The sequence below is a fragment of the Acinonyx jubatus genome, chromosome X (genome assembly GCF_027475565.1).
Source record: "Acinonyx jubatus isolate Ajub_Pintada_27869175 chromosome X, VMU_Ajub_asm_v1.0, whole genome shotgun sequence".
Lineage (NCBI taxonomy): Eukaryota > Metazoa > Chordata > Mammalia > Carnivora > Felidae > Acinonyx > Acinonyx jubatus.
In genome coordinates this window covers 12,852,110-13,098,866 of record NC_069389.1, presented here as the reverse complement: position 1 = coordinate 13,098,866, position 246,757 = coordinate 12,852,110, and the positions used below count along the sequence as shown (strand labels likewise).

Here is a 246,757-nt window from a genome sequence, read left to right as displayed (position 1 = left end):
CCTTGCTGTCACCGCAGAGCCCAACTTGGGGCTTGATCTCAGGAACCATGAGATCATGACCTGAGCCAAGATAAGAGTCAGATGCTTAACTGCTTAACCAACTGAACCACCCAGGTGCCCCAACACTTTGTCATTTTATAGTCACATTCACATCACATTCCTGAACCCCCACCCCCAATCCCTAACCCCTGGCAACTAGTGATCTCTCCTCAATTCCTAAAATTTTGTCATTTCAGAAATGCCATATGAATGGAATCATAAGGTACATAATCTTCTGTGATTGGCTTTCTCATGCAACATAATTCCCTAGAGATTCGTCCAAGTTGTGTCTATCAGTAGATTCTTTCCTTTTATTGCTGAGTGGAGATCCGCGGTATGGATGTGCCACAGTTGAACTCTCCATCTGTCGAGGGACATCTAGGCTGATTTCAGCTTTTGTCTATTACAGATAAAGCTTCCATGAACATTCATAGATGCATTTTTCATATAACATTTTGTTTTGCTACTAGTATAGTAATTTCCTCTTCTATTCATTAATCTTAGAAGACTAGTAATTTTGCAAACTTTCAAAATAAAATCTGTTGGCTTAATCAGTCTATACTTTTGAAGCATGTGTAATTTCCCTTAAGTGAAATTATAAAGTATCTTCTCAATGATATAATGAATTTCTCTGGCTTTTCTCCTAGCATATTTTGAAAAGCAATTCTCAATAGGAATTTGTAAATGACCTTACAATAATAGACCTTTTGATGACTAAGATAGGTCTACATCAAAGCTGGTTTCCTCTTTGTAATAATCAAAGGGAACAATCTTGCTGTACCTCTTGTACCTCATAAATATGTATTAGGAGACAAATTTTCCAACTGATACATCCATATGCCATCACTAAGGGCCAGAGAACATGTTACAGGTTTGAAATTTGTGCCCTTTATGTCTTTCGGCATAAAGTACACTAATGATGCAATTTACGTTTAGTCACAGATATATTGAAAATTTCCAATTGTCTAGGGAGTTCTATTTTCAAAAACCACTACTGATCCTCTTAAAAGCAAAGCATGCTTTTGTCGTGGTTATTTACCTGCCACCATCTCTCAGCTCTAAACTAACCCTTTTTTACTCTACTGCGTGATGCCAGGGCTGAGACTCTGCAAACTGCTTTTCCCAAACTCCTAAGCCCGTTGCCTCTCTACTAGGTTCTGTCAATGGAAGGTTCTGATGGGAGACAGGAAGGGAGAAGGGACCTCTGGTTGCTGGCTTCTGTGAACAGCCTCCCTCCATAGCTCCAGTCTCCAGCTTCTTTCTTTCCAGACTCTTTCAATCTTCCCAGCATACCACACCAGATCTCCACAGAGGCACCAATGCTCACTGGCCACCCCTTCCTTGGTGGTCTGACCTTGAGCTCCACAGTACATGTGATCTGGGGCTGTGTGGAGTGCCTCCACCAAAGGTCCAAGAGCCAGCCAGAGCAAGACCTCTCCTTCACACTCCCCATTCTGGTAACCCCACTTCTTTCCTTTTGTTCTCCCAGCCCTGAGCGTGATAACTGCTTGCAGTCACTATATCAGCCCTAGGGGCACAGGAAGCAGTGACAAATATCTGGGTTACCTTGTCATCCCCTCTTTCATCTAACATCGATGTACTCAATTCTTCGTATTGAATATGCTTTTTGAAATACTTAGCATGGCTTTGTCTTCTGTAGCTTTTACACAATTGCAAACAAAATGTTGCCAACTTTTTTTTTTAATTTCCCCCCAACTTTTTAGTATCTTTTCTAGTTCCTTTCCAACTATAAGGTCACGTTCTTATTCACGAGAATCTGTGGTTGAATTCAGGACTTGGAGCTGGAAGGGGATAGGGTTAGGTGACTATCGGGGATTCTGTTTGCATGCAACAAATGGACTCAGCCTACCTCAGGCAAAAAGGGAATCTATGGAAAGATATGAGGAACTCACAGAATCAAAGGAATCCATTTGGGAAAGGTGAGAACCAGAGCCATTCCAGAGATCTGGGAAGTGGGAACCAATGGAAGGCACCTTGAGGTATTTACAAGCATGAATCTATGGAATCCACATTCCAGGAAGGGTGTGGCTGACTGGCCCCACTGGGGTTAAGTGCCTACCTTTAGGCTGGTTGAGGGTGGGGTATCTTTTTTTTAATGTTTATTTATTTTGAGAGAGAGAGCTCGCTCTCCAAAGTGGGGGAGGGACAGAGAGAGAGAGAGAGAGAGGGAGAGAGAGAATCCCAAGCAGGCTCTGTGCTGTGAGTGCAGAGCAGAAACCAAGAGTCAGACGCTGAAGCGACTGAGCCACCCAGGCAATCAAATCGGGGCCCCAACATGGAGCTTGATCTCACAAACCGTGAGATCATGACCTGAGCTGATATCAAGAGTTGGATGCTTAACTGACTAAGCTACCCAGGTGCCCCCACGGTGGGGTATCTTGATAAACAATCCTACCAGCCTGTAAGAAGTGTGAAGGAGGAAGAGGAGCTCAGTCAAAGAAATTTAGCATGCTACTTCCTGGAGAAGGAAGAATGGATGATGGCCAGCAATTACAACCAATTTTCACTGTTTTGAACCTCAGAAGCAGTCTTTCCTTGTAAATTACAATGCATTGTGTACTAAAAGGTTGAAGAAAAGAACAATGATCTTAGGGGGGAATACTCAAAGCAATTTTTCTAAAACAAGGTTCTATGTGTGAAGTCTTGTCATCACTACTTATGGACTGGGACAGACCAGGAGGAGTTTCCTATTCAATATTTTTCGTTTGACAAATATTTATTTACTCCGCCCCAGTGATTCTAAGTCTAAGCCCCAGGGATTCTGGTCTAGGTCATTTCCTTTACTCACTGTCACCAATGCAGAGCTCATGTTGCTTAACATTAACAGCCAGTACAACGGGATAAGCTAGCCTTTCAGAAATCCAGAGGGACACCCACAAAGGTTAAATATTAACACATTTATAAGTATAAAACAATGACTTCACTTTACCTAATATCACAATAGTAAATGAAAACAAAAGTACAAGTTCAAACAAGTACAGTGTATTCTATTTTATAATAATTTTCCTTCAACGTCCTCTTACACAAGTGCATTAAACAATATTTTAAGAGAAATTAGTTAGAATTCTATCACACCAAGACCATTCATTTGTGTGCATTACTCGTCAACCATTTTTTTATATTTTTTTCTAAAATGGGGGGGGGGGTTCCTGCTTTTAAGAGTAATGTCTGTCCATTGGAGATTTTTTTTTTTAAATATTTATTTATTTTGAGAGAGAGAGTGAGCACACAAGCTGGGGGAAAGGCAGAGAAAGAGGAAAGAGAGAATCCCAAGCAGGCTCCGTGCTGTCAGTGCAGTGACCGACATGGAGCTCGACCTCATGAAACTGTGGTATCAGTGTGTTGAGCAGAAACCAAGAGTCAGATGCAACCGACTGAGCCACCCAGGCGCCCCTGGAGAAGTTTTTAAAATAGAGCAACATATGAATAATAAAATAACCATCATTCAAAATACCAGTAACCAAGACATGATAGTTATTAATATTTTTTGTATCTTCTTCTGCTCCTAACAATTTGGATGAAATCGGTATTCTTTATGCTCCCTTTTGCTCGTGTGATTTTCAGATTTTTCTGTGACGAGCTTTGTTTTTGTAATAAGAAAAAAAACAATAAAAGAATGTATAAAATAGAAGGGATATATGTACAAAAATAAAGGAATACAGAGCAGGAGCTCTGTATGTCTTATTTCAGGTATCTTCAGTTCCCAGAACAATGCATGACACACAGTAGGTATTCCACAATTTCTTTGAATGGCTAAGATTTTCACCAAAAATGAGTGAAGATTGCTTATGAACACAGAATATCGAGGTATTATTTCCCTCTTGTTTCTTTTGGTAAACAGTTCATTCTATCACATAGGATCAATTTTGCTGTCTTAATATAAGGCCAATTGAATTCAAATTCCAAGTCCAACACTCACTAGCTATGTGACCTTGGCGAAAAACCACCATTCTCTGCCTGAGCTTCCTCACGTGGTAAGCACTGGTCCAGGTTGGGAATATAACAAAACACAGATCCTGCAATTTATATTTTTTTAGTGTAGGGGGAATAACCTATGAACAAACATTTGTCAGGTGGTGATAAGCGCTATGAGAAAAAAGAAGATAGAGTAAAGGGGTTAGAATGTGATTACCTGTGGGGGTGGATGAGGGCGTGTTGCTATTTTATAAAAGCCAGGGACTGGCTAAAGGTTTCAAAAATATCCAAGTGTCCCTGTTTTTCTTTTTCTTTTTTTTTTTTTAATTTTTTTTAACATTTATTTATTTTTGAGACAGAGAGAGACACAGCATGAACGGGGGAGGGTCAGAGAGAGAGGGAGACACAGAATCGGAAGCAGGCTCCAGGCTCTGAGCCATCAGCCCAGAGCCCAACATGGGGCTCGAACTCGCGGACCGCGAGATCCTGACCTGAGCTGAAGTCGGACGCTCAACCGACTGAGCCACCCAGGCGCCCCCAAGTGTCCCTGTTTTTCAAACTTCAAGTTGTGACTAAGTGCGATCACAAAAATCAATGTATAGGGTGATCTGTATATTTCTCCAACAAAAGAAAATATCAGACTATATCACACATAGTAAAGGTCAGTATGGTTCTGTGTAACTCATTTCAGTTTATACACAAGTATAATAGTCTGTAAAACACTGTAAGCATGGAGAAAGTGGCAGCTGACAATACAGCCACTTTGATGTCAACAGTCTTAGAGAAAGTTACCTAAACAGAGCATCTTCGGTAAGAGAGCATACTTTGTGCGTGCACCTGTTGGTGCCTTACTCATTTAGCAGACCTAGTTGAGTGGGAGACAAAGAGAAAGTGGGAGAAAAGATTAGGACTGGAGCTAAAAAGTTGGGGTGAAAAACAAAAGCAAAACTTAACAGTTAAGCAATTTGAAGGGAAACATTAATTACTGAGGCAAAAAGATACCTGGCCAGAAAAACAAAAGACCAAAAAAATTAGAGAAACAGAATCGACAGATTCTACTTAACAACAAAAAAAAATCCAGTTAATAAAATGTGTTGTACATGATACTTTTGGATTAGGTGTATGATAGTGCCTGAATATTTTCAGAAACTCCCAAAATATCTGCTTCATACTCCCCTCTCTAACCCTCAGGTGGACGGTATAAAGATTTTAAAGCCATATGGTCTGGGAAGATTTCTTTCAACCCTCTACACATTGTAATAGGTTTTGGAAATCATGCCTACCCATCAGATAGAAGTAAAATAGATTAAAGGGAGACTGGAAATTGTCCGCCAAGCCTTCTCTTGCGTGCACATGAGGATGTTCCCATTGAAGCAAAGCCATAAGACAATTATTCTAGAACAAGGTGGGCAAACTAGGGTCCTCTGGCTAAATATAACCTACCACCTGCGCTAGTATGACCCACGAGCTAAGAATGATTTTTCCATGTTGATGTAGTTGAAAAATAAATCAATATTTTGTGGCACGTGAAATTGATGTGAAAATTATTTATATGAAATTTCGGTGTCTATAAAGTTTTATTGGAATAGAGCCAGGTTCATCCATATTGGCTGGGGCTGCTTTCTCACTATAAGGTGGCAGAGCTGACTGGGTAGTTGCTTCCAACGCCTGAAATATTTACTCTCCTGGCCCCTTGCAGAAAAACTTTTGCCAACCACTGTTCTAGAATATGAAAATTGTACTATTTAAACGCCCTTCCAACCCTCGTCCCTTTCCAGCCGCGGCACCCCTCCCCCGCCCGGCCCTGCCCCAGCTTTAGTCTCTTAGGCCCGACACGAAGGCAGAGTGTTATAATAATGAATTGTAACCTACTGGAAAGCAGAGGCACCACACAATAAATTTCTATATAAGGTAATAATACTGGTTCTGCCATCGAGTAGAGTAACGTCTGAGTGTGTTTCCCAATCAGAAAAGTGGGCATCACAGGGGCAACTGAACAATTTCGCTTGAGAATCACCATGGTCGCACTTGGAAAATATAAAGGCAGCAAATGTTCTGGGGTGCTTTTGCAGGGGGAGCCTCTCCCAGAGTCTGGATGCACACTGAGGTTCCCTATGCACGTAGGCATCTCGGCCACCTACCCCTACCCCGTACCCTGTGCTCCTGGCCCATCTGGCCTTGCAGCCCACTTTCTCCTCACCCCCGCGCCCGAACGCACTCCTCCAGGGCTACCAAGTTCCAAGGTAGAGCAGGGCTCAAAGCAAGCCATCCCGGGTCAGCTTAGGGCAGCTCTCCCCAGCTTCGCCAATCGTGGAGAGGGGTTGCCCTGGGACCCCTGCAGGTGACAAGAATGACTCAGCAGGGTCCCGGCCTGGGACGGAGACAAGAACGCCGGGGTAGGGACAAAATTCTCTGCAGTTGGAGAGGCCGCAAATCATTTTAAAGACCCAAATACGCGAACAAACGAAAATGTAATTCAAGTCAACTTCGGGCCGTTGGCGGCCTGTGCCAGCACAGGCCGCAGGTTTAGCCTAACAGGGAGGCCCGGCGGCTTCAGCAGTCGAAAACGCCCGCGGCCTCTGTAAAAGATTCCTTTCGCCTCCAACGAACCCCACCTCCACCCGACCGGGCCCCAGGAAAAGTCAGTCGGCTGGAAAGGAAACCTTTCAGGGTGCACAGAATTGCATGCCCGTGATTATCGGGGAGACTTTGAGGGCACAGTAATCTCTCGAGACTAGAAACCATTTTCCTCTCTCGCTGTGAGATTTTGCTTGGCTAAGCGGCGGCAGTCTCCCTACCCCCTCCCACCCCATCGCTACGGCCTCTGCAAGCAGCCACGCCCCGTGGCCTCGGGGCTCGCGGCCCCCGCGCCGCTCGCACGCCGCGCCCCCATCCGCCCCACCCCCGCGCGCCCCCATCCGCCCCCGCGCCGGGCCCTGGGAGCGCTGGGCGAGTCCTCGCGCCTGCGCTTCGCCAACTTCCTGCCGCGGAACGCCCCGCCCACCCCCAGAAGCCCGCCTCCAAACGCCGCGTGAACCCGCCTGCCGCACCTCATTGGTCAAAACCATGGAGCCGTTGGCTCCCAGGCCCGCCTCTCCACCGCCTCTCACTTTTCCCAGGGCGGATGCGCCTGCGCTCAGCTGCCTGGGCGGGCTGGGAGGCGCGGGTTGAAAAGTCTCGTTCCAAGTTTGGAGAGAGAGAGAAGAGCGCCTCAGACCTCGGTACCCGCGAGCGGGGAGGAGGCAGGAGAGAAGGACGCAGCGTCTGGGGAGCACCCAGGCTGTAAGACGGAGCTCGCGCTTCGAGAGCTAGAAGTGGACGCGCCTGGGCGAGGCAGGAACGCCTGTGGTTGGGCTGCTGTTGGCTAGCGAGGGGAGTCCGAGGCGGCGGCGAGGGGCGAACGACCCGACGCAAGATGGCGAGTAAAGAGAGTAAGAGGCCCTGCGGGGCGGCGCGCGCCGGGACCGCGGGGGGCGGCGGGCGCGCGAGGCCGCGGCACGCGCCGGCGAAAGGCGCGAATTGGCGTGAGGAGCAGGGGGCGGGGCCGGGCGCGAGGCTAGGCGCGCGCCTCGAGGGGCCTACGCTGGACGGGACCGCGGCGCGGAGGGCTCTGAGCACTTCCGGAGCCGGGCGCGGGGCCGCGGGTTGGGCCCCCTTCCCTCCCCCGCCCCCCCAACTCCCCTCCCCCCTCCGGCGGCGGCGCTCCCTCCGGCGCCCTTGGCTCTCGGGCGGAGGCGGCCTCCACCGCCGGAAAGCGGGCACGGCAGCTCCTTCCACGCGCGCGCGTCGATCGCTTCAGGGTCGCGGCCCTTGTCCGGGGGATTCTGGAACACGCCGGCCTATGGCTGCTGACGCGGGCTTCGTGGGAGCGGAGGCCGCTCCTGGTGGGGGATGGAGGGAGCGGGCCGAGGGGTTTCTGCTACACGTGGATTCGGCTCCCCGGGTGGGTCGTGGAGCCCCTGTACCTACGAGTCGTCATCTTAGAACAGGTGCGAACAGCTGTAACTGGCAAAATAGAATCGTCCGTGTAATTACTCAATTCTGTACACACAAGCGGTATTGACTTCTAGGTGCAAAAAATAAGCTTCCTGGTGTTAATAAATATTTTCTCCGCGTTCTGGAAGAGCAGTTAGTTTGCGTCCAAATTAGATGTAAAGCTAAAGAGTAGGTTAGGTGTGGCCATCTCGAGGTGACCTCCAGTATCTGTGTACAGATTCTGACTTCGATTTCTCTCAGCCGCTTAATTGTATGGGCTTTCTCCAAATTTCAGTGTTTGAAGATACTGTGGAGGAGCGTGTCATCAATGAAGAATATAAAATCTGGAAGAAGAATACGCCGTTTCTGTATGACCTGGTTATGACCCATGCTCTTCAGTGGCCGAGTCTTACCGTTCAGTGGCTTCCTGAAGTGACTAAGTAAGGGTTTCTGGCAACTTTTACTTTGCGTAAATTTAGCTATTGTCCTGAATTTCCAAGTTTCAGCATTTTACACATAGAACATGAGCGTGTAATCAATTTAGCTCTTGGATGAACTGGCAGGTGGTTTTTATTCTCAAAACTTAAGTGATTTGTGGGATGATTTCTGACATGTAAGCGTGGGTGTAAAAGGGGGTAAAGAATGTGTGCGTTTAATGACATTTGTAGAAAACACCTAACATATTTGATGTTTCTTGGGTTTCAATACAGAGCAGCATTTTGGGGGGCCCTAGACTAATGGATTTCTTTAAAACTTTATTGAAAAATAGAATACAGGAAAAGTGCACAAATCGTAAGCATACAGCTTGATGGATTTTTACAAAGCGAGCACACTCATGTAATCAGCCCCCAATATGAATAGGTTTTAATGGACAAAGGGGAAAAGAATTTAGCAACAGTTCACTGAAGAAAAGAGTTTATTGGCTAATAGCGTGGAAAACACTTTGAGGTTGTTGTTGGTCTTCGTAAGAGTGTTCTTTTTGGCTGTTTCTTAAATTTCTCTGGTAATAAGTGCTGTCATTATTGAACATTCAGAATAGGGTATGGTCCATGTGAAGAGTTTTGTGTCCTGCTAATTTGGTTTAATACTCAGAACAGTACTGTGATTTTATCCTCCTTGTACTGTGGTGGAAACTGGGATAGAGCTAAGTAACATCCCCAAGATCACACAACTGGTAAGTGGTGAAGTGGGATTCTGAGCCCAATCTGGGTGCCCCAGAGTTGAGGTAACTCCTGTACTAGACCACCTTTCTCATATGCTTGCACTTTTTCTAGTAGGAATTTGGCCATGAACTTTAAAACTATTCAATTTAGGTAATGTGAGTATATGACTTAATGAGGATTGACGACACTAGTCTATGAAGGGGATTTTGTGACAAGTTATGAAAATATGAGCAAGTTAATTGTATTTAATTTTTTTAAGTTTATTTTGAGAGAGGGGGGGAAAAAAACATGAGTGGGGGAGGGGCAGAGAGAGAAAACTCCAAAGCAGGCTCCACACCATCAGCACAGAGCCCAGTGCAGGGCTGGAACCCACGAAACTGTTAGACCATGAGCCGAGCCAAAATCAAGAGTCTGACACTCCACCGACTGAGCCACTGAGGCACTTCAAGACCCAGTTAATCTTATAAGATAAAATAAAGGTCAGACTTCCATATGCAAACATTGTCCTACATACAGGTAGGGGCTTCCATTGGGGTTCCCAAAAATCGCAGTGTAAATCTACAGATGTGGGAAAAGTAGCCAAGAAATAAATAATGGAGACTTCTAAGCATTGACATAACACTTCTGAGCATCAAATACCTGAAGGTATTCAGGTTCTCCTTTAGAGTACCATGTACATTTGACTCTGTGTATTTCTGTTAAGTAAATTAAAAACTTTAACAGCTTAACTTATATTCTCTTGGATCTTTCTGACCTACCTGAACAGTAGAAAACAGCGGGGGTGGGTGAGACTGTAAGGTTAGAGACCTGAGTTTGAATCCTGCCCCCTACTTCTCAGTACCCAAATTAGGGCAGGTTGGTCAATATCCATTCCCAAGTCGTCTGATGTGTAAATGGAGGTGCTGTAGGTTCTGACTGCCTGTATTTGAGGGCATTAAATGAGATTAGGCACTGTTAAAGTGCTGGCACAGAGTAAGTACACAGTAAGTGGTGACTGATGCTGATTTTCCCACCCCATTGTTGAGAAATAATTTATTAGAGTGTAGTAACTTTCTCCATTTGGATTTCAGTGCAAACTGCTTACTCGAGTCTTTTAAAAATATTATCTGTGATATGTTTTGTGTAACAATTTTAAAAATGATCTCTATGTTCTTAGCCCAGATACTGCTTTTTTTTAAGATTTTTATTTTCTTGGGTTTTTTTATAATATAGTTTGGGGGGAGGGGCAGAGAGAGAATATCAAGCAGGCTCTGGGACTTCAGCACAGAGCCTGATGTGGAGCTCCCTCCCACCAGCTGTGAGATCACGATCTGAGCCAAAATCAAGAGACAGATGCTTAACGAACTGAGCCACCCAGGTGCCCCGAGATTTTTAAGTAATCTCTACACCCAATGTGAGGCTCGAACTTACAACTCCAAGATCGAGAGTTGCATGTCCCACTGACTAAGCCAGCTAGGCATCCTCCCAGATACTGCTTGCATATGAACACTTAGGAACAGAACAGAAAATACCTTAAATTATGTATTCCATGGTATTCTTTGCATTACAAGGAAGTGGGGTCTGGTTGTGGGGTGTGCAGTGGCTCTGGGAATGCAAGAAAATGCCAGCCAGCCTGCCTACATTCTTGGATGTTGAGGATAGCTATGTGGTGGTTTGCAGGATTCTCTTTGGGTATAAGGGAATGTGACTATGTTTTGTTACTATATGGAACAGTGGAAATATTGGCTGCTGTTACTGCCTGGGTCTTTGAGGAACTAGACTCTGGTCAACCTCATAAGGCCTGCCTTCTACCTACATACTTCCCAGTAACTACTTACACTTTCTAAGCTATTGTCCTTAAACTGAGTTCGTTAGTTGTCCACATAGTGGATTTGCCTTGTAAAAATTTTCATTTAGGTATTTTTAAGAAATAATTTTAGGGGCGCCTGGGTGGCTCAGTTGGTCGGGCGTCCGACTTCAGCTCAGGTCATGATCTCATTCTGTGGGTTTGAACCCCGCGTCGGGCTCTGTGCTGACAGCTCAGAGCCTGGAGCCTGCTTCAGATTATGTGTCTCCCTCTCCCTTTGCCCCTCCCCTGCTCATGCTCTGTCTCTTTCTGTCTCAAAAGTAAATAAAAACATTAAAAAATTTTTAATAAAAGAAAATAATTTTATTCTGTATCTTTTATTCTTTTTAGTTTTTTTTAAATATTTACTTATTTTGAGACAGAGGGGGAGACACAGAATCTGAAGCAGGCTCCAAGCTGTCAGCACAGAGCCTGACGCAGGCCTTGAACTCAAGAACCGCGAGATCATGCCCTGAGCTGAAGTCGGACACTTAACCGACTGAGCCACCCAGGCACCTCTAACCCATATCTTTTATTAGATAATTTCTTAAACATATTGAGACTAACTTAAGTCTTTACCTAAAACGCTTTGTAATCATTCAAATTCAGATGGTACGAAGTGCATAGAGTAAAAAGAAATAAATCCCCTTTCCATGTCCCTTATTCTCTTGGTCTCATTACCCAGAGCAGAGACCGTCATTTTTTTTTTTAACTCTTCCTGCCAGAATAAAATACATTACACATATCTCCCCTCCATCTTTTTTATAAATTTTAGAAAATGTTTTTATTTATTTTTGAGACACAGAGACAGAGCATGAGCAGGGGAGGGGCAGAGAGAGAGAGAGGGAGACACAGAATCTGAAGCAGGCTCCAGGCTCTGAGCTGTCAGCACAGAGCCCGAACTCGCAGACTGTGAGATGACCTGAGCTGAAGTTGGACGCTTAACCGACTGAGCCACCCAGGTGCCCCTCCCCTCCATCTTTTTTTATGTAGTAAGTTATTCACTTGATTTTTCAATTGGTGGTTTACATGGGAGACTTTTTCCTATCAGCATGCTTAAATATACTCTTGGGTTTTGGTGGGTTTTTTTTAAGTTTGTTTATTTTTGAGACAGGGAGTGAGAGCCTGTGGGGGGTAGAGAGAATCCCAAGCAGGCTCCGCATTGACAGCACGAGGAACCGAATGAGGGGCTTGAACCCACAAACCCGGGAGATCATGACCTGAGCCGAAATCAAGAGTCTGACACCTAACGGACCACCCAGGCTCCCCAATACACTCTCTTGTTTTAAGGCCTCCACAGAATTCCATTTATGGATATACTATAATTTATGTCACCAGTGCCTTATTGATGGATATTTAGGTTGTTGTCAGTCTTTTGCCGCTAAGACAGTGCTCCTGAGAATAATAACCTTGTGACAATCTGTTATTGTTAGAGAAATTTCTTAGCAGTGAAGTCAAAGTGATCAAAAGATGCTGGCGCTACAGAAGGACAAGGTCTTTTAACATTAGTGCTTCTGTGGCTTTAGGTGCCTCCAGCATTGGAGGGAAACCTTGTAATATTGATTGGTTCAGGATAATAGGTTTGTATTTTAATGATGGAGATGAAAGGATTTACAGGAAAAAAGAAAAATCCTTATATGGTTATAGTGTTAGGGAAAACCCAAATTGAATTTAGAGTTGAGGAATTTTTCAGGTCCTCCATTCCATGTTGGGACCGTGCTCCTTAGAACCTGTTATTTCTGTTTAACCCTATGAAAGGTGACTTCCTTTTATGTCAGCCTTAACATTGCTCTGTGGTGCCTCCTTTCTCCCAAGCATTTCCATTTCTTTTCAAATGGTTCTACTGAGATATGTTGAAGTTCCCTTTTGTTTTGAATTAGTATTCCCTGTACAGAACAGATTTCGTTTTGTCTAAGTCCTCCTAAAGTACAGTTGCTTTGAGTCTATTTTCTAGGTATGTTTTTTTTTTTTCATTTAAACTTAAGTGGGTGAGTGCTCCCATGCATTGCCTCTCCCTCCCCATGTAAGTTCACCTAAGATGGAACTATCTTTTTTGATAGCCATATGCTGTTCTTGGGCACTGAACATACATCAACTAAGACTCCTGTCTTTTTTCAAACAACCTGTTATTGCTTAACCATGGTTGCTTTGTTCTGGTTTTGGAGTTGTATATGTATTTATTCTTTTTTATTTTAAGCCAAATCTTAGTAAAATCTCAGCATTTTAAAATTAAAAAAAATTTTTTTTAATGTTTATTTTTGAGAGAGAAAGAGAGAGAGACAATGTGAGCGGGGGAGGGGCAGAGAGGCACAGAATCCAAAGTAGGCTCCAGGCTCTGAGCTGTCAGCGCAGGGACAGACATGGGGCTCCAACTCAAACTGTGAGATAATGACCTGAGCTGAAGTCGGACACCTAACTGAGCCACCCGGGTGCCCCTCGCCTTGTATTTTTTAAGTTATTACTAAATTACATTCATAGAAGCAACCCTCACACCTCTTTTAAAAACCACTAAATCCTTTCAACAACTAAAATTTAGGAACAAACATAAATAGCCTAACTTGTCTAGTGTTGGGGCCCAGAGCCGTACATCTTGGCCCTCCAATATTAAGCACCGTGAACGTCAATAAAGCGTTTTCTCATCATGCCATTTGCCCTCATAACCTGTTTTTTAGGGGAAGACACTGAGGTCCACAGGAAGTTGTGATTTAAGGAATTGAATATAGCTAATTTTAGTTTGATTCAGGATTTAAACCCAGTTTTTTGGACTCGATGCTTAAACTTAACATTCTATCTTGTCTCTTACTGGAAAATTAGGAATATCTAATGTACTAAGTTGGAAGATATTTTTTAAGTGAGAAGTCATGATTATGGGTATGGAGATTGGTAATGGATTGCATTTGTTAGTAACTGGTTTCCTGTAGGATTAGTGTGACTTATTTTCTTTCCTAAACAGACCGGAAGGAAAGGATTATGCCCTTCATTGGCTAGTGCTGGGGACTCACACATCTGATGAGCAGAATCATCTTGTGGTTGCTCGAGTCCATATTCCGAACGATGATGCACAGTTTGATGCTTCCCACTGTGACAGTGAGAAGGGTGGTAGGTATACCATATATTCTATTGGTGTCTGAGGGAGTGTGCCTTTTTCTAGTTATATGTTATTACAGTTTTCTACTAATCTCTTTTGGCTCAGCAGTTTAACTTTTAGGACTTTATCACATAGAACTACTTGCTCACATGTGCACAAAGATTTCATGATATAACATTATTTGTAAGATGGAAAAATTAGGATCAATTTAGCAACCCAGATGTTAGTTCATAGGAAATTGGTTAAACACATTATGGTATGTTTGAAATACCGTGCAGCAATTGTTAAGAATGAGGTAAATATGAAATTTTACATAGACTCACAAAGAATGAGGCAAGTCTATATGCTCTTGTATGGAAAGATGTCCAAGATAAATCGAGTAACTTCTGTGTGATTATAGTACCAATTTTGGTAAAAGGAATAATATGTGTTGCATGTGCATAGGAAAAAGCAGGCATACATACCAAACAGTTTACAGTGGTTTTTCTATGGAAGCTATTGACTTCCTTTTTTACCCTGTCAAACCTATATTCCCTTGATTTGGTATTCCCACCATCACCCAAGTTTGGTCATTGTGCTAGAGGGACTCACAATACTCCATAGCAAATTATACTCATGGCTAAAATTTGTTACAGTAAAGAATACAGAGGAGAAGCAACAGGAAAAAGATACGCATCAGGGAGTCTAGGGAGGTCTGGCACAAGTCTCGTCCAGGACCGCACACGATGTACTTTCTCTCTGGCAGCAGACGACGAGGACATGTGCGGAATCTCTCTCTCCTGCCCAGAGAAACCCATTTGAGTGTCTGGATGTGAGGCTGGGGTGGGGGGCGGTTCACAGGCACATCCTGCTGGCAGCCAGTTAAGACAGCTGAAACTCAGGACCCCAGTAATGAAACCAGGTGCATATCGTCAATCTTGATGTTTGTGCATAGCGACCCTGACAAACTGGTACAGCATGGTCTGTTGCTCCAGGTGTACACCACAGAACCATCAGTCCATCAGTAACGGAAAGAACATTCTGAGGTCTGTGTTCCCAGGACTCGGCCAGGGGTCATTCATGGTCCCAGTGTCCCTCAGAGCGGCGAGGGCTCAGCAGCCAGACCTGCTGGGTTAGTGCTTTCCGCACAGCCCTGAAAGGTTTCATCTTGACATTTTAAGGAATTTGCTTTAATTTTTTTCTTATTGAAAATAAAATATTTTATAGCTAAAGTCTTGCCACCCCATACCCCTTTCCTGACCTGCTTTCCTTGAAGACTTTATCACTGTGTCCTGAGAATCAGTGTGCCATTTTTAACTGTTATTACGCATACAGTAGTAAATATGAAGGGTTTTTTTACAGCTTGTTTTATGCGATAATGTGTGTGTGTACCATGTAGATGCCTGTCTCCTTTGAACTGCTGTTTGATGTTCCACTGTGATTAAACCTTACTTCATTCATTGTTCAACTGGGGGCAGTTGGATTACGTGTATGTGGTATTTTGCATTTACAAATGGTGCTTCGGTGAACATCCTTGCCACGTCTCCTTATACACATGTGGGAAGATTTATCTAGTGGAGTGGAATTGCTGAGTCGTATGGTGTATTCACTGTCCACTTAAAATAGTAGAAAACTGTCTTCCAAAATGATTTACTCCATTTGCCACTCCCATAATTCACAGTCCGTTTCCCTACAACTTTATGCGTTATTTCTGTAAATATTGTTATAATCAGAAATTTTTAGTGGCTTTTAATCCTGAAGTATGTGTTTATTGGACCCTTGGCTTAAGAATTAGTCCCTCTGCATAACCTATGGATATATGAAGTTACTGAAGTCACTTGTTCAGTATATTCTCACAAGTGACTGAAGTAATTCAGTTAATACCTCTTTCTGTTTTCAGTTACAGTATTTTGTAATGGATACTATTATTAAAATAGTGGGAGTTTTTTTCAAATTTTTGAGTTTGAGAAAACAAAGCCCTGTGTTCGAAGTAAATCTTACCTAGAACTCCATTTTTTTTTTTTTTTAAAGAGGAGAGCTGTTCAGGTTGTAATAAGTAAAGGAATTGGGGGACTTGAGTGTCTTTATATAGAAGTGTTAGAGCTGTTAGAGTCCACAAAGGGAGGGGGGTTGGGTGCTGGGTTGAAAATCAAAGTTGGGGCAGGTTTGGAGCAGTGTCAGGATCAGGAGGGGTGGTCTTTGCTAGGGAACATTTCTCCCATTGACATGATGGAGAGGGAAAGAGGTGATTGTATATGGTTGTGTGGGAGTAGCTGTGGGGAATGAGAGATGATTTTCAGCCACACGGAGTAGTAAGCTCTGTTTGCCACGGAGAAGAATGGCTGAACACTGATACTAAACCATGGGAGCCAGTGTTCATTAAGCATTCCCATATAGCAAGAGCTGGCTGAAACTGAGAAATGGTTTGCTACTTTCGGTTTGTTTCTTCCAGGCCCTGGCCAGTCTGTTTTACTTGTTACCTCCCTGGCTCCATTAGGCATTTGAGTTGTGATTCCCTAACCCGAGACACAGGGTGAACAAAAAAGGAATGGACAAAGAAGTAGCAATATAGGTCAGGAAGAAATGATACAGTTATAATGAGCTTCCCAACGTTTTTTAAGTGTCAGCAACTATTCAAGTTTTTAATCTATGGGCACAAAAAAGAAAATGTTCTCATTTGTCCTTATCTGCTTAGATGTTCTCTCCTTGTATTCTTTCTGCTATCATCTTGCTGCTTTCTCAGAGCTTCTTCTACTTTTTATGTGACTTTGTTACTTTTCCAAGGCCTTTTTAATAACTACTCAACACTATAGTCTTATTCACACGCCAGATAGGTTAGCCCCCTCGTTTTAGCTTTGGCACTCCACTAGCAGTTGAATTTAGGTGTGCTGGTGGAGCCAGCATATTTGTGTCTTAGAGTTGAGTTGGGGGTTAGCTAGTATGGATTTCTGATTTTAGGAATAATTACATCCTCTTCACAACTGAAAGAGGCCAGTTTTTAATTATTCTAAATCCAAGGTGAAACTTAACTTGCAGAAAATAGTGTTATCATTTTCCATTCCAAATGGGCTTTGAGAATAAATTAATTTCAAGTGGCAACTGAACCCCTATTTTTGTGTTCTCTGGTTATGTTGTATTCTGTTAAAATCTGTTGGGTGTATTAAACTAAATGACTGGTGAATTTTAATCGTAAGTGTATGTTTATTTCTCTCTTCTCACATTAGAATTTGGTGGCTTTGGTTCTGTAACAGGAAAAATTGAATGTGAAATTAAAATTAACCATGAAGGAGAAGTAAACCGTGCTCGTTATATGCCGCAGAATCCTCACATCATTGCTACAAAAACACCATCTTCCGATGTGCTGGTTTTTGACTATACAAAGCACCCTGCTAAGCCAGGTATGTAGTGATGAAATCAGGCCATTGCTCCAACATTTTTGAAACTAGTGTACTCTATGGTTTTTAAAGGTTTAAACATTTTGGGAGTCTATTAACCGTCCTCAAAATTCAGTTGATTGAACAGAAGGACCTCCCGGCAGGTTATGCTCCTGGCTAGGGTTTATCACCGCAGAAGATACAGAGCAAAAAGCAGGAAGAAAAGATACATATCAGGCAGAGTCCAGAGAGGTCAGGCGCAGGCTTCTGAGTCCTTCCCCACCAGGGCCATACGGAACGTGCTTTTTCTCTAGCAGCAGACCACAGGGGCATGTGATAAATGTCTCTGCTCAGGGAATCCTGTTTGAGTCTCCGGATCTGGCGTTTTTTATAGAGGTCTGGTCACATAGGCACATCCTGCTCTGACCTGCCATGCTGAGGGAAACTCGGGACCCTAGCAGTGAAGCCAGGTACATCATGAATCGCCAAACAATCCTGCAAGTCTTGACAAGCTGCTACCGCATGCCTCACTGCCCTGGGCGTACACAACCTCATGTCAGTGATGACGATTTTTGTGAGGGTCACATTCCTAAGGGGTGGCTAAGGGTCAGTCATGGTTGCGGGCTACCCTGGATACGTGCAAGGGCTGAGCAACCAGACCTGCCGTGTTAACTCTTTCCTCACAAGAAAGTTGTAAACAATTTGATCCATGGGAGGGTTGCTGCCACTCACATTTGAGGGAACAGCTGTAGTTTTCAGGGGTTTGTGTCGGAGCTAGTACTAGGTTTTGCAAAGGAACTAGTCATTTTATGGTCATGAGTCTTGGTTTGCATTGAGTATTTGCAATGAAGCACAGAACAGCTTTTCAGGGTGGCTGGGGGTCAGACCAAGTCCTAAGTCGTCATTCATATGTGGTGTTTTCCAGGCATTATAATGAACGTTACGGCTCATTCAGTGAGGAATGAAAATCGCTTTTACTAGTTCTGATAAACAGAAAATCACTTAGTAGTTAATGTGTTTCTTTTTCTCTTTAGACCCAAGTGGAGAATGTAATCCCGATCTTCGGTTAAGAGGCCACCAAAAGGAAGGCTATGGTCTTTCCTGGAATTCTAATTTGAGTGGACATCTCCTGAGTGCATCAGACGACCATGTGAGAAACTTACTCTTCCCAATCTCCTCCTGTCCTTAAAGACTGTCAGGGAGAGTTCTGCACTGCAGGAGGTGTTCTAAGATAGTGCTGCTGATTATTGTGATAACATTTTTACAGGATTTAGAGCAATGGTTATCATATCGCCCTGGTGGAGCCTTGGGATTCCACAGAGCTCTTTTGAAGCAGCCTTAGACTAGAAGGAAGGTGGGCAAAAGGTGTCCCATTATTTAAAAGTATATCTAATGGAAACAATGAAGTGTGAGACCTGACAAATAGAAATTACATTGAAAAAACTTTTTTATTTAAGAGTACATTTCACTGGGTTTTCGTATATTCACAAAGCTGTGCAATCTTCACTACTAACTCAAACATTTTCATCGAATGTCACAAAAAGAAACTCTTGACCCATTAAGTAGTCACTCCCCACTTCCCCAGCTCCTGCCAACCACTAATTTACTTTCTCTATAGAGTTGTCTATTTTTTCATTTTTATAATTTTTTAAATGTGTATTTATTTTTGAGAGGGAGCGTGAACAGGGGAGAGGCAGAGGGAGAGAGAGGGAGACACAGAATCCAAAGCAGGCTCCAGGCTCCAAGCTCCAAGCTGTCAGCACAGAGCCTGATGGAGGGCAGGGCTTGAACTCCCAAACCTCGAGATCATGACCTTGAGCCGAAGGCAGACACTTAACTGAATGAGCCACCCAGGCATCCCTAGAGTTGTCTATTCTTGGTAATTCATATAAATGGAATATGTGCTTTTTTTTCTGTCTGGTTTCTTTTTTTTAGCATAAGTTTTTCAAGGTTGATCCATGTTGAAGTATAGGTCAGTACGTCACTCCTTTTCATGGCTGAACAACCAGTTCATCGGTTGATGGACATTTGGGTTGTTTCTATTTTGGGCTTTGTTTTTTTTGTTTGTTTGTTTGTTTTACTTTGCTTTGGGGCTATTTTGAATGATGTTGGCTGTGAACATTTTTGTACAAGTTTTTGTGTGGATGTAGGTTTTCATTACCTAGGGGTGGAAATACTGGGTCATATGGTAATTCTGTGTTTAACTTTTTGAAAAACTGCCAAGCTTTCCCACGGCAGCTGCATCACTTCACATTCCTACCAGCAGTGTGTACCCCAGGGTTCCAGTTTCTTCACATCTTCCCCAGCACTTGTTATTGTCTCTTTTTTCTTAGAGCCATCCTTGTTGGTGTGAAGTGGTATCTCCTTGTGGTTTTGATTTATATTTCTCTGATGGCTAATGATTTTGAGTATCTTTTTATGTTTTTATTGGCTATTTATAGATCTTCTTTGGGAAAGGTATTCAAATTCCTTGTCAAATTTTAAATTTTGTGGTTTTGTTTTGTTTCGTTTTGTTTTTTTTATTAGAGAGCACAAGCAGGGTAGGGGCAGGGAGAGAGAGGGGGAGACCCAGAATCTGAAGCAGGCTCCAGGCTCCAAGCTGTCCGTGCAGAGCCTGACGCGGGGCTTGAACCCACAGAATGTGAGATCATGACCTGAGCTGAAATTGGACGCTCAACTGAGTCACCCCGTGCCCCTTAAATTTCGGGTTTTTTCTTTTAGTGAGTTGTCAGAATTGTTTTTATTCTGGATACCAGTCCTTTATCAGATGAGATTTGAAAAGATCTTCTCCCACTCTGTGGCTTGTCTTTTCACTTTTTTGGTGATGTCCTCCAAAGCACAGAAATAATTTTGAGTCCAGTTTAGTTTTTATTTTTGTTACTTGTGCTTTTGGTATCCTAAGAAACCATTACATATAATCCAACATCACAAAGATTTACATCTATGTTTTCTTCTAAGAATTGCATACTTTTAGATCTTGCGTATAGGTGGGTCCTTTATCCATTTTGAGTTTAGTTTTGTGTGTGGGGTAGGGGTTCATGTTCCTTTTCTGCATGTGATTATCCTGTTTTTCTGGCACTGTTTGTTGAGGAGACTAATATTTACCTATTGAGTTGTCTTGGCATCCTTCATACAAGTATCTTAAAGGTACCACACAAATGCAGAGTGATCCTGTTATTATTGTAGATCAGTGTTGTAGCATTCTTTTTTTTAAATTTTTTTTAAATGTTTATTTTTGAGAGAGACAGAGCACATGAGAGGCAGAGGGGCAGAGAGAGAAGGAAACACAGAATCTGAAGCAGGCTTCAGGCTCTGAGCTGTCAGCACAGAGCCCGACATGGGGCTCAAACTCACAGACCGCGAGATCATGATCTGAGCCAAAGTCCGTGGCTTAACCGACTGAGCCACCCAGGCGCCCCCAGTGTTTGTAGCATTCTTGCCACCTGCAGCTCCATACATTCCTTCATGGAACCCATACTGTAAGCAAAATGTGTTTGCTATGACTGCCCCCAGAGTTGAGAGTAGACTTCTGGAGCTTTTGAAATCTTTTATAACTTGGCCACAGGTTCTTTGCCTTCTTCCTTAGTATATCCTCCTGCCTAGAACAGGACCTGTCACATCACAGACCTTCTTTATGTTTCTACTGGTCACAATTTCTGTTGATGTTTTTCTAAATATTTAAGGCAGATAATTGGCCCAGTCAAGATTCTTTAGCTGCAGGCAATTGAAACCAACTCTGGCTGATGGCAGACAGAAGAGGAATTCATCAGAAGGACATTGGGCAGGGTAGCTCACAGAATTGCTGTAATGGCTAGAAAATGGTCCAGAACAGAGAGGAGAGGTCAGATCCACAACTCAGAGATCAGGCTGGTAGATGTTATACTCCACTCCCTCTTCCCCACGCTTGCAGTCCTGACAACAGATTTCCCTATTGATGGTCACAGTTCAAAATCCTTGTCAGACTGCTGGAGCCGACATCATGTCCCAGTCACAAGGGAGGCTGGGAAGCAAGGTCTCCCTTAGTTCTCCAAAGGGAGGCTTTCCTCCCCTTCCCTCAAAGTGGGTGTGATAGAGTCTCCAAAACAGGGAGGATGGGTTATACTCAGTAACTTAATTACTAGTGCCTTTTGAAGACACTAGGCTGGGAGTTGCTAGTCCTAATAAAAGCTGACATTTCCCAAGGGCTCTGCGTGTGCCAGGCATCTTGCTAATCTTCCCAGGATCCTTCTGAAGTGAGCAGGGGAGGATGGCAAGAGCTCTGCATGTTCCTTTCTCTTCAGTGCTTGTAAATTTTGCATCTGAGTGTGTACGTATCAACAGAGGCTAAGGTGTGTGTATTATGTAAAACTACTTTTTTGTTCATGGGTAAATAGCTGCTACTGGGAAATAGCTTTGTTGCTGAAACTCAGATAAGAAAGTGATTTTTTTTTAACTTTTTTTAATGTTTATTTTTAATGTTTAATTTTTTTTTTAACATTCATTTTTTTGAGGGAGACCACGCAAGCGGGGGAGGAGCAGAGACAGACTGAGACACAGAATCTGAAGCAGTCTCCCGGTTCTGCGCTGTCAGCACAGAGCCTCATGCGGGGCTGGAACCCACAAATCGTGAGATCATGACCTGAGTCGAAGTCGGATGCTTAACCGACTGAGCCACCCAGGCGCCTCCTCGAAAGTGATTTTAAAAGAAATGAATCCCATGGCGCGCCTGGGTGGCTCAGTCAGTAAAGTGGCCGACTTTGGTTCAGGTCATGATCTCGCGGTCCATGAGTTCGAGCCCCGTGTCGGGCTCTGTGCTGACAGCTCAGAGCCTGGAGCCTGTTTCTGATTCTGTGTCTCCCTCTCTCTGACCCTCCCCCGTTCATGCTCTGTCTCTCTCTGTCTCAAAAATAAATAAACGTTAAAAAAAAAAAAAAACTAAAAAAAAAGATGAATCCCATACCAGTGTCAGTGGTATTACTGCAAATATACCTTAGTGGACTTACCTTTGTCTTAAATTGTTTGGATGATAATCATTGCCCTATATAGCTTACAATGTTTTTTTCATAAACAGTATGTCTTTCCTCTTTGTGATGGTTGTCAATAGAAGACTCCACTCCCAGAGCCTGCTGATCTGTGATCTTTGAGGCCTGTGGCCTCTCCTTGGGTTCTGCTGATATTTTGAGGAGTACACTGTGGGGATCTGTCTGCAGGCCCTAAGGTTTGGCCCCTCAAAGTAGCCTAGTTGGGGTTTCTGGGCTATGCACCTGTCTCACTTTCTAATGTGCTGTAGTGGTTTCTGCTGTGAAGTGAGACTTAGCCTCTTCGCTTTTTTAAGAGGCATGTTTTAGTTTTAATTCCCAGTCTGCCAACCTTGCTTGAATTTTTAGGATGTGAATTTCTGTTCAGTAGATATGGAATGTTGGGCTCTCAGTGTTGCATTGTGTAATCTAGATGAATTTTAGACACTTGACTTTTAGATACTTGACTGTATCTAGGTGGAAACTCGAATGTGATTGTCTCTTGCTGCCATCATGCTCGGTTTCCCCGTCCCTGTTACCATTTCCTTTCCTTGCCCCTGCATCTCAGATCATGGAAGCTATACTACAACCATACACTCTTCTGTTTCTGAAGCTTTACTTTTATTTACATTTCCTCTGCCTTGTGTTTATTTCTACCTCTTATATAGTTAAATAGTTTTCTTAAAGTTTATTTAAATAATCTCTACACCCAGCCTGGTGCTCGAACTCATGACCCTGAGATCAAGAGTCGCATGTTCTTCCAACGGAGCCAGCCAGGCGCCTATAGTTAAATAATTTTTTAACGAAGGTTATTTGTTTTTTCCTTCCTTTAGACTGTCTGTCTGTGGGATATAAATGCAGGACCAAAGGAAGGCAAGATTGTGGACGCTAAAGCCATCTTTACTGGCCACTCAGCTGTCGTAGAGGATGTGGCCTGGCATCTGCTACACGAGTCATTATTTGGATCTGTTGCTGATGATCAGAAACTTATGATGTAAGGTGGAAGGTTCAGTGGGGTCTTCGTATATGGGTGTCCTGTATGAGACCATCAGTGATTCTGGTGGCCTGTGGTTTGATTTTTTTTTTTTTTTAAGCTCTATTATGGCGTTAAAAACTTTAGTGAGGTAGAATTGACATACAAGAAGCCATATAATGGCTGTTTTTGCATAGAAGTTACTGTGCTATATGAATGAACATAATTTTTATTTGAAAAAAGAAAGAAGTGTAAATGTGAAGAAACGTGCTTGGTAGCGTAGTGGTAAATATCAAAATTGGGAGTCAAGGTGACTTTGAAGATGAGCGCTAAGAATGATTGCATCAGGTCACAGCCACAGGGCTGCGCTCAGTCACCTGTCATGTGTTTTATCTCGCAAACTAATATCTGAGGCTAATATGGCCAGATAGTAAAATTTGACAAGGCTAGGTTGTAGGAATCAAATTATTACATCATTCTCTACAGAGTAGTTGGCGTATGCTTGAAATAGTTGGTAATTAAGACAGGAATCTAATCAACACGAAACCAGGAATGATAGCCTTAGTTTATTTTCCGTAGGTTTAGAATATGTCCTTTAGTGGTTGGAAGTCCGATGGCAGCTCTGTATGTGGTTGGGGTGTCTCTAAAGGGGCGAGCATAGCGGAGATAGGGTGGTGTGGAGCAGTGTGGACCTGGAAACGAGTGTGAGCGTGTGACAAGCTGGGGAGGGTCGGGTGGCTTCCTCTTGTGCTGTGTGCCTCGTACCTTTGTGTTGTAGATGGGACACCAGGTCCAATACCACCTCCAAGCCGAGCCACCTCGTGGACGCTCACACTGCCGAGGTCAATTGTCTGTCGTTCAATCCCTACAGCGAGTTCATTCTCGCAACTGGCTCTGCGGATAAGGTTTCTAAGTTTTTGTATATTTGGTGTTTATGGACCCAGTTGCCTTGTTCTATAATCAGATACTCTAAAATTCTTCTGTGAAGTGGAGAAATGAATTCCTTTTCATTTATTTTTTCTTCAGACTGTAGCTTTATGGGATCTGCGTAATTTAAAATTAAAACTCCATACTTTTGAATCTCATAAAGATGAAATTTTCCAGGTACGTGACAGTTCTCTGGTGTCTCTGTCAGGTTTTTACTAACTTTTGGATGGGGGCTATTTAAAATTTTTTTGCTTTTATAGCAGACATGGTATGTATATATATTTTTAAGTTTCTCTTCTAGTTAACTAGTGGGAAGTACCTTGGAGCTCTGTGAGATTACTTTAGAAGTAGAAAAGACCTTGCAAAACAGGATCAGTTTAAAAATTGAAACCCAAGGATTCTTCAGTTAAGGTATCCAGTGTGGGTGGGTCCTCTAGTGAAAAAAACAAAACAAAACCTTGTATGTGGTTTCAATTGGAGATTTGGATAGGCTTAAGATGCACTTCATTGAAAAGTTGACAAGATTCTGGGATGGTTATGGGGCCGAATAAGTTTATGGGGATTTCTAGCTGAGGTCCCCTGTATTGGGAAGTGTGGTCCTTCTCGGGGGGCAGGCTAGGGAGATGGGCCATTTAAGAGCACTTGAAAGGCTAGGACAAGGAAGGAGGGCCGCAGGCCACAGAGAGTATTGCAGAACAGGACATGGGAAAATCTCAAGGATTAGAAACTATCCACAAATGTAGGAACAGATGATTCTTTACACTTCCAAATCTGTATTACTTAGGTCCACTGGTCTCCACATAACGAAACTATTCTGGCTTCAAGTGGTACTGATCGCCGCCTGAACGTGTGGGATTTAAGGTAACTCACAATCTGGTGACGAGAAACTGCAGAAGTATGTTAATCTGGCAGATGATGTAATAATAAACTAGAGAGTAGTTTGCTAACCCCGGTTTAATAAGCCAAATATATTAAAGCAACTTTCATGTACCTTCCTTAAGAGTCTTTCTTCTGTGAAATAGAAATGAATCAGCAAATGGACTGCAAACTAGATTGATGAGTTTTTTTTCTGTTGATATTCAGGCATGAAGTTGGGGGGAGTGTGTGTGGTTTAAATATCCAGATAATTGTATTGTGGACACTCTTGCTGTAGAAAGGGGGTGTGGATGCTAGCTGTTCACGTCTCACTGGAGCTCACGTGATGCTTGCACTCCTAGAGTGTTTTTACCGCTTGCTCTTCGGTGCTTTCATTGGTTCATTTGGAAGAGCTGAGCTCCCACTGTGGGCTGTGTAACTGCTGGGGATACACTTGGGAACGGATAAGCGCAGCCCATGCTGTGAGAGAGCTTATGTTCTTCTGGGACTCAGTATTTTATAGTTTCTTCCAATTTTATTGTATTTATTTTAAGTTCTTCTGAGAGAGATAAAGAGCGAGCGGGGGAGGGGCAGAGAGATGGGGGAGAGAGAATCCCAAGCAGGCTCCGTGCTGTCAGCGCAGAGATCGTGACATGAGCCGAGATCAAGAGTTGGACTCTCAACTGAGCCACCCAGGCTCTAGTTTCTCCCAGTGTTTAAAGTTCCTTGATTTTTGAGTAGCTATTCGAAGAATTTCAGATTCCTTTATTTTTTTTTTGTCTGAACCTTTAGACCCATTAATAAAGGTGTTCAGTTATATATATTTCTAAGATGTCATTATCCTAAGTTTAAATCATTAAATTACCAAAAGATAACTTGTTTTCTACCTTCATTTAAATGTATTGCTTTGAAGTGGACTAAGTTTTTAGTTTATTAAAACTAAGGCCACCTTAATTACAGAGACAGGCAGGTCCTTCAGTGTAGAGGACATAAACACTGTGGAATACAGTGCTCGTATTCTAAACATCTAATGTTCTGTGTTCATGTGCAACAAACTCTGGCCATGATAGAATCTTGGAAATGTAGACAATCTTTAAAGCAGATATTTGACTATGTTCAGTTTTATTTGAAAACAATTTTAGTAGTAAAATTAGAAACTTAAAACTAGTGGTTGTATGGAGTGATGCAGCTGAATTGTCCCTATAGGTGCCCGTAATAAATTTGCAGGCATTATAAAATTTCTTCTTAAAATTCTTTCATGACTTGCATACTGTTAAAATTACATTAGATAAAATTATGGATTAAAATGGTCAGCGTTAGGGACACCTGGGTGGCTCAGTCGGTTGAGCATCCGACTCTTGATTTCAGCTCGGGTCATGATTCTGGGGTCGTGAGATCGAGCCCCATATTGGGCTCTGCATTGTCAGCATGGAGCCTGCTTGGGATTCTCTCTCCTCTGTCTCTATCCCTTCCCTGTCCGTTCATATTCTCTCTCTGTCTCTGTCTCTGTCTCTGTCTCTCTCAAACATTCAAAACAAAACAAAAAAAAGGTCATTGTTAGCCATTGGTACTCCTGACTGGAGGATAAACAGAATTGTCTAGCAGTCGCATGTGTCGCATGTGTTTGGTTTGAGTTTAATGGGAAGAAAAAGAAAGTATCACTTGGAAGGTTGTGTATTTCGGCTGCTTTTTCAGCAGTTGTTACTAGCTAAGTCCACGTTGGGGCTAGATACCAGGTCTGATATTTGGTGTGTAAAGAGATTTCACTGTTGGGCCTGCTGGCAAATTCTACAAATGGAATTTAAGAGAAGGAAAAAAAAAAAACAGCCTTCCCTTGACTGATGTGTTATTTCACCTTTTAAATCCAATGCAGTAAACAACCACAGTTAAGAATAATGAATTGTATTTATTTGAATATTGAATTGTAAATTAACTTTTACTAGCCATTTCATTTTGGGGTCTTCAGTTACGAACAGCTCTTAAATCATTTACAGGAAGTAAGCATCCCATCCTTCCACCAGTAATTAGGTTTTTTTTTTTTCAACGTTTATTTTATTTTTGGGACAGAGAGAGACAGAGCATGAACGGGGGAGGGGCAGAGAGAGAGGGAGACACAGAATCGGAAACAGGCTCCAGGCTCTGAGCCATCAGCCCAGAGCCTGACGCGGGGCTCGAACTCACGGACCGTGAGATCGTGACCTGGCTGAAGTCGGACGCTTAACCGACTGCGCCACCCAGGCGCCCTCCACCAGTAATTAGTAGAGAAACTGTCATGGGTACGGTATAGAAGTTGTTTCTAGCGTGTGTTTTAAGATGTGTTTTGTGGGCTGATGCTGGTTTTGCAAACATTCTTCCCATTACAAGAATTCCAATAACGAGAGCATTATATTCTTTCTTAATAGCAAAATTGGAGAAGAACAATCAGCAGAAGACGCAGAAGATGGGCCTCCAGAACTCCTGGTATATTTTGGCTTTGTTATGCAAGATGAAATGTTATGTGCAGATCGGACAATTTGTTACTGATCCATGTATCTGGAAAATAAGTCAGAACTTCAAGCGCTAGCTCTTGAAGATGATTTCAAATTGGAGGTCTTAAAGGTTATTGTGATTGGGTTTTGACATTTATTGAAACTAGTAAATAGAGCACAGTAGGTTTTTACGAATGTTTCACTAAGAACCAGTTGGGTTCCTGGGAAATAGTGTAGTTTCTCACTGATTCCCGATGGTAATATTTCTGAGGGTTTTTTGGGGGGTGTGGGGGGGGTAGGTATTGATACTCAGCAATACTTCCCACTATCTAACCATATAGACATGTTTTAGTGACCTGAGTTTTTGAGGTCCCTGCCCAGAAAATGAAGACATTCTCGATCTTGTTGGTGCCAACATGGTCTACCATCTCTCTCCTACTCCTAGTTGAATCACTTACATCTCCTTGGCCCTTGCGAGGTTTCTGTGGTGTGTCTGTCTTGTCGGTCTTCGTCCTTTAAGTCCCTTTCCTACTAAGCATGGCCAGACTTCACAGTGGTCCGTCGTCACTCTGAATCCACGTTCGTTTCCACCAGTTACTTGGCACATAGTCACTCATTCCTCTGTAACGTGTTTTTAGTTCCTAGGCCAGTACTCAGTTTTAGTATACTTGTGCTTTGCCCACCACTTTTAAAAGAAGATGCTCACTAAACCTCCATGTTGCACAGACGTCTAAGATCCCCTTACTCCTTGTCCGATGTGTTCCCATGCCCACCAGCAATGGCAGAAAGTGGCAAAGGGGTATAAGGAGACTCTCACGTGCTAGCATGTTCTGTGTCCTGCTGATTAAAGGATAGCATTTCTTAATAAACTGTCGTCCTAGACAGATGATAGCACCTACACCTAAATGGTTTATTCTGTATTGAGTGGCTTAATCTAAAGTCTGTCTTGGGATGCATGGCTTCGTGGTTTTAAAGTATTTTCTAGCTGAGTCGTTGCTACAAGATGTTTTCGCCCAGCTGTTTGTACTTAATTTTGGTAAAACCTTCATTGAGATACAGTTCACCTATTTAAACTGTGTAATTCAATGGTTTTTAGTATGTTCACAGAATCGTACAACCATTGCCACAAATCAGTTTTAGATCATTTCCCTTTCAAAAAGGAACTCTGTCCACTCCCGGTCTGCTCCTTTCCTCAGCCCTTGGCAACCAGTGATCTACTTTGTGTCTCTAGATTTGCCTGTTCTGGACAATTCCTAGAAATGGAATATAACGTCTTTTGTGACTGATTCGTGCACTTAGTATGTTTTCAAGATTTCCAGCTATTTTTGGATACCCTCCCTGTATCTTATGGTTCTAGAACAATTTTGTAGTTCTTGAAGAAATCACTAGGATTTTGCTCCTTTGACGAGAGCCTGAAATCAAGGGACGTTTACTTGTGGTAAACTGGATACTATAATTTTAGTGTAACAGGATCTTGATTTGAGCACTCCTTCTATATTCCAAGCCTGTGGTCTGAACATACTTTCTCTTATGTCCCCCTTAACGTGATTTTGAAAAGCTGTTGTTTTCCTATTGTTTTTAAACTGAAAAAATTACTAGGTAAAATAGTTAACCTTGCTTGTAACCTAATTGTCAAATGAGTCAAATCAGACTTGGTCAGGAACTGTGACTTCTTTGTTCAAAATCGTGTATTCATACTGTCCTTGTGAGAATGGTTTCTTCTGAGGTAAGGAAAGCCCAGTACTCTCTCATGAGGCTGTGTCTTGTAGGAAGTGAGCCTCTGCCCCCTTCACTTCATAGCAAAGCTCTCTGCCTGGCCTTTCTGGGGCTTTGCTTTTAGAGCCGCCCCCCGCCCGCCCGGGGTGGTGGTGGTGGTTCTTAATCCCCACCTTGAGTGATGTGCCATGGAAAGATTGAGGGTGGCTGGGAGGTGTGCCTTTCTTTTAGCAAGGGGAGAAGGGGCACCTGGGGGGGCCCTACAGAGAAGAACCAGGAGACTCCTCAGGTGAGCCAGTTTTAAGAATGTCTGTAATAGAACATTATGGAAATTTATTGCCTTAAATATTGGTACCTAACTATATACATTTGATAATGAGGCTGAATTAATGTTAAATGTATTAGGTATGGAAATGGCAGTGCGGTTGTGTAGGAAAATACCCTTACTTTTGGGTGATGTGTGGCGAATTATTTAGGGGTGGTTCAGCAGGTGTGTCTGTGTAGGGAAACACACGTGTTAACATTAGTATTTGGGAAATGTAGGTGGAGGGTGTCCAGGCATTCACTGTTATGTTCTGTCACCTTTTCTGAGGGTTTGGAAATTTGCAAAATAAGTGGAGGGTGGATTTACTAAGCCTGTAAACCCCTCCCTCTAAACCTCCGTAGCAAGACTGATGCTCTGGAAACTTAAGATACGAAACAAAGGCTTTATTTTTCAACTCTTGTTAACAGTTTATTCATGGAGGACACACCGCCAAGATATCAGATTTTAGTTGGAACCCCAATGAACCTTGGGTCATTTGCTCGGTGTCTGAGGATAACATCATGCAGATATGGCAAATGGTGAGCTAAAATGTTTATTTTTCCTGAATGAAAAGGAGAAAGAAACTATTTACTCAAAGTATTTCTATTATAAGTTGTGCATATCACACCAAATACAGAAAGGAAACAATCTTAAAAGACTTTTGTCCGTTTTAACAACAGTCTTTTAGTTCAGTTATGTACCTGTCCGGTCAGGAGAAACCCGTGTGTACCCTCCCCCCCCCCCCCACCACACACACACACAGCTGTGGACACGGCATCTGGTCGCTCTGCACGACCGTTGCCCACTTCACCTGGGCTCTTGGCATCACTGCTGGATGTCTGGTGTCTGCTGTGTCATCGTAGGCAGCATTTGCAGGGTACTGAGTTAGTTCTCTGGTGAGGAGTACTAAGTACCTGACCTTTCTAAGGCGCTGTTAACCAGCCAAATCTCTTAACTTCGGGGCTACTGCTTCATCCAAATGATGCTTGAAATACTTTTGGAAAACACTTGTTACGATAGGAATAAGCAGTACGTGGACAGCTAGGTATGGCGGTGCGATTTACACACTGGTGAATAAGAACACCACCTCAGTGTGTCCTCATTAAAGTGCGGGGGGAAAACCTCTCACCTAAAAATTTCCAACACTGAAACCCATTGACCGGCGAATCCTAAAGCGTAGACAGAATTATCTCATGCTGTTTTAGACAATTTTGTAAAAACGATGAGGCGTTTTTACCTATGCTTTTATTTGGTTGTCCTCTCCAGGCTGAAAATATTTACAATGACGAAGAGTCAGATGTCACAACATCGGAACTGGAGGGGCAAGGATCTTAAAACCCAAAGTACAAGAAACGTTTCTATTGAATGTAATGCTACACGAATGCTTGGTTTATCAAGCGCCAAAAAGGCATTGTATAGTAGGACATGTAAGTGGGATGGCATACGGCGTTCTTTACCTTCTGATTCTAGCACTTTCAAGTGAGCTATTGCGTACTGTATCATATTGTAGCTTTTAGGGAAGAAAGTTATGTTAAGAAAGAACATCACCGTTTTAAAATGCAAGTAGCAGGGTACTGCCTTTGATTCAACTATTTTAAGTCCTTGTTTTCTCAAACTAAGTGCTTGCTGTTCCCAGATATGCAAGAATAACTTTTACACTTTTTCCCTCCAACACTTGTTGATTGGCTTTGCAGAAATAAAGTTTTAAAATAAAGTCTGTTTTATTCTTTTAGAACCTGGGTAGGAGAGTATGTATGTGTGTGTCCGGTCTTGTGAGAAAGCTGGTACGTATGTGCCTTGAACTGACTTTCTCTCCAGGGTACGTGGACAATGTCCTACTGCAAAGGTAGGGAGAAGGTAGGTGTGTTCGTGGTCGATAGACTTGTAAACCCAGAACTACCCTGATCTTCCACGTCTCCCCACCCCCTCCCCCACAAAAGCTTGATTGCTTACACGGCAGGGGTCAGCAAAGCGGACAAACCCAGGTTCGCCCCCCAACCTGTTGTGTAAGACTTGCCAGCTAGGAATGGTTTTTACACCTCATTTTTCTTTAATGTTTATTTTGGGGGGGGGGGGGGGGAGAGACGCAGAATCCGAAGCAGGCTCCAGGTTCCAAGCTGTCAGCACAGAGCCCGACATGGGGTCAAACCCACCAACCGTGAGATCATGACCCGAGCCGAAGTCGGACACTTAAGCAACTGGACCACCCAGCGCCCTACGCTTAATTTTACAAGGTTGTTTAAAAGAACGAAAATGGACTTTTACAAAGACTTTGTGGCCCGTTAAGTCTAAAATAATTACTACACCTGACTTGTTTGCTGGCCCCTCTTACATCTGTATGTGCTTAAGTACTTTTTTGCTCATCTTCATAAATTAGGTAGTTCCTGGGGCACCTGGGTGGCTCAGTCGGTTAAGCGTCTGACTTTGGCTCAGGTCATGATCTCACGGCTCGTGGGTTCAAGCCCCATGTCGGGCTCTGGGCTGACAGCTCAGAGCCTGCTTCGGCTTCTGTGTCTCCCTCTCTCTCTGCCCTTCTCCGCCTGTTACACCTAATTCTCTTGTTCGAATAGGTACACCCTGGAATGTTCTAGGAGCAGTCAAGGCTTGGAGAAATGTACCGTTTTTGTTTTTTTAGGGCTCAACAGCAGCTAAACTTCTAGGATTTTTCTAGAGTCAAAGCTAAGGTACACACGGAGGCCTGCCACACGAAGTGAGGCTTCCACCCAGTCTCCACCCCTCCCAAGGCCTAAGAAACCAACTGTCTACAGCGGTCTTTGGAATCCTCAGACACATTGTTAGACACATGGGGAACAAAATACAGAGAAGCCGTTAAATTTATCATACATATTTACTTCATCTACACAGAATCGAGTAGATAAAATCAGATTCACATTAGTGAAAAATCTCTACAAAATGTCTTTGAAAAGCAAAACAAGACTGCCTCTGAACAATTCGTATCCTCATGAAAGACGTGGGCTGTAAAAAATAAAGCAGTGTGTTTAGCACAAACTAGAAGATCTCTGCATCTTTTTTTTTTTCACAGTTATTTCCATCTACAGTCTGAAAGAGGTAGATTTTTCTGCAACACCTGAGAATTGAATTGTGATAACCAGGTGTAACAAAGGCAGTTGCATACATAACTAAAAAAACACTGGTCTCAAGACCAAGAAATGTACTCCTAACAAGTCTGAGGGTGAAATGGTCCATGATCCAAGTATTCTCTACTCCTTGGAGTCTACCGCCACTAGAAATAATACACAGCAAGATCCCAGGATGGTGCAACAAATGCAACTGAAGTGAATTCGACACTTAAACCTTTTCTGGACCAGCCTAAGAGCATTACAGTGTTCTAGAATATGGTGGACACAGGGCGTGCTACAAAGCCACAACACTGAGCTGGTGAGATGACAGCTTGGGGGTGGGGAGGAGATCTCCTCAGAGGGTCCCATTTGTTTTGATTCACAGGGTAAGGGGGAGGCAAGATTCTGAAAGGACACCTAGTGCATCCCAAGCAGAATCTACCTCCCTGAAATACCGTGATCGCATCTAGCTACAAACACATAGTAAGCCAAAAGCAGCAGGCCAAGTACTGTTAATCACATTGCTTTATAAAGCCCTTGAAAATATGCAACAGGTCCAAGATTTACATCTTCCACACGGGACAAGCACCACAAAGAAACGTGGTGAGCTACACAAATGGCTTCAACAGTAAGAGCTGTACATCCAGCAGAGTTCTTGTGAAATATCATTAGTACTAATTTCAAAGTAGATTATATTTGATATATACCTTCATCTCCTCTAGGGGAAACGAGTCCAACATTTCATCTAGTAGCAGAAAGGAGTATTTATAACAAGAGGCCGTTGGAGGAGGGGTATTTGTTTTTGCTTCCGACTCCTTTTGACAGTAATGACAGAATGTGCTCTGTGCTTTTCTTTTCCTCCACTGTCTGACCCCTCGATTTCATATGACCGAGGGTGGAAGTTTCCTTTAGACAACTTTCGATTCTCTGAACCCAGTTTAGACTAGGACTGTGACAGGACTTTACAATTTTAAAGAGAAAACCTTTGTAACTAGACAGAACAAACTTCAGTCCAGTGAGCAATTTCAGTTTGATAGTTGTGCTCAGTGGAATGTGCTAGAGCATCCATTCTAGTAGAGCCTTTTTATTTCATAAAGTATTTTCAATGCAAATCAAAGTCCAAGCTTTCATGGTGCAACCTGGCCTCTCATTTGCATAACTCAGCCACACTCAACATGATTAAGAACAAAGGAAAGCCGAGAACAAATTCAGAAGTGACCTGCTTCAGAGGGCAAGTTCCCCCAGTCCAAGCCAACTGCAGAGACCTAGATTAATAAATACTGGCTTTTCTCTTAAAAGACAGTAAGAAAAGGGGGTGGTAGAGCCACACACCAAGAGCCTAAGTAATGGATCCTGACTGCTTAAAACTCTCTGCCAAGTCTTCCCACAGTTAAAAATGTGAGTTCCAGTCTTTTCTGTTTTGGAAATAAAATGTTTCGGTTAGCGTGATCCACAATTAAAATTCCCTTTTTAAAAACCTGGAGAACTGCTGTTGGGATTCACGCAACTAGCTGAACACCAAATTTCAAGTAGCCAGAAGGCAGCCGAGGAGGGACTTCCGCCTGATGAAAGCTACACGCGAATTGAACCCTCCCCGGCTTAAAATGACAACCACCAGTGGCTGCTTTCTGCGGGAAGTGGAGGCTGTGCACCTAAATCCCAAACAAAGCCAACAAACGACCATATTCCACGGCGGTCCAAGTTCAAACACTGGTTCTAGTTCTAACCTGAAACCGAAGCAGTAGGATTGTTTTTAGTCACAAGATTAAGCCTGTTTGTCCGATGATTTGCCCGTATGTACTATTTTAAAAGTGACACCTTTATGTACATAATCTGCCGAAACTTTGAATAATTTGAGGCTTGCAGCCATGTCAATTTGTCAAGTGATATAAATATTATCAAAAAGCTAATCTGAATCAAAGATGCTATGCTGGTTTCTGACCCAACCCTACTTTATTTTTACTTGGCATTTAAATGGACTGTTAAGACAAAGCTAATCATCTTGATTTCTTTTTGAGTAATATTAATTGGGGGGCCGGGATGTTGAAATGAATATGGTTTTCACACCAAGGAACCATTATCAAAACAAAGTTCCCCTGTAATGATCGGTCCCATCTCGAGTGAAATGAGAATAATTCTGTGCAAGGAATAGGGAAGATAGGACAAAGCAATGGTCACGTGCGTTCCAATGGAGGGAAATGAGGCAGATGTGCAACACGGCTGAGGAAAACGTATCGAAGGAAAACTATTCAAAACTGCTAAGCAGCCTCCTGTACCACGTAAGTCCAGTAGTTCTAAGAAAATACAGATATGGTAGAAAAAGTAAGAAAATTTTCACCACAAAACCAATAGTTACTACTAACAGAAAGTTATACACAAAATATAGCTCTCGATACAGTGATCATACTTCATTTCAGTCGACGGACTCGATACCTGGCCCGGCGGACACGGCTGTTCTCTCCTTCGCCGCCTTGGGCGCGGCCTCCGGGGAGACTCCCGGGGCGCTTTCGGAAGCAGTGTTCGGCTCCTTGGGGGACACCGGGGCAGTGCAGGGCTGCGTCCCAGGCAGTGCTAGGTCCGCACCTGCAGCCCTCCCCGAGACCTGCTCCTTCAAGACTTCCACCTTCTCGTTGAGCTCGTTCCGTTCCGTTTGAAGAGCCCTGCACAGCTTCTCTAACCGGTCCAGTTTTATCTGAAAGGCCTTGTACTCTTTATCACGGACAGTTTTCTGTAAGGAAAAATGATTCCTGTGACCTCGTGGAGTACAGTTTACGGGATACAAAATGTGAACAAATCGGAGTCCCGTCAGAAACTACTTGTTTAATCCCCCTCTTGAACGGGCTCCATTTCCTCAAGCACCACCTAACCGTCTAGCCAGCTTCACTACATACCTAGCTACAGGCACCAAATGTATTTAACACGGTTAACGTTATCCTAGGGTCCCGAAATATCCAAAATCCACTTGTTACAACATTTTGCGGGGCACCTGGTGTAGCTCAGTCGGTTGAGCATCAGGCTTCGGCTTCGGCTCCGGTCGTGATCTTGCTGTTCCCGAGTTCGAGCCCTGTGGCCGGCTCTGTGCTGACAACTCGGAGCCCGGAGCCCGTTTCGGATTCTGTGTCTCCCCCTCTCTCTCTCCCTCTCTCTCTCTGCCCCTCCCCTGCTCACGCTCTGTCTCTCAAAAATAAACACTGAAAAAATTTAAAAAAACAAAAAAACATTTTGTAGCGATCAACAATTAAGGGAATTCAAGATACTCCTCACAAAGCTAAAGATAAAAAAAGTTAAGGGCCTCATTAAAAACAGAAAACGACTCATTTCTACATACATTTCTTTTGTTAGATGAGAACAAGATTCAAGGCTGGAAAAAAAGCAGAAAGAAAGGCACTGGAGTTGTTCTCTGTACTCCACTCCCGCACCGGGAGATCCGATCGGTGCTTCTGGAGGTGGGCCCTGCACCGGCAGCCCCAGGAGACTGGTTCGAAAGGCTGATTCCTCAAGCTAGTGAACCGAACTCTGGGTGGAACCTAGCCATCTTGGTCTTAAGACCAAGCTTGTTAACAAGCTGGAATCTGAGGCAAGTTCCAGTGTGAGAACTGACTCCCGTAGAAGAAAGCGAAATCCACATGCCTTCTGGCGATCTCCAGCAGAAGCCTGGACCGACTGAGCGGGTAGTAGGAAATCTGTTAAGGCCTCCCTCGGGGCCCCCCACCTACAACCCCGAAAGACACTTGCAGATTTTGCGAAGCCGTCCCCCCGCCCCCGGTTCTGGCCAGAGCCCTTGACTCCGGCCGTGGTGTCCCCACACGCCCCCTGCCCTGTTAGGGCCTGAGCTCCACGAGTCCCCATGACTACAAACACACCTTACTCACGGGAAACCACCTCACCTCTTCAGCCATTTGCAGAAGCGCTTTGTTGTTGTTTTCCCATTTGGTACGCCATGTTATTGTTTCTTTTTCCAGTTTTTTAATTTTCTTTGTCATCTGGCAATCGACACAATTGCAAATGTAAATTCTAAGTTCCATTTCTTAGCCGTACACCCTGTCCCGCCACAGAAAAGTTTGTTCCGCCCCGCCCCCGTCACTGCACCTGCCTTGCCCAGCTGACAGCTGTGCCCATCCGTTGGCGGCAGAGCTGATCTCAGAAGCATCTAGGGCGGCAGCAGCGGGAACCAAAGTAGGGGTTTCACATTATGAGACAAACAAATCTAATCTCCTCGATTTCAGAGGCAGCAGCACATGGAGGAAGCGGTCAGACACCACACTGAATTCTCGGCTTAGGCTGGAGTGCGTCTCTCAATCCAGCTGAGAGACCTCCTCCCCAGACTGTACAAAAACATGTCCACGTTAGGAGTCTTCTGTTCATTAAACTAATTCATCTGATTCTTGGAAGCACAGGGGTTTCTACAGCTCCCCACAAAGAAGAATTAGTGACGTACCGCAAGCCCCAAGACCGTATCAGTTTTGGAACTATCGGCAGCGTAACTTCGCGAGCACTCCAGTGAGAGAGAAGGATGAAAGTAGTTCATCCTTAGCTTTGAGCATCCTCACACCTCACAAGACTGGTCGACTTCAGGTTTTGCTAACAATAAAATGGCTCCAAAAATAAGGGGAACGTTTTTAAACTTGCACTACAAGAACCCAGTTTTCAGAAACTCACAATGAGAGTTATCTGCACCTGTCAATGAGTCTCGTTTTCGAGATTCCTTCATGTCCTGTTGACTGTGCCCCAGCCCTGACCCCAGCTGAGGCACTGAGCCAGGCGCCGTTAAGGGAAACAAGGGTACGAGAGAGCCAATGCCCGGGGCGGTGGGTTGTCACCCACAAAACGAACACCACGCAGAGTGGGACAAAGGCCATGCGAAGAGCTCGTGGAAGACCGGGGTCGAGTGCTGTCCGACAGTGATCTCCAAGCCACGAGCGGCGAGGACAGCGACTGGAGAGCCCGTCTTAAACGGTAGCTCGGGTGCACGCTGTGCAGAAAGAGCACCCCTCAACTTGAGCCCCAGCTGGGAGGACTGGCAGGCAGAACTGATCCACCGCTCACCAAATTCCCTAGATTACCGGGTCTAAAAATACCCGAAGGCGGTAATTTGAGCGCTTAACATGGCCAAGTACTGTCGGAATTACTCGGCTTTACAGAGGATAGGGATTTTTGTTATTTTTAATGAGGAAGGCACAGCAAGGTTAAACCACCTGTCCACAGTCACATTACACGGGACCGGGACGCTGCCTGGAGCACACACTCCCCGCCACTGCACACGGTCCAGTCACAGTCATGACACACCCACCGAATGCTCACAAAGTGCCAGGCGCCACCGTACTTGTCTCCAACCCGCCACCCTTTTCCAAGGACCCATTTTAAGGGGAATATGCCATGTAAGAGGAGAATGAATGGACAGATTTAGGGATATATGTGTATATATTCTGGTTCTCAGCTTGGTATCAAGGATATCGCTTTCCTTGATGTGGGCAGGAAAATTAAACCGAAGCCGAAGACTGAAAGGGTTTGGACAAAGGAGAAAGAATTCAGTGGGGGTATAGTTAAAAGAAAACGAAAAGCTAAAAATGTAGAAAACACTGGGGCGCCTGGCCGGCTCAGCTGGTGGAGCGTGTGACTCTTGATGTTGGGGTTGTGAGTTCAAGCCTCATGTTGGGTGTGGAGATTACTTAAAATAGATAATTAAATTTTTTAAAAAGATGGAAACACTGATATATATATACATATATATTGATTACGTATATATCTAAATAAAAATATACATAAATGTGTTTGCCTCTCTGTGTATATATATAAATATAAATAATAAAATATATATATAGATATATAAATATATCTATATATATAAAATCAACCAACCAAAATGTGTTCTGGGCTTGGATGTCTTTAAAAAATCTCCAAAAACACAGAGCTTTGTGAAGGAGGAGTGGGGTGTCACCTGAGTGAATAAAACAAGACGCAACAACAAAAAAAGAAACCATTTATGTGTAATGACAAATTGTATTTGACAGAGGAATTCACTTTAATAAAGCTAGTATTTAAGAGCACAGAGCTCACTAGCTACACGGACTACCACTCCAAGGGCAAAACGACCACACAGGATGCCACTAGAGGATCAGAACGGGGCAAATGAAGACTGTACCAGAACAGCATCAGCTCGTCCAGGCAGTGATCTTGCTTAACATAGCTTCTTCTACTAATTCCCTTTTACGTAATATTCTACTAAAAATACGCAAATACCTTTTCCATCTCCTGCCGGAAGGTTGTAAACAGTTCATTGCTTTTTGCCATGGTAGTCTGGAATTCTTCAAACTTATCCATATAAAGAGAAAGCTACAGAAAAAAAGTATGAAATATTCTGAGTTCCAGGTAAACCATTTGAAATCCCAAAAGACTTTCCAAAAGAACATCCTATGTTTAAGCATTAGTTACTTGTTATAAGTGACAGAAGGAAGAGCAGACACAAAGCAGCCCTCGGGTGCTGGACAGAGATAGCTCAAGTTCCATAACCCACTGAGATCCACTGAAACTTAGCAAGTTTCGTGGACTTAGACATCTTTAGAAGTAAATGTTTAAAATGTACAAATATTTACTAGCTCCAATCCACCAATTATAATAAAAACTGCTGTGGTTGGTAGAACTGCAAATTTCATACAACTAACTGTTCCCGAACTACTCCCTCTCCTTAGATTTGAAAAACTGTCCTTGGAAAAAGAGCATTCTTTTAGAACATCACCTGCACAGTTCTTAGCTTGGTATCAAGGACAGCTCTTTCCAGGGGCGCCTGGGTGGCTCAGCTGGTTAAGCAACCGACCCTCGGTTTCGGCGCAGGTCATGATCTCGTGGCTCGTGAGATCGAGCCCCATGTGTGGCTCCACATTGACAGTACAGAGCCTGCTTGGGATCCTCTCTCCCTCTCTCTCTGCCCCTCCCCCGCTCATGCTCTCATCCTCTCAAAGTAAATAAATAAACGTTAAAAAAAAAAAAAAAAAAAAGGTGGGCACCTGGGTGGCTCAGTCGGTTGAGTATCGACTTCAGCTCAGGTCATGATCTCACCATTTAAGTTCAAGCCCCACATCGGGCTCACTGCTGTCAGCCGGTCAGCACAGAGCCCGCTTCTATCTGCCCCTCTCCCGCTTATGCTCTCCCCCCAAATAAATAAATATTTAAAAAAAAAAAAAAAAGGATAACTCTTTCCTTAACATATACAGGAAAATGAAACAGAAGGTGAAGCATTGGTTTGGTGGGGAAAGAAAGAATTCAGTGGGATGGGGTTTTTTGACTTACTTGATTTTGACCGGTTTGGGTCTTGAGGACCATGGCTCAAAGTACACTTTAAATACTGGAAACTACCCTGCTTGTAAGGACCATAATAATGTCCCTATTGCATTGTATAATCTCAAAAAGCTTAAAATGCATGTTCACAGCTTTTTTAAAATTCTATTTGGTTTTTTATTTTATTTTTATTTGAGAGAGAGAGGGAGGAAAAAGGGCACAGGGAGGGAGGGGTGGGGGGGTGGAAGGAGAGGGGAAGGGGGAGGGAGAGAATATCTTAAGCAGACCCCATGCTCAGCACGGAGCCCAACGCAGGGCTCAATCCCCTGATCCTGAGATCACTACCTGAGCCAAAATCAAGAGTTGGGTGCTCAACCGATGCCACCCAAGCACCCCCACAGCCACTGTTACGGAAGATGCAACATCCATGTAGACTGTCCCATCCGAGAGCTCAATGCTGGCCCACACTGGGTAGTTAGTAAGTGGCAACTACCATCACACCTGGCCTTACATGCCTGGATTACAGAACAATGGGTCAACAAACACCAATTCGACTCTATCCTCAACAAATGCTGGAAACTGACATGGTAAGAACACAGAATGAGACCAACTCTTGGAAAGGACAGCCACATTTAGGGACTAGGAAAAGGAAGACGTGACAGCAAAGGAAACTAATAATCAGATAACACGACCCAGGGTGACACAGACCGCAAACAGAAGTTACAATGAGAACAGTCCAACAGAATCAGAGCTGCCTGGGAGCTTCACAGAAGGGTCCTCTGGTGCTTTGCAGGGACTCCCACACTCAAGTCTATTTTCCAGGGGCGCCTGGATGGCTCATTCAGTTGAGCGTCTGACTTTGGCTCAGGTCACGATCTTGCAGTTCTAGAGTTCGAGCCATGCGTCAGGCTCTCTGCCATCAGTGCAAAGCCTGCTTTGGATCCTGTGTCCCTCTCTGCCCCTCCCCTGCTCGCTCGCTCTTTCTCTCTCTCTCCCTCAAAAACAAATATTAAAAAAATTTTTTTCAAGTCTATTTTCCAAAGCTGTACATAGATAGACTTTATATACCTTTTCCATATCAATTCTCTTCTCCACTTACACGGACAGCAGAGTTTATGGAGCTAATAAGGGCTTCAAATTTCCTAGAAGCAATCTACCACAATCCTAAGTTATAGTGGGAAGTTCAAAAGACTTCTTGAATTTTCACTCTAAAGTTAGTCTAACTTCATAGGAAATGAGTATCAATCACCACACTGTAAAACAGGCCTGAAGACAAAAAGCATTGAAAAAGAGGTGGTCATAAAGATTCACAGCAGTCTCAATGTATCAATGCATTTTGGAACTAATTTAGAGTCCTTACATTAAAACAGGTTTATTATATAATAAAATAGGTAATACTTTCTTCAACTGAATATAATCTAGTTACTTGGAAAAGGGTGAACTACAGGTAAATACCTAATTTCACCTGTCCATAAAGACACAGGAAGTCTTTTCTCTATCTTTTCTTTGAGTGGGGAGGCAGCGTCTGCTAGCCTTACTCCACAGAAGACAAACACCAAGAAAGGTTTGCATTAGGACAAAACTAAGGGGTCTGGGTTGGAAAATAGGGAAGCAACATAGAAATGCCTCAGCCCACATGGTTTCATGGATGAATTCCACCAAACACTTAAAGAAGAGCGAATGCCAATTCTTCTCAAACTCTTCCAGAAAACGGAAGAAAAGGGACACTCCCCAACTTTTTTTTTATGTAAGGTCACCATTTACCCTGAAATCGAAGCCAGATACGAATACTATAAGAAAACTACAGGACAAAATCCCTGATGGATAAACTTGCAAAAATTCTCAACAATCAAAAAAATACTAGCAAACCAAATTGAAAAGCACATTAAAAAGATCACATACCATAAATCAAATGGGATTCATCCCAGTGATGATGCAAGGATGGCTCAACATACACAAATCAATAAATGTGATATTTCACATTAACAGAATAAAGGAGAAAACCCATATGATCATCTCAATAGATACAGAGAAAACATCTCGCGAAATACGACACCCATTGATGATATAAACACTCAACAAATGGGGTACAGAACGAACATACTTCAACCTAATAAAGGCCATATGTGATAGACCCACGGCTAAAGGTTTAAAGCTTTCCTTCTAAGATCAGAATAAGACAAGGATGCCCACTCTCACCACTTCTATTTAACACAAGTACTAGAATTCCTAGCCAAAGTAATTAGGCAAGAAAAATAAAAGGCATCCGAATCAGAAAGGAAGAAGTAAAATTATATCTGTTTTCTGATGACACAATCTTATGCACAGAAAATCCTGAAGACTCCACCCAAAAACTATTACCAAAAAGAAAAAAAACAACCAGAACTCCTATTTACAATAGCATCAAAATCAAGAAAATACTTAGAAATAAATTTAACCAAGGATATGAAAGATCTACATGCTGAAAACTAAGACACTGATGAAAAAACTTGAAGAACACAAAATGGAAAGATACCCTGTGTTCATGGATCAAAAGTCAGTATAATTAAAGTATCCATACTACCCAAAGCCATCTACATTTAATGCTTATCAAAATCACAATGGCATTTTTACAGAAATAGAAAAAGTAATCCTAAAATTCGAATGGAACCACAAAAGAGCCAGAATAACCAAAGCAATCTTGAGAAACAACAAAGCTGGACAGAGAGGCATCACGCTCCCTGACTTCAAAGTATACTACAAGCTAAGTAATCAAAACAGTATGCTACTGGCATAAAATGAGAGACATAGACCAATGGAACAGAGCTGAGAGCCCAGAAATAAACCCATACAAATATGGTCAACTAATATTTGACAAGGGAGCCAAGAATACCCAATGGGGAAAGGACAGTCTCTTCAATAAATAGCGTTGGGAAAACTGGACCCCTATCTTACACTACTCACAAAAATTAAGGACTTAAACATAAGACCCAAAACCATAAAACTCCTGGAAGAAAACATAGGTTGAAAAAACTCCCCAACAATAGTCTTGGAAATTTTGGTTATGATACCAAAAGCACAAGCAACACAAGGAAAAATTAGTAAGTGAAGACTACACCGAACTAAAAAAGCTTCTGCACAGCAAAAGAAACAACAAAATGAAAAGGCAACCTATGGAATGGGAAAAAATATCTGCAAACCACATACCCAATAAGAGTTAGTATACAAAATATCTAAGGGAATTCATATAACTTGATAGCAAAAAACAAATATAGTCCAATTTAAACACGGGCAGAGGGCCTGTATAGACATTTTTCCAAAGACGACACACAGATGGCCAACAGGAACATGAAAAGGTGCTCCAACATCACGATTCATCAGGGAAACGCACATTGACACCACAATGAGATGTCATCTGACACCCGTCAGGATGGCTATTATAAAACAGACAAGAGATAATAAACACTGGCGAGGGTATGAAGAAAAGGGAATTCCTGTGCACTGCTGGTGGGGATGTAAATGGGTGCAGCCACCATTAAATCAGTACAGAGGTTCCTCAAAAAATTAAAAATACAACATATGATCTAGGAATCCTACATCCAGGTATACTGTATATCCAAAGGAGATGAAATCACTATCTCAAACAGATCTATGCACTCCTGTGTTCACTGCAGCATTATTCAAAATAGCCAAGATAAAGAAACAACCTAAGTGCCCACAAAGAGATGAATAAAGAAAATGTGGTACATATACACAATAGAGTATTAATCAGCCACTTAAAAAAAAAATGTTGCCATTTGTGATAATATGGATGGGCCTTCGGGGCATTATGCTAGGTGAAATAAGCCAGACGGAGAAAAAACACTGTATGATCTCAGTTACATACAGAATCTAAGAAAGCTGAACTCCAACAGAAAGTGGAATAGTGATGTCAGGGGCTGACGGGAGGGGGATACCTGAATATGATGGTCAAAGGGCAAAAACTTTCAATTAGGAGATGAGTAAGTTCTGAGGATCTAATGTACAGCATGGTGACTATGCTTAACAATAACGTTATCATATACTTGAAAAGAAAAAAGCAGGGGGGACCCGGGTGGCTCAGTCGGTTAAGCCTCCGACTTCAGCTCAGGTCATGATCTCGCCCTTCATGGGTTCAAGCCCTGTGTTGGGCTCTGTGCTGACAGCTCAGAGCCTGGAGCCTGCTTCTGAATCTGTGTCTCTTTCTATCTCTGCCTCTCCCCTGCTCGTGCTCTCTCTCTCTCAAAAATAAACAAACAATAAAAAAGAACAAGAAAAGAAAGAAAAGTAGGAAGGACCCCCATGAAAACCACCACCTCCACAGCTCTATCTAGGAGTAGAACTGTATGGTGGTTGACAGTTTTTAAAACTGCCTGTTACGTGCTCACCGCACAAAATTCTAAAGATTTTAGGTTCAACTATATGAAATTGCCATTTTTGTAGGTCAAAGAAGTACCAGCAATTTTGTATAATTCATCTTAATACAAAAGAGCTACAATCTGAAGATTTCTCAGGTTTTCTTTAGTTGGAAATCAGCAGACACACATGGGAACAGACTGGGAAAGGGAGGAAATACCTGGGCTACTGGAAAGGGGGCACTGCAGACAGCATCACCAATTGTCCCCGTCTGCCTGAGACCTAAGTATTTCCAGGGACACGGTACTCTGAATGCTAAAACCAGGAAAGTCCTGGGCAAGTCAGGATGAGCTGGTCACCCTAAGCGAAGAGGAAAACTCCAGGAGGGACACGTGATCTACTCTCAGTTCTGGCTGGGAATAAGCACGAGCATCTTAGAGAAAATTCAAGATACGTATCAAATGAACCACAGATTTTTCTTACAAACGCCGCTACCCCCTGCTGTCAAGTTACCTGCTGTTTTAGTTGTACTTCTTGCTGTTTCATTTGTTCATATTTGTGCCTTGATTCTGTGGCTTCTTTTAATAACTAGAAAACAGAAACATTCTGGCAGAATACTAATAGTAATTACAAATATGACTATTAAGTCAAATGATCAGAGTCTGGCTTAATCCTTCCACTCATTTTTTTAGCAAAAACTAAAAGCCTATAGATATTTGTTACATCAACTGCTCATTACCTATCGTCTTCAATCTGTTCCCCTTGTTAACACTAAGGAATGTTGGAATCATCTTTTACTGCTTAGAAAGAGTACCGCTAGAGGCCTAATAATAGGTTTACAAAACTCAGGGTTAAATTGTTATGTTTCAGGTGAAAAGACAAGTCTGGTATTAGAAAACAGGGCTCAGAATCTTGACATTTATCTAAGTGACTTAGAAAACCACGGTACTCCTTGAGAACCAAGATGAGGCAGAGCGAAAGGGTATGGAGCAAAGCAGTGAAATCAGACACCAGTTTCTGATCACTTTTTAAAAAGCAGGGGAGAAGTGGATGAGCGCTTTAATTTATATACTTGAGTTTTCAGGAAAATTATATAGCGAGGTTGCATAGTCAACAACTGTTGAAATTCAGTCCCTGAAGTAAAATGTCACACATAGTCCAAATAAGCCTGGAAAAGATATTAAACCAATTACAAAGTATAAACGTGCAACGTAGGCATGTGCGTGTGTGAATGTACAAAATTCACACTCCTGCTTTGGAAATGACAACCGTTTCTTCCATCACGCACAGGACAGCATTATCAGTTCACACAGAAGGATCGTGCTGTATGAAAAATCTCTCTCTCCTAAGCCTAGGCTCACACTCAACACGGTAAGTTCACACCATGAGGGGCACTGACGAACCAAGTCTTCAGACCAGGCTCGCCTCAACGCCTACGGTACTTCCGCAGAAGCTGGATGGAACAGTCCTCACTGCCATAATCATCTCCCAGTTGGTTGGTTGGTTTTGGTTAAGCATATAGAGTCGAATTTGCGTGTGTTAAATGTACATACCCAGTGAGATTCCATGGTATTCATAATTACTGACGGGAAATATAGTCTGAATATACACTCTGGGAACGATGCTGAGTGATTAGGTAGAGAGAATTCTGTTAAAATTTTATCAGAATATTATGCCAGAATAAGTAGACAAATAGTTTCCCTACTTTCAAGTTACTTATTTAAAGACAAAATATAACAATATATGAGACTAGTGTTCGGTAAGCTTGATATTAAACTGAACCGCTAAATACTGGTGTAATTCTGGAACTTGGTGACTATTATTCTAAGCATGGAAAAGTCAAATGAGTGCAGGTCTTTCCACTAGTTGGTCTAAACTCTTCAGTGTATCTTCTGTATAAAAAATGGAAATAAAAGCCAAATGCGTTCTGAGATACACATGCCCTTCTCAATCTAGAACAAAAAACCAGTTAGCATGACCCGGGTGCCGTATTAAATGTAGAATAAGTTTCAATGCTTCAAATAGCTTTGGTCCAATTTCGACAAATTTTTTGTTAAGAAAGAGAACTTACAAACTCTCTCTCTCTTTGATGTTTTTCATCAGCTTCTTTTATTAGCTGTGTCGTCTGCTGAAGCTTGGCATCCACAAGCTGCTGCTGTAACTCCTTATGTTTGAACACTTTATCAATATGCTATGGGAGAAGTAAGATTTCTTCCATCACTTAATGAAACAGGAACACAATGATGGGGCAACAACACAAGTTACAATACCACGCTCACGATCACCCTGCTCTTCCACCACAGCTGAGGACACCGGGTCCATGCGCTTGGAGAAGCGTGTGCCTTACATCACACTGCAGACCCTCCCACACTTGCAGGAAAGGAGCCTTCTGGCTACTACCCTGTACCCCTTCCCTTTTGGAGTTGGACTGTCGAGGAGCCTCATCAGCCACACACCTGTACTTCCTATTTCTGCCCTACGATGAAAACGAGGCTTAAAGTGTATCAAGAAAAATACGGATAAAGAGATCAAACTGTTAACGCCGTGCATCATACACATAATTCCTAGGTATTTTTCTCCGCAAATCTTAAATTTCCCCAAATTTCTCAGATGGAGGCAGCACGCTGTGACGTGGCCCCGGTCAAATTCTGGCTAGTGTGTGGCCACGGACAAATCTCTCCGTTGCCAAATCTCTGTTCCCTCCTCTAAGCAGGGAGAACCACACTCTGCGGCAGAATCGTTAAGACCCCGTGCAATGGTTACACTACGTAAGGTGCTTGGTGCCTAGCACATACTAAAATTTGGTAAAAGGTTGCTATGGTTTCCAAATGAAATTGTCAGGTGGTTATTTATGTACAATAAAGTCATCAGAACATCCCTTCTAAGATGCAGAAAGAGTAATTCTTCCTGACCAAAGAACATCTGATTATATTCAAAATAAGGAAGTCTCACACGTAATGTGATTTAAACATACAGAATTTTCAAGTGTTCTACATCTATAATGTGGCAGACTGTCATATTAAACAAAACTAAAAGAATAATTTTAAGAAAATTGAGGGGTTTATAATCTAATACAAAATTTATTCTCTAAGACAAAAAAGTTCCTTCGATAAACCCCTTAAGAGGAAAAAGAGTTGGGGCGCCTGGGTGGCTCAGTCAGTTAAGCATTGGACTTTGGCTCAGGTCATGATCTTGCGGTTCTTGGGTTCGAGCCCCGCATCAGGCTCTGTGCTAACAACTCAGAGCCTGGAGTCTGCTTCCGATTTGGTCTCTCCGTCTCTCTCTCTGCTCCTCCCCCGCTTGCAGTCTGCCCCCCTCTCTCTCTCCCTCAAAAAATAAACATTAAAAAAATTTTTTTTAAGTAAAAAAATTTTTACAAAAAGGAAAAAGAGTGAAAAGGAAATCTTCATGTTACAGACTTGAGACCTATCAACCAGTGAAACAGACTTTATTTAGACCTTGATTCAAATAGCTTAAAAGGGGGGTGGGGGGCATGGGGGAACCACAGAAATTGAATAATGACTCAATATTAAATGTTAAGTAACGGTTTTAATTCTCTTAGGTATGAAAATGATATTGTGGTTGTGCTTGAAAAAAGCATCCCATGGGGCATCTGGCTGGCTCAGTCGGTTGAGCATCCGACTTCAACTCAGGTCACGATCTCACACTTGGTGGGTTTGAGCCCTGCTTTGGGCTCTATGCCGGCAGCTCAGAGCCTGGAGCCTGCTGTCTCCTCCTCTCTCTGCCCCTGCCCTGCTCGCACTCTGTCTCTCTCTCTCAAAAATAAACAAACATTAAAAAAAATTTAAAAAAAAAAGCATCCCTTGTCTTTTTTGAGGTACACCGTCAAATACATATGAATGGAATAAACAGGACACCTTGAAGTTGTGTCAAAATAATCCAGGGCAAGGTGATGGAAAGGAATAAAGCTGAAACTATGGTTTCACCTGCTGAAACCAGGTAATATACTCTCTACCGTTAAGTGTGTAATTCTCCATTAACAACAACAACAACAACAAAAAGCAAAAGGCAGAGAGTGATTAAAAAGAAATTCTTTTAGGGGTGCCTGGGTGGCTCAGTAGGTTAAACATCTGACTTCGGCTCAGGTCGTGATCTCACAGCTTGTGACCTTGAGCCCCACATCGGGCTCTGTGCTGTCACCAAGGACCCTGCGTTGGATCCTCTCTCTCTGCCTCTCCCCTGCTTGTACTCTCTCAAAAATAAACATTTAAAAAAGAAGAAAAAAAAAAAAACAGAAACAAAAATCTTTTAAATAACAGCTTCTGAAGGGCTGAAAGTAAGTTAATATGATCTAAAGTTTTGCCTTCAAAACTGGATAAAGTGACCCACAGAGGTGCTCATCTTATTGTTTAATGTTAATCAGCTATTTTAATCTACTTGTTTGTGTAGGGCTACCACACACACAGAAGCACATTTCCCTAACTTCAAAGGCTTTTCAAAGGCTTTTCAAAAGCCTGATGCCTCTAGTCCTGCCCATTTGACCTCCAAAAGTAAGGAACCTTAGAAAACAGGCCATCGCCTATTTGCTTTTAACACAGACAGCACCTGTGAACTTCCTGACTAGCTTGAAAAAGTCTTAGCTGGAGGCCAATGATCAAGATCAGCAGGCATGGATCCTTGCAGTCAATTTTTTACTTTAATGGGTAGGAGAGTTGAGAAATAGGTTCTTTCTTATCCTCTCACATAGCATAAAGCCCCCATGTGAAAAGAAATGTAAGCGGTGCCTGGGTGGCTCAGTGGGTTAAGCGTCCGACTTTGGCTCAGGTCATGGTCTCACAATTCATGGGTTCGAGCCCTACATCGGGCTCTGTGCTGACAGCTCAGAGCCTGGAGCCGGCTTCAGATTCTGTCTGTCTGTCTGTCTCTCTCTCTGCCCCTCGCCCCTCACACTCTCTCCACAATGAATGTTAAAAAATTTTTTAATAAAATAAAATAAATAAGATAAAAAGAAATGTGAGGGGCGCCTGGGTGGCTCAGTCAGTTGAGTGTCCGACTTTGGCTCAGGTCATGATCTCGTGGTCTGTGAATTCAAGCCCCGCGTCGGGCTCTGTGCTGACAGCTCAGGGCCTGGAGCTTGTTTTGGATTCTGTCTCCCTCTCTCTCTGCGCGTCCCACGCTCACGCGCTCTCTCTCTCTCTCCTTCAAAAATAAATAAAACATTAAAAAAAAATTAAAAAAAAAAAAAAGAAATGTGAAACACAGGTGTAATACGGTGGTAATATAGACTGTCCAGATTGTCACATATATCTGAGTTACAGCATATTTGGAGGCCAAATATTTATTATTAGTCTAGATAAGGGGAAAAACCTGCATGCTAAAAACACAATCTTCTAGTATTACATGGAAGTCAAGTAGTACTTAACACGTCTCCAAGAAATTGCCTCACCTCCCCAAATCCATGGACTCTCCACTATCTAAGTGATGGTCCCCAAGACTCCTGTTCCCATGGTGGTTGAGCTTCTCCCATGAAATGTCCGGCTCCCCCTATACATACAGAAGTCCCTAAACCTCCTGTGATGGCAGTTTTCCTTCAGTCGTGAATGGTGAAAAATCCTTGCTGATAATGAGCTATCTACACCCAGAAAATGGCTTTACCTCCTCTCTCAGTGCGTACTGTTCAATGAGCTTCTTAAGCTTCTCTCCCAGTTCGATGTTTTCCTGGCGGAGCTTGGCGTTGTGTATGTCATGTTGTTCGAGCTGTGCTTGGATTTCATTTAAAGTAATTTGGAAGTGTGCAGTGGCTTCCTTACGTCTTTCTTCCTCCTCTCGTGCCTGCTGCATGTTTTCTTCCTTATTATCCAAAATAAGTTCTGTTAATGGTATAGACCTATAGAGAAGATGCTCATAAAAGAAGCTGCTGCCACGGGGGTTCATTTATTGCTACCCTGAAGTATTCCTTCCCTGTATTTGTGACCAGAATGTTCTCATGTAATAAGCCAGCAGCTTTGCCTGAGTAGATAGAATAATTCACTGTACTGAAAGCTAAGTAAGGAGCTGCTTCCCCACACAGCCAGCTCCCTCCACCTTCCCAGCCAGTTACACAGCAGTATCTGAAACCAGCCTGCCGAGAGACTCCTCCTTGCAGCTTACCTTCTTGGTTACACTACTCCCTAGAAGCCAAGGGACAAAAGAAACCTGTATCTTAAAAAGCTTACTTTCAACACTTGCTAAGATACAAGTGTTAAAAGACTTCTATATGTATAAACAGCTATCAGTCCAATCAAAATGTTGATTTGCTACAAGAAAAACATAGCTACTTTAATGATTATGTAAATACAAGGATTCAAAAGCCAAAAAAACTAACAGCTCCCACAGTAGGTGAAGATCCATTTCCTGAGTGCAACTATATTCTAGGGCCTTGGGCATTTGCTGTGCTGGGGCAGTTTGAGGAGAGATCCTGCTTAGTCAAAATCGTACCAAAGCTGTACATGAGGGCAGGCCTGCCTCTCCATGTCTCTGGCTCTTTTTCCTTCTTCCCTACTGGCACCAATTCATCTTTGGGTACCTGCTCCGTCTTCCTTTATATTCAGCCAAGATTTGAGCGCTATTCTAAAAGTACTTAGCAGCTGGGTGGGGGGAGGCAAGGATGGTTTGGCAATGTAGCTGATTAATAGCCCTTAAGGAGCTCGGCAGGTGTTTTCCCTTCCCAGGCTCAGTCTCTGCCTCAACTCTGTTTCTCCTCAGCTTCTCATTTCACTTCAACTTTTCATACGTGGTAATTAACTACATCAGTGCTCAGCAGAAAACTTGCAGCTCTGAGCTTCCTAAGCCAGGACTCCAGGCAGGAAAGCTGTCGTCTAAGTATCAATCTCAATTAGATTCCCCACGACCAGGTATGAGGTTCATTAAGAAGCATCAGGCCAAGCAAAACAGTAGAATGTGGCTGGTATCTGTCTCCAGGCAGAGAGCAGCATTTATTTTAAATATGTACACAGTAATTATAAAGCAAGCTACGTCAGAGTCAGTACCCCTTGAAAAACAGAAAACTTAACCAACTAACCTTTAATGTCTTATTGTGACGCTGAAGTTCCCGACAAAGAGACTCTAGTTTGCTTCTTGCCAAGATAGCCTTGCTGTGCTCACTCTGCAAATGAACTTTCTCTTTCACGATCTGGGCTTGTTTCTTCTGCAAAATCTTCATTTGCTTCTGAACATTCCTGCTTTCCTCCAGCTAAAATTAATAAGCACTTTACAATTAGGAAGTACAATGAAAACCTTTGATTTATGGCTGGAGGAAGTACAGTAAGAACTATGGAACACATTTTCAAACACCAAATATTGTAGTACAAGATTTTCTTTAAATTATTTTTGTGTCATGCTCCTCTGCCAACCTTGTCTCTCTTCCAGTTGTGATAGGAGAGTAAGCAAATAATTTAGGGTAGGGAAAAAAATACATCTTTTTTTTTTTAAGTAAAGTCTCCCCCCAACATGGGGACTCAAAGTCACAACCCTGAGATCAAGAGTCTTAGGCTCCACCCACTGGGCCAGCCAGGCACCCCTTAATCTAATTTTATTAAAAATTTTTAAATGTTTTTGGAAAAACTTTAGAAACCAACACCATCGAGTTTTACTTTTCTGAAAAATACACACGAGCTACTCTACTGAAATGGTTACCCAAATTAGAACAAGCAGCACTCAGGATTTTTTGTGAGTGAGAGGGGAACTGCTGCAATTTTAGGTTTGGAGCAAATGAGTCTATTTCAAGGTTCAATCAACACTAACAGATAAGACAGCAGCCTTACGAACGTTTCACAGAAGGAAATGATGCAGTCAATTTCAAGAGCAAGAGCGACACCTTGTGGCCTATCAAAACATTCCAAGCATCTTTACAGGCCATAGGCTTACAGCTATTAAAAACAACCTTAGAGAAATTCCCCCAGGAAAAATAATTTTCTTTTTGTAAAATACTTTTACAAAGTAGATGGACTGTGGGCTGTGACAGTTCCAAGAAGCTTCCAGGCTGCACACACTATCTGTAACTCCACCGTGAGCTGGAAACTCCCCCTGCCCTCCCGGACTCAAGGTAATCACAATCCTGAATCCTGGGCTCACAATTCCTTTGCTCTCCCCTCTTTATCTCATCTGTGTGTGGTCCTTAAAGAATCGTTTTGACTTTGTTGTGGCTAGTACAACTGATGTGAATTTTTCATTCTCTTGAATTTAAATTAATTTAAGCTTAAATAGCTACACGTAGCTAATGGCTGCCCCATTTTGGACAGCACAGCTGTAGATTAGATTGCTGGAACTCATCCAAATTGTCTGCCAGATCAGGGAGCAGCAAACCTTTTCTGTAAATGGCCAAAAGTAAGTATTTTAGGCTTTGTGGGCCACATACTGTGTCTGTTGTGTCATTTTCTTTTTTTAAACACTTTAAAAATGTAAAACCATTCTTAGCTGTGGGCAGTACAAAAACCGGCCTTGCCAGATTTGGCCCACTGGTCACATTCCACTTAAAAATATACCACACACAACATATTTGATCCATTCTCAAGGCAATGGGCATTTGGGTTGTTTCCAGACTTTATTACTTACAATGATATGAACACTGCCCTATGTGTTTCCTGGTAGACACATGCAAGAATTTCTCTGGGTGCAAACCCAGGAGTGGGACTGCTAGGCAGTGATTAATGGTCTATTTCACAAGACAATGCCAAACTGTTTTCCAGAGTGGCTGGCAAATTTATTCTCCCATCAGCGATTTATAAGAGGTTCATGTAGATATAGATGCACATCCTCTCCAAAACTAAGTACAACCAGAATTCTTAAATTTATGCCACTACAATGGACATAAAATCGCATCTCACTGTGGTCCAGATTTGCATTTCCCTGATCACTAATAAAGTTGAACATCTCTTTATATGTTTATGTACCTTTATGTTAAGGCAGATCTTTGAATCTTCATGTTTTTCCACTTCTACAAAATGCCTCTTAAATGTCTCTTGCCCAGTTTTCCATCGGGTTATTTGTCCTTTTTGTATTCATTTGTAGGTATTCCTTAGATAGCCTTGAAACTACATATTCTGTTTGTTGGAAATATATTCTTCCCAATTTTTTAATGTCTTTTGCTGAACAGTAAGTTAATTTTAACACAGCCAATTTTTGCAATCCTGTCTCTGATAGTGCTTTTTGTAAGAAATCCTTCCGTTAACCCCAATTTACAAAAATATTCGCTTATTATCTAAATAAATCTAAATATCTAAAATTATTCAAGCTTAATTTTTGGCATTTAAAATCCTTAACCCATTTGGAACTAATCATCGTGTATGGTGTCTAAGAACCTAATTTCTTTCCCATAAGGATATACACTTTTTTTTTGAAGTAATCTCTATACCCAATGTGGGGCTCAAACTTGCCACCCCAAGATCAAGAGTCACATGCCCGATGGACTGAGCCAGCCAGGCAACCGAGGATATATACTTTTTAAATTCCATCTACTTCAGGAGGATGGCGATTCTCCCCCAAATGCACCAACAGATTCCATGAAATGCTCTTCAAAATCCCCAACTGGTATTTCTTCCCCCAATTTTCCCCAATAAGTTGAACTTAGAATTTTATATAAAGAGCCAAGAGTAGCCAAGATACTTCTGGCAAAAAGAGTAATAAGAAGGATACATACAACACCTATGCCACCAGATATCAAGATTTATTATCCCACTATAATAATCTACACAAACTGACTAAGGAATGGGAAAGAATAGCACTATAACAAGTACGTAAGAATCGTGTTGTAAGGGGCGCCTGGGTGGCTCAGTCGGTTAAGCGTCTGACTTCGGCTCGGGTCATGATCTCACAGTTCGTGAGTTCCAGCCCCGCATCGGGCTCTATGCTGACAGCTCAGAGCCTGGAGCCTGCTTCAGATCCTGTGTCTTCCTCTCTGTCTGTCTGTCTGTCTGTCTCTCTCTCTCTCTCAAAAAAAGAATCGTGTTACCAGCCTAAGGGTATCCACACTTAGCAAGTGAAATGTGAGGATTTCGTGAACCTATGCTATCTGGTAAATGTGGAGGCCACAAGGTCTCCCCAATGGACAATACCGATTGCAGTGCAACACGCCACTCTACCTGCTCTGCCTTTTCTATTCATCCATGCCACAGGCATCAGTGATGGCAGATAATGCCGCCCCCTAGAGGGCAGAGGACAGTGATGGCAAAAGGGAAGGTCTCTAAATAATCCTTAGGAAAAGGCTACTCCACTCACGGTCTCACTGCTATATAGCCTATATACCTTTTAAAAGAAATGAGTGTTGTTTCAACAAATAAAACTTCAGTACATTTTCTGTAAACAGTACACATCTCATCCTTCATAAATTCAGCACAAATATAAGTCAGGTTACTCACTAGGCCAATCTCCAATGTGTTACGCATCCTGAATTGAATGCAGCTATCATTACTGGTACTTAAAAAAATAACCATACCCACCTCCACACACACACAAGCCACAAATAAAAACACCATAGACCCCTGCTACTTGAAGTGTGATCTCAGGGTTAACGGCATTAACATCATCACCAGCTGGGAGTTTGTTAAAATACAGACTCTCAGACCCAAACCTGGACCCAGTGAATCAGAATGTGCCTTTTAACAGAAGTTCCAATGACATGCGTGAATCTGAGAAGGACTGCCGTAGGCGACTATTTGTCCTTTCTTCTTCTAACTTATTCACGGCAGTCTGCCATCGTCACAATACTGGGGCAAGTAGCTAACCCTCTACACTGCTTTTTCTCTTTTCCCTTTTTTGACCTTGTCTTCTTTTCCCATCACTCCTCGCAGGATTCTCATGTGGATGCAACCAACAGCGACTGTCTTCTGCAGACAGAAGCATTCCTTTCCTGAAGCCAGCAATCTGAACACACTGTGTTTTCTGCCATCTTTGCATCTGTGACTGTTCTGGGCCATTTATACTGTCACACAAGGTTTCCTGTTGCTCTGACTAGAAGGTGCTAGGCTGCCGAATGCCAGCTACGTGGGGGAATACACACACCCCTTTATAAATCAAGGGAGAGTAACTAGAATTCTTTGAGTAATAAAACAATTCGTTTTTAGAGCTGGTCAATGACAAAAAGTACTATTTATGACATGTAACAACTGCTTTAACAACAAATGAAAATGCATAAAAACTGTCAATAGTTCACACTAGTTTTACAAAAGGCATTACTTTTAGCATTTATATTACAACTACTCACTCTAAAAGTTTCCCACAACCCTTACTTCAAAGGGTTCTGACTTCCCTATTCTTCAACTTAAACAGGATGGCAGAGTTTTCATGTTGAGACTTCTTTCAAAAATTTAAAAAGAGAACTAATGCTACTTGAAATAACATAGGCACAGAACAAATGAGGTCAGTGTCTTTCGAAGATGGAAAAAGAAATCTCTGGCACACAGATGTGAAATAAAGATTTCCTGAGACAGTATTGTTTTAGTAGACTATTTCATCTAATTCACAATTTCATTTACAATGGGTAGAGCCTTTATCTCTAGAATTCCCTTGGGAAAAGTTAAGTACAAGAACCACTACACCCCAACTAGCATCTAAAGCATCACAACACAGTGCTTCTAAGTCAGCCTTTTCATTCCTAAAACGGAGTTTTAAAAAATCTATGCTGTATCTTAGCATTACAATGTTCTATATGTATCACCTTATAAAATGAAGTCATACAAGCAACAAAAAGCCCCAAGAACGACAGTCTCCTCTTCAATTTTGGAATACAACGTGTTACATCTAAAGCTACATCAAGTACGTACATACTTTGCTGTATTTCATATGAACCTTACTACCTTTATTTAATACTCACAAGATCAGCATATTTCTTACAGAGAGCTGCCAGTTTCTCTTCTGGAGTTGAAAGGGTGTTTAGGGCTTGCATCAATAATAAAACTTCTTTTCCTGATGATTAACAAGATAAGAAATAAGTCCCAGAAGAGTGAGATCAAACTTAACCTGTAAATTCTATGGAACACTTCCTATGTTCTGATAGCCATAGTGAAATAATTTGTGCCTACAACTAGAAGTAAGATTTACCAGCTAAATTAAGAAAGTTATTTTTAAGTTCTGGATTAGCACGCAACCCCCACCTCCCCCAAATTTCTTCATTAATACCGCTAGCTATTTGTAAGAACTCTTGCTGAAGGCTTAAAAATTCCCTTGCTTAACCATTGGTGTCCAAGTTAAGACAAAGGGCAAGTTACAAAGGGCAGAATATTTTTAAAAGCTTCCTCACCAAGTACAAATATAGAAGCAAGTTCAAAAGAAATTTCAGTTGGTACTTTCTATCTCAGATGCACATAATCACTTGTGACATATATCTTTTCCATGAGCAATTAAAATAACTTCTGATGATTTAGTAAAAGCACATTCCATGTGTTAACCAAGTTTAGTGTATATAAAAGAATGTCATCATAACTTCTTTTCCCCATGAGAGGCACTAAAAACAGTAATTTTAAAACTTTTTGGCAGGGAGAAGCAGGTGGCTGAGACAGAGGACAAATGGTCTTTCAAAATAAGTGGTAATGTTTTATTTTTAAAATCTTTTTTTTTAATGTTTATTTATTTTTGAGAGAGAGAGAGACAGAGCATGAGTGGGAGAGGAGCAGAGAGAGAGGGAGACACAAAATCCAAAGCAGGGTCCAGGCTCTGAGCTGTCAGCACAGAGCCTGACACGGGGCTCGAACCCATGAACCATGAGATCATGACCTGAGCCGAAGCCGGATGCTTAACCGACTGACCCACTCAGGCTCCCCTGTAATGTTTTATTTTTTAAAAAACCATTCTTATTTTTAAAAATGTTTTCTCTTATATGTAGGATATTTCATTTAGAAATATATGTGTGTGTGTGTGTGTGTGTGTGTGTGTGTGTGTGTGTGTGTGTGTGTTTTAAGTTCATTTTATTTGAGAGAGAGAGCGAGCAAGCAAGCGAGCATGTATATGTGCTCACGGGAGGAGCAGTGAGAGGGGGAGAGAGAGAATCCCAAGCAGTCTCTGCACTGTCAGCACAGAGCCCGATGTGGGGCTTCAACTCATGAACCATGAGATCATGACCTGAGCTGAAATCAAGAGTCCTATGCTTAACCAACTGAGCCACCCAGGAGCCCCTAGAAATATATATTAAAATGACTCTGTTATGTGGTATATAGACTGCTATGAAGAAAGAAATGACTTTGGGGCACCTGGGTGGCTCAGTCGGTTGAGCGTCCAAGTTCAGCTCAGGTCATGATCTCACAGTCTGTGAATTCAAGCCCCACGTCAGGCTCTGTGCGGACAGCTCAGAGCCTGGAGCCTGCTTCAGAATCTGTGATTCCCTCTCTCTCTGTCCCTCCCTTGCTCACGGTCTGTCTCTGTCTCTCAGAAATAAACAAACATTAAAAAAAATTTTTTTTAAAGAAAAAATGACTTCAAAATGGAACACCTTCCTATCCACAATACCAAAACCTCTCATTCACAGCCCAAGGCCAGTAAGAATTTTAAGAGATGACTAAACATGATTATTAAATAGGATTAGAAGTAGCCATAATATAACCTGCAATTTTTAATCAAGATTTAAAAACCCATACTCCATCTGGGTTTTCTTATTTTTTGGTTTTTTTGAGATAAAATTCACATACCATAAAAACCACCCCTTTATTTTTTAAACCAATCTCTCCACTCAACATGAGGCTCAAACTCACAACAATGAGATCAAGAGTCACATGCTCTACCGACTGAGCCAGTCAGGCACCCCAAAATTCACCCTTTTAAAAGTGTACAACTGAGTGCATTCACAAAGCTGTGCAACCATCACCACTGCTTAATTCCAGAACATTTTCATCACCCCAAAAAGCAGCCCCATATCCATTAACAGTCATTCCCTCTCGCTCCCACTCTAAGACCCTGGCAACCACTATTCCACTTTCTGTCTCCACAGACTTGCCAATTTTGAACATTTCATATAAAATGGAAACCTATTATATGGACTTTTGTGTCTGGTTCCTTTCATTTAGCACATTTTCGACATTCACCCATGTAGGATGTTATCAGTACTTCATTCCTTTTTAGAACTGAATAATATTCCCCTGTACAGATTCACATTTTATTTATCCATTCATCAGCTGGTGGATAACGGTATTGTTTCAACTTTTTGGCTATTATGAAAAAAGCTGCCATGAATCCTCGTGTACACATTTTTGTATGGACATGTGCTTTCAACCTTTTTGGGTACATACTTAAATGTAGAATTCTGGGTCACATGGTAACATTATGTGTAACTTTTTAAGACTCCATCTGCTTTCACACAAATAATTGGGGCTGCCAATTTTGAAGAAATTTATTTGTAAGGAATTAAAATTATTTGTCTTTTCTATAATAATTTTTAGGTTTTCCAAGTTGGCAGAAAATGGATTTAATAAGGATAATTCAGGGCGCCTGGGTGGCTCAGTTGGTTAAGTGTCCAACTCTTGATTTCAGCTCAGGTCATGACCTCATGGTTTTTTGAGTTTGAGCCCTGGATGGGCTCCGTGCTGACAGCACAGAGCCTGCCTGAGATTCTCCCTCTTTCTCTGCCCCTCCCTCCCTCTCTCACTCTTTCTCTCTCTAAATAAATACACTTAAAAAATATATAAGGATAATTCTATGGATAAAACCATACAAATCTAACACTATTAATCTTAGTATATGTATAGTAAGTATAAAAAACTTAGGGGCAATAAGTAAAGCTAAAATAAAAGAGGATTTCGGATTTCCTAACAAGATTTGATGCATTACCTTTTTAGCCCTCAATCTCAAACACAGCAGGAAAAAGAAAACATACCCTTGAAAGCCAGTCTTAACCCACTTTCTGAACTCCAGACATTATGTTTTCTCTAAAGTTTTAGGAGGAGTTTTCAAAAAAATCAAATAAATACACAGTTTTCACAGTAAATTCCAGTCAGACTCCATTTCAGATGCAAAAAGGCAAGTCAAATACTACTTCTGTCAAGTTGGCCCCAAATTTTGTCAAGAAAGCCTATTCTTGATTATTTAGGGAAAACAACTTCCTGCTCTTTGTCTCCTACACAAAAGGCAGCAGATACAGACTGACTCCACTGCAGACAAGAGTTGTGTTAGCTAAACAACATGTGTCTCAACACCGGCCATGTTCAAGATCACCTGCACTGAAGAAAGCAGAAGTAAAAAGAGCAGCATGTGAAAATGCCCAATCACGGAGCACAGATTATTACCTAATGTTTTCTCTTTGTTTCTGTTGCATTCTGAATCTTGCTGACCGTCAGGGGGATCTGTTCGAGCCTCTCGCCCAGGAATTTCCTCCCTCGATTCTTGTGTACAGTATGCTGGGCTCATCAAACTCCTGTTCCTTGTAATAAAATCACTGCCTTCATCCTCTTCCAATGAATGCTTGTTACTCGTACCACCACAATTTGAGTCTTGATGTTGAAGAATATCATTTGATTGAGAGTTGCGCAACATGTCTGCTTTCACCCCTAACCCACACATTCCAGCTTCTTCCATTGTGCCAATCACAAACTAGACAGAAGGAGGAAAAAAGATGGAAGAGGGGTTATATCAAATGTAATCAATGTTTACATCCAACGACATACCATAGGTTGACAGCTTTTTTTCTTACTGATTTGTAAAACTGATATAAACATGGTAATTTCTAAGTTTCATAGACAGGTGATGTAACTATAAAGTATAAGAAAATTAAAGTTAAAGTAAATCACACAACTAAGTGGTACCAAAAGAAGTGAGAAATGACATTTAGTTGTAAATCTAAACTTAGCTCCATATAAAAATTCACTACTTAAAATAATTAGCATCTTAGAAGTGAAATTCTCCCAAGTTAGTGACCATTAATTATCCTGGTCTTATCCTTGATGAGATGGTGCAGCAGAGATGGCTCACCAGCTATCCAGCAAACACCCATGCTCCTCCAATATCCTGTGAAGCTGGCACTACTGGACAAATGTCTGCCTGGGACTACGTTGCCCAGGCCCCCATATGTAAGTGGAACTCCCATGTGAAGTTCCCACCAATAGAATATAAGACCAAGTAAAGACTGTCCCTTCTGCAACAAGACTTTTATTCTTAGAAGCACACGTTCTTTCCCCATCATCTCTTCCCCACTCTGGCTGAATGCAGAGGTCTCCTACGCCCTGACAGATGGCACAGCCACAGGATGAAATAAGTGACAGTCTAGGCCCCTAAGTCCCATGTACTTACAAGGGAAGGCTGCCCTTCTTACAAAGAACACCCACACTGGATTAGAGGAGCATAAAAATAAATTTCTCTCACATTAAGCCACAGAAATTTTGAGAATAATGTTTTAAGCAACTATCCCTGCCCTAACAAATATAGACAGTAGGCATGGGAGAGAAGGCAGTATTCTAGTATTTTATTCTCATATCAGTAAAATTTACCTTACTCTCTCTTCTATCCTATTGTTAACCCCATTCATTTATGGGATTCTCCCTCACCCCTTAACACTACTTGGTCATATGATATGGCATAAATTTGAATTCTATACATTTCCTCTCTGTATGAAGGAGGGCATCTTCCTTTTTTTGAATAATACAATTGAGGGGTAGCTGTCTAGTAGTGTGTTTCTCTTATCACAAGTGGACAAAGATTTACCTTCCAGTTAATAGGAGAGCAGAGACTTGTTATTTCAAGTTACAATAGTATTTCCAACTAAAGAATTAAAAATAATTTTTTTAAGTTTATGCATTTTGAGAGAGAGAGAAAATGTGTGCCCGTGGGGAGGGGCAGAGAGAGAGAGGGAGAGAATACCAAGCAGACTTCCCACTGTCAGCTGTCCACGTGGAGCTGACGGAAGGCTCAAACCCAGGAACCGTGAGATCACGACCTGAGCCGAAATCACGAGTCGGACACGTGACCAAGTGAGCCATCCAGGCGCCCCTAAAAATAATTTAAAGTATCAAAGTAGCAGGGGATAGGGAGATTATGGGAACTAAATCTTTTGTAATGTTGATCAATCAGGTACTGTGCTTTTGGAAGAACAAATTGGTATAGTCACTTTGAAAAACTGGCAAAATGGATACCTTTCAACCCAGTTAATTCTACTCCTAGGATTTTACCCAAGTGTGTACACGTGTGCAGCCAAAGGCCAAGAAAGTTTAAAACAGTGCTATTTGTAATTGCCTCAACATGGAATCAATCCAAATTTTTATCAACAGAAGGGATACACTGTACTATGCTCACGCCATCCAGCACCAGAACTACTTCTAGATGCAGTGACACAGGTAAGTCGCGTAGACCAAATGCTGTGCAGAAATCCATACTATAGGAAACCGTTTATATATAAAGTTCAAAAACAGGCAAGGTTAATCATTTGTGCTGGAAATCAAGTGGTTACCTTGGGAGTAAGGTCTTCTGCGGTGCTTGGTAATATTCTGTTTCTTGATCCAGATAGGGTAACACAGATGTTCACTTTATGAAAATACATTACACCTAAACATTTACAATTTGTGTACTTTATTGAAATGAAACATACCTTCAGAAAAGTTTATTTTAAAAGGTGCAATTTAGGGACACCTGGGTGGCTCAGTTGGCTAAGCATCCAACTTCGGCTCAGGTCATGATCTCACGGTTCATGAGTTCAAGCCCCGCGTCGGACTCTGTGTTAATAGCTCAGAGCCTGGATCCTGCTTCTGATTCTGTGTATCTCCCCCCTCCTCTCTTTTTCTCTCTCTGTCCCTCTCCTGCTCAAACTCTCTCTCTCTCTCAAAAATAAACATTAAAAAAAAAACTTTAGAAGTGCAATTTGTATACTGTTCAAGAGTTATGAAGAACCAAAACATTTTCCTCTTGACAAAAAGATTAGAAACGTGCTTTAATAAAAAAGAATGAAATCTTGCCATTTGCAACAACATGGATGGAACTAGAGGATATTATGCTAAGCGAAATTAGAGAAAGACAAATATCATATGACTTCACTCATATGTGGAATTTAAGATGCAAAACAGATGAACATAAGGGAAGGGAAGCAAAAATAATATAAAAATGAGGACAAAAGATAAGAGACTCAAATACAGAGAACAAACTGAGGGTTGCTGGAGGGGTTGTGGGTGGGGGGATGTGCTAAATGGGTAAGGGGCATTAAGGAAGACACTTGTTGGGATAAGCACTGGGTATTACACATAGGGAATCAATCACTGGAATCTACTCCTGAAATCATTATTGCACTATATGCTAACTAACTTGGATGTAAATTTAAAAACAAATAAATAAAATTGAAAAAAAAAGCAATGTGTTGCTTTCCATGATACTTTAAAAATAATGTACACATAATACTTTCATTTCTTAAAAAAAATTAATGCATTAAGGGGAAATGGGTTGTCTATTTTCAGAGTTATGGTTTGAAACCACACTCTAAGCCTAAATGCTTAGAAATACTGCAAAGACTCTTATATTCTTTTTAAAAAGGTTTAAAATTCACTTCCATGCATAATGCATTCTGTAGAATGACATTTCTCAAGTGTAACCCATAGGTATTAAATTTAAACTTAGAAGACATTCATGAAGTTTCAAGAAACATCTTTTGTTAAATTTCATTACTGCAGAAACCTGTAAAGCCACAAATCTGCCCAAATAACATACTACAGAAGTATTACTATCAAACTGAAATGTAAAGTGCTCATTTTAATGACACATTATACATAGAACTACTATTTCCACCTCTACTTTATATCAAATACTGAATTGCCATATACTATTGGGCACATGGATAATGTTAACAGATACCCTCTACACAAAAGCAGTACAGAGGAAAAATAATGAGTGCTATTAATATCATCTTTCCCAACTTTTAAAAAATAATTTTAAACCTGAAAAATATTAGCGTAAGAATGGGTTCAAGAAATCACAATATTGGTTTTATTTATTTTTTTAATATATGAAATTTATTGTCAAATTGGTTTCCATACAACACCCCGTACTCATCCCAAAAGATGCCCTCTTCAATACCCATCACCTACCCTCCCCTCCCTCCCACCCCCCCCCCGTCAACCCTCAGTTTGTTCTCAGTTTTTAAGAGTCTCTTATGCTTTGGCCACAATATTGGTTTTAAATACTGATGAAAGTCTGTTAAAAGATAACTAAAATAGGGGCACCTGGGTGGCTCAGTTGGTTGAGTGTCCGACTTCGGCTCAGGTCATGATCTCATGGTTTGTGAGTTCGAGCCCCGCGTCAGGCTCTGTGCTGACAGCTCAGAGCCTGGAGCCTGCTTCAGATTCTGTGTCTCCCTCTCTCTCTGCCCCTCCCCAACTCATGCTCGCTCACTCTGTCAAAAATGAATAAACGTTAAAAAAAATATATGTGTAAAAGATAACTAAAATGGAAGACTGCTATATCTCTAACACATGATAGAATTTCTCAGAAGTGTAATAATAATAAAATCCACATAGTACCAGAAAATGTTTTGTTAAGCCACACCAAAAATATGAGCAAGCAATTTGTTCAAAGAAGCGGGGGCAGGAATAATTTTCACCAAGGAAAACCTGAGGCCTCTTCTAGGATCAATTTTAATAAGGGTACCTGAGGAATGGAATTTGTCAATTTCTAGTGTTTCAGTTCTATTAGTGATTTTGCATAACCTTTATTGAGATATAATTCACATATATTTCACCAATTTAAAGTGTACAAGTCACTGGTTTTTAGTATATTCATAGAGTTGTGCAACCATCACTACAATCAATCTTAGAATACTTTTGTCACCTCAAAAAGAAACCCTCCCATTACCCCCAGCCTTAGGCAACTAATGCATGGTGTCTCTACAGGTGTGGTTATTCTGAACAGTTCACATAAATAGAATCACATAATAATATGTGACCTTTTGTGTCTGGCTTCTTTCACAAAGCATTTCAAGGTTCATCCATGTTGTAGTATGTTATCTCTACTTCATTTTTCTTCATTGCCAAATAATATTCCATATAGTTTGGATATTTCACATTTATCCATTCATCAGTTGACAGGACATCTGGATTATTCCCAACTCTTGGCTATTATGAATAATTCTGTTACGAACATTAATGTACAAGTCTTTATGTGGACATACGTTTACATTTCTCCAGGGTATATACCTGGGGAGTGGAACTGCTAGGGTCATATGGTCACTCTGTTTAATCTTTTGAGGAACTGTTGACACTGTTTTTCTAAGTGCACCATTTTATATTCCCACCAGCAGTGTGTAAGGGTTCCATTATTTCTACATCCTCGCCAACACTTGCTATTGTCTGTCCTTTTGACTATAGCCACTATAGTGTGAAAGTATCTCATCTAACGACTAATGATGTTGAGAATCTTCTCATGTAGTTATTGGCCATTTGTATACCTCCTTTAGACAAATGTTTATTCAGATCCTTCACCCATTTTTTTACCTGAGTTATCTGTAATTTTATTATTGAGTTGTAAGAGTTCTTTATATAGGAAAGACACAAGTCCCTTATCAGAGGTATGATTTGGAAGTATCTTCTATTACTGTTCTCTCGATTTTGGAGAAAAGGTGCAATATATTCACCAATTTCAAAATGCCATCAATGTAATTAAAAGTTACTCTGGCTTTCAGATTAAAAGCAATTACAACTATCAGACACAGAAAAAAGTTTAAAGACTAGAAAGGCCAAAATGTTTACCTAACTCAAAATAATAGCTGGCGACACTGAGCATAAATAAGGATGCGGATCTGCAGAGCACACAACCATCACATTCCACAGTGTCCTATTTCAACATTCTCTATTTTTAGTTAATACTACGTTGTTGTTTTTTTTGTTTTTCCAGACACGCCCCCTTCACCTCTCAACTGTCACACATATTACATTATCACTTACTTGGTATGCATATCCTCCTGTAGACAGCAAAAACTTATGCATAAAAGGTACTCAATTGCCAATTGATGGAGAGCACAAGGAGCCAAAATGGCTACTGAAAACAAGCCACGGAGAGTACCTAAACATTACTACACAGCTTAGAGAAAAATACCACTATTACTACTTTAGAAGCAACACAGTATTACATGACAAAACTGGTGCAACTAATTTTGATATATTTTTCACATGTGCTAATGAAAGGCTGACTTTGGCTCTAAAGATCTTTTTTGTTTATAAATAAGCCCAGGTCCAGCTGGACTCTTGAAATAGCAGGCCCCAATTTTTCTACCGTAAGGACTATTTGTTCAAGAACTTACTTGAGGTTCTGCACTAGGCCATGGTATGAAGCAAATTGTTAGGCCAACTATTTTATTCATATTGTAAATTATGTCTCAGCCTTCATCTGCTTAAGCAGAGACCTCTATATGATACAGCAAATACAAATTCCTACTCTGCTCTAATACCTATTCTGGATGCCTTTCCTTGGGGATCATCTCCTGTATAATCAATAGCAGCAGCAGCTAGTACTTATACAGCAAATGCTACATCTTGGCACTACTGTAAGCACTTTCCTATATTAACTACCTTAATCCTCACAATAATGTCACAAGAGAAGTACTATTATCTCCATTTTACAAATGAGCAAACTGACATGATAAAGTATCGTGCCAAAGGTTACAACTAGTAAATAGCAGGGCAAAGATGTGAACCCTGGCAATCTGGTTTCTGAGTCCACGTGTTTAATCACAATGATATACTGCTTCATGACTACCCTATACAAACACCCTTATCCTGGCCTAGCCATCTTATAGAAATGTATTTAATAATGGGTAAAGACGCTCCCCAAATACTATGTATATAAAAAATTGCAAAACAGTACACACCAATTTTACATACATGCGTGTACATTTATGTATGTGTATACATACACAAAGAAAGTATTGGGAGGAGGAGCACCTGGCTGGCACAGTTAGTAGAGCATGTGACTCTTGATCTCAGGGTTTAAGTTCAAGCCTCATGTTGGGTGTAGAGATTACTTAAAAATAAAATTAAAAGAAAAAAAAAAAAAAAGAAAGAAAGTGCCGGGAGGAAATACATCTATATATTAATAATGGTTATTTTTAAATAGTATAATTATGGGTAGTGCTTCTTTTTCCTTCACTATATTTTCTAGTATTACTACAGCCAATTTTTATTTCCATTGGAATTGAAAAAAATTCAAAAACTACTCATGCTAATAACACGGGAAGCATCATAGAACATATGTAAATGTTATTAAAACTTCTACACAAGTCATTTAAGATAAAAATTAATTTTGGGGGCGCATGGCTGACTTAGTCGGTTAAGTGTCCAACTTCAGCTCCGGTCATGATCTCATGGTTCATGGGTTTGAATCCTGCATCGGGCTCTACGCTGACAACACGTAGCCTGCTTCAGATCCTTTGCCTCCCTCTCTCTGCCCCTCCCCAGCTCATGCATGCATGTGTGCACTCTCTCTCTCAAAAATAGACATTGGGGTGCCTGGGTGGCTCAGTAGGTTGAACGTCCAACTTTGGCTCAGGTCAGGATCTCACACAGTTTGTGGGTTTGAGGCCCACGTCAGGCTCTGTGCTGACAGCCCAGAGCCCGCTGTGGATCCTCTGTCCAGCTCTCTCTATGCCCCTACCCCACTCTCTCTCTCAAAATAAATAAACTTTTAAAAATAAATAGGGGCGCCTGCTGGCTCAGTTGGTTTAAGCGTCCAACTTCAGCTCAGGTCATTAACTCACAGTTCGGGAGATCAAGCCCTGCATCAGGCTCTGTGCTAAGAGCTCAAAGCCTGGAGCCTGCTTCGGATTCTGTGTCTCCCTCTCTCTCTGTTCCTCACCTGCTTGCACTCTGTCTCTCTCTCAAAAACAAAGATTAAAAAAAAATTTTTTTAATAAACATTAAAAAAGTAATTTCTATTTAACACAAATGGATACTCAAAGAATGCTAAGACCCACAACCCAACAAAAATGGGCAAACAATATGAAGCAAAAAAATCACAGAAAAGAAAATACAAGTGGCTAGTAAACATATCTTAGCTTTACTCACAATAAGAGAAGTACAACTTAAAACTATCAGATAATGGGGCACCTGAGTGGCTCAATCAGTCAAGCGTCTGACACTTGATTTCAGCTCAGGTCACAATCTCACGGTTCATGGGATCGAGCCCCTCGTCAACTCTGCATGGACAGTGTGGAGCCTGCTAGAAATTCTCTCTCTGTGCCTCCCCCACTCACACTTGCTCTCTCTCAAAATAAATACACATTTAAAAAAAATCTATCAGATGACATTATTCACATCAAAAACATTGACCACACAATGTGGGAGAGGGTGTGGGGTACTGTCAAGCATTCCTGGTTGGGGGACAAACTGGTTTAACCACTAAGGAGTCCAATTCAGGGCAGGGATTGTGTGAGAAGGGGCACAAGGAAACTTTCTGGGGTGATGGGGATGCTCTATAACTTGACTAGGATTTGGGTTACAGAGTTGCATGCATTTGTTAAAACCCAGCATGTACATACCTAACATGGCTTCATGGATGACGAGACCAATAGATGGATAGATAAATGAAAAAGCAAGTAAACTATCAATGGAAGAATCTAAATGGTGGCAATATGGTTGATAGCATCAAATTCTTTCAACTTTATGTTTGAAATTTTCCATAATAAAATGTTGGGGAAAAACTTATGCCACATAGCTTTTGACCCACCAAACTCATTTCTTCTCAATTTCTCCTATGGACAAACCAATACATCTGCGAAATATAAACTTACATAGCAGTATTTATAGTAACCAAAAAAAAATCAGAAATACCCTAAATGTCCATTAATAATGAACTGGACAGTAGTAACTTTGTATGGTGACAGATGGCAAACTGCAGTGGGCATTATGTAATGTACATAAATGCTGAATCACTACATGGTACAGCTGACACTAATATCGCATGTGAACCATACTTAAATCAATAGGGGCACCTGGGTGGCTCAGTTGGTTTAAGCATCTGCCTTCAGCTCAGGACATGATCTCACCATTGGTGAGTTCAAGCCCCGCATTGGGCTCTCTGCCATCAGTGTGGGACTCACTTCAGATTCTCTGTCCCCTCTCTTGATGCCCCTCCCCTGTTCACGTGTGCGTGCACGCTCTCTCTCAAATAAACTTTAAAAATAAAGTAAAATAAAATGAAATAAAATAAAATAAAATAAGATAAAATGACTACATATACCCTACCAAAATAATGGACTGGATAGATCAATGCAGTACATCCATACAGCAGAGTACTATTGCATCTATTTAAAAAAAACAGTAAGGTAGTTACATAATTACTGATCTGTAAGGATAAGCTGAAAAGGGAAAAAGAAAAATGTCCTGTACTATGTACTGTATGCCACAATTTGGGTGTGTGGGGGGGGGGGAGGGGTGGTGGTGGTGGTGGTATAAGTTTATGATTGAGAATCATATACAATCTCTGGAAGGATACAAAGAAACATACTAATGGAGAGATGGCGAGAAACTGATGGGGCGGGGCTGGAGGGGAACACAAGGCTTTTACAGCATGCCTATTTTTATCTTTCAAGTTAGGGATCATGAGTTACCTTCATAACAATTTGTTGTTTTTTTTTTTAAAAATACCAAGATGAATATAGTTCTCTAACATAGTACCTATCATTAAGAAAAATGAGGCGGAAATGTTTATTGAAATTCCAATCTCAAATGAAAATGAAACCAACAGTAAGTAGTAGTTTCAAGATAAATTTCTATACGAACTTTTCCCTGAAAATCATCAAACATGAGCTATCACATTTTTGTTTTATGAGTCTACAGTCATAAGCAGCACACACAGCTCTTGCAGCTTGAAAGACACTCGAGAGAGCAGGTCCATTCGGCCAGAGCAGTGTTTACTGGAGCCCTAAACCCTAGCAATCCTCCACCCCAGCCAGTCCCCTCCTGTCAAAGGATACATTTCTCAACCTTCCTTCCATTGTCTAAATACTTGGAGCTAAGATGACTCCTTACGTGAAGAAGAGATGCCTTCAAAATGATAGCCACCAGTTCACCAATCATTAATTGTAGGAGCAAAGAATCGCTATTGCTAAAAATTTTTGCAAACATGAATACACTGTATTCATCTACTATGTGTAAAAGCTTTTTCCATCAATACATTTGAAACTGAGATCACATGGGAATTAAAAGCCTGAAGAAAAAAATATTTAAATAAATTTCTTTCCCTTATACTCTGTGAATAATAAAGAGAAAGGTGAACAATTTCCAAATTTAAAACTTTCAGTTATGCTCTTTCAAATATTGCTAAAGCTAAAGAACCAGATTTCTTTGGCTTATTTTGTTTCAAGCGCTTAAATGTTTTTTAGTAATGGCTGTACTTTTAATAAGACTGGTCTAAATAAAAAACTAAAAAGCCAACACCCACATTCACTTCCTAATTATTTCAACTACCATTTGCTTAAATGAGATTGAATGCCTTCAACCAGTGCCAGGCATGTGCTGAAAGCAGAAATCACTCAGTCGTTGCCACTGAGGGCTAGGGTGGCCCTTCAGAGGGAGCAGGCGGGAAAGACTGCACATGTATATATTTTCCTGAGGAGAGATCTTAGCTGGCTTCAAGTTCCCAAACAGTCGTGGAAAAATTTATCAAGTAGGCAAAGTGAACCTTCAGAACCTGCAAGCCCCTTACCCCCATTTAACCTTCCCCTCTGACAGGTGGGGCTTATTTTCCCCAATAAGGAAAATGAAACTTAGGGAGTTAAAGTAACTTGCCCACGATCATATTAAAGTCAATAAAAGGAGCTCACAAAATTCAAAACCAGGTCAAACTCAAGAGCCTATGTTTTCTCCATTACACAACTCCCCTCATTTCATACATTAGCCTTGAAAAATGAAAGGTCAAACACATCTCTCATGCAGTTTATAAAATAAGCCTAACAAATTAAATGGATGTCTAAAAATATATGGCATGTTAGATATACTAGGATGAATTTAGGAAAACACTGGGAAAAAGCTTTAAGATTTCTAGCAGTGATTAACTCTGGGACTTAGGGAGGGGACACAGGCCTAAGTCAGAGGTAGGGATATCTTTTTTTTTTTAATTTAATTTTATTTTTTAAAATTTACATCCAAATTAGTTAGCATATAGTGCAACAATGATTTCAGGAGTAGATTCCTTAGTGCCCCTTAGCTATTTAGCCCATCCCCCCTCCCACACCCCCTCCAGTAACCCTCAGTTTGTTCTCAATGAGTCTCTTCTGTTTTGTCCCCCTCCCTGTTTTTATATTATTTTTGTTTCCCTTCCCTGTTAATCTGTTTTGTCTCTTAAAGTCCTCATATGAAGTCATATTTTTGTCTTTCTCTAATTTCACTTAGCATAATACCCTCCAGTTCCATCCACGTAGTTGCAAATGGCAAGATTTCATTCCTTTTGATTGCTGAGTAATACTTCATTGTATGTATATGTGTGTATATATATATATATGTGTGTGTGTATATATACACATATATATACATATGTATATACATATACATATATATATATTATACATCTTTATTCATCCATCAATGGACATTTGGGCTCTTTCCATATTTTGGCTATTGCTGATAGTGCTGCTATAAACATGGGGATGCAGGAGTCCCTTCAAAACAGCACACCTGTATCCCATGGATAAATGCCTAGTAGTGCCATTGCTGGGTCATAGGGTAGTTCTATTTTTAGTTTTTTGAGGAACCTCCACACTGTTTTCCAGAGTGGCTGCACCAGCTTGCATTCCCAGGAGGTAAGGATATCTTTAAATAATTTTAAGTGATTATTTAAGGCATTAAGGTTTTTGTTATTTTACTTTTTTGTGTCTTAGGATAAACTAAATTATGTCTAAAAATCTCTTCAACCCTAGGTTTCTAATAATTTGCCCAAAGAGTGTCAACTGCCAAACAGGAATGTGAGGACAAGAGTACATACTTACTAGGCTCAGGGCAGGCCAGGAAAGGAAGGACTGCAGGAGGAAATCCTGAAACGTACCAAAGATACTCTATCTCTCCAGACATCCACTATCAGCCTTGGTTGGTTTTTAAAATATGAACCTCCTTCCTAAACATATCCATTTTGAGAAGCTTTTACATTTCCAAATACAAATTTTACAAACTTATTAAAAATGTACATTTTCATGTGCTTTTTTAATTTTCTTAAATAGGTGGATGGAGTTGGTGGGGGTTTCATGTACTTTCTAAATTAGAAAAGTGATTTTGGCTTTATATAAGTCATTTAAAATAGTTAATATAGTAAAGCTATTTTAGTCTTTAAAAGAATTATTCTGGATAGCAAACTCTTCCACACAGTTAACACTGTATCAATCATTCATCTCAAAATTCTGTTTCAATCATCTTGGACCAAAGCCTTTAAGATATGTATTAGATAACTCAATACCTCCTTTAGTAGATTTACTGTGTTAGAACAAAGAAATGAAATGAAAGAGTTTTAATTTTTAACAGATAAAAGGATATATTACCGTGCACTAGAATATAAGCATATTTTGGTGTACGTCTCTATAGTATATCTATATTCTTTAAGACGATAAACTCCTAATATGTCAAAATACAAACTCCCACAGATGAGTCCTTATTTTTATCTCAGGCATGAAATACTTGTCTGAGAATTCCTAATTATATAGGAATATATATATATTTGGTCTTCCAAAACAGACCATGCAGAACCGTATGTGGGAATTCACTATATTTTTTTAAATGGTGTCATTTCAAATTGGTAAAGAAAATAAAATGATTGGGTTGCCTGGGTAGCTCAGTTAGTTAAGACCTCAGCTCAGGTCATGATCTCACCATTAGTGAAATTGAGCCCCGCTTTGGATCCTCTTATCCTCCTCTCTCTCTGCCCCTCCCCCCACTCTCTAGTGTGCATGTGCGCTCTCTTAAAAAAAAAAAAAAACATAAAAAAAATCAAAACAAATTTCACCAATAAAATCACTTGAAAAGAAAGGAAAAGAAAGGAAAAGAAAAGAAAAGAAGTGATTTCCGATATTTTCCAAACCATTTGGGAGAAAAAGAATGATATCCTGTAGCATTCCTCCAGATGCACCAAGACTGAAAAAAAATGAAAACCACAAAGCACTAGAAGTCCTAAGTAAAATTTTTTTCCATAATCTTGGCATGGGAAAGCCCTTTCTAAATAAATCAAGAAGCACAAAAGTTATTTTATTTTTTTAAAGGAGAAGAAGATCAATTTACTAAATAGTAACTGAAAACATTGGACCAGCCAAAAGGCCACATTTGTACAGGCTTCAAATGAGTCAGAGACCCAATTTGCAAGAGTTTGTGAACAAGCAGATCACAGTTAAAGAACATATTTAACCTCATTCAAGATCAAAGAAATGCAAATAAATAATCTTTAACCTACCACAAAACAAACCTTCATGTGGGCAAACATGTCCCTCAGTACAGTCCTGGGGAGTCTAAATTAGCAGAGTATTCATTTTGTAGCGGTATTTAGCAGTATCTACCAATGTCTGAGTACATATTCACTTTCACCTAGTGATTCCATGGCTAGTTTATTCAAGAGACATTCTCACTCAAAGGCAAAAAAGGCTATTCACCAAATTACTGACTCTTACCATGCAAAACCACCTGTCTACCAGTAAGGAATTGGTTAAATAAATAATGCTCATCCATACAAGGTAGAACTGCACAGCTTTTCAAAAGAATAAGGCAGATCCACATCAATATGCACAGATCTTCAGGGGCGCCTGGGTGGCTCAGTTGGTTAAGCATCTGACTCTTGACTTTGGCTCAAGTCATGATCTCATGGTAATGAGACTGAGCCCCACGACTGGCTCCACGGAAGATTCTCTCTCTCCCTCTCTCTCATGCTCTAAAATAAAGAAGTAAATAAAATATGGACAGATCTCCAAGGTATAACTAAGGAAAAAGACAAACATCTAGTGCAGGATGAATGTCTCAGTATAAATTTAAAAAGTATTCATATATAAGCCAGTATATTGGTAAAAATTTTCTGAGGATATCCTCAAAATTGTTCACAATGGATGGGGGTTTAAAAGCTGGAAAAGAAGGAAGGCTTACTTTTAATTTTGTACTTTTTGGTTCTATTTTATTTTTTATTATGTGAATGCAGTAATTTCAGTAAAAAAAAAAAACTTTGAAGTTGACTGATTTAATTTTGATTAATTTTGGGGTGACATCACAGTATAATACCTATTATTCTACCACTACACCCCCAAGATTAGGTCTAAAGATGGCAAGAGTTCCTGTTTCTTGTCATCTTTTCCCTTCACCCTGCTCTACACCTCTGGGTCTATCCCATCTTTATACACACATCTTCTACTGGATTATAGAAGATCTACTAAGCATGAGGCTGGGTAGCAGTTCTCATTTATTTCCTTCTTAAAACAATTCTGAAAATTGGAATATCTCATTTAAATTTGGCCTCAATTTATAACTATGGCTAGGATATCTGCCAAATCACTTTATAAGTTAAAAAAAAAAAAAAAAAAAACTGAAGGGGGTGCCTGGGTGGCTCAGTCAGTTAAGCGTCCGACTTCAGCTCAGGTCATGATCTCACAGTTCGTGAGTTCAAGCCCCGTGTCAGGCTCTGCACTGAGCGCTCAGAGCCTGGAGCCTGCTTTGGATTCTGTGTCTCTCTCTGTGTCTCTGTCTCTCTCTCTCTCTCTCTCTGCCCTTCCCTTGCTCGTGCTCTCTCTCTCAAAAATAAATAAACATTTAAAAAATTTAAAAAAAAAAGTAGAACTACCATATGATCCAGCTATTTCACTTCTGTGTATTTATCTCAAGAAAATGAAAATACAAATTTGAAAAGATATATGCATCCCTATGTTCACTGCAGCATTATTTACAATAGCCAAGATAAGTAAACAATCTAAGTGTCCATCAGTGGAGGAATAGATACAGAAGATGTGGTATATACACAATGGAGTTATTATTCAGCCATAAAAAAGAATGAAATCTTTCCATTTGCAACAACATGGATGGACCTAGAGGGTATTATGTTAAGTGAAATAAGTCAGAGAAAGACAAAAACCCTATGATTTCACTTATATGTGGAATCTAAAAAACAAAACTCATAGATACAGAGAACAGATCAGTGGTTATTAGAGAGGAAGGGACTTGGAGGTGGGCAAAAGGGTAAAGGAGGTCAACTGTATGGTGACAGACGGTAAATAGACTTATCGTAACAATCACTTCGTAGTGTATGCAAATGCTGAATTATTACATTGTACATCTAAAACTAATATGTGATATTACCATTTTACCTCAATTAAAATAAACTGAAAAAATCTAAGTCTACTGTTTGAGATACATGGAATTTACAAAACAGGGTTAACATACATAAGGCTAAGGAAAGAATATACCTAACATTTACTAATTGTTATACGCTAGACATTTTAAGTACATTATTTACTTTAACCTTACAGTTCTAAGATAGTGACAACATCACCCCATTATACAGATAAACTAGGGAGAAAAGTAGGAAGAGGGGAAAAGCCCGTTATTTGAGACCTGCATTTACTGAGCTTGGAAGTAATGCTTCTATGGGGGGTGTCCTAAAGAATCACATTTGAAGTTAAGAATCATGACGAATACCCAAGTGTTCACAGACAGATAAATGAAATGTGGCATATAATACATACATTAGAATATTATTTAGCCTTAGACAGGAAAATTTTGACACATGCTATAGAACATGGATGAACCTTGAAAATACCATGGTTAAGTGGGGGCACCTGGCTGGCTCAGGTGGAAGAGCATGCAACTCTTGATGTAGGTGTTAGGAGTTTGAGCCCCAAATTGGGTGTAGACATTACTTAAATAAACTTAGGAAAAAAGAATCATCTTAAGTGAAAAAAAGCCAGACACAAAAAGACAAACACTGTATGATTCCATTTATATGACATACTGACAGTAGTCAAATACACAGAGAAAGAAAGTAGAATAATGGTTGCCAGGGTCTGGGTCAGGGGGAATGGAATACAGAATTTCAGTTTGGGAAGATGAAAAAGTTCTGGAGATGGATGATTGTGTTGTTTGCACAACACTGTTAACGTAATTGATATAATTTATGCCACTGAACTGTATGGTTAAAATGGTAAATTTTAGGGGCGCCTGGGTGGCGCAGTCGGTTAAGCGTCCGACTTCAGCCAGGTCACGATCTCGCGGTCCGTGAGTTCGAGCCCCGTGTCGGGCTCTGTGCTGACAGCTCAGAGCCCGGGGCCTGTTTCAGATTCTGTGTCTCCCTCTCTCTCTGACCCTCCCCCGTTCATGCTCTGTCTCTCTCTGTCCGAAAAATAAATAAACGTTGAAAAATGGTAAATTTTAGGGACGCCTGGGTAGCTCAGTCAGTTAAGTGTCCGACTCTTGCTTTCAGCTCAGTATCTCACCAGGATCTGGTTCATGAGAGATCCAGTCCCTGCTCTTGTCCCTACTCTTAGCGAGGAGCCTGCCTGGTGTTCTCGCGTGCGCGCTCTCTCTCTGCCCCTCCCCCACGTGCGCACACATGCACTCTCTCAAAATAAACATTAAAAAATGGTAAATTTTATGTTATGTATATTTTAGCCCCCCCCACCGCGCGTGCACACACACACTCACGAATCATGATGAATGTATTTTGGTTTAGAATGTTCTTTAAGCCTTTAGCAAATAAAACCTAACTTTATATTGGCCATTAGGAATTGTAAAAAAAAAAAAAAAATTCTGGTTGCTAAGGATTACTGAATTGCCCCCTTAGCAAGATAAAGCACTTGAATCAGTAATAACTGGGATTCCACATTCCTAGAGCAAGTCTTAGGAAAAGGCCCAGGAAAAAAAAAACCTATTCTCTTCTGACAGAATTGTCTTGGGAAACAACAAGGAAAAGCAGAGCCCACTTCCAATAAAACTCATGGACAGTGGTTCTCAAAGTATGGTCCCCATGAACCCTTCACGGTAGTGTGCAAGCTCAAACATAATTTTCATAGTAATACGGAGATATTATTTGTCTTTTGGTGTTAACATTTGCACTAATGGTACAAAAGCAGTAAAGAATACCAGTGCTGCCTTCTTAGAACAAAGTCAACGTAGCGGCATCAAACTCTTAAGTCATCATTTTCTTCAACACCGTGTACTCAAAGTTGGGGGGGGGGGCGAGTAAAAATGCCCTTGAGGAAGCAGTAAAATATACGAATTTTTATTAAATCTCAACCAATGGCTACACATCTTTTTATCTCTGTGTGACAACACATAAAGTGCACATAAAGCACTTCTGCTGCACACCAAAGCATGAGCGCATCTTGAAGAAAACCACTAATGCAGTTGCTTGAATTATAAACCCAACCAGAAGCTTTTTTCATCACCTTTTTTTTTCTTTTCTTTTTTTTTTTTAAAGATAACCAACTGGTGCTTGTTTATTCAGACTTGGGTATTTAGCAGATGAAGTCTCCAAAATATATACACTGAGCTTGTTACTTCAAGGCAAACAACTGACAGTATTTATTGCCAATGATAACAATTGAGTTTTTAAGCAAAATTTAGAATTTCTGAAAACTATCTGCTACCATAAGTTTGACAGCTTCCCAATACTTAAGACTTTACTGTACAACATAGGGAATGTAGTCAATAATATTGTAGTAACACTGTACGGTGACATATGGAGGCTACACTTAAGGTCATAAGCATTAAGTAATGTATAGAATTATTAAATCACTATGCTGTACACCTGAAACTAATATAACATTGTTAAAAAAAGACTGCAGAGGACATCAGTGGTGATATTAACAGGATTTTGATATTATATAACAAAATGTGTCAACACTTGGAAAATCAACACAATTTGGTAAACCAATTTTTTTTAATGTTTATTTTTGAGACAGAGAGAGACAAAGCATGAGTGGGGGAGGGGCAGAGAAGAATGCCATTCTTCTCACTTTAATTCCCTTGATCTATTTCACCCATTACCCCACCCACATCCCCTCTGGTAACACCAGTTTGTTCTCTGTATTTAGGAGTCTGTTCTTTTACTTTGGAAAATCAATAATTTTTAATTTTCAAAAAACATTAGGTTAATATGTGGTAGGCAGCTTCTGACATGGTTCCCAGTGATCCTCCTCATATTCACAACCTTGTATAATCCCCTCCCCTCGAATGCGGCTAGACCTAGTGACTAACTTCTAATGAAGAATCTGGCAAAAGTGAGGGGATGTCACTTGTATGGTTATGTGACAAAAGACTGCAACTTCCTTCTCTTGTGCTGACATTCTTGCTCATTCTGATGAAACCAGCAGCCATGTTGTGAGATGCAGATGGAAAGGCCCATGTGGCAAGGAACCAAGGGAGGCCTCGAGCCAACAGCTCATGAGGAATTGAATCCTGCCAACAATTACAATGAGTGAACTAGGACATGGATCCATCCCCATCAAGCCTTCAGATGACAATAGTCCACAAGACCCTAAAGGAGAGGACCCAGCTAAGCCACACCCACACCCCTGACCTATAGAAACAGTGAGATCATAAATGTTGTTTCAAGCACTAAGTTATACAACAATAGATAACTGGTACAACATTAGTTCATTTTAAATGAATAATAATTTAAAATGTTTTAATATCTAATATGTGAAATACTAGCTGTAACCCACAAAAACAAAAGCACCTTGGGGTTCTCAAAAAAGATTCTGAAACCAAAAAGTTTGAGAACTGCTGTCCTGGCTGTGGCAGAACAGGAAGAGAGACAGACTGAAAGGCCAGCTTGGCCAAACCATGGTCTAAGGGAGGTCCTTATCTTGGCACCCTTAACCAAACAGATCCATCTCTAGAGAATATGGCCACAGGACCTAGTGTGAACAGGGAGAGGAGTGCCATTTCCTCTGGCTCATTCAGAAGCCTCTCCAACAGTACTTGATACGCTTCTCCTCATTTAATCCTCAGAACTGTCTTACAGGCAGATATGATGAACAAATAGGCTCACTTGATAAGGCAATTTTAGCTAGTTTGTGTTCGGTCATGAACCTAGGGCTTGGAAAGCAGAGACTGAATTCTTAGTTTTCTCTGTATCATTCCAGAGAATACGTTCTTCCAAGGTTATATTAAAAAATAAACGTGGGGAGGGCGCGCGCACCTGGGTGACTCAGTAGGTTGAGTGTCCGACTTTGGCTCAGGTCACGAACTCATGGTTCCTGAGTTCAAGCCCCACATGGGCTCCCTGCTGTCAGCGTGGGGCCTGCTTCAGATCCTCTGTCCCCCCCACTGCTCACACTCTCTCAAAAATAAATTTAAAAAACATTAAAACAAAAATTAATATGTTGAGGCACGTGGGTGGTGCAGTCAGTTGAGCATCCAACTTTAGCTCAGGTCATGAGCTCATGGTTCATGAGTTCGAGCCCTGCGATGCTGTCAGCATGGAACCTGCTTCATATCCTCTGTCCCCCTCTCTCTGCCCCTCCCCTGCTTGCTCTCTCTCAAAAATAAGTATTAAAAAAAAGGGGGGGGAACACTTCCCAATTCAAAAAATAAAATAAATGTGGTGATGGTCACACAACTCTGTGAATACACTAAAAATCACTGAACTGTATCGTTTAAGTGGGTGAATTGTATGGTATGTGAGTTATACCTCAATAAAGTAGTTACCCAAATAATGAATAAATTAAAACATAAGTAAAGCCAGAGAAATGAGAGTTCTGAGGAGGGATAAAAATTGGAGGCAGTAAGTGCTAGTTGTCCCAACTCCTAATTTTTGGCAGCAAAAGGCTCCAGGATGATCTGTTGCAATATGTTTGGAGGACGGGGAGCACATGGAGGCATTAATAGTAAATGAGAAAGAGGGAAACCAGTGCTGAAGTTAGGATGAGGGAACCTGATTTCCCCCACTGGTGAAGAAGCCAAGAGTGAGCAAACAGATCCGGAAAAGGTCTAGTTGCGACACAGCTTCTGTAGCCTTATGGCCTCCCTGGCAGTAGTGTTACCATCTCCAGTGGTAGGTGCTAGCATCTATATTAGAATGTGCACATCATTTGCCTTTTAAAACAAGGATGATGGCATTAGATTTCACATGTAACTTCTATGGCTATTTATTTTATAAAAAATAAAAGGTGCTAGACTCTGATCTGTAAAATCACTTCTAGCTCTAAACCTGTAACCCAATGATAATCTGCAATCTGAGAGATACCTGCATTAACTTAAACACCTATGTAGGCAGCAAAAGTATCAGGAAACCCAAAAATTTTAATGCCCAAAGCTACTGAAATATGCTTGGACTTGACCGATTTTGCAGAGGGGAAGGGCCTGGGTCACAAAATTAGCATCTTCAAGGCACAGACTCCTGAGATGTAAAATGATCTCCTACTTTTATGAGTTACCTAAATGGAACACCCCATCCCAATTTCATGAAGTCACACTTCACCAGCTCCACATTTACCAACTATGATGCACCTGTGAACATCAAGCTATCTCTTTTTTCCTGTCCTACTTACCCAGACCACTTTAGTTCTTTGTTAACACTGTGTTGTGTGGACTTTAAGACAGGTAATTTAGGGGAGCCTGAGTGGCTCAGTCGGTTAAGCACCAGACTCTTGATTTCGGCTCATGTCATGATTTCACAGTTTGTGAGATCTGTGCTGACCACAGAGCCTGCTTGGGATTCTCTCTCCCTCCCTCTCTCTCTGCCACTCCCCTGCTCATGTGTGCGCATTCTCTTTCAAAAAAAAGATAGGTTTTTAAAAAAAGGACTTTCTAAACCCTCTTTTCATTTGTCCAAATTACATTTAGAGGTGTTTCTGCGGGGAATTAAAGCATTCTTTATCATTTATCTTAAAGCCGACCATGAAACAAAAGCTATGAAACCTGTAAGGCTCAAAACTCCCCTCAAAACTTCCTAGATTACAATAGCTTTTCTATACCCCCAAAGATCCGACCCACCCTTTATAATCTGTTTTCGTTTAGCAAAAATTATTTCTCTTTTCACCCACCACCAAGTTTTGCTTGCATTTAACAAGGTGGATGTTTGTATTTACTATCGGGAAATGCGCTGAAAACACAAGACACATGGCATATGGGTAACAACTTCAGCCCCCCAAAAGCCTGACCTTTGAATATACCACTTACTGTTTCCCATGTAGCCACGAGATTGGTCAACCTCTCAGTTTCCTTATCTGTAAACTAGGGATGTACAATTATCTACCTTCTAGAGTTGTAAGAAGATTAATCAACATAAACTGTAGCACACACAACTGTTATATCTGAATAAAGATGCATTTGCAAATTATGCAAAATGCCTCCATTCTCACTTTTAATATGGCCCACACATGGATCCATAAAATCCTTAGCAAAATATGCTTCTAAGCTACTGGCACATCTTCCTCGCCAAACTATTCTACACTGACCTTTCTGAAAGGAGAGGTGAAAAAAAGTGGAAAAGTGCTAGTTTAGCAATATTACTTATGGCAGACTGTAGAATGGGAAGTTGGGGATAATGGGGGGCGTTCTGGGGACATTTTGGTAATGAAACACAATGCAAATCAACACCCTGAGCAATAAATGCTAAGGAAATTATTTTGAAAAAAATATTTTGATAGCACAGGAAGACAACACTGGCCATTTTATTTATCTTTTCTTTCAAGTAATAAAATTTAAGTAGTTATAAGTACCAAGAGAGTTTCAACTAGGAAATAAACTGAATCATAAAATTATACTTTCAGGGTTCAAATCCTTAAAGGGTCACCTGACCTATACTTATTCTCTTCTGGAAATGCTCCACTTGGGAAAAATTTAAACATAGCTAATTCTCAATGCTAATGAATACTACATTAAATTTTTATGTTACTTTATACATTTAAAATACTGTCACACCTGTTATACTAACTGAAAGTTACTGATAATTAGTTTAGAACCAAGCAAAAAAGAATTGAGGGAAGGGAAAAGGACTGGGAAGGGGAGGAAAAGGTAAAGGAGTTTCTTTGGGATATTAGATTAAAACTTGCTAGGTAAGCAGAAACTGTCCATGCAGTAGGGCCTATTAGTTGCACAATTATATATCAACGCTGGGCCAACTTCACCAACTCTGAGCTATGTTATTTAAGCAAGTTTTTTTGTTTTTTGACTGAGCCTCAGATGTCGTATCTATACACCTGGGGATACCACCTACTCTGCAGACACTAGAATGGAAGCACATTTTAAGTGCCTAGCACACTGCAGTAAACAGTGAGGACTCAAATTTCTTTCCTTTGAAACACACCTCTCTGTAAAGTGTTAAAATCTGAACAGAACATCTATTGAAAAATCTATTATAGTGAATCCTGTGAAGAATCCCACACAAAAGCAAATCATACACACCCTGTTTCATGACATCTAGATTTGACATATACATTCCTCCATAAAATTTCTCTAATCAACTATATGGCGCTAGAGGGCATTATGTAAGTGAAGTAAGTCAAAGACAAATACCATGACTTCATTGTATGTGGAATCTAAAAAAAAAATAAATAAACAAAAAGCACGAACATATCCATAAATACAGAGACCTGAGGACTGCCGGGGGGGGGGGGGGGGGGGGGGATGGGCAAAATGGGTGAAGGGGAGTGAGAGGTACAAGCTTCTAGTTATGGAATGAATATGTCACCGGAATGAAAGGTACAGCATAAGGAATACAGTCAAAGGTATTATAACAGCACTGTATGGTGACAGAGGGTAGCTTCACTTGTGGTGAACACAACATCAAGTACAGACTTGCTGAATCACTAAGTTGTACACCTGAAACTAATGTAACACTGTGTGTCAACTATACTTCAATTGAGAAAAAAAATTCTCTAGTCAAGACCGATATAAATGAAACACATAATATACAAAACATCTTCCAGTAACATAGTAAACAAATGTGGCATATTAAGATCTAAAAACATGGTATTAGTAAAGGAATGTGTTATATCTGGTCTGCTCTCATTACTGCTGCCTCTTTGGTTCCCCTTGAAAACGAAATTTACCGAAGTTTGATGACAGACAACAATGTTGTCAATAGAAGATCACTTAGATTCTTATTATTTAATCTCTGTGCCAAAAGAGTGGAAATTCAAATCCACAACTGGGGAGAAAAAACAAAATAGTGAAATGGTTTCTTCCTACCCCACACTCTTGCTATACCCTGACTGGACTTTTCCTCATTTCATCTATCACAGAGAGATTCTGGGAAGAGAGAAGAATACAAAGGTTGGAAGATGGATTTACAAAATTAATAGCACACTAAAAGCAAGAGGAATGGGTCTTTCATATATTCTCCCTGCCAGATCAAATAAAATTCTACATGCCCAGTCCCAGGACTGTGCTGAACACTCTCCATCAACTGTTACTCTTCACAACAATCCTATATGGTAGGTGTTAGCATCATCATCACTTTACAGATGATGCAATGGAGGCTCTGAAAGATTGAGAAACTCACCCAAGCTTGCACAGCTAGTAAATGGCAGAGAGTCAAGAGTCTTGACTCCAAAATCCATACTATTCACCTGGTAGTACAGTACTTATTACCACAGTCTAGATGAAAGGGTATTGGGTTCCAGACTCAGCTTCGTCCCTTGGGCAAATTATTAGACCTTGCTGAGTAGTTTGTCATCTTTAAATGAGGGCAACGACAGCTGCCCAGCCTTCTCCATAGCATCCAGTAATGCTGAAAGAGTTAACGTATGTGCAAATATGCTGTAAAAATTATGGGGCACTATGTAGATGTAAGATTTTGCTAATTTGAGCCTTGGTTACATATCTTTATCCTTCCAAATGGTTTACTGACCTAAAAATAAGTTTAACAGTAGTTAAATAATTTTTAATATTCCCAAGCAAAAATCTAGTATTGGGGAAAAAAAAACCTACCTTAGACATTCTGGAAAAATGCAAAACTACAGAGACAGTGAAAAGATCAGTGGCTGCCAGTAGTCTGGGGGGAATAGAGGGAGGGATAAACAGCGGATTTTCAGGGCAGTGAAAACTATTCCATAGAATACTATAATGGTAGATACATGACATTATACATTTGTCAAAACTCTCTGAACGTATAACCCGAAGAATGAACTCCAATGCAAATTATGGACTTTAGTCAATAGCGATGTATCAAAATTGACTCATCAATTCTAAAAGCACCATACTACTGCAAGATGTAAATAATAGGGGTAACGGGCTGTGTGAGGGAATGTATGGGAACTCTGTAATTTATGCTCGATTTTTCTGTAACCTAAAACTGCTCAAAAAGAGTATGAATTTTTTAAAAATTCAACCTTCTAAAACAAATACTATATAGAAATTTAGAAAGTAATGATCTTGGTGTTCTAAAAAATGCCTGGAGAAAACCGCCAAAAGACTAGCAGAATGGACTCTCTGGAGCCAAGCGTAGACAAGAGGCCCACGGAAGAGGGTAAAAAATGCCTGGAATACATGACCGCGTATATCCTATCTTTTCAGACCAATGTTGTCAAACACAATTTTATGCCATGATGTAAATATTTTTGATCTGCTCTAATACGGTAGCCACTAGCCACACTGGCTACTAAACACTTGAAATGTAGCTAGTATGGATGAGGAATGGAATGTTTAATTTTATTCAATTTCAATTAATATTTAAACCACCACATGCAGCTAGTGACTATCATGTCAGACAGCACTTTAGACAACTCAAGAGATCCCTAGAAATGTACGAGTATTAACTTCAGAAGAAAAGAGATACCTCAAGAGACTATTCAATGAATGTAGTTATGAAACAATGACACAATTAACTGAGCTGGTGAAGGACTAAGTAGATGGTTCAAACAACTAGGAACCAATAAAGCCCATCTGCAATTGTTTTTCACTTTAAGTCCCATAATGTAACCAAAGTGACCACTTTTCCTTTAATTCTTTCAATATTTTGAAAACATGTCAATTAGTTAAACATCATTTGTGCTTCCTGAAAATAGAGTACAAGTGAAGTTATAATTAGGAATATTTTTTTCAAATTGATAACCCAGAGAAAGTAAAAAAATTAAGGGTCATAAACAAGTGATTTTTGCAGACACAAGACAGTCACCTAGTTTTTTTTAAATGAAAATTCAAAAACTAATATTTAATCATGTATTTCAATTCCATGTCATAGTCAAGTGGAAATCAAAAGGAAAAATGATGCCCAGAAAAACATGAGCAAAAAAAAAAAAAAAGGTACATGAGATAAGTAAACAAAAATGAGACAGTACAGACACACATGACTATTCATATCCAGCTGTAACCCAGAGTGCTGCCTCAAAGGGTCGTTACCTCTTATCTTGGTCATTTAAAATGCCAGTTGATTAAACCTCAGTTCCTAATTCAGACTTCTGGTCCTTATCCCAGTGGCATAAAAGGGAACTTATGTCCTCAACTGTAGTGGCTTTTTAATCGGAGTCCTCCCCTGGGAGGCCTATGAAATCAAACACTGAGATTGGCTCCCCACTCTCAGGGAACAAATGAAGTGTCCAAAGTGACAGTTCTGAATCCCTAGAGTACATTCGGTCCACAGCTTCTCTTTCATTCCTTCAAGTATTGGATCTTTATTTTACAGTACAAAGAGAGGGAGAGAAAAAGTAACTGAGAAGTAGTAACACCCTTATGCAGAAAGACATGAAAATACCCGACCTTAGAAACAGGCCCCCCAAAGCCAATTCTTGACACTTTGCTCAGATGTAAACCAAACCTTTGTTCTTTTTCAAGATGGTAAATTCGCATTAGAAAAATATTTCGTAATTTCACACAGGGGTGATTTTTGAGAGTATTCAAACACATAACTAAGTAATATTAAACAGCCCCGAGTGATCAAGCAGGACGTCCAACAGGTTGAACGTTTCAGTATGTTCCACTGTAAGGAAAAAGAGACAGGGTTTTCACCTTTCCAGCGCCTTACCCTGCGGATTTCCACTCCTGGGTCCTGAAAGCCCTGTACCCCATTTGTTGTGCAATCTTTTTCGAACTCCACCCACTGACTCCAGAACAAGTGGAATTCTCCCATTCTGGAGGTCTCGATTTTCCTGTATCCAGGGAGACACTGAAAACTCCTTGACGTGAGTCAAGTAAGGCAAGGGGAACGGTCCAGCCTGCCTCCCAGATTAACAGAGACCAAAGGCCAGGGTGGGGGAGGCGGTCAAGTTTCCGTTCACCCCCCCCCAAAAAAAGAAAAAAAAAGGAAAGAAAAAAAAGGAGGGGAAATAAAGAGCAAGAAGGAGGAGGGAGGCTAAAATGGGAAGACCGGCTATCACGCGATGCTGCCCCCAACTCTGCGGGACCCAGGTCCTCCAGCATCGTCTTCCCATCGCCGGCCCCACGTGTAACGAGGCCGGTGGCGCCCAGAGATGAGCCCCAGGGCCGGGAGCCGAACGGTCCTCCCAGCCCCGCGGCGCTCGCCCGCCCGCGCAGTGGCGGGGAGCGCAGAGGGGGCGGGGGAAGGGGGGCGCAGTGCAACCCCGGCTCCCGCGCGGTTATCTTACTGCGCAACAGCCTCGCCCGCGCCGCCCCGGCGCACCCCGCAGCGCGCCCTGCGCACCTGCCCGGTAAGAGCAGGACCGGCCACTGACCCAGGCAGCCCCCCGACGGCGGCGCCCAGCGCGGGGAACACAGGGAGCACCGAGAACACGCCGAGGGCGGGGGCTGGGAGAAGGAACACCTGGCGCCCGGGGCTCCCCGGCGCCGGCCGCACGTGGCTGTCACACCTGGTGCGCCCCCGCCTCGCACCCCCTCCCCCTCACACGGGGCTGCGCCCCCTGCCCTCTCCCCGCGTCTGCCACGCGCCTCGAAACCCCAACCATCGCTTCCTCCCACCCCATCCATCCCGGTCCCAGTCCCCCCCCCCACCTGCTCCCACTGTCGTCACCCCCGGGAGGGAAAAGGGCCGGATGTTCGTCCCGTGGCTAAAGGTAACCGGAGAGAGCGAAGATGTGGACCCCGAAAGAGCTAGCCCGAGCATTTACCCTGCCGGCAACAACGCGGACGCCTCCCAGACTGACCTTCTGCCGCGGGCTGCGTCGCCGTCCGCCCCGTCCGGTTTCAATAGCCTCCTCGGCGCCGCCGCCTCTTCCCCGCGCTGCCTCTTCTACTCGCGTCGCCATGAGGTGACGGCAGCAGCCAAACAAGCGGCCCGATAAGGGGCACGGAACCTTTCAGGGCCCCCGCGCCCCGCCCCTGAACCCCCACGGCCAATCGCCGCATGAAGGGCTTGCCACGTGACCGGAGGAGGTTGGCCCCCGAGGGGATGGAGCGGGATGGGGGTGGGGAGCATTGAAGACTGGGCTGGGCTTTTGCTGGGCCGAAGGGCGAACACAGGCCGCGCGAGCCTGCGCAGACAGGGAAAGGGACTCTGAAGCGGACTACAAGTCCCAGCAGGCCGCGCGGCCACGGCTCACAGACCCAGCTCAGGATTGGAGCATAAGGCGGCATTCTGAAACCGGGAGACTAGCCTCTGAGCTGCCCATGCAGCCTACTGGGACTTGTAGTTTTCTGGAATCGATGAATCGGTACCGGAAGGTACTCTTTATTATCCTGAGGGAAAAGTTTAGAAATATTGCAGTGTTTGGGAGGGAGCTGAGTGGGCATACGTTGTTGTGTTTTTGTTTCTGTTGCTCCTCTTCGGAATTGATGCTAAATTATTTAGGGATAAGGGGAAATCGTGACTTTCGCGGCGGGAGAGATGGACTAGCTTTCAGAATTTGAGGTCTCTGGCTGGGACACCTGCCCCGAGTCCTGCTCTTCTACCAGAGCTGTTTACCTGTCCCGAGCTGCGGGGTGGGTGCTGTGTCCTATTCACCTTGACTGAACCGCCCGGTCTTCTAACACAGTTCTCCATACTTAATACATGTTGAATGTATCCTATTTTCTCCGCTAGTGGTTTCGTTATTGAAATTTTTAAACAAATGGAGTTTGCCGAATCGATTTTATTTTCTTGACAGGATTGGGGCGGGAGGTGCAGTTTTGCTCAGAAATATTCCCTGTTTCCATCTGATGGAACCAGATCTCTAAGGACCGAGTTGCTGAAAGTCACAGACCGTCATGAAATTCTGATAATTAACTCATTATGAAAATTTGTGTAAATCCTTTACCATTTTTTATTAGAGTTGAATACAAAACAGTGGTATCAGACGCTAAAAATTTAGTAATAGACCTGAGAGTAAATTTCAATATTGTGGAAATTCCATCTATGAATTTTAATTATTTCTGTAAATTTGGGGAAAAGTACCTGTATTTTCTTTCATGGGCAGAACACCTCAGTCCAGCTTTGAGATTTCAAAACTAGAGCAGTAGATAATGAACTCATACCCAGATTCTATATAAAGCTGATGGTCTCAGCCACCATGCCTCACCTTCTTAAAGGTAAAGTTCCCAGCAAGATGCATAATAAATGTGTGGGTAATGCTTTTTCAAACCTGTTCAGGGAATGGAATGTTAAAATGCACAGTAGTTAAATTATGGTACAATAGAACACCATGCAGCTACTAAGAATGATCAACATTTTTAAAATATGACCTAGAAAATATACATAGCATAGTGAGCTTTAAAAAAAAAAAATTCCAGGAGCGCCTGGGTGGCTCAGTCAGTTAAGGTGCCAGCTCTTGATTTCCGTTCAGGTCGTGACCTCAAATTTCTTGAGATAGAGCTCTGCTTGGTATTCTTTCTCTCCCTCTTTCTGCCTCTCTCCTGCTTGCGCTCTCTCTAAATAAATAAACAAACTTAAAAAAATAATTTTTTAAAAATAAAATAAAAATTCCAGGGGCTCCTGGCTGGCTAAGTCAGTAGAATATGCAACTCTTGACCTCCAGATAGTGAGTTCAAACCCCATGTTGGCTGTAAAGCTTACTTAAAAAACAAAAAAACATTCCAGGGGTGCCTGGGTGGCTCAGTTGGTTAAGCATCTGACTCGTGATTTCGGCTCATGTCATGATCTCACAGTTCGTGGGGGCCAGCCCCACGTGGGGCTCTGTGCTGACAGTGCAGAGCCTACTTGGGATTCTCTCTCTCCCTCTCTCTCTGCCCTTCCCCCTACTTGTGCACACACACACTCTCTCTCTCTCAAAATAAATAAATAAACATTTTTTAAAATTCCATTTGGGAGGGGTGGGTGATGGGCAAAAGGAGTGAAGGGGAGTGAGAGGTACAGGCTTTCAGTCATGGAATGAATTAAGTCACAGGAATGAAAGGTACAGCATAGGAATATAGTCATTGGTATTGTAACAGCACTGTATGGTGACTTGTGGTGAGCATAGCATAAATGTATAGACTTGTCAAACCATTCTATTGTACACTTGAAACTAATATAACATTGTGTGTCAGTGATACTTCAATAAAAAAATCCATTTGTGTAGAATTGCCTGTATGTTTATAAACAGATAGTTAGAAGGATATTGACCGAAATGTTAATAATGTGTTTCCCTGGGTGGTGAGATTTGGAAGTATTTTTACTTCATGGTTTTCTGTATTGTTTGAGTATATGTATGGGGGGAAAGTCAGTAATTATCTTTGTTAAGAAAACAAGGGGCTCCTGGGTGGCTCAGTCAGTTAGGTGTCTGACCTCGGCTCAGGTCATGATCTCACAGTTCGGGAGTTCGAGCCCTACATCAGGTTCTCTGCTGTCAGCACAGAGCCTGCTAGGAATCTTCAGTCTCCCCCTCTCTGCCCCTCCCTGCCCCTCCCTCTCTCTCTCTCTCTCTCTTTCAAAAATAAATAAACATTAAAAAGAAAGAAAGAAAACAAAAGAACTAACTTACCTCAAGTCTTAAAAGATGAAAAATATTGTCTTTATTTTATTTATACATGTTCTTATTTCAAAAGGGATTTAGGTTGCTTGTAAACATATACACCATATGCCACAACACATGTGTGTATGTAGATGTATAGATCTATATCATGTGATTCATTCATTCGTAAGTATAAAAGTGGGGGGAGGGAAATGAGAGTGAAAGTAGGAAAGGAAAAAGAAGATGAAGTCATGGGTGACTTGAATCCATAGAACACATGCCTTGAGGTCTTGTACACAAGCTGGAGGTGAGCCAAATTTTTATTTTGAGCTTCTTGACAGCTGAAAAAAGAGGAAAATACAATTTACAGAGTGATTCACAACACTGTAACATAAAAACAAAGTGGTTGCTCAAGAGAAACATAGCTATTACTGCTCCTGAGAGAAATATGAATTTTAGAGGACCTATAACATCTTTAATGTAGGCAATGGTGGTTTTTAAATCTGTTCACAGTTCTTTGATGCTCCTTTCTTCAAAAGGTGGAGTTTGATTCCCCTCCTCTTGGGTGTGGGCCAGGCTTAGAAAGTGGCTTCTAAGGAATATAGCATAGCAGAGGTGATGCATAGCTTTCAACACTGGTGAGACAAATAGCTTCTGCCTGGCCCTTTAGGTCTTGGATCATTCTCATATTCCTTGGGTCAGACTAACCTGATTGTTTTTCATATACCCTTTCTTTGTTTCGATTTTTATCTTAAATGTCTTCAAAAGGGTCACTGGCAAGCCTTAGTCGAAAGCTCTATGAAGCACTTTGCTGGGATCTATTGTTGGGGTTATATTTTAGGTTTTCAGGGGCCATCATTTTTTTCTTTCTGAGTCTTAAAAAGGCACCCCGTATTCTGTCTTCATTAATTATTTTCACATTTGCTCAAGGAATTGTCGTCTGTTAAGAATTGTGCCTACCTTTGGGCACCTGGGTGGCTCAGTCGGTTGGGTGTCCGACTTCAGCTCAGGTCATGGTCTCACAGCTCATGAGTTCAAGCCCTGCGTCGGGCTCTGTGCTGACAGCTCAGAGCCTATAGCCTTCTTCGGATTCTGTCTCTCTCTCTCTCTCTCTCTCTCTCTCTCTCTCTCCCCTCCTCCACTCATGCTCTGTCTCTCTCTGTCTCAAAAATAAATAAACATTAAAAAAAATTCTTTTAAAAGAATTGTGCATACCTTGAAGCACCTAGGTGGCTCAGTTAAGCATCTAACTTCAGCTCAGGTCATGATCTCATGATTCATGAGCTCAAGCCCCTCATCGGGCTCACTGCTGTCAGCTCAGAGCCTGCTTCATATCCTCTGTCCTCCTCTCTCTCTGCCCCTTCCTCCGTGCATGCGCTCTCTCAAAAATAACTAAACATTAAAAAAACAAAACAAAACTGTGCCTGCCAGGAAAGTGAAGGTCACAAGTTCCTCCTTGGTTAGGGGGTATTCTCACCAGGTGCCCTAAGGGCTATGTATATAACTTAAATATGGGCCCATTTATTCAGATGTTTATGAAACAGCCATGATTCTGTGGCACAAAACAGTTTTTATGTCCCAGTAATGCCCCAGCTCTCTGTTGTTTCACATACTCTGATAACCATGCAAGGCACTCAAGACAGACTCACCACTATTACAGAGCAGGGATTCTGTTGGCCTCATAGACATTATCAGGGAACTGGAACCCTTAGAGTTCATAGCTGGACACAGGGCCATTTGGAGGTTTAGCCTACAGTATTATCCCTAAGGAAACAGGCTTCCAACTTGTTAGGTTCTTATACCCTGTCATTGCAATGTTGAGGACAGTCTCACGTATTCTAAACAATACACATGTCTTCAATATCATTGATTTCACCAATTCGAGCCCATCTCTCTCACCTGTTATACTAGCTAATAAACTACTAATTCCACCAATGAAAACCAATTTCTAACCTTCATTTTGCTACCTAGCAAAGCTGTTGGCTTGAGCTGTGGCTGACAGAAGCATCTGTAGGTATAATATGGCATATGGACTCTCTGATTGATACAGCTGACCACCTGTGGTGTGTAAAGTCCTGAGCAGAGTCATTGCTAGCCCATAATTTAATGCAACACACACAGAGAGGCTACTAAGACCACACCTCTTGACGACAGTAAATTACAGACCTCATCATACTGTAAGGGCCAAGGCCAGACTGCCCCAAAATGTGCCACTTTAGTATGCAGATTATTTCAAGCTAAAAATAACCAAAGCCCAAAAATACTCAGGAAGAAACTCTGAACTTCCCCTAACTGCCTAAGAGAACATAGAGGGCCTGCTCCAGAAAGAGAGCTGGCACAGTAGATAACTATATTATACTGTGGACTAGGTATGGTAGACAAGAAGGAACCCAGCAAGCCTGTTTGACCAAATTCCTCTTTGTGTCCCATTGTTTGAGTGGCCCAGCAAACATCCGTTTACCAAACATTTACTCTTTCATCTTTGGGTAAGTTGCTTTCCTTCCCTTTGTGGTCCCAGACCCCTACCCACTTCTCCTTAGTTCTGGAGGACCTTTACACTTCATTTTGCCTCTCATGTCTGTGTGGATTCCATGTACATACGTAATTAAATATTCTTTTCTGTTAATCTGTCTTTTGTCAGTTTGATTCTTAGACTACCTAGAGCAATGTTGAAGGATAGAGGGAAATTTTTCTTCCCCAACAATACTCTATAACATAATCAAAAGTATTGACAAATCTAGAGAAGCAGTGTGTCTGTTAGAAGAATAGAAACCTAGGGGCGCCTGGGTGGCTCAGTCCTTTAAGCTTCCGGCTTCGGCTTAGGTCATGATCTCACGGTTCGGTTCGTGAGTTGAAGCCCCGCGTCAGGCTCTGTGCTGACAGCTCAGAGCCTGGAGCCTGTTTTGGATTCTGTATCTGCCTCTCTCTCTGCCCGTCCCGTTTGTGCTCTGTCCCTCTCTCTCTCTCTCTCAAAAATAACTAAACATTAAAAAAGAGAAGAAGAAGAATAGAAACCTAGAAAAGGGAGAGTCAGGAAAGCCTGGCTCATAAAACCATCTAGGCAATGTTTGGGGGGGAGAGAGAATCCTAGTCAAAAAAGAGAACTTCAAAAATAATGGCCCTATTCACAAGCCTAACTCCTAGTGTGGGGATGGTGGCCCCATCATCCAAATGTCTTTGAACAGGGAAAACTGTGTTGATGTCTTGCCAAACAACTTTACCATTAGAATCTGGCTCCCTCTGTGGATCTGACTACAGAGAGTGAATGTAAATATGTGTGCATTTCCATTCAGGGAACCACTTCCATTGCTTATTGTTAATAAAGGGACATTTTGACTTTGTAAATCAGGCCCAAGAGCTGTGTTCTGGAAAGAACGTATTGCGAGTGGTCCCTCCGGGAAGCCTCTCTGGTGCCCAGAGTGTCTTAGATGCACCACGTTATCCATCCCTGTCAGGCTGTACTACTCATCCCGAGTCAGCCCCACTCTGCAGTATAAAGGCTTAATTGACTCTTTCCCGCAACCAGGTGGTAAATGAAGTGAGGGTGAGGATTGTGCCCATCAAACTCCTGTATTACCAGTGCCCAGTAGAATGTCACACTGAGAGAAAGCTCCCATTACATACTTGAGAAAAAGAGCCTCTGAATAGATAAAATGTCCTGATCCCTCATTTTTCTGAACCTGTACAGATGAAGACCAAACCCTCAATCCCCCAAAGTGGTATTCCTTTGTGCAACGTCTTGGGGAGTCTCCTGGTAGCAACACTTCCCCCACCTACTACATTCTGAGCTCTTTATTAGACACTGGCCATACCACAGTTTAGAATAAGGGCTCCCAGGCCAATACTAGACAGTGACATACACAAATGATGTAATTCATAAGATACAAGTATTGCAAAGGAACTTCTTGAGGGTTATTTTCTACTGGTGGTAAAAAGATCTAAGGAAGGTTTAAGGTAACATCTAAGCTGTGTCTTAAAGGGTCAACGGGAGTTAAATTAACCATGCCAGTTTAACTAGTCCACCTCAGTATTTTCAGAGAAAGAAACGCTCCTAGTAGCCTATAAAGCCACCAAGAGTATTACTTCATCAACAGTTAAATTTCATGTGGCACCTGGGTGGCTCAGTTGGTTAAGCGTCCAACTTGGGCTCAGGTCATGATCTCATGGTTTGTGAGTTCGAGCCCCGCGTCGAGCTCTGTGCTGAGAGCTCAGAGCCTGGAGCCTGCTGTGGATTCTGTGTCTCCCTCTCTGTCCCTCCCCCGCTCACAGTCTGTCTGTCTCTCTCTCAAAAATAAATAAACATTTTTAAAAAAAGAGTTAAATTTCATGTTTGTTGGATACTACTGGGGCTGGAGGCAGTGGAAGGAGTATCTGCCTTGTCATAGAACAGAGAGCTTATTGTTTAATTCGATTACCCAATACCATCCTTGCGAGCTAACCCTGATTTTGGTGCTTATAGGAATTCGGCCAATTGCAGGATTTGCTATACACTTCCACATTGCTGGCAGAGGCTAAAAGATTTAGGCAATGATTTTACTTTATACCCGGATTGCTCAAGCATATTGATGGCAGGTCACGGAGTGTACTGTCAGACCGGCACACACTGGGGAGCCAGCTCCAGCAGGAGGTGGATACTTCCAAAATTCTTATCATGTCTGGAATATTGGGAGAGTACATGCGTTTCAAGAACTCAAATACATATATTGCACATTTGAGTATAGGCATTCATGAATTTTTGTTCTGATTTCCCCAAGTCTCAGCTTTAATTATATACTTCCAAAGAAATGGAAACTACATATATAAAGACAATAAAGAGCACAAAACATTCATGGGTTAGGCTCTATTAAAAGTCACCATATAGAGGAGCCCACTGGCTCGATCAGTGGAGCATGCGACTTTTGATCTCAGGATAGTAAGTTCAAGCCCCACATTGGGTATAGAGATTACTTAAAGACAAAATCTTTTTAAAAATCCCTGTATAAATATCAACTTTTCCTTGAGAAAATATTCTACCTGAAATATTATTTCTTTTCAATGTTTTCCAAAATTGGTCTAAGAGCCCCAATTTAAAATTTTCCTTGGATGATAAATTACATATTCCAGGTCTCCCTCCAAGATCTAATTTGGAGAAGAGTGGCATCTTCAGGAATATTTGTCTTTCCATGCATGAATACAGTATATCTTCCCATTTATTTAAGTGTTATTTAATATCTCTTTACATCGCATGTACGTCTTTTGTCAGATTTTTTCCTAGCTTCCTTATATTGTTTGTTGCTAAGTGGTAAAATAAAAGTAAATGAAATATTTCAGACATAACAACAAACTATAAAGCAAATATCACTGTCTGCAGGTGATGCATCAGTCCTCTTTTGCCAAAAGAATGTAACAATGTAACCAAACCCAAGTTCACCTGCCGGATGCACAAAGAGTCACTGAGATATGGAGTGTGCAGCAAGGAAAGGGTTTGAGAGGTAGCCAAATGAGACAGGAGAGCAAGACTCAAATACACCTCCCTAAAGGAGAGTCAGGGGAATTTAAAGGCCAATGAAAAAGTTGCAGCTGTACTTTATTAAAAAAAACTTTTTAGTGTTCATTTAAGTAATCTCTACACCCAACATGGGGCTTGAACTTACAACCCAGAGATCAAGAGTCGCACGCTCCAGCAACTGAGCCAGCCAAGTGACCCTCGATTCATGTCTTCAGAGCAGCTCTCCTGAATAGTAGGTTCAGGTTTGTCAGAGCCTTGCTGGTCCAAGCAGTGTTCTTTTTGGTGTTCTCCTTGCTGAGGGTGGAAGGAACCTGCGTGAGGAAGCCACAGCTTAATTCCCTTTAGTGTCACTCAAGAATGGGTGGTCAACAGCACCTTATAAGGTCCTATCTAACGAGGTTGGAGCCGGTCCTCTGGGCACTTTCTCTTCCAGGTTTTTAATAGCACCAAGTCTCCAGGATTCAGGCAGTACAAGGGCCCATATGCGGGGCTCATCGACCTGCTGGAAGCAAACCTATTGAACATATCTGATATATATATATATATATATATATATATATATATATATATATATATATATTTTTTTTTTTTTTTTTTTTTTTTTTTTTTTTTAGAGACAGAGAGCATGAGTGAGGAAGGGGGCAGAGGGAGAGAGAGAGAATCTTAAGCAGGCTGCATGCTCAGCACCGAGCCTGACACGGGGCTCAATTCCACAAGCCTGGGATCACAACCTGAGCCGGAATCAAGAGTCTGATGCTCAACTGACTGAGCCACCCGGCTCAGGATATATCTGATAGTATCCGATTCCCTAAGGTGAGCCCCATCGGGAACTCCTGAGTCATGAAAGGGGTGTAGAAACAGTCTTCTATGTAACATTTCAGAGGAGCTTAAACCAAGCCGACTTCTACAGGCCACTCTTAGCTGGAGCAGAGCAGCAGGCAAGGCTTTTTCCCAATTTGAGTTGGTGTCCTGGCATCTTGACCAAAGTTCATTTTTGTTTTGTTTTGTTTTTCCAGTTGGTTGGGGGTTTTTAGGGAGGATGTAATATCCACTGGGTGCCCCAGGCATTGGACATTGCTTGTGTGACTTGGACCACAATTGCCACCCCATTGTCCCTCTCAACTATTAGCAGCAATCCAAACCTGGGAATGATTCTGCTTAACGGTGTTTGACAACTTCTGAGGCCTTCTCTGAACAGCAGCGAAAAGCTTTAACCCAACTTGTAAAGTTGTCTACAAACTCTAACAAATATAAAAATTACCTGTTTTGGGTGTGCCTGGCTGGCTCAGTCACTAGAACATGCAACTTGATCTCGGGGTCATGAGTTCAAGCCCCATGTTGGGCATAGAGTTTACTTTAAAAAAAAATTACCTGTTTTTGGCATCATGGTCTAGTCTGTCAGTCTTCTCCAGGTTTGGTGCCTCTAAGTTATATACCTTTTAGAACTGGTGGGGACCCAGTCTTAGGATTACTTTTAACATAAATGTCTTATTTCGGAATTGTTCTTTGAAGACTGGGACCCACCAAATACTTCTGGATCCACTGAAGAGTAGCATCTCACCCATGATGGGTTTTGGTGAATATGGTAACCAGGATAAGGATTCATTATATTTCCAGCTGTCTTTAGTGCCAGCATCGTATCCAAATCCCCATTCTTTAGCTCTCCTGAGACTCTCCCAGGAATATTGGGGCAGATACTTAATTAAGTCTCTGTCCAGTACTAACGCCATTATAGATGGTTTTGGAGTCTTTGTACAGACTGCCAGGTTGGCGCATTGGTCTCCCCGATTATTCCCTTGAGAGTCAAACAATTTGGGGTGTCCTTGGCATTGGACCATAGCTGATGGGTCACCACTCCATCTAGCTCTTTGTTGTCCCTGATCCATAAAGCTGCTCCCATCGATGATTATCTCAAGGTCTGGAATTTCCAGTGGCGGACCCATCAAATCAGGACGCAGGAATAAACTTGTTCCAGTGATCTGAGTGGCCCACGCAGCAACAGGCAAACATGGGCTAGTGTGGCCATTTTCTCTGAAGTTTACTTCAAGTTTTCTAGCCTCAGTTTGCAGGTCTTCTGGAAAAAAGGGCTAGCTTAGTTCTCAATGATTTCAAGATAATGGGAGAAAATTAGAAACCTCAGTTTAATCAGAGACCTAATAAAGACAACATGTACAAATTTTGTTTTTCTAGACAGATTAAAGATAATGACCTTGGCTTACAATTCAGACCAATAACCTCAAAAAACTGTCATTTTAACAGAGAAGAAAACCAAATCCCAATCTCGTACAGTGTACTGGATATTAAAACTCTTATTCCAAGACGAATTTTTAATGACTTTCTGCCATCTCTTTTTTCCCTCTGTGTCTCCTCCCATGTTGACACACAGTTACTTTGACAAGAATGTCCAGGGCACTGCATGGATCTGAGTTGTGGATGCTATGATATGGAGGACTCTCAGCTGTGGGGAGACTGCTAACCATCCTCAACTCTCCAAGGCTGTCAGGGACTGCCTTGGCTGAAGACTGCTGCCTCATGAAGGCCATGCCCTCTTCCTAGGTGGTCACATCCAATAACTGGAAGGCCATGGCTTCTTCCCAGGTGGTCACATCCAATGACTGGAAGCCCAACCCTTTTGCCCCCATTTTGGATGGTTCTGAAGGGTAGTCCAACTTTTGCAACTGCTGAGAATCAGCTAAGCCTTCTGTTAATGTTTCATCACTGCTCAACTTTCACCTCATCTTGCCCTTTTACTCTCCCTTCTCTTCCCCAGGTGTTGATCACTCCCTAAGAAACTTTTCTCCATGCTCATTCTCTATAACCTTAGTCCAAGCCGTGTACAAAATTCCTTACCAAAGATTCCCTTCTCACAAGCCTTCTACAACTTTCCTTTTTTATGTTTAAATTTTGCTCTAAGTTTTCCCTCTTTAACCAGTCTCACTTTCCTTTCATACAGAGTTGTTTCCCTTACTGCTTTGTCTTAGATGACCCAAAAAACTTCATGAAGCAGTAGACAAAGCTCTAAGCTTTTTTTTTCCTTTTCTGACAAATTTTGCAATGGAGATAACATGAACTTTTACATTGATTTAAATTTTTTTTTCTTATTTTAGAGAGAGAGGGATAGAGAGGGCAAGTAGGGGAGAGGGGCAGAGGGGAAAACAGAGAGAATCTTAAGCAGGCTCCATGCTCAGTGAGGAGCCAGAGGTGGGGCTCTATCCAACAATCCTGGGATCATGACCTGAACCAAAATCAAGAGTTGGACGCTCAAACGACTGAGCCACCCAGGCACCCCATGAACTTTTACATTTAATGCTGATAATTCTAAATACATGTCCATTTTAATTAAACCAACAACCTTAAATTAGCTTTAATGCCAAGTGTTTCCCAACATCATGTGAACTTGAAAACTATCTGAGTTTTAAAATTCCCAATTCTTGGGGTGCCTGGGTGGCTCAGTCGGTTGAGCATCTGACTTTGACTCAGGTCATGATCTCATGGTCCATGGGTTTGAGCCCCGCATCGGGCTCTGTGCTGACAGCCCAGAGCCTGGAGCCTGCTTCAGATTCTGTGTCTCCCTTTCTCTCTCTGCCCCTCCCCTGCTCATGCTCACTCGCACACGCTCTCTCTCTCCTTCAAAAAATAAACATTAAAAAATTGTTTTTAAATTCCCAATTCTTACAAGTATTTGCCTTTAAACCAACTAAATAGAGCTCTTTTACAAATTAATTTTAGCAATACCATCAGGAGGTAGAGAAAAAGATCTCACGTTTACAATATACATGGACACATATATGGATACACAAGATGCAAACAAAATCTTAAAGGCCCAATTTCTCAGTATCTCTCTCTTCCAAAACAAATCTAGTTGCAAGATGGTATTATAATTTATGGATCTGTTAATTGGTCATTTTTCTCCAGAGTCTAGCAAATATCTAGCCAAGCAGCATTGCAAAAAAACAAAAAACAAACAAACAAAAAAACCCAAAACTGTTGCCCAATTTTGGAGAATACAGCCCAAAGGGTTGCATGCAGGGATCAAATTGTCATTTCCCATTTTCCACTTACACCATGGCCAGTTTCATGCAAAGACACCAAAAGATGCAGCAAGAAGCAAACCAAATAAAGCCCAGAGTAGCTCTATGAGCATTGGTTCCTCCCTGAAAAGTTGGCATGTCACTGAACCAAATGGCTTCCTCTCTAGCCTTAAAAAAAAATTTTTTTTTAAATAAATGTTTATTTTTGAGAGTGAGAATGAGTGGGGGGGGGGGAGGGGCAGAGAGAGAGAGAGGGAAGCAGGTTCTGAGCTGTCAGCGTGGGGCGGGAACTCATGAACTGCGAGGTCATGACCCGAACTCATGAACTGCGAGATCATGACCCGAGCCCAAGTCAGATGCTTAACCGATTGAGCCACCCAGGCGCCCCTCTAGCCTTTTTTTTAAGCATACAAGAAAAGGAGGCTAGGAGAACCAAACCCCTTATGTGGAGGCAAGCAAATGAGAGGAAGAAGACTAAGAGAGCCAAGCCAAACGGGAGGAAGAAGCTCATGTCACACAAAGTACTCATCAAGAGAAGTCTGTCCAGGCCAAACCTCAAAACCATTTCCAAACCGCAAGACTTAGATTAGGTGCTTCGGGTCAGCCGTGCTCAATCGGGGTGGGGCCCTGGGGAGTCCCGAGGACAAAGATCTAGGCAGCTGCTGAGACTCTTCACCAGACTCCTGTTACCGGCGCGGGGCCCCGAGGAACCATGGGCACGGAGCTCCCCGCTGGCTTGCCAAATTTGTAACCAAACCCAAGCCCCTCTGCCTGACGCACAACAAAGCCGGATCAGAGACATTGAGTATGCAGCAGGAAAGGGGCTTATTCGAGAGACGACCAAAGGACAAGAGAGTTAGCCTCAAATCCGCCTCCCTGACGGAGGAGACTCGGAAATTTAAAAGCAAAAGAGGGGCACAGTGGGTTAAGCGGCTGACTCTTGATTTTGGCTTGGGTCATGGTATCGCAGTGAATTCGAGCCCCTGTCAGGCTCTGCCCTGGGATTCTCTCTCTCTCCCTGCCCCTCCCCTGCTCTCGTGTGTGCCCACGCTCTCTCAGAAATAAATAAACTTAAAAAAAAATAAAGGCAAAGGAAAAAGTTCTGGGTAAAAAGCTGCACCTGTGCTTGTTAGTCTGCAGCTGCAGTGCGTCCCATTAGCCACATTCGGTTACCAATTTCAACAAGACAGTTATGTCACAGATCAAATTTAATGTGAAGATGATTCATCCACATATTGGAGAGGGAAAAGGGAACCCTGAGGTCGCACTTGCCGGAAACAGCTATTGCTCCTAGGACTGGAGGAAACAGAGAAGAAGTTGGAAGTACTGGGGTGACCAGCGTGGAGGGGGGTCCGCACCTCCGATGAGGGGGGCGCTGTCGATACCGGGGTCTCTCAGGGAAAAGCTGCAAATGGGAATTAGCTGCTCCCGTTGAAACTAACGACAGCCAGGTGAAATTGATGGGGACAAAACTAGAAACAGGTCCTCTCTCCAGCACGTCCCATTGGCAGGGCCTAATGGAGAGCAGCTGGCCCAGAAGAACCAAGGCACCTGGACAGGCGGGTGTGAAGTTCTGAGAGGGGAGCTTAAGGCTCAGCACAGGTCGTCAACTTCTGGCCGCCTGGGGTCCTGGAGGCCCTCGGCTCAAGGTGGCTATAGTGGTGTCAGTGGCTGGATCATGGGGAAGACTAGGGAGGGGAGTCCTGGCAGAGGGGTCTGAGTGACCCAAAGGGCAGAGGGACATATTCACAGTGTCATTATCAATGCTAAATTTCTTTTTTTTTAATTTTTTAATGTTTATTTATTTTTGAGAGGAGAGAGCGAGTGAGCAGGGGAGGGGCAGAGAGAGAGGAAGACACAGAATTCGAAGCAGGCTCCAGGCTCCAGCTGTCAGCACGGAGCCCGATGTGGGGCTTGAACTCGGAAACCGCGAGATCATGACCTGAAGTCAGATGCTTAACCGACTGAGCCACCCAGGTGCCCCATCAATGCTAAATTTCTAACAATAATTTTTCATCTAATCCAATGTCCAGTCTGTTTTCAAATTTACTGTCTCAGGGATATATTTTAGATATATGATACACAACTAATATATAATACACATATTAGATATAAAATACATACATAATGTATCTGCTATATATTTTTAAATTTATTAAGGTGAAATTTGCATAAAAGTAGCCATTTTATTATGATTTTTTTTGTTTAAATTCAACTTAGTTAACATACAGTAGTCTTGGGTTCAGGAGTAGACAAAAGTAGCCATTTTACAGTGAACAATTCACTGGCATTTGATACATACACAACGTCATGTCACCACCACCTCTATCTAGTTCCAGAACATTCCCATCATCCCTGTAGTCATTAAGCAATTTCTCCCCATTCCCTCCCCCAATGAGCAATCCTTGTTCTGTCTCTATGGATTTACCTATTCTGAATATTTCATATAAATGCAATTACACATGGGGTGCCTAGTGGTCTCAGTCAGTTAAGCATCTGACTCTTGATTTTGGCTCAGGTCATGATCTCACGGTTTGTGGGTTTGAGCCCCGCATCAGTCTCTGTGCTGAGCAGCGCCCGCTTGGGATTCTCTGTCTGCCTCTCTCTCTCTCTCTCTCAAAAATAAATGGATGGGGCGCCTGGGTGGCGCAGTCGGTTAAGCGTCCGAGTTCAGCCAGGTCACGATCTCGCGGTCCGTGAGTTCGAGCCCCGCGTCAGGCTCTGGGCTGATGGCTCAGAGCCTGGAGCCTGTTTCCGATTCTGTGTTTCCCTCTCTCTCTGCCCCTCCCCCGTTCATGCTCTGTCTCTCTCTGTCCCAAAAATAAATAAAAACGTTGAAAAAAAAATTAAAAAAAAAATGGATAAACATTAAAAATAAATAAATAAATGCATGCAATCATACAATACGTGACCTTTTGTCTGACTTCTTTCACTTAGCATGATGTTATATAGATATCTATACATCTATATATATCTCAATACCTTTAATACCCTGAAAGAAAATTTTTTCCCACCGAGAATCATATACCCAGCCAAAGCATAGATAGGGAATGAACTCAAGAGTGGCTATGTAACCTGCTTTGGCTATTGGAAAGTAGGCAGAATAGACAATATCACTTCTGAGCAGAAGCTTAAGGGTCATCTCTGGTTAGCTACATTGTCTTTTCCTCCAGTTTGACATTGATGTCCCAGCCAGGGGCCTCTCCATCCCCTTGGTCCTGGGGAGGAGAGGCACAGACCTACAGCCAACCCATGAGGGACACATAACACACCTGAGAAAGGTTTGTTGTTGAAGACCAGACAGGTGTTGGGATCATTTGTTACCAAAGCATAACTTAACCTTGGGTAACATACAAAGGGGTAACTCAGATAAAAGAAAAATATGAAATCCAGAAAAAGGGACCCAATCGAGCAAACCGGAGAAAGGAGGCCTTGACTGGAAAGAGTGAACAGTCCAGATCAGAACAGAAGGGAGTAGGTTTCCTGGAGGGATGTCTCCTGAATCAGATAAAATGACTCAATTACCTGAGGTGTTAGAATGTATTGAAAGGAGACTGCATTGAATGTATTCGTAGCAGAGACTCTAGAAGAGGACTGTGTCATAGGGGTATAGAAAATTAAGCACATAAAAACATAAGGCAATAGTTAACTCAGAGACAAAAAAAGTTGAACAAGAAAACTACTATATTCATAGGGCACTATATGACTAAGTTGTAAATAATATTCACATGGAAATAATGTAAAAAGGAGATTAACAAAATTAAAACACAGTTACGTTTTTTATGGGGAAGTACATGTGCATGTGTGTGCTTCAAGTTTCTTTAATTGTTTCATAATCTTCTCTCCATTTTGTTTTCTCTTTCTGGACTTCCTCAAGCTAGAGGTTGTACATTCTGGAATGATCCCCTAATTTTTACCTTTTCTCTTCTATTTTTCTGCCACTTATTTTGCTCTACTTTCTAGAAGATCATCTCAACTTTGTTTTCTAATACTTTAGTGAAGTTTTGACCTATGCCATCATATTTTAATTCTCTAGACCTATTTCCTGCTCTCTGAATGCTCTTTTTCTATAGCATACTGTTATTTTTTTCATGGATGCAATACTTTCTAATATCTCATTTAAGATATGAGAGTTTCTGTTTGTTTTAGTTTCATTATAGTTTCCCATCAACCTTTCTTCTAATGGTTTCAGCATCATTGGTGATTATTAACTAAACCCTTACTTCATTTGGCACCTTTTGTATTTATTAGCTGGAGGGTTGTTTTTTTTTTTTTTTTTTTTATAGAAAAGAACTTTCCCTCATCAATTCTTTGTGTCATTGACTCTTCAAAACTCCATCTATGTCCTGAATATAGTAACCAAAGGGCAAAGAATAGCCAAGACAATTCTTGAAGAATAAATACTTTGTCTAATCAAAAGAAACCTGGGCTCTTGGAGAAATGCCTGATTCTATATCTGAGTCAGGACATATAAAAGACGAGTATGAAACACCTTGTGTACGTGTGCATGACTGTGTGTGGCTGTGCGCGTGTGTGAGTGTGTTTATCCAGCAAAACAATGAAGCTATATCAAAAGCTACTAAGTTGAGTCAAAAGGGCTCTGGGGCCTACTTGTAGAAGCACCTACTGAACTAAGATAAGAATTTACAAATCAGCGAAGAGAAAAACTGTAATGAATAGACACACATCAAATATATTTAAACCCATAAGTTCATACGGATACTTAACTGACCCCTGGTCTAGAACCTCAATTATCCAAGTTGAGGTTTTTGTAATTCTTTGACTCTTATTTCTTGGTCTCAAGGAGGTACCTGTAGCACCAGCCATCACATACAGTTTCCAGGGAGCAAGAAGGAAGAAGGAGGTTGATTCAACTTTTCTGAGGATTCCCCTAAAGACTTTTACTTGCTTCTCATTGGCCACTCTCACTGGCTAGGAATGCTGTTCTCCCCTTTCTTTCTTTCTTTCTTTCTTTCTTTCTTTCTTTTTCTTTCTTTCCTTTCTTTCTTTCCTTTCTTTCTTTTCTTTCTTTCTTTCTTTCTTTCTTTCTTTCTTTCTTTCTTTCTTTCTTTCTTTCTTCCCCCAAAGCTTATTTATTTATTTTTGAGGGGGGCAGGGTAGGGGCAGAGAGAGAGAGAGAGAGAGAGAGAGACAGAGAATCCCAAGCAGGCTCCACACTGATGTGGGGTTCAAACTCACCAACTGTGAGATCATGACTTGAGCCAAATCAAGAGTCTAACCGACTGAGTCACCCAGGCATGCCCCTATCCCATTTCTAATTCCTAATATTATTTGTGCCTTCTTTTTCATCTTGATCAAATCTTTCAAAAAAAATCGTTTAGCTTCTCTGATTCTTTGTCTTGTGCTCCTGCTGCTTATTACTCTTCCCTTCTAATTTCTTTGTCTTCGCTTATTATGAAATCATTTTATTTTTCTATTTTGTCGTACTATGCCCAACACAGACATTTCTGAAAATATAGACAAAAACAGAGTTTTTAAAAAGGCACAACCAGCCTTAACATTTTGGTGTAAGAATCATTTTGGTGTAAGCATTTTTCTATGCACATACATGCGCAATGCACACATACACGTGCGTTTTGGGGGAAGAAAAAAATGTAACCTTATTAAATATATTTTTGTTATTTGCCTTTTATATTTCATCTAACATACTGTGAACATTCTTTCCTGTCAAATACAGACCTCCGACACCATTTTCTTAGGGAGTGAACAAAATGCTTTATCCCAGAGAAATCACACCCAGAGCCTCCATGAGCAAACAGATGCAATAGGGTCTGGGCCGACTAGGGAGGGGGCCTTTCTCTGCCAAGCAGGCATCAGCCAATCTGGGGAGCGTTAATCTCCAGGGCGATGACTCAGCTTTGATTTGCATCACCATAGTGCACCGCAGGCAATATATTTTCCAGTTAAAAGCCAAAGGTTTCCTTTAAACCTATTATTTCAAAGAATGAGACTTTTCTTTACCCAAATGGCTGGAAGAGCTGCTGCGGGCTCTCGAGCTGGTTTTAACTTCACCCTCAGAGCACCAGGAGTGACAGCACCTGGCAATCCTCTCTCTAATGGTGCCGCTCTACTCCTGCTTCTCTTCCGATAGTACAAATCTTTTGACTTTCGTTAAATATCTCTGTGGATTGGAAACAAGCTTGAGTATCGATCTTTTTTGAGCCCTTGTACGTGCTGGGCTGATATTTGCGTATAATGGTCGATCTTGTAGCCACGTACTTTTGCGCGGTTGTGATTTCCTATCTTTCTTTTTCTGTCTCTCCTAAATTGTGAGAGGGCCCTCATTTTTCTAGTTCTGTAGTATCTGATTTTCATGGTGGTTGTCTTTGTTGTTGTTTTTTACTGTTTACTGTGTTTCAAGATTATGCAGACGAAGTCATTCTGCTCTTTTGGGTCTTGCTTTTTCTGCTCAAACATTTTGAGATTCATAGATTCGTTCACATTCCCGGGTGTAGCTGTTATTTATTCATGTTCTTTGCTGTGGACTCTGGTGTATATTTCCATTCTGTGTTGATGGTCCTTTGGGTTGAGGGCAGCCTGAGGCTCCTAGAACAAACACTATTATGGGTATTTTGGCACATGTCACATTGGATATATCCTTCCATTTATCTTCCATTTTACTAAGTAATGCTAATTTTCTTCATAAGTAGTTATATCATTTTATACTCCCCGGGAGGGGACTTGCTGGTCAAAGAGAAGTGCGTATTCAACTTTGCATTTAAGTAATGCCAAGTTTTGCTTTCCCTCAAAGAGATTGTACCAGTGGACACGCTCACCAGCAGTATATCGACAGTCCAGTTGTTTGACACGCTCCCCAACTTGCTATTTTAAGACTTCTACATTTTTGAGCATCTGGTGGGTGTGAAATCCATCACTTAAAATGTTTGCATATCGTTCCATTATATGGATGAGCCGTCACTTGTTCAAACGGAGATTCTGATGTAGAACATATAGGTAGTTTCCAATTTTCCTCTTTTATAGCCAAAGCAGCACTTGTCCAATTTGTCAGGATAAATTCCAAGAGTGAAAATGCTGGACTAAATGTTCTGCACTTTTAACATTTTGATCCATATCATCCAACTGCCATTCTGACAGATTTTACAATTTTGCATTCTCATCTACCGTATTTGCATTCCTTTCTCCCCATACCCTGGTCAAAAGTGGCTTTAAAAAAAAGATCAGGGGGGCCTGCGTGACTCAGTCCGTTAAACGTCCAACTCCGGCTCAGGTCACGATCTCACAGTTCGTGAGTTCGAGCCCCCGCATCGAGCCCTGCACTGACAGCTCAGAGCCTGGAGCCTGCTTCAGGTTCTGGTCTCCCACTCTCTCTGCCCCTCCCCCCCGCTTACGCTCTGTTTCTCAAAAATAACTAAAACATTGAAAAAAAACTTCTCTTTATAATCTAATCTTAATTTTAGAAGTCAAATGATAAAGGCTTTCAGGACAGCAGACCCCTGACTTGCCCTTCCCTATCCCCACTTCCCAGGAGTCATCATTTTTTTTTTTTCCATTTATTTGTTTTTCCCCAGGGGCCATCATTTTAAACCCTTAGCAGTTTCATCTGTTTGCTTCTGTAGCTCATAATATGCTCATACCACTCTTTCTTGATTTTTCAGTTGTAAATTGTGGGAAAGGTCTCTCTAGTCGCCTATGCTGATACCAATTTTCCCTGTCTTTAGAGGGGGCACACCTTTGGGAATTCTGAGCCTTTCAGGGTTCTGAAACATCAGAATGTCTTCCTCACCATCTGGTTACTGTTGCCTGCTTTCCTGTTTTTGTTACTATGAATTTATACCTTTTCTTTTTACTGCTTTACTGTCATTTAGTGGGATTCGTGGATGGGGTGGAGCTAAACGCATATACTTAGTCTACCATATTCAATCTCAAAGCCCAAGACATCGTACATTTCAGAAAACTAAAAACCACTTTGAAAACAGAATTAAAATCGTATCTATTTTACAAAGGGTAAAAATAGAGTAACATTTAGGACACGGGATGGACTTTGAAAACCATCCCATGGCTGGCTCTGTCAGTAGAGCATGTGACTCTTGATCTCAGGGTTGTTAAGTTTGAGCCCCACACTGGATGCAGAGATTTCTTTAAAAAATGAAAAAACAAAAAACCAAACAAAAACAGGAAACAGGCAATTCTACCCTTTCATTTTTCTAAGGAAGTAACTCAGCGCCCCCCTGGTTATTTTGCCCGAGCAAATCTTTTTATCCCAGGCCTCTTCCCCCTAGGCCCAGAGCTTTGCAAATCGGGCTGCTCATGGGAACGACTCAGGGAGTTCATTAAAAAAAAAAAAAAACAAAAAACCTACGCCCAGGCTACATCCGGAACCAGTTAGTCCCTCTGGGGGTGGAGGTTGGGCATCAGCATTTTTCAAGCTCCCAGGTAGTTCTCAAGTTCAGGGTCACTGCCCTAGGCCAATAAATCTACTGGCTCAGCCGGTTCTAAAAGTGTGGTACTTCGGACTCTTAAGACGTGCATCCCAGGTTCTTGTTATGAAATTACTTTGTGTGTTGTCAGATTTAATAGTGTCTCTTTTCATGCCTTAATTTCACAAGCACGTGTTCTGTTAGTTCAATTACCAAAGGACACTAATCTTTCTGGTGGCATTTTTTTTTTTTTTTAAGTAAACTCTACACCCAATGTGGGGCTTGAACTCACGATGCTGAGATCAAGGGCCACATGCTCCAACTGAGCCAGCCAGGCAGGCGCCCTAATGTATCTTCTGCCACACTCTTTCGGTAGTGGGATACCCAGTTCTCACATCACATTTATAGCCTACAGTGTCTTCATGAAAGAGTTAATATTGTTGAACGATGTGGCCATTTTGCTGCATCTGGATTTTTGCACTAAGCGATGGCAGAGAATAATATTATGTTCTTAATGGCTATTTTCATGATTATCATGTGGATACATCAGTAGTAGTCACCAAAATCCTCTATTACGTTGAACTGATCTGTTCTATTAGGTCACACGCTTTTTTATTTTCTTTTTTAAGTAAGCTCTAGGGCCAAAGTGGGATGAGAACTCATGACCCCAAGAGTCGCATGCTCTCCCCGACTGAGCCCGCTGGATGCCCCTGTTAGGTCACGGGCTTAATTTTTTCCCTCAGCTTTAATGAGAACTGGCTCACCTTGAGTTTTAGCTCTAGCTAGCAGAAAGCACAATCAGTGCCCATCATGGTTATCAGGAAAGAACAAGATCGATCAATACGTATTATAACTAGTGGAGGAGGGAAAAACTCCACGATAGCTTTAGAATGAAAGATCTGACTGGGTTAGAATGATTTATTATGAAGGACAACCCACTGCACTTGAGTAGAAGTCTACAGTGAAAGCAAAATGTGTTCTTAAAACTCAGTACTTTCTCAAGAAAGTTTTAATTTTTTTTTCCTAATGTTTATTTTGGAGAGGGAGATGAGGGCGAGCGGCAGAGAGGGAGGGAGACACAGAATCCAAAGCAGGCTCCAGGCTGTTGGCACAGAGCTTGATGCTGGGCTTGAACTCCCGAACCATGAGATCATGATCTGAGCTGAAGTCGGACTTTTAACCGACTGAGCCACCCAGGCGCCCCGTAGCAGTTTTAATCCTAACAACACAAGCTTACATACCAGATAACTTTGAAATAACCGCATGTGATTAAAGCTTCATGAATATATATTTGTCATCTGTCATGACTCATTAGTTTTCTAAGCACCATCTTTCTTGGGTATTGTAACATGCATTTTGTAATTTTATTTTCCTATCAACATAGTCTGGAGATAATCATTTATTAAACAGGACTGTTTCCCCCTCAATAAAACTGATTATATAAACGGTACCCAAATTTCTGCCACTTATATTTTTAAAAGCTGAAAAATAAATTTGCTAAAATTAAATGCACCTAATTTTCACAGATGAAAAAGGTTTATCTTTACTTTAAAATGGGAGGGAAAAATCTCACTATTACTGGAAAGAACTCCATCAAATTATTTAAATTATATTGGGGCACCTGGGTGGCTCAGTCGGTTGGGCGGCCGACTTCGGCTCAGGTCATGATCTCGCGGTCCGTGAGTTTGAGCCCCGCGTCGGGCTCTGTGCTGACAGCTCAGAGCCTGGAGCCTGTTTCAGATTCTGTGTCTTCCTCTCTCTCTGACCCTCCCCCGTTCATGCTCTGTCTCTGTCTCAAAAATAAATAAACGTAAAAAAAAAATTAAAAAAAAAATTATAGAAGCACATTCACAGTCCTGATTTTTATACCAAACCAGTGAAGGAGGGAAATGAAACATTGCAAGGTAGATGTGATCATGAGGGGTTTTTGTTGTTGTTTTGTAAACCTTTAAAATGTCCTAAAAATCCTATTTGTAATAGTTTGAGCATGAAAAACCATCTTGGTTACTGTAGGGCATCTGAAAGCACTGTGAGTCACAAGTATAATTGCTGCTTTATTTCCTAAAAGATAAGGTTCTTTGGTTTAACTTTTCAAAAATTACAAATGGAGATTTCCCACTTTGTAGAAGTTACCACTCTTGCACAAATGGAGTTCCGACCTTGTGACTGAGTTGGCTGCAGCAACGGTTTTCACCCGCTTGCCATAAACTGCTGGGACTACAAATAAACACAGTGCAAATTTCTGCATAGTAACACTCATGTACCGAAAATTGGCTTTAAAGACATAGGTTGATACTCTACTACCCTTTCGACTATCTACTTGATTTCATGTGCATAAACATGCCATACACGGCACCACCCATCATCCTTTTTAGCCTTCAGGGGACGTGAGCCCTCTGATATCGCTCAAGAACCTCAGAGAAAACTCATCAACGTGTGAAGCAGTTCGCAGAGAGCCCGATCTCTGCACTTTGTAGTGTTGTCATTTTCCTCTGGAATGTGTGATATTAGAGATATCTGACTGAACAGGAGTAGTCCTGGTCCCCCTGGAAACCTGGAACAGCAGAGGGGTCTGTAACACCAGCTAGAAAGATACCATCATCCAAGGACGCTAGTGGAAAGGGAAAAGTAAAAAGCACCAACAACCTTGGCTGCCCTGAGTGCCTTAGTATGTTAGTCCAATGTGCCTCAAACTGTAAAGTTCATCCTTTTTCCCCCCCAAAGACTTATTTTTAAGTAATCTCTACACTCAACGTGGGGCTGGAACTCACAACCCTGAGATCAAGAGTCGCACGCCCCACTGACTGAAATAGCCAGGCACCCCTGTAAAGCCCATTCTAATCCCAGAGGATCTTGGTAACGTGCAACCTGGGGCAGCAAATCTGTGGCCGGGCCCGAGACCCTGCAATCGTAGCAAACTCCCAGGGCAGGCCACTGCTGGCTCCTGGGCCGCACTCTGAGTAGTGAGGTATAATCCCCACGGAGTGAAGAAGTAGGTTTCCATGTCAGCGTTCTAAGAAGCTTGCGTGTTCTTATGCTCAGTATAGCTTGTTGGCTACCCCCAAGGCATGTAATAAATACAAATCTTTCACTAAACACAGTTACAAATTATTTCTCCCTTTAAAAGAATACACTTCAGGGGCACCTGGGTGGCTCAGTCGGTTGAGCATCCGACTTCAGCTCAGATAATGATCTCATGGTTCCTGAGTTCGAGCCCCACATCGGGCTCGCTGCTGTCAGCACAGAGCCTGCTTGGGATCCTCTCTCCCCCCTCTCTGCCCCTCCCCCACAAGCACTCTCTCAAAAATATTAAAAAAAAAAAAAGGAATACACTTCAGTTACCTGTGTCATTTATAAAAGCATAATTTTACTCCTATTTGAATCATAAAAATAGAGCATAACTGTATTTTTATGCTGTGTATAAAATCATTTTATCCTTTTATTTTCATAGAGCAGTGGCAGTTAGGTTGTTTTTAAATGCAATAAGAGTATAACGTAAAGTTGACAGTAATAACTGTAACATGTCTATTGTCATTTTAAGTTTTTTTTTACTTTCTCTGAAAGCTTTTTTTCTGTTTATTCAACAATATGAATGCTAGTGCATATAAGAGCTAAGTGCTATCATATTCTGATCTGCTTACATCCAGGCTTTTCAGTTACTTAAAGGCATTTTACGTGTTTCTTGCCCTCCAGAAAACTTGATTGAAAACAAACAAACCAAATTTTCCCCTCAACAGGGTTATTTTAGAAGTTGCCAATCACAGTCTCTGAACCCGAACTCAGTAATCAGCAACTGTGACACCGCAGTGGAAATCCCTTGACAGTGGGGTCAGTGGTTTCGTAGAGTACGTGCGTTTATTGCTATAATCCAAGGGATCCTACCGAGACAGTCTGGTTCACTCACAAGCGTGTACACCAAGCTCCAAACAAGAGCAAAGCTCTTGGACCCAGTTCTCTCATTGACTATACCTTTGCCAGAGGACCAGGGACTAATTTTTATGGTGTCCACAGTATACATATGTACATTTTTCCTATAAAGGATTGTCACAATCCTCTTCCCTTGTATGAAATAAAGGTTCCTTGCAAAATATAAAAGTTTCAGGAAGTAAATGCCTTGGAAGTGTTGTGACATTAAGCCACCTTGTTCTTTTCAAATAACCATAGTCTATGAACACGGGCCTGCTAGTGTGGTGGGATTGAGCAGTGAAGTTCCCTTTTATAAAGACTGACAGTTTAATTAAGACAAACAAAGCTGAAACATTTATATGTGGTGATGATTTTCACAAAAACAAGAGACTGGAAGGTGAATGGGCTTCTTGAAGATCATTAATATAAAAAGGACGAAATGCCCCGCTTTCTACAAAAACCGTGATGGGAAATTTAGGAAAGCAAAAATATTAAGTGTGGTATAGTTAAACAAACAAACAAACAATAAGAAAGAAAGAAAAGGCCCCAGAGGGGAAAAAAAAATGTTTTTGCACAGTATTTCTCAATGTCAAATTGTGTGATGTTTATACCATTAAAATTAACAATTATCTTATCCTTAGGTTTCTAGATGGAATTTTAGAAAATATCTAGCAAGAAAATAGTCTTGAAAGTGCTTCTTTTTAAGTTCTTTGGTACAATTTGGTCATTTTGATAGTTATCAATCCATTAAGTACTGTAACATACTGTACATGTATGTAGCAATGAAAATGCAACAAGAAGTACAAATGTTTAGAAAACCACAATTGAAGAATAAATTATAATTCTGACCTCACGGAAAAGTGTTTCTGTGGCAAAGATACCATCCTGACTACATGAACATCTCTAACTAGATTTATATTAAAGAAATATTACATAAAACATCTCTTTTTGAATATTAGAATAACTGTCCTATGTTTTTTTTTAAAAGCAGAAAAGGCAAGTTTCAGCTTGAAAAAAGAATAATTTTGAATTTCATAAAGTTATACCAATCTTCTCTGCCTTCTAATTCAGCGAGCGTCATCATCTAGAATTTAATGTCAGTTATAGAATGTTAAGGATTATTCTTTTATTTCAGGAAAGAGCTAATTTTCCTCCTGCAGCATTTTCTCTATTTCCTTATCCCAGTTTTCATCTCGTTTCTCTGATTCTGTCACCACTTCATATTCTTGCAATTCCTGTTGTAGTTCTTTTTCCCAATCTGCAGACTCCTCTGAAAGAAACAATTGAGAAGGTAAAGATTCATAAGGCCAGTTTTAACAATTCGGTCGCGTATAATTACCTGTGGAAGTCCCTGCCATGGTAACGTTTAACGTCTCAGGTTTCCTCACTGCGTGTGCTCAGAAAAGTGGACCAAATTTTAACAATAACCAAAGGGAAATAGGATTAGAAAGATAAACTTGTTAAGAGCCCTAAGTTCAGGTGTTATTTTGCTTTACTAAAACCTCTGCTTTTCCTTATATTTAAGTGGATAATTGATAATTAATATGCGGTTGCAAACTGATTTTTACTGCTATCAATGAAGACGATGGCAGAAAAAAACAGCTAATGTTTCTTGAGCACTCAGGGCCAGGCACTGTACTAACTGCTTTCTACATACCACTTTTTTTCTTTCACCCTGAGAACAATCCAGGGACTAGATATACTGCTGCACATTTTACATGGTGGAAAACAGAGGCTTAGAGAGGTTAAGTGGCTTGCCTAAGAACACACAGTTTGATAGCAACAGACATACAGACGGAGGCAGATCCGGAGGCTTCAGTCTCTGTGAAAGCACGTTAGCAGTGGTCTCCCTAGATCGGCAACAATTACCAGAACCTGAAGTCAGGAGGTCTCCTGCTGAAGCCTGGCCCCTCACACTGGGTTTATTCCTCTTCCGAGCCGACATTCAGAACCGCAACTTTCTGCTTGGACACTCAATATAGGTGTGTGTGTGTGTGTGTGTGTGTGTGTGTGTGTGTGTGTGTGTACGTATGTACATGCATGTATGTATGTAGACGAGAAGGCATCTGCTATGTTGTGTTAAAAAACAGAAAACAAACAAACCAGCTATTTAAAAAGCAAGGCTAAAATTGATTTCATTTTTAAGTGATCTCTATGGCCAACATGGGGCTTGAACTCACAACCCTGAGATCAAGGGTCACACGCTCCAGTGACTGAGCCCGCCAGGTGCCCCCATTTTTATTTTTAAAAAAAACCTTAAACTTAGTAGCTATAGAGAAAAGAAAAACCAAAACCAAATTTTTAATTTTTTTGGCAGCAGGACCTCAAGGGAAAGGACACAGTATGCTGCTTACCAGGTGCCAGACTCCATGTTGGTGGGGTACCGTGGGGATAACAAGAACAAGGTGTGACTCCCTTGAAGAACTTACAGTTTAGGTGCGGGGGCAAGATAATGAATATGTATAAGAATATTACGTGGTCCAAATTAAAAATCGGGCAGGAATTCAGTGAAAGAACAGATTGCTCAGAGCAGCCAGCCAGCACCTAATGAATCCTGTTGCAGGGAGACTTCCAGTTTCCTGTGGGGCCTCTGCTACCAGCCATCGCCGACAAAAAGGGAAGCGGTGCACAGCCTGCCCTAGGACTGCCTACAACACGCGGGGCTCGTGGGGCTCTTGCGTGCTGTCCTCGCGAGGGGTCCGGCAGCCAGCTTTATCAGAAAACAGATGGGGGTGGGAGGGGTCTGAGGCACCTAGTGAGCCCGAGTTTTCACTTCCCCTCTGGCCTTCTCTTTCCCCCAGAAGCTCTTCCCTCCACCTCCCTTCCCAAGCCTCTCCCCCAGAGTCCCTCCATGGTGCGCAAACAGGGTTCCGGTTCACCTCTGGGAGGCTACTTTTCTCACGGGTGCTCTCTGTACAACCGGGTGAATAGCTGACTCTCTGGGTGCATTTGAAACCTCAGAAGGCTTCATAAACACTCTTAATGTGATGATGATTAACCTGAGCCTTTGCTTTTCATCCAGTAGAAAGCCAGTCGTTCACCCTGATGTGCCAAAGAAAGCAGCCTCCCCTCCTTCCACTTGTACTTTGTCTCAAAATTCTTTTTGTTTTTTGAAGGCAGCCTGCTCCTTCCCAGAAGCAATGCTCTTGTGGCACACAGCAGTGAGGAAAAGAATCCTCTATATGTAAGTATAAGCCCAAGCAGAAGGCTGGAGGGCAGTGTCTCTAAGTGAAAGGGCATGCACTGTCGCCTGTTGCTGTCCCCATGTTCTTGGGGCTCAGGTGCCTTGGACCAATCATATAACCTCTCTGGGCTCAGTTTCTCCTCTCTACACTCCGGTGCATGCGTCAGGCAGGGGAATGTGAGGTCTGGTCACATGTGCTAGAAGCTACCTTCTAACGGCAGAGAAGCAATTCTGATGCAGAAGTTACAGTATGTCCGTAGATCTGCTTTAGAATGACATTTTCTACAACCAGCTTTGGAACTGGAAAAGAGCACAGCTATTTGCTTTGTTTGGTACCTTCTACTACGGCTGTCTCCTCCTCTTTTTTGTCAAGAACCAGTTGCTCCATTTCCTTCCTTAGATCCTCCTGATTTAAGTTACAGCTATCAAAGGCATCGCTGACAAACTCAGAAACCCCTGGGCTGGTAGAAATCTCCTCTTCATCCTGAAATGCAACAAACGAGCTTAGAATGGTTTTCTACGTGGCATTTAGCACAACATCACTTTCATGTCCTTCCTCCACTAGTCGGATGCTCGCTGTTCTCCGGCCTTCTAACCTACACAGCTGCGTGGGCACCAGATGAGCTACCACCTGAATCCACTATGCTCTCCCTCAGTTCGGGCCACTCCAGTCATTAGGTCCAATTCCTGAGAGCACATCTAGAATGACCGATGCCAAGGAACCGCCTTAGGTCTCAGCTACATGTCCCTAACTGTACAACTGCTGGAACCCTCTTCAAAACAGCTAAGACCCGTATTCATAAGTAGTTTCAAATAGGATCTGAGACAGTTAACACAGAGTTACTTCACTTCCAGACATCAACTACTAGGTACAATGTAAAACTGTATTACCTCTTGAGTTTTAAGCTGAGATTTGATTACGACAGGCGGTGTTTTGGGCCGTACTGCCTCTAAGAAGTGAGAATAAAAGAGATAAAAATGGCTTGATTCAATTCCGAATACATATTATAGTAACAACTAAAGTAGCCACAAATATGACGATACTAAATAATTTTCATAAATGAGCTTTCATGTTATGCTTTTAAGAAAAAGCTAGGTGACACCATCTCAACCTCTTTCTTTTGGGGATATTTTTACAGGTCATCCTATTTGATGCACCTCTTTTAAGATTTCCAAGCAAGAAATAAATTTTGACCTCAGTGTTAGCCGAAGTCAAATTCAGGAAGAGTTATACTCCTTCTTTTAGGATAATGAGAATTCAGTTATTTATCAGATTTTCCTTTTGTCACGAATGCTAGAAAGCACAAAGCAAAGTGCAATGCTCAGTCACAGCATTTTCTACCTTGTGAACCTTACTAGGTGTATAGTCTTTATCGAACCCTGTCTTAAGCCTGTTTTGTTACACAGGCAGTATTTGGTTATGTGGCATTTCCCAATAAAATTAATGAAAACAAAAAGCAAAGAATAATACACAACTGGGATTCTTTATATGCAAAATGCCAAATTGTACTGTGTAGAGCAACCTCATTCCACTTCCCTGACCCTAAATGCAGTGTCAAGTTCTTTTCTAGTGGTCTGTACAGCCTGTGCCTTAGGATACATGGTTTTGCTTAATTATTTAAAATTCTATGAACAGGTAAGTCTCTAGTTGTAATTAGCACCTATACACAGGTGTTCATTAAACGTGACAAATGTGACATAAAATACCATTCTTATTTTAATTGCTATTACAGATCTTCACTTGTTGCTAATATTTTAAAACACTTCCCCAGCAATGAGGGGTCAATTGTCCCAAGAGTGCAATGTGCAATGGGACGGTGCCTCGGTCTGAGTCAGACACTGGCAACCTGGAGTGGAATGGAGCTCTACAGATTACAGTACGAGGAGAACACCAGCTTGAACAGAAGGCAGAAAAACCAAGAAAAGCGATGGCCTGAATCGGTGGAGGACACAGGCTATGAAATGCTATGCGGTAAAGGGCCAAGAAAGAGATGGAAAGAGGACTAGTGACTAAGGGAGAAATAAAAAGGAAGAGATAAAAAACCCGAAGAACAAGAAAAAGAAAGTGAAGGAAAGGAGAGCTTGGGGGAAGACGTAGGAGCAGGGTCAGAGAGAGGGCAAGGAGAATGACTCTTTCCTCGGGAAAAGAAAGAATTTTCCAGAAGATGACAATGACATTTTTGGTATACACAAGATGACAAGCTCATGAGAGTCTCTGAGTTAAAAATATTTTTACAGTAACTCTTTGTTTCACACTGAGTCAAGTCTTCTCCCAGCATACCTGTCATTGGCAAGTCTTCGTCTCTGCCGTGGCTCTTCTCCTCCTTCTCGGCGGCCTGCTGCTGGGCGGCCAGGGCGGTGAGCTGGGCTGACTGCTTTATCAGGGAGACGCGGTAAAAGTAGTTCCTCCAAAACACTTCTTCCCTCACGCTTTTCAAGACAGACAATGACACATTTGAGAATGCACGCAACACATACAAACACATGCAGGGGCTATTTGTTTTAGCAGAGGTGGGAAGAGATGTTTAGGGGCGTTACTTGTCTGCATGTGAAAAATCACCTGGCAGGGGGTGCTGGTGACCAAGTCCTGTAAGGTAAGGGTCCACGTGGGGGTGGCGTGGAATGGGGAGTGACAGCCTGAGCTGAGAGAGGAGTATGTCTGAGCAGGGAAGGGGGTGGTGGTGAAAATGGAAGACTGGTTACATGCAGGGGGTTGATCAATTAAGTAAAAATATTAAGGATAGTCGGAACCAAGTTTCTCACAGTCAGGAAAGGGAATGAGAAACGTTGAAAGAGAAAGTTCTAGAATGATCCCTGTTGTGAGGTAGCACTATGGATACATAGTTTTTATTTAGTAGAGATACAAATGAGTATATATGTATATACATGAGCACACAAATATTCCCCAGCTCTGTCCACTGAGTGAACCAAGGAGTAGTGACACCTCAATAGAAATGAGCATGCCTAAGTGCTCAGATCTTGGTGTCTATATACCATTTTCCACTAAAATGAATCAGAGTTTTTTGGGTAAATAGCCAATTCCAGGGTTACAGCAGGGAAAGAACAAGATGAGCCTAAACTACTTCATACCAGAAAGTAAGAAAGCACTAAAAAAATGAGGATGAGTCAAAAAGACACAGAAACCAACTTGAATGGGCTCCCACTGGCCAAGTTGGTGATAATTTGAGCATCAAAATAAATAATGATAGCAACAGATTATATCCATTGCATAAAACAGGACCATGAGTCTATACAGATACAAATAAATACATGAATACATTCAAAGTCTGATGAGGAATGCAGTATTTTTAAAGAGTTTCAAAATACCTCCCCAGAAAATACTTACTGATTTCAAAGAGGAGAGAAATAACTTTATAGTCAAGAAGTCTGGCAGAAACCACCTTCATCTAGTGACCAAAGTGTAGACAGTAATGGGACAAAATGGCAGCGTGCACCACTTGATAGGATGCAATAGATTGGAGGAGACCAATGAGACATGAAAACTAAATGCAACAATTGAGCCTGTACTAGATCCTTTTGCTAGTACAGAGGACACTGGGACAAATGGTAAAACTTGAATGCGGTTGGGTGCCTGGCTGGCTCAGTCGGTAGAGCATGTGACTCTTGATCTCGGGGCTGTGAGTCCGAGCCCCATGCTGGATGTGGAAATTACTTAAAAAAAAAAAAAGAAAGAAAGAAAAGAAAAAGGTAGATGGTGCCTGGGTGGCTCAGTTGGTTAAGCACCCGAATCTTGATTTTGGCTCAGGTTGCTGTCTCACGGTTGTGGGATGGAGCCCCGCGTTGGGCTGTGCACTAGGCATGGAGCCTGCTTGGGATTCTCTCTCTCCCTCTCCCCCTTCCCTGCTCACTCTTTCTCTCAAAAAATACCCCCCAAAACAAAAAAAACAACCCCATGAAACTTGAAAGGGGTCTGAGAATCAGAAGGTAATAATGCATAAGTGACCATTTCCTGATTCAGGTGGTTACAAGGTGTTTATGCAGGAGAAGCCTTATTCGTAGGAAATAGACATTAAAGCATTCAGGAGTGATGGAGCATTAGGTCTCAAGTGAGTGAAAAAAAAGTTTTCATGTTATACATCCAATCTTTCTATATAAAGGTGTGATTGTTTAAATAAAATAATAATAAACATTGATGAGTATGCTTACCTCAGAGCAATTAAAGATCTCGAGGGTGGAAGGCAGAACAAAACTCAACAAAAACATAAAATGCACTCCCCTCCCCCCCAGGTCACTGAACCAGCGATGGCTTTGGTGACCCGCGGAGTTGTGCAGGGGCACACGTACTGGAGGAGTCACGCATTTTGTGTTCCCAGAACATGTTGCTACAAGTCATAAAAGGGTGGGAGAATGTGTCTCTATCTCCCGGTTTACTAGAAGGGATGGATGCAGGGTCTTAGAATGGGGAGAAACCTGAGGAAGAAAGTATAACTGAAAAAGATTTTGAAGGAGGAGAAGAGTATCAATGAGAACTAAGAAAATTCTGAGACCCAGGCTTACGGATGAGGACAGGACCTGCCTTAGGGTTGCCACATCTGTGACTGGTGAAGCTGGGCCAGGAGACGAGCTTTTTCAGTGACTGGGGCAAAATACAAGATTAGCGACACAAGCTGGGCTAGATAAGAAGCTGACGTGCTACTAGACGCAGCCCATCTTTTCTTTCATTAATTCCACCAATGTTCACCGAGTGCCACAGGCATCAGACCCCGTGCCAGGTGATTCAGGGACGAATAAGCCAGATTATCTGCCAACACAGATGGTCACAGGAATAATGACCTCTTACTTAAGTTCCTACTCGATGCCAAGTTAGCATGTCCCAACCTCGTGTGGTCTCACAACTCTCTTTTTCTTAGAACATCTCCTGGAACTAGTTTGGCAGGAGGGAGACCCAGCTTAACAGCAGTTGGCGAGGGGTTACAGTCAAGCACAAGTTTACCTGAGCAAACAACAGTATGCTGCAGCCGTGAGAATAGCTAACAGAACATTAGGTGGCATTACAGAGCGACCCAAGGTACACTCTAGTGTGCTCTACTGCAGGCAGACAGCACTTTACATTCCTTTCGGAGGACTCACTTTTGGACCGGTAAGCACCTGGATGTTGAGGGGATACAGAGATGAAGACACCTGGGGAACAAAGAAAACAACTGGGGCTCTTTACCCAGTTAAGTTAAAAAATCTTCAACTGTTAACATCACGTTGAGACAGAAGGGAGCTTAGCTACCCAGGAGGTAGTGAGCTCCCTGAATATTTTCAAGGTCACTCTTAATTCTGACCTCTATGAAAAGTCCAAAATGAAACAGGTATGCCGGCAATCTACAACAGATTACGGGCAATCTTCGTTCTCTCAATAAAGCTAAGCATCTGGACTGTTTTCTTTCCCAGACCTTCTCCCTCTTGATGGACGAGGAAGTGGTCACGGAGGCACACTATAGAAACACTCCGTGACCCTCTGGAGAGTCACAATGCAGATTACATATAAAGGTTCTGAGAAGCTCTGTGATAAAGAAAACCACGGGAGTTAGCAACTCCCAAATGTCTACTATCTGATCACTTAGGCTTTCATGAACTATTTTCAGGCACTAGTATGCTGTGAATACCCTCTGGGAAACAATGAGCATAGGTCACAGTCCAAGGCCGGAAAGGACTTGTGATTTCTCTGCTTTGTCAGAGTAAAGACCTCAGAGGGCGTCTGTGATGCAAGAGCAGGGCCCGTCTCATACCAGCCCTGCTGTCACAGGGAAGCGTTAACACACTAGGAGGCATTCTGAAATACAGAGCAAGTTTGTTTTGATTTGTTTTCTAAATTGTTCCCCGGTTAGTGATGGCTTCTGCTTAGAAAAAGTGTCTCAAAGGACCAAAGCAGGAGTCCTAGATTTGTGTGTGATGGCTCATGTGTTTTATTATGGAAATTTCAACAACAAAAAAAAGTGGAGAGACTAGGACAAAGAAGGCCCCTGTACCTGTGACCTAACCAGCAATCACCAGCATTTTGCCAATCACACTTCATGTCTGTCCCTCTCTTTTCCACACATGCCCTTCTCTGGGTATGGGTTGGAATATTTTAAGGCAATGCCAGATATCACATCCTTCCATCCACAAATATTTCAGTAAGCATTTCTAACGGGTAAAGACTTATAAAAAATGATAACCCTAATTTCTAAATGATCCCTAACAGAATTAGCAATAGGAAACTGGAATTATATTACTCAATAGACCATTTAACTAGCTAGCAACAAACCAGAAATACTACTTGCCAAATACCAATTCTCCCAATCTTTTCAAGACTCTAAAATTACTGTCAGCAGTAAGAAGGCATCCAGAATTGTCACTAACCAACGCTGTGGACACCTAGCCACATGCCTGCCATGCGTAACCCTGGGCCACATGCCCCACTGCCTCAGGGTCTCGGGACCGTCCTGAGAGCATTGGCAGAGAGCCCGCTGTGTGACCCAAGGTGATGTGAATGGTCTTCAAGTTGATGGAGCCTTCAGGTACAAAGCCCACCCAAACCCCAGAGCTTTGCTACTCTTCTCTCAGAAAGAGGCAGTTATTCAGAATAGGTACAACCTCAAATTCCAAGATGAAAGAGCTTCTATCAGATATATACACATGAACTGTTCAAAAGCCAACTCTCAGGGTTTTGTGAGCATAATAGTGAAAAAAAGATCAGTTGATAATTTTTTTATATATTCTTCACTAAAAATAGCTACTTTATCTATCCACCTATCTACCTATTTATTTTTAAGTTCATCTCTACACCCAACATGGGGCTTGAACTCACAACCCAGAGATTAAGAGTCATGCCAGCCAGGTGCCCCCAAAATAGCTATTTTGGACACAGTCTAAGGATTAGATTTGTAATGAGATTTGAGCCATTCTAAAATAATAGAAAAGGAATTAAGTAAATCAAACCCCCCAGGACAGAGAGAACTGGCAAGGAAAGCACAGTGGAAGGGTAAAGGCTGATGGGCCAGCAGCAATCTACTCTGTAGACCGGAGAAAGCTGTGGTAAGCCGCCTGCAGGAAGGGCGGCTGGCGAGAACGGGCCGGTTCACCCGGGGTGCGCTCGGACAGAACCAGGGACGGGAGGCACAGGCGTCTCTGAAGGCCGGGTGCAGGTCGGGCTCGAGACAGGAGGCATGGTGGTGAGGCCCCAGAGGAGCAGCAAGCTGGCTGACTCCCGCACTGCCCCTTCCAGCTGGGGACTGTGTTTCCATGCAACAGAGAGCCACGGTTCACTGTGAGCTGAGCCACTCCACACTCAGGCAGCTGGCGTGGCTCAGACTGGCCAGGCAGGAGGTGGAGTCCTCTCAGGGAAGCCACCCTGCCCGAAAGGCCTGTGGGAACGCACAGCTCTAAGTGCCCTTTCCGCAGGGTGCCTTCAGATACGAAGAAGGACGGATAAGGAAAGCCTGCAACATGAATCACAGAGCCCAAAACAAACACAAAAATTGAAGAAAAGCACCGAGACAAAAGGGTATTTCAAGAAAACTAGGTTCTCAGAGACCAAGAAGATACTGCACCCATCCAAAAAGAATAGAGTGCTATAATAATGGAAAGCTCACGGAGTAAGAAAGATCATGGACTAAAAATGCAATAGATTCAAAACAAGGAATTGGAATTAAAAAAGGTGAGCAAGAGCCCATGATGGCAGAAGGGAAGGGAGGAGACCCACCCACCGTGGGGGGCCTCTGCTGATCCCGGTCAGGGCTGTGTCCCTGAAGACATTATGCTTGCACGGGAGCTGAAGGACAAGCAAGACTTTCGGAGGAGAACAAGGCCTGCGGGCAGAGGAAAACTTCAGGTGGGAAGGAGAACAAGAACACTGTTGCTAGAGAGCAGAGCCAGAGTGTAAAAAGGTGGTGGGCCAGGTCCTAATGAGCCCTGGGGACCTTAATTTTATTTGGAAGACACGGCACGTTGGTTGTTTCTATCGGAAACTGTGTTCTAGCTTCTAACTGGGGATAAAACAGCGCATCTTATCTCCACCCCAAATTTCCTGTTAGGCCCACTCTCAGTTTTGATTCTATGGCTGTGTGTGTGTGTGTGTGTGTGTGTGTGTGTGTGTGTGAGAGAGAGAGAGAGAGAGAGAGAGAGAGAGAGAGAAAGAGAGAAAGAGAGAAAGAAAGAGACAGAGAGAGAGCGCACATGCACACCAGCTGAAGGGCCACAGAGCCTATTTTCATGAAGACGGAACAGGAAACTGCTCTGGCCCCCACTCCAGGATTCTGCCCCGACACTCTGCATATGACCAAGGCCACTAGAAAATGCCAATATGTGCTGTGTGAGCAGCATAGCTCTGGCTCAGGAACACACTGCTTACTTACAGTTTAGGAACAAGGGCAAATCTCATCCTACTCAGCAGCTCGTCCTCTTGGAGCATGATCAGGGCAACAGGGTACATCTGATCAAAGTCAAAATTAAACTGCACTCCAGCTGGAGGGTCACGAAGGAAATTCCTCTTGTCCTTTGATGAAAAGGGGAAAAACATGGGGAAAAATGTAGACAGCAATTAATATGTAACAGTGCATCACCAGTTTGACAAATATTCAATTCTCCTAAAGATTTCAGCCACAAAATCCACTGAAGTATCATTAACCTGTCTGCTTGAGAGTGGAGAATGACCAATCCTGTCATGTATTTATCATTTATTTTTATTTTTTAAAGTTTATTTGAGAGAGCAAGTGCACACAGAGGCGCACATGTGCGCACGAGAGGGGGGAGGGGTAGAGAGAGGAGAGAGAATCCCAAGCAGGCTCTGCCCTGTCAGCATGGAGCCCCTGAGATCACAACCTGAGCTGAAACCAGGAGTGGGACACTTAGCTGAGCCACCCAGGTGTCCCCTGTCATGTATTTTTTTAACAGTCTCCACTGAAGAGAGCCTTGTGGGAGGCCAGGAAGTTCAATCATGCAGTTAGTTGAAATTACAGAGTTTCAAATCATATGAATGTACATTTGTTCCAGCGAGTATCTTTATGTGAAAACTACTGTAAAATAATCTTAGAAAATTGGCTGCTTAAATAATCTTAGAAACTGGCTACTATAAGCATCAGTTTCATCATATCTTGCCCGTGTTAGATTTTAACCATATTTTTGGTTTTTGAGATGCCTACATCAATAAAGAACAAATCTGAACCTAAATAGGGTTTAGTTATTTTACCTTCTCATGTAAAAATTTCAAAGTCTAAAAATTGCCGTATCACGTTTCACCTGGATTTCTACAGCAGCCGCTGAAGGGGCAAATATCTCCAGTCCCATTTCTCCCACCCAGAGCAAGCAACTTTCTACCCTGTCGCAAGGAAAACATGTGTTTTACTGGTCACTAAAACCCTTAAATGACTCGTTTGTCGCCTTTGAGATGAAACCTAAACTTACCAGAATGATACAGAAAGGTCTTCATGATCTGGCTCCATATCCACACCTCCACCTGCACCATGCAGTCCAGTCATATCCGAATGCTTACAAAACCCCCTTACAAAACCTGAATGTCAAGCCCTGCCCCACATCCCCCAAACATCCTCACACCCTCCTCCCAAGACTCATGACTCCACTCCAACGTCATCACTTCTGGGAAGCTGCCCTGAGATCATCCTCTTCCCTCTCCAAAATCAGGGACATGCCGCTTTCCTTGGTGCTTCGTTGCGTGTCCCGCACGACAGTGTTCAGCATGGGAGTGATGCTATGTGTGACTCCACTAGCAGATGTCCAGTAAGCCTTCGGGCTCTGGAGGGCAGGTCTCAGCCACCTCCAGGCCCAGGACTAGGCTGGCCCAGGGGAGGTTCTAAACACAATTTTCTGAATTGCATTCTCCCAACTACCTAATGACAGCTGTACTATCAATTTCTTTTTTATGCATGATGCCCTGAGGGGTGCCCCAGCACGAGAAACTTAAAGGTCTACTCTGCTATAGGCTCTGAATTGTCCCAACTAGTGCTTGGCAAGTAGGAGAATGTAGCAACTCTGATGGAGAGATTGATAATCATCTCCCAGTATCCCTTCCTCCCTCCCTTCCAGGATCACAACTCTTGAGTTCCAGCTGGGCATGTGGCCACCCAGCCAGAGACTGGATTTCCCAGGCTCTCCAGCATTAGGAGTGGCCATGTGTCTAAGTTGCCAAAGGGATGTAGGCCTGAGGGATAGGTGCAATTTCTGAGTCTCATCTTCCAAATGGTCTGGTGTACCCACCATCCTCTTTCCCAGTTCCCACAGGCTGGAACACAGGCACGGTCATGAGAGCTGACTTCACCGCAGAGAAGGCAGACAACAGTCTAGGGGCTGGCATAGGATAAGATTAACACAGGAAATACTTGGGTCTATAGATGAGTTCATGGGAAAAGCACACCTACGTGGACCATCTACCTCTAGACTCTTACATGAGGGGGGAAGAGGGAGGGAAAGTCACAGCTTGTTTAACCTACTGTATTTTTTTTATTTCTTCACTATAGCAATTTAGTCCATCTCTTAAAACATTCAGAAGCCACCATAAAGAATGTACTGAAGATGGTTCAAAGCCTCTGGGTCATGCTGGTATCTTGAGTGCTCTCTTGCAGGCATGTCTGTGTGCAATGTTCACTGCATCATCCATTCAGCAGATGCCCATTGAGTACCTGCTGTGCCCCAGGCACCGTGCCACCTGCTCAGCAGGGCACAGCACAAATGGAGTCCCTCCCTGCCTGCACAGCGTTTCCATTCCACTTGTGGGGTGGGGGAGTGGGAAGAGACAGACAAGGGTTTAGACTGTTAAGGCTATGAGATGGGGTGACTAGTAGAGGACTGAAAGGGTGGCGAGGGAGGTGACCTTTGAGATGAGATCTTGTGGAATGGTGTAGGGTGGGCTTCTAGGAAGAGTGGACAGCAAGCACCAGGCACTGAAGCAGGACAAAGCTTGGCTCACTTGTGTTCCAGAAAAAAACAGTGGCTGGAACACTGGGACGCAGGGCAGTGGGGCACGAGGGAGGTGAGGGATGAAAAGCCAAGGGCCTTCGAAGCCAGTGGAAGGGGTTTAGATCCTAGCCCACGCGAGACGAGATGCCATTAGAAGGCTCTATGTGGGAGAGTGACACGAAGGGATTTACATCATAAATGGGACCCCTGTGGCTGCTGTGAGCTTGTAGGGAAGGGGGTAAGGATAGGACAGCGGTTGGGACGCTGAAGGCAGGAGATGATGGCATTGGGACCGCTGTGGTGGCAGCAGCAGTGGAGAAGTGGTGTAGAGGTATATCAGGAACATAGCGTTGTCAGGTTGCAGCAGGCCCAGGCGGGGTGGGGGTGGGGTGTGACTGAAGGAAGACTCTTGGGTTAGTGACTAGAACAAACTGGTGGATGACTGGAGTCTTATTTTGAGATGGAGAAGATGAGGACAGGAACAGGTCTGGGGGACAGAGGAGCTATGAGGACTTACTTGACTGTGAGTATCTGATGTCTGCCCTCAAATGACAGTCTCACTGTCCCAATTCTCTTCCGGAGATAAGCATTATGTGATGTCAGCATCAAGTTTGGCCATAACACAGTAAACAAAACACATGGTGTTCATACTGAACTTGTAATGGATGCTCAGGCCTTTAAAGGGCTTACTAATGGAGGGGCACCTGGGTGGCTCAGTAGGTTAAGCATCTGACTCTTGGTTTCCGTTCAGGTCATGATCTCACAGTTTGTGGGATCAAGCCCCATGTGAGGCTCTGTGCTGACAGCATGGAGCCTGCTTGGAGTCTCTGTCTCTATCTCTCTCTCTGCCCCTCCCCTGCTTGCACTTGCTCTCTCTCTCTCAAAATAAATAAACAAACTTAAAAAAAATCTTTTAAGGGGTTTACTAATGAAAAAGAAAAAATCTTAAAAATGCCCTGGGGGAGGACAATGGAAGCAAAGTAAAGCCCAGCTCTATGTCTGTTTTCTAGACTGAAGTTCCATTTATGACTTTGGTTAAAAAAAAAAAAAAAAAGAGAGTAGATTAAAAACAAAGCTTGAAAACCACTGATACAGTCAAAGCCCTATTTGCTGAGTCCCCTGCCAGGCAGGCTGCTAGGTGCTGAGGACAGAGATCAAAGCCAGTCTCTCCACCCACTAAGAATCCACAGCCCAGTGGAGACACATGTAAGGAGTGAGTGTCACATTTGGGAGTCACAGTCATCATGCCTGCACGACAGCAATAAAAGGCGCTACCTACCTCATAAACGTACAGTGAGGCTTAAAGAAGATAATGGGTAAGAAAGTTCTTTCTGAAAGTGTCAGGTACTGTACAACTGTTAACTGGTATCACTATGTTCCCTCTGAAATCCCAAGAGAAATCTTTGTAGGCCAGCAAAGAAAAGTTTATTTCTTTCAATTTCATTTTAAAATACATATGATAGTTAAAGAGAAAATTTAGAATACAATCTTTTCACTCAGATGAACTAGAATGATATCTAGAAACTTTGTATGATAGCATATCTCAAAAGATTATCTTAATAACATAAAAGAATCCTTTTAAGGCTGAAATAATTATTTTGTGTAACAGATCATACTTTTCTGTTAAGAAAAAAGAACTTAAGAAGTTAAAACTTGGCAGGAGGGGGAACTTAGGGGGAAAAACCAGCGAAAGTTGATGTGTACAGTTCTAGTATCTCAAAACATTTTAAATACTATATAGAAGAAAAACATTCTATGGATAAAGTCATGATAGGAAGAAAGTATGTCTATACAGGGAATCACGAGGTACTTACAGCAGATAAGGCCAAGATTTGCTGTTGAATTGTTTCTTCATCATTACTATCAACCCATGGGGGCACTGCTGCTTCTAAAGGTTTTAATAATAAAGAAAAAAAGAGAAAAACATGTTACAAAGGTTACACTGCAATCGTGGTTTGAAAGAATAAGTTGCCACATAATCAATGTGGCAATTTATTAATGAGCTCCAAATATGAACATTCATCATAATTCCTAGACTTAAGATATGAATCTAAAGCGTGTACGCATTTGGTAAAAAATTACTTGAATTATATGGTGGAGAAATTGGACAACACCTTGACCAAGTGACCCAAATGATCATCACCAATGAAAAAGAGATGGTCATCGTAGGCCTCCAGATGGGCTATCCTGAGAAGGACACAACATCATCTATGTAGTATTCTGGCCAAGAATGCATAATCTGAATCTAATCATGAGGAAATATCAGCCAAAGCCCAACTAGGAAAGGTCTATTTAAAAAAAAAGAAAAAGGAGGCAAAGGGCGGGGGCAGAATATCCTTTGAAAACATTAATGTCCTAAAAGACAAAGGTCCTGGATTGGTGCAGATTAAAAGAGGCTAAGACACATGAGGAAAGCTATGCTGCATGCTGTATTGAGGGGGGAAAACATACAAAGGACATTACTGGGTCAATTGACAAAATTAGAATATGCACATCGTATCAGTGTTCTTTTCCTAAAGCTGGTAACTGTCTGGTCAGTGATTATGTAAGAGAATACCCCTAATTCTTAGGAAACACACATTGAGTGGAACAGAAAAGACACACACAGAGGGAGAAAGGGTGTAAAGGACAAGGCAGTTGGACTAAAACCAACAATCTAGGGAGAGGGGGTATGGGTGTTCTCAGTACTCCCTTTATACTCGCAACTGCTCTGTAAATTGAAATTATTTCCAAATAAAAAGTTCTTTTGAAAAAGTCACTGTACTTGATTCATGACAAAAGGTGATAAGCAGTTAGGAACTGAGAAGAGGGTTGTCAGGAGTGAAAGCAAATAAAGAAATGGGCAAATCGGGAAGTAAACAACAGGGCTGGGATCTACAAAAGACATGTTGTCTTTGGGGCTCACAAGAAGAAGGGGATTACAACTCATCAGGCTTATACTGTTGGGTGACAAATGCAGCCACTGAGAGGTGAGTCCCAGGGGTTTTCTACGGAGACCTGGGAGGTGATCTTGGTCTAGGAGGAGTTTAGTACTGGGTGTGTGTAGGGGGTGTTCGGAGGGAGCAGCAAGTAGGAAATAGTGGAGACAAAGCCAGTGAGCATCCGAACTGGGGCTACCATCTGAGCTGGGGCTGTGGAGGTGGGAGGTCAGCACAAAAGATACATGTAGGGGTTCCTAGTATTTTCAACAAAACACCCCTGCCCTTTTGTGTCATGTGGCAAAAGTCCAATGGAAGAGACATCCTATTGTGTACCAACTGATAGAAAAGTTATGTGCATGTGTGGATAGACATATGGACAGACAGACACCTGGCTCATTCTTAGGCTCATCTTAAACAAGCAAATGGTGGCAATTATAATCCAAATTCTGTTAAATATAAGATAAAATAAGCATATTTTCATACTTAAAAAAGTTGGGGTAAAGCCCCTTGAAAACAATATTTGCTTTAATATTCTGGCGTCCAATTTAAGTCTATTCACCTTGGGTGGCATCTCCTGGTACTACTTAACCCTCAGATGAGGTCCTCTCAAGGCTCAAACTACCAGTATGGATGAGACACTCCCTGCCTCCCTGTTCCTCTGAAACTGCTCTTGTTAGGGTGACCAGTAACCTCCTGGTTGTCCAACCCACGGACAGTTCTTAGTTCTTTTCTCTCTAGGCCCAGTTTCCTTCTTTGTGAAATGGAGAGAAGAGTAAGTACTTCTGAGTTTCTGTGACTGTTAAATGAACAAATGCACAAGGAACACTCACATGGTGCCTTTCCTCATGGTCCTTGTAAATGGACTTCTTAGCCGACCTAACTCAGCTTGAAATTCTCCCCTCTCTGGGCTTCTATTGCTTCTCTCTCCTAGCTGTTGTCTCTTGGTAAGTAAAAATGGGCACTGGTTTTGATGGCAGATTTGCTTCATCACTTACCAGCTGAGCAACCTGCAGCGAATTAACCTTGTTGATCCTACCTTTTAGTAAAGAAGATGTTGCATGTAAACATCAGGCACTCAGGAACTGTCAATTTCTCCCATTCCTTCCTTCCTGTCAACACTGTTAGATCTCTGCTCAGCTCTCTTCATGCTCGACACACTTCTCACTGAGCTCACCTACTCTCATGGTTTTTACACAAATTGACTTCTAATCTGTATCAGTAGATGGAATTCTTCATGCATGCTTCACACAGGAATCAACTGCTCCTGTTGGACCCCATTCAGTTAATTTAGAGCAGTGCCGACCAACAGAACTTTCTGCACGGATGGAAATGTTCTAGGTTTGCACTGTCCAATATGGAAGCCACTAGCCCCTTGTGGCTATTGGGCCTTTGAAATATGACTTGTGCAACCAAGGAATGGAATTTTCCTGCATTCCCTTCCCTGCCTTTGTACATGTTCCTCTCACCTGGGGTCTAATGGGTGTCTCAAAACTGAAAGTGCCTCTGAGCCTTTCCCCTGCTCACTCAAAGTTCCTGTCTCAGAGGCTCTGACCAGCGCCTACCCCAAGTCTCCAAGCCAGGATCACTTTCTCTGCTATCCTAAGGTAGGCTAATTTGTATAGATTTTTTGTCCCCAAAGCTGCTTTCCACTTTGAGTTGCCTGACCCGCCACAGGACTAACTAGCTCTTTTTGAATTTGTGGCACTGCTCAAACTGATGGAATTGTTTTACCCTTTTGCCAAATTCAAAGACAAGAGGCCGGTTTTGTGTTTGAGTACATCCAAACAGTAAAAGTAGACATTTTGAGATCCTGTAACTGCAAACATTTAAACAAGCATTTGTCAGTAATGAAATGCACTAACTTCCTCAAACACTCCATGACTTTTCATGGCCCTCTGTCACTCCTCTAGAAAGCTCTTTCGTTTTTATCACCTGAAGAGAATGGGAAGGGAGCCAACTTCTGCTAAGTGCCAATTATGTGTATATCACACAGTGTGTTGGTCATGTTATAAAATGAGAAATGAATGCTCACTCTGTCACAGCCAGCTCTCCAGAGGGGCTGTCACCAGTTCCGTGGGAACAATTTCCTCCCTTCCTTTAAACCCCAAAGGTTTATGAGCTTGACTTCCCCACTAGTCTTTGTGCTACCTGAAGGATGGGGGCTGTTACACATTTTTGTATTCTCAGAGCCTCAGTGTGGTGTCTGGCACATTAATAGGTGCTCAATAAAATTTGGTAGGTGAGTCATGTATAAAAACCGATATCATACCTGACTTTTTGGTATGCTGTTCCTCAACAAATTTTTTCTGTTCCTTCTGAAAATCTCCTATAATGGTCTGTTAAAAAATATATAAAGAGTCAAATTACTTCGAGAAGCTTATTACATGTAAGATTTGTGAAGTCATTTGAGACATTTTATTAATTTTATTCAAATAAAAAGGTTAAAAAAGTGATACTCCACCCTTTCTCCACCAAAAGGGAAAATCAATTCAATAGTTTTGAATTTTAAGTATACAACCTTTTTTATGATGGATTATCTTTTCAAATGCAAAGATAAAATGAGTTAAAAATTGAATTTTTGTTTTATCCCAAAAAACAATAAAAGCCAGGTCAAATCTCATTCTAACATGTAGTACACACAGCAAAGCAGCTAAATAACAAGCTATCTGAAGTTTAATTGATGACCTCCTTAGTTCAAATAATTACCAACATAAATGAAATTCCCCAGGCCTACACCCTACCACTGCAGGAAATGAACAAACTCATTCCTTAGAGTCTGAAAATGTAATTCCTAATGGGACTTTAAAAACTTAACTGAATGATGCAAAGGCATAAATATTTGGAAACAGTTACAGTTTAAAATTAAACTCACAATATAAAAAGTTCAGTATTATGCAAAAGTATCAGTGTATTTCAGAATATATTAAAATTAAAACCAAGGTTATTTAAATCATTGCTACTTCTTATACAAAAAGAAGAAAAAAACCCCCAAGAGTCTCAACAATTAATATTTTTATCGGAATATGATATCCTACTTGGATTAATGACGTTCATAAAAAGAAGGGATAATTATATTTAGCTGCTAATCAATTTGAAAAGATGTTGAAATGTACCTTATCAATGATGTCATCTATCTTTCCTTCTTCTACTGATTTCTTTATTGTTTGTGCTGTTTCAGCAACTGATTCAGTTATCTTTTTTGTAGCAGCAGTTGCAAAGCTAAATAGATAGTCTGTAAAGAATAAAAGACAGTCTATGCTCCATTCAAATACAATGGTTATTATATTTGTGATTTTTCCCTTAAAGAGCTCTCATGCGAATCTTCAACCATAGGGCATGTTTCTTGTTAACTAGGACGTGAAACGAGAAGCACTGACAGTACCCCACCTTCTGGGTGGACCCGCCGGCCATCCATACCCGGCCTTTAATTCATCTCTTGCAAAGAGCGTTAAGCATACGCCTCCCTTCTCCCCCAGTAGTCTCTTGTTCTAACTTATCTCAGCAAGTAATCTCCCTTCCAACTTCACAAATAAGATCAAGGCTCCTTTTCACTTTCCTTCCTTTCTAGACCCTAAATATCCTATTTTATTTTCTCCTTCCCTCTTGTTCAAAGAAAAAATGTCCCTCCTTCCCTACATTAACCCATCTCGTGATAAATCTGGGGGAATTTTTAATAAATAGAAATCTTGGCAAGCCCTAATATAAATATAAGTCCTTCTTAACTAATAATAATGAGCAAATATGTAGAATAAAATTAAAACCGGAACATATAAACTTTCACCTTTCAAAAGCACAAAATTAATGTTTCTAAAGACCTGAAAAGACATTATGTATCAAAGCTCTATTGCAACCGCAACATAAAGGCCTGTATGTAAACAAATATCATTTCGAAGTCCACAATGTATACAACATAGGCTGCGGGAAGCAACCTCAGGCAGGTCCTGAAGCTGGACCCACTGGGGGATGCTCCTGGGCCACTGCCTTCCAATCTCATCTAGTGGGAGATACTCTCTAAGTTAGGGCACTCTTGCCTCTGCTACTTGCACTTGCTGAGGGGCAGGTGGGTTGACTCTTACAACACTTAGGGAGAAAACCCAGATAAGAATGGCAAAGGGAGCTTGGCACACCAGATTAAATCCTCACTGGTGGCTGGTATCACTTCCAGAGAATCAGGTAACTTGTACCACTACCTGGGAGCAGCAGTACTATCTCCCCATCTGAATGACCTTCTCTTCCACTTTCCATAGCCTTTACCATAAAGAGTCTACTTTCTCCCATTGCGTCTGGTGGCATTCACCTGTCCATGATGTCAACACCCCATTGTGACTATAAAACGGGACACTACTTGCCTATGGTCTCCTTCTCACCATTCTTCCCCCTCCTATTCTACATTCACATGATCCCAAGAAATTCTTGAGTATCTCCAAGGAGGTTTCAGATACATTATTCCTAGGTTTGAAACACCTTTATCTTCCCTCTTTTTATCTGGCTTAACTCTGCATATACTGTGCATCTCCACTTACATATCACTTCTCAGGAAATGTTCCCTGGCTCCTTGACTGGAGTAGGAGCTCCGGAGATGTGTTCCCTCAGCACCTGTGTTGCCCAACCAACAATATTCATGACACTCTATTGATTACTTGGTGGATCTGTCTTCCCAGACAGACTCAGGGCCCATCCTAAGTTCCACTGGGGCAGGGACCAAGGCTGTCTGATTCACCACTGGATCCCCAGTGAGTGACCAATAAGTCCTTGTTGAATGCACAAATGGGGGGCAACATAGTAAGTTTTAGGGAAGGGTTTTAGGGAAGTCCCTCATTTCTGTTTGGTTATGATTAGTCTATTCACAATAAATTGGGTAGACAGCCAGATTATTTTGTAATAATATTTTTTGCAGAGAGTCAAAGAAATCTGAAGTTCTAAAAGAGCAGGGTTCCTTTTAAGATTTTCTCTCAGGAAAATGTTAAAAAAATTTTTTTGATGTTTATTTTGGAGAGAGAAATAGACAAAGTGCAAAGCGGGAGGGGTAGAGATAGAGGGAGACCAGCATCTGAAGCAGACTCCAGGCTCTGAGCTGTCAGCACAGAGACCAACACGGGGCTCGAACCTGTGAATCTCAAGATCATGACCCGAACCGAAGTTGGACACTCAACCGACTGAGCCACCTAGGCAGCCCTAAGCCACCTAGGCAGCCCTCAGGAAAATGTTTTTAATTAGAATCATTATTTTTATGGGGCGCCTGGGTGGCTCAGTCAGTTGAGCTTTCGATTCTTGGTTTCGACTTAGGTCATGATCTCATGATTCATGACTTTGAGCCCAACATCCCGGCATCAGGCTCTGCATTGACAGTGCAGAGACTGCTTTGGATTCTCCCTCCCTCTCTCTCTGCCACTCTCCAACACAGACATTCTCTTGCTCTCTCTCTCAAAATAAATAAAACTTAAAAAAAAAAAGAATCATCATTTTTAGTCTAAGGAGTACTGCCATTTAAAAACTGGTATTTTAGGGGCGCCTGGGTGGCTCAGTTGGTTAAGTGTCCGACTTCGGCTCAGATCATGATCTCATGGTCTGTGAGTTCAAGCCCCACATTGGGCACTGTGCTAACTGCTCAGAGCCTGGAGCCTGCTTTGGATTGTGTGTCTCCGTCTCTCTGACCCTTCCCCAGTCAGGCTCTGTCTCAAAAAAAAAAAAAACAAAAACAAAAACAAAAAAACTGGTATTTTAGGGGCACCTGGGTGGCTCAGTTGGTTGAGTGTTTGACTTCGGCTCGGGTTGTGACCTCGTGGTTCGCGAGTTTTGAGGCCTGCATTGGGCTCGCTGCTGTCAGTGCAGAGCCTGCTTCAGATCCTCTCTCGCCTTCTCTCTGTTCCTCCCCTGCTTGCTCTCTCTTTCCAAAATAAACATTTTAAATACATAAATAAATAAAATCTGGTATTTTAGCATAAATATCTCAATTCTTAGATTTTAATGAGGTATGGTACACTGAACACAGAGAACACTGGAGAAAGTATAGTTCTCACCCTCAAGGAATGCCCATTTCCAACCAAATAAAAGGCTCAAAGACAAGAGGAGCAAGAATAATCATTAAACAGAAGCACTCAGAGAAGAGAGTAATTAAGAGTGGTCTGGATTGTGAAGTCAGAGGGAGGAGGGGCATGGGAAAGCATGATAGGAGATTTTCAGGTAAGAAAGCTCATAAAGATGAGAAGTGGCTTATTAGTTTTGCAAATTAACATATCGGCTGACACCAAGTTAAAGAGTTTTAACTACATGGTTAGAAAAAGTTGAGACTAAGATAAGAGTTAACAGGAAGTAATAGGAGTACAATGTCCATTTCGAGAACACAGGCATAAAGAGAAGGTCTCAAATGAAGCAGCAACCAAAGAAAAGGAAGACTAAATAAAATGTGTCCAGTGAGCAAGACTAAGCAACCTTATGAAAGGAGGGGGCAAATTTCAAACACTGAAAGCAGTCATTTTACCTTCATTTTAGACTCATAATCATCCTGGGAAGAATAGGTATAATCTGCCCGGTTTACAGATAGGTAAGCCAAGGCTCACAGAGGATAAATGATTTGCCCATTAAGATAGTGGCAGACTCTGCTGATGGCCTAGCCAATGCCTATTCCCTTCCTCCTTGGCAAAACAACCCCAGTTTTGGTGGGAGCTTATCAAAGCTGGGGGTGGTCTTGGGGACTTCCAACACAATCAAGGTGGTTTTATTAAGCCTCTGTTAGATTTTCCGTAATTTGCAGCTGACTTTTCTGTAATTTGCAACTGATATCACAATAAAGACAATAGTACAGAAAACTCAAACACAGGCTATCTGCTTCTAACTGGCAAGCTTGTGCCCCAAATCCCACACTGCCTCATGTCAGATGAGCAAGTGACAAGGGCTTGAAGAACTAAATGGAATGATAAAGATAAAGTGGGGGGCGCAGAGTGGCTCAATTGGTTAAACGTCCAACTTTGGCTCAGGTCATGATCTCACAATTTGTGAGTTCAAGCCCCACATCAGGCTCTATGCTGATAGCTCAGAGCCTGGAGCCTGCTTCAGATTTTGTCTCCCTCTCTCTCTGCCCCTCCCCTGCTCGCATTCTGTCTCTCCCTCTCAAAAATAAATAAACATAAAAAAAAAAAAGATAAAGTGGGAAGGTTCTCAAAGGTTAGAAAAAGCATTAAAATTATCAGAAGAAAGAGAAGAAGGTAGAGTTTGCTTGCTGCTAGAACAGGAAAGAAAATGAGCAGATAGTGATTTCTAAGGCAAAGCTTTAGAAAATTAATATTCTTAAGGCGCTGGCTAATTTTTCAAAAATACTTTATTTCATAAAATTTTAGAACCTTCATGTTGGAGGACTTTAGAGGTTACCTAATTGAACCTCTTATCCAGGTAGCCCCACTTCTAGGGATAGGGAGCATGTGACTTCAACGGGTAGCCAATTATTACTGTTTTCCCCCTCTAATTAGGAAATCTTTTCATTTGCCTTGTCATTCCTACCTCTCAGACTTAGATCTGTCCTTTTAACTAACATAAAATGACTTTTCTATGAAAAAAAACTTTCAGGATTTTGAGCAATGCCCCTAAGTTTCTTCTTCAAGCCAAAATCCCCAGTTCTGTTTAGTATTGATCATAAGCCATGGGATCCAAGCTCTTGACCATTTGTACTGTCCTCTTCATGGTAAGTCAGAGTTTGTCATCAGCAGTGAATTGGTTATTTTATTTCTGTATCAAAGCAGACGTATATTTTCCTATATACACACTAATTTTTGGAGCCCTTTTAGTTGTACACTAAGCAAGTTAGGCACCTAGAACTTGAAATGTACTTTCCCTATAGAAAAAGAGGATAGCCTAATTAACATAGTTCCACTGTAAATATTAATAGCTTTTTTCTTTTTTTAAAAAAAGTTTATTTACTTTTGAGAGAGACAGAGAGAGACAGAGAGAGAACAGGGGAGGGGTGGAGAAAGAATCCCAAGCAGGCTCTGCGCTGTCAGTGCAGAGCCTAATGTAGGGCTCAAACTCACTAACTGAACCATGACATCATGACCTGAGCCAAAATGGAGTCAGACGCTTAACTGACTGAGCCACCCAGGCACCCCCTACTAATAGTACTTTTCAAAGGAGAAGAGACGATGGCCCTTCCTCCATTTCTGGGCATGGACTGACCTTAGGGATGGTTTTGAAAAAGCCAAAGCTCATTTTTGGCCACTCTCCCACTTGTTTAAACTATGCAAATGACTCACGTATTGAACGTTCTCAGAGGTATGGACTTTTCTTTAAAAAAAAAAAAAAAAGTACAGGGGCGCCGGGGTGGCTCAGTCGGTTGGGCGTCCGACTTCGGTTCAGGTCATGATCTCATGGTTCATGAGTTCGGGCCCCACGTCGGGCTCTGTGCTAACAGCTCGGAGCCTAGAGGCTGCTTCTGATTCTATCTCCTCTCTCTGCCCTTCCCCTGCTCTCACTGTGTCTCTTTCTCAAAAATAAAATAAAAACATAAAAAAAATTTCTTAAAAAAAAAAAGTACAGATAAACCTTCAATTTGGTCGACTTCAACAAAAACCAAACAACCAGTTTGTACTGAATAATAAGTTACTTTGAGGCATGAGGCCTTCAGGGAAGTTGGGAGGAGCTTTTCAGTGAGTTCCCTTATCAACTGTCTCCTTCTGAAGCAGGTGATCCTAGGAGGCTGGAGTTTATCAGGAGGGAGGACCAAGGATGGGAAGGTTTGGTTTTAGGTGACGGAATGGAATGTAGGCCTGGGTGTCCACCACTTGTAACTGGTGAGTTGCCTACATTTACAAATAGATCACCATGAACCAGAAGTATTTAGAGTCCAGCCCTGAAGGCAGGCACTCAACAAATGTTTACAGAACAAATGGGGCTCCCAGGAGAGTCTGTGTAGATTTTAAAAGGCTAAAGAAATGAATCTATTCAGTGGTTGTCAGGCTCAGAGGTGTTTAACTTCAGGTTTTTTATTATTTATTTTATTTTATTTATTTTTAAAAATATTTTTATTTTTGAGAGAGAGACAGAGCACAAATGGGGAAGGGACAGAGAGAGAGGGAGACACAGAATCCAAAGCAGGCTCCAGGCTCTGAGCTGTCAGCATGGAGCCCGATGAGGGGCTTGAACCCACGAACCATGAGATCATGACCTGAGCCGAAGTTGGATGCTGAACCGACTGAGCCACCCAGCCGCCCCATAACTTCAGTTTTTTTTTAAAAAAAGTTTATTTATTTGAGAGAGAAAGACAGAAGGAGAGAGTGGGAGAGGGGCAGAGAGAGGGAGAGAAAATCCCAAGCAGACTCTTCGCTGGATCCCATGAACCTGGAGATCATGACCTGAGCTGAAATAAAGAGTCTGACACTTAATGGACTGAGCCACCCAGGTGCCCCTAATTTCAGTTTTTAAAAGATGAGTCTTTTTAAGGACAACATACCTTTTAGGATCAGTACGTAGAAATAAGAAAATATCTGATCATCTCTCTTATCTTTCTGAAGGTTTGTGTGTAAACAAGAACCTTTACATATTTTTAAAATCACATAAATTTCAGAACCAAAAGAGCTCTCTTATTTGGAAACGACATTTGCAATGTGAGTGTGGGTGGGGAAATTGGGATTCTGTCTTCCTCGTTCTCTGCCCCTCCCCTACTCTTTCCCTCTCAAAATAAATAAACTTAAAAAAAAACAAACAAACAAACATGAAATTAAAACCTCTCTGAGCCTGACTCCCACTTGGGTAGATTCATGGTAGTACTTCCAGCTAACCTTAGCTTCCCCAAACACCAAGAGTCTGGTGAGGAAAGAAAGAGGTGGGAGCATTAGGCTCCAAAGTAGACATCCATATTGAAAATAAATCTATTTTAGAATATTCAGGACTTTGTTACTAAATACAAACATGAAGTTTCAAGTTGATAATAAAGTCCTCACTGTTTTTAATATAATTTATTGTCAAATTGACTTCCATACAACAGCCAATGCTCATCCCAACAAGTGCCCTCCTCAATGCCCATCACCCATTTTCCCCTCTCCCCCCCCTTTCCCATCATTCCTGTTTGTTCTCTGTATTTCAGAGTCTCTTATGGTTTGCCTCCCTCTCTCCCTGATTGTAACTATTTTTTCCCCTTCCCCTCCCCCACAGTCTTAAGTTTCTCAAGATCCACATATGAGTGAAAACATATGGTATCTGTCTTTCTCTGTATGACTTACTTCACTTAGCATAACACTCTCCAGTTCCATCCACATTGCTACAAAAGGCCAGATTTCATTCCTTCTCATTATCAAGTAATATTCCATTGTGTATGTAAACCACATCTTCTTTATCCATTCATCAGTTGATGGACATTTAGGCTCTTTCCATCATTCGGCTGTTGTTGAAAATGCTGCTATAAACATTGGGGTACATGTGCCCCTATGCATCAGCACTCGTGTATCCTTTGGGTACAAGAGTCAGACGCTTAACCAACTGAACCATCCAGGCGCTCCCAGCCTGTGACTCTTGATCTCAGAGTTGAGAGTTCAAGCCCCAAGTTGGGTGTAGAGATTACTTTCAAAAAAAAAAGTGACTTTTAAAAAAATGTTTATTTATTTTTGAGAGAGAACATGCGGGTGAAGAGCAGAGAGAGAGGGAGACAGGATTCAAAGCTAGCTCTGCGCTGCAGCAGAGAACTCGATGTGGGGCTCGAACTCACAAACCATGAGATCATGACCTGAGCCCAAGTCGGAGGCTTAACCAACTGAGCCACCCAGACACCCCAGAAGTGACTTTTGCTAGTTCCCTGAAGATCAACGAAAATGGCTCTCTATGTTGTATGAAATGGAGTAAACACCCATACCCTGCTTTTCCTAACATGGTCCCACTTGTATCCATCTCAACTACTTAACATAGCCTTTCTAGTTCTAGTCCAATTCATCTGACATCTTTTGAAAATGGCAAGCTCGTTTCTCCTCAATTTTCTACACAGGAAACAGTTATTGCCTCTTTAGAGATTTTGTTGTACAGCACTTGGTTTTATTTCTCTTGTGCACTGTTTGGGGGCCTTGAGCTGAGGTTCTGTACTGCCATGATTTTACGTTAGATCTATTTTCCCTGCCCCTTCCCCCAAACTTTTTGAATGTTACAGCCTTTCTTTCTTCTTTTAATGTTCATATATTAATTTATGAGAAAGAAAGAGAGAACAAGAGAGGATAAGCATGAGCCGGGGAAGGGCAGAGAGAGAGAGAGAGAGAGAGAGAGAGAGAGAGAGAGAGAGAGAATCCCAAGTAGGCTCCTTCCTGTCAGCAAAGAGCCTGACTCGGGGCTTGAACTCACAAACTATGAGATCAGGACCTGAGCTGAAATCAAGACGCTTACCCAGGTGGCCGGTTTAGCGCCTTTCTTATTCTAACATGTGTTTCTCCACTTTCAGATTCCACCCTCCCCTATGCTCTTCTTGCCTTTTAGCAGATTCTTTAAAAATGCTTGCTAAATTTACTATCTACCTTTGCCATAGTTCTCTCACTTGTAGTGCCACCTGCTTTAGGACTCACCTTCTCAAGGATGTTTTCTTTGATCATTTAAGCCCGCCAAGGTCTCCAGAATCAGAATTACCAGAGCGATGTGTTTATTTTTCAAGCCTACTACTTTCACTGTCCTCCCTAACTAGACTGTGGCTCGCAAAGGGTACGGCCTTTCAAATGAGACAGACCTGGGTTCCAATTCCACTTCTACCATTTGCCATAGCTTTGAGCCAGTAACTGTAGGCTTGTTCTCCCAACTCACAGAGGTGTAACAGATTAAATGAGAAATCGGCCACAAGCCATACGGTACTGAAACCTGCATCCCAGACAATAATCGACAACTACTTTCCCGCCTTAAAAAAAAATTCCGCTGCACCTAAACCAGCCTGAGGGACGCCTTCGGTAACTCTTCCCGCAATTTATTTCAGACAACACACTCGGCGCTACAGACGCAAAAGGGCACTTTTCCAACCGACTTAAGCTCCCCAACGCCCCCCGTCCTGGGGGTGGGGGTGTGGAGGTGAAAGCTCAAGAAATGAATAAAAAAGATTCCCTGTCAAACCTAAAGACGTCGAGCCACACCGCTTTGCGGAGGCCCTGGCTCCCAATGTTTACACACCTCGTAAGGCGGTGACCTGTCACCAGGAACTTGCCCACAATCTGACTGCTGGAAGAAGCTCCAGCCTTGCCCAGATCCTCACCAACCTTTCCCGTCCCAAGAGGACCCACAGACACACCTTCCTCCCATTCCACCCGCTCCACACCCCCCAAGCAGTCGGGCCTGCGCCCCGGGCGTCAAGAGGAGGGAGCGGGCATCCCCCTACACTCTCTGGTCCCGAGGGCTGGAAGAGACTCACTGCCGAGGCCTTTCGCCTGGTGAAGGAGTTCCTGGTCCCCCGCTTGCTGCGGCTCCCCATCCACCGACTCGGTCACCGCTTCGGAGCAGTTCTGGGGTGGAGCGTCTCCCTCCAGCTGCCTGTCTCCTTCAGATTGCCGGCCACCCGCCGCCGGCTGCTCCAAGCCAAACCAACTGCTCAAACTCCGGAACATCCCGCCCGCGGTGCCGCTACCGCGGTCCGGGTCACCGGAGACCCTAACTAGCACCGCCGGCTAGCGACTCCACAACGCTTGTCTCCCGGGGAGATGGCCAGAAATGCGACCCGCGAGCAGCCTGTCTATCCGTCTCCCAGTCTCTATGGCAGCTCCGCCGCCGGCCGCGCGTGCGTCACTTCCACCAAAGGCCCCGCCCCCGTGGGCTGTTTATTTCAGTAACTTTATGACGTGCGTGGAAAGCGGACAAAGGTTTTTCCCAGCGTAGTCCCGCCCTGTCGTCTCTCCTCCTTCCCCAGCGTTTCTAGGTGACTGACCCTGCCGTGTAAACGGGTCTTTGTCACTCTAAGCAGCTTGGCTGCTGGCTCAGCCTCGCTTTGTCAGGCCACGCTGGGCCGTCCACGCAGAAATGGAGGTCTTTAGCCCCTTTCTGAGTCCGAATCAAAATTGGCCCAGGGCCTCTAGGTCCAACGACCAATTTACAGGGAATACAGCAGACTAAGGAAAGCATTAGAGGACCCCATGGGATGCGGGCAGCAGAATCTAAGCTGTGAGAAACCACAGGACAAACGACCTTGTTTCTTCAAATAAATTGCAACAGAGGGGAAGGGGAACCTATAGGTTAGAAATGAATCTAGAGACATAACCCATGACAACCAGTGGATTTTATTTGGATACTAATTCAAGCAAACATTGGGAGAAAAAGTATCACGTTTATAAGAATTGGAAATTTGAGCAATGGATAGTTGATGAAAGTAAGGAATCGTCACATTAAAATTTTATTTTATTTAAAAAAAAATTTTTTTTTTCAACGTTTATTTATTTTTGGGACAGAGAGAGACAGAGCATGAACGGGGGAGGGGCAGAGAGAGAGGGAGACACAGAATCGGAAACAGGCTCCAGGCTCTGAGCCATCAGCCCAGAGCCTGACGTGGGGCTCGAACTCACGGACCGCGAGATCGTGACCTGGCTGAAGTCGGACGCTTAACCGACTGCGCCACCCAGGCGCCCCTTGTCACATTAAAATTTTAATTGTAGAATACACATAAAATGTATCATCTTATCCATTTTTAAGTGTACAGTTTAGTAGCGTTAAGTGCATTCACATTGTTGTGCAACTATCTCCAGAGCTCTGTGAGTTGCAAAATGCATTAAACAACTCCCCATTCTTTCCTCCCACCAGCCCCTGGCACTCACCAATTTATTTGTCTCTTATGAGTGTGACTACTCCAGGAACTTCATGTAAGTAGAATTATACCATATTTGTCTTTTTTTGTGACTGCCTTATTTCAGTTAGCAAATGCCCTTGAGGTCATCCATGTTGTGGCATGTGTCAGAATTTTCTTAAAATTCTGCCTTAACAAAAGGCTGTGTTAAAAAAGTCTGAATATTTATTTATTTTGAGAAAGAGTGGGAGAGAGAGAAAAAGAATCCCAAGCAGGCTCTGCGTTGTCAGCATGGAGCCCGATGTGGGGCTCCAACCCATGAACCATAAGATCATGACCTGAGCAGAAATCAAGAGTCAGATGCTTAACTGAGCCACCCAGGTGCCCCATACCACTGTTTGTTTATCCATTTATGTGTTGATGGACATAGGGATTGTTAATCTGTAAATTGTGGTGGTAGTATTGTGTGTATTTAAAGGAGTTTTTATATTTTAGAGAGTTGTACTGAGATATTTACCAATGAAATGATAGGATGTCTGGCATTTGCTTCAAATTAATACAGGATGGGGGGAAATGGGTAGGGATATAGGTGAAACAAGCCTGTCCAGGGATTGGCAGTTGTCCAAGCTGGTGGTTATACTTTATGTCTGCTGCTCTATACTTTTATTTTTTCCCATAATATCATGTAAATAAACAAAAAAATGAGTCAAGTAAACAACTACCCCTCCAAACAATTCATGAACATATTTCACAAGCACAGTCTCAAGCAATCCGTTGGCAAAGGACACCCATGATTCCTCCTCCCACCATTTTGAAAAGAGTAACTTAGTTCCAGTGACTTGTGTGAATACTTGGGGACACATTGTGATAGATTATGATTCTGATTTCCCTGCTCTCCAGTTTTCCAGCCTGAGGTATATTTACAATTCAGGTCCAGGACTTTAGCTTAATAAACCCAAACAGCTTTATTGAGATATAATTCACATACTACGTAATTAATGTGTTTAAAGTGTACAATTCAATGGTTTTTGGTATATTACTCTATTAATTTTTTAAATAGCAATAAAATATATATTAAAAAATCTGCCATTTTAACTATTTTTAAAGGTACAATTCAGTGGCATTAATGACATTCCAGCCTGTTTTTAGAGTCAGACCTCTTAGGACCAGTGTTTTCTAGGATTTGTGTCAGTGAGAACCTGCAGGTGGTCAACACTTTATTGAGAAGGGATATTTGGTTCAAGTATGATAGAAATGAGCCTAGAATTTCAGTCAGGCGCTTACAGGAATGAAGATTCTAACTTCACCATCTACTAAATGAATAACCTTGACTTGTTATTTGTCCTTTCTGCCCTTCAAGTTTCTTCACCTGCAAAAATATACTGCCAGGGGCGGGGTGGGCTTTCAGTAAGCAGAGGTAGGTCTCAGCCTGTTCCACTTTACTTTTGCTTTATCTCCAGGAGCACCCAAAACCACAGTGAAGGCTGTGTTTCCCAGGGAACAGACAGTTTTACAATTGTTCTGAAAGGTAGAATTCTTCAAAATAAAAAGACTGTAAAAGAGCATGAGCCATCTACTTAATGGCAGACTTCTTTATCATCTATTTTTTATCTTTATTGCTATGCTGGTAGTAGGCCATTAATAAACACTTGTTGAATGAGGATATTCTTGTCCCACCCAAATCAGTCAATCTGAATCCTCTTATCAAATCTGTTTTTCTGCTAGATCCACTACCCCCCCCCCACAATTTTGGATTAATAATACAATAGTTATCATAGTAATCCTTTGTATTCACAAAATATCTTTTATCTGTTAGCTACATAGATGAATAGACTAAGATAAGGATAAGACCCCACATCTTGTGGTGAAGAATCTGGCTTTGGGGGTAAATGTTTTACAGTGACTTTGCCACTCATATTAACTAATGTACCTTTGGTCAGGAAACTTCACATCTCTAAGCCTCAGGTTATTCATTATAGAAAGGGGATCATAGTAATTGTCCTGGTTATAAAAAGGGAATGAAGTATTGAAATGTGGAAGGAAGTCTTACATATATGGCAGGTAAGTATCACCATTGATGTCAACCCATTTCATAAATGTTCTTTCCACAGGATCCTCTGGGAGACTTGTTTCATAACAAACCTCTCCATGCCTCCAGCCTTCAAAGGTGTTTCCTCCTTTTCAAAAAATGTATTTATTGACTTTCATGAAGACTTCGGGCTTCCATACAGTTCCTACTGAGTGGAGCCTCTATTTTTCCAGAAGGTGACATCACTGTCCCTAGCTCCTTCCTGCTTCTTCCTTGACACTACTCTGTCATCCTTGGTGGAGAGAAACTCCCCTTTGCTTTGAAACTCATCTAATTTTTGCCATACAACCCTCCAACCATCCTTGTTGCTGTCATCTATTAGCTTTGGGATCGCTCATCCACATTCGCTGAAGATTTGGTTTCTTGGCCTCCATTGGCTCATCCAAGTTCAAAGCCCTCACTGTCCCGCGCACCGGCCTGGTGGGTGCTAGGTCCAATTTCAGTGGTGCCCATCTCATTTGACTCTATTTTAGCTGTCAGACCCTAAACTGTATCATCTCCTGGAATTACTTCCCCTTTGAAGTCTCCAATGCCAACCCCACACTCTGGTGACAATGTGCCAGCTCCCTTATAACCATAGTCCCTTTGTCTTTAGTTCTCTTTTCTTTCTCCTAGTCTGTCAGCTCCACATTGCTGTCAGTCCTTCCCTGCGTGGACTAGACTCTTGGTGCATTACCATAATCAGATTCTCTCAGGCCCTTAACTGCCTCACTCTTTTTCCCTCTACTCAGCCCACAAACTGCTTTAATCATAAATATCCATATTTATAGATCTACCTATATAGCTGGCAAAATCATAGCTGGCCACCGTTACGCAACAGTGGTTATGACTCCTCTAGGTCTTCAATGACACTTGTCTCACTTGGCACTCTAGTGACTCTCGCTGCTTATTCACAATTTTCACCACTTTCCTAACTCTTCTATCTCAATTCCCATCCCTTCTATTGTCCAGTTAGATCCTTTCTCCTTCAGCGGTTTGTGTTCCTCCCTTCGCCTTAAAAACGTGTGTCCTCTCCCAGCCCCAGCCAGCCTCCAAACACTTTTTAAAAAATATTTTTTATGTTTATTTTTGAGAGAGAGAGAGAGAGCGAGCACAAGTGGGGGAGGGGCAGACAGAGAGGGAAACATAGAATCCAAAGCAGGATCCAGGCTCTGAGCTGTCAGCACAGAGCCTGATGCAGAGCTTGAACCCATGGACCTCGAGATCATGACCTGAGCCCAAGTCCGAAGCTCAACCGACTGAGCCACTCAGGCACCAGAAATCCTCCAAATACTCTTATTAAACAGTTTGGAAGCCCTGATTGTCCTTTCCCAACCCAGCTTCGCCCCCTCTCCCCTTCACTAGTACTGTTTGAGGAACTTTACTGATTTGTTGTATTAAATATTTTATTTAAAACTTTAAAAAATGTTTATTATTTTTGAGAGAGAGAGACAGGGCGAGTGGGGGTGGGGCAGAGAGAGTGATACTCAGAATCCCAACCAGGCTCCAGGCTCTGAGCAGTCAGCCCAGAGCCTTGTGCAGGGCTCGAACTCAGAATCTTGAGTTCGTGACCTGAGCCAAAGTCCCACGCTTAACCACTGAGACACTCAGGAGTCCCCAAAATTGTATTCTTAAGTAATCGCAACACGCAACATGGGGCTGGGACCTACAATCCCCAGATTGGGAGTCGCAGGCTCCACCCAGCCTGGCGCCCCAAGGAACTTTAATGATTTCAATAGATGTGTCGAGCTGCCTCCAGACTGCAAGACCCTCAAAGGCAGGAATCGAGTTTTATTTGCGTCCTCTTCTTAGCGTTCCTGCAGTTCCTGGAGTGCAGTAAGGGTTCCACAAACGTCTGTGACAGCGTGAAGCTCTTTACAGTGGTGAGAACTGGACCGGAGGACCCAAGCCAGGGTGTCGCCTTGCCTAGAGGCAGGGGCTCACCGGGAACGTGGCGTTCACCCGCGCTTCCGAAGTGCCTCTGCTAAGTGAGCCACGGAGGGGAGGAGCAGTCCCCGGGCTGAACGAGGCCTGGGGCCAAGTGCATCCAGGGCGGAGGGTGGCGGGAAGCTGTCTGTGCCTGAGGAGTCACTTTTTAGGTGCTTGTTTTGGAACATTGCACAAACGCGGGTGCAAACCCCAAGCTCACCAGCGTGAGTCAGCGGGGCCGGCAGCAGGAGGAGAGGGAAAGGTGGGCGAGGAGGGCGCCGCGCACCCCGAGGCCCGCGCGGGCAGCGGGAAGGACCCGGTGGCGACAAGGGACACCCCTAGCGGCGGCCCCTTCCCCAGCCCTACAGGTGAGCGCGGGCCCGCCGCGGGGCGGAGCGCGCCGTCCCTACTGGCCACCCTCCCGGCGCCACCACCACCGCCGCAGGTAACCCCCCCCCGGACCTTCCCCGGACCCCCAGGGCCTCCGAGCCCCCAGCCCCGGCGCGCACGTGGGGCCGGGCGCCTTTGTCCGCTCGCCGATGGCGCCCGCGCCGAGCCGAGAGGGGCCGGCAGCCGGGCGCGTCCCCGCACCCCGCGCACGCAGACTGCCGGCGGACGGCGGACGGGCGGGGGCCGGGGCTGCCCTGCCCGCGCCCAGTGCCGTCGGAACCTGCCGTGCGGCGGCCCCGCGATCCGGCCTCCCGAGCGTCGCGTCCCCTGGGTGCGCTTCTCCCCGCACGGGCCTCGGAAGGGGGCGCAGGGGCAGGCTGCGCCCCGGGCCCCATTTCTCCCTGGCCTCGGGAGCCGGGAGAGCCCCGAGATGGCGTTGGCGGAAGTGAAGCCCCGCGTGGAGTGAAATGGCCTTTCTGTCCCCTCCCCCGCCTGGTGCACTCCTTAAACAACGACCCTAGCATTTTCCCCAGAATAGCTGCTAAGGGCGCACTGTGGCTAAGTACGCAGCTGTTACAAAATAGCTTTCTTTTTGCAGCAGTTTTTACGGATTTGATGTGTAATTTACATGCAACGAAATGCACCCATTTTAAGGGTGCAGATCAGGGATTTGACAAATTATACACCCGTGTGATCGCTACCCCAACTTTGACGTAAACCATTTACATCACCCCAGAAAGTTCCCTCGTGCCCCTTTCCAGTCAATCCACCCCCCCCAACCTGCCTGATTTCTATAATAGCTTAGTTTTGCCTGCTTTAGAACTTAATAAAATGGGATCATTCAGGAAGTACTCTTGTTTGTGACTAATACGTTTTAAATGGCTGTCACTGAGAAGGTGTGTCTTGGTGCTTCTGACATTTTTAATTGCTCAAGGCCCGCAACTGTCCAGTGTGGCAGCCACTGGCCACGTGTGGCTCTTGAGCGTTGGAAATATGGCGAGTCTGAATTGAGATGTGCTCGAAGTACCAAATTTTGAAGACTAGAACAACAAAAAAAAAAGGTTGTAAAATACCTCACTAATGAATTCTGATATTGATTATGTTAAAATGATACTATTTTGGATACATTGGGTTAAGTAAGATATTGTTAAATTAACTTCATCTATTTCTTTTTACTTTTTAAATCGGCTACTACTACTAAATTTAAAGTTACACCGGTGGTTCCTGTAATGTTTTTATTGGACAGCAGACAGAGCAGCTCTACACACTCCTGTTTTACAAACTGTTTTACAAACAGTTCCGTTCACTGCATATTAAAAAAAAAAGTAAATGAAAACTTTAGTCTTCATATGGTGAAGACATACAGATTCAGGGAAGTAGCCTAAAGAGCCTGATTTTTCTTACAGTTTTAAAACTTTGCTTCAAACTTACTGCCTTGCTTACAAGTCGAAAGGAGTAGGTGTCTCTTCGATATTAAGTTACATTTTCAAGAAGAACATTGTAAAATATCTGATGTGCTTAAAAAAGGTTATCTTGTGCCTTTGAAAATATAAAAAAGTAGTAATTGCCTACAGCCCAACCACCTAAGTATTAAAATTTAGCTTTTTGAGGTACTTTTGATAAGTTTTCATTAAAAAATATAATTGAGATCATGTATTCGATTTTATATCCTTGTATATAAGGGAATTTTTTATGAAAAATTCTTAGGCTTTTTGACAACCACATAATGAGACTTCACATGAATGCACTCTTGTTTTCAATGGCATTTTTTTTATTTTGCTAACTTTCACAAATAGGAAGTCATTTATTTTTATTTAAAAATATTTTAATGTTTATTTAGTTTTGAGAGAGAGACAGAGCGCAAGCGGGGGAGGGGCAGACAGAGAGGGAGACACAGAGCCCGACACGGGGCTGGAACCCAGGAACCACCAGTTCATGACCTGAGCCCTGAACTACAGAGGGATCCCAGGAAGTCATTTTAATAGTGTCACAGTGCAAGTATAAGTTACAGTTACAGCAGTGCTCATTTTGTACCGGAACCAAATGAGACTTTGTTCAACCCATGCCCAGCAAGCCAATAAAAACTGACACTGAGCTTTTTGCAGTAAAGGAAGATAGGCTATTTATTGGTGTGATGCTACCTAGGAGAACAGGGAGCTAATCCTCTAAAGTTCCTAACTCCCTAATGGTTTGCAAGTGAGAGGGATTTTAAGGGCAAGATTTGGGGCAGGGATCTCCTGAGAAGGTGGATGCCATGAGATCATGCTAGCAGGTGCTCGGGTGCTCCTTCCTCTGACTTTGTGTTTATGTTGGAGATTTCATTAGGTACACCTGGTAATTACGTCTTTACTTGTGAGGGAATGGAGTTGCAATCCTACGGGTTCCTTGGATTGCTGTTCCTAGTCCAGCTGCGGCTCTCTTTCCTCTCAACTGACAAAACGCACGCTGGCTTCAATTTGCCCCTTAATCCCATAGGAAAGGTGAAGTCCAAGAGGGCAGGGGTCTTGCCTTTTTGTTCATCCCCATAGCCCCAGGACCTGGGAACATGTCAAGCATAATAGACATTTAATAAACACTTGTGAGCTGATTGAATGGTGAGCAGAGTGCTGTGAAAAATGCTAACGGCTAACTTTCATTGAGCACTTGGGCACTCTCTTTGTAAATGCCCACATGCCCGTATACCACGGGCACTATTATTATGTCTGTGGACTGCACAGGTAGGGAAATTCAAGGTTTAGAAAAGCTGAAAAAGTTGCCCAGGGTCAGAGTTGTAAATAACAGAGTGAACATTTGAACCCAGGCTGTCTGACTTTAGAGGAGGGGCACTTATCAAAACAGAAGAAATCAACAGAGGAGTGGGTAAGGGAGAGCTGTGAAGAAATTACCCCTATAATGACCACCTGGGCCAGTGGGAGTGGAAAGAGGCGAATAGTCAGATGTATTGTGGATCCACAGGAGGACCATTCTGGGTTTGGACTGATTGTGAATCTTTTATGCTAAATTTAGCTGCAGTCAATGGAATGCCAGCTGGCTAGGGAAGGGGAACAATGGCACTGGATGTGATCACCTGTAGTGTGTAGACAAAGGTAGGTCCAGGGACTTAGGGAAGCCATTTGGGATGGGACATATGTGTATAAAAGTATATACTTATATGTATGTGTATATCTATATATCTATATCTGTATGCTTTTTTTTAAGTTTATTTATTTATTTGGGGCAGGGAAGGAGAAGTGGGGGAGGGAGAGAGAGAATCCCAAGCAGGCTCCACACCATCAGCACAGACTCTGATGCAGGCCTTCAACTCACGAACCGTGAGATCATGACCTGAGCCGAAATCAAGAGTCAGATGCTTAACCAACTGAGCCACCTGGGCTCAGTGTATTTTGTATGGCTTCATGTATATTTTGGATGGCTTCAGTTTACTTGCCTTGACCATGGTCGACTAGTTTAAATTCAACTCAGAGCTCTGAAGTGAGGTATAACCTTATACACCTTCAAATCATGATTGTTTTGAAAGTAAATTACAAAATCAGAATGGGCATCAGCTGACCTCTAATCTATAGCTCATTCAATCCTCACAACCACCTATGAGATTTTTTAAAATGTTGGCTTATTTGAATATTGATTTTTTTTAAAGAAAACAGACTTCGTGTTTTTGAGCAATTTTAGGTTCATAGCAAAACTGAGCAGTAAGCACTGAGTTCTCATATATCCCCTGCCCCCACAGGCACAGCCTTCCCCACTGTCAACATCTGGAACCAGAGTGGTTCATTTGTTACAACTGATGAACCTACATTGATACATTATTATCATCCGAAGTCCATTAGACTACATTGGCGTTTGCTTTTGGTGTTTTACATTCTGTGGGTTTGGACAAATGCATAATGATGTGTATCCACCATTAGAATATCACACAGAACAGTTTCACTGCCCTAAAGATCCTCTGTGCTCTGCTTATTCATCCTTCCCTCCCCCTAAACTCTGGCAACCACTGATATTTTTATTGTCTCCATAGTTTTGCCCTTTCCAGAATGCCAAATAGTTGGAATCATACAGGATGCATGTAATGTTTTCAGATTGGCTTCTTTCGCTTGGTAATATGCATGGCAGTTTCCCCCATGTATTTTCATGGCATGATAGTTCATTCCTTTTTAGTGCTGAATAATTCTCCAAGGAACTGCTATTTTTTTTTAAGTTTATTTATTTATTTGTGGGGGTGGGGGGAGTGGAGAGAGAGGGAGAGAGCATCCCAAGCAGCCTCCATGCTGTCAGTGCAGAGCGTGATGTGGGGCTCGATCTCACAAAAACGTGAGATCATGACTTGAGCTGAAGCCAAGAATTGGATGCTTAACTGACTGAGCCACTCGGGCGCCCTGGGACTGGTATCTTTTATCCTATTTCACAGATAAAGAAACAGGCACAGAGGGGATTAGTAACTTGCCCAGATACAATCAGTACAGATCAGTTTGATTATAGGTCCTTGTCTCTTCTGGGGCAGGTGGGTGGCTCAGTTGGTTAATTGTCCGACTTCGGCTCAGGTCATGATCTCGTGGTTCATGAGCTTGAGCCCTGCGTCAGGCTGTGTGCTGACAGCTCAAGGCCTGGAACCTGCTTTGGATTCTGTGTCTCCCTCTCTTTGCTTTCCCCTCCCCCTCCGTCTCTCTCTCTCTCTCTCTCTCTCTCTCTCCCTCTCTCTCTCTCTGAAAAATAAATAAACCTTAAGCAAAAATTTTACCATGCCTCTGAATTCCATGAAAATTTGGTTTCTCGTGATGAAAAGCAAGAGTTTTTCACATGACAGAGTTGGGGTAAATGGAAAATCAGGGCAATGGAGCCAGCCACTTTGCTTGCAGAAAGTTTCCACAGCTTCCTGCATATCGACGAAAATGGAAAACCGAGAAAATAAGATTTTGTTTCAAAAATTTACTTTATATGGAAAAATGCTGTCTGCTTTTGAAATTCTGGTTTAACCCCCTCCTGCTTCACTGGTTTGAGAATATGTTTCTCTTCCCTGACCCTTAATTTTATTATCTTTCAGATTATATCTGGGTGCTGGCACCTAGCCACTCATCTCCCAATGAAGTACATTCTGGTCACTGGAGGGGTCATCTCAGGCATTGGTAAAGGGATCATCGCGAGCAGCATTGGAACGATTCTCAAATCATGTGGACTCCGAGTCACTGCCATCAAAATTGACCCTTATATTAACATCGATGCAGGCACTTTTTCACCTTATGAGCACGGTATGAGAGAATAATTTCCCCGTCTTATAAAGCATGGGGTTAAATTGCAGTTCTTGTATTTTGGGTAATTTCTTTAGGTTAGAGTTCCAGAAGTAGAGTTGCTGGATCATACATTATGAACATGTGTATGAGGATACCATTTTGATTGTACCTTTTGCAGTACAAATTATGTTTTTTATTTTACAATAGAGGTCATATAGTTCTCTTAACATTTCATTGTTAAGAGAAGTCAGACAATATAGATCATATTGACAGTTATATTGACAATATAGACTGTCATGAAGAAAATAAAAATCATCCATTTCCCACCACTTGGGGCAACTATTAGTAATGTGGACATTTGAGTGTATATGCCAATTACTTTTTAAAAGATATTAGCACTTACATACTTTCTTTTTTTTTTACTATTTATTTATTTTTGGGAGATAGTGCACACGAGCAGGGGAGGGGCAGAGAGGGCGACAGGGGATCCAAAGTGGGCCCTGTGCTGACAGCAGAGAGCCCTATGTGGGGCTCAAACTCACAAACTGGGAGATCATGACCTGGGCCAAAGTCGGCTGCTTAACCGACTGAGCCACCCAGGAGCCTCTAGATACTTTCTTTTTAAACTTTTTACATGCAAGCAGGAAAGTGCATAGATCGTAAGTGTCCCACTTGATAAGATGAACATACTGTGTAGCTGGCCCCCAGATCAAGAAACAGAAACCCCTCCTTGCTCCTTCCATCTTTCCCCACCAGAAACCACCAAGGTGACTGCTATCCTGTCTTCTAACACCATAGATTACTTTTGCTTATTCTGTTTAGCTTTATTCTTTTTTTACTTTTTCATCTTATTTTTATTACGTACTACATAATACACTGGGTGCTGCGTAACCTACTAGTAGGGATACATGAGCATTAACAGAGTTATTTTTCAACAATTAGGAAAATGCTTCCTTAATCAATGTTCTCTAAACTTTTTGACACATCGTAAAGATTAACTCCAGACATTACTTTTGCTTTTTTTTTGAACTTTAAATGAATTGGATCTTATAGTCACACTAGTTTTTAATCTAATTTTTACAACAATGTAATGTGGACATTTATATATATTTTATACTCTTAAAGGCTGCACACAATCTGTACAATAATAGGAAATAATTTCCAGTGTATCGATATTATAAATAACACTGTGATGGAAATCTTGAAGTCTTATTTTTTTAAACATAAATGCCTGTGTGCAGAATTTTTGATGTCACATATGCTTTTCAGGCTTTTGGCGTATGATGTATATTACCAAAGGTTTTTAGGCTCATGATCCCTTATCTATAACTCTAAAATCAAAAAAGTTCTTAGAATTCTTCATAAGTTTGTGGTTATTTATAGTCTTTTTTCAAAAGTTTTGAAAATTGAAAAATCTTCATAAAGGTGTGGCTATTTCTAGTCTTTATTCTACTTGGAATATGTTTTGATTCTTTTTTTAAAAAAATAAGGTTTATTTATTTATTTTGAGAGAGAGAGAGAGAGAGAGAGAGAATGAATCACAAGCAGGTTCCACGCTGTTAGCACAGAGCCTGATGCAGGGCTCGAACTCATGAACTGTAAGATCATGACCTGACCTGAAATCAAGAGTCAGATGCTTAACCGGCTGAGCCATCCAGGTGCCCCTGGAATGTGTTTGATTCTTTATTTCACTTGGAATGTGTTTGCATTTGAAGTGTTTTCTAATATATGGAGAGTTTTCTATAGTACCTTTCCATAATCTGAAAAACTTCAAATTTCAACTTCCATCTTGTTTCCAAGAATTTTCTGATAAAGGCTGTGTATCTGCACCAATTTATATACACATCAACTGCATAAGAAGACCTGTATTTTTATATCCCTGCTGAATATTATTCTTTTTAAACTTTACTAACCGGAGAGAAAACCAAAACACAAAACAAAACTAAAAGTATCTCATTGTTCTAATTTGGATTTCTTTGATTTTCATTTTGTCTGTGGAATGACTTATTGAAGTCAATGGTAGATTATATTTTTGTTTGAAACCATTACACAACTTGCTTCTGTGGAGTAAATTTCCTTGTCCCATTGACTTTGGACTTTGGTCATGTACGGTGGTTCAATCGTCCAGGTCTGTTTGGAATTTTCGTGGTTTTGAAACTGAAAGTCCAAACCCTGGGAACCCTATTAGTCCTGGGTAAACCCGAGAGAGTTTTTCCCTAGGAGACATTAGTGAATGTGACATCTGCCTTGTTGAAGCAGAAATTTTCGGTACCGTGGCATGATCTGGCTCTGTCTCTTTGGTGCTTCTGCTCTCCTCCCTGAGAATTGCCTGCCCCGTGTAGGTCTGGGTCCTGGAATGAGATGGAGTAGACGCACAACTGCCCCACAGCCCCCATGTAACTCAAGGGAGAAATCAATAAGCATTTTGTAAGTCACTAAAATTTTAGGGTTGTTTGGTGTGCAGCAAAATTGGCTAATGCCATGTGCTATGCCAATTTTCCTTTGGATTTTTTAAAATGATTTTCAAGAATACTTTATGTAAAGTGTATTAACCTACATATATATATATATATATATATATATACACACACACACATATATGTATACATATATATACATATATATATATATATATATATATATATATAGTTTTACTCTATTTGAAATTTGCTTTAACATTACCTCTGTTTGTCACTGATGAATTTCAACTTTCCATTTATGTGATTAAATATATCAACTGTTTCCTTTATGGTTTCTGCCTGTGATGTCACTTTAGGCTTATCTGCCACAGGAATATTTAAATACTCATCTATGTTTTCTTATGGATCTATATTTATAGTTTCATTTCCTTTTGCTTTAACATTGATAACACATCTATGTATGAAGATGTAACATAATTTTTTTTCTTTTTTCTTTTCTTTTTTTTTTTTTGTTTTGATTAGCCAACTATTCCTAATGGCATTTCTCAAAGGTTTCATCCCTTTTGTGCTGCCTGGAAATGCCACCTTTTATTATATACTACATTTTTGTCTCTACTTAGGTCTATCTTTGTCCTCTGTTCTGTTCCGGATTTCTGTGTTTATTCCTGCCTATCATTTTAATAGCTGCAGCTTTTTATTATCAAGTAGGTCAGAGCTCTCCATATTCCTTTCTTCTTCCTTTGTTTTTTTTTCTGAACTCCAAAATGTTTGTTGTATACAGAATTAACTTAGGAACCATTGTGTTCAACTTTACAAGAAGTTGCGTCGGAGTTTTTGACAAAAAGTTCCTTAAATTTATGCATTAATTTGGGGAAGAATTGAACACCGAAAATATTGACTGACCCATTCAGGAGCTTTAGAAGCAGCTTTCCTTATTTTTATGCCTTCTTTATTTGTCTCTGAAGTAAGGTTTTTAAGTTTCCTAAATATAGACCCTATGTTTCTTTGAAGTTTATTTCTGAGTGGTTTATTTACTTTGATTTTGTGATGCTGCTCTTAAGTTTTTTATTATTATTATTTTCAGGTCCTATATTAAATTCTTTTATGTAGTAGGGATCTTTTGGATATTTTGATTCTGTACATTTGTGGATGCTATCTTATTCCATCTTTATATATATTGGAATATAGGTATGCATATGTATTTCGATCTTCCTTTACTCACTGTTATTCATTACAAGGCTTTTTATTATTTTTTGTGTGCTTTGTTTTGGTAATCACCTGTTTTTCTAGCAAATTAACTTTAGGGTCACCCTCAAGTTGAAAAAATATGTTGGAATTTTTATTATAACTACACTAAATCTAAGAACCTGTTTTGTTTATTTATTTTTAAATTATTATTTTTTGTTTATTTTTGAGAGAGACACAGACAGAGCACAAGCTGGGGAGAGGCAGAAAGTGAGGGAGACACAGAATCCGAAGCAGGCTCCAGGCTCTGAGCTGTCAGCACAGAGCCAGACTCAGGGCTTAAACTCACCAACTGTGAGATCATGACCTGAGCCGGAATTGGATGCTCAACCAACTGAGCCACCCAGGCTCTCCAGAACCTGTTTTAAAGACTTGTCATTCACATTTTCTCTTTCTCTCCTAGAAATATAATGCGTATGTACTTTTAAATTTTTAGGAATTTAAAATTTCAGGACTTTAAAAATTCAACTGGGTTTGGCCTGAATCAACTAAAGAGATTTCAGGGATCTTCCCTTATGTGTCAGAAGTTAAGATGATCAAAGTAAAAAGACTCCTATAGATTGGTGATTCCTCATTAACATGAGACAGTGGAATTTGGAGTGGAAATGAAATTTGGGGAATGTGAAAATAGTGCTATTTCATTAGTTTGGTCTTTTGTTCTTTAAGTTAGAGATCTTCCTGACCTCACGTAGGTACTTTCTAAGGTAGACATGAATGAAGGTATAAAAGGTTTCTGAGGAGTGCCTGGGTAGCTCAGTCGGTTAAGCATCCGACTCTTGACTTCGGCTCAGGTCATGAGCTCACAGTTCGTGAGTTCGAGCCCCGCATACGGCTCTGCAGTGCAGAGCCTGCTTGGGATTCTTTTTCTCTCTCTGCTATTCCTCTGCTTGTGCACTATCTCTCTCTCTCTCAAATTAAATAAACTTAAAAAAAAAGGTTTCTGATTCTGTTTATAAGCTAACCAACCTTCTTTTTTTGGTGTGAACATCTTGAAATCGGAGTAAATGATATAATTTCCTTGATCAGGGAGAGGTTCAATTCTTACAAGGTGGTTTTTGAACACTGGACTCCCAATCAGTGCCCTCAAGCAACAGCAGAGACCTGGAGACATGTGCAATAGTTAGCACAATCATCCTTGTCTGATTAAGTCTTTATCTCTGTCCTTTTTCAGGTGCCCTTGTGCAGGTGGCTGGTTGCACACACTGGCTTTTTTGCCTCATTTTTTTTTTTAATTTTTTTTTTTCAACGTTTATTTATTTTTGGGACAGAGAGAGACAGAGCATGAACGGGGGAGGGGCAGAGAGAGAGGGAGACACAGAATCGGAAACAGGCTCCAGGCTCTGAGCCATCAGCCCAGAGCCCCGACGTGGGGCTCGAAGTCACAGAGCGCGAGATCGTGACCTGGCTGAAGTCGGACGCTTAACCGACTGTGCCACCCAGGCGCCCCTTGCCTCATTTTAACTAAGTTGCCCTGTTGGCCTGCTGGGGCCCTGCTTTCCATGTATTGTCCGTTTAATTGTGGCTTAAGATTCCTGAGATGAGAATTAAAACGTTCTTGTGCCAATTCCAGAATCCAGGACACTTATGCTTTGAAGTAAATTGCTATTTACCTAATGTGGGGCTCGAACTCACCACCCTGAGATCAAGAGTCGCACGTTTCACCAACTGAGCCAGCCCGCCGCCCCAAAAGCAAATTTGTAATATTTACATTGCCTTTTTTTTTTTTTTTTTTATCTTAGGTGAGGTATTTGTCTTAAATGATGGTGGAGAAGTTGATTTAGACCTTGGAAATTATGAACGGTTCTTGGATATTAACCTTTATAGAGACAACAACATCACCACTGGGAAGATATATCAGCATGTGATCAATAAAGAGAGGCGTGGTGATTACCTGGGGAAAACAGTACAAGGTATTCTTTTCCATAAAGGTTAGCGAGACCTGTGTGCTGAGCACCTGCTCAGAATAGATGTGAAGATGAGAAGGTCCCTGAACTCTACAAGTTCCAATCCTTTTCATATCTCTGCTTTCTTTTCCTCTTTGTTTTATTCAGAGGTGTCTACTTCACCCTCCATGTTCTTGATTGTATTTTCATCAGTCTTTTTGTTTATTACTAATGTCATTGTTTTTCCTAGTCCTTATATCTGTCTTTGGCTTTTATGTATAAAATCCACGGACAACCATATTCATCACTTTTACCTGATTGAGATGCAGATTTTTTTGGTTTGTTTTTATTTTGTCTGTCTCCTTTGTTCTTGTATCTTTGCATGGATCATACTTACTCCACTTTGAAGGACAGCATTGGGGATGCACTGGGGGATTGAACTGGAGTTCAATGGCTGGTTGGAGTGGCTGGTAGTATGGTCTGACCCTTTTTTCACCAAGCCTTTTCCTGAGTGGTAGGATTCTCTTTTGTCTTAAGAGAGACACCCTGTCCTCCCTTCTCTCCCTCCCATCCCCACCAACTCTAGTACTCATACGTTCCCACATGGTAGAGTAAAGGTGATAGTTCCCCATCTCCTTTAAATCACTTACACGTTGCAACCAGCTGAGAAGTAGACATGGGGGTTGGATGGATGGACATCAAAAGATCAGCCGTGTTATTACTGAAACTGGATGGTGTGGCTTAGGTGTCAGCTACGCTTGTGGTTTCTAAGTTTTCCCCCTGAGTGTAGATCTTGGGAGGACCCATGGGAGGGAGCGTTGCTGCATGTATGTGGGTTGTTCCAGATGTACCGGTTGGTGACGACTTCCTGCCATCTCGAGGGAGCAGCAGGTGTGAAGTAGAGCAGGCAGCAGATCCTTCCTTGCCTCAGCTTCCCATAGGGCGACGTTCCTGCTTTGTGTAGCCCATTAAGTTAGTTGGCTGTACCTGAGAGGATGTTGCCTTTCTGTCTCTTCAGCAGAGATCACTAGCTGCAGGCCTGCTCACCACCTAAGGGACCTCTGGGCCTCAAATCCTTGCTGGGCCGTCACCTTTTGGCCTCTTCACCTGACGTGAGCAGCCACAGGCCCCTGGTCAACATGAAGATCTCATCTACACCCTGAGCAGACCCGTCCCCACTGGCTGGTGGGCTATGGGGCCGGACCACTCTGCGTCTTTCTTCCCCGTGAGGTCCAGCATACAGTACCCTTGACAGCCCTCCCTGCAGGTTTTAGTTGACATTATGGATGTTTCTAGTTGAATCAAACATGGCATTTCTCTTTTCTGTTTCTTGTTCTCCGTGGTCGGTCAGTTTCAATAGAAATGACATAACATTTAAGTGATTAAATCTATATTGTGCCTATAATATTCATTTCAGTGAGATGGATAATAACATGAGAAATGTAATTTGTCTCATTTGCCAAGTGGCTTTCAGGTTATTTGGGAGGTCTAAAGACACAAATACGTTCCTTTCTCCTTGATAACCATGAAATAAGCTTTTGTGCTAATTATTCCTTCTTTCTACAGTTGTCCCTCACATTACTGATGCTGTCCAGGAGTGGGTTATGAATCAAGCTATGGTGCCTGTGGATGGTCATAAGGAAGAGCCCCAAATATGCGTTATTGAGGCAAGCATAGAAATTTTTGTTTTGTAAACTTATATCCTGCTGGGTTTTTAAGCATCTAGCCTTCATTCATTCAACACATATGTATAGACGGCCTCCCATGTGCTAGACACTGTGCTAGGAGGTGGGATTACAGCAGGGAATGACATGGATGGTCCCTGCCCTGGTGGTCCCAGATCAGTGGGCAAGATGAGCACTAAACACGGTGAGTACTCTTGGGATCGGTGCGCAGCCACCTGCATGTGGAGGGAAATCAGTTGCATGATGCATTCTGGTGAGTGCTTTTTGAGTACCGTCGACTCTTGAACAACTTGGGGATTAAGGTCGCTGACTTCTCCCCTCACCCCCAGTTGAAAATATCTCTGTATATCCATGTGTAACTTTGACTTCCCCCAAACTTAACCACTAACAGTCTATTGACCAGAAGCCTTACCAATAACATACACAGTCAATTAACGCATACTTCGTATATGTATTATGTACTATGTTCTTATAATAAAGTAAGCTAGAGAGAAGAAAATGTTATTAAGAAAATCACAAGGAAGAGAAAATATGTTTACAGTACTCTGCTGTATTTATTTTAAAAAGCCATGTATCAGTGAACCCACACCATCCAAACCCATGTTGTTCAAAAGTCATCTGTATTTACAAAGTGCTCTGGAAGTAGAGAGAGATGGAATTAGGGAAATCTGATGGTGGTGGCGATCTGGAAGTGAGAAGTGAGTATTAGCTGCTTAAAGAAAGAACACAGTATTTGAAACCTATTATTTGTTTACTGTTTCCCTTCCTCTCAATGAATGGGAACGTGCATGTACTCCTTCTCTAAACGTCAGTTGACCCAATTGCTAGGCAGGACAGCAGAATAATGAACCATTTAGTTCCTATGGACCGCCTGCACAAATTCAGATTTCTGTTGTGACTTCCAAGTAGTATATAGCTCAGTGGTTAAGAATCTGGACCCAGGTGGCTTGGGTTCATAGCCAAGTGGTGCCACTTACCAGCTGGATGACCTTGGACAAGTGTGCTTCTGTGTGCCTCAGTTTACTCATCTGCTAAATGGGGATAATGTTTTGAGGCTTAAATACGACAGTAGTTAGAATGGTGTCAGATCTATAGTACGTACTCAAAAATTACTGGCCACTATTAAGATGCCTGTGTGACTTTTGGCAAATTATTTCTCAAAGCTTCAATGTACTCATCTATAACATGATAATTCTGTAATATTGTAATACAAACCAGATGATATTAACAGGGTTGTTGGGAGGATTAAGTGCAATTATATAAAACACTTGGCATGTCAGGCGTTCACATTTTGTTAACAGAGCTGATAAACTTAACATAAATGTGCCATGCTATCATTTATTAACCATAGATCATACTACCGTAGTAGCATACTATTAAGTATGTTAAACTTCATATAAATGTATAAGTGTGCTATGCAAAAGTTTCTCTCCCTTGCTATTTCTTCCTTCACAACTGATGAGGAAAAGAGAGGGTGCTTTCTTTAGAATGTTTTTAAAATTGGAGTATCAGACACAGACACAGGAAAGTGCACATATCATAGGAATATAGCTTGATGAAGTTGTATAAACTGAACATACCTGCATAACTAGGCTGGCTTCTCTTAAAACGTATTTCTTTTTTTTTTTTTTTAATTTTTTTAAATTTACATTTATTTATTTTTGAAAGACAGAATGAGACAGAGCATGAGCAGAGGAGGGACAGGGACAGGAGACACAGAATCCGAAGCAGGCTCCAAGCTGTCAGCACAGAGCCTGATGTGGGGCTCGAACCCACGAACTATGAGATCATGACCTGAGCCAAAGTCAGACACGTAACTGACTGAGCCATCCAGGTGCCCCAAAACATATTTCATATCTAATACAGTGAATAGTTTGCAAACAGATTGAGGCAATGATAAAGGCAGAGTGTAAGACAAGGGAAAGGCAGATAAAAGCTCCAGGAAGAATAGCATCTGATATGAGAACTGGGACATAGCGTGACTCTTCAGTGAAGGAGACTTACGCAGTCTGTTATATGAATTTTCAGGTTTTAGAATCGATCCCCAAGATGTATCAGAGAAGGCTTCAAAGCAGGGATGTAAATGTCATCAGCTTTGAAAAGAGGATTTGTGAGGTGGAGACGTGGCGGGTGCTGGAGAGGGAAGGAGGGAGAGAGGGAGATAAGAACCTCATTTTCCATTGTGAGGCAGCTGCAGATAACTGGTAGTGGTTGGCAAAAAAAAAAAAAAAAAAAAAAAAAAGACGCAAAAGTGTCTCAGGTTAGGAAAGTAGCCAATAGAAGTAACGATTGAGATTGCCGCCTGGGGATGGGGCGGCAGAGAGCTTTGGCCTCATCCGTCACAGGAGGAAGTCGATTTGTGTTTTTATAGAAGGTGTCTGAAATGGGCAAGTTAAGAAAGAGTCAAGCGAGATGGTGTTTAGAGATGTGGAAGAAACCAGCAGAAGAAATCGTGAACGAAGGAGTTAAAGCGCTTGCCTTGGAGAATCTGGATTTGGGAGAGGAAGAGGTGGGGCACAGGACTCCTGCTTTTTATTGTGTGCTCTTTCGAACAATTTGATTTTGTTGGGGCACAAGAATTCCTGTTCCCTTCGAGGTCCTTGTGGCTGAACTAAGAATCAAATTGGCATGAGACAGAAGAAAACCAAATTTAATAGCGTACACGTGGGCAATCCGCATAGACATGGCAATTCCAAGGGGAGTCCAACACAGTGAAGTATATATGTCATCCTGAACTGAGGAGAAGTGGGTAGGTGTCTGGGTCTGCAAAGGGAAGGAATGTAACCTTCAAGAAGATGGAAAAGAGAAAATGCTGGGTTAACAAATGTTTACATTTGTTACACTCAGAAACAGCGAGACACAGAGAGGAATTTGATGACTTTGCTGAGTTCCTCCCTGTCTACCATAGTTCGTATCAGGATATAGTTATCTAGGTGATAGCTCTCTTCCTGGAGCAGGTCCTCTATCACAGTTCTACTTAGGTAGTTGTAGGGTAGGTAAAGAGCTTTTTCTGAATCTGCTGGGTCTTGATTGCTTTTAACTTAAAATAATCTTTATGTCAGAGTGGCCCATCTTGGGGTGGCCTGCCTTTGGCTCCTACAATTTTTTTTAAGTAATCTCTTTGACCAACATGGGGCTTGAAGTCACAACCCCTAGATCAAGAGTTGCATGCTCTACTGACTGAGCCAGCCATGCACCCCAGGCCCCTACAATTTTTAACCACGTGCATGACTTTTGACTTTTAAAAAACTACTTATTAATGTCAGCTTGAAGATACCATTGAGCAATTTCAGTATCTTAAAGTTCAGCCCAAGGATGATTTCATTCAAGCCTGGAAGAAGGTAGAACAAGTCCTCACACCTCTGGTTTATGCAGGTTAACCTCGTTGTCTCCAATATGGTAGCTGCTCGCCCCATGAGGCTGTTCAGCACGTGAAATGTGGCCCATCCTAATTGAGATGTGCTGTGAGTTTTAAATACACACTGAGCTTCAAAGACAGCATAAAAAAAAGAATGTAAAATACCTAATGACTTGGGGGTGCCTATGAGTCAGTTGGTTGAGTGTTTGTCTCTTGATTTTGGCGGTCATGATCCTAGGGTTGTGGGATCGAACCCTACCTCGGGCTCCATGCTGAGCATGGAGCCTGCTTAAGATTCTCTCTGTCTCAGGGCGCCTGGGTGGCTCAGTCAGCTAAGCGTCTGATTTCAGCTCAGGTCATGATCTCATGGCTTGTGGATTCAAGCCCTGCATCAGGCTCACTGCTGTCAGCCCAAGAGCCCGCTTCGGGTCCTCTGTCCCCCCCTCTCTCTCTGCCCCTCCACTGCTCACGCTCTCTGTCTCTCAAAAATAAATAAACATTAAAAACAAAAAGAAAAATGTTGACCACGAGTCAGTGATCAGGATCAATTACTTTCCCCCTCCATCACTTATACTGGACATGCTACACATCCCTCCCATTTTGTTCACTCCCAGAGATGCACAGCTTCCACTTCGGTAGTAGCTGCTATTCGCTGCTGCTTGGCTGCCTATGCAATGCTTGATTGGAAATCACTGGAATTTTCCAGTAAAACTTGGTCATATCCACTCATGTTTCTGTGGCCACCATGGCCACCTCCACAACCACCACTCAGCCACTGACTGGCCAGGCCACCGTAACTGGACTGGTTTGACAAGCCCATGCCTCCCGTCGTTTGGCTACCATAAGCCCCCACCGCTTGCTTCCGCTGTAGAATTCAAGAAGAGTTCTACATATCTGTGTTGCGTATTTGCTTTGTCTTTTGACGTAGCTGCCACAGCATCTTCACAAGTTGCAAACTCGACACCTGCTTCACCAGCGACTCTGCCATCAGAACCAGCTTCAGTACGTACTCTCACAGGGTTGAGTGGTGAAAAACAATCATAAATGTCGTTCTCAGTAGCTGTGTAAGATAATCCCTGCGTGTGTACACAATGTCCCGTTGTGCTCTGGAAAGTAGAGCCACCCCTCCATTATCTCTGATCAGACATTCCTGAAAAACAATAATTGAGGTCTCTTCCAAATCCGTCTGACCCAAATCCATAGCCATCATTATAGCCATTATTTAAAAAAAATTTTTTTTATGTTTATTTACTTTTGAGAGTGAGAGAGAGAGAGAGCACAAGCCGGGGAGGGACAGAGAAAGAGGGAGACACAGAATCCGAAGCAGGCTCCAAGCTCTGAGCTGTCAGCACAGAACCCGACGTGGGGCTCGAACTCACAGACTGTGAGATCATGAACTGAGCCGAAGTTGGACACTTAACCGACTGAGCCACCCAGCTGCCCCCATCATTATGGCCATTATAATCATCATAGCCTCCGCAGCGTCCACCGTAAGCCCCTCACCTCATCTGTTTACAGCCAGCTCCCCTGCCAATGCCGTGATAGCCTCTGCCAGCTCCAGGTCTGTGGTAGGGACCTGGCTGCGGCATGGCCACAAGCCTTTGTGGTGGATCATAGTGAGTTCTAACTTCAGCTCCACTGCTCTTTAAGATTTTGATACACCTGTGCCCCATTCTTTCCTTGTGTTTCTTTAGAGCCTTTTCAGCTATGAAATAACATTTTGGATATATTGGGCTACATAAAATATAATGTTAAAATTAATTTCTCCTGTTTACTTTTGTTTGCTCTTTTGAATGTGGCAGCTAAAAACGTTAAAACATTGGGCGCCTGGGTGGCTCAGTTGGTTAAGCATCTGACTTCGGCTCAGGTCATGATTCACGGTTTGTGAGCTCGAGCCCTGCTTCGGGTGAACTCGAGCCCCACTTTAGGTAAAAACGTGAGCCCCTCCTCTTCGGGTGAGCCCTGCTTCTCTTTCTCTCTCTCTCTAGCTCTTTCTGCCTCATCCCTCGCTTGCACCCTCTCTCTCTCTCTAAAAATTAAAAAAAACAAATTTTAAATATTTTAATTTTTATTGGAGAGTGCTGGTCTAGCACTTTCACTAGATTCTGCTGTTCTAGCAACAGGAAAGGCAAAAAATAGCCTTTTTTTTTTTTTAAGACTATTAACCTTAATCACAGGAAAATTTCCAAATGGTCATGTGTATGCATGTTTTTGCCTCTGCTCTTTTTTAAAAAATAAATTATCATCACAGAAAAGGAGAAGGGGTAAATCTATTTTTTTAATGTAATTGAACTGCCTTTGAACATCATTAACATATAAGCCCAATTTGACCTTGAGAAGAGCCTTCTTAACCCTTCTTTTTCATTTTGTCTGTTTTTTAGCTATTGCTGTTTTTTAAAATTTTTTAATGTTTATTTATTTTTGAGAGAGAGAGTCGGAATGCAAGTGGGGAGGGTCAGAGAGAGGGAGACACAGAATCTGAAGCAGGCTTCAGGCTCTTGTCAGCACAGAGCCTGATGCGGGGCTTGAACTCACGAACCACGAAATCATGACCTGAACCGACTGAGCCACTTGGGCACCCCTAAAAAAATTTTTTTAATGTTTATTTATTATTTTTGAGAGAGACAGAGTGCGAGTGGGGGAGGGGCAGAAAGAGAGGGAGACACAGAATCTGAAGCAGGCTCCAGGCTCTGAGCTGTCAGCACAGAGCCCAACACAGGGCTCAAACTCACAAACTGTGAGATCATGACCTGAGCTAAAGTCGGACGCTTAACCGACCAAGCCACGCAGATGCCCCTTAGCTATTGTTTTTTGAGAATCATCCTTGAAGAAAGCTTTTATGTTTCCTTCTGGGGCCAGCACACCTGATTCTCTTTGTCATCATTTTACAAAGTTGCATACTACAGATTTAGACTCTAATTGTTGAAGATTCCACTTGTACAGTAAAATCAAGAATTCTCAATGACATCTCAAATTAAACTGAAATTTCCATCCCATCAAACAACAAGCAAACATTTTAGGCCTGTACTTGCATATTGTTCTTTTTTTATGCCTTTGTTCTTTATATTAATTTTTATCCTGTTCTTGAATTGATTGGTTTGGCTTAAAAAACATTAATTTGGCGCTTAATGGGCACTGGTCCCAATGCTAACTGCTAGCCATAGGAAGGCAAATATGACCTGAGCCCTGCTCTTCAGGACTCCTCATCTTCGTTTTTAATTTCTTGGAAACAGAGAAACTGTGACAAGTTGTCCCCAGCAAAGCTCCTTCTTCATATAACCCTGACATTCATATATTTGCTTAATGGACACTAGATCAGGCAGCCTTTTGGGCTCATTTTAAGTTGTGCTCAACATTTGTGTTTGTGCACTATTTAAGCTTTTGAAAAAAAGACCACCAGGATGATTTTCAGTTTTAAGCATGTAGAAGCTGTTGAAATGTCTCCAAAGCCTTTTGGTGAGGCTCTTACTTCTCAGACCCATGGAGCTGACAAGCTTTATTTGTATTAGTCCAGGTTATCTCTGCATACACCTGAAATAATTTATGCCTGGCTTAAAGGAATAAAAGGCTTCTTTCTTTCTCTCTTTCTTTCAAAAAAGAAGAATCCTTTCCTTAAAGGCAAAACAGACATTGCACATCTCATAAATTTGCTGTTGCTTTGATTTCAACTTTGGATAAGTCTTAAAACATTGTTATGGGTGATATTTTCCTTGTTGTGTGGGGGAAATAATGAACTTAGGAGTATTCTGGTAATAATACAGAAGGTTTCTGATGACAATGATGGTAATCGGGAGCCAGAGGAGTGGTCATGGGATCTTCCAAATTGGCTGAGACTGTGCAGTACCACTCTAAGCCATGTGAGGGCAGAAGTGGATAATGTTTAAAGCTTTTTGCCTCCGTTTTCAGATTGCCCTTAAATTACCAGAATACACCTATGAAAAAACAGATGTCCCTATATGGTTTAGTTTCAGTGCAGACCTTTTTTTTCCCTAAAATATTTCCCATTAGATTCTGGTACCTTGCAGTTGGAGAGCACTTAAACCCCTCACCCCCTGCCAATTTCCTGATTGCACATGATATTTCTAGGATTTTCGTAATTAAGTTTGTCATTCTCCTACAGAAAGGTCATATATTTCTATCTGTGCCACACCCAGAAAGCTTGAATTTTAATTGTTTTGTTATCTGACTTAAAATTAATAAAGAATCATTTTCTTTTCTGTAACAATGTAGTCTCGAGATTTCTTAGTTTGATTCCATTGCAGTTATGGTAACAGGTACTAGAATGCTGTTACCTAGGGCTTATATTGAATTTTGAGACCCTTCTGCCCTGAGATGACTGCTAAGCTAAACCCTGTTGGAGAGGGAAAATTTTACTGTTACCCTTCAATGTTCTTCCGGTTGGTCTAAGAATCCAATTGACATGAAACAGATTAACTGGAGAAAATCAAAGGCTGTATTACATACGTACAGAAAATCCATATAAACATGAGAGATTCCCAAGCAGTCAGGCAAAATGAGGCTTATATGACACCCTGAACCAAGGAGAGGAGTAGAGGCCTAGGGGATACAAAGGGAGGAAGGCCATTTGCAGGGAGACAGAGGGGATGTTTGGAAAACGGACTTCCCTGTTATGCAGCTAAGTTTCTCAGGTAAAGGGGATCTCTGGGAATAACTTTCTTCCTGGTACAGGGATCCCGCACTACCCAATGTAAATTTAGGCAGTTGATGGGGAGGTAAAGAACTTTTCCTGATTCTGCTGGGTTTTGATTGCTTTTAATTCAAAATAATCATGGCAAGGTGGCATATTTCTGGGAGACCTGTCCTGAACCCCTTCAACCCCAGTGCTGTGTGCAGGGAGCTGGGCTTATGCCAAAGATAGGGTAGGGAGCAGGGCAGGTATGTTCCTACTCTCCTGGGGCTTATAGCTAGTGGCAGGAAACAAGTGCGCACGCGAAATAACAGCACCTGGTGCTGAGTTAGTAGGAAGGGCACAGACAGTGCTATGGCAGGGAGCAGTGGGAGGGAGGCTACTCTAGGTGGGTGGCAAGGTCTGGCTTTCTGAGGAAGACATAGCCTTTCAGGCTGAAGGATAAAGAAGAGATAGGTGTAGATAAATAAAGAAGGAGGGTAAGAGAGCTTAAGGGGCAGGAAGGAAGAGAGCGGCCCATCTGAGGACCTGAGAAGCCAGTGGGGCTGATGCACAGGCAGGGTGTGTGGGGAGTGGGGGGGCGGGGGGAGGGCAGTGAGCAGGGGCGTGAGATGAGATTAGAACCCTAAGCAAAGGCCAGATCATGTAGGGTTTTTGGTTGGCTGCCTAAAGGAATTTAGATTTTATTTTTAGTGAAGCAGTGAGCTACTGAGGGTGTAAACACAAAAGAGATATATTGTGAGGTTTTGTTTTGTTTTAATATTCTGAGTTTTTATAAGGTCACTCTGCTGGTGTGTGACAGATGATTTAATTGTAGGATAGGAGAGGGGAGAAGCTAGGAGACCATTTGGAGGGGGGGGGGGCAGTCAGCCAACTTTTTCTATAAAGGGCCAGATAGTAGATATGTTTACCTTTGAGGGTCAGAGAGTCAACTCTGCCATTGTAGTGTGAAAGCAGCTACAGACAGTATATAAATAAATGGGCATACCTTTGGCCAATCAATAAAACTTTAAATTTTTTGTTTTTTAACGTTTTTATTTATTTTTGAGACAGAGAGAGACAGAGCATGAATGGGGGAGGGTCAGAGAGAGAGGGAGACACAGAATCGGAAGCAGGCTCCAGGCTCTGAGCCATCAGCCCAGAGCCCGACGCGGGGCTCGAACTCACAGACCGCGAGATCGTGACTTGGCTGAAGTCGGACGCTTAACTGACTGAGCCACCCAGGCGCCCCCAATCAATAAAACTTTATATATAAAAGCAAACAGTGGGGCTGTAGTTTACCACCCCCTAGTTTAGATTATTGCAATAATCCTGGCAAAAGGTGGTGTTGGCATGAGTGTCTAAGGTGGTAACGGTGGGCATAGAGAGCAGGAGAGAGATTTTCAAGAGGTTTTACAGGTATGACCCGCTGGACTCGGTTGAGGAAAAGTGGAGATCAAGGATGATTTCCAGACAGCTGGCTTGAACCAGTTAGTGGGAAGAGACGCTTTTGCTGAGATGAGGAGACACGTGGAGAAACAGGCCCAGGGGTGGGGGAGTTCGGTTTGGGACACGGTAAGTTTGAGTAATTGTTGAGCCATCCGGGATGTCAAGGACTTGTTGGCTCCAAAACCCAGTTGCGCTGGGAAGACAGGACAGGGCTCGTAGTAGATTTCAGACCTAGTCAGGTAGCTGAAGCCAGACAAGATGGTGGGTTCTGGGACTGGGCCCACCATGATCTCTTTCCTCCTCAGCATCCGGATCATTCCAGTTAGTGTCTAAGTTTTACTCTTGATTATTGTTCTTTACCTCTGCTAGATTTTTGTCGCTAAATTCTGAGCTCCTGAAGAGCACATTGTCTTAAATTCTTCTCAGCACCTCATTTATAGTGTTGAGCATGCAGTAGATTGTCACATGCTAAAGAATTAATTTTAAAATCCAGGTGATATCTTTAAGTATTTAAATATGGTGAGGATGCGTAGGTTAAGGCAAATTTTATCCTAAAGTAAATGCTTACTTTAAAATGCCTTACTTGTTGGAAGCACATTGTAAATTAAGCTAACATTTATCAAAGGATTACACTGTCAGGAATATTCTTTCGGCACTACCTGATTCAGAAAGCCAGCATATTTTAATAGCAGTTGTTTAATTCTAGTAATATCACCATCGCAAAAAGAAATGTTCAGCTGCATGCAGGGGTGTGTGTGTATGTGCGCGCGCGTGTGTGTGTGTGTGTATACACATGAAAAGGGGGAGAGAGAGTGAGAGAGAAAGAGAGAGAGAGCACGAGGTATTTCACCCCTAGGAACTAGCTGATCTCACTCCTCAGTGGCCTATATTGTGGATCTTTTTATCTGCTTATGCATTCCCTTTTCTTAAAGCCTTCTTTTTTTTTTTTTTTTGTAAACATTTAAAAAAAATTTAAACTTTTTCTTCAATCTTGGTGAGATGAAGCGTTGACAGCTTTATAATGGTTCCCCATTTTTTTGAATGGGGGGATTTACTATCTGTAAAGTGAATCAGTAATAGCAGAATTCATTTACTTAACTTAGTCCTTGTCTCCACACAACAGGATCTTATAACATGGGAATCAGGTCATTCTTTATTCTTTTACATGTTTATTTTTTTATTTTTGAGAGAGAGCACATGAGCAGGGGAGGGGCAGAGAGAAGGGGACAGAGGATCTGAAGCAGTGATCTGTCTACGCTGTCTACACTGACAGCAGTGAGTCCGATGTGGGGCTCAAACCCATGAACTGGGACATCATGACCTGACCTGAAGTCGGATGCTCAACTGACTGAGCCACCTAGGCACCCCAGGAGTCAGGTCATTCTTAGAGCCCTCCTTGACCTCGCTTTCTTCCTCCCCCCTCCCTTTTTTTAATTTGAGAGAGAGAGAGGCGGGGGGAGAGATAGAGCAAGCCTGGGCAAGGGACAGAGGGAGAGAGAGAATCTCAAGCAGGCTCCACACCTAGTGCAGAATGGGATGCGGGGATCGATCATGAACTGAACTGAAACCAATAGTTGGGTGCTCAACCAACTGAGCCACTTAGGCGCTCCGTTTTCTTTTCCCTTCGTGATGTTCTCTGTTTATTCTCTTATCTGTTTACCTGGTTATGTTACACTGTATCCTTTCTTCTTAGTTTACCTTCTAGTTTCCATTTTCTCTTTCCTTTGTTTCATCTCCTTAAATGTACGGCGCTTTTCCTCATCATATCAAACAGTTTTCGTGAGGCTTAATTTATATATCATAAATTTCACTTGCTTTAAGTATACAATTCAATGATTTTTGGTATGTGTATAAACCTCTGTTTTTGTGCTGTTTATTTTTTTAAGTTTATTTATTTATTTTGAGAGAGAGAGCGCACGCGAGTGAGTGGGGGAGGGGCGGGGGGGGGAGAGGGGCAGAGAGAGAGAGAGAGAGAGAGAGAAAGAGAGAGAGAGAATCCCAAGCAGGCTCCATGCTGTCATCACAGAGCTCAACCCAGGGCTCAAACCCATGAACCGTGAAATCATGACCTGAGCCAAAATCAAGAGTCGGATGCTTAACCGAGTGAGCCACCTTGGCGTGCCCTGTCTTGTGCTCTGTTTATTAATAATGTTTCTGTTAGTCTATATACTGTGGAAGATCACATGTGTTTTGTTTTTTTTTTCCCATTCCTAGTTGGGTGGCACCATTGGAGACATTGAAGGGATGCCGTTTGTGGAAGCATTCAGACAATTCCAGTTTAAAGCAAAAAGAGAGAATTTCTGCAATATCCATGTTAGCCTAGTTCCACAGGTGAGCTTTCCAGATAAGTATATAGACAGCAAATTCTTTCTTTTTTCTTTCTTTCATCTTTTTTTTTTTTTTTTAATTTTCTAATAGAGAAAGAGAGCGTGCACATGTGTGGGGCAGGAGCAGAGAGAGAGGGACAGAGAGAATCCCAAACAGGCTCCACGCTGCCAGCACAAAGCCTGCCTCCGGGCTCAATCTCACAGTTTGTGAGATCATGAGTTGAGCTGAAATCAAGAGTTGGACGCTTAACCAATTGAGCCACCCAGGCAGCCCTGTAGACAGCAACTTCTAAAAGTCTTCCTATGATATTCTATTTGTTCCACATTTTTAAAAAGGAGATAGAAGTTTATTGAATACACTGCAAGGGAGCAGTAGGCAGGACAGCAAAAGAGAAACTCTCTGCCTATTTATTCCATATTTTAAGCTAGGGAGCCATTCATTATCCAGACGAGCTAAATATCCAATATACTGACAGTGACCCATCTCTTTTCAGCCCAGTGCTACTGGAGAACAAAAAACCAAACCCACACAAAACAGTGTCCGTGCGCTGAGAGGGTTAGGCCTGTCTCCTGATCTGGTGAGTTAAGGAGAGTGAGTAAATTTCTTGGAATAGGACCTCCGTTTCTTGATCTATAGCATCATCTAAGTCCTTTCTATCTCTCAAATGGTTCCTTTGACATTGAACTTCGTGTCTCTGGGGGCCAGGGGAGGGACAGTCCCATATCCTCGAGGGTAGCTTCACACATTTCTAAACTGGTGCTCTGTTCTCCTCAGGGTCCTCATGCAATTGGCCACATTGACAGCTGGGCAAGTGCAACGTCTTGTCATTTTTATGGTCCTTAGGTCTTTTAGAGTGAGGTGGGACCTTTGAGATTTTCCTGAGACCCACTAGGGTGGGCTGTCACTGCTCTTATTTATAACAGGTCATCCAGTTATCACCAGAATAGTCTAGATCAGAGGTTAGCAAATAAGGGCCTGCAGGCCTCCTGCCCATAAGTAAAGTTTTATTGGAACATGGTATCATCTGTTGCTTACATTTGTCCACAGCTGCCTTCGTACTGCACTGCTACAACTGAGTAGTCAGGACAGTCACTTCTTGACTTGCAAAACCTAAAATGTTTACTCTCTAGCCCTTTAGAGAAAAAGTTTGCCAACCCCTGGCCAAGCTCTGTTCTTATATCTAAAGAAGCAACGTTTGTGAGCCTTCCCTCTTGTTTACTAGAGACGCCTGGACGTTTTGAGTTCTTACTGGTAGATTTGTGTTGAGTTTGATTATACTGGCTTATATCAGTGCTCAGGTGTTTCTACGAGTCCGGTGGAATACCCAGAATGAACAGGTACATACTTGGTCAGGTCTCTGGTTGAAAGAAGAGATTAATATAGCATCCTCCTGAAAACTAATGGTGGGACAAACAGCTGGGTTCCTGCTTGCTGACCTGTGCAAAACTGACATTGACAGATTGTCTGCCGGAGTTCAACGCCTATCGAAATGGCCGTGAAGGAAAAGATTTCAATGTTTTGTCATGTGAACCCTGAACAGGTTAGTGCTGCTCTTTCGATTTTATTGCTTTGCAGGCACTTCTGCTGATGCTAGTGTTTTGCATCTCTTCAATTATCATATTACTTTTCATGGCATTTATGAAAGCTTTGGGAGATTCATATCCAGCCACAGCTCCCTTGCCCTGAAGTGAACAATGTGAGAGACTCCTGATTCCTTAGGTAGATCACATGTTTCCTTGCATAAGCAGTCCTCAAGTTACAGGTACAAAGCCAGGTGGGCTTTTTAACTTACAGTCAAACCTCTAGAGAGAGAACCATGTGAAGCCTGCTTATCGTCTGTTTATCTTGTCTTTCCGGGACACTTACTGCTTTCACTGTGATTTCTCCTTTGTATGTGTTACAGCTCGCTCCATCCAGACCACACGTTACATTGACATTCACACTATCACTTCTGATTACATCAGTGGTCTCAGTTCAATTCATTGCTACAGAAACTGTACAGTGATTTGGGCTCACGTCCTCTGTCCTGCAGGACTTTCCATTTGGGTATCTGAGAGCTTTTTCTTTTTTCTTTCATTCTCTTATCTGTCTCTTGTTTGCAACGAGGCTTAGGTGTAAGGGATCAGAGTTGCTATAGTTTACAAAGTGATATGAATGGCACTCAGGAAAAGGGTGAGGTTTGGCAGGAACCTTTTGTTTTCTTCAGATTAGCTCTGGGTTCTTTGAAGCCTAAAACCCTCTAATTGGATTTCTGTATCTCTGGAGGCAGTCTCCTGTGCTGTGCACAGCCTCCTGTCTAATGCTTCAGGGTCAGCACACACGTCTGAACTATTTTGAAAAATGTGATGGCAGGTTTGAAGGACTCTCCTGTATTTGTATGTCATCAAGCCACTTTGGTTTTGTTCTGTTGTTTTTTGTATCCTTCCTACTGGTACATAGTACTTTGTGTCTGTGTTGTATAAATACAACTTGGTTACTGAAATGGAAGGAGGATACAGTTTTCAGAGTTGGGTTACTGAGAGCTTTGAGAACAGAAGAATGCAAATTTCTGACCACACAGAGCCTGTTTTCTACAGGACCATAGATTCTGAAGAATGCCCTATCCTATCAGTCCACAGGCTAGTTTATTAGCCATTTTTCAGCACATTATTTTTTTCTGATGTGAGTTAATGCTCCCATTTCTTTGTTCCAAGTGAGGCCCAAAAGTCCTCTAAGTATCAAGTTGGTGATGTCCAAACAGCTTAGGAACCCTTGGGTGGATTTGGCAATGGATTTGGGGAGACTGAACACACAGAGTTAGAAGAACATTTCTTTGGCATTGACTTAGAATGTGGCAGACCCTTAAATGCCTGCCAGCAGCCCCTCGGATGTACTTAAGAGGGTGATGAAAGTTCGTTAGGATAGATGTGAAAAACAACCATAGCACCTGACATTTAAAGGAGCCATTCTCCTCTAACAGGTGTAATTAATTTGACTGGGTTCAATATGTACTTGGAAATGTATCCAAATGAAGGGAGTAGACAAAAGCACTACACCAGCAGCAACAGCAACAAATGAATGCACAAGCGAACCACATAGCCACATTTAGAAGACACAGTGTACATGTTCAGTGTTACTGCTTTAGCCTAGACTTAGAAGGTGATGCCTTGGGCCAGATGTCTTAGATATTGACACATAAAGCATCCGTGTTCCAACACCAATTCTCTGACACCAGCTGGGGTCCTGCACTTCAACGCTGACACTAACTACCTGGAGTGAGCATCAGACTCCACAGATTTGAGGGCTGAGGTTTTTTTTGTTTGTTTTTTTTTTTAATTTTTTTTAATGTTTATTTTTGAGAGACAGAGCACAAGCAGGGAAGGGGCAGAGAGAGAGAGGGAGACACAGAAACAGAAGCAGGCTCCAGGCCCTGAGCTGTCAGCATAGAGCCCGAAGCGGGGCTCGAACTCATGAGCTGTGAGATCATGACCTGAGCCAAAGTCGGACGCTTAACCGACTGAGCCATCCAGGTGCCCCGGGGGCTGAATTCTTTACAAGACTTCCCCCCCAACTTCAGACACCAAAGTTTCCAGTGTTCCCAAGCCACCTCCACTCCTGCCTGGTTGACTGCTAATTTGGGGCTTTCCATAACCCCTTCAGGTTCGATAATTCTCTAGAACGATTCATGGAACTCAGGAAAATGCTATACTTACTATTGTCATTTTATTATAGAGTGCAAATGAACGGCCAGATGAAGAGATACGTAGGGCAAGGCCTATGAGGATCCCAAGTGCAGAAACTTTTGTCCCCATGGAGTCAGGCTGTGCCACCATCCTGGTACATCTGTATGTGTACCAACCGGGACAGTCCCCTGAGTCTTGGTGTCCAGAATTTTTTTAATAGGGGTTTCATGATATAGGCTTGGTTGAGTAAACCATTGGTCACATGACTGAACTCATGCTCCAGCCCCCTTGCTGTCCTCAGAAGTCAAGTGGCTGAAAGTTCTAGCCTAACTTGGTTGGGTTTTCTGGTGACCAACTCCCATCCTGAAGCCATCTAGGGGCCACCATGAGTCACTTCATTAGCATAACAAAGATAACCCTACCCCTGTCAGGAAATTCCAAAGGTTTTTAAAGCTTTGTGCCAGAAATTGAGAGCAAAGTCTATATATATATATATACACACACACACTACCACAGCATCCACGTTTCCCAATTTAGAATAAGGAGTTCAAAGAGTTTTATGATTAGATCAAAGTAAGCTTGTATTAATTCTGCCTCTTGTTTGGGTCACTGGGCTCTTGCTTTTCCTCAATCAATATAAATGAACTACCATGTCTCTTGAGTTTTGGCTCATTCTTGAGGCATATTTGAGGTGTTCCATTTAAATATGGTGTTTTATCATCATTAATCAGGTCATATGTATCCATGATGTTTCTTCTACATATCGAGTACCTGTGCTTTTGGAGGAACAAGGCATTGTCAAATATTTTAAAGAGAGATTGGATCTGCCCATTGGTGATTCTGCAAGTAATTTGCTTTTCAAGTGGAGAAATATGGCTGACAGGTACGTGAAAGGAATTACTAATGTAATCTTGAATAATTCTTGGGTTTTGGGGTAGGACTGAGACATAGCTTGAAGGATATCTATGTCACATTCCGCTTTCTGTCTGTATATGTTTTGGTCTGGATTTATCTAAAGCTTTAACACATTGTTAGAGTGTTTTGCTATATTCTTTGAAGATTTCTGGGGCTTTTGATTTTTTTCTACTTAAATGAAAGTGAATTGAAAGAATTTGGATTCTGGAATGATTTTTTGTTGTTGTTGTTGTTAATTCTGGAAGCATTTTGATTTATTAGTTTATTTCTTAGTTTTCTGAATACATATTTTATATTTTTAAACTTTTTTCCTTTTTTAAAAATTTATTTATTTTAAGAGAGAGAGAGAGAGAGCATGAGCAGGGGGGCAGAGAGAGGGAGAGAGAGAATCCCAAGCATGCTCCATGCTGCCAGCACAGAGCCCAACTTGGGGCACGAACTCACGAACCATGAGATCATGACCTGAGCCGAAATCAAGAGTCACACATTTAACCTCTGAGCCACCCAGGCACCCAGTTTCTGAATATATATATTTTTTCATCCCTGCCACCCCGTTTCTGAATATTTTAAACAGGTTTAAATGTCACGGGTTTTTGTTATTGTTGTTTGTTTTGCTTTGTTTTTTAAGTTTATTTATTTTTTAGTAATCTCTACCCCCACTGTGGGCCTCGAACTTAGAGCCCCGAGATCAAGAATTGCATGCTCTTCTGACTGAGCCAGTGAGGCACCCCAAAAATCCCTTTGAATGAGAAGTTTAGGCTATATCATTATTGTTCCCTCATGCAGTTATTAACTATCAGCATTGTTATCAAAACCTCAGATAGATAGGTTCTAGCTTTAAGACAACGGTATTAATTTCAACAAGGTTTGTCTCATTTGAAGCCATATGGAAATTAAATCCCTATCACCTGTTTGTTTTACTAGATGTAGACAAGGCCTAACTCTGTGAAGTCCTGACTACTGGATTTTTGTGCAACTTAGGTAGAGGCAACAGGTGCAGCAGTGACAAACACACATACACAAATATTGAATCATTATGTTGTATACCTGAAACCAATATAATGTTATATGTCACTTATATCTCAATAAGAAAATGTAAGCTCTGGCATCAGGAACTCTTGCATTCAGGCCCCAGCTTTTCCTCTCACTAGCTGCGTGAGTTTGGGTGGATTACTCAACCTCTCTGGACCTGCTTTCGCATCCATATATAACAGTGGGATACTAGTACCCACATTGAGATAATTCTGAGAGAAAACACATTAAACCTTAGTCTCGCATTGGGCCCTGGGTATTGGTTCCTCAGTGTTACTGAGGTTGGTAACAATAATTAAAATGGTTTGATGGTAACAAAATGACTGCCTTTGGTAGATGACCAGTAGTTTGAAGTTCTCTTGCCCTCTCACTTAAAACTTTAAAAAGAGTTTTAGAATTGCTGGGGCAAGTAAAATCAGGAATAAAGTGCAGTTTCGGAACTCAGGTGCTCTACTGAATGACAATACAGTTAAGGAATCAGTCGCTTTACAGGAATTTTCTGAGTAGCTTGGGGCTGATCCTCTTTAAGCACTAGAAATTTGAATGTTTAACTCTTTTTATTGGAAATAACTCTAAATTACTCTATGCTGCTGTGCTTTTTAAAGCCAGGGTTTGGTTTTCCTATTAGTTTCCTGTGGCTGCTGAAACAAATTACCACAAACTGGGCCGCATAAAATATGAGAAATTCATTCTCTCACAGTTGTGGACGTCAGAAATTCACAATCAAGGCTTCAGTAGGGTTGGTTTCTTCTGGAGGCACTGAGGGAGAAACTGTTCCAGCTTCTGGGGCTGCCGGGAACCCCCGGTGTCCCTTGGCTCGTGGCCATGTCACCCCAGTTTCCGGCTCTGTCATTGCATGGCCTTCTCTGTGTCTCTCCTCTCCTTCTCTATTTCCTCCTCTTCCTCTTCCTCCTCCTTCTTTTTCCCCTCCTCCTCTCTGCTTGCATAAGGATGCTTGTCTTTGGATTTAGGGCCTATCCTAATCCAGGATGATCTCATCTCGAGATCCTTGACATAATTGTATCCATAAAGACCCTCCTTCCAAATATGGACACATCCACAGGTTCTGGGGGACGTATGTCTTTGGAGGCCACCATTCAGCTCACTGCGGTCTTTAAGCAAAAGGGATACTGAGCATCGGTCCCTTGTGGTGCTGTTGGTTTATTGGTAATGGTGGTATGTAGACAGCTATAAGAAAGCAAATCGAGGTCACAGGGCAGGCTCATTCATGGAAGTCCAGTGCTGCTCAGAGGCCAGGGGTCCCTGGCTGAACTGGATGGCAGAGCTCGCCTGGGACCTCCGCCCAAATTGGGGGTGGCTTCGCCTCCCCGGGGACCTGCCTGTGGGGTGAGCCTACGGAGTGGCTCATGGCAGCCTCTGTGGCTGGCCTCTCACACCTAGTTAATGGCCGAGTGGAGAGCATGTGGGAGCTGGGCTGGTCTGGACAGGGCTCTGGGAGCCTCGCCTGCAGCCCCAAGAGGGAAAGAGTACGAGGGGAGTGGGCTTAGGATACATATCCTTTCCCAATGGCAGCCCTTCTCCCTGGGACGGGTGGCCCAGTGGACTTCCCTGTCTCACCCAGCTGCCGAGTGACTCCTCCTCCCCCGGATAGACCAGACTGAGTGACTAGAAGGAGGAGCTGGTAGTGTTGACCCCAGTCCTGCTTCCTTCCCGGGACTGGAGCCAACGTCCCTCCTTCAATAGAGGGGTGAGACCCAAGGGTAAGGGCTCAGCCCGGCCGCTGTGCTCTGATGGGGTCACGATCGCCAGTTCCCTGGGGCCAAATCTGGCGCGGGAAGCGCTTCCCTCTGACTTGGTATCGGAATCTTGCCTCGATGCTACTTGCTTTGTCGCCTGTGTCCTTTCTGCAGCGATGGGGTGAAGCCCGGGCAGCCACGCAATCTCCAGAGCGACGTAAAATTCAGGAGTGAGCTAAAGATTTAGTAGGCTTTTCCCAGGTGCTTCAGTCACCTTCCCAGAAAGCCACCTTTACTGTCAGTTTTGACTCCTTAGCTTCTTAGGCATTTTTCTCCTCCTCACCTGCCTGCGATCACATTTCTCTGGCACACTTAGCAGATGTTGGTAGGAAAGAGGACTACTCCCGCTCATGGCAACCTTTCTCTTCTAAGGTGTTTGGGGATCACCCTAATCATCTTCAGCCCCTAGATGACATTTCTACGTACGTAGTACCAGACCAAACAATTTTCAGGTTTGTTGAACAGATTTGGTAACAAAAGCAACAGTAAACGTCGTGTCTTTAATGGTAAAATGTGATTAAGCATCTTATGTAGAATGGCATTTTCTCATAAAACTGATCTAAATGGCTTGTAATAGTTTAAAGAGTTCTCTTAGTGCCATTCTTCAGGCATGCCACGAATAACCTGGCTTTTGTGGGCCAGCTGGGACTGTAACCATTTTTAACATTAGACAGTTTGAACGCATTTTCTTATATAATGTCACCTTACAAAGTTAATATTGAAATGTTTCCTGTTGACATTCACAATGCATTTTCTTATACAGTGTCACCTTATAAACGAATTTAAGGACAGCTCATGTTTATGAGATGGGGAGAGCTTTTTTATTTTTAATGCTTTTAGCTTTTTCTCTGATACTGTTTCCTTGGATTTCTATCTGTGCCGGCTTATATAGGCCAATATTGGGGTTTCTTATGATTTTGCAATCTGTTGGCACACAGATTTTCATTCATTGGGGGTGGGGTGGGGATTTGAGTCAAGTACATCCAGTTCGAGGCTCATCTGCCCTTAAGGTTTTTAAAAAGTGCCTTGGGAAAAGAACAGTGGCTGTCATTGTGTTTGTGATGTTATATTACATGCATATAACCTTTAAACTTGTCTTTCATCTCAGGTATGAACGATTGCAGAAAACGTGCTCCATAGCCCTGGTTGGCAAATACACCAAGCTCAGGGACTGCTACGCCTCTGTGTTCAAAGCCCTAGAACATTCTGCGTTGGCCATCAACCACAAGTTGAATCTGATGGTGAGCCCCAGCTGTTCTTCCATATATTTCAGTCATTCGCTGTGACATCTCGTGTTTCAGAGGCAGGTTGTGTCGAAGGATCCCCAAGACAGCCTCCAGGATTGATGTCACCAGGAGGACTCACACTACTCAGCACATAGCTGGACTTGTGGCTAAGATTTAATACACTGAAAGGAGAGACAGCAAAGTCAGCAAAGGGAAAAGATGTATGGGAGGTCTGGGGGAATTCATATTTGCAGCTTGAGTATATTCTTTGTCTTTGTTAGATATGGAAGTTGTACATGCTTAGTGTAGGAAATTTAAATAAAGCGTCGTATGAAAGGCAGAAAGTAGAAGGTCCTTCCTTCCTGAAATCCTACTTCTCTCTTGTACCTGTCATTACCAGTTTAATGCATATCTTTCTAGACAAATACACACATATGTGTATATTTTTCTAGATAAATACATACATATATATGCATATATATGTATGTATGTGTATCTATCTATCTATATATATGTTATACTTAATGATATTCTATACAGTTATACTGTGGTTTAAACAAGCCTTATTATCTTGATTTAAATGGTGAACCTTTATATAATGACCAAAAAGATACATTTATACATCTGAGAAATTTCATAACTTCCAACTAAGGACCTATGTGACTTTTCTCTCACCTGTCTAGCCCCTTCCTTTCATGATCACTTTTGATTTGTGGTTTTCCAAGGAATACTTACTTCTCTTCTTGCTCTTCCTGCTCATCCAAGTCCCCCACCCCCTCGTAGAAAAAAGAAAACAGCAAGAGAAAAATTGTTAGACCACAAACTTTATAAAGCCTTTAAAATTTTGTATGTTAAGATATATTCAGATAGTAATTTTTACAGAATAAATACTAGAATAGTATAGGTCTCTAGGGACTGTTATGTACCTAGGAGTAGTTTGTACGTGATTTCTCGGTTGACAGAATTTGTTGACATTCGCTTCTGCGAAGTACTGTTTGAATCATGGTCTTGTCGTATTCTTTTCAGACCACTTTGCTTCTGTGTTTACCTCGCCTGGCTTCCCGACGGGTTTGCCGTTTTCCCTCCATTTTCCACATTGTAGCACAGTGATCCTTCTAAAATCCCTCTCTGCTCTCTGTGTTCCTTAAGACCTTCCAATGGCTTCAAGTGTCAACTTCTCCTCTCCCTCAGTGGAGTGTCTTTTGAGGGCCCCAGAGTGACCACCCCTTTCTGTCTTTACTCTGAGGTTTCATACAAGCTGTTCCACCCCCACCCCACCTCCCCGTGTCTCCCACACACCTTCCTGATGGCCTCCCAACTTGTCTGCGCATGCTCATCCTCCAGGGCTGAGCTTCTTGGACATCAGCCCCCTAGAGACTTTCCCGATGGTGCTCCTTCCCATCTTTCCTGCAGTGTCTGGGTCTAGATTAAGTGCGGCTTCCAGTTATTTCCACAGCATTCTCTTTTGCATAATAAGTAGTTATTGAATAATTGGGTCACAATGTTAGATGCCTCTAGTATTTTTGAGTATCACTTTTCTTAAATGTTCTTTTAATCTGTTGGATGTTTTTTAGTACATAGACTCCTTTGATCTGGAGCAGACCACCGAAACCGAGGACCCGGTGAAATTCCATGAAGCTTGGCAGAAGCTATGCAAAGCTGAGTGAGTGCTGAGGACTGTCCAGGACCAGTTAGCAGAATGCCATTGTGCTTTTTCCATAATGATTGGATTTACCTCAATTCCTAATTTTGGTGCAGTTTTTAAATTAAAAAAAATTTTGTTAATGTTTATTTTTGAGAGAGAGAGAGAGAGACAGAGTGAGCAGGGGAGGGGCAGAGAGAGAGGGAGACACACAATCTGAAGCAGGCTCCAGGATCTGAGCTGTCAGCACAAAGCCCGATGTGGGGCTCGAACTCACGAACCCCGAGATCATGACCTGAGCCGAAGTCAGATGCTTAACCAGCTGAGCCACCCAGACGCCCCTAGATTTTATTTTATAAGTAATCAACAGAACTTTGGGGGGCAGCACTGTATTGTGAGGGTAGCATGACCGTCCCAACTATCTCTTGAATTCTTGTCTCCTCAAATGAGTGTTTGCCTAGAAGGTTTCTAAAGTATCTCCTGGCCAGGAAATTTTCATGTGCCACTATTTATTTTTTTTTTTATTTTTTTTTTAATGTTTATTTATTTTTGAGACAGAGAGAGACAGAGCATGAATGGGGGAGGATCAGAGAGAGGGAGACACAGAATCTGAAACAGGCTCCAGGCTCTGAGCTGTCAGCACAGAGCCCGACGCGGGGCTCGAACTCATGGACTGCGAGATCATGACCTGAGCCGAAGTCGGCCGCTTAACCGACTGAGCCACCCAGGCGCCCCTATAATAGTACTTTTAAAAGAACCTTAACCTATTTTTATTCAGACAATTCTCTCAGTGGCATTTTAAAGCAAATTGAGTTTTCTCAGTCACTATGTATGCTCACAGACCACCAAGACCTATCAGAAAATATAGATTGAAGTCAGTTGTGAAGTTATTCCATCTTCTTCATAACATTGGGAGGATTTCAAGAAGAAAGTTCAGGACATGATGAAATCATGTCATCAATTCTGAAAATAGACCTCAAGCATATTCTCTAGCAACCATGGCAAGTGTTGGACTTGGGATCAGTAAACACGAGCGGCTGAGAATAAGAGTTTTAAAAATAAAGACAACGTCAAATTCACCCTCGTCTTGTATCAATTGCAGTGGTGTTCTTGTGCCAGGAGGCTTCGGAATCCGAGGAACGTTGGGAAAACTCCAGGCAATCTCTTGGGCACGGACAAAGAAGATCCCTTTCCTGGGTAAAACTCATGTTTATGGATCCTAACTACGAGTTTATTAGATTGTTGATATCTAGTAGGGCTAACATTTCATAGGGTTTGTTCATGTGAAGGGTGTGAACTCGGATTTGAACATTCAAGTAGCAAATAGTCGGCCACAGCGCCCAAATCCGTGTTTTCACTGCTTGAAACTAGAAAAGATAATACAGTCAGACCATCCAGCGTCACAGGAAGAGCTCTGCTAAAATTTGGTAGAGCGAGCGAGGTCTTTTTAATGCCTTTGCTCAAATTGCAAAACGTGGCTTCTGGACCGGTGAACCCAGATGAATTGGCCCCTCGATGGGGTAATGGCAGCCGTGCAGCTGGGAAATCAAATCGGGCAGGGGCTGGGGGGTGTGGGAAGGAAGGTGGGGACAGGCTGTGTTTCACCCCGTGCTTGGCTGTACTGGTGGGTTTGTGACCGTGTGGACTGGCTTCGGTGCCTTTTATATCAGCACATTGTTCATTTTCCCCACTGCCTCCTGTCCTTTGAGTGGCTTCCTAGATGCTCTCCACTTGCAATCCGTTTTCAAAAGAGAAGCCAGGAGTAGTCAGATACCCTGATACCTTGCTCTGTTGGCCCAGTCTGAGCTCATGTGGGCCACTGTTTTCTTCCGAAGTCATCTTATTCGGTTTTTGTCCAAACGTGTTTAGTGTTATTCAGATTTCACTGCATAGAATAGTTTGCAACTCTTTAGCTTTCTCTTTACCACAGTGTCTCTTTATGTCTTAGCCATATGGAACTTTCTGAAGTCCCCCCGTCCCCCAATGCACCCAGCTGTTTCGTGCCCACCAACTTCCGTTCTGGTGTGCCAAGTATGTGGATTGCTCTTCTCTGATGAGTCCCTTGTATACCTTAGATGTGTCTATAATGACATCTGGAGTGTTCCTTGGCATTCGTTTAGCGGACAGAATTGGTGGATGCGGAGACGGGTGAAGGGCCCATCCATGTGACAGCTTGGAGCTACACAGGTGTCTGTTTTTCTCCTCATCGAGCTCTCTTGGCTTCCATTGTGGATCTCCCTTCCCTGCTCTCCACCATGTTCCAGCCCGCCTGGAGATGCCAGTGTTCGGCGGGGAGGTTATAGGGCTGTTCTGGGCCCAGCAGCCTGACACAGGCTTCCCACTCCTCAGATCCCTGCCCGCTGGCCAGCCTGAGGCTGCCCTCCAAGAAGAGGGAGTGTGAAGTCTCCCTCTTGAGTTGGGGTGTTGTCAGATATTCTCGGAAGGAATCAGGTGCTCTGGCACAGCTGTGCAGCCCACACCTATGCCTCTATTTAGAGGCCTCTGGAAGGAGGCAGATTTGCCTTTGGACCTTGCCCTGTCTTCCCTTGCCCTTTTCTGACCTTGAATTCCTTCTTCCTCAAGTCCAAGTTGTCTAATCCCCCTTCCTGCCTCTGCCACAGTTGTTCTGAGTGCAGAGGGTACAGTAGTGAACCCGGCAGGCAGTCTTGCTCTCTCGACCCTGCATTCTAGATGGAGGAGACGGACAGTAAGCAAATGAATGGGAAATATGAAGCAATACAAAATGTGTTCATTCATTTTCTATATATGCTTTTTCAAATAGGGATTTGCCTCGGGATGCAACTAGCAGTGATAGAGTTTGCAAGAAACTGCCTTAACTTGAAAGGTAAGCCTGCTGTTTGCTAATAACCGTAAAAATTTTTTTTAGTGTTTATTCATTTTTGACAGAGAGACAGAGCGTGAGTGGGGGAGGGGCAGAGAGAGATAGAGACACAGAATCTGAAGCAGGCTGCAGGCTCTGAGCTGTCAGCACAGAGCCGGACTTGGGGCTTAAACCCACGGATTGCAAGATCATGACCTCAGCAGAAGTCGGACACTTAACCGACTGAGCTACCCAAGTGCCCTGCTAATAACTTTTATTAAAAAAAAATTTCTTATTACTTAAACTGTTTTTCAGCAATATTAGTGAATTATTGAACTCATTTCTTAATCTTCAGATGCTGATTCCACAGAATTTGAGCCAAATGCCCGTGTTCCTGTGGTAAGTGCCTTGTTTATCTTTCTGGGTTGGGTCACTGTCATTTTGTTTCCAGCTCTGACCTAAATTCACAAGGGGCTATTATTATTATTTCTTCCTTACAACATCAGGGCATTTTAAGTTAGATATGATTTTATTATTATTATTACTACTGCTACTATTATTTTTGTATCAACCTGCTTTGTTCTCAATAGTCCCTCTTGTCAGCTGTGCCTTGAAGAAAGACACAGTCCTGGACTGATCTCTCTTTGCGTCTGTTTTCAAGCTTAATGTTTAGGAAACGATGAAATCGACTGTGACAACAATTTATAACAGCTAATATAAATAAATGGGCTGTCCTGTCTCTGGACTCCTCGCCCGTCTGTCTAGTCTCCACATTGGCAGTCATCGGTCTTTCTGAGAAAAACGTGACAATGTTTTTGCGCTGCTCCTCATCTTCCACGGATTCCTTTTCCTAGGAAATATTCAGTCCAAGGTTCTTGGCTGGGACTGAAGGCCACTGCGCTGTGTCTCCTGCGGCTTTGCTATAGCAGTCCCCCCTTATCTATGGGGGACACGTGCCACGGCCGCCAGGGGCTGCCTGAAACTGCGGACAGTCCCAGCCCTGTATATGCTTTATGTTTTCCTATCCATCCATACCTGTGATAGTTTATAAATTGGGCGCAATAAGAGATGAACAACAACAATAATAAAATGGAACGATGATAACAAGGTACCGTAATGAAAGTTACGCAAATGTGGTTTCTCTGGCTCTCAAAATGTCTTACTGGGCCGTACTCACCCTCCTTCCTGTGAGGATGTGAGCTGCTAAAATGTGTATGTGAGGCGATGAGGTTAGGTGACTGACGCAGGTGCTGCGATGTAGCTATACTGACCCCTGACAATACGAAACCATGGATAAGGAGGTGCTGTAATTCACGTCTGGTGTCCCCATCCCTTCTGCACTTGGGGGTTTATGTTTGGACAATCTAAACGATTTTTTTAGATGTATTCCCTATACCTGAGATGTCCCCCTTCCTGCAACCTCCCTTCCCATGGGATCTCACTAAAACCAATGAAAAATTTAATTAGAAAAGTAAACCAAACCTGATGACTGACAACTTCCTATTCATCCTGGGAAGTGTATCCTGACCTCCTTTCTTTTCTTGCCTCTGCCTTCTGTGCCTCGTACCCACCTCTGTGAGAGTGCATACCTGACCATTGTGATTGCTTTTTTTTTTTAGTTTATTTATTATTTATTTTTAGTAATCTCTACCTCCAACGTGGGGCTTGAACTCATGACCCTGAGATCAAGAGTTGCATACTCTTCCTACCGAGCCAGCCAGGTGCCCATGATTGCTGTTTTCAACAGTGTTGCTGAGATACAGTTTACATACCGTAAAATTTAGCCGTTTGAAGTGTATGACTCAGTGGCTTTTATCATATGCACAGATCTGTGCAACCATCACCACAGTCAATTTTGGACCATTCTCATTACCTCACAAGAAACCTCATACCACTTAGCTGACACCCCCAGGCTACTATCACCCCTAGCCCTTGGCAGCCATTAATCTCTTTTCTGTCTCTGTGGATTTGCCTCTTCTGGATACTTCATGTGAATGGAATCATACAATATGTGGCGTTTTGTGACTGGCTTCTTCCACTTAGTATAATGTTGTCAAGGTCTGTCTGTGTTATAGCATCTATCAGTACTTTGTTTCTTTTTAGTGCAGAATAATATTGCATTATATGGACATAACACATTTTATTAATCCATTCATTCATTGATGGCCATTTGGGTTGTTTCTACTTTTTGACTATTGTGAGTAATGTTGCTATGACCATTGGTGTACAAGTTATTGTGTGGACGCATGTTTTCATTTCACTTGGGTATATACATGTAGGAGTGGAATTGTAGGTCATACGGTGACTATATGTTGAAGCTTTTTTTTTTTTAATGTTTATTTATTTTTGAGAGAGACAGAGACAGAATGAGAGTGGGTTAGGCAGAGAGAGAGGGAGACACAGACTGAAGCAGGCTCCAGGCTCTGAGCTGTCAGCACAGAGCCCGACGTGGGGCTCGAACTCCTGAACCATGAGATCATGACCTGAGCCAAAGTCAGACGCTCAACCGACTGAGCCACCCAGGCGCTCCAATATATGTTGAAGCTTTTGAGGAACTGTCCCACTGTTTTCTAAAGTGGCTGCAACAATTTACATTCCCACCAGCAGTGTCTAAGTGTTCCAATTTCTTCACAGCCTCAACACTTGTTATTGTCTGTCTTTTTTTAAAAAAAGATTTTATTTTTAATTTCTATACCTCACATGGGGCTTGAACTTACAACCCAAGATAAAGAGTTGCATGCTACCAATTGAGCCAGCCAGGCACCCCATTACTATCTGTCTTTTTGATTATAACCATCCTGTGAGTGTAAAGTTGTATCTTGTGGCTTTGATTTGCATTTCCCTGATGGCTAAGGATATTGAGCATCTTTTCAGGTGCTTATTGGCCACTTGTATATCATCTTTGGAGAAACGTGTATTGAAGCCCTTTGCTTGTTTTCAAGTTGGGTTATTTGTCTTTGTATTATTATTATTAAAAAATTTTTTTTAATGTTTATTCATTTCTGAGAGAGAGACAGACAGACTGTGAGCTAGGGAGGGGCAGAGAGAGAGGGAGACACAGAATCCGAAGCAGGCTCCAGGCTCTGAGCTGTCAGCACAAAGCCCGACGCAGGGTTTGAACTCACAAACCGTGAGATCATGACCTGAGCCCAAGTCAGACGCTTAACTGACTGAGCCACCCAGGCACCCCTTGTCTTTGTATTATTAAGTTGTGAGAGTTCTTTATGTATTCTAAATACAAGTTCCTTATTAGATATATAATTTGCACAATTGACATTTTGGGCTGGGTTATGCTTTGTTGTGGCGACGGGGGGTGGGGGGGCGCTGTCCTGTGCACTGTAGGATGTTCAGGAGCATTCAGGGCCTGTACCCACTAGATGTCAGTACTGCACTCCTCCCAACCCCCAAATGAGACACTAAAAATTCCTTCAGACCTTGCCAAACATCTCCTGGGGACACAGGCAAAATAGCCTCCATTGAGAACCACTGATTTTGAGAAATCCACTTCTGTTCCTCTCTCCTCCATCCCATTCCTTCCCTTCCTTTATGGTAGTCATTAATTTTTTTTAAACATGTTTTCTTTCCATTTACAAAATACAAGCAAACCTATATGTCTACTTGTAACCCCCTCTCCTTCTTGGATCAATGATAGCATACTCTGCCCAATTTTTTGTATCTTGCGTTTTTCACTTAACGCTATATGCCAGAGATCACTCCACGGAAGGATATAGAGATATTCTTCACTCCTTTTTATAGCTTGCAATTCAGACCATAATGAACCATAACTTCCCAGCCAGATGGTACTTTTAAGTCTTATGCTCAGAAGACCTAATACTAGCGAAGAGTTCCTTATGAAGCTTTATTACAAACATATTTCCTGACTAATGGCTGAAATGGCTGTGCAGGCAAATCATGGGTTTTCTTTCCTAAGGTAATACTTTGGGACAGGAAGTGATCTTACCAGTAGGTGCCACTATTACATAGCTTTGGCAAGGTTAAGTCTTTGTCGCCTATTCTTTGCACCGCGCGCACGCGTGTGTGTGTGTGTGTGTGTGTGTGTGTGAGTCTGTGTGTGAGTGCATATCCCCATATACCCACACACGTATACGGTTATGTGCTTCCTTTTCAACAAATCCATTGGCTAGCATGCTTGAGCCACTGTTCCCCCTTGCTTTTTGTACTGATCACTCCACATCAGTGCACAGGGAACTTCCACATGCTTGCCCTGCTATATGCGTCTTTTATTTAACCAGTCTCATATTGATGAATATTTAGGTTGTGTCCATTATTTTGCTACCCTAAATCATATTGCAAATTAGGATCCATGTACATATGTCCTTGCACCACACATGCACACTTCTATGGGATGAGTTCCTAGAAGGAGAATTACTAAGTCTGACGATCTGTGCATTTTGCATTTTGATAGCTTCTATACTCATAAGTGAGATGGGAACAATAAAACCTAATTGCTACTGAACATCTTTATGGCCAGCAATCAGTTTGTTGGAGAAAAATAGCCTTAAGAGCCAGCATTTGTGATGATGGTGAGAAGTCCTATTAAAGAAAAAGGCTAGGGTAATAGAATCACCAGGCGGCAGACACCAGGAAGCCTGGGGAAATCACTTAAACTTGAGCAAATAACAATGACTTACAGTGGGTAATGGTCATTCTGGCCCTTCTGGCTGAAAAAGTAAATAATTTGGAAGCCAGGAGCCTCCTCTGGGGTGTATTTGCTGCTAAAATCTGTTTCATAGGTGTGGAGGAGGAAAAATAACTTTTACTCCTCCCTTCTAGGTTCTTGGCTGAGGCCTCCCGGTAATAAAAGATTAACAGGACAAAAGCAAAGAAAGCTTCAGAACATGTATGCTTCCTGTATACATGGGAGAGACCCAGGAAAACTCAGTAACTCCTCCAAATGGCCCAAGCCATCATATTAAATAACTTCTCCAGCTAGAGACAGATGTTGGGAGTGGGAAGCCGGTAATGGGGGGGTTACCCAGAAAAGCACAGTAAACAAGAGCATGATTGTTATGCAGATTTAAATCCATGCTTTCTCCATTCATATGAGTTTCTGGAGATTTAGTCGTCCTCTTCCTGGTGTGGAGTGGAAGACACCCTTACAGATGGAGATTTCCCTTATGCATGTAAATGTCTCTTACCTAGTAGAGACACTGGCACCCAGGAGAGATATTTAAGAGGAGGTATCTGTTACACACATAAAAGGAGAAGTAGATTTTTCTCTAAGAACAAAGGTAGACTCTGAGAGTACCAGGAGAGAGCGGATAAAATTTATTTTATTGTGTCATCTCTCTGCTTAATCCACAAGGTAAGCCCGAAGGCTATGTGAATTTGCAGAATATTTAGGATTCTATAGCAAGTCTGATTTTTGGCTGTTTGCTGACACCCTTGACCTTGAATTTGGCTTCGGATCTCTCCAGTTCACGGCATTGTGTACTTTTTATATTTAGAATATTTTTGGTTTTTGAGACATATATGGGAAGAAGGATCTCATTCCAATATTTAGGTATGTGGATATGCTTACATTTTAGCATTTCTTTTCTGTTTATTGAAAATAGTAACTAAAACAAACCTGAATTTACAGAAGATGTAACATTCTGAAAACAAATCCATGTTCCACCTTCCAATGTATCAGTGAACACATGTACACCTGGACAATGGTATTGGTAAGGGAAAGGGAGAAATTTGAAGCATTTGAAGCAGATGCAAATGGACGTTTGCGACTGTGGTGTCTGATATATTTCAATTTTAGTTATCATGTATAGGACCTATTTTACCCTTGTTTGATCCAAGGATTTTCAAAGTCGAAATGAATTTCACATCTGACACAGTGGATCTGTGGAATAGTTACACATAATTAAAAGTCGATTCAGGTGAAGGGTCGTTTGTGTTGTACATTAAGCATAATTAATGCATAACATTTTCCTACCTCTAGATGAAGCCCTGTTCGAGATATTTTTTTTTCTTCCATGTTATTTTTCAACAACTTTACATGGAAAGCAAATTAAGAAACATTAAAAAAAAAAATCCAGCCAGCCACCGAGAGAAACCTTTCAGGCCACTTTTTATTACTTCGAAGACTGCTTGGCATTTAGAACACTGAGTGAGTGTCTCCCAGCTAACAAAATCGCCTTACAGAAGTCATTTGGAGCTTAGTTTGGGCTAACGAACTTTTCTTGCCATCAAAGCAGCTGTCAAGAAGGCAGCTATACTGTGGGTAAAATAGCCCTTTATGGACCAGTCTGATAGCCTAATAGTCATTTAATCCTGTCTCTGTGGGGGCAGTAGGTTCAGAGTTGATATTAGGCTGTTAGCCATAGAAACTGCTTTCTATTGGGAAAGAAAAATTCTTCTAGGCATGATGGCTGCTGTCCAATGAATGGCAAGGGCATCTTCTTCACCCGACCCTCCCCCATACTCGGGCCTATTTCCTGAAAGGAGACAGTGTGGGTGCTTGGAATGAGCCCCCATTTGTGAATCACCAGGTTAGTCTATAATTTTAACAATAAATGGCTAAATGAGTACTTCAAAGCTAATGCGTTTGAGAGCTTTTGTACGTTGAGCTCAATGGGAAATGCTTTAGGAATAAGTATTTCAACCACTTAAAAGATTTTTCTGCAGTAGAAATAACTGGATGCTAGTGGAAAGAGATTATTAAAAAGAAAAAAAGTCATTGTGCATTTGGAGCTTGTCCACTGAAGTGCAGTCCCAAATATAGTGTATTGCAAGCTTAGCTGGGGCTTCAAGACATAGACTGGCAAAACAGATAACCAAACATACGGGCAGTGTGTGCGTTAATGCTAGCAAATGCTGTCGACTAGAACTTTCTGCCATGGTAGAATGCTCTGGGTTTGTGCCATCCAATATGATAGATGGCCACTAGCCACGTGGGGCTATGGAGCACTTGAAATGTTGCTAGTGTGGCCCAGGAACTGAACTTTAAACTTCATTGAATTTTAATTGGTTTAAATGCCCGTGGCCATGTGATCTAATTGTTACAGTATTGCACAGCACAGGTAGACCTTAGATACTTAAGAATTCAGAGTCAGGGGAAAAATACTGTGGGTTATAATAAGATGAGATGGTTGTCAAAGGCTTGGAGACTTTATAGAGAGGAGGGGAAGGTTAGGCTAGGCCGGAATGTCCAAGATTTGCCTATAAAATACCGAGTGGGTTGGCTGAAGCATATGGCTCCCATAGGGAAGTGGTGGGAAATAGGGGAGATTGGTGCGGATTTGTGGGGGTCCTTGAGTATCAGTGTCAAAATTAATCCTGAAGGCAATAGGGAACCAGTAAGATAATACCTGTCAACTTTGACATAGTATGCAAATACCGTACTCGTAGCTGAAGGCTTTTCAATAGAACGAGTGCTTGAGAAAGATTCAACTGTTGAGAGAGAGAGACAGACAGACAGACAGACAGAGATGTGAGAGGGGAGAGAAGACTCCAGACACAGTACCTGGTTGAATGTTAAGGCAGCCTCAGTTTGCGATCCAAGGAGCTGGGTTGGAGCAGGAGTTAGAGTAGAAAGGTCTGGCTGGCAGAGCAGCTTTATGGAATGAATCAATGAGATTTAGTGACTGGATACTCAGGAATCATTCATTCAACAAATAGCTATTGAACCTGTCCCACATGCCAGCCTCTGAGCTAGACTTGGGGATACCTCAGTGAAAGAACAGATAAAAATCCTTGCCCTGGTGGAGCCTACAGTCTAGTGAAGATTGATGTTTTGTGGTTGACAAGCTGGTACTGTTGATTCAAGAGGAAATTCAGGGACACCTGGGTGGCTCAATTGGTTAGGCGTCTGACTTTGGCCCAGGTTATGATCCCGTGCTTCATGGGTTCAAGCCCCGCATAGGGCTCTGTGCTGACAGCTCAGGGCCTGGAGCCTGCTTCCGATTCTGTGTCTCCCTCTCTCTCTGCCCCTCCCCTGCTTGCACTTTGTCTCTCTGTCTCCCCAAAATAAATAAATATTTAAAAAAAAAAAAAAGAGGAAATTCAGGTGAATCCTGTTGGATGTGGGAGATGAGCTCACTGTTGGAAACCGGGCCAAGGAAGCCAATGAAATAGACATGTACACCCATGCTACATACAACCCTTCATGCTTTTTCACCCTTCTTGAAGACTGTCAGACGATAATTTGTCCAAGTCAGTAAATCTTAGCCAGGTAGAGAAGGTATCTCTACCTTGCGTTTCCTGTGCATTGCCACCGGGAGGCCTTCCCAGCTTGCCCCATCTGCCCTGGAGGCCTCCTGCCCAGCCCCAGCTTCCACCCTGCTGACAACCCCCCACCCCTTGCAACCTCTTTGTTGCTGCCACCTCATCTTCCTAAAGCACATTCACATCACTTTATGCCTCCTACACCCTTCCTCTCCCTTTCTTCTGACCTTGGTTTATATGGCAACCAAGGACTCTCATGATCTAAAGCCCTCGTGCCCTCTAATTCCTCGTAGCTGGCTTTGCACCAAAATGTAGTATGTGTGTTTCTGAAACTGCCTTGAACTTGCACATGATGTGTTTACTTGGGGCGTTTTCTCTCTTTTTGAAGCCCAGTGCTGCCCCTTCCCTGCAGCTTCCCCTCAAGGCTCTTCCTGCAAATTCCAGCTGGAAATACTACTTTCTCGAATCAGCCTTTCCTTGACCTGATCCCAGACTTACGGACTTAGGATCCCAGAGGGCTAGAAGTTTATTTCTCTGGCATCTTGTGTAATGTCCTGTCCGTAGTAGTTGCTTTATATATGTTGGAGTTGAAAGAGATTATGTACATTTATTCTGTGAGGGACAGATTGAGAGCCAGAATTCAGGCTAAAATGGGAAGCTGGCATGACCTTGGTATTAGAAGTCAGCAAAGCACCGCTAACAAAAAATAAAACCCCGAACTATAGACTAATGTTGGCTATTAATAAAGATGTGAAAATCTGAAATAAAATACGAGAGTGCCCAATTTAACAGTATTACAGAATAATTGAGCATGTTTAACCTGGTGGTTGAATTGGTTAATGTATTATATTGATCAGACAAAACAGAGAACCCCCATGTCTGCATAGATGCTCGGTAGGCAATCTATAGAACCCAAACCTTCCTGCTCACAATCTCTTAACAAACTAGGAAGAGAAGGGGACCTTTTTTTTTTTTTTTTAAAGTAAGCTTCATGCCCAGCACAGAGCCCAATGTGGGGCTTGAACTCACAATCCTGAGATCAAGCAAGAGCTGAGCTGAAATCAAGAGTCGGATGCTTCACCTACTGAGCCACCCAGGCGTCCTGAGAAGGGGACTTCTTAAGCAAGAGAAAGATTATCTTTTACAAACCCATATCCAGCAGTAAAGTCAATGGGGATCCCTATGAAAACTAGAAATGAGTAGAAGATGTGCACTATGGTGACTAATGAAGTTGTTAAAATGAGACCAACTAATGCTGTCTGGAGATTGAAGCTGGCATTCTCCTACCTGTTTGTAGATTTCCGAATCAATACAACCTTTTGGAAAATCAATTAAGTGGTCTATTTCACAAATCATAAAAATATTCATACGCTGTGACTCAGACATTTACTTCTCAGAAATTCTCCTAAGGAGGGAAATATGGTGTGTTGACAGAGGTATGAACAGTTACTCATTAGTATAGCATTGTTTAGAAGAATCAGAAATGACAACAGTCGAAGTGTCCCACAATGGGGAAATAGGTGAGACTATTATGGGGTATCCCTGCAGTGGAATATAATTAGTCGTTAGAAATGTTTGAAGTTTTTGGTGCAGTGAGAGTGCTCTTGTATTGAATTAGAATGATACAAATTGTATTTAAACATTTCCTCACTGTGTATAAAAATCTGCCTTGTTTCTTGGTAGGGTTAGAAGTCATTTTTCTTTTCTTTGGTTAAATTCCCCAGCAACACTCCCCCCCACCCCCCCTCCACCGCCTTCCCCCCAGCTGTTTCTCAGATCCTGAGAGTCTGGGCAGCACAGGATGCCAGAGCTGGGAGGGCCCTCTGTCTTCCTGTGCCTTTTATTTTACACATTACATACCAGAACCAAGGCCGCCCCCTCGGTGATGGAGCAGAACTGACTCTTGGTCCTGTAATGCTTCTGCTCCCGGAGAGGGTCATTGATTCAAAAACCACAGCAAGCGCCAGAGGTGACTTTAAGACAAGTATGTGTTTTTTGAAGTCTGCTCCTCACCAGCTATTGACTAGAGTGAAATAGGGGCTGGAACTGGAAATGATGTGAGCCCTGAGTGGCTGGGGAGGGAGAGCAGGAAAAGGGTTATTCTGGTGGAAGACTGGAGTAAGGGCCCTGGTTTGGCACGTCAGAGTTCTTTCCAAGCCTCCGATGCCATGTTTGTAGTCTTCGTGAAGATCGTGGAACTCTTCTCAGCCTTTAAAAAAAATCTATATAATTATATGCATTAGACTAAGGTTATTTCAAATCTATTAAGCCATGGGGGTCAGTACTTGACAAAGAGAGACATGTCTAAGAATTTCTTTATTAACAGTAATTGGCCTTCACAGCCAAACCGTTATAATTGCAAAGAATTAACCAGAGACATTAGTGATTCCATATAGAATAGGGCCACATCCCAGGCGCTCTTCTTTTGGAATGATACATTGTCTTGTTTTTTTTTTTTCCTTCACTGGGATATCTTCTTGACTAACACCTGGAATTCTTCAAAACTAACTTCTCCGTCTCCATTCTTGTCCAGTTCTTGAAACAGGTCATCTAGGGTGCTGGGGCCCTGGTTTTAGACCAGAAGGATGGGATAGGGAGAGGAGAGAAAATAAATCAGTTACTGCTACACATTTTCTGAAATGAGAGACACTGGGTCTGTGTCCCAAGAAGGCAGCTAAAGTTTCAATTACATGGTTGGAGGTGGAAAGACCAACTTTAGCTGCAGTCATGCTCCCTGTCACTGAACTGGCTATCTTTTTATTTTTTTTCCTATATCACACATTTATTATTTTAATATGGATAATGTGCATTTTAATATACAGTTGACCCTTGAACAATGCAGGGGTTGGGGCACCAACTCCCCACACAGTCGAAAATCTGAGGATAACTTTTGCCTCCCCGCAAGACTGAATTACTAATAGCCTACTGTTGACTGGAATCCTTACTGATAACATATACAGTTGATTAACACATATTTTGTATGTTACATGTATTAAATACTGTATCTTACAATAAAGGAAGCTAGAGAAAAGAAAAGTGTTATTAAGGAAGTCACAAGGGAGAAAAAATGCATTTATAGTACTGTACTGTAAAAAATCCTCGCAGTTTGTACCCATGTTGTACAAGGATCAACTGTAATTGGTTTTCTGTGCGATCTATTTTTCTTTATGCCTCTAAAAACATTCCTTTGAGAAGGAATCTGCGGCTTCACTGGACTGCCAAAGAGCCCACGGCCCACAAACACTGGAGGGTTCGTGCCCCAAGTTTTCCTGGGAGCTAGTTCTGTGTCTGGCTCCCAGGGCTGGGCCAGCATATAACCTAGGCAGCACCGTGCCGAGTCTTTCTGTAGCTTGTTAAGTGCTCCCCAACCGCCCCCTGGAGGAGATCCACTTTACAGATGGGGAAACTGGCGCTCTGAGACAGTTGCTGACTTGTTCTACAGCTTGTAAATAAAGAGAGGGCTTGAGGCTCAAACATTGACCCTAGAGCTTAACCCCTTAACTACGAATCACACCAGTTTTTCCCAAGCCCTGGGCTGCGGCCCACCTCTACGCTGTGCAGGATGACTGGAGCAGTGGTTCTCGCACTTTGGCGTGCATCAGAGTCGCCAGATGGGCTTGCTGACCTTAGTAAACACAGATGGACAAGTTCCCACTCCCAGAATTTCTGATTCACTAGGCCTGGGGTGGGGCCTGAGAATCTGTATTTCCAACAGGCTCCCAGGTGAACCACTGCTTGAGATGTTACAAGAGATCATGTTAAGCCTGACTCCTCTTTGACTACTGGCTCTGTAGTGTCTTCTTTTTTTTTAATGTTTTAAAAATACTCGTTTATTTTTGAGAGAGAGAGAGAGAGACAGAGTGTGAGCGGGGGAGGGGCAGAGAGAGGGAGACACAGAATCCAAAGCAGGTTCCTGGCTCTGAGCTGTCAGCACAGAACCCGATGTGGGGCTCAAGCCCACAAACTGTGAGATCATGACCTGGGCTGAAGGCAGAAGCTCAACCGACTGAGCCACCCTGGTGCCCCCTGACTCCGAAGTGTCTTATGCAGACTTAATTTTTGTCTCTGCCCTAAACCTCAAGTCTTAAGGCCGTTATATTTCTGCCTTTCAGGTAGGAGTTTATCTGTGGCAAAATAGTACCAAGGAAACTCATTGAAATAACAGTTTAGTTTATAAATCAGCTTCAAAAAAATTTTTTTAAGTTTATTTTAGAGGGAGAGAGAGAGAGACAGAGAAAGAGAGAGAATGGATAGATGCACACAGGGAAGAGGCAGAGAGAGAGAGAGGGACAGAAGATCTGAAGTGGGCTCTGTGCTGACAGCAGAGAGCCCGACACAGGCCTTGGACTCATGAACTGTGAGATCATGACCTGAACCAAAGTCAGGTGCTTAACTGACTCAGCCACCCAGGCGACCCCCACCCCCTCAATTTTTTTTAAATTGTGGTAAGAAACATACAACATTTACCATCTTAACTATTTTTTTTTAATGTTTATTTATTTTTGAGAGAGAGAGCACCAGCAGGGTAGGAGCAGAGAAAAAGAGAGGGAGACACAGAATCCAGAGCAGGCTCCAGGTTCTGGTTCTGAGCTGTCAGCACAGAGCCTGATGTGGTGCTTGAACTCACGGACCGTGAGATCATGACCTGAGCTGAAATCAAGAATTGGACTCTTTACCAACTAAGCCACCCAGGCACCCCTATCTTAACTTTTTTTTTTTTTAAATTTTTAAATGTTTATTTATTTTAGAGAGAGAGACACCGAATATGAGCAGGGGAGGGGCAGAGAGAGAGGGAGACACAGAATCTGGAAGCAGGCTCCAGGCTCCGAGCTGTCAGCAGAGAACCCGATGCAGGGGTTGAACCCATGAACCGTGAGATCGTGACCTGAGCTGAAGTCAGATGCTTAACTGACTGAGCCACCCAGCCGCCCCCCTATCTTAACTATTTTTAAGTGAACAGTTCACTACTCTTAAGTATGTTGACATTGTTGTACAACTGATCGCCACATCAAAATATGTTTTAACCCCTAAGATTCCTATAGACATTTGGTACTTTGCTGCCATCAGAAGACTAAACTAAGTTAGTTACTCAGTATTTGTTGTATAAATACCAAACACTTTTCCTGAGGCATTTACTAGATTCTAAACCATGCAAGGTGATGATGGAAAGACTGTAGCTTGGAAAACCTTAGTAATCGTTATGAAAATATAATCAGGTACATGACTTGGTAAGCAGATTCCTACCTTTACCAAAATTGTAAGTCATGTGCTTTTTGTAGTAAAAACATAAACCATAGGAAAATATAGAAAAATCCCCTGCTCTTACCTTTTATTTTTTTATAAATGTTTATTCATTTTTAAGAGAGAGAGAGTGAGCGAGTGGGGCAGAAGCAGAGAGGGGGACAGAGAACCCAAAACAGTCTCTGTGCTGATAGCAGAGAGCCTGACACAGGGCTTGAACTCGCAAACCGTGAGATCATGACCTGAGCTGAAGGTGGACACTCAATCGACTGAGCCATCTGGGCATCTCCCTCCTCAGTCTTAACTTTTAAAACCACTTATTTGAGTAGGTTGCCTAGGCTTTCCTGATTATTATTTTTCTTTTATTATTATTCCTTCCTATTACAATTTTTCTTCCTTTTGGAAAAACTTCGGAGTGTTTTTTAGAATTTAGTCTTTCTCAGGGCGCCTGTGTGGCTCAGTCAGTTGAACATCTGCCTTCAGCTCACGTCATGATTTCGAAGTTCATAATCTCCGGGTTCGTGAGTTCAAGGTGGGCGTTGGGCTCGTTGCTGACAGCTAGGAGCCTGAAGCCTGCTTCAGATTCTATGTCTCCCTCTCTGCTCCTCCCCCGCTCTCTCTCTCTCTCTCTCTCTCTCTCTCTCTCTCTCTCTCTCTCGAAAATAAATAAACATTAGAAAAAGGATTTTAATCTTTCTCAAAGACCTTTGTTTTTTTTTTTTTAAAGTTTATTTTTATTTTTGGGAGAGAGAGATCTTGAGAAGGGGAGTTGGAGAAAGAGGGAGACAGAGAATCTGAAGCAGCTTCCAGGTTCTGAGCTGTCAGCACGGGGCCTGACATGGGGCTCGAACCCATGAACCATGAGATCATGGCCTGAGCTGAAGTCGGACGCTTAACCAGCTGAGCCACCCGAGCGCTCCTGTTTTAATTTTTAATTAAAAAGTCTCCTTTACTGGGGCACCTGGCTGACTTGGTAGAGCATCTGACTCTGGATCTCAGGGTTGTGAATTCAAGGCCTGCGTTGGGCGTAGAGCCTACTTAAAAATAAATAAATAAAATAAAAATCCAGAAAGTTCAAAAAAAAATCCCCTTTTCTGCTAACACTTTTAACTGTTTCTGAAAGTTACTTTATATTTTAACTGTAAGAAAATGAGGCAAGATTGGATTATAAGGTCATTGAATTCAGCCACTCTTTAGTACTAAAAACAGAAACCTCAGCAACTACAGTGAGAACCTTCTCACACGTCATACTGGCAGAAGGGACAAAATCTGGGCAGCAAATGGTTTCTTCTGAAGTTACAGCTAAATAGTAACCAAGTCAGATGAAACAGTTGTGCTTCCATTTTGAAGATCCCTTTTAGTTGCGAAGGAAAGAAAGTATTTTGGAGCAATGAGAATCAGCCTGCCTCTCTTCTTTATTGCCCCAAGATGCACTTTGATTTTGACAACTCTGCAACAGTTTTGACAAGAAACTGTAGGGCTAAAGAGATTTAATCCCTTCCTGGAAGTTGTTTAGCAATGCATGGCTGCCTCATTAACACAGATTTAGGTGCTTAACACAAATTAACACAAATTTAAATGCTTTTGAAATATAAATGGGTGTCGCCAGATGGCAATTTGTCAGCGCAAAGTGGGTTTTCTTTTCAGATTGCCAAATAAGCATTGGTCTTCTTGACAGATCCTACCTATAACAATGAAGCACGTCCAAGGCCAACCAATGATGTTTTTGCAGACCTCTTTGTTTTCCTGAAGCCTGGCACAGAGGTGCTGAACCCAGGGTGACACGTGGGTCCTGTAGGTCTAACTTCATGAAAATGCGATCATTGCTTCCTTTTACTCTGGCTGGTCATGGAGAGTTCTGTGCCAGGCTGTGGGGCATAGAAGGCTTGGAACCTGCTTTCCAGGTACTTGCCTTCTGAAGTGTGGTCTGCCATCAGGGAGGGAAACACGTTCAAGTGTCCTTGCTCAACAGATGCCCGCACCTTGTCTGCTGTGTGCTCTGGCCTAGACCCAGCTCGGATGGGTATTGCATTCCTCAGCCTCTCCCCTCCCCTGTCCTCCCTTGTCACCATCAGAGTCCCCGTTCGTTCGTGGGCTCTGTGGTTGTGCACTCACTTTCAGCAAACTGGGGAATTCAGTCTGAATCAATAGCTTCAACTCCTCCTTCGACAGCTGGTCTGGATCACCTTCTTTGGCTGCGTATTTTGCAAAAATGCTCTTCAGTTCTTCAGGAGACTTTTTTGCACTCATTTTGGTGTCCTGTAAATCGGGAAAGGAATGAGCTCACCAGAAAGCTGAGCTGGAGTTTTATACCGATGATTGCCAACACTTCAGTGCCTTTGGGCTCTTTCCTTGGTGTAGTAAAAATAATCATCTTAGTATGTTCAGTGTGTATTCTTAGAGTACATCTGTTACGAGATAGTCCCTGGAGCCTTACACTTTGATTAGTAGTTGTGACATTCTCCACATTTTATGTACCTGGTCTGTGCTCTGTAGGCTGTGGTCTTGAAGAAACCTGACCACAGCTTTTAGCCTCTAAGTTACTGGTAATATCTTTAGATGGCACAAACCCACTTTCTCTCCTGACCTGTATCTTTGACAACCATTCTGAAAAGAAGCAGAAAGAGCTCCAGGAAGTACTAAAATCACACTTACCTGGTTGCCCAGCAGCAAGGCAGCTAGAAGAATCAAATAGGAGTGCGAAGAGTTGAGCAGGATCGTGACTTTTATAGTCTTTACGGACTCACCACCCTGATTATGAAATTTTCCTTTTGTTTGCCATTTAAGGGTAATTATTAATGGTTTTGAAACCCAAGCTTGAGACTGCATGAACCTCATAATTAAGGGCAAGATCCAATAAATGGCCACCTTAACAGTTGCTTCATGGTTCAGAGTCCCAAGAGTAAACTTGGATTTTTTTTCCCCCCCTTACATTGTATTTTCCCTCCAATGTGGCATTACGGTATTTGCTGAGTGTTCACATTTTGGAAAGCTTAACTATGGAGAGTTGTATTATTTTTCAATTTGGCTGCATATTTAGGCTCGAAAAAGTAACTTTCTTCATATGCAGAAAAAATGCTATCGTGGGTGGTCAATACTATATAGTCTAAGAAATTGCAGCGTTGCTGTGGAAGTCCCTGTGGTGTTTTGTACAGATTAGGTCCTTAAATACTTGAACAACTGAATGAATGAATGGACAGAAGTATCACTGAGAAGCAGACTTCAGAAACAAGGAGAAGATACACAATAATTTGTGGTTTTATTTGGCAAAGCAAGGTTACCAAGTCGCATGATCATTTTTCAACTCTTCTATTATTTATTGGTCTCGTATCTGCTTTTTTTTCTCATTACTCCTTTCCTTACCATATATACAAAGTTTTTTTTTTAATCGAAGCACAGTTGACACGCAATTTTACATTAGTTTCAGGTGTGTAACTATTTTTCCCCCAGTATAGTTTGTTAATCATTCTAAAAACTTGTGAAAATACTTGACTTACTTTTATTCAGTTGGAAATACTTCAAACTTGTGGAGCTGCCAGGATTTAAAATTGGAGACTAAATTTATTTCTACTGGAAAGAGTTCTATGAAAGAACAAGGACGTTTCCAAAGGGCATTAATCTAATACTGATTGTAACTCGCAATACAGGGTTTCAGATTGACTGTAAGAGTCCTCATCAGGTTTTAAATACTTGCACACTTCCACGCTTGTATAATTTTCTCTGACCCTTCATTATATCATATATAAATTGAGCATTGAGCTATTGGACTGTATTTTTCTCTGACACTTTTCAGTTCTAAACTTCTAGGGCCTTATTTACCTTGGAGAACAAATGTGAAATCTTATAGTTTCTTAAGAACTTCCCAGCAGTCCTGAGCATTTATCACTCCATGTGCCTTCACTGTCCTTTTAGATGTTATTCTTGCTTTTATTACAGATTCTTTGACTTTGGTACCCACTGGTATTGAATATATATGAACTCACTTCTTGGAGTAAAGATAAGCATTTTGGTTTTAGTTGTAAGATTTTATGCAAAAATATTCTGATTTTGGCAATGCATTTTAATGAAGATTTTAGAGAATTTCTAGTGTTTTTATGCTTATGCTCTGTTTTACTTGGGAGGAAGTCAGCTTTTGTTGAACAATCACAGCAAAAAAAATATCTTTTTCTTCCAATAACTTAAAAAAAATTTCAAATCTACAGAAAAGTTGCAAGAGTGGTCATTGAACACCCAACCTACCTTTTGCCCAGATTCATTTGAGAATCAGTTGCAGACCGATTTCTCCTCTAAATACTTCAGCAATCTTGTCTCGTAAGGACAAGGAGATTATTCTACACAACCACAATGCCATTATCACAGGCCAAATTCAAATCTCTCCAAATGTGGTAAAAACATCTTAAATCATCGGTTTTCTTAAATTACCGCCTGTGAGCTAAAATCAACGTGGCGATTGTCATATTTCTTGAGTCCATATCAAAGAAATGATTTTAATAACTATATGATATACAACTATATAATTTTAATAACTGCATATTGTATGACAGATATATGTTATGTATAGTACATGGCATATGTTGTATATATAGGGTGTGTGCATATGAAATTAACCCTAAGAGAGACATTTGGAACAGTGTTGGTTAACAGTCTTTCAGGCTACGCATCTATAGTTTCAAGGGAGGATTTCTGATTAACAGAGGCCCAGTGCTGGGATGCCTGGCTGGCTCAGTCGGTAGAGCATGCACCTCTTGATCTCAGGGTTATGGGTTTGGGCCCCACGTTGGGTGTGGAGATTACTTAAAAATAAAATCTTTAAAAAAATAATAAGCGAGGCCCAATGCTGTTTGTTGTCAGAACTTATGCTTGTAGTAAACACTAACAGAACTTGAAAAACAACCCATAGGTCTGAAATGTTCACTTGTTCCGCTCTGCCAGGCCTATCTCTCGTCTCTTATGTTTCTCTTTACCTGTGTTCTCAAGTGTGAGGATAAACCCGCAGTGAGAAACATGAAATCCGCCACTAGATATTCTTATGAAACATTAACTAAAAATACATGGAGACGGGCGATAAACACAGGGTGTGTTCAAAAGAGTGCATTTTGAAACTAGAGAAGGGGAAAAAATGACAAGGCACAAGATTGGTAATGGAAAAATGGAGAGGCAAAGGTTATTTATCACCTCACCATTCAATTGCTTGATCTTTGGACAGACTTAAGTGTTTCCTAGGGATGCCAAGAGTAACTTATTTTAAATTTTTTTTTTTTTAACGTTTATTTATTTTTGAGACAGAGAGAGACAGAGCATGAACGGGGAAGGGGCAGAGAGAGAGGGAGATACAGAATCAGAAGCAGGCTCCAGGCTCTGAGCCATCAGCCCAGAGCCCGACGCGGGGCTCGAACTCACGGACCGTGAGATCGTGACCTGAGCTGTAGTCGGACGCTCAACCGACTGAGCCACCCAGGCGCCCCAAGAGTAACTTATTTTAAAAGCCCCTGTACCATAGGCTTCCTTAGCTGTGTTATTCGACTCGAAGCCCACAGCAGGTAGTGCCTTGAAAAGCACCTCTGGGAGGAGAGTCAGTGTCGGGCCCTGCAAAACAAAATGGGCAGGCAGTGCTATCCTGGGTTCGTGTTGTCTTTGATCCTGAGGGTTTGAAAAGAGTCTGACCAGCAAAGCACAGCTTTGCCTCGCCAGCCTACTTGGTGCACTGCCGCAGAGTTCACATTCTTTTCCACTTCCGACCTTTGCCTGGGCCCTGCGTCTCCCCGGTTTGGGGCCCGCCTGTGCTGAGGTCACAGAGGCCTCCTGATCACATAGCCCACGCTTAGCGAGGGCTGGTCCTTCCTGTGGCTGAGTGCTGCCCTTGGCCGACCCTGGCCCTTTACCTTGATCAATCCTCACAGCACCCCCGTGAACTGGATACCACTGTTACCTGCAGTCTCCAGAGACGTTCAAGGACCAGCTAAAGGTCGCAGCACTGGGCAGTACTAGAGCTGGGATTCTGGCCCAGGCCGAGGCTGCCCCCTCAGCCGCCGTGCTGCCTGCCCCCCTCAGGAGGAGGGCTTCTGTGAGGAGAGCTGCTCAACGTTAGCGTGAGGCCCAGAGGCAGGACTTATGTGTTATGTTCACACCTGAAGGTATAAGAATGTTTTCTTTCTGATGGAAGTAACACAGGCCTTCTTTTACTGGTGGAAAATGAGTTGAAAACACTGGAAAATATAAACGTATTTATGGGACTGCTCCATGCCTTCACCCTGGTGGATTCCATCGTCCTGCTGCTGGTGATGAGGCAGGCTGGGGAGACAGACAGGGCAATGTAACAGTCCTGCATTGGGTAAGAGGTGTGCTTGGGCTCAGGGGTGCCCTGCTTCAGAGCGGGGCACTGTTCCTCCCCTCCCCTATGCTGAAAACATCCATCTGCGGCTCAGGACCGAGACCCTTCCATTGCTCTTAGGCTGCCCACTAGCCCCTTCGTCTGCTCTGCTCGTTTCTGATAGAAATCCAGGGAGATTTCACTATGGAGCCATCAGTTGGAATCTGACACTGTGTTGGACTCTGCTGGAGACAGAGAAGAAGCTCCAGTCCTTGTGCTTGATGAGCCCACCCTTTAGCCTATGAGAGGAGGCAGGTAAGGAAATGATGGAGGAGGCTAAGGTTGTATACAACGAAGGACCGTATTAGTATCCTATGGCTTCTGTAACAAATTACCACAAACTTAGTGGCTTAAAACAACACAATTAATCCCCCCCCCACCCCCCGCCCCAAAGCCCCACAGGTTGTTTTCTTACAGTTCTGGAGAAGTATAAAGTGGGTAGGCAGGCAGGGCTGCCATTCCTTCTGGAAACTCTAGGGGAGGATCTGTTTCTTTGCCTTTCCAGCTTCTAGAGGTTGCCTGCTCATGGTGCCTTCTTCCATCTTCAACGCCGGCAATGTAGCATCTTCCAGTCTCTCTCTCTCTCTCTCTCTTCTCTCTGACCGCCACTGTCATCTATCTCCTTCTCTGATTCTGACCCTCCTGCCTCTCTTTTATAAAGACCCTGTTGTTACATCGGGCCCACCCAGATAATCTGGGACAGCCTTGCTGTCTCAAGAGGTTTAATATACGCATGTCTGCAAAGTCTCTTTTGCCACGTATTATTTATTTGGTAGGGTTAGCATAATAACATGGCGTTAATCATGGGTCAGTAAGGAGAACTGGAGGGTGCCCCGAAAGCATGGGCCCATGTGGAATGGGGGGGACAAGGCATTTTAGGAAAAGTGATGAAGAGGTGATATAGGTGTAGAGCAGTGGTGGGGAGGGGAGCAGAGGAGCCATCAGCAATGGACCTGTCCATCCAAGGTAGAAACCACAGGTTAGGACGCTTTGGGAGAGCTTAGCCAGACTGAGTGCCACGTGCAGACGAGTATAGATTTGAACATCACTTTGTTCGTACTTTGTGCACAACTTGAACATGAGTCATCAAGAATCGAAATCAGAAGCAGGCTTGAAAAAAAAATGATCAGGAAAAACTAATGGACGAGAGGAAGGGAATGGGTTGGGGAAGTCCTTGTAAAGAATACTTGCGGAATATAGTAGAAAGTCTGAGAAAAATCACTGTGTGTTGCCTGAGAGACTGGAAACAGCTGGCTTGGGAGAGTAGGCTCCTTCAGCGTCCCCAAATGAAATGTCCAAAGGCAAGGGACGTGAGGGAAACTGACCTAAACAGGGCTCTGTTGGGTCAGTCAGTGTGTACTACCTCGTATGCTGGAATTTCATCTTTGATAAGAGACCATAACTTCCCTAGACTCTGTTGTTAAGGCATCTGGGACGCACGAACCCAGTCTTGAACCCATTACACTTTTATCGTGGGCTGCGGAAACTTCGGTAAAGGTTAATCAGGGCTGTATTTATCCTTATGTGGTACTTTTACATCTAAAGCTTTATCACCACCGATATTCGTTACTTATTGATCCTTTTTTATTTTTCTTATGCTATATGGCTGGCTCAGTTCCAAGAAAGGACAGCTCTGTAGTGGGGATCAGACAACAGCCAGTATTTCGGCAAAATCAGAGCAGGCCAAGGCAGTCCTTTTGCAGTGGAAGAGGCATTTTCCTCTTAGATGCAAATGTAGGGTATTTTGGAAATGTTGGGATTAAAACTAACGCATATTTGAGTTTGTTTTTTTTTAACTACTCCAGTCACGATAAAGGATATGTTTTGAAACTGATGTCTCTCAGGCTTTTTGTGGAGGGAAATACCAGGCACAGAGACGTTTTCCCGAATTTTGTTGCTGAATCAGGCTGCTTATAACCCAAGAGGCAGTCCTGCTGGCAACTTTCGAGCTCATCGGAGGCGACTGTAACTGAAGGCAGCTGGTTGGGCCTGGCTTGTCCAGAACTGCGGTGTATTCTCTACCCTCCCCAACCTTCCCCTTGGTGTGTTTGGATTCCACTGGCTTGTGCCTGGCTTCCATCAGAAGACTGAGTGTCTGATGAGAATCCCCAGATGTGGCCTGTCAGTTCTTGCTGTGCTTTTCTCCTTTCACTGCCGTTCGGGGCATCGTTCGCCATTGGAAAGCTACTTCCACCTGCACCCCCATCTTTTCTCTAACCTCTTCTGTGCCTTCTCCTCTGGTTTCTGTGCTAGCGTGTTTTAATCAGAGGATCACTGTGGCTGCTGTACCTTGGGATTTCTTTCTGTGCTATCATGTTCGGAGACGGTTGTAGTTATTGCTTCTGAAAACAGCAGGGATAATGTGAACTAACACCCTAGTGGAAGGTCTAAATGATAGATTGCACTGTTTGGGCTTTAAATTTGTGTTTTCATTAAAAATAATACTACGGGGGCGCCTGGGTGGCTCAGTCGGTTAAGCGGCCGACTTCGGCTCAGGTCACGATCTCGCGGTCCGTGAGTTCGAGCCCCGCGTCAGGCTCTGTGCTGACGGCTCAGAGCCTGGAGCCTGTTTCCGATTCTGTGTCTCCCTCTCTCTGACCCTCCCCCGCTCATGCTCTGTCTCTCTCTGTCTCAAAAATAAATAAACGTTAAAAAAAAGTAAAAAAAAAAAATAATACTACGTACAAAGTTTTAAAAGCCAACTCGTTCCAAAAGGCCTATAATGAAAATATTCAGTAATCCTTACCCCCTCTCTGCCACCCTCAAGTCTTCCAGCTGGTTCTCCTGATATTTACCTCCAAGATTTTATTATTTTATTATTTTTATGTATGTATGTATTTAAGTAAACTCTACCCCCAATGTGGGGCTCAGACTCAAGACCTCAAGCCACCAACTCACCAAGGCTCAAGACCAACTGAGCCACCCGGGTGCCCCTACCCCCATGTTTTTAAATAATATTCTTATATTGCTCTGTTAGGGATTTCCACACTTCCCTTTACGTTGGAGGAGTATTTAACACCCTTAGGCAGCCCCTGTGCCCACTGTATTTTTCTTTTGGAGATATGATGTGGTCTTGTGTCTGTCAAGATCATCTCAAGTAAGCAGTAAGGCAGGTTTCCTGTTCTCAGGTGGGTCATTTGACTTTTCTCAGTGGTTCATAGCGGAACATTTCTTGAAAACCAAACATGCCAATAACTACACAAACTACGTTAAAAGACTCTTCCTGGGCTGAAGAACCCAATACGGGAAGTAAGAGTGGATCGAACAACCAGAATACACCTCTAAGAAGCGGGGGTGGGGGGCGTTAGGGGGGTCATCGCTGTGCTCTTCCTACATGGTTCAGGTTGTCTTGAACTGCAGTGAAAATTGAGGCTGTGGTGGATAGCACAATCTTATCTGCCTTTTCCTAGAAAATACATAAGGGGCTGGGCATTTATAAGCAGCTCAGCTTTGAGAACTGGAACCTAATGCCCTCTCTCACCTCACTCCAGTAATACTTAATCTAGCCATAATTAGCCAACCACAGAAGATAGGAAAGAGATGTCAAGGTCTAGAGCACTTCAGAACTGAGCCCTCCATCCAACAAGGGGAGTAATCAAGTTTTTTCTCCACCCCTTCCCCTCGGTGACTCTTGGAGTGCACTTGGGACGCAGGGTTCAGATGGCTCCGAAAGTTCTGGGGCGCTGATAAGATCATACAAGTTCTGGGAAAATTTTTACCTCAGGAAATTCTAGTTGTCCAGGTTTTCTATAGAGCACTACATGGCATTTAATGTGTGTGGGGGAAAACTGAAAGGTTTTATGAGAGGGAAACCTGAGCAGTTTCATCAGAACACGTTAACTTGCCCGACTGTAGTCTGTTCTAACAGCTTAACAAAACAATAGATGAAACAAAACCACGAGATCGTAGCGAACAGAACGGAAACAACAGCAATGACTAACAAGAACAGGCTTTTCGTAAAAATCATGTTTTGGAATTTCTATGAAGTAATCATAAAGACAAATCTGAAATTATTTGGTCTGAGTTCATTCATTTATTCATTCATGCATGCATTCATTCACTACATACCATGCGCCAGTCCCATATACGCAAGGGGCCGGGAATGCAATGTAAGGAGAGGTAGCACTGCCCCAGCCCTCAAGGCTGTATAGTCTCACAGGCAAAGCACTCTACAGACATGAACAAGGGAAGTGCAGGGGTGGGGAGGGCAGAGATGGGGGTCCTCACTAGGCTGTGGTGCCTGAGAATATCAACTCCTGTAGGAGTTCATGTTGGATAGTTGAGCTAAGGTCTCAAGGTTGAGGATGGTTTCATTTAGGACAAGAGGGTAGGGGAATGGGAGATGTTCTGGGCAGAGGAAACAGCACGTGCAGAGTTCTCATGGCAGGAGGGAAGAAGATGCACTGGGGGAAATGGAGGAAGGCCACCATGACCAGAGCTCAGGGTGTGAGGGGAAGGTCATGGGACATGGAGCTGGAGGGCGAGGCTGCACTGATATCATGCAGTCAAGGATTTCAAGCAGGAGAAATACCACAACTGCTTTGCCTGTAGTGTGCAGGGTGGACTGGGGTCACGTGAATGTGGAGCTCTGGCTATAGCCTGGGTTGAGGGGCTGTGGTTTGGGTGATGGTTGGAGCCATGGATGGATGCAGGAAGTCTGGAAGGGGGTAAATTAATAGGACTTGACAAATGAGAGATGAGTCATGAGGAAGAGGGAGAGAGATCCAGGGTGGTGCTGAAGTTTATGGCACAGAGAATGTGCTAGAATGGATGACATTACCTTTTGTTTTTTTAAAGGAATCCTAAGGTTTTCTAGAAAAAAGTCTTTTTGGTGTACTTCTCCATAAGGATGGACAGATTTGCTTATGGAGAATCTTTAGGGAATGAAATGGGCAGTAGGGGAGGGATGCGAATACCAAAGTGAGTGGCCCTAGAAGTCCAGAACTTGAAGTGTGAACATTGCTTGGAATTGACGTCTTGAGTAATGACAGATGGAAGGTCATAAAGAAGGTCCTGACACATTTGTACAAGTAATTTGAATGAAAGATTAGAACAGAGATGAAAAGGAAGCCTACTGTGAGGAGTGTGTAAAGCATGGCTGTATTTGAATCAGAAAATTGGAAGGAATGATCAGGTTTTATTGTCTAGGGAACATCCTTACCCAACCAACGATCGTTACTTTAAAAGTAAAGCTTGGAATTTGGGAAATCACATATGTATAAATGGCAAAACCGGACTTGTTTTGTTTTCTAAGGTGATTGATATGCCCGAACACAACCCTGGCAATTTGGGAGGAACAATGAGACTGGGAATCAGAAGAACTGTTTTCAAAACTGAAAATTCAATATTAAGTAAGTGTCTACGATCGTTTGTTCTCTCAGAGGTCGGGGCGGGTGGTTCGCGTGGCTCTGTGCAGACACAGCCGCAGTCAGAGTCCTCTGGAGCCCACGCCGCCCCTTCCACCTCTCCAGCTTCCCTTCCAGTAGCTCCAGGTGCTGTGACTCTTTATCCCACCTGTCCCATTTGCCTTTGCTGCTCCTCCTGCTTTCCCCCTAGTCTCCCCGGAAGGCTTGGTAGAAAGCCTGTGAAGGCCCCTTCTTATTTGACCGCCACGACACCGGGCCCAGCGGGCTACTCTGTGATTTACCGATGCTGCTGGAGATGACCTTGCACGGTGAGAGCCCTGATTCACCCACTTCTTTCCAAGCCACAGTTTTCTCCACTACAATGAAACCAGCTCCCTGTTTACTTCTTTGATGTCTGACTGGTGTCAGCCACTAATTTACAAACTTCTTAAGGAGTAGAGCAATTAAGTCTGAGAAGTATATTTCTCTGTTCCCCCAGCAGCTTTAGGTCGGGGAGAGGAAAATATGATGTGGCTTGCCATCTGATATTTGCTCATCTTTCACTCCCGATAAGGTTACTCTAATTTCTGTGGAACTTATTTTCATAGATTAACACATTATATGAGACTAACATAAAGCAAGAAAAACGCCAGAGCCCTGAATTCAGTTTAATAAAGACATCTTGAGTGCCTACTCTGTGCCATATGCACTGTGCTAGATTCTGCAGACACAGTAGTGCCCAGGACAAATATCAGCCCTGTCCTCCCCCAGGGCCTCAAAACAAGTGGAAAGAGTGTCATGAAAGGGAACATGAAAGGTGCTGAAAGGGCCAGAAGCAGGGGAAGGGAACCCAGGTATCTTGGGTGTCCAGCAGCATTCCCATGAAGTTATAAGCATATCTTAGAAAAATGACTTCTTAACGAAGAATAAGACCAGAAATATGAGTTTCTCCTTTATGGATGATAAACAGCTTCTTTTAATTTTTTTAAGTTTATTTATTTATTTGGGGGGGGAGGGGCACGGAGAGAAGGAGAGAGAGACTCCTAATCTGCACTGACACAGGACTTGATCCCATGAACCCGTGAGATCATGATCTGAGCCGAAATTAAGAGTCCCGCACTTAACCGACTGAGCCACCCAGGTGCCCCAGTGATAAACAGCTTCTAAGGAATATAAAGCTTCCTAGTAAGAATGAAATTTAAAAAAGAAAAGTTTCAAGGCACATTTCTTTACTCTCTCTGGATAAGAAACCATTGTTCTCTAAATGACTTTTTTCTTTAAGAATATAAGAATTTTTTCTCTCTGTGGATATTAGTAGTGATTCTTCAGCTTTCAAATGTTTTCAAATACTTTGAAACTTTGTTCAAATAATTGCCTAAGAGACAAAAAATGGTTAGTGAGAAAGTTAATGTTTTAAAATTGTATCTGTTTTATGTAAAAGATTCACTGCTAATTGTACTAAGCTTCTAAAAAAGAGCATTGTCTTCAAAATATTTTAAATTTTGATCTGTCTTGATAGAAATAAGACTGATTTAGGATTTGTTTTTCTTTACAGTAGGCATAAAAGTAATGTCGATGATTTTTATGAATCTTGAATACAACAAAGCTTTACAAAAGTAACGGGCTGACTAGAGAACAAAAATCCTTGCTTTTAATTAATATCTTTTGCCTACTTTGAAAAAAAATTGTAATAGTTTTATTGAGATATAATTTACATACCATACAATTCAACTACTAAAAGTATGTAGTTCACTGTTTTTTATTATATTCACAGAGTTGTACAACTACCACGACAGTCAATTTCTGAACATCTTTGTCACTTCGAAAAGAATCCCTGTTTCCTTTTAGCTATGACCGGCCCCCCTCAGTCCTAAGCAACCATTAATCTACTGTCTCTACAGATTTGCCTGTTAGGAACACTTCATATAAGTGGAACCATATGACATATGATATTTTGTGTTTGGCTTATTTCATTTAGCATAATGTTTTAAGGTATACGTACAGTGTAGCACGTATCAGCACTTCATTCCTTTTTAGGGCTGAACACTATTTCATTGTATGGTTAGACTACATTTTGTTGATATGTTCATCAGTTGATGGACATTTGGGTTGTTTCCGTGCCTGCCTTAATTTTTTTTTTTAAAGTCTATTTTATTTATTTTGGAAGAGGGAGAGAGAGAGTGCAAGAGCAGGGGAGGGGCACAGAGAGAAAGGGAGAGAGAATCCCAGGGAGGCTTCTCGCTGTCAGTGCAGAGCTGGACACAGGGCTCAAACTCATCAACCATGAGATCATGACCTGAGCCGAAATCAAGAGTCCAACGCTTAACTGACTGAGCCAACCAGGCGCCCCAGGCCTGCCCTTAAATTTAAACTGTGCTTCATAGTTTGCAAATGTCATATGAGTGTGTGAACCTGTGAGCCTCAGGATGCATAAGGTTTTGCCCTTGCACTTGTGTCATGTTGGAGATGAGAGATACGAATACGACCACTGGCCATGGCTGTATTGAGTGTCATAAAAATATAAAAACAAATAGCACCATAGTATCTTGTGGATTTCTTCCCCTTAGTTGGCGTATTTCTTTTGCAGCATTTTTTCTCTAGTCAGCCCATTACTTTTGTAAGGCTCCCCCCACAGCCCCCTCATCAGCATATTTCTGCAAAATGGAACAAAATACATTTGCTTACATTGCTTCTGAAAATAATTTATAGTTTTGATGGAAAGCATTTGATGCTATTCATTCATTATTTAAATTTGATTTATGGGCCTGTGATTGCAGTGCTCTGGGTTGAATGGAAAAACAGAAAAGTAAAGGTTTATTTTTGTTGTTTTGTTTTGTTTTGTTTTGTTTTAGTAAAAGAGAATACTTTGGAATAGGGCCAAAGCCTAAAGATATTGGTGGACACAAAGGCTGGATTACTAAAGTGATTCTGATTTTTATATTCATCAGGAACAAATTCCTTTTTTTTCTTAGAGTCCTTAGTTCCCTAAGGTTCATGAAAACTAGGAATTTGATTTTTCTTTCTTCTTTTTTTTAACCACTTTATTGAGGCATGATTGACATACAAACAGCTATACATATTTCATGTACGCAGCAAGATGAGTTGAATTTGAGTTTTTGGAAGTGGAGACTATAGGTATAAATTGATTTGGACCAAAGTACTGCTAATCATCATTTGCTCTATTTGTAAGAATTGTGTTCCCAGAGGCTCACTCCTGTCCTGCGTTCTGTATGTGTGTGTTGTCCTTGTCTACAAAGGCTTTTGCTTATTAAAGGACTAATGACAGTGTGGGGGGAAATTATCAAAGCTGGTTCAAAGGTCTTCACAAACAAGATATTTTTCTAGACTGCATTTCTCTAACACTTCACCTAAGTATTAATTGCATATTCATGATCTTTTCTTTTCTTTAAATGTTTATTTATCTTGAGAGAGAGAGAGCACGTGCAAGCAGGGGAGGAACAGAGGGAGAGGGAGAGAGAGAATCCTAAGCAGGCTCTATGCTGTCAGCACTGAGCCCAATGTGGAGATCAAACCCATGAACCGTGAGATGATGATCTGAGCTGAAATCAAGAGTCAGATGCTTAACTGACTGAGCCACCCAGGTGCCCCTACTGATTTATTTCTTATTTCTAAACACTTCAGGATGTTTCCAGCATTTTGTTAGAAAAATGGTAATGTGAACATCTTGACACAGTGTTTATGTTCTTTTGATTGTTTCCTTAGAATAGATTTCCAGGACTCGGACTATTAGGTCAAAGGGTGTGAACACATTTATGACTGATAATTCTGCCAGATTGTTTGATGGAAGAGGTGAACCAGTTCATAATGATGTGAACTACACTGTACTGTTCTTGCTTTCTCTAATCGCTTTGCTAGTGTTTTTATCATTTGTTTTTTTGCTTTATTAGCAGAACAAAAAGGACCCTTTATTATTGTACTTTATGTTGCATTTCTTTTCATTACTATATTTCTTTTTCATTTTCTTTCCATTACTACATTACTGCATTTCTTTCCACTACAAAGTGGAAAGTTCCCCCACCCCAAAATGTTGGTTTATTTGTGTATATGCTGTCCGTGTTCCCATCAACACTTAAACATGGGAAGGGAGAGATCTACCAGCCCAAAGTCTATTACCTAAATGGTCTAAACCAGAGGTTAATAAACTTTTTCTGTTAAAGCCCAGAGAGTAAATATTTTCAGCTTTGGGGTCACACGATCTTTGATGTAACTGCTCAACTCTGCCATTGTAGTGTAAAAGCAGCCAGAGGCACGTATGTAAAGGAACAAGTGTGGCTGTGTGCCAGTATACCTTTATTTATGGGGGCCGAAATGTGAATTTCATGTAATTTTAATGCGTCATGAAATATTCTTTCGATTTTTTTCTTCCACGCATTTGAGAATGTAAAAACCATTCTTCATTTGAGGGCTGAACATAGTCAGGGGATTCCTGGTTTGCCTCGGAGTTGCCATGGCTTGCCAAATCCTAGTCTATACCAAGAAGCACAGGCCGAACGTGGTGTAAGGCCCAGGCAGTAAGGCTGTTACCCTCCTGGGAAGTACTCAGGGTATCTCCCCACTTGCCTGCTTGCCTGCCTAAATATACCACGTAGTGACAGGATAAGGCTCATGGTCAGTGGGTGGTCAGAACAGGCCTGGACCACTCTTCTCACATAGTTTCTAGTCTTCTACTAGAATGGGTGGCCCTGACCTCACAGCCCACCACTATAATCACTCTCCAAAATGCAACTCCTAAAACATGCATTTTAGGGTGCCTGGGTGGCTCAGTCACTTGAGTGTTGGACTCTTGATTTGGGCTCAGATCACGATCTCACAGTTTGTGAGATTGAGCCCTGCGTCCGGCTCTGCGCTGACAGCTCGAAGCCTGCTTGGGATTCTCTCTCTCCCTCTTTCTCTGCCCCTCTCTCACTGACTCACTCTCTCTCTCTCAAAATAAATAAGTAAACTTAAAAAAATGTTTAAAAAAGCATGCATCTTACCACTGGTGAACTCATTAAACAGCTCTACCTACCCTTCACATCTGTAGATTTCATTGCATGTAAATTACATACCCTCAATTTTTCTTTTTTTTAAATTTTTTTAACGTTTATTTATTATTGAGAGACAGAGAGACACAGAGCGTGAGCAGGGGAGGGGTAGAGAGAGGGGGAGACACGGAATCTGAAGTGGGCTCCAGGCTCCAAGCTCTCAGCACAGAGCCCGACGCGGGGCTCGAACTCACAAACCACAAGACCACGACCCGAGCCGAAGTTGGATGCTTAGCCAACTGAGCCACCCAGGCGCCTCACACCCTCAATTTTTCAAAACCACATTTTATCTGGATACATAGATGGCAGGACTTGTTGCACAGTGACACGGTTACTTGGTTGATTAACTCATTAGATGACATCTGAAAAGCAGGGTGAGATGGTGCAGAGCAGGTTAAGTATTAAGTGGAGTGCTTTGAAGAGTGAGAAATCAAAAATGAGGCATGACTGGAATGGAGTGGGTCAGGCTCAGGTGAGAGAGGAACCAGGGAAAGCACCAGGGAACTTTTTTATGAGAGGGTTTTAAGACTCCAAAAATAAACTTTATCGTTTTGCTTGTGGCTCTCAACTGAGTGTGAGAGATGGGGACGTAGTAAAATACAAAGCAATTCAGACAAGGTTCAGAGCTCATTAAGGGGACGGCTGACAACTTGTTTGATGGTTATAGTTTCCAAAATATTACCGTCCCCAGGCTTCATTTTTTTAGTCAGGTCCCAGATATGTTGCTGAGACATCCAGGAAAGGGAGCATGTCTTTGTGCTAAGTGTGTTTTTCAAACCAAACTGCCACCTACCAGAAAGAACGTGCTTTTCGGACCGTGCAGGTAGCATGTTTTAATACTGCACAATCTGGGGGGCGCCCGGATGGCTCAATCTGTTGAGCATCCAACTCTTGGTTTCAGCTCAGGTCAGGATCTCACAGTTCATGGGATGGAGCCCCGCATCGGGCTTCGAGCTGACAAGGAGCCTGCTTGGGATTCTGTCACCCCACCCCACCCCTCCCTCTCTGTCCCCCTCCCCCACTTTCTCTCAAAATAAATAAATAAACTTTAAAAACTACTGCACAATCTGGTGTGTGTATGCACTGGTACGGATGCTAGAGTAGACTCAGTTTAAAGCAATCCCGTATTTGATGTGCAATTTGAGAAACTCTGTTCTCCAAACCAACACCCAAATGGTCAGGGAGCCCTTGGTTTTAGAAACAGGAATGCTGTAGGGGTAGAAGGGTGCAGAGCAGACCTGAGCACTTGAGGTGGGGTGGGGGGTGTGGGCAGAGGAGGGAAAGGGCCACCCCATGAGCACAGTGCTGGGCGATGGGGTCGTTAAAAGCAAGTGGATGATAGGGTGCCTGGGTGGCTCAGTTGGTTAAGCGTCCGACTTCGGCTCAGGTCATGATCTCACGGTCCGTGAGTTCCAGCCCCGCGTCGGGCTCTGTGCTGACAGCTCAGAGCCTGGAGCCTGCTTCAGATTCTGTGTCTCCCTCTCTCTGACCCTCCGCCACTCACGCTCTGTCTCTGTCTCTCTCTCTCTCTCAAAAATAAATAAACATTAAAAAAGTTTTTTAAAAAGCCAGTGGCTGCCATTTTGCCCTGTAGGGGTGTCCAGTGCAGTGGAGAATGTGGCACATTTTGAGAGGAATTAGAAGCCCTCTGCAGTGCAGTCTATCCAGTTGGAGACCAGGTCCTGGTGATTTCCCATCAGAATTCTGAGAAGATGACCCTCATCGTCAGGGCAGATGACAAGGGACGGTGAGACTTGACACAGCTGTGTCAAGCTCCTGAGCATGATGTTGGCAGCAAGTGGAAATTGAGTGCTTTAGGAACAGACTCACTTCCTTTTGGGGATCTTCTTTGCATTTCGTCAGGATGAGGAGGAGGACTTGACTAAAATGCTTGGCCCTGCTTCACTCTAAGGGAAAAAAAGGTTTTGTTCGGAGAGAACAGGCAACAGGCCAACCAGGAAGTGTTGAGTGAGTGCCCGCATTAAGGATCTGGGCTAAATACGTGGCCTTGGAGATACAGAGTGGTCAATCTCCAATTTGAAAGCACTGAAAGGCAAGGGGATAAGGTGGAACAAATTTTCACCGGCTAGACAAATTGCTTTTGCTTTCTTATCTCTTATCAAGGCATTGATAGAGAAAAACAGCTTCTAGTTCCTGGTGTGGTTAGATTGTTAGGAGGTTTAGGAAAATAATCACGCCATACAAAAAGCTTTGGCTCGGTTAATGAGGTGATTTACAAAACAATCTAAAAGAAGTCACCGGGGATTTAGGGTTAGTTGCAAGTCCATGGCACGGTAATTTGTCGTGCTGAGACCAATGGGAGCATGCCAGCTGGCGAGCCTCGCCGCCTCCCTGCCGGTGGTCCACTGTGCGGGGTAGCTCTCTCCCCTGCTCCTTCCTGCCTTTTGCTGGGGAAACCATTCGCTAGCGTGTTTGTGGATATGGGGACTCACAGGTCTGGGACACAACAACAGAAGGCATTTATGTGACCCTTACTGGACTGGCTCTGTGCCCAGCACTTCACTCATGGGAACCAGTGGAGAGGCCAACAGCCCCACTGCAGGAGCCACACTGCCCCATCAGAGGCCCCCCCCCAGCCCCAGCTCTCAGTACCTGGCTGTGTAGGTGCTTACACTACAGTTTCTGCATCTGCAAAACGGACACCGGAATGCCTCCTGCCTCAGGGGGTTCTTCTGAGGGTTAAATCAGTTATGCATGTGGGTCCTTCAGTGCCCAGCACAGAAAAGGCACTATTTCAGTGTGGCTGTTAGGATCGTTAACGTGAAGGGGATATTGTCAATACGATAAGACCTGCATGTCTCTCAAAGTTCTGGATATGACCTAATATATATTTTTAATGTTTATTTATTTTGAGAGGAAGGGACAGAAAGAGAGAGAGAGACAGAGAGACAGAGAGACAGAGAGACAGTGTGATTGGAGGAAGGGCAGAGAGAGACACACACACAGAATCCGAAGCAGGCTGCAGGCTTTGAGCTGTCAGCTGAGAGTCAGATGCTTAACCGACTGAGCCACCCAGGCACCCCTGGGTATGACCCAGTATTAAGAATGGGGGGCCCCACTACTGGTATAGCCACTGTGGGAAACAGTATGGACGTTCCTCAAAAAAAATTAGAAATACTATATGATCTAGTAATTCCACTACTGGGAATTTACCCAAGGAAAACGAAAACACTAATTCAAAAAAAATATATATACACCCCTATGTTTCTTGCAGCATTATTTACAATAGCCAAGATATGGAAGCAACCTAAGTGTCCATCAACGGATGAATGCAAAAAGAAGCTGTGGTACATTTACACAGTGGAATATTACTCAGCCGTAAAAAGGATGAGATGCAACAATATGGATGGAACTAGAGGGCATTATGCTAAGTGAGATAAGTCAGACTGAAAAAGACAAATACCATATGATTTCACTCATAATGTGGAATCTGAAAAAAACCAAAACAAATGAATAAGCAAATGAAAAGCAGAATCCAGACCTATAAATAGAGAACAAACTGATGGTTGCCAGAGGGGATGGGGTGAGGGGTTGGGCAAAATGGGTGAAGGGGAGTGGGAGATACTGGCTTCCAGTTATGGAGTAAGTAAGTAAGTTATGGGAATAAAAAGTATAGGGCATATATATAGTCAATGGTGAGTGAGTCAATGTGGTGAGCACAGCATAACATAGAGATACTGAATCATTATGTTGTACACCTGAAACGAATATAACATCGTATTTCAACTATACTCCAATTAAAAAAAATTTTAATGAATATACAAAAAAAAAAAAAAAAAGAATGGGGTCCTGCGATGGCAGTGGGAGGGGAGAAGCAGTGAGCCTAGGGTGAGGACGAGCAGACCTCCCCGTCGTTCTAGTCTCTCTGCTTCCCACCTGCTAATAGGGACTGGCAGAAGCATAAAGAAAAATCTAAGAAAAGAGATGTTAAAAATAGGATAAGAATACTAAGCCGGGTGGAGGGGAAGAGATTCGAGCAAGGAAAAAACTGTAGAGTTAAAGGCAAGGAATCGCATTTCAAAAATAGAAAATTAGCATTTTTATAGTAGCAAATTGAGGTAAAAGATCATGAAAAACAAAACTAGGGAAAGAGGAGGAGTTTAGATACTTAAAAGAAATGAGATGTTTTATAAAAACTAAGGAAGCGGTGTAGTAAAATCTAAAAGTAATAAGTAAAGAAGGACAAAGATAGTGGCTGGCCCTGACTGCACACTTTCTAAGCATCAGTAATTATGGCGTCATGTGCATGATTTCAGTTATTTGTTTCAACACCCCTAGGACCCAGGCGAATTTTGCAGGAGAGAGAAAGGCATCTTAGCCAGGTTATTTGTTAGAAAGTCACTCAGCTGATTTCTGAGCCTGAGCTCTTGACCACCTCACTATACCAAATGGCTGGACCTTAATTAAAGGGGGAATAGAAACACCCAAACAGCTTGCGGAGCTGAAAGCTGCCTTGTGCTGAGAGACCCAGGACAGGATTCCACAGCTTTCTGGAGTGTCTTGTGAAAGGAGAGCAGGGAGAGCAGGAAATGTAGACCCCACTCTGGCTTCTGAAAGCCAGTCTGAAACCACACGCTTGGCTTGAGGAAGGACACACACACTGAATCAACATAGGGCTGAGCAGCTGGGCCGGTAGGACTGGGCTGGGAATGTAAATGAGTCAAACAGCCAGGTATAAGAGATGCCACAGCTTAAGCTCAACAATCAGTGGCAGCTAAATCAGGCCTTAGAGTCAGAGAGGCAGTAGGGAGTGGTGGGGACTGGGGCAAATTGACAAGGACTTGATCCATCAAAGGAGTAACTGCTAAAACTGATAGTCACATGAAGGACTGTGCATTCACTGTTGCCAGTCGTCTAAATTTTCAACAGAATCTGGAAATCTGGAGTTTCATGAGAAATCTCATGGTTTCTAAATGTTGGCAACATATTTAAAGTTTTAAAACACCGTGTGTCTGCCAACACTATGCAAGCCAAACACACCACATATCCACACCCTGAACAACCTCTTCGTTGGACAAATACCAGCAAACACTTGCACGTACACAGAGAGTTCTAGCTCCTGGTAGTGCCTAATTAGCACAGGGCATGGTTCTGGACAGTCTTCGAAGTGACTCGAATTAAGACACTCGTGCAGCAGTTAAAAGCTATTTGTGCAAAGGCAAGGCAGTGCTGTCAAGAGGAAAGAGGTAACAAAACCCATCAGGTAGTGATTTTACCTTTTGTCCATGCCATGGGTGATTTCCTCTAGCCCCCTGGAAATAGGAGCTGTGGAGCCCAGGTGAAAGGGAAGGATCAGAAGGTACAGAATGTGGGTCAACAGCATATGGGTGATAGCTTTTAGGAGTGAAAGTGGGGGAAGAAGGGAGGGTACAGCTCTGGGCAGGTGTCTCCAGTTGAGGATAAACAGCTAGTAAACAGGGCCAGCAGAAGGCACAGAGGAACAGAGGTCACAGATGGGGAAAGGGGGAGTTACTGTGGTCCCAACTGAAGACAGATCTGCTGGGTTTTTGAGAGCAGTTCAGTAAGATAGGTTGCAAACAATGCGGATGGGAGGTTTGGATAAAGGGGAAGTTAGGGGAAGAGGGAATGGTGGGGGCAAGAATGGGGCTGTATAAATTTCAGTTTTAAAAATTTTAATTGTGGGGGTACCTGGGTGGCTCAGTCAGTTAAGCGTCTGAGTCTTGATTTTGGCTCAGGTCACGGTCTCAAGGTTCCTGGGATCGAGCCCCAAGTTGGGCTCTGCTCTGACAATGTGGAACCTGCTTGGGATTCTCTCCCTCTGTCTCCTTCTCCTGCTTGTGCTCCCTCTGTCCCTCTTGCTCTGTCTCAAAATAAATAAATAAACTTAAAAAATACTTTAATTGTGGTAAAATGCGTGTAACATAAAATTTACCATCTTAATGTTTTTACATGTGCAGTTCAATAGTATTAAGGATATTTACATTACCGTACAACCAATCTCCAGAACTTTTTTATCTTGCAAAACTGAAACTCTGTACCCGTTTAACAAATTCCTATTCCCCCTGCCTGCAGCCCTTAGCAACCACGGTTCTACTTTCTGTCTCCATGAATTTGACTACTCTAGGGACCTCGTATAAGTGGAATCATCCAGAATTTGTCTTTCTGTGGCTGGCTTATTTCACTTGGTGTAATAGCCTTAAGGTTTATCCATGTTGTAGCATGGTCAGAAATTCCTTCCTGTTTAAGGCTGAATGATATTGCATTGTATGTATGGACCATTTTTGTGTATCCATTTTTCTGGCCATAGACATTTGGTTTCCTTCACCTTTTGGCTTTATGTAGCTTTTTGGAAGGGGAAAATTTTGGCTCTGAAAAGGAGCGAAAAATAACTCAGGTTCAGTTGCTAGGATTACTAACACGAGAGTGGGAGTGGGCAGGATCATGCATAGATTAAGAATATATTTTGGGGGCACCTGGATGGCTCAGTTGGTTAAGCCACTGACTTTAGCTCAGGTCATGATCTCGCGGTTTGTGAGTTTGAGCCCCACGTCGGGCTCTGTGCTGACAGATTGGAGCCTGGAGCCTGCTTCGGATTCTGTGTCTCCCTCTCTCTCTGCCCCTCCCCTGCTCACACTCTGTCCTGTCTCTGTCTCTGTCTCTGTCTCTGTCTCTATCTCTCTCTCAAAAATAAATAAACATTTTTAAAAATTAAAAAAAAAAGAATATATTATGTATCGGGGCGCCTGGGTGGCTCAGTCACTTAAGCGTCAGACACTTGGTTTTGGCTCAGGTCATGATCTCAATGTTTGTGAGTTTGAGGGCAGAGACTGCTTGGGATTTTCTCTCTCCCTGTCTCACTGTCTCTCCCCTGCTCGTGCACCCTCTCTCTCTCAAGAAAGAAGGAAAGAAAGAGAGAAAAAATAATATGTATGAGACAGAATTTACCCAGTAGCAAATTAGAGAAAGAGATGATGTAAATTGGCAAAGTGTTTTTGTTTCTGAGAAACCTATTGTACTTATTATTGGTGTCTTGCTGCCTATGTTGGGAGCATTTTATGGGTTTTAAGACTTTTATCAGTTGCTTTTCTCTAAAGCTTTGCTGGCACTTGGTTCTTAAAAAAATTTTTTTTTAATGTTTATTTTTGAGAGAGAGACAGACAGAGCATGAGTGGGGGATGGGCAGAGTGAGAGGGGGTACCCAGAATCAGGCTCCAGGCTCTGAACTGTCAGCACAGAGCCCGACATGGGGCTCGGACCCAAGAGCCACAAGATCATAACCTGAGCCGAAGTTGGACGCTCAACAGACTGAGCCACCCAGGCGCCTAACTTCTTAAGTGAACCTTAACCTTATGTGCACTTAATCTCTGTTGCATTTGATTTTTTTAATGTTTATGTTATTTTTGAGAAAGCGAGAGCAAGCATGAGCTGGGGAGGGGCAGAGAGACAGGAGACAGAGGATCCAAAGCAGGCTCTGCACTGACAGCACAGAGCCCAATGTGGGGCCCGAACACATGAACCACAAGACCATGACCTCAGGACAAGTCAGATGCTTAACCGACTGAGCCACCCAGGTGCTCCTGTGTTGCATTTGATTTTGTCTCCAGAAAGACTAGGATTGAAAGGAAGACTGTTGTTTTGTGGAGGATTTCCCCTGTGGCCAAGATCATGCCATGGTGGGTGTGTGCTTGATAAATCCATCTAGAGAACTGCTCTTCAGAACATGGTGTCTCTACCCCTCAGTCTTTTCACTCCACACCTAGATACCCTCCACATTCAGCAGCAGCTAGCATCTTGCCTTGTCATTGACTGTCCTCCTACAGCACTTTCAGTGACAGTGTGGATCAGTGGTTCCTAGCCTGGAACGCACAGGGAGGAGGCACTTTGTAAAAACCCATATGCCCAGGCACTCTCCTGAGAGTAACCAAATCAGAATCCCTGGGGCGGGGCCCCAGAATGAGCATTCTTGGTTTGATTTTGTTTTTAAGGTGTTTTCTTTCTTTCTTTCTTTCTTTCTTTCTTTCTTTCTTTCTTTCTTTCTTTCTTTCAAGATTTTATGTTAAGTAATCTCTACACCCAGTGTGGGGCTGGAACTCACAACCCAGAGATCAAGAGTCCTATGCTCCACTGACTGAGTCAGCCTGTGCCCTGTAAGGTTTCAAATAGAATTGGACTGCTAAGATTCTGAGCTGATTCTCAACATATAGTTTTAAAGGAAATTTTAATTTTTTTCATGGATATGGCAAAGGATTGGTTTTGTTAATTCGTTCTTGACAGATTTGTAAGCCATTGGGAAAGAATTTGAATGCAAAAAACAGTATTTCCTAAGTTCTGAAACCATATTTCATCATATCCCCTGTATATATATTTCTCATTCATTAAACAAATATTTATTGATTACCTGCTTATGTGCTAGACACTGGTTATAAGAATTGAAGGGACAAGTCCCCATCATGTCCATCATCTTCCTGCTTGGATTTCCTAGTCTACAGATAACAATAGCAGTCACATGATTTATTTACAACAGCCCTATGAAATAGGACTATTGTAATTCCCATTTTACAGATGAGGAAGCTGGGGCAGAGAGGTGAAATAATTTACCCAAGCCACATATGCATTAAATGGCGTAGGGGACTGGTGCAGTCTCTGTTGCAACTATTCCACGCTGCCATTCTAGAGGGAGAGCAAGCCTAGACAATACATAAATGAAGGGGCGTGGCTTTCCCAATAAAACTTTATTTATAAAAGCATATATATAAATATATATAATTCCTTTTATCGTAATGTGGAGATTTTTGCCATTCTCCTCACCATCTGTCAATATTGGCAGGCTCTGTTATTGGATTTCTAGGTCATCTGTTGTAATGGAGAAAGCAGAGAGGAAATTTTGGCCCACAGGAGGAAAAGATCGATCACAAAGTCAGAGGTCATAAGGGAATCAGGATCCTTTCAAAGTTAGGTCCAGAGCATTCAAATGGTTTCTCTTGTAACTTCACAATGATACATACGCTTCTTCTTCTTTTTTTCCCCCCAACTGTGCATTATTGTGCTATTAGTTTCCATTTTTCCTTTCATTTTTATGAACCGATAGTTTGAGTACAAAGGCTCTGTCGTGAACGAGCCCCCTCTCGGTGGCATGTTGGAGCTCTCTCAAAGTAGCTCCCTGTGCGCACCTATTTCCGACTTTTCTAAAACGCATGTGGTAAATATTCACTATCATTAACATCATCACCAGGGAGCTGCATCTATAGGGACAAAATCGCAAATAGAAGTTCAGTTGTGATAAACGATCATATCAGTCATGCGAGAATACAACTGATGCGAGCTTTATCCGAGTCAAAAATCTCAAAGGAGGCACGAGGCATTTGGTCTGTCTTGGTGGGAACACCCTGCCTGCAGCCTCGTGACGTCTTGGAGAGTCTGGTGACCCCCTGCCTGTTGAACTGAGCACTGCCGGCCATTCTGTTGTAGTTGGACGATGTGCTCCAGCACCATTGGCGGGTTTTCTCTGTGTGCTGGGGGTCTGCGTCATGATGGCTGGCGCTGAGGGGGTGGCTCTTGGCCTCTCCGGCTGCTCCAGTGTTAAAACCCGCTTGGTACCAGTGCCGTCCTGCTTCTGCACATGATCCAGGGGGGCCCGCTCTTGAGAGGGGTCTGGTGACGGATGCCACTGCTATCCGCCTGACACTGCCGTCACTGGGCATCCCCCCGGTCACTGTGACCATTGCCAGATTGGTCATGCCCCACATGCTGCCCTGGGCTGCAGCACCTGCAGTGACATGGGCATGTTTTAGCAGCCCCGCACGTGATCGTGAGCCATGCACTCCTGGTTAAGAATTGTTGACTCTTGGTTTCAGCTCACGTCATGATCTCTCTGTTCATGAGTTCCAGCCCCGTGATGGGCTCCACGCTGACAGTGAGGAGCCTGTTTGTGATTCTCTCTCCCTCTCCCTGTCTCTCTGCCCCTCACCTGCTTGGGCTCTCTCTCTCTCTCAAAATAATAAATAAATAAATTTTTTAAAAAACTTAAAAAAAACCCAGAATTGTTGGTATAGATGTGCTCTCATTTAATCCAGCAGTCCTCTATTCCTGACTCTGGGCTTGTTTCCAATTGTCCGCTGGTAAATAATGAAGCAGTGCACATCTTCATGGTGAACTCTCTTTGTTTCTATTTTCTGGGGTAAATTCTTACAGGTCAAATGTTAGAGTCGAAGGACAGGCTTATTTTTAAGGCAGAGTGCAAACCAATTTGGCCACTACACTGAGGTGGATGGTGTGGTGGAGAAAGCATGGACCAGGTGCGGGGGGCGGGGGGAGCCTGGGTTCAAGACAGAACTGTGCTGCCAGCGGGGTGGGGCCTTGGGCAAGTTCTTCAGTTTCGTTTCTGTTCCTTTGGTTTTGTTTTGTTCTTTTGTAAAATGAGCCCTGTTATGAATCTGCACAGGAGGGATGGTGCAGACGTTACTCCCCCTCTCAGTACTGCAGGTAGGTGTATAAAAGGAGGGCACATCTCTTGGACTCCACGGTGAACTTGTCTAACAGAGACTTCCCTTTATGCGATGGTGATGGCGTACTTGAGAATTGTTTTAGGGTTTTGAAGCTATTCCTATTCTGTACTGTAAGAGAAGAAAATCTAGATTACTATCTGGAGTCCAGTTAATTTTTGGGCCTCTAACATATGGATAGAGATCAAAGAGATGTCCCCCATACATATGCTATCGATGTGATTCCAAAACTGATTACTTTGATTTTAATTTCATTCTTGTATCTTTATAGGGAAACTTTATGGTGATGTTCCTTTTATAGAAGAAAGGCACAGACATCGGTATGAGGTATGGCCCACACACTAAATTACTATGGAATGTAGATGCTTAGTTAAAGGAACTCCGGTGATTACAAGTGGACCTCTGGAAAAGGTGTCCAGCTCTGTGGTATCCATTGGGCTCAGCCCTTCTTGGCTTTTCAAAGGCAAAATCTTTAAGTATCTGCACAAGGGACATTATCAGGGTTCTATGTTACCCTAACTGTTGTCTCCTAGACCAAGGTAAGGTCATCATCTTTATCCTTAACCCCCTGCCCTTTATTTTGGAAGGTTTGGGTAAAGGGAACTTACATCTTCTGAACCGTATGTCTCTCAGGTTAGGGATGCATCTCTGGGTATCACATAATGAGTTCTTGGTTTGGGAACCTCTTTGGAAATCTACATTGAGCAAGAGCCTTAGTGTCACATGATTACTAAGAGTGACTGTTGAGATTGTCACATGAGAAGCATAGGTTCCCCAAGATGCAGACTATCTATACCAGAATTAATTGGTGTATCAATTGTGATGCTTTTGGCTGGGAAGAATCAAAATCCCTGCTTGTTATTTACTCAAACCAACCTCAACAGTAAAGAAACTAGTTATATCAGATAATAGGTAGTTCAGAGGCTGGGCAGGCTCCAGGCATGGTATAATCAGGGCTTCTACTATCCCTGGGATTCTCTTGGCCTTACCCTTTTCTGGGTGTTTACCTTGTCCTAGGCTGGTTTCCCTCATAGATGCAAGATGGTTACCAGCTGCAGCTGAGGCAACACGCATCTCTCCTAGACATGGAAGTTTTTCTTCAGTCTGATTGGATCAATACAGATCACTTGCCCACCTCTGAACTAGTAACCATTCCAAAGGCAAAGCTAAACCAGGTTTAAACCTGAGTTCTTGGATCATTCATTAGCCAAGAGGGATAGGCTTATCATGTTGGCTTAGACCAGTCAGGACCAACTTTTAGAATGGGGGAGATGGAATCCCATGGGTCATGTGGGGGTAGAGTAGATGCCCGGACAAGTCCATGGTTCTGTTTTGAGGGAAGACCGCTGGGAGTCGATGCCGGGTAGGCTATCAACAGTGTCACTACAATTAGGGAACACTTTGCTGAGTATAGGCCATTTTTGGTCTTATTTCCATTGGGAACTGGCCTAACTGGTGGGACAAATACTATTGAGCTGCTTTGCCTAAGTGGTAGCTAGAAGGTGTGAGAATTACTGTGCATACAATACTGTGGCCATCCATTCCTCCATTCTTCTTGTGCCTCTGATATGCACTGGAGATGGGAGGGGGAAGCACACACACACACACCGTCTCTCTCCTGATAGGGAGCTTACATTCCAATGGACAGGATTAAAAAAAGATAACAGAAAATATATATCAGACAAGGTCCTTATATCTAGAATATATAAAGGATTCTTAGAACTGGATAATAAATAATGGCAAGGATTCTGATTAGATATTTCTCCAAAACAGATATACAAATGGCCAATAAGCAAATGAAAAGATGTTCAACATCATTAATCATCAGGGAAGTGCAAACCAAAACCACAAAGAAATACCACTAGGTATGGCTATAGTCAAAAAAGATGGATAATAACAAGTGGTAGTGAGGATACACTGTTGGTAGGAATGTAAAATGGTGCAGCCACTTTGGAAAATCATCAGGCAGTTCCTCAAAAAGTTAAATGCAGAGTTACCATATGACCCGGTAATTCCATCCTTAGATATATAACCCAAGAGAAATGAAAACATACATGCACACAACTCATATACAAATGCTCAAATGCTCAAAGCAGCATTATCCATAAGAGCTAAAAAAAAAAAAAAAAAAAAGGAACAACCAATATCCACCAACTGATGAATGGATAAATAAGATGTGGTATATCCATACAATGGAATTATTTGACAATGAAAAGAAATGAAATATTGATGCATGCTACTACCTAGACGAATCTAAAAATGTTATGCTAAGGAAAGAAGCCAAGAAGCCAGTCACAAAAGACTACATACTGTATGGTTCCATTAACATGACAAATCTAAAGAGACAATATGGATCAGTGGTTGCCTAGGGCTGGTGGGGAGGTGATGAGGGTATTAGGGGATGATGGTTAGACGGGATAAGGTATATTCTTGAATCAATTGTGGTCATAGCTGAAATCCTCTGTGAATATGTTAAAAATCATTGAATTGTACACTTTTAGTGGGTGAATTGTATGGTATGTGAATTATATGTCAATAAAGCTGTTAGAAAAAGGAAAAATAATTACAAATTATGAAAACTAACCTAATGTTAGAAAAATAACATAAAAGCCTATGGGGTTAAGATTGAGGACGATAGGTGGGACCCCACTTTGATTTTAGGTGAGCAAGTGCTTTCTGTGGAGAGGCTGAAAAGTTTCGGGAAGGACTAGGGATGAGATGAACGAGGAAAGGGGCTGTGTGCGCCAGGTCATCAACCTGTCATCTGTAACCAATATTCTAGCAGAAAAATTGCTCTAAGCTTCTCCTTAGAGTTTTTATGTAACTATACGTAGAGAAAGCATTGGGGTGAGTCTCAAGGGAAATAAGATAGTTTTAATCCTCAAGCAGATTTGTGATTTGAGGAGAGATACTTAATTACACATAACTTGAAGAAGCAAATATGGTGACAGCTATAAATAGCTAATCTCAAGGCTCCAAATCAGAAATCTGCATCACAGTCCTTTTTGAATCTTGTCTTTGAGCGACAGAAGGTGGGCTTCTCAGATTTAGGGGCTGTGATTAGCCTGTTTCTCAGGTTCATCATGAGTTTAAAAATAGGCTTTGGGAGCTGAGTATAGAAATGAGCTACTAGTTAAGAGCATCACTGAAATGGATGGACATTTTCATAAGCTGATACTTCTGCCCAAAGACACTTAATTTCTTGTTTTTCCAGGTGAACCCAAGCCTGATCAGTCAGTTTGAGCAGAAGGACTTAAGTTTTGTAGGTCAGGATGTCGATGGGGAGAGGATGGAAATCATTGAACTGGCAAGTAAGTGGGCTTTTTGTTTTTAAAAATTCTCATGGTAAACTAATGTCTATTTGTTGTTATATAGGAAGATACAATTTGATGTTGTATGTGAAGATATAAGTTGAGATTTATTTTCTTTGCTGTCCTTCTTTTCCCCTCTCCTTGGAAATAAATACACAACTAAGCATAAATAATATGACTAAATATAAATTACATGAGAAAACAGACCATGTGTAGTCCTAATCATTTTGGGGCCCAGTAGTCTGAATCTACCCTAAAATGATACATTGTTCTGAGTCTACCAGTTCCACTAGCAGTATGCTTCCTTACCATCCCTGCCCCCTTTCTGGGCCTTCTCCCGTTGCTAGCCTCTAGGTTAGTTGCTCTGGGAAAGGCAGGCAGCTTGTTAATTGAGTAACACTTTGCTTTCTTCCTCCTTTGAGGAAGAATGACCCAGCGCCCTCCTCACTACTGGTGACTGGTGTTGACGTCTGTTGTGTTTGGGACGTGGGCCCCTCGTTGTACCTGGAGTCTGCCTTTCTATATTGCTCTCTGTGGTCAAGTGTGGGCTAGTCATTTGACTTTTGAACACTAGTCGGTGTATCCACGGAAGTTCTTAGACCAAACAGCACAGAGGGATTAGACTTTCGTTGAGGGAGATCACTGAAGAAGTTCTTTGTGTGTGGCCTGGGACACCCTGGAGAGCATAGGCACAAACCATACACCATTAATGATGAGACAGAGGACAGTGTTCTCATTCAGAGCTGCAAAGATATGGTAAGCCCATGCTTACAGCTGATCCCTACTCTTTCTCTAAGGTTACTTACTACCTGGCCCTTTACAGAAATGTTTGCCAACCCTTGTTCGGGACTCACATGTATATACTTCATTTAACTAACTTGAAACTAACATGTTCAGTTGCCTGCTTGACCTGTTTATCTATCTGGATATTCTCCTAGGACTTCTAATTCAACTTATTTAAAATTAACTTTACATGCTTCCAAACTAGTTCTTCCTCCTGACTATTTCTGTTATCATCAATCTCCTTGTCCAGTGTTTCTCTCCCTTGCCACCATTGACATTGGGAGTGGGACATTCTTTGTGGTGGGGGCCATCCTGTGCACTCTGTGATATGTGGCAGCATCCCTGCCCTCTACCCACTGGATGCCAGTAGTATCATCCTCACCTCTGAAAGTTGCAACACCCCAAACCATCTGTAGACATTGCCAAATGTCCCTGCGGGACACACTCGCCCCGATTGGGAACCACTGTCCTAGACTATCAGGCTTAAAATTGGATGCATTTAGTTTTTCTTCCCTTTTATACTCCCAACTTGTAATCAGCTATCAAGTCCTGTAGATTGCGTCTCGAGAAAGGAAGACCGAGTTTGGGATTTCATTCCCATCCCTCCCACCCTGGGCCCAGTGTGTGGTGACTCCAACCCAGAGTGGTCCTAAAGCTTCTCCCTGCCTCCAGGCTCTTCCCTCTACAACACCTCCTACCGAGGACAGGGCTGTGACTGTGCAGTGTGTGTGACACTAATTTGTTGGATAAACCAGTCTCACTTATCAAATGCTTAGTTTGTACAGGATACTCTGAAAATGGTAACATGACATTCTAGAACCTATCGTTTCAACCTATCAACTTAAAAAAAATTTTTTTTTATGTTTATTTCTGAGACAGAGAGAGACAGAGCGAGACAGAGCATGAGTCGGGGAGGGGCAGAGAGCAAGGGAGACACAGACTCCGAAGCAGGCTCCAAGCTCCCAGCTGTCAGCACAGAGCCCGACTCGGGGCTCGAGCTCACAAACCGTGAGATCATGACCTGAGCTGAAGTCGGTCGCTCAACCGACTGAGCTGCCCAGGCGCCCCCCAACCTATCTACTTTAGGCTACAAATATTCGGGACTACTTACTCTTCTAAATGTCCTACTTCTTTTACCATCTTAGCCCACGTCACATGCCTCTATTTCAAATTCCTTCTCTCTCTCCCTTTCCTTTTCTGTCTCTAATCTGTTCAGGTATTTCAGGAGTCCTGGGCAGGGAGGAGAATTAAAGTTGTCGAAGGCTTCTTTGAATACAGTAACATGTTACCTGGACCTCAAAGAGGGAAAGCAGTGGACACTGCGTGCACACTCACTAGATGCTTCTCACTCGACCCCTTGCTAGGGACTCTGCGTGCCTTATTTAAGTGACAAGGCAGGTGATGTTATTCCCACTTTTCAGAGAAGGAGATTGGAGTGCAGAGAGGATAAATAACTTGCCCAGGCCATCCAGCTAGTCACAGGCACGGCTGGAGCCCAACCACGGCCTGTGACCACCTCTGTGGATTTTATTGTTCCTCTTGTTTTCATTGGACATTCCACTTAAGATTATCAGTCCGTGCCTGAAGTTTTGAATTAGGGTATGGAGATGCATTTCCTGTAGTCTTTCTGATGGAAATGCCTATCATTTAGAATTTTTATAGGGTGGATCACTCTTTGGGGTTGAAGTCTCTTAAATCTTTCTGGCATGTGAGAGGGCAGAGAATTTCTTAAGCAGATAACTATTTGTTTACTTCATTCAAGTACGTACTTTCTTTTAATTCTCCTGGCTGTCATTATTGTCAGCAAATTCTTAGATGCCTCTTTTATCGCCTGGATTTAGATTCCCGTTGATACTTGCAAATCTCGTGCGTGTTGGAAAGGAAATGAGAGACGCTGTGAAATCCTGAAATTTTTAAAAGTTGATTGCAAAGAAATTTATCTTATTAAGGAAAATTCCCCCCAAAGATTCTGATCTTAGCTACCCCTTAGAATCATATCCATGAATCTTAACATTCCTAAAGGGGTTCTAAAAGGAAAAACAAAGCTTGAGATTAGTATAATGTCAGAATGTGATTCAAAGCAATTAAGAGCACTATTTAACAGATATTTTACCTGACTGATATAGAGCATCATGAAAATAAAAACTTTTTAGGTTCTTTCTTCATTTTGGCATATGGGATTTTTTTTTTTTTTTTTTTTTTTTTTTTTTTTTTTGAGAAAGTGATTCAGAACAGTCGTCCATTCATTCAAATATTTTGTCCCTGGCTATGACAGACTCATTGCTTGGCTTCTGTGTGTAGTTGTACAAAAAGCACAATTACTGTCTGCTTCTTTCAAAGACATCCCTACATGCTGTGCTGTAAGAGTCATTGCATATTAAATTTAAAGCTACATTGCTTAGTTTCTTTTCTAAGAATGGATGGTTTCTTCTTTTCTTGAGGGGACACATTCCTGGGAGAAGGTAGCATTCTCCTCACCAAGCTTTCTTACCTGAATGTCCCTGTAATTCAAGGAGGCTTCTTCCTAGATGTGATGTAGAGGATTTCTACACTGGATTTTTCTGGACTCAGAGCTGTCCAATTAAACTTGCTGCCATGGTGCCCTATTCTGCCCTGTTCAGTATGGTAGCCACTAGCCATGTGTGGCTATTGAACATTTGAGATGTGCTCAATTAATTTGAATGAATTTAAATAGCCACATGTGGCTGGGAGCTGCCATGTTGTATAGCAAAGCTTTAAATGATAACCTTACAAGAGTGGGCATTTCTGTTCCATCATCATTCCTCACTGTTGTAACTTTGGGTCTCCGGTGGTAAGTGATGGAGATTTGTGATTTTGAATTCCATACTAGATTTTTATTTATTTTTTATTAAAAAAATTTTTTTTAATGTTTGTTTATTGATTGAGAGAGAGAGAGAGAGAGAGAGAGAGAGAGAGGGAGGCAGAGAGGCAGAGAGAAAGGGAGTCACAGAATCTAAAGCAGGCTCCAGGCTCCAAGCTGTCAGTGCAGAGCCCGATGCAGGGCTCAAACTCACAAACTGTGAGATCATGACCTGAGCCGACTGAGCCACCCAGGTGCTCCTAATGTTTATTTATTTTTGAGAGAGAATGCGACAGAGCATGAGCAGGGGAAAGTCACAGAGAGAGGGAGACACAGAATCCCAAGCAGGGTCCAGGCTCTGAGCTGTCAGCACATAGCCTGATGTGGGGCTCAAACTCATGGACCATGAGATCACGACCTGAGCTGAAGTCGGACGCTTAACTGACTGAGCCACCCAGGCATCCCAGATTTCCATACTAGAATTTTAGTTCATTTGATAAAGCATCTTGTTGAAAGCTTTAAAGTTATATTTACTTCCCCCTATAAAACTTATATTCTGGCATCTTCGGTTTGATATATATAGCAATTAAAATAATTAAAAATTATTTTTAATGTTTATTTATTTTGTTTTGAGAGAGAGAGAGTGCGAGCAGGGGACGTGCAGAGAGGGAGGCACATAATCTGAAGCAGGCTCCAGGCTCCAAGCTGTCAGCACAGAGCCTGATGTGCGGCTTGAACTCAAGTGCTGTGAGATCATGACCTGAGCCAAAGTCAGGTGCTCAACTGACTGAGCCACCCAGTTGCCCAAGTTAAAATAATTTTTAAAGTAGGGAATATAGCACTGACCATGTTCTGTACTCTAGTGATTATGGGATAAGAGGGTTGCTGGATTTCTAGAGAGTTGCTTGATTAGGAACTGCTTCCTAATTGGGGGAAAAAACATAGTTTTTGAGAATTCTGATAGGGGAAGGAATTTGCAATTCTGTACAATTTCTACCGAGATTTGGAAATGTTGCCCATTTAATTTTTTCCATTCTAAAACAAGATTCCTGTATTTAAAAGTAGCTGGTAAAGCTACTTTTCTCTTCCTATTACATCTAAGAGAACTTGAATTGTTCGTGTAGGAGATTTGACAACCCTTGATATGAAAATCGCTTAACTTCCCCTCCACCCCCCCCCCAATGATGTAAGGAACATATGCTCATGGAAAAGTTTCACATGATAGGGAAAAGTATAAGGAAGAAAATAAAAATATCTTAACCTCTTACCACCTTGAGCCGTTACCACCATTAACACGTTGAAAGGCCATCCTTTTTATCACTCTGAGTCTCATAGTCACAGGAGATAAGTTGGCATAGGCTAAAGTAGGAGTGTCAGTTCAGTTTCATGGTGCCAACTCTGATTAATACCTGCAAGTACTTGCTGCATTCCCTCCCCCCTTCCCCCCACTCTTCCCTTGGGAACGGTAAAGACCTTGTAGGAAATGACCTGAAGCCAGCTAAGAGACAGAATGACCTACAATTAGCCTAGAGCGAGAGGGATTCCATTGAAATGGAGCCAAGGTAAGTCTATGAAGTGCCTTCAAAAAGCAAGCGGACTTGGGGCAAGCAGGATTCATCATTCAAAAGTTTGGTTTGATTTTGTTCATGCTAGCACCTTGCACAGATAAAATTCCAGATCTCTTATTAAGTGAGATGTGTTTTGCCGTGTGAAATTCTGCTGTGAAGATGACTCATGAAAGTCACTGGCAATGATAGCAGGTTAATTGTCTCACTGTTTGATGTGTTTTCTTGTGAAAAGATAAGACCTTGAAAGCAGCTCTCGTGTTTTTCTGCTTCAATTGCATCATGATTATTCTCATTTCAGATCACCCCTATTTTGTTGGTGTCCAATTCCATCCTGAGTTTTCTTCTAGGCCGATGAAGCCTTCCCCTCCATACCTGGGACTATTACTTGCGGCAACTGGGAACCTGCATACCTACCTGCAAGAGGGCTGCAAACTGTCTCCTAGGTAACCAGCTTACTACTCCTAGCCCCATCCCAAGCTGTGCTTACCAATGTCTTGGGCTTCTTCTTCGTCTTTTTTTTTTTTTTTAGGTTTCTCATGAAATTTAATATCTTTACAGGATTTTTTTAAAAGTGACGAGTAATTTTTTCTTTCTTAACGATCATAATTTTTTTCTCTGAATGAAAATGATTTCTTCACATCTACAATGGTAGCATGTCAGCTTTCCAAATCATGCTGATGCTGGGTATTATTTTAGAAATTTGTGTCATTTTGATAAGTGAAAAATGGGATTTTCTTGTGTTGACTCTTTGATTAATGAATACATAAAAATGTTTTGTGTTTATTTGCTTTTTTAGGAATAGCCTGTTCATACCCTCTGCTCTATTTTTTCCTTTTGCTATTATATCCTTTTTCTTACTGATTGGTAAACTCATTCTATATAAAGGACATTAATCCTTTCTTAGGTTGCAAATATTTTTTCAAAGTGGGTTTGTTTGACTTTTAAATTGTTAATGGTAGTTTTCATTTTCCCTAGAGAGTTTTCAGTTAGGACTTTTTATAGTCTTTATTTGTGTGTGTGTTTTTTTTTAAGATCCTATTTTTCGGGGTGCCTGGGTGGCTCAGTTGGTTAAGCGTCTGACTCTTGATTTTTGGTCAGATCATGATGTCATGGTTCATGGGATTGAGCCTCATGTTAGGCTCTGTGCTGACAGCATGGAACCTGCTTAGAATTCTCTCTCTCTCTCTCTCTCTCTCTGTCGCTCTCTCTACCCCTCCCCTGCTCACATGCTTGTGCATGGGCTCTCTTCCTCTCTCAAAATTTAAAAAAAAAAAAAAAAAAAAAAAAAAAAAAGATTTTATTTTTCAGTAAGCTCTACACCCAACATAGGGCTGGAACTTATAACCTTGAGATCAAGAATCACATGCTCTACTGACTGAGCCAGCCAGGTGCCCTTACTTACATATTTTTAAAATTTATGTAATCAAATCTTTAACTTTTATGGATTCTGCCTTTAGTATCATGCCTAAAATCTTCCTTTCCCTATCAAAAATATTATATAAATAATGGCCCATTTGTTTTCCACTGGTATTCTTATGCTTTCAATTTTATAGTTTAAATCTATAATCTATATGTACTTTATTATTGGTGTATTACTTAAGGTAGTATCTGCACCCCACCCCCATGGTTAGTAAGCTGAGTAGTTCAGATTTGTTGCAGGGATTTCTGTTTTGTTCCACTGATGATTTCATCTCTTATTTCTGAACCCTTACCACCCTCTTCATTATCATAGCATTATTGTAAATCAAGCCCTTATCTACCCTACACCCGTTATTCTTTAACATTTTAAAAAATATATTTTGCCATTCTTCCAGATGAATTATACAATGATTTTGAAAATGAGGTTCAAATAAAAAAAATACCTTAGGGATTTTCATGAAAATTTCTTTACATGTAAATATTAGTTTGGGGAGAATTCATATCTTTACTCCTTCTCATGCAAGAATATTGGATACAGTAACTTTATGGAGCTGGCCAGAATCAGAGAGTGGTTAGGTAGAGTTAGTACCACAGTAGCTGGATATGTGTTGTTTAGAAGATTACTGTCACTGACCCTCATCGTGGCAAATAACCCTCGTGATGCTGCAGTTTAGAGTGCCAGGATCAGTGTCCGATGGGTGTGTGTGTGCCCGTGTTACCCAAGCCTCCTTCTTTGGGACATCACCTACTAGGAGAAGCTCACAGCTCTCTATCATTTCTTTTACTCACATTTTGAAATGGGAACAGCTTTACGTATTTCCATGTTGGGTGTCTTACTGACTTAATGATCATTCCTCATACTCTGGAACCGGCGCACTGGTTTTCAAACTGTGCCCTGTGGAGCTGGATCTGGGCTGCTGCGAGGAGCAGGCTGAGGGGGCAGAAGCTTCCCTGCTCCAGCTGAGCAGCTGCACTTGATCAGGCTCATGTGATATGGTTCCGTGTGAGATCGTGTGTGGAGAGAGCGTCCTGTGTTCTGACACCGCGTGGCTTATGTAGCAGATTGGAAATACCAGTGTGGACCCATGTCACATGTGCGCTGTGACCCTTCTCAGCCACTTTATAGTCTCCATTATTTCAGGTGCCCACATGTAAAAGGAGAGTGACAGTGGAGGAAGTTACATGGCTGAGAGAAATAATTCACGCAAAACTGGTTGTTTGCAAGCAGTGGCTAGAAATAAATGCTACCTAATTTGTGGGGACTGCCCACCTATGTGTTGGATGGCCTGCCGATTCCCACATGGGGGATGGTGGTCTCTGAGTAAAGCTTACCAGCAGTTTCTGAGAAAGACTTCTTAGTATAACTCTGATGCTGGTGTTGGAATTACAGCTGACCAGCGTGCTTCCATGGTAGTCAGACAATTCCTACATATCAGCCATAAATCGGTACGTTTCTCTCTCTCTCTTTTAGTTTATTTGTTTGTTTTGAGAGAGAGAGAGAGCGCGGGGTAGGGGCAGAGAAAGAGGGAGAGAGAATCTCAAGCAGCCTCCGCACTGTCAGTGCAGAGCCCAGTGTGGGACTCGAACTCATGGACTGCGAGACCATGACCTGAGCCGAAATCAAGAGTTAGTCCCTTAACCGACTGAGCCGCCCAGGCTCCCCAACCAGTGCATTTCTTAAGGGCGGCGAGCATCTTATTTATCTTTACCTCCCTGGCTCCCCAGCAGACGAGGTTGTTTAGTACAACCTTGTTTGCTAAAGTAACAATTCTAGGTAGCACGGGAGGATGGATAGATACAGTGTAGTCTAATTCTGACACCTAAGGGGGTTTTCTGACTAAGAATGGCACCAGTGAATTAACCCAGTGACAGACACCAGGATTCCAGAGGAACCTTCAACTTCAACTTCTCTCTGTCCAGCTCCATGGTGTCAGTGAACATTGAAAAGCAGACAGCTGCTTTGACGGCCAGGCTCTAATGTGAGCTGAGTTGGGACTGTATTTCTGTCAAACAAGATTACCGACTGTAATCAACCATAAACAACCATAACAAGGAATATGAACACTGGAATAATGACTTCCTTTCCCAGAAATTGGCTGACGGTATGTAATTACATGGCACATGTGCAGCTGACATCTTTAAAGCCCAGAATGTAAAAAAATTTTTGGCTTTGTGCTCGTACACCTGAGCTATAACCTCTGCATTCTGCCCTGTGGAGAAGAGTTCTCTTTTAGTGCCTAGGAAGTTGCAGTGAGAATATTATTTGGGGATCTAGAGCTAGTGTGCTAAGTTTTTGGCCACTCTGTTATCTGTAGAGTGGCAGCAGTTATGAGGACCAGTTCCACCTGGTTTTCAACTTGGAGTCTTTTGTTCAAGAGGCATAACAGCTGTAGGATAGTGTTTTCTCAGGTTTCTTAAATTTAAGTTTGATTTTTATTTATTTTGAGAGAGATAGAGAGCAGTCAGCGAAGGGGCAGAGAGAAAGGGAGACAGAATCCCAAGAAGGCTCCACATGGTCAGAGCAGAGCCCCATGTGGGACTCGAACTCACGAATTGTGAGATCATGACCTGAGCCGAAATCAAGAGTTGGAAGCTTAATCGACTGAGCCATCCAGGTGCCCCTTTTCAAGTTTTTATAAGCTACTCAAAAGTACATGCAATATCAAACTCAAAGTCTTTGTTTTAGCCCCAAGACAACCCACAAGTTTGATGATTCACTAGAAGGAAATCTGAATACAGTTGTACTCATGGTTGAAATTCACTACAGTGACAGAGTAAGTTTGCACAGCTGGATCAGTAAGAGGAAAAGATACAAGTGGAGTCTGGAGAAATCGATTTGTAGGTTTCCTGTGCCCTCTCCCTCCCGTGAAAGGTCACACAGAGCTCACCTTCCCCCTGCAGCAATGTGTGTGGTGTTTATGCCCATTTGAGACTCAGAGTTTAGGGTTTTTATTGGGGCTGGTCACATAGGCATTCTCTACCGAGTAGCCACTCACATTCCAGACTCTCAGAAGGAAAGCAAGCATTCACCGTAAATCACATTGCTTGTACGTACAGCCTGCACCAAGTGAAACTGGCATTATCAGTTAGTAACGGATAAAACATTCTGAAAGCCAAGTTCCTGAGTTCCCCGGCAAGCAGGACCCTCCTCTTTTTTTTTTTTTTAATGTTTATTTATTTTTGAGAGAGAGAGAGAGAGAGAGAGTGGGGGAGGGGCAGAGAGCGAGAGGGAGACACAGAATCTGAAACAGGCTCCAGGCTCTGAGCTGTCAGCACAGAGCTCGATGCAGGTCTCGAATGCCACTGATCATGACCTCAGCCGAAGTCAGACGCTGAACCGACTGAGCCACCCAGGCTAAATGTAAAGCACTTAACACAGTGTCTGGTCTATGGTGGGAAATTAAATGGGATTTTTTTTTTTAAGTAAGCTCTATGCCCAACATGGGGCTTGAGCTCACAAACCCCGAGATCAAGAGTCACACACTCTACCGACTGAGCTAGCTAGGTGCCCCTAAATGAGAATTATTAATTTTACCTTAGTTCTGCTGTCCTGCTGTCCTACTACAACGCTTCCTACCTGGTGTCTCTACCTCCAGCTTTCCTCTTTTCAGTCCATCTTCCTACATTATTTTGGAGTTTAAAACTCTCAGTGGCTTCTCGACTTCTAGAATAAAATGCACACAAATCCTTAGGGAACAGCTTGCAGTCCCTCGATCTCCCCAGAAGATTTCAATGCTTTTGCTTCAGCTCACACCACTTTTGTGGCTCTTGATATACATTCCTAAACCGCTTAGTGAGAGGTGAGTCTGTATCCTGCCAATCTGTATCCTGTTAGGATGCTAGTTGGAGGAAAATCATTGCTGACCGGTGGTGGGGGCATTGGAGGTGGGTGTGGCCTCTCCGGTGTACATTTTCTAGCACTATTTTAAACTTGGAATCGTTTTGCCTATTTTTTTTTTTAATTTCGGGTTGCACGGTTAGTGTGGCCAAGGGCCATTCTTACAATATATGGTGTGTAGGAGCCAAGGGCAGGCCACCTCAAGATGGGCCACTTTGGCATAAAGATTATTTCGAGTTTGAAGGGGTTTGGGACAAGTTCCCTCAAAATACGCCACTTTGGCACATGGACTATTTTTTGTCTAATGTTTATTTATTTATTTATTTTTAAATTAAATCTATTTATCTATTAAAATTTTCATTTATTTATTTGTGTGTGTGTGAGAGAGAGAGAGCACGAGAATGAGTGAGGGACAGAGAGAGAATCCCAGGAGGTGCAGAGAGTCGGGGAGAGAGACTGTGGAGCTCCGAGCAGGGCTCGAGTTTACCAGTCGGGGCTCAAACTCACCAACCATGAAATCATGACCTGAGCCGAAGTTGGATGCTTAACTGACTGAGCCACCCAGGCACCGCATTGTTTATTTTTGAGAGAGAGAGAGAGAGAAAGAGAGCAAGTGTGGGAGAGGCACAGAGAGAGGGGGGACAGAGGATCCGAGGCAGGCTCTGTGCAGACAGCAGAGAGCCCAATGTGGGGCTCAAACTCACAAACGGTGACATCAAGACCAGAGCTGAAGTCCGTCGCTTAAACGATTGAACCAGCCAGGCGCCCCTGGCACATGGACTGTTTTTGAGCTGAAGGCGATCAAGACCCTGCAGGCTCAAGAGAAACTTTTGCCTCTTCAATTTTCCCCTATTAATCTGTCTAATGTCACTTTGATTCTTAGTCCAGCTAGAAATACCTTAGAGGGGACAGGTGCAAATAGATTGTTTCTTTGGGGACAATGTGGATGCATAGAGCAGGTGCTATGGATTTGACTTCTGGGTTTGCTACCTACGGGGTACTTTTTTCCAAGCCTACTCCTAAATCTCAGGGTCTACATCCTTTCCGGCTACTGATATCAAGAGTCTACATTTTCCCCTTTATTACATTTCAAGGAAAAGTGACCTGGAAAAAAATGATTCTTTTTAAGCAGTTTTTAAAACACCTTTTAAAACAGCGCCCCCTTCCCTGCCCCGCATTGTTTGTCACCAACTCCATACCTTGAGACTTTTTTTGGTAAAGTACTGTGAATAAACCACATTTGAGTACACCTTCCCTTAGGGCTTAAATGTTGATTGAAAGGTGCTCTTTTATTGATGGTGGTTCACTGCAGTGCTGATGGTACGGGTGCCAGCCAGGAATGGAGTTCCTAGTACTAGAGACTACTGTGCTTTTAATGCCCTGCCTGGCTTGTAGTCCACCATTTACTAGTCAATGCAAAAGTCATTCACAGCATACCAAGTTTTCATTCCATTGCTCTTATATTTTATGGCTTCCAGGGGCTCTCTGAAAAGGAAGTAAGTGTAGCAGTAACAATGCTTTGGAGAAAACTGTGTGCCTGGCAACCTGTTTTAAAACATGCTTGTTCCACACAGAATGGATTTTGATCTAAAGTATTGTGGGAACTCATGTAGGCTGGGAATCCTCAGTATGCCATCAAAAAAAAAGGTTTTTTTAAATTCCAACCACCTCTTTCTATTAATGGAGAAGAAATGGTTTAACGGCTGCCCCTGGGGTAGCATAAAAGGTGGGATATATGAGGCATCATATATCTTGTCCTGGTGCCTTGGAATATATGTTTTCTTACATTGGGAATTTATTAGGAACCAGGAATCTTTGACAAATGATTATGACAAGCCTTTTATGTGTCAAAGAACCACACATAGACTGTTGCAGTCAAGTCTGGTAAGTCAAGCCAGTGTTGTTAGGATAGAGATGCCCATGAGTCGTTGCTGGTGATTTTCATTTTGTCTTGTAAAAAATAACATAGGGGCACCTGGCCGGCTCAGTCGGTAGATCATGTGACTCTTGACCTCAGGGTTGTGGGTTCAGGCCTCACCTTGGGCTTGGAGCCTACTTAAAAAGAATATAGTAAAAAACTTTTTTGAAAAAAAGAGTGCTTCCGTTATTTGGGGGCATATGCATGCACGAGAGACATTTGCCATGATTTTCATTAACTGTAGATAGCCAGGTCTTAAAAAACATTTTTTTTTAGGGAGTGACAAGGAGATGATCATATTTTTTTAAATCATTATTCATTTGTTTTAAAATAAGTGCTATCCAATACAACTTTCTGCAATGCAATGAGGGAAATGATGGAAATGTTCTATAATCTGCACTGCCCAATATGACAGCCACCAGTCACACATGACTTTTTGTTAGGTAGTTAGTTAAGCGAGAGGGAGGAGGCATAAAGCAGATGCTGGCCACACCCTCAGAGCCATCCCCCAGGGTTAAGGGCCACACTTTCAGAGCCACCTCTGAGAGCTAAGGGAACAGGAAAGGCCTAGCCCCACAGCTGGCTCAAAAGCCACAAGGCGACTTCCACGAGCTGAGCATGTACGCACAAGGTGCAGCTTGCCCTTAAGGTCACAGCAAAAGCTCATTAGAAACTCATAAATATATAATACACAAATAAATACAATTATAACAGGTGCATCATGGGTAGGCACTTGCGCAGAAGCCAAAATGCACTATAACCACCAGCTGTCAATCAAAGCCAAATTTGCATATGCAGAAAACAGGTTTAAAAGGGTGCAGCTAGAGCTTCTTGGGGCCATTACCACTTTTGCTCCAGCAGTGGCCCCCTTCTTATCTAGTTAATAAACTCTATCTCCCCATTCTGGTCTCAGCTCTCCAATTCTTTGGTGCATCTGGGATAAGAACCAAGTGACCCGGTAACATAGTGAACACTTGAAGTGAGTGAGGAATGGAATTTTCAGTTCAATTTGATTTTAATTGATTGAAATTTAGATAGTTTCTGTGGCTTGTGGCTTCTGTATTGGGCAGTACAGGTTTAAAATTTCCCCTCCACAAGTGGCGCCTGTGTGGCTCAGGCCGTTAAACCTCCAACTCTTGATTTTATCTCAGGTAATGATCTCAGGATTCATGAGTTAGAGCCCCCAGTTGGGCTCTGTGTTGGCAGCACTGAGGAGCCTACTGGGGATTCTCTCTCTCTCTCTCTCTCTCTCTCTCTCTCTCTCTCGTCCCTTCCCCTGCTTGCTTGTGCGTGCTCACTCTCTCTCAAAATAAATAAACTTAAAAAAAAAAACTTCCCCTCATCAAATATATCAAGATACACACAAATGAGTCCATATTCTGTGACATTTCATAGAATTTAACATGTAAGACCTGAATGTCTAATAATTTTCCCTCCTGAGAAACATGTGCATGGGTACAGAGAAGATTATTTAAAAAGATGGGTTAGCCTTAAGATAGAGCTGTGATGTCTCGAATTAAGTGCAAATGTACCCAAATAAGTATATCTTATGACTTCTTTAAGTTTGTTCTGTGTGAAAGCAAAAAGAACCCCTAAGTTATATATGGCACAGAGTAGCACCCGCATTTTATGGAATGTGCGGGAGCCATTGCTATTCTGCGTGTGGTGATGATCTACGTTTTATTTCTAGCACTTGCTTTTTGCTGGCACGTGAATGCCCTAAAATCAGCACGTTTCACAGCAATGCCTATTTTGATGATTCTGTTCTTGAGGGCCATGGCTTATTTCATCGTCCTGCTTCTGGCCAGCGACACATGTGAAAGAAAATGAGTGAACCCACTCATTTGCCTGGGACGTGAATAAACTCAAGCTGAGTTTCGCTTTGTTAGGCTCAGCCTATGCCATTTTGATGTGTGGTCAGAGTTTGGTGTAGCCAGCCATCAGATAGAAATGAGAGTCATTAGCTTACAAACAGATCCACCCAAGTCTGCTGGCTAACGTGAGCAGGGAGTTACTCGGTACAAGAAACAATTCTGAAAATCATGCATTTGGCAGTTTTTATGACCTTATATTTCCACGACTTGTTGTTATAAATATGTAAATCCCATAAACAGCAATCACTTATATTTTTATACAGTCTCCAGAGCACATGTATGCATTCTCTTTCGGCCCTCATAACATTTTGGTGAGGTTGTAGGTATTGTTACTACTTTTTCCCAGACTCTCAGGAGTCAAGTGATCAGTCCAAAAGTATGTGGCTAATAAATAGTACAACCAGGGGTGTGAGGGGGAAGATGTGGGCCCACCTTACTCTTCCCTGGGCTCAGAAGTAGGGAAGGAAGCAGGTATAAAATCTGATGCCTTCTCACTTGTGGAGTCAGAGGACATGTGACTGCTGGCACATTGTAGCACAGTTTAGACTTGAGCTTGTGGCCTGGGTTAGCATGATGGGGATTCTGGCCCCACCTTGAATGAGCTGTGTGCCAGATGAATCACTGCAACACCCTGACCTTCATTTCTTCTCCCAGAGAAAGTCGAGTGCAACTTCCAAATCCCTTTTTGTCGCACAGAACCAGGAAAGACTCTACATTTGTGTAGTGAGATTGCATAGATAAGGAAGGGGCAGTTTCTGAAAAAACGTTCTTCAGTTATTCCTGTGTTTTCTTTACTGGAAACCCTCTTATAACAGTAGAACTGATTTTCCTGATTTAAAATCTAAGTAGGAGTTTTCTTCTATTTGGTTAAGGATATGTTCATTAAATGTTTCTCTAACATGTCTTGTATCCAATTCTTTTTTTTTTTTTAAGTGTATTTATTTTCAAATACAGAGAGAGTGAGGGAGGGACAGAGAGAGAGGGAGAGAGAATCCCAGGTAGGCTCCACGCTGTCAGCGCAGAGCCCATCTCAGGACTCCATCTCATGAACTGTGAGATCGTAACCTGAGCTGAAATTGAGAATTGGAAGCTTAAGCGACTGAGCCACCCAGGCTGCTCTCTTCTGCCAGTTCTTAATCTTTTATCTCCTGTCCATACTCTAGCCCTGCCCCTGCAGCCTTTCCAGTATTTTGTTCAAAAGTCATGGAGGAGAGTGGGCTTGTCTTTCACATTTTTGTTTATGTATTTATTGATACTTGCTCAATATATTTAGAGTAAATCTTTGTTTCCTAACCTGTCAGCATAGGGTTTCTTCAGTTGTTCCCTTTCCTCCTTAAACAAACAAACAAACAAAAAGTGGATTTTCACCTGTTATGGAATTGAGATTTCTATTGCTATATGTCAGCAAAAAAAGTTGGTCAAGGTCAGGATTGGGTCACACATAAAATACTTCCTGGCAACGTCATCTCCATAGATCAGTAGAACTCTTGTGGAGTTGATCTACTTGCTGACTTATTTGGAACCGAACGAGAGGAACCCCACCCTGAGCTCATGGCTCAAAACAGAACTACAATTTCAGGGCTATCTCCTGGAGAAGGTGCACTTCTGAGGGAACCCAACACGGCAACATCTATGTCAGTAATTGGTCCTGTTTTGAATACTACATGTGACTCGAGGGAGTAGGAACATGCCATAAAGTTTCTAATATGAAAGTAGCATAATTGTGCAAATTATTTCTCAAATCCTTGGATGTCTGAGAATGTTGGAATGGAAAACTTTCATGCTACTGATCTTTATTAGCAGTCTTCAGAAGGTTATGAATGGTAATCTAAGTTGAAATGATTTTATCAATTTTCTGAATAAGTTACCTCCAACAAGATGAAAGCAGGTGATCAGCTCATCTGACAAAAGGAGAGCACCGTGTGCAGTCGAACCAACCTCTTTCTGTAGTGCCTAGAAAGTGACAGTAGGATATTTCTTAGCATTTTCTCTGAATGGGGATTAATTATGGAAAGTGTTCAGAATTGGAAATAGAATAATGGTCCAGGGCTGTTTTTTGTTTTTTGTTTTTTACACCTTGCTAAATTAGTTCCTCTTTTGATCTAGTGATAGATACAGCGATGCCAGTGATGACAGCTTTTCAGAGCCAAGAATAGCTGAGTTGGAAATAAGCTGAAACTAATACATGACCTGGAATGATCAGGACTTCCTGAGAGGGTAAGATGGAATCCTCAAGTATTATCTGTTGGTCTTACAGATAAGCTGTTGTCCCGTGGAGAAAGTAGCATCGTAGGACTTGCCTTGTAGGATTTTGCTCTCTCAGGATGCTCTTATTTGACTAACATAGGTAGCAAACAGGAGCATCCCAGGGCATAGTTAGGATAGGCCTAACAGCCGATCATGCTTTGGGGAAACTGGGATGCACCAGAGAAAGCTCTGGTGAAAATGGTTAGCAGGGAGAAAATGGAATGCACCTGGGGCCAGGAACAAATATGTAAGTGCACTTACAAATGTGTGTCTGGGGGCGATAGTGGTTAGAGTAGTAATAAGTCAGCAAACTTGTTCTGTAAAAGGCCAGATAGTAAATATTTTAGGATTTGCGGGCCGTGCAGTCTCTGTTGCAACTATTCCACGCTGCCATTCTAGAGGGAGAGCAAGCCTAGACAATACATAAATGAAGGGGTGTGGCTTTCCCAATATAACTTTATTTATAAAAACAGTTTGCTGATCCCTCGTTTAGGTCCTTCAGGGAAAAGCAGATTTCCTTGGATTTGTATAAAATAAAATTGTATTTTATTTCTTTGTAGGAAGATGCCAGAGACCGGGTTGGCTTCTGAGGACAGCGTATTTTCTCCATGGCTCTTTTAGGCTTTATTAGGGAGGATCGCAGTCTGGATAGCTTTATTAAACTCAGGCTCAGAGGCAGATATTGCCTGGGACAAGTCTAGTGTTATGGCAGGCCTTGAAGTGAATGAGCAGCTTCCCTTAGCAGGACAGAAGCTTCTGAAAAGATTATAAAGAGTTAATTGCTCTAGTATGAGCTCTCTTCATATTTCACTTTGGGGTGGAATATTCATGTTCACTAGGGAAAGCATATCTCTCTCTGTTTAGGTTTACCTCAAACATGGAGACCTTTAGTAGCGAACCAAAATGGTACAAAGGCTAGTTGGAGGTATTTTAAGACTTACATTATTCAGTTTCTGATGTTGCTAATACTTATATTCTTTCTTTCTTTCTTTCTTTCTTTCTTTCTTTCTTTCTTTCTTTCTTTCTTTCTTTTTTTAGGCTCTGATGTAATTGAAGCCAGGATGAATGAACTCTCTGAGGAAATCACCATACTCTTAAAGATTTGCTCTGTTTTCCACCAAACATGGATGTAAAGCCTCAAAGGGGATCTAATTATAGATGAACCAGAACCAAAGGGCTAGTTTCCGTTTCACTCCAGAGGCAGCCTTTGGTTCTCACAAATTTCTGTAGCCAATTAAACTTTTCCCAATGACCTCATGGGGGAGAAAGTGTGTTTGTGTTTTGTCTGGCGAGTGGTGCTGTTCTGGCAGGGAGCAAGGATCCAGGTAATCCGGCCTTCACTGTGATGTAGGAGAAGGCTGACGGCACATGCGATAGTGATTTCGAGTAAAAATGGAGTCATTCTGTGAGCTGGAACTCAACCACAAGTTTGGGTGCGGCCCAAGTTTCTTTCAGTTTGTCACCCTGCTTATTTTTAGTTACAAATAAAATTAAACAAGTCCAAGACTAGGCATGGCAAGTAAGGCAGGCGGGCAGAATTTAAGGGGGAATAAAAAATATATATGTATAGATTAATTGAGCTGAAATTCACATAACCTAGAATTTACCAATTTAAAGTGAACAGTTGAAGGGTATCAAGTATGCTCCTGTTCAATGTCCTTGAGAGGACAGCTGTTGCGCACTGGAGCTTTCTGATACTGATTTAAATATTTTAACTGCTCAGTTAACTTTCCTTGTGTGTGGTTGTCTTTGGCCCTTTAACTTTTTCCTCTTCGTGCTGTGAGGTGTTACAGCGTTATTTTGTAAGACACTACAGAAAATTCATCCTGCAAACACAGGCAGAAGTGAAAGGAGTAATTCTGGTAAATAAAAATATTAAAGAGCTTTAGGGCTCCACTTGTGAAAATTACAGCTTGAAGATCACAAGAGGCTCCAAATGAAAAGCCCACAAGGTAGGTTGAAAGCCGGAATGGGCCTCATAGAAAGCGGGACTTAAGCACGGTGGGGGGGGCGGGGCAGACTTTAACATCACAAAGGGGCGGGTAGTCTGGCTGAAATGGAAGTTTTCAATTGTGATGATTATGATTTCTAAAGTCACTTATCACTGAGTGCTCTCACTGGGGGTTAATGATGCATGTAAATAGGACCGGAAGTAGGGCGCTTAAAAACCATAAACTAGTCTTTCTGTCGTTGCTCCGTGAGGTTTTTCTCTTTTGGAGACACTCCTTGAACCTGGAATCCGTTGAAGGCTTGGTGGTAGGTAGTAGTAGCAGAGCAGTTGTGGGACCTGAACACATAGGAAGTTATTATAAATCGTTCATTTAAGAAATCTGTCTTGAACCCCCAGCATGAGCCACACATGGTGTCAGGTGCTGGGGGAAATGAAGGCGAGCAGAATTTGCCCCTGTAGGGGCCCAGGGCAGGCTGCCCCAAGATGGGCCACTTTGGCATAAAGATGATTTCTAGTGGAAAGTAATCCAAACCCAGCAGATGTGGGAAAAGCTGTCTGCTTCCCCTCAACTTCCAAAATTCACATTGGAGAGAAGCGCGCTGTTAACAGAGACCCCCTTTTACCTAAAAACCTTATCTGCATAATAGGGCAACCTTGTTTTTCAAAACATCTCCTTTTCCTTCCCGCTCATGGTCTTTCTCCCCTTTGTGTCCTAAGTCCCCTCCTCCTTTCCTTAGCTAAACTTCAAGTTGCCTCCTTATCTTTGGAATTTCCATGTCTGTGTGGATTCTCCTTACGTATGCTATTAAATTTGATTTATTCCTGTCAATCTGTCTCATGTCAGTTTGATTCTTAGTCTGGCTAGAAGGACCTTGAAGGGCACAGGAAGGTCTTTCTCCCCAACACCCCCAAATATGTCTCATTGGTATAAGGATTATTTTAGGCTGATTTTAAAGAAACAGCAGACATAGGAAAAGCTCTGAAAACTGAGTAATAGTTATCTTTTGTGTACTGGAGGTATACAATGTTAGTAAACTGTTTGTTTTTCTCCTATTAATCTGTCTTTTATTACAGGGGCTGTCTTCCAAACCAGGCCTTGATGGAAATATAACTTGAACTGGGTGAATTGCTTTTTGCCACCCAGCTTTAGTTTTTAAGGTTCATGTCCACGAAGACCTCTAAAACATGGTGGCAAATCTATGGATGCCATTCC

General features: G+C 42.4%; 5 protein-coding genes and 1 pseudogene across 17 annotated transcripts; 2 read left to right on the top strand and 4 right to left on the bottom strand.

The window, feature by feature from the left end:
- The first annotated feature begins 7,088 nt into the window (after positions 1–7,088).
- On the top strand, positions 7,089–31,333 carry RBBP7 (RB binding protein 7, chromatin remodeling factor). Of its 4 annotated transcripts, none has more exons than XM_027054655.2 (12): positions 7,089–7,406; positions 8,246–8,390; positions 13,892–14,037; positions 17,230–17,403; positions 18,414–18,529; positions 23,210–23,370; positions 24,128–24,254; positions 24,376–24,453; positions 25,061–25,137; positions 27,534–27,591; positions 30,048–30,158; positions 30,886–31,333. In XM_027054655.2, the coding sequence occupies exons 1-12, from the start codon at positions 7,391–7,393 to the stop codon at positions 30,952–30,954; spliced, it is 1,278 nt and encodes a 425-aa protein (XP_026910456.1). In that variant the 5' UTR covers positions 7,089–7,390; the 3' UTR covers positions 30,955–31,333. The 4 variants fall into 4 exon arrangements, with proteins under 4 accessions (XP_026910456.1, XP_053058091.1, XP_026910454.1 ...); XM_053202116.1 differs by having other exon boundaries at positions 7,090–7,406; positions 17,257–17,403; XM_027054653.1 differs by lacking the exon at positions 7,089–7,406 and adding an exon at positions 7,802–7,964 and having other exon boundaries at positions 17,257–17,403.
- Positions 31,334–34,395: 3,062 nt separating this feature from the next.
- TXLNG (taxilin gamma) lies at positions 34,396–86,382 on the bottom strand. 5 transcript variants are annotated; one of them, XM_053202114.1, is made up of 11 exons: positions 86,224–86,382; positions 59,534–59,837; positions 56,137–56,228; positions 51,349–51,519; positions 49,944–50,138; positions 46,399–46,518; positions 44,841–44,915; positions 38,940–39,032; positions 36,587–36,682; positions 36,330–36,411; positions 35,279–35,427 (listed from the first exon to the last, which is right to left on the bottom strand). In XM_053202114.1, the coding sequence occupies exons 1-11, from the start codon at positions 86,323–86,325 to the stop codon at positions 35,414–35,416; spliced, it is 1,344 nt and encodes a 447-aa protein (XP_053058089.1). In that variant the 5' UTR covers positions 86,326–86,382; the 3' UTR covers positions 35,279–35,413. The 5 variants fall into 5 exon arrangements, with proteins under 5 accessions (XP_026910452.1, XP_053058090.1, XP_053058088.1 ...); XM_027054651.2 differs by lacking the exon at positions 36,330–36,411 and having other exon boundaries at positions 34,396–35,427; XM_053202115.1 differs by lacking the exons at positions 36,330–36,411; positions 86,224–86,382 and adding an exon at positions 85,128–85,406 and having other exon boundaries at positions 34,396–35,427.
- A 23,827-nt stretch (positions 86,383–110,209) lies between these two features.
- On the bottom strand, positions 110,210–140,504 carry SYAP1 (synapse associated protein 1). Its single transcript, XM_027054683.2, has 9 exons — positions 140,131–140,504; positions 130,889–131,007; positions 130,045–130,111; positions 126,669–126,742; positions 122,298–122,437; positions 116,234–116,382; positions 114,844–114,902; positions 114,289–114,436; positions 110,210–112,038 (listed from the first exon to the last, which is right to left on the bottom strand). The coding sequence occupies exons 1-9, from the start codon at positions 140,321–140,323 to the stop codon at positions 111,911–111,913; spliced, it is 1,077 nt and encodes a 358-aa protein (XP_026910484.1). The 5' UTR covers positions 140,324–140,504; the 3' UTR covers positions 110,210–111,910.
- A 121-nt stretch (positions 140,505–140,625) lies between these two features.
- On the top strand, positions 140,626–244,850 carry CTPS2 (CTP synthase 2). Of its 6 annotated transcripts, XM_027054682.2 has the most exons (20): positions 140,626–141,078; positions 141,507–141,565; positions 150,915–151,119; positions 156,506–156,676; positions 158,216–158,316; positions 169,983–170,099; positions 170,590–170,673; positions 171,556–171,636; positions 174,490–174,641; positions 178,571–178,703; positions 180,263–180,351; positions 181,433–181,527; positions 183,113–183,175; positions 183,507–183,550; positions 208,195–208,291; positions 224,086–224,141; positions 227,029–227,125; positions 232,596–232,740; positions 243,453–243,563; positions 244,632–244,850. In XM_027054682.2, the coding sequence occupies exons 3-19, from the start codon at positions 150,954–150,956 to the stop codon at positions 243,520–243,522; spliced, it is 1,761 nt and encodes a 586-aa protein (XP_026910483.1). In that variant the 5' UTR covers positions 140,626–141,078; positions 141,507–141,565; positions 150,915–150,953; the 3' UTR covers positions 243,523–243,563; positions 244,632–244,850. The 6 variants fall into 6 exon arrangements, 5 of the variants coding, with proteins under 5 accessions (XP_026910483.1, XP_026910480.1, XP_053058086.1 ...); XM_027054679.2 differs by lacking the exons at positions 140,626–141,078; positions 141,507–141,565 and adding an exon at positions 145,282–145,440; XM_053202111.1 differs by lacking the exons at positions 140,626–141,078; positions 141,507–141,565; positions 244,632–244,850 and adding exons at positions 145,282–145,440; positions 244,154–244,577.
- Positions 161,823–163,392, bottom strand: LOC113597749 (heterogeneous nuclear ribonucleoprotein H-like; annotated as a pseudogene).
- S100G (S100 calcium binding protein G) lies at positions 193,629–199,366 on the bottom strand. Its single transcript, XM_053202112.1, has 3 exons — positions 199,226–199,366; positions 198,686–198,829; positions 193,629–193,895 (listed from the first exon to the last, which is right to left on the bottom strand). Exons 2-3 carry the CDS (start codon positions 198,818–198,820, stop codon positions 193,791–193,793), a joined length of 240 nt encoding a protein of 79 aa, XP_053058087.1. The 5' UTR covers positions 198,821–198,829; positions 199,226–199,366; the 3' UTR covers positions 193,629–193,790.
- Positions 244,851–246,757: the final 1,907 nt, after the last annotated feature.

What these genes read in the sequence shown, in the direction of transcription:
- CTPS2 (XM_027054679.2), top strand. Translation starts at nt 145,297, where the DNA reads ATGTGTCGAGCTGCCTCCAGACTGCAAGACCCTCAAAGGCAGGAATCG. An exon ending in ACCACAAGTTGAATCTGATG is followed by an intron (nt 178,704 to 180,262) that starts GTGAGCCCCAGC and finishes GATGTTTTTTAG; the next exon opens with TACATAGACTCCTTTGATCT. An exon ending in AACTGAAAATTCAATATTAA is followed by an intron (nt 208,292 to 224,085) that starts GTAAGTGTCTAC and finishes GTATCTTTATAG; the next exon opens with GGAAACTTTATGGTGATGTT.
- S100G (XM_053202112.1), bottom strand. Translation starts at nt 198,820, where the DNA reads ATGAGTGCAAAAAAGTCTCCTGAAGAACTGAAGAGCATTTTTGCAAAA. An exon ending in AATTCCCCAGTTTGCTGAAA is followed by an intron (nt 193,896 to 198,685) that starts GTGAGTGCACAA and finishes GTCTAAAACCAG; the next exon opens with GGCCCCAGCACCCTAGATGA.
- TXLNG (XM_053202115.1), bottom strand. Translation starts at nt 85,232, where the DNA reads ATGGGAGAATTCCACTTGTTCTGGAGTCAGTGGGTGGAGTTCGAAAAA. An exon ending in AAGTACAACTAAAACAGCAG is followed by an intron (nt 39,033 to 44,840) that starts GTAACTTGACAG and finishes TTTTTTCTGTAG; the next exon opens with CTTTCTCTTTATATGGATAA. An exon ending in TTCTGCAAATGGCTGAAGAG is followed by an intron (nt 35,428 to 36,586) that starts GTGAGGTGGTTT and finishes TTTTCCTTACAG; the next exon opens with AAAACTGTCCGTGATAAAGA.
- RBBP7 (XM_015075210.2), top strand. Translation starts at nt 7,817, where the DNA reads ATGGCTGCTGACGCGGGCTTCGTGGGAGCGGAGGCCGCTCCTGGTGGG. An exon ending in GAGTCGTCATCTTAGAACAG is followed by an intron (nt 7,965 to 8,245) that starts GTGCGAACAGCT and finishes TCCAAATTTCAG; the next exon opens with TGTTTGAAGATACTGTGGAG. An exon ending in TGGCTTCCTGAAGTGACTAA is followed by an intron (nt 8,391 to 13,891) that starts GTAAGGGTTTCT and finishes TTTCCTAAACAG; the next exon opens with ACCGGAAGGAAAGGATTATG.
- SYAP1 (XM_027054683.2), bottom strand. Translation starts at nt 140,323, where the DNA reads ATGTTCCGGAGTTTGAGCAGTTGGTTTGGCTTGGAGCAGCCGGCGGCG. An exon ending in AAATCTTGGCCTTATCTGCT is followed by an intron (nt 122,438 to 126,668) that starts GTAAGTACCTCG and finishes TTTTCATCAAAG; the next exon opens with GACAAGAGGAATTTCCTTCG. An exon ending in CGAAGACTTGCCAATGACAG is followed by an intron (nt 114,903 to 116,233) that starts GTATGCTGGGAG and finishes CTCACTTCTTAG; the next exon opens with AGGCAGTACGGCCCAAAACA.